The sequence below is a fragment of the Eurosta solidaginis genome, chromosome 2 (genome assembly GCF_040869045.1).
Source record: "Eurosta solidaginis isolate ZX-2024a chromosome 2, ASM4086904v1, whole genome shotgun sequence".
In the NCBI taxonomy this organism is placed as follows: Eukaryota; Metazoa; Arthropoda; class Insecta; order Diptera; family Tephritidae; genus Eurosta; species Eurosta solidaginis.
Window position 1 is genome coordinate 203,855,509 of NC_090320.1, and position 288,358 is coordinate 204,143,866.

Here is a 288,358-nt window from a genome sequence, read left to right on the forward strand (position 1 = left end):
CGGGAAGTTGTGAGTCAAATCATTCAAGAAATGAGCGACAGCGGCGTCATCGAACCATCAGCTAGTCCATGGAGCTCACCGGTAGTACTTGTAAAAAAGAAGGATGGAAAAATGAGGTTTTGCGTGGACTACCGGAAGTTGAATGACGTAACGAAAAAGGATAGCTACCCATTGCCAAGAATTGACGACACTCTGGACTCGCTATCTGGTACGAAATGGTTTTCCACGCTGGACTTGAAAAGCGGCTACTGGCAAGTGGAGGTGAAGGAGGAAGATAAAGAGAAAACAGCCTTCAGTGTCGGTGATGGTCTTTGGCAATTTACAGTGATGCCTTTTGGACTTTGTAATGCACCAGCTACTTTTGAGAGACTCATGGACCAGGTACTGAAAGGACTACATTGGAAAACATGCTTGGTGTACCTGGACGACATCATCGTATTGGGCAAGAACTTTGATGAACATCTTAAGAATTTGGAGGAAGTTTTCCAGAGAATAGCTGGCGCTGGTCTGAAGTTAAGTCCCAAAAAGTGTGCGCTGTTTAAAAAGGAAGTCAATTATTTGGGTCACAAGGTAACGACAGAGGGCATCTGCACTGCGAACGAAAAAATAGAGGCTGTAAAGGATTGGCCAAGACCACAGAACCTACATGAATTGAGAAGTTTTCTTGGGCTGTGCACATATTACCGCCGATTTGTACCACATTTTTCCAGCGTAGCCCATAGCCTCCATGAGCTTACAAGAAAAAATAAAGCTTTTGAATGGAAGAAGGAGCAAGAAGTGGCTTTCCAAACATTGAAGGAGCGTTTGTGCACTGCCCCAATGTTAGCATATCCGATTCCAGGAGCAACATTTATTCTAGATACAGATGCGAGTGGATATGCTATAGGAGGCGTTTTATCACAACTGGTCGATGGACAGGAGAAGGTAGTTGCATATTACAGCCGTTCGATTGGAAAACCAGAGAGGAACTACTGCGTTACGCGGAGAGAGCTGTTGGCATTGGTAGAGTGCGTTAAACATTTTCACAAATACCTCTACGGCCAGCGATTCCGTGTCAGGACAGATCACGCAGCTTTAAAATGGCTACTGCAGTTCCGTAATCCGGAAGGACAATTGGCACGGTGGATCGAGCGACTTCAAAGCTATGACTTTTCCATTGAGCATCGAAAAGGTAGTACCCATGGAAATGCCGATGCAATGTCACGAAGGCCATGTAGTTTGGAATGCAAGCACTGTTCAAAGGCCGAGGCTAAAGAAGACATTATAGATGTCCGGCTAATGACTATAACGTGTACGGATGAATGGGACAAGGAACAACTAAGAAAGTGTCAGCTAGAAGATACAGATCTGTCACATGTTATGCAAGGGCTCGAACGAAACGAAAGACCAAGCAGAGAGGATATGTCAGCAGAGAGTCCCATTGCGAAGTCATATTGGGCACAGTGGAACAGTTTGGAATTGATATCCGGTTGCTTGCATCGAGTATGGGAGAGTGAGGATGGTCAGTGTAAGAAGAAACTTATAGTTGTTCCCAGGAAGAGGATTCCTGACGTGCTCAGCGAGTTGCACAATGGTCCAAGTGGAGGCCATCTTGGAATCACGAAGACACTCGAGAAAATTAAGCAGAGATTCTATTGGGTTGGTTGCCGTCAGTCGGTCACCGAGTGGATTGCCAATTGCGAGGTATGCAACAGAGCGAAAGGGCCCAAAACCCGAAGTCGTGGCCAGATGAAGCAGTATATTTCAGGTGCACCATTTGAAAGGATCGCCATGGATGTCGCAGGTCCATTTCCTACTAGCAACCGCGGAAACAAATACGTACTGGTGGTTATGGATTATTTCAGTAAATGGCCAGAGGTATACCCAATCCCAAACCAAGAAGCAGAAACAGTAGCAGAAGTGGTTAAAAACGAATGGGTTGCAAGGTATGGTGTACCAATGGAGTTACATTCTGACCAAGGCAGGAATTTTGAATCAGCTGTGTTCCAAGAACTGTGCAAGAAGTTGGGCATTCGAAAAACACGGACAACTGCATTGCATCCTCAGTCCGATGGTATGGTGGAACGTTTCAATAGAACATTGGAGGAGCATTTAAGGAAAGTAGTCGACAAGTACCATAAGGACTGGGATACACACATATCATTATTCTTGATGGCCTACCGATCGGCAGTACATGACACAACGGGCCAAACTCCCGCAAAGGTAATTTTTGGCAATGACCTTCGACTGCCAGCTGATTTGAAGTATGGGATAGATGCCGATGCGGAGAGGAATGTCAAGAAATCCACTGATGTCTTAGAAGAAGAGCTGAGAGAGATACACGATCTGGTAAGGCAACGAGCAAAGATTATGAGTGACAAGATGAAAGCGAGGTACGATAAAGCAATTAATTCGGAAGGGTTTCAGGAAGGAGATTTGGTGCTGCTATACAACCCACAACGAAAAAAAGGTTTGTCCCCGAAATTGCAGTGTAACTGGGAAGGCCCATACAAAGTTGTAAAACGGATCAACGATGTAGTGTACCGCATACAAACCACTACCAAACCACGAACCAAAATGAAAGTGGTTCATTTGGAGAGATTAGCAGCGTTTAGATCGAGAGATTTGTCTGATCGGGACGATCAGACTTAGGTGGAGGGCAGTGTTACGAATATTAGCAAAACTAAGGAGTGCTGCCAGCTCTAAGCCGATCTAAGCAGTGACGTGAATGCACATCAATAATTCAATCATTATGTATCTACATAAACGAATCAATAATTGCGTCTACACATATGTACACATTCCGACGAGCAACATTTACATACAAGGCAGCGAGAGATGAGATGTCACACACCGATGAATTTACTTATACGCTTATGTGTTTGTGGGAGACTGTAAACTACAAACACATGCATATACCTTATCTGAGTTGTCACAAGAGAGAGCAATAATTTGTGCACGTAGTTGTGGCTGGCGATTTTGTAGCCGAAACAACTAGTAACTTCTGGAAATCGAAGAGCCTAGAAGTATGCAGCGTAAACTATAAAAGCGATGCAGGCGAGTAAGAAGTAATTCAGTTTGATTTGAATTGTCAAGCAGTTACGAGTAAGACGATATCTAGCGAGCAATAGCACTATTATTTTGAAAGTCAGTTTCCTTTAAGCTATCAGTTTGGTTATTAAGCTATTCGTTGTACAGTTGGAGTGTTATTGTGAAGTACTTTAATAAAGGCCATTTTGCATTACTACAAATTGGAGTTATTTATTCAACAGTTTAGTGATTCGAACTTAGCAGAGAAAAAGCAAATAAGAGGATTTGCAAATAAATTCGTTACAATATTTATCATCTTTGGTATAAGTTTTGAAAGTGTTAGGCTCACGGCAGAGTGCTCGCTGTAAGCTATGCTAGGCGAGAAGCAATTTTTATTTTCATATATTTTACATAGTGTTGTATAACCGATCGAAATATATAGCCGTTATTAATATTATAAAACAAGAGTTTTTTTTCGATTAGTCGGTTATTTCATCAACAATTAACGACAATGTGTTTGCCAACATTTTTCTTTTTATAGCCTGGCATAAATTATATCCAAGGTGAAATGTTATTGTTCTGGTACATTTTATTGACTGAGCAATTTTTTATATGGCGGCTAACGAAAGTGAGGCGAATTTTTGGGCAATATTGTGAATGTTTACCTGAGTCAAAAAGAAAGAAAAGTACCAATCGTGTCTACTGCCTAAAAAGGACAAAAATTGAAGAAGAGTGATCAGCGGACCAAATGGGGTTGGAAATGACCATTTTTGGTCCAAATGGACCAAAGGGGCAACCGTGAAAGCGAAGAAAACTACCTTTCCAATTTCTCCACAGACACTGGTGAGTTTTTCGGTGATGACAGCGTTACCACTTGGGCCAGAATCGCGGATAAAAGAACTGGCAACGATATTCGGTTACATAATGTTCTGGGTACTATTTTACCGGTAACGCTCAGAATCGGGGCGTTAAGCGCAACTCCTAGGGATATCGTTAAGCAAAACTTTCATTTCAGAGATATAATTTGTGCGCAGGAGGGTTTTCTTCACAAAAGTTTTAATTTAACGTAATATATTTCCTATTCACAATTCACAAAAGACATAAATTGGTAAACCCGAATATAGATTCATTTATAGTATAGTTTAACGAATTCGTTATTCGAATTAATAAAAAAACTTGATTTATATAGCAAAAGCTATGTGAATTAACTCCAAAAACAAACATATACTTTCGCCAATTTCGGAATATATATCATTTTTTGTGACCTTATTTGTAGTAATTAAAGAAAATTTTAGTTTATATTCAAATATTTAGCTTAATTTTTTCCATTTATCTATAATATTGATACAAAGATTGAACGTGTATTGATGTTATGAAACTAGGTTCTTCCTGCTGTTCTTCTTTCCACTCTATCCGACTGCCTTCATTTACTGTCTTCCACTCAATTCGCTATTAACCTCAATTTAAGCTGTTAAACTATATAGTAAACAATGAGCAAAACGCAGTACCTCTTGCAGATTGGGCCCGTGTTATTCCTCTATTGCACGTGTATGCTTCTATTTTTTCTCAGGTTATTTGACAAAGACGAAGGAAGGGGGTACCTGCGATATTTTAAATGTTCTGTTATACCTTTGTGTTTTCCTGAATTTAATTTGAAAGTTTCGGAAATAATGGTGATAGTTAAAATTTTCTGAAATAAATACATTCGAATTTTTCTGAATTTCATTTGTGTTTTTATACTCAGTTGAGCAGAGCTCACAGAGTATATTAACTTTGATTGCGATGAAACTTGGTAGGTGAGTTAATTTTATGATGCAGAATAGAAAATTAGTAAAATTTTGGACAATGGGCGTGGCACCGCTCACTTTTAAAAGAAGGTAATTTAGAAGTTTTGCAAGCTGTAATTTGGCAGTCGTTGAAGATATCATGATGAAATTTGGCAGAAACGTTACTCCTATTACTATATGTAAGCTTAATAAAAATTAGCAAAATCGGAGACCGATCACACCCACTTAAAAAAAAATTTTTGCTCCGCCCTTTTTCATTTAATTTGTCTAGGATACTTTTAATGCCATAAGTCGAACAAAAATTTACCAATCCTTGTGAAATTTGGTAGGAGCTTAGATTCTAGGACGATAACTGCTTTCTGTGAAAAAGGGCGAAATCGGTTGAAGTCACGCCCAGTTTTTATACACAGACAATCGTCTGTCCTTCCACTCGGCCCTTAACACGATAACTTGAACAAAAGTCGATATATCTTTACTAAACTCAGTTCAAGTACTTATCTGAACTCACTTCGTATTGGTATAAAAAATGGCCGAAATCCGACTATCACCACGCGCACTTTTTCGATATCGAAAATTACGAAAAATTAAAAAAATGCCATAATCTATACCAAATACGAAAAAAGCGATGAAACATGGTAATTGGATTGGTTTATTGACGCAAAATATAACTTTAGAAAAAACTTTGTAAAATGGGTGTGACACCTACCATATTAAGTAGAAGAAAATGAAAAAGTTCTGCAGGGCGGAATCAAAAGCCCTTGGAATCTTGGCAGGAATATTGTTCGTGATATTACATATATAAATAAATTAGCGGTACCCGACAGATGATGGTCTGGGTCACCCTGGTACGCATTTTGGTCGATATCTCGAAAACGCCTTCACACATACAACTACCTTGAGGGCACAATAGACCAATGGTCGCAGTGCGATCCTCAATTAATTATCTATACCACTACCACCACTCCCTTTTAAACCCCTCACTAATACCTTTAATTTGATACCCATATTGTACAAACGCATTCTGGAGTCAACCCTGGTCCACCTTTATAACGATATCCCGAAAACGCGTCCACCAATAGAACTAAGGCCTACTCCCTTTTAAAATACTCATAACACCCTTTCATTTGATACCCATATCGTACAAACAAATTCTAGAGTCAGCCCTGGTCCACTTTTATGGCGATAAACCTAAATGGCGTTCACCTATACAACTATGGCCCACTCCCTCTTAAAATACTCTTTAATACCTTCCATTTGATACACATGTCATACAAACACTTTCCAGGGTTACCCTATGTTCATTTTCCTACATGGTGATTTTCCCTTATTTTGTCTCCATAGCTCTCAACTGAGTATGTAATGTTCGGTTACACCCGAACTTAGCCTTCCCTACTTGTTCTCAGATACATTTGCCTCTTCTGAAATACATTTCTGTTTTTCTGAAATGCTGTTGGGAAAGGTCAAGTTCTAAGTTGCTAATTAACCGACAGATGTCCCTATATACCTTTCAGTGCAAACAATTTAAACAGCAAAGTTTGGTAAAAATATACTTTTAGGCTAAACTATTTATACTAGAAGCTTTTGAACCGCCTGTACTTGTCACTTAAGGGCGCTAGGAGAGCTCCATGTAAAGTCTGTCACCTCTTTATTGCAGCTAATTGTGTCAGCTTTAGTTTGTTCCAATTTGATATATACTATTTCATAATATCTACAGCAGTATTACAGAACATAAACGCTTCAACTCTTAATTATAAAAGGATAATTCACAAAACTTTCCAGAATTGCACCCAAACTAAAAACCTACGACGAAAGGGTCAAAAGTTAACCAACGCTGATGAGCACAAAACTCTCCAAAAATTAAGCGACTTATATATTTGTGAAGTAAACTTTGATCAAAATTGTGCTTAAAAGGTAGACAAATTTTCAAGTTCAAATGGAAAAACGACAATAAATATGCATGTTTGTTTCCATCAAAAGAAAACTGAACAAAAAAGTGGAAACTCGTCGAATTATAAGCAAAATAATGTGTGCACTTTCTTTTCGGAAGAGTCCAAACAAAATCTTGCGACTAGTCCCTGAAGAGACTGGGCGCGATTGAGCCTTTTCGTGTACAATTTGGCTATAATTGGTCCCCACCAGCCCTTTATGGATATACATAGTTACTCAATCAAAATTATGTCGTAGGAATAGAAAGGGGATCTGCCTAACATTACCCGTTGGGGCACAAAGAGGGTGTGTTCAATATGATCTATAATACAAAAACGAGTAGAAGAAGCACCTGTTTTTTCGAGTTAACAAAACTGTAAATATATTCGGATTATTGAAAAGTGTAGTTTTACAACAGGTTAAATTATCTTTATAACAAAATTGTTTAAGACACTGAAGAGAGCGGCCAACTAAATATTTTGAGAAATTGGCAGATGCTTCAAAGAAAAGGAGTGAGTTTTAATTATTATTTGAACAGAAAACTTGTCATTGGCATAAACCTTAAATGATAGTTCTTACTTCTTTCGAAGTCCGCTTCGGTTTGTGTTTCAAATTTTGTACAAATTGAGGGATCTTGCTCGTGTTATTATTGCAATTTGAGAGCCCGTTGTACCTCTGACGTTTAAGTTATTGTAGACTTCTTAAATCGTTAATCATCGAACTGATGATCGTTTACTGTTATAGGGAAGTTTCAAATCAGCTAACAAGGTGACGAACGAATATATTCATGTCCGTCAAAAAGCTGTTACTTCAAAATATTCCTAGAGGACGTTTGACTTAACAATTCTACCATTTTTGTTGGGAATATTTACCTTCTAAATTTAAACTTAACTAATTGTGCGAGAAAATTAAAGTCCTAAAGGTTGGTTTGTTGTGGTTGATAAGGACACTCCCCGAAGACCTTGGGGAGTGTTATCGATATTGATGTTCCGGTAACAAGCACCATTGAGGTACTAGCCCGACCATCTCGGAAACTATTTGGTATGATCACATGAAACCTTCCTGGAGTCGCCAGAGCATCGGCTGTTAAAGAAACAGGATTCGCCACGATTAGGTGAGGTTGACAATTGGGTTGGAGAAGCTATATATTGCGCTGGCAACTCTTTGAAAGGGTTGCGTTACACAACCCCTTAAATCAATTTGGTATTTTAGTCGCCTCTTACAACAGGCATACCTTCCCCGGGGGTATATTCTAAGTCCCCTAACCTGCTGAGGTTTATAGGTTGGTTTTCGTTGGAAATGTTTGAGAATAATGTCGCCTACTGAGTGGAATTTCACCCTATGTCGGATGCCGTTTCAAAAACGGCCTATCTCAGAAAACGTTTGAGTAATAATGCCCTTTTTTTATTGCTCTAAAAACGCCCTATCTAAAATTTTATCTTAGAAACGCCCTATCTTAGTTCAAATTCAATACATTTTGATATTAGCTGGGTGCTACTCCACTCAGTTGTCGATATTTGCTTCAAACGTTCGAAAAAGGTTATTGGCCCCTAACTCCAGATTATGAGAACGTATTAAAAATTCTGGACAAGCAGATTTTTTAAAATTGATCAGACCAACCTACAGCCGAGAACAGAAAAATAATAGTGGAATTTTTTATCGATTAAATTATTTTTTTAATCTTGCTATTATAAGAAAAAGAAAAATGGCGGCCACCGTGCTGTGATGGTAGCGTGCTCCGCCTGCCACACCAAATGCCCTGGGATTCACACCCCGGGCAAAGCAACATCAAAATTTTAGAAATAAGGTTTTTCAATTAGAAGAAAATTTTCCTAAGCAGGGTCGCCCCTCGGCAGTGTTTAGCAAGCACTTCGAGTATATTTCTGCCATGAAAAGCTCCCAGTGGAAACTCATCTGCCTCGCAGATGCCGTTCGGAGGCATAAAACAAGTAGGTCCCGTCCCGCCAATTTGTAGGAAAAATTAAAAACGAGCACGACGCAATTGGAAGCGAAGCTCGGCCTAAAATCTCTTCGGAGGTTATCGCGCCTTACAATTTTAAACTATGCAAACGAATATTTTATGAAAATTTCGAACTTTGGAGCCCCCGGAATTTTTTTGAGTATTTTTTGAGATTTTTAATAATTTTTTTCCCGAAGGGCATATTAGATTTTCCTCCATAAAAAGGTTACTTTGTTCTTTTATATGAACAAAATCTAAAAACCCTTCGGAAAAAAATTGTCAAAAAACAATGCGACTTTGAGAGACATATAGGATAGGATAGGTTAAGTGGTAGCTGCCCTGATAAGGATAGCTCACTTGGACAACACGAAGGTCCATTGTGATACCACATACACCAAAAATAACGGTGACCTAGATCCAGCTACTTAGAGAATCGTTGGGTAGCAACGATAAAGCTCCGAATGATACCGATCTCAACTTTGGATATATCCTCGGGAGATCCAAGTGAGTCGCGACCGAAGTACTTTCGCCTAATTCTGGCAAAAGCTGGACAATCAAGCATAAAGTGATTTGGTGATTCCACCTCATCATCCTCCATACAGCTGCAGCAGGATGGAGTTTCCAGTATATTGAGACGTACCGCATGGATACCCATGGGACAGTGCCCTGTCAAAACCCCAATGACCATTGATAGGTGAGCCTTAGTGAACCCAATTATTTCAGCAGACCTCCTGCCATCCACTTTCGGCCAGAAAGATCTTGCTACCCTGCAAGACGTGGTATCCGCCCAACGTTTGCTGAGCTGATTCGAGGCCCAGCTATGGAGGAGCAATCCACAGGTGGCCAGCGGGATCCCGAAGTCCCTACAGCCATCTTCATCCGGTTCAGTTGTACCGATGCGGGCTAAGAGATCCGCTTGACAGTTACCCGGGATATCACTATGGCCCGGGACCCAGATAATCTTAATTGTAAAATAATTCGATGCAATCGCAAGCGAGGTCAGGCACTCCCAGACCACCCTCGATCGCACTGTAGTTGAGCTCAAGGCCTTGATAGCCGATTGGCTATCAGAGTAGATGTTAAATTCCCTAACCGTGGTAGCACTGGATAGCATTCCATCCACCGCATCCTTAATCGCAGCAATTTCCGCTTGGAATACACTGCAGTGATCAGCCAACTTAAACTTGCGGCTTAAATTTAGCTCTTGACAAAAGACCCCCCCCCCCCCCCCCCACCAACCTTTCCATCCAGCTTTGACCCATCCGTGAACAAGTTAACCGGTCCCATGCCCCAGATAATTCCTCTTCCCCAATCCTCTCTCTCTGGAATAACTGGGGTGAAGGTTGTATAGGGAGCTGTTATCGGCATACAGTAGTCCGTTCTGTCCGGGATGAAGTCGAAACTGGTAAGAAGGCTAGAGTGTCCGCGGTCAGAAAGTCTATATCCCATATCACGAAGCCTGACCAACGACCTTGCCGCGGCCGCCTTTCCCGCAATATCTACTGGGTATATGTTCAGCATGACGTTCAGTGCCAAGGTAGGCGTTGTTCTGAGAGCGCCACTGATACCGATCAGCGCCGTCCGTTGCACTGACACTAACATTTTGGAGGTGCTCGCCGTGTCCAGTGCTTTCCACCAGACCAGCACCCCATATAGCAGAATCGGTTTGACCACCATCTCATAAAGCCAGTGTACTATTCTTGGCGAGAGTCCCCATCTCTTTCCGATAGCTCCTCTGCAGCAGTACAAGGCAATGGCGGCCTTCCTGGCCCGATCTTCCACATTGGGTCTCCAGGACAGTTTCTTGTCCAAAACAATCCCCAAATATTTAACCCTATCAGAAAGTACCAACGGTACCCCTCCAATCGAGGGAGTTCTGAAATCGGGCACCTTATATCTTCTTGTGAAAAGGACCAATTCCGTTTTTCCCGGGTTGACCGCCAATCCACATGATTCAGCCCACCTAGCCACAGTATCCAGGTAGCCCTGAAGAACATCGCGCAGGGCGCCCAGAAATTTGCCTCTGACTAGGATAGCGAGGTCATCTGCATAGGCAACCACCCGACAACCATTGGCTTCCAGCTCCACAAGAAGCTCGTTGACTACCACAACCCAGAGGAGAGGAGATAGGACACCCCCCTGTGGCGTGCCCCTGCACACCTTCCTCTTAATTATGGCCCCTCCCCACTCCGCTGCGACAATTCTGCCGCATAGAAGTTTGCTAATAAATTCAACCAGAGCCGCCTCGACTCCTAAACCCACCAGAGCTCTTTCGATTGACCCCGGTAAGACATTGTTAAAAGCTCCCTCGATGTCTAGAAAGGCACCCAGAGCATACTCTTTGTGTTCTAGGGACCCCTCTATTTGCTTTACAATCGAATGGAGAGCCGTTTCCGTCGATCTGCCCTTGCAGTACGCATGTTGTGAAGCCGACAGTAACCCCCGAGGTATCCTTTCCCGTAGGTACAGGTCAATCAACCGCTCAAACGTCTTAAGAAGAAACGACGAGAGACTGATTGGCCTGAAATCCTTAGGTGATACATGAGAGCTTCTGCCGGCCTTCGGAATGAAAATAACCCTAACCGTGTGCCAAGACTTCGGGATATAGTTAAGCCTGAGGCAGTTAGTATATATGATGGCCAACCAGCGGCAGGAAATCCCCAAAGACCTTTGAAGCTGCGCAGGAATGATTCCATCCGGGCCCGGAGACTTATAGGGCTTGAACGACCCTATAGCCCAGGTTATCTGACTTTCCCGTATTGGAATGGCAGGCACTTCTGCATGGCCAACGACCGCCGACCATGCAGGCGAAGATCCCTGCGCAACTGGGACATCGGGAAAATGATTGTCCAGTAAAAGCCTTAGGGACTCCTCGCTACTCATCGACCAGTCCCCACCATCATCTCTCAGATACCCCAGAGGAGCGGGGTTCCTAGAGAGTATTTTTCTAAATCTCGCGGATTCATTGCAGCCTTCTACGTTTTCGCAGAAGCTTCGCCATGCATCTCGCTTGGCTATCCTTATTTCATATTTATAAATCCCCAGACTCACCTTATAGAGCTCCCAGTCCGAGGGTAATTTACTCCTCCTGGCTCTGTTGAAGAGCCGCCGACTGGACGCTCTTAGGTCGTCAAGAGAATCCGACCACCAGGGCGGCTTGCCCTTCCCCCTGTAAGTTTTCAATGGGCAGGACAGCTGAAAGGCGCTATTGCTTGCCGAGGTGAAGTTTTCCACCAGAACGTCTATCTCAGATTCGGACAGGCCCGAACTAATGATAGGCACCGCAGGCAGTAGCTCTCCCAGCTTCCTACAATACAAGTCCCAGTTAGTACTTTTAGGGTTCCTAAAAGATATTTTACCGGGACGTTCTTCGTTCACTGAGAACTGAATATATCGGTGATCAGAGAAGGAGTGTTCGTTGAGAACCCTCCATCCAGATATCCGACTTTCCAGTTCTCCACTAACCAGGGTGAGGTCCAGGACCTCCTCCCTTAACGCAGTAATAAAAGTCGGGTCATTCCCCCTATTACATATACAAAGTCCCTCATCTACAATAAAAGTAAATAAAGACTCACCTCTAGTGTTGGTATCCGAGCTTCCCCAAATGCTATGATGGGCATTTGCATCGGCACCGATGATCACGCCAACACCTCTCCGCCTTGCTTCAGCGGTGATTTCACCCAGTATCGCAGGTGGTGGTCCCACTACGTCCCCGTGGGGCATGTACGCTGAGACCACCCACATTTCATTACTTCCTCGCTCGAGGCAGACCGTGGTTACGTCAGCATTGCTGAAATTAGAGAGAATAAAAGCTTTAATCTCTTTTTTAACAAGCACACAGGATCTAGGCCTACTTGCCTCCCCATGCACCAAGGTGTTGAATTTTCCAGTCCTTAATCCAGAAATCTTACTGCCGTTACTACACAGCCACGGCTCCTGGACAAGGACTATATCCACTCCGCCTTTTTCAAGGCAGAGCAACAAATTTGCGGAAGCCGCCTTAGAGTGCTGAAGATTGATTTGACGGATTTCCATCAAAAGCGCTCTTCTTCCGCACCCCATCCTTGGCGGATTCGTATTAGTATTGTCCATTCTAAAAAAGTCCCCCCTCAAGGCCGCTATCCGGAGCCGATTGTGTAGTCGCCCTTTAACGATCTCGTGGTTATCTATGCTACGCAGGGAGGCCACGCGAGGGTTGACGCATTACCTTATGAGTAATGCGTTCAGAGCCAGACCGGACGCGAAGCGGGAAAATCTTCAACCGCACCTACACCACCAACTTAACGGCGACGGAGCCGGAACGTACCTTGAGGCCCGCCACGGTTTTAACGGGACGTGGGCAGGTGCAGCATTAGCCTACCAGCCATTTTGGTAGGGTTTCACCCCGACCTACTAAAGTGGCAGAATACCGCACCTACCAGCCCAATGTCATCAAGTCAAAATGTGATGTGAAATCAAAGTCCTAAAACAGTCCAGTTCGTCACCGTTGTGTACCGATCTTGACTCTCCCTCCCCTGAGCTCGGCACAATGACTCAAGGGGTGCGGGTTTTATCGAGTTGTCCTCTCTAGATCCGCCATTATCAGTAGAAGCAGGGGCACCTCGTGCAGGACGTGATAACTAATCACGCGTGACATTCGTCACTATGGCCGGTCTAAGACTGATATCAGTCCCTGATCCAGAGCCTGAAACCACTTATGATATCCAAGCCAAGTATCTTAGCCCCCTGAGAGACATATAACCTACATATACTTTTTTTAAGGTTTTAAGACCGGGGCAAACTCTTGTAAGAACGAAAACGGCGACCTTGGTGCTGATGTCCAGAGAGTACTTAGGTTATAGAGGGAACACTTCTATGCTCTCCTAAATGGAGACAGCGATTTACCGCACAGAGACGACGCACCCGATCCCGCAATCGATGATGATGGAATAAATGTCCCCCCACACGATTATGACGAAGTCAGAATAGCAAAAACCAGATTGAAAAACAACAAGGCCGCGGGCGCTGACGGGTTGGCTGCGGAGCTATTCAAATACGGCGGCGAGAAGTTGGTAAGGCGAATGCATCAGCATCTTCGCAAAATATGGCCGGACGAGTGCATGCCCGACGATTGGAATCTAAGTGTTCTTTGCCCAGTCTACAAAAAAAGGGGATCCTGCAAACTGCGCCAGCTGCCGCGGAATCAGCCTTATTAATATCGCATATAAGGTCCTGTCAAGTGTATTGTGCGAAAGATTGAAGCCCACCGTGAATCGGCTGATTGGACCTTAACAGTGCGGCTTCAGACCTGGTAAATCTACCTTCGACCAGATTTTCACAATGCGCCAAATCTTGGGAAAAAAACGCGAAAAAATAATCGACACACATCATCTCTTCGTCGATTTTAAAGCCGCCTTCGACAGCAAGAAAAAGAGCTGCCTATATGCCGCTATGTCTGAATTTGGTTTCCCCGCAAAACTTATACGGCTGTGCAAAATAACGTTGAGCAACACCATCATCTCATCCCTATCGTGCGATTTCTTTAATTTGATGCTGGAGAAAATCATACTAGCTACAGAACTTAACCGCTCTGGAACAATATTCTATAAGAGCGTGCAATAATAACGGGCATATGCTGATGACATTGATATCATCGGCCTAAACACCCGCGCCGTTAGTTGTGCTTACTCCAAACTGGGTTTGATGGTGAATGAGGACAAAACGAAGTAGTCGTCGAACAAAGAGTCAGCGTTTATTTGCGAACCAGCATCAACACTAGCAATAACATCAGCTCTGAAATCCAGCGAAGAATCACTGTTGCCAATAAATGCTACTTTGGACTAGGTAGGCAATTGAAAAGTAAAGTCCTCTTTCGGCAAACGAAAATCATACTCCACAAGTCACTTATCGTACCCGTCCTGCTATATGAAGAAGCATGGACCATGACAACATCAGATGAAACGGCTCTGGGAGTGTTCGAGAGAAAAGTTCTTCGACAGATTTATGGACCTCTACGCATTGGCTATGTCGAGTACCGAAAAACATTTAACGATAAGCTGTACGAGCTCTCCGCAGACATCAACATAGTTCAGCGAATTAAAACGCAGAGGCTGCGCTGGTTAGGACATGTTATGCGAATGAAAGATGATGCTCCGGCCAAGAAAGTGTTTCTATCGGAACCCGCCTATGGAAGCAGAGGTAGAGGGCGGCCCCGACTCCGTTGGAAGGACCAGGTGGAAAACGATTTAAACTCCATTGGTGTGACCAATTGGCGCCGGTTGGCAGAGAGAAGAAGCGACTGGCGCGCCTTGTTGGAAGGCCATAACCGTTTAAACGGTGAAGCGCCAATTAAGTAAGTAAGTAGTATAACTTAAACTATGTTATACTTAAATTGGTTGGGCTTTAAAAATGTATGGACAGTTTTCTCGAGTTTTCTAATTTTTTCGTAAACTTGATAGAAGTTCTATAAAAATATCGTAAAAAAAATTATACTGACGAAATTTGATAAAAAAAGAATTGCCACTGCTATTCCTTTGCTGGCTGCTGTATATACTTGCGTGTTATAATGAAAAAAAAATGAAATAATTTGCAATGTTTTAAAGTCGCCGAAATGTAAACACAATATTTTATCTTAATTTTAAAAAATATATTGGCAATTCACACACACAAATAGCAACGCAAACAAAAATTAAACAAACAAAATTTATAAGAACTTTGCAAATAAACAGCAAAATTTCGTAAACAAATAAACACATCAACGCAAACAACAAAAGAAATCAAAGTGATATCATCACATTAAATAAGAAGGCCTGCCTTCTCGTGTCACTGCTCACGAGTAGGTACTTAATGAACGATAAATATTTGTGTAATTATTATAATAGCTACTCCACGTCAGAATCTCTGCTCATATGGCAACAAGTTGGCGATATCAGTAGTCGAAATCAAACAAAAACATGTAAGGGCGGAACTGTGTTCGGCTGTGCCGAAGACTTCATACCTTTCATGAATTATAAGATATGCAATATATGTATGAATATTGAAGAGACTTACATACTTAAGCGATATCTTCGATAAATATAAAATAAATAAAATAATTAAAAAAAATTTTAGTTAAACGGTTTTTTTGAAGACAATACTGCATAAAGTAATAATAATACTAAAAGCTAGAAAATAATTAGGCAAGTCCTAAGTACTAGTCATCACATTCCTCATCAATCTGGGGCGTTGATCAGACAATTAAATAAAAGCGTTGGGCTAGTTGGCGTCTTGTAATCTGTCAACAATATACAATACCAAACATTTCAAGCTTCATACAACATCGTGTTTTTTTCGCTCTTGAAGCATTAATTTTCTGCTTCCATTTGAGTAAATCGGCGATAGAATCTCATCGAATGCTTGTCGAAGCTTACGGAGAGCACGCTCTTGGTCGTACGCAGTATAATGAGTGGTTCAACAAGTTTAAAAGTGGTAATTTTGATGTGAGAAACGCTGACCGCGGTAAACCACCGAAATTGTTCGAGGAAGTCGAATTGCAGGCTTTGCTGGATGAAGACGATAGTCAGGCGCAAAGACAGCTCGCAGACCAACTAAATGTGTCCTAGACAACCATTTCCACACGTTTGAAATCCATGGGAAAGATAATGAAAGCGGAAGATGGGTGCCACATAAGCTGAACGACAGACAGCAGGAAAATCGGAAAACAACATTTGAAATGCTGCTCGCCAGACAAAAAATAAAGTCGTTTTTGCATCGGATCGTTACTGGCGATGAAAAGTCGATTTATTTCGACAATACCAAACGCAAGAGATCGTATATGGACCCTGGCCAACCAGCACAATCGTCCCCAAGACCAAATCGCTTCGGAAAAAAGGCAATGCTCTGTGTTTTCTGGGATCAGCGTGCTGTAATTTGGTATGAGCTTCTAAAACCAGGCGAAACTGTTAATGGTCAACGCTACCAACAACAATTGGCCAATTTGAAAAGTGCTCTGCGCCAAAAACGCCCAGAATATGAAATTAGGCATGACAAAGTGTTTTTTCTCGATGACAGTGCACCATCACACCGAAAAAAGCAGACTCGGGAATTGGTTGAGTCGTACAGCTGGAAACCGCTACCCCACCCCGCTTACTGACCAGACTTGTCTCCATCCGACTTTCACTTATTTGCATCGATGGGGCACGCACTTAGAGAACAGCGCTTCACTTCTTACGAAAATTTTGGAAAATGGCTCGATGACTGGTTTGCTTCAAAAAACGAAGACTTTTTTCGGCGAGGTATCCATAAATTGCCTGAGAGGTGGTCAAAAAATGTAGCTAGCAAGGGAGCTTACTTTGAATAAAATATTACCATTCTCTTGAAATAAATGTGTTTTTTCTTAATAAAAAAATACCGGTTTCATATGCATACACCTGATATGTATACGATCGATCTCTTAATTTTTTCATAGAACATGAAAGCATATGGTAAATTTTGAAGATTTAATCTGATAAATTAAGGAAAATATGACGAAATTCTCTTTTTGAAATATCGGTTGTTAGGGGGATATATGCTATAGCAGTCCGATCCGGCTGGTTCCGACATATATATATCCAATCGGACACGTAAATATACCAGCTCAACAAGATATATCAAAAATTTACGAACTAGTTTGCGTTCAAACTTAGTTCGTCATGCTGATCATTTCAATTTACTAATTGGTGGATCTATCTCTTATCCTTTAAGGACTTACAACTTTAAGATTTGTGCCATTTCATTTTCTGAAAGCTGTAACGCAGCAAGTTAACACAGCGCAAAAATTAAAACGAAACTCAAGTTAGTGTATTATTTATTATTTACCTCTTACTTCCCCTTCCCCTCTCACCCGCTTTTCCTTATCATTTTATTCACTCTCCCCTCTGCCGTTCTCTTTTTCTGCGTCTCTTCCTCCCTCGCCGTCTTTTCCTTCACCTCTTTTCTGCTTCATCTATCCATATCTCTCTATCTTCATCTAGGTCTATCTCTCTCTCCTTGTATATTTTCTCTTCTCTCTAGTTCTACTTGTTTTCTCCATACATATTTCCCAGTCCCAGTCCCAGTCCCAGTCTAAGTCCAAGTGTCAGTGCCGCTCCCAATCGCAGTCGTCGTGCCAGTCCCAGTCGGTCCCTGCTCCATTTTCCGAAAAAAACTGTCATAAATACTAATCTAGGCAAAGGGCTATCTATATGCCCAACTTCGGGTAAATCGGACTAAGATCAGAATTTGTCAGAAAAATCGGTCCCTGGTCCTCTTCCCGCAAAAAAGTATCGTAAATACTGATCTAGGCAAGGGCTATATATATACCAAATTTTCAGGCAAATCGGACCGTGATTCGAAAAGATCGGTCCCTGGTCCACTTCCCGGGAAGAAACTTTACAGGAACGCTATCCTATCTTTCAAGTTGGACCAAACAGCAAACGGTGTGCAAATTTAATTAAAACCGGTTAAATAGTTTAGGAGACCATCGCGGACAAACAATGTGACACGAAATTTATACATTTTATGATATGCACGTTGGTGCTACAAAACATATATTTACGCAGGAAAAATAGGTGTCAAATTGGAATACTAACAAAAACAAAAAAAGTATATAGTAAATTATATTTGTTTAGTGAACAATAAAGTAAACAACTTGAAATACATATCCTGCAGCAAAAATGATAAACAGTCAAGAAAAGCACCAGTTTCGCGCTACAGGTTCAATAAACTACCTCCAAACTAGTGCAAATTCTTCCCAGTAAACATCTAGACTTAAGCCACTTTTGAGCTCAAGTTGATAACGAGCATACTACCGTTGTTTTTTTCAACAGAGGCTATACTTGAGAGTCATAGTGTTTCCAACAAAAGGGGAATTTTTTTTATGTGGAAAAAATATGTTTCTTAAGTTGGGAAAACGATAGTTCTCAACTTGTACTCAAACCATATATATAATATATATATATAATATATATATATATATATAGTATTACATATATGATCATATTGTAACGAATTTGCTTGCAAATCCTCTTATTTGCCCTTTTGCTAAGTTCGTATCACTAAACTGTTGAATAAATAACTCAAATATTGAATAATGGAAAAATGGCCTTTATTAAAGTACTTCACAGTAACACTTATACTTTGCAACTAGCTGGCTTAATAACCAAACTGATAGCTTAAATGAAACTGACTTTCAAAATAATACTGCTATGGACCGCTAGATAGCGTCTTAATCGAAACTGCTTGATAGCTCAAATCAAACTGAATTCCAGCGCCTCTACATTTGCTGCCTTTTATACTCTCTGATTTCAACTTTCGCATCTTCTAGGCGCTTCCAGAATCTACTAGTTGCCATCAGCTCTCAAACTTCTCAGCTGTAACTACAATTGCCCGATTTTATAGCTTCTCTCATTGCATACTTTCAGGAGTATCTCAGATATATGCATGTGTTTGTCCATTGATTCTCCGCTGCTCGTATACGTACATGGTACATATGTGTAGACGCAATTATTGTTTCGTTTATGTAGATACATAATGATTGATCTATGGATGTGCATCATATCACTGTTTAGCATCGGCTTAGAGATAGCAGCACCCCTTAGTTTTGCTAATATTCGTAACAATATATATAATACTTCTATTTAAATACCTTCCTATCTTCCTAATGTGCAAATTTTCTGTCAATCATTATTTGCTGAAACTATGCAAACGTATGTTCTGTGCATGCGCGGGCTTTGTTAGTGTTAGTGAATTGTAGTAGCGTATGTAAAAAAAGTATTAAAGGGGTAACAACGGGTCACTATCCCCTTTACCCAACTTCTGCATACTAATTGACATAAAATCTCAGTTAAGTCGATTAAACAATGAAAAGGCCAACAAATACAACACAAGGCTTGATGTATTTATTATTTAAACATGGGCTACAGCCATACAAAGTACATTATTTACATAAATAGTAAAAAAAAAACAAGGCCAAGAATTCATATTTTTGGAATGAAAAAAATTTAAATATACATGTATAAAAATATCCTTACACATAAATCCCAACAAGCCTTTATTTAAACGTTTTTGAAAATATTTTAAAATGAATTAGCTTGAACAAACGATATATAAACGTTTTCAAAATTTTACTTATTTAGAGTTTTTTAATGAAGTAAATTTTTGATGAAGTAAACAAAATATGAGTACTGGGCTGGCTGCTTTGGTGTTGAAATAATATCAATTTTGGAAATTTTTTTCTAACATACTCTTTTTCGTCCGTGCCCCTTTTCGTTTCAAAAAACAAACGAATATCCAAATAAAAACTTATTACTTCCACACAGCTGTGTCCGGTGATTATTAAAGATGTCATTGCTAAATAAAATTTCGATGGCTATGTGATCGTCCATGATACTATTGGAGAACGCATCAATTGCGTTTTGAAAAATTTTATTTATTAAATTTAATTTTGCATTTCCAATTGGGCATGCCTTGAAAACTTGTCTTAAAGCTTTCTCTGACACTATACAAATATTACATACGTTCACAGATGGTGCGACAAACGGACCTAATTTTTGTGCGCTGAAAGTAAAGGCATTTCTTCACCTATCAATTGCCCTTCACATGTGGAACATTTCATTTTCTTTTGTACTTTCCAAGTAACATAGCCAGCATTCTTTGAAATATAATTCGCGTTCACTTTCATTTGTTGGTTTTCTTACAAACCTGCATAGGTAGGTTTACTTATTCCAGAATGGCTAAGTTGTGCATCTTCTTTTACTTTCTCCAACATCAAAATGAAAAATCTCATGATAGGGGCCGCCATGCCAGAAGCCTCGTTAAATTTTATAAATAAGGTCTAATCGGTCTGTCCTTTGCACCATTCGCTTGACAGAACTCTAAATGCGATGCTAAATAAGAGTATTCCTTTTTTGTTGATTGCACAAAGGTGCCGTCGTATTTGAATATTACCGTAGTCCGACCATTAACTTCCGCAACTTTGTAATATTTTAATCTGGATATTCCTGTTTCTTTCTCGAGTCGAGGAAATATTAATTTTGTTATCATAGATTTTGAGCTCGAATTAACGACATTGATTGTCGCTGCATCCGTTTAAGAGGACATAGAAGTTTTCCCTCCATGGCCCACACTCTTTGAACATCAATTACCAGGCCGCTGCTTCATTCTTGCAGGAATTCTCCCTGGAGCCTTCGCTTTTTTCTTCCCCAAAAGACGTCTCGCTTTGCGGCACTCTTCATCTTACAAGTGGTTTTCATGTGGTCGCCGATAACCAATTTTTTCCCCAGGGGCTATACAAAGTGCTTTAAAAATATGCTCGCGCCACTCCTTCATTCCGTCTGGTTCACTTGCGATGTCAGATAGCAGCCAAATAGAGCTGTTTGCTACCTATCTACAACAACTTGTAATGCAACTTGTGAACAGAGCTGAGCGTGAGATAGACAAATGAAACCACAAGTACAAAAACAACAACATCACAACGCTACATAAGCTCCAACAGCAAAAACAAGATAAAAGACAAAGTTCTGTGTAACAATGACAGAGTGGCGCTCCACTACAAATAGAATTTCGTTTGGAGTTTTTTATTCTGCATATGCTCCGCTCTAAAACATAACGTAGCTCGTAGCAGAGCATATGAAGTGGTGTCACTTTTTTATTCTACGGCTCTGCTCTATGCTCTGTTCTTGTTTAGAGCCGGAGCAATAGCAGAGCATATTTTTTGTTCCTACTGGTGCTCTGAAGAAGTAAATGCAAACACTTTTCTTTTGTTTTTTACTATTACTACGATGCCGGCGCATATTTTGACTGCGACGGCTATCTATCACAACGCGGTCGATCTGGTTTTATTTTTTTGATCTGAGCACAGCCATGTAGCTTGATGTATATTCCTGTGATTAAACCTGGTGCTGGTTATGATCGCGTTTCAAGCACCGGGGAAGTCGATTAGTCTCAGTCAGCCGTTAATTCAAGACAGACAGACGCTTCCAGCCGCACCTTACAGTGATAACACGTTGCTGATTAATCCTCACCGCTAGCCCCTTAAACCGATTATGATGGTGTGGCCTACCTAGGTTGTCGCTTTCTCACTAGAGGATACTTGGCCACAAGCAACAAGAAAGAGTAAGCTGCTTAAACCGCACACAAAGGAATCGCCCTGGTATTCCCTGGTGAATGCCGGTCAAAAGCTTTCCCCACTTATGTGGACTTCTATACACGACTCCAACCTCCACAACATCTTGGTAATATTAAACATCCATCAAATTACGGTATGGCATTTAAATTTTACTAATCTGCTTTCACGGCCGCCGTGGTGTGATGGTAGCGTGCTTCGCCTACCACACCGAGGATCCTAGGTTCACGCCCCGGGCAAAGCAACATCAAAAATTTTAGAAAGAAGACTTTTCAATTAGAAGACACTTTTTCTAAGCGGGGTCGCCCCTCGGCAGTGTTTGGCATGCACTCCGAGTGTATTTCTGCCATGAAAAGCTCTCAGTGAAAACTCATCTGCCTTGCAGATGTCGTTCGGAGTCGGCATAAAACAAGTAGGTCCCGTCCCTCCAATTTGTAGGATAAATTAAAAGGAGCACAACGCAAATTGGAAGAGAAGCTCGGCCTAAAATCTCTTCGGGGGTTATCGCGCCCTACATATAGTTATTTACTTCTGAACTGATTTCCTTAGAAAAACTCAACTAAATACCAAACCATTAAAGGGTGCACTGATTTTACTTCAAGTGCCTAATAGAAAACTTAATGACAGCTTTAATAATTTTTAATCACAGCTTTCATAGATTAATTACTCTCCTAAAGTGCTTTACGTTTTTATCGGCTGTAAAACAATATTTTGTGCATAATTTCATACACATATCAAAGTTAACAGTAATTTTGTAATGCAATCATTTTCGCATTATTTAAGCAGTTTATTTCACTCAAGAAAACGCATTTGGAAAATGAAACAAACACGCAAGATATTTACTTTTCAAAAACCGAAAGTGCCCATATTAGGCAAAACTGAAGCAGTTTTCATTGGGGCGGAAAAATATGCACGCCAGCTTATAATTGTAATTCTGCACGCAATGGTTAAAATGTTAAATATGTATGGTGTAAGATTTCAGTAATATATTCCTCCACATCTTAATTGACAGCCTAAGCGATTATGAACGTGCCGTGAAGTAAAAATAAAAAGGGAAAGATAACGAATTTTCGTCCACAGCATAGGAGAGGTCATACTTATGTAAGACCGCTGGCCCATTATTGTACCTCGGCCTGAGGTAGAGCCCTTCCAGGGAATTTGAGGAAACTACTTTTATTAACCCCAACGTGATTCACAGCTGTTCGAACCGTTTTAAAACAAATTGACTTTAGAACTCTTTCGGGCTGCTAATTAAAACACTGGTTTCAATTCCCTTTCAAAAGAGATTTACTGTCAATTCACTTTAAATCCATTGTCCTTATTTCACCTGACCTTAATTTTAAAACATTTCGTTGGATTTCATTCTAACAAACAAAGTTCGGCATAGTGTATTTAATGTAATGGCAAGAAAAAAGTATTACAATCACTAAATAGGCGTGAGTACTGAGTACTCATGCGGTTCGATACAGGTGTTCGTCTAGAGGCAACATTAAAAAAGTAATTAATTTCGGCTCTTGCTACTTCATCGGCTTCTTATTTGTAACAACCGGCACCGACAAGTTATTATTTTATTATCGACAGAGAATCATTATCGTTGAGTTATAAGTTTGTTATCGGATTGTTATAACCGAGTTATCGGCTTTTTATTGGTTTCTTGTAGCTGGGTTCATATGTTTCATCGAATTTATAGTGAAGTTTATCGATATCTATCCGTTTCATAGAAAAAGCAGTCGCCGTCGTCGATAACAAATCGATTACACACTGACAATCGATAACTTTTTGATAACAACCCGATAGTTTTTCGATAAAAAATTGATAACTTTTCGATGACAAGGCTAACAAATCGATAATTTTCGGCGACAACCCTATAATTTTTCGATAATGTTTTAGTAATATATCGATAACTTTTCCAAAAATATTCGATAGCGATTCCGTAGTACTCCATAAGTTGTACCAATACCTGCCCGCGTCTATATTATACATATATCCCGCATACATCATTTCGCTTACAAAGACAACGCACAAATTTTTCAAAATTCCATTTTTCGAAAAATCGATATATTTCTTTTTAAGCGGGCGTGGTCGCAAACAAATTTTGTTAACATTTATAAACTGAATCTATAATGGTAAAGGAAACCTTACTACCAAATATCATCATAATATTGTGGCGAATATTAGCAACACTAAGGGATACTATCATCTCTAAGCCGATACTAAGCACTCACTTGTATCCACATAAACAAATCAATCATTATGTCTACACATATGTACATACAACCAGCGGGAAGATACGCACAAACACATGCATATATCTGAGATACTCACAAAAGTATGCAATCATCGGTGGAAGTATTACTCACATATACACGCGCATATGGCTATGCGAGAGGCTATAAACGTGCATCTGTAGTTTATAGCTGGTAATTAAGTAGTAATTTCTAGAAGAAGAAACGCCTAGAAGTATGCGAACGAGACAGCAAAGAGTATAAAAGGAGCGAAAGCTGAGTAAGCAGCAATCAGTTTGATTTAAGCACGCTATTGGTTGCGAAGTAGTCTAATACAGACCATTTTTCACTATTGAATATTGGAGTTATTTATTCAACCATTTAGCGATACGAACGTTAGTAGAAGGTTGCAAATAGGCGGAATTTCACTAAATTCGTTACAATTGGTGTCAGAAGAGGAATTGTTGAATAAATTCCGAAGATTGGGAATACAACTTGGACATGGCAAAGTTGAGTGAATTGAGGATCCAGCAACTGAAGAAGGAGTTGGAGAGCCGTGGATTGAATACAACCGGCAATAAACTCAAACTTCAGGCACGACTACGAGAGGCTATGGAGTCGGAAGGAATTAATGTGGACGATGAATCCTGGAATCGCAGGAGAACCGTATAACATCCTAGATGGAAGCACAGGAGGCACGCATTTCAGAAATGTCGTCGCATATGTCATCCCAACTGGAAAAACAGAAGCCATATATGACATCTCAGTTGGCTGAGCAGCTGAAAGCATAAGAGGATCGCATATCCTCGCAGCTGGAGGCGCAGGAAACAAAATTCTCATCGTAGGTGGAGGTTTTTAGGGAAAGACAAGATAAAAAGGAGGCCAATATAAATGCTTTGAAAGATCGTATTCAGGAGTTACAATTGAACCGTCCAATCACTTCAACGTGTACTCTGAAGGTAAAATCCCCAACGTTTGATGTTTCTGTTCCTCTCCAGGTATTTAAGCTCCAATGTGAGAAGACATCAGCAGCGAACAACTGGAATGCCGAAGATAAAGTTGCTGCATTGTTCGTGGCTTTAAAAGGACCAGCTGCTGAGATATTACAGACCATCTCAGAGTACGAACGTAACAGTTGTGAAGCACTGATGGCCGCTGTAGAACGAAGGTACGGAAGCGAACACAGGAAACAGATCTACCAAATAGAATTGCAAAACCGGTACCAAAAATCTTACGAGACTTTGCAAGAGTTTGCCTCGGATGGTCAAAGATTGGCTCATCTAGCAAATACGGACACACCCGTGGAACACACTGAGAGGGTAAAAATCCAGAGCTTTATAAATGGCATACGGGAAAACGAAGAAACGTGGAAACGAAGCGAGCTACATATGCAAACCCAAAGTTAACATTCGCTCAAACAGTATCCCATGGACTGACTCAGGAAAGTGCTTCACTATTGAGTAAACCAGCGTACAAAGCCCATCGCGTGGAAGTGGAAAGTTCAGACTAGGTAGACACAATTTTGGAAGCTTTGAAAGGAACGCAGCAGAAAAACGATGTTACCGTCAAATGTTTTAAGTGTGGTAAGCCAGGGCACATTGACCGTTATTGCAGTACCAACCCTAATAGTTCCAACAATGTGGGTGGCCGTAAACGCAGAACTGAAGGAGATGAGCAAATCTCCAAGTGCACCCACCCTCGTTAAACTAAAGCGAGTCAGCCGCAAGGGGCGACAGCTGGCTCCCGCAATTGAATGCCCCATAATCTCTATCTCGAAAAAAGAAGAAGGTCAAGCAATCTTACTGTCGAAGCACATGTGGATGGAAGGGAGCGTTTACTGACTGTAGATACGGGTGCATATCATTCCATCATTCGATCAGGTTTAGTCAACAAGAATATAAGACCATTGCTTGGAGCAAGATTGCGTATAGCCACACGAGAAGACACCACGGTTCTAGGAGAAGTAGCATGTGAAGTCGCAATTGAGAACGTCACGGTAGTACACAATTATATAGTGGCAGAGATTGTTGATAATTGGAGTGGGCTTCTTAATCGACCAGGGCATCAAGATCGACATGCAAAGCAAGACGATGCGATATAAGAACATGGATGTACCACTTAATTTTGGCTACGAGAGAGGCTTCAGCAGTAAACGACTGCTGATGGAAGAGAGTCAGCAAATACCACCAAAATCAGAAGTAGTCATCTGGGCAAAGGTTGATGGAGATTGTGGGACAGACAAATTGTGGGTTGTCGAAGCAGCAAACAAATCAGCACCGAACATACTTGTAGGAAAAACCCTGGCTATGACAAAAGAAGATGGACGTATTCGGGTAAGAGTACTCAATGAGTTCAAGTCACCACTCAAACTGACCAAAGGAGCTATTTTGGGAAGATGTCAAAGTTCTGAAGTAGTTATTAACTGTGAACAGCTCCAGGAACACATTTCATCTAGTAATACTGATCTTTCAAATGACATCACGGCATGGACGGAGGGGCTAGAGGAAGCCTATCAGAGTAAGGCAAAACAATTGCTCCTAAAGTACGCGAACATATTTGACCAAAATGGCTCCAAACCAGGCCGCACCAACGTTGTGAAACATCAAATTGACACTGGAGATGCGAGGCCGATCCGTCAAGCTCCTCGTAGTGTTCCACTGCAATTTACAGTGATGCCTTTTGGACTTTGTAATGCACCAGCTACTTTTGAGAGACTCATGGACCAGGTACTGAAAGGACTACATTGGAAAACATGCTTGGTGTACCTGGACGACATCATGGTATTGGGCAATAACTTTGATGAACATCTTAAGAACTTGGAGGAAGTTTTCCAGCTGGCGCTGGTCTGAAACTAAGTCCTAAAAGATATTCGCTGTTTAAAAAGAAAGTAAATTATTTGGATCACAAGGTAACAACAGAGGGCATCTGCACTGCGAATGGAAAGATAGAGGCTGTAAAGGATTGGCCAAGACCACAGAACCCACATGAATTGAGAAGTTTCCTTGGGCTGTGCATATATTACCGCCGATTTGGACCAAATTTTGCCAGCGTAGCCCATAGCCTCCGCGAGCCTACAAGAAAAAATAAAGCTTTTGAATGGAAGAAGGAGCAAGAAGTGACTTTCCCAACATTGAAAGAGCGTTTGTGCACTGCCCCAATGTTGGCATATCCAATTCCAGGAGCAACATTTGTTCTAGATACAGATGCTAGTGGATATGCTATAGGAGGCGTTTTATCACAACAGGTCGATGGACAGGAGAAGATAGTTGCATATTACAGCCGATCAATTGTAAAATCAGAGAGGAACTATTGCGTTACACGGAGGGATCTGTTAGCATTGGTAGAGTGCATTAAACATTTTTACAAGTACCTCTACGGTCAGCGATACCGCGTCAGGACAGATCTCGCAGCGTTGAAATGGCTCTTGCAGTTCCGTAATCCAGAAGGACAATTGGCACGGTGGATCGAGTGACTACAAAGCTATGAGTTTTCCATTGAGCATCGAAAAGGTAGTAACCATGGAAATGCTGATGCAATGTAACGAAGACCATGTAGTTTGAAATGCAAGCTCTGTTCAAAGGCCGAGGCTAAAGAAGACATTATAGATGTCAGGCTAATGACTATAACATGTACGGATGAATGAGACAAGGAATAGCTAAGGAAATGTCAGCTAGAAGATACTGATCTGTCACATGTTATGCAAGGGATCGAATGAAACGGGAGACCAAATAGAGAGATGTCAGCAGAGAGTCCCATTGTGAAATCATATTGGGCACAGTGGAACAGTTTAGAATTGATATCCGGTTGCTTGCATCGAGTATGGGAGAGTGAGGATGGTCAATGCAAGAAGAAACTGATAGTTGTTCCCAGAAAGAGGATTCCTGACGTGCTCAGCGAGCTGCTCAATGGTCCGAGCGGAGGTAATCTTGGAATCACGAAAACGCTCGAGAAGATTAAACAGAGATTCTATTGGGTTGGTTGCCGTCAGTCGGTCACTGAGTGGATTGCGAACTTCGAGGTTTGCAGCAGAGCGAAAGGGGCCGAATTCATGGCCAGATGAATCAATATAACTCAGGTGCGCCATTTGAAAGCATCGCTATGGATGTCGCGGGTCTATTTCCTACTAGCAACTGCGGGAACAAATATGTACTGGTGGTTATGGATTATTTCAGCAAATGGCCAGAGGTATACCCAATCCCAAATCAAGAAGCGGAAACAGTAGCAGAAGTGTTTATAAACAATTGGGTTGCAAGGTATGGTGTACCAATGGAGTTACATTCTGACCAAGGCAGGAATTTCGAATCAGCTGTGTTCCGGGAAATGTGTAAATCATTGGGCATTCGAAAAACACGGACAACTGCATTGCATCCTCAGTTCGATGGTATGGTGGAACGTTTCAATAGAACCTTGGAGGAGCATTTACGGAAAGTAGAAGACAAGTACCATAAGGAATGGGATACACACATATCATTATTCTTGATGGCTTACCGATCCGCAGTGCATGAGACAACGATCCAAACTCCCGCAAAGGTAATTTTTGGCAATGACCTACGACTGCCAGCTGATTTGAAGTTTGGGATAGATGCCGATGCGGAGAGAAATGTCAAGAAATCCACTGGTGTCTTGGAAGAAGAGCTGAGAGAAGTACACGATCTTGTAAGGCAATGAACAAAGATTATGAGTGACAAGATGAAAGCCAGATACGATAAAGCAATTAATTCGGAAGTTTTTCAGGAAGGAGATTTGGTGCTGTTATACAACCCACAACGGAAAAAAGGTGTGTCCCCGAAATTGCAGTGTAATTGGGAGAGCCCAGACTAAGTTGTAAAACGGATCAACGATGTAGCTTACCGCATACAAACCATTGGCAAACCACGAACCAAAATGAAAGTGTTTTATTTGGAAAGACTGGCAGCGTTTAGATCGAGAGATTTATCTGATCGGGACGATAAGGCTTAGGTGGAGGGCAGTGTGACGAATATTAGCAACACTAAGAGATACTATCATCTGTAAGCCGATACTAAGCAGTCACTTGTATCTTCATAAACAAATCAATCATTATGTCTACACATATGTACATACAACCAGCGGAGAGATACGCATAAACACATGCATATATCTGAGATACTCACAAAAGTATGCTATCATCGGTGGAAGTACTACTCATATATACACGCGCATATGGCTATTCGAGAGGCTATAAACGTGCATCTGTAGTTTATAGCTGGTAAGTTTATAGCTGGTAACTAAGTAGTAAATTCTAGAAGAAGAAACGCCTAGAAGTATGCGAACGAGACAGCTGAGAGTATAAAAGGAGCGAAAGCTGAGTAAGCAGCAATCATCTTGATCTAAGCACGCTATTGGGAAGTATTTTCAAAGTAGTCTAATAAAGACCATTTTGCACTATTGAATTTTGGAGTTATTTATTCAACAATTTAGAGATACGATCGTTAGTAGAAGGTTGCAAATAGGCGGAATTTCACTAAATTCGTTACAATATCTTCAATTGATTAAGAATTGTGGCTTAGAAGACTTTTCAGTTTTCTTCTTCCAAATGAAGGCGGTGTCACACCGATGTTCCCAAATATTTGCAATTTCTATGTTTTATCATAAGGGCGAGTTTCATCAGTTTATCGGTCTTTGGGAATGAATTATTGTTTTTTTCTATTTTTCGAAATCTTGGATAACACCCATTTTTAATAGGAGTCTGTTCTAGGTAAGCCCGTATACAGGGCCGGATTAACCCTCAACGGGGCCCTAGGCAACCATCAATTTAAATTAAATAAAAACAAATGTAAGGCGCGATAACCTCCGAAGAGATCTAAGGCCGAGCTTCTCTTCCAATTTGCGTCGTGCTCCTCTTGATTTTCCCTACAAATTGGCCGGACGGGACCTACATGTTTTATGCCGACTCCGAACGGCATCTGCAAGGCAGATGAGTTTTCACTGAGAGCTTTTCATGGCAGAAATACCCCCGCAGCGCTTGCCAAACACAAATTTTCTTCTAATTGAAAAACCTTATTTCTAAAATTTTGATATTGCTTTGCCCGGGGTGTGAACCCAGGGCATACGGTGTGGTAGGCGGAGCACGCTACCATCACACCACAGTTACAACCATCAATTTGGGGGCCCTTTTTTCACGTCCGTTCCCTTCTTCTTCGATTAAAAAATACAAACTTATATCTTTCATAAAAATTTTATTGTCACAATGTAAAAATCAATAAAATTACTATCCTAATTTTAAACATGTCGTTTTCTACATTTGTTTTCGGCAAATTCATCAATTATATCATCAATTTCGATTTTGTTCAGTAAATCTGACTCAATGCAAAGTATACCTAACATCTCGAGTCGCTCTTGTCGCGTTGTAGCTCTTTCAGCAGCTTTCTTTATTTTTAATTGCGAGAAGGATCGTTCGGCAGAACAATTTGTGATCATTAATTTAAAAAAAAATCAGAACAGCTATTTCTGTGCTAGGAAATACATCGGGTAATTGATCTTCCATTAGAATCTTATACAAATGACTATGAGTTTTTTATGCATCAGTGTATCTGGAGTTGACATAACTTTGGAATTATTTCATTTCAATAAAAAAATTCTTCAAAATCTCTAGAATAAAAATGAACTAAGGTATTTATACCTTCGTGGAGGTCTCCATCACTTAGAGAAAAGTTGATGAGAAATGCAAATCTCTCTGGAACTTCCATATACACTTCCGCACGTCGTTTGATTTCACTGTGAAGATTGTCGATGATTTCGAGGAAACCTATTGTCCTAAAATAATCGCGAGGCGAAAATTCTACTTCCGGACTTCTGAAGCATTTTCGTCATTAGGTTGGTTTTTTCTACGACGAGTACGTTTTACGATTTCTGTATAACCTACACCAGGTAATAATTGTTTTGTTTTTTCCTCGAAATCATTGAACTTTTCAGGGAATGAAACTAAACTCTCTTCTAACAATAATCCGTACAAAAAACCACACGTTTGCAAATCTGCTTTTTCACTTTGAAATTACTTAAAATAGTGTTCCATAAAATCAACATGAAACCAAATTCGATTTTTTGCATTTTATTCGCCATATACGTCGCCTCATAACAATATTTTGTGATTTATCATCAGCAATGATTTCTAGAGCCTCTAATATGATATCAAATGAATCGTAAACTGCATTCGTCGCATTCGAATGTGCTTCCCAGCGTTTAATTGACAATGTCTTCAAAGTTTTCTCATTGTTTATTTTCCTCGTGTTCCAATGAAACGTGAACCAGATACGGATAGAGATTTAAAATGCAAATGCAATAACAATGTGAACCATATTGTTTTTTAATACGCCCCAACGATAAGTGGAAGCGGAAAATTATATAATGTCTTCATAATGGCGAAAAAATTTACTGCATACTGCACTTCACAGCATGCTCTCCAACCAAATTAAGAGAATGCGCGGGACAGGGAACATAGATGGAATTCTCATTCAAACTCAATATTCTTGCTTGCATACCTTTATACTTCCCGGACATGTTTAATACGTTGTCATATTATTGTCCTCTACAATTTTGAATATCTAAGCCACAGTCTTCAGTAAGGAACTTTAAAGTTTGATTCGCTAGACTTTCACCAGTATGACCTTCCAACTGGAGAAAAGTTATAAACCTTTTTTATTATTCAATATACTCTCCTTTCACTTCGATACACTTCTTTGCACGGTCATACAATTTGTCAAATGAGTCGCAAATGTCCTTTTTAGGAACCTTGTCTAGTTTCTCGGTCGTCGCCTTTCGAATGCGTTCAATTGAGTTTTATTTATTTGAGTAAAACTTATTTTCAGTTCTGATTTTATGTTTCTTTCACTCTCTAGAATTTTATGTTTGTAAGAAAATTTTAGAAGTATTTTTCATTTTTCGTGGGCCCCAGGCAACTGCCTATTCTGCCTACCTGTTAATCCGGCCCTGCCCGTATATAAAATTTGGTAGAGATATCCCAATTTTTACTCAAGTTACCGTGTTAACGGACGGATGACGGTGTGTTTTAGTTTTTCTAAAATATTTATTATTGATTCGCTGAAATTTCAGCTGATTCATTGTAGCCACAAAATCCTGTAAATTTTTACTGTCCCGTAATAACGCATCCTATTTTGGATTTCTCACACACATAAACTGGTATTTTAAAAGCAGGTTTCAACAAATACTTTGAAAAAGTTATAGTTTGTCTTTATTTACAGTCGAAAATTATAAAAATGAGAACTATTTGTCCCGTAAAAACCGTGGAATGCCCCACATACATATTTGTCTTACATTCGCCATCGTTTCAAGCTCATTTGAAGGCATGGGTATTTTAGTTTTGTTTGATTTCGATTAATTACTTAGATCAGAATTAGGAAACTATTTTTAGCACACGTCGATAAGTGAAACCGAAAATAAATACCAATCATATGTGCATGCACATATTCATATACATACATATATATATATATGTATATATACATAGGTATTAGAGCGAGTCAAATTGTATGGGTGGTTTTTTTCTATAAGGAGTATAGCAAAAACGTAATCTACAGATGATTCTAAGAAAAATTGCTGGAGACACCATAGCTCTAAGTCCGATTTCGAGGTCCCGATTTTTGCAAAATAGATATTTTGCCATATGAATGTAGGGTTTGGCGAAAAAATCTTTATAGCTTCTGATAGAATTATAGGAAAAATATCATATTGGACTCACTTTAAAGGTATTATACGTACATTTCAGAATCTGTATTAATATCTATAATGTTTTTGTATTTTAGTAGAGATATCAGGCTTAAGTTATGAGAAATTAGCCTAAAATGAACTTTTAACTATTATATTATCATTTTTAACAAATTTCTTACGGACATTTTTTTTCTTTACAGCTAAAATACGTTCAGGACATGTGATAATGTTATGTTATTATTTTTTAAATCATTTTTGCTCTGCATTCGTGGTTGTTTTTCACGACTTTCTGCTGTAACAGTCATAAGACCTTCACGTTTTTTTATACTCAGTTGAGCAGAGCTCACAGAGTATGTTAACTTTGATTGGATAACGGTTGGTTGTACAGGTATAAAGGAATCGAGATAGATATAGACTTCCATATATCAAAATCATCAGTATCGAAAAAAAATTCGATTGAGCCATGTCCGTCCGTCCGTCTGTCCGTTAACACGATAACTTGAGTAAATTTTGAGGTATCTTGATGAAATTTGGTACGTAGGTTCCTGGACCCTCATCTCAGATCGCTATTTAAAATGAACGATATCGGACGTGGTTATGAATTTCGAAAAATCGAAAAAGTGCGATAATTCATTACCAAATATGCATTAAGCGATGAAACTTGGTAGGTCAGTTGAGATTATGACGCAAAATAGAAAACTAGTAAAATTTTGGACAATGGGCGTGGCACCGCCCACTTTTAAATGAAGGTAATTTAGAAGTTTTGCAAGCTGTAATTTGGCAGTCGTTGAAGATATCATGATGAAATTTGGCAGGAGCGTTACTCTTATTACTTTATGTCTGCTTAATAAAAATTAGCAAAATCGGAGAACGACTACGCCCACTTTTTAAAAAAAATTTTTTTTAATTCAAATTTTAAAAGAAAAGTTAATATCTTTACAGCATATAAGTAAATTATGCCAACATTCAACTCCAGTAATGATATGGTGCAACAAAATACAAAAATAAAAGAAAATTTCAAAATGGGCGTGGCTCCGCCCTTTTTCATTTAATTTGTCTAGGATGCTTTTAATGCCATAAGTCGAACAATAATTAACCAATCCTTGTGAAATTTGGTAGAGGCTTAGCTCCTAGGACGATAACTGGTTTCTGTGAAAAAGGGCGAAATCGGTTGAAGCCGCGCCCAGTTTTTATACACAGTCGACCGTCTGTCCTTCCGCTCGGCCGTTAACACGATAACTTGAGGAAAAATCGATATATCTTTACTAAACTCAGTTCACGTACTTATCTGAACTCGCTTTGTATTGGTGTAAAAAATGGCCGAAATCCGACTATGACCACGCTCACTTTTTCGATATCGAAAATTAAGAAAAATGAAAAAAATGCCATAATTATATACCAAATACGAAAAAAGGAATGAAACATGGTAATTGTATTGGTCTATTGACGCAAAATATAACTTTAGAAAAAAACTTGGTAAAATGGGTGTGACAACTACCATATTAAGTAGAAGAAAATGAAAAAGTTTTGCAGGGCGAAATCAAAAGCCCTTGGAATCTTGGATGGAATACTGTACGTGGTATTACATATATAAATAAATTAGCGGTACCCGACAGATGATGTTCTGGATCACCCTGGTCCACATTTTGGTAGATATCTCGAAAACGCCTTCACATATACAACTAAGGGCCACTCCCTTTTAAAACCCCCATTAATACCTTTAATTTGATACCCATATCGTACAAACACATTCTAGAGTCACCCCTGGTCCACGTTTATGGCGATATCTCGAAAAGGCGTCCACATATATAACTAAGGCCCACTCCTTTTTAAAATACTCATTAACACCTTTCATTTGATACCCATATCGTACAAAAAAATTCTAGAGTCACCCCTGGCCCACCTTTATGGCGATATCTCGGAAAGGCGTCCACCTATAGAACTAAGGCCCACTCCCTTTTAAAATACTCATTAACACCTTTCATTTGATACCCATATCGTACAAACAAATTCTAGAGTCACCCCTGGTCTACCTTTATGGAGATATCTCGAAAAGGCGTCCACCTATAGAACTAATACCCACGCCCTTTTAAAATACTCATTAACACCTTTCATTTGATACCCATATCGTACAAACAAATTCTAGAGTCACCCCTGGTCTACCTTTATGGAGATATCTCGAAAAGGCGTCCACCTATAGAACTAATACCCACGCCCTTTTAAAATACTCATTAACACCTTTCATTTGATACCCATATCGTACAAACAAATTCTAGTGTCACCCCTGGTCCACCTTTATGGCGATATCTCGAAAAGGCATCCACCTATAGAACTAAGGCCCACACCCTTTTAAAATACTCATTAGCAACTTTCATTTGATACCCATATTGTACAAACGCATTCTAGAGTCACCCCTGGTCCACGTTTATGGCGATATCCCGAAAAGGCGTCCACCCATAGAACAAAGGCGCACTCCCTTTTAAAACACTTATTACACTTTTCGTTTGACACCCATATTGTACAAACGCATTCTGGAGTCAACCCAGGTCCACTTTTATAACGATATTCCGAAATGCGTCCACCTATAGAACTTAGGCCCACTCCCTTTTAAAATACTCATTAACACCTTTCATTTGATACCCATATAGTACAAACAAATTCTAGGGTCACCCCTGGTCCACGTTTATGGCGATATCTCGAAAAGGCGTCCACATATAGAACTAAGGCCCACGCCCTCTTCAAATACTCATTAACACCTTTCTTTTGATACTCATATCGTACAAACAAATTCTAGAGTCACCCCTGGTCCATCTTTATGGCGATATCTCGAAAAGGCGTACATCTATAGAACTTAGGCCCACGCTCTTTTATAATACTCATTAATACCTTTTATTTGATACCCATATCGTACAAAATAAATTCTAGAGTCACCCCTGGTCCACCTTTATGGCGATATCTCAAAAAGACGTCCACCTATAGAACTTAGGCCCACTCCCTTTTAAAATTATCATTAACACATTCCATTTGATACCCATATCGTCCAACAAATTCTCGAGTGAGGCCTGGTCCACCTTTATGGCGGTATCCCTAAATGGCGTCCATCTATAGATCTATGGCCCACTTCCTCTTAAAATACTCTTTAATATCTTCCATTTGATACATATGACATACAAACACATTCCAGGGTTACCCTAGGTTCCTTTTACAACATGGTGATTTCCCTTACTTTGTCTCCACAGCTCTCAACTGAGTATGTAATGTTCGGTTACACCCGAACTTAGCCTTCCTTACTTGTTTTTCTATAACACGTTTGGAAACAGACGTTAACAACTGTACATTCTCGATGGCTAACCAAAGCAAGCAGGATATTACGTCTATATACAACAACTAATACACCATGAAAAAAAAAATTTGATCCGCTCTAATATGTATATAGGAATGAGTAAATTATGAAAAAGAGAATGGAATATTTGTAAATATAAATGAAGTGACTACTCATCTATTACGTTTTTCGTGCGTAATGAAGAACAAAGGACGGAAGTAAATATAAAACAGAAAAAATTAAATCCAGAAATTCAGGCGTTCCCAAACAAGTTCGGCCGAACATTTTAAACGCTTTTTACTCTAAATTGAACGATTCTGTTAAAAACCAAAATTGTATTATAATTTTCTTTTAAGGTAATTAACTATGACTTATTTCCGACCCTTACTACTGTAACATAATATCTTTCCCCCTTATTCATAAAAAATGAAAATGGATTATAAAGCTCTTATAATTGGAAATTCATAAGGAAATGCAATTTTAATACGCGGTTTTATATTTGTTTATTACGTTATCTAAACTCTATAAAGTCCGGAGTGCGAGGAGCTTGTGCTGTTAACCACCAGACGTAGCGTCCGCAAATTTTACCAAAACATTCGGTCACATGCAAAAGATTTTAAGCGGAGGCAAACTCCTTTAAAAACAAAAACGGTGACCTGGTTGCCAATATTCCGAGGCTGCTTAGAGTATGGAGGGAGCACTTCCTCTGTGATCCTAAACGGAGAGAGTAATGAAACGCCAAGGAAAGATTATGAAACCTAGCCCGCAAGCGATCATGATGAAATAAATGTTCCGTTACCAAATATGAACGGACCGCTACATGCCCGATCGTTGGAATCGAAGTGTTTTTGCGCAGTCTACAAGAAGGTAAATCCTGCAAACTGCACCAACTATCGCTGAATCGGCCTTCTTAGTATCGCATATAAGGTCCAGTCAAGAGTATTGTGCGAAAGATTAAAGCCCACTGTGAATCGGCTGATTGGGCTTTATCAGTATTGCTTCAGACCTGGTAAATTACCATCGTGCAGATCTCGGTGGTGAATGAGGACAAAACGAAATACACCATCAAGCAAAGAGTCATATCTTCTGCGTCTTGGCCACCACTTCACTATTGGCAGCCATAAATTCGAAATAGTAAAGTACTTCGTTTATATGGAAACCAGCATTAACAACAACGTTAGTCTTGAAATCCTGCCAAGAATCATGCTTGCAAAAATTAATTAGTTCATTAAAGTACAACGGCAACGCTGGCTAGGCCACGTTATGCGAACAACAGATGAGACTCCGGAAAACAAGGTATTCTTATCGGAAACCGCCTACAAAATCAGAGGAATACGGTGGCCCCCACTCCGCTGGAAAGACGAGATGGAAAACGATTTAAATTTCCTTGGTCGTTGCCAATTGGAGCCAGTTAGCTCAACGAAGAAGCGACTGGTGCGACTTGTTGAACGGTATGCACATAATTGATTTGGCTACATATATAAAAATTATTATATATATATATATATATATGATATGCAAATCGAATTACTAGATGCAAATAATTGATATTGATTATATAATACTCCAATGGCAACAAATGCTGTGTTAATAGCAACAAAAACGTTTTATTTTTTTCATGTGTAGGTACTTATGTATATTTTTATACTCAACGTGCTTTGCACAAAGAATATATTAACTTTGATTGGGTAACGGTTGGTTGTATAGGTGTAAATGAATCGAGATAGATATAGACTTCCATATATCAAAATCATCAGTGTCGAAAAAAAATTTGATTGACCCATGTCCATCCGTTCATCCGTCTGTCCGTTAACACGATGACTTGAGTAAATATTGAGATATCTTCACCAAATTTGGTACACGAGCTTGGTATTGACAATGAGCGAAATCGGATGATAACCACGCCCACTTTTTATATATATATAACATTTTGAAAAACACAAAATAAATGATTATGTAGTAAAGAATACACCTAGAATGTTGAAATTTGACGTGTGGACTGATAATGAGACTTTTCATAAAAATTTGAAAACCTTTTTTAAAATGGGCGTGGCACCGCCTACTTGTGATAAAATCAATTTTACAAATATTATTAATCATAAATCAAAAATCGTTAAACCCATCGTAACAAAATTCGGCAGAGAGGTTGCCCTTACTATAAGGAATGCTTTGAAGAAAAATTAACGAAATCGGTTAAGGACCACGCCCAACTTTATATAAAAGATTTTTAAAAAGGTTGTGGAGGAATGAAATTGCAAAAAATAGCTTTATACAATGGTATTTCATTTCCCAAGTGGATTTATAACAATAAATAGGAAAAACTTCAAAATAAAAAAATGGGCGTGGCACCGCCCCTTTTATGACTAAGCAATTTTCTATGTTTAGCGAGCCATAACCCGAAGAAAAATTAACGGATCGTAATTTACTAAACTTAAAAATGGCTTAAGCGTTGTTCATATTAATGGTCAAAGTTTAAAGATTAAAATAGATGAGTTTCGTTATATATTCGAGTGTTCCAATGCGGAGATAGTATGTGTTTCTGAAACATGGTTCAATGACAAAGTAAATGATGAATTCTACAAACTGCGAGGGGATACAAGCTCTTCAGTGCTGATAGAAAGCAAAAAAATGGTAAAAAGGACAAAAAAGCCGGCGGTGTTGCCATTTATGTTAAAAATAATGTTAGATGCAAACTTAAAGCTAAATCAAAAGATGACGATCAAATTGAATTAATTTTCTTGGAATTATATAACGGAAATGAAAAAATAATGCTTGCAATATATATAGGCCAAACAAAAATATTAATTCAGAAGCACTTTTTTTTTCGAATTGTCCAATATCACAGTGGGGTACAATAATATTATAATATCATGCGATTTTAATAGCAACGTTCTTGTAGATTCTTCGTTCTCAGATGAAATGAAATATATTGGCCTAGATATTGTTAACAAAACTTTAACTACACACTACACCCCTAACTCAAATTCGCTTCTCGATATATTCTTTACTAATTCATTGTCAAAAATTCTTGTGTTTTCTAAACATGATCTTCTATTCATCACTTACGATTTTAAATTAAAAAAGGTTAATGAAGACTATAGATATAGTGATTTTAAGAATATAGATTTTTCTGCCTTATACGATAAAATTTCACAGGTTGATTGGCGTTGCACATATTATATGCCGTCTGTAGATGATCAACTCCAGTTTGTCCAAGAAAATATTGAACAACTCTTCGAAGATTTTGTTCCCTTGAAAACGAAAAGGAAAACACCAAATTACAATCCTTAGTTTACACCTGAAATTAAAAGTTTAATTGAAAAACGTAATATAGCTTACGCAAGATGGAAGAGGTTTAAAACCTTTGAACTGCATTCTTCTTTCCGTACAATAAGAAATAAAGTCAATACAAGGATTAGAATTGCCAAAACATTATAATATAAAACAAAATTTAAAAATTGCTTAGATAATAAGGCAAGATGGAGTGAAATACGTAATGTTGGAATTATTGGAAAAGCAGTAGATAGTACAGATGATTTAGATGTTAATGATTTGAACAGCAAATTTACGAATTTACCAATGTCTACGGCTTATATATTGCTTATTACAAGAACCATGCCAGTATAAATGATAAAAAATTCATTTTATTTTAGATGTTTCACTGAAACTGAAATATTTCAAAGTTTTCTAAGCATCAAGTCCAATGCTATTGACTGTGATGGAGTCCATCCAAAATTTATAAAAATTTATTTCCTACTGTTTTACCATATATCACCCACCTGTTTAATTCTATAATAACAAAATTAATATATCCCACTCAACGGAAGCATGCTAAAATCGTACCTATACCCAAAACAGAAAATGAGTTTCGGCCTATTGCTATATTTCCCTTTCTGTCTAAGATACTTGAACGCTTAATGCATAATCAATAAATATATTCAGGATAACAAATTACTTACTCCCAGACAATCTGGGTAGTTGTGTAACTGCTTTGATTGATGTTACGGAATATTTAAGATCACAACTTGATAATAATAAAATAGCTTTCCTTATTCTCTTGGACCACTCAAAAGCTTCTGATACCGTTAATTATGAAATTCTGATATTAAAATTAATCAAATTATCTAATTTTTCGCCTACAGCTGCGAGACTGATGACTTCTTATTTAAGAGGCAGATCACTATCGGTTTTCCATGGTAATAAAATGTCTAGTAGTGTCGACTTAACAAGAGGTGTACCTCACGGATCTATTTTAGATCCATTATTGTATACTGCTTATGCAAATGATCTTCCGAGTCAATTACAACACTGCAATGTTCAAATGTACGCTGACGATGTACCACTCTATATAAGCTGTAAAGCATCAGATATTGATGATTGTGTACGCAAAATTAATGTTGACTTGGACAGTGTAAGAACCTAGGCTGCAATTAATGGTTTATGTCTCAATCCAAGCAAATCCAAATATATATTGGTCACCAAAAAAACACAAATTGTAACATCTTTTCCCGATTTAGTTCTGGGTGAGTCTAAAATTGAATACGTGGATAAAGTAAAAAATCTTGGTGTCACATTTAACAAACACCTTCACTGGAATGATCACATTATCATCACAACCGGCAAAATATACGGGATGTTAAGAAGTTTATGGTGTAGCCAATGGTTCATACCACTGGAAGTCAGAATGCTTCTGGCTAAATTATATTTAATACCGACGTTACTATATGGTTGTGAATTGTTTTCAAGTTGTGACGCAACCAGTAGGCGTAAATTAAATGTAGCCTTTAATAGTATTGCAAGATATATATTTGGCATACGACGATTTGACAGAATATCTCATTATTCCAAACTCATTTTTGGTGTTACCTTCGAGAATCTTTTAAACTTCAAAACTTTAATATACCTTCATAGGATAATATACACACGACAACCGGATTATCTTTACCGAAAACTAAACTTCATATGGCTTAGCAGCTAAATGCTTGCACTGATATGAATGTTGGAGATTCGAGTTCAACGCCCAGCTCCCGAAAAAGCTAGCTGATGAAGAAGTGAAATTCAGAAACATGTCCTAGTAACCATCGCCGTTTGTAAACTTACAATTTTTCTCTAATATCAATTACATAAACTTCTTCAGGTCAGAAAGAGGAAACCGTATTATTCAAATAGAACATGACTCTGCTTTTTCAGATCAACATTTCTATATTAACCCCATACGAATATGAAATCGATTACCCCCTTATTTACAATTGGTCAGTAACGCAATGCAATTTAAAAAGTTAATATATGAGTATCTTAAAAAACACTATTATATTTTTAGCTTTTAAAATCTTAATCTTTTGATTCGATATTGTTTTATTTTATATTGTAAACTAATATTAATTTAAGTTTTTATGTTAGTCTCAGTTTTTGATATATGTAATCACTTTTAATATGACTATAATATTATTCAGTGCTTTTATATAAGATGAAATCTTTGTACTGAGTTATAAACAAATAAATGAAATGAAATGAAACGAAATGAAAAATGAAATTGGATACACAGATTTTCCCTATAACAGGAAGTATTTCTAGAAAAAATGGACGAGATCGGTTAAAGACCACGCCCACTTTTATATAAAAGATTTTTAAAAGTGTCGTAGACGAAAATAATAAGCTATATCTTAGCGAAAAATAGCTTTCTATCAATAGAATTTTACTTTTTAAATTGAATTATAACATTAAATTGGAAAACACTAAAAATTTTTGAAAATGGGTGTGGCACCGCCCCTTTTATGACTAAGCAATTTTCTATGTTTAGGGAGCCATAACTCGAAGAAACATTAACGGGTCGTAATAAAATTGGGTACACAAATTTTCCCTATAGTAGAAAATATTTCTAGTAAAAATGTACGGGATCGTTTAAAGACCACGGCAACTTAGATATAAAACAAGTTTAAAAGGGTTGCAGACTAGAATAATAAGCCATATCTTAGCGAAAAATAGTTTTGAATAAATGATATTTCACTTATCAAGTTTTATTGTAAGAGTAAATGGGGAGACATTTTTTTTTAGACGGTCGGTGCCAAGTGTTACTTAGAAAAGTAATTTATCTGAAATTAAATGTGCAATTGAAGCTCACGCTGGGTATATAATATTCGGTTACATACGAACTTAGACACCTTTACTTGTTTTCTTTTATTTTTTAAACTCTCGTCTTGTTTTGCTGGATTTACTAAGGCACGACACACGTAGTTAATGATTTATTTTGCACTCTTATTACGTCTTCGAGTAATTGGAAACGTTTACACAGAAATAGGTAAACAAAAGTGTAATAATACTCCGGCTATACAAAACGAAAGTGAATTTTTATTTAATAAGTTGGGAAAAATTTAAACAACGTGACAAAATGATGGACAATTAAATAAATTATAAATTAAAGACTGCTGCAAATAAATGATTTCATACAGTTAAAAGCAGTAAGGGTAATCCCCGTTTAAACTCTTTCTGTATAAGGGATTTCTTTTTTTTTTTTTTTAAACAGCTTAAAAATCGAGCTTTGCACCTGAGCCGTGAGTTGGAGCAATAAGAAGCATTAGGGGATATTCTAATATGTCACCGTCTTATGGGCGCCCATGGGACTCATATGGGCCTGCAAACAAATGACTTCTATCGCAGCTGCAGAGACGAGGAAGAGATAGAAAGCGTAGAACATTGTCTATGCAATTGTCCCGCCCAATCGAAGACCAGGTACCGATGTATCCGAATACACATCTTTGGGTGCATTGCGGAGCTAGAAGCCACAAATATGTATGTATAAACGAAATTTTGCGCTACATTAGGCAAACGCGCTGGATTAGCTTTATGGATGTATGAACCACATTCCACATAAAGGAAACATGGACTCCTCCATGGTATCACAACGGGCCACAATGGCCTACGTTAGTCTTCGCTAGAATTATTATTATTAGGCCTTCCCGCGATAATATAAATATAGTTTAAAAAAAATAAAAAACACGCAAATATTGTGCCGTTTTAGTATCTACAATCCACTTAGATATTTGATGTTGATAGCACCTAGCACCGTATCACAGAGGTTCTTGTCTCCGTTATTAAGTACAACTCGTTTTGTAGCGAGTTATTTAACCACTTCAATAATTTCCGCTAGATGGGTCTAACTCTCCTTTGCGCGTCTAGCATAGAGAGTAACAAACAACCCTGCAAAAATCGCGAGGACTCCATGCATGCATGTATGGAGTACTCGCTATGGACCAACTGAGTGCTCCAAAATTAACCACAATTCATACAAAAAATATGGTCCAATTAACATTGCGATGTCCTAGGACTGGACCATATACTCCAGCTCCGCATTACATCAGAGTAATGCATGGAGTACCCACAGTCCAATAAACATCGTGTAATGAATACAATCGTTAAAAACTAGCAATGATCGGCTTACAATATGTTCGTGTAGAAACATGAATTGGTTCATTGCTGCATTACAGTGGAGTATAATGGTAAGTAATCCAGTGGACCACATAATCCAACGATTTTTGCAGGGAAGCATACATAAAAGTTTAGCTAATATTGCTCCATGAATGCACGTATGGAGTACTCGCTATGTACCAAGCAAGTGCTCCAAAATTAACCACAATTAATACAAAAAATATGGTCCAGTTAACATTGTGATGCCCTAGGACAGCCCTGCAAAAATCGTTGGATCATGTGATCCACTGGAGTACTTACCATTATACTCCACTGTAATGCAGCAATGGACCAACTCATGTTTCTACACCCCTGCAAAAATCGCGAGTACTCCATGCATGCATGTATGGAGTACTCGCTATGGACCAAGCGAGTGCTCCAAAATTAACCACAATTCATACAAAACATATGGTCCAATTAACATTGCGATGTCCTAGGACCGGACCATATAATCCAGCTCCGCATTACATCAGAGTACTCCATGGAGTACCCACAGTCCAATAAACATCGTGTAGTGATTACAATCGTTAGAAACGAGCAATAATCGGCTTACAACATGTTCGTGTAGAAACATGAGTTGGTCCATCGCTGTATTACAGTGGAGTAGAATGGTAGGTACTCCAGTGGACCACATGGTCCAACGATTTTTGCAGGGACGTCTACCAGTCCTAGGACATCGCAATGTTAATTGGACCATATTTTTTGTATGAATTGTGGTTAATTTTGGAGCGCTCGGTTGGTCCATAGCGAGTACTCCATACATGCATGCATAGAGTACTCGCGAATTTTGCAGGGTGGACTATATACTCCAGCTCAGCATTACATCAGAGTAATCCATGGAGTACTCCAGTATGACACAAGTGGATCACATGATCCAACGATTTTTGTAAGATTGGGGTAGGATTGTGGATTTATTGTAGAATAGTGTGTGTGTAGACGTTGTCATAGTCATATAGGCCTTAAAGTTAGTTACAACTTTATTTTATTTTGACTATGACTATGCGCTTCATCTAGTTTTGGGCTGAGCAAATTTTTTCACATTTGTACCCACGTTCACTGTATTTTTTTTTAATCTGGAAGAAACAAAATATAACAATTTTCGAATGATATGTCCCCTCCCCATTGTTTTGCCCGAGTCCGGTCTTTTCAGAGATTTACTATTTAAAAAAAAAAAAAAACAATTAAGTGACATTTTGCGTTTTTTGTTTCTTAAATAATCGACTATAGCTGTTCGGTATTTAATAGAAAATTATACGCTTATCTAATGACCGCAATACTTCACATTGGTCAATATAAAACATACATTTCTAATGTTGGGATTTATCGAAGGTTATATATTCAGCTGTGAGCGTTTATTGTACAATTCATTATTCTCAGTTCTTTGACATTAATGCCCGGTTTTTCAATGCGAGTTTAAACTACAGTTAAAGTTGACTAGAGTTTAACCCTGCCAGCGATCAAAGTGGCAAGGTTAAATTCTAGTCAACTTTAACTGTAGTTTAAACTCGCACTGAAAAACTTTATTAGATTTATTAGACTTTATTAGATATGTTCCTCTTTCTAAAGGAAATAAGCAATGTTGCCATTTTAGCTTTTTCAAGCTAGATTTAGCAGTTTTTCTCCGTTAAGCTTGAAAGGTGCGATTTAGGTTTCGGCTTTTTTCAGCCTTTTTTTTAGAATTTGTTTAGCTCTTTTTAGCTTTTTTTCAAAATTTTAGAAAACCTAGATAAACAGTTTTGGGCTAGATTTAAAAAAATTGAGGGGCTAAGGAACAGATAATGTGGGCATTATGGTAGGCAGAAATCGAGGCGTAGTAGCTTTGTTAAGGCAACATCACTCTAATATCATTTTCGTTCCATGTGTTTGCGACTCTATTCTATGACTGTTTCATCCGCATCGAAACCGCTTCCGAGCGAAATTGAATTTTTGATTTCAAAAACATTTAACTGGTTTTCTAGTCTACATGTAGATAAAAGAGCTATGCAATGATACATATATGCTGCGTAAAACGACGGACTCGACCCGTTGCAATTCGCATCCACACGAATGGGACAACTCCTCGTTTTTCTGTACTTACATATGTGAACAGGCATAATATTTTTTTAAAAGGATACCGTTGTGTCTAAGGCTTATAGCTCATATAAAGTAAAACTTACGTGAAGAATTATTATAAGCCATAGGGTAGAATATAACAACTTTATTATAAGGCTTATGAACCAACAAAAGTGAGGCTTACTTATATAAGGCCTTATTAATTGAAACTACTTGTAGTATTAGGACCTTTTATATAAGGCTTATATATAGCCCACCCAAACTCAGGCTTACATAAGCTGTTCTAATAACGATGTTGAATAAGGATTGGTATACCATAGTGTAACCTTATTATAAGTTTTATTGCACATATAAAATTGCTTGGACTTATAATAAGACGCCATCCGACTTCAAATTCCTTTATTCATATTCATAATAACCTATTTCAAAACTTTAATCAACCGGGGCTCACTCATCGGCAGTGGTTCGGCCAGCCCAGAAAGTGTCATGAAAATATTTCCTCTAAAAATTCATTTGCCAGATATCGTTTGGAGTCGGTGTAAAACACATACCAAAAACTTGAAAAAGAGGTTCTCAGACAGTATGGAATGTAGAGTTTACATCTTTCATGGGTTCTTTATAACGAGATTTCCTTAGTGAAAATAGTTTTATCGGCGTTCTTATTTTGCAAATTAAAAACCCATTTTCTCAAACATATTACGAAAACTTATAGACTATGGTGGAGTCTTATTTATCATGTGTCACTTTTAAGATGAAACACAAGTAGCATCTGCTAACTAATTTTTATGAAGTTGGAGTGAAAATTAATTAAATTTTTTATTCTGTTATGACTTTTATGAAAAATATTAATAAAACGCACAGAAAGTTGCCTTAAACATTTAGCTTTTTTGCTTAGCCTTAAAAAATTATATTTAGCCTTTTTTAGCTCTTTATTTTTGTGAGTCTAGCCTTTTTTCTGAAAAAGTTCTGGCAACACTGAAATAAGACATAAAAAAGTGATGGTTTTTCGATAAAAATCCACAACTTTTTTATAACATACCGACAACTTTTTGATAGCAATTTGATCATATTTTGGAAATAAATCGATAACCTTTCAATAATAAAAAAGGCACATCGATAACTCGCCGATAATAAACCGTTATCTATCCGGTAATAATTGTTATCGATAACAGGTCGATGATACGTCGATAACGAACTAATAATAACCCGATAATAATAATTTTCGCATTCAAAAATGAACAAAACTAACATATCTCACTCTATTTTTTTTGTTTTTGAAAAACGGTTGCTATCCATGATAAGCCGAGTTCATTCTTCTGGTTAATCGTTAAACTCTCTGATCTTAACACAACACCGTTCGCGTATTCGTAACGATATTAGAAGTCACTAGCCTGATTGGCGACACTTTCAGGATAAAGCAACTATGACTCAAGCTTCATAGTGTACCAACAATCCTACTTCAGGTGGAAGTATGCGCTGACAAAATTTCACATTTTATAAAATGACGAAGAACTGGCAGTCACGGACTCTTGCTCTATAGAGTGCAGGCACAGAACGTGTTTATTACTTTGTTCAAGGTAGAGTTTAGTCATGGTTCAATTATGTACAGGTTGGCTCATCTCATCAGCTGATTTTATTTATGCCATTGCAAGGTCGAAGGGATTGTCAAAAGGAGATGGCAAACTCAAAATGAAACCAACACATTGGTAACATTTTACTTACACATACAAAAACTGCTAAGTTTTACGTTTCCATTCCATACCATTCGCACGAACATCGATACACAGATTTTGACAACTTGAACATACATATTTTGTTGCTTTACAAATGAGCCAACCTGTATATAGTTGAACCATGAGTTTAGTTGAGCATTCCACATGATGGCTCGGTCAGGTAGGTATTTTGCTCCTATTGTAGAGTTGTGCTTTTTCGTTCATTTCAAAGATTCGGTTCTTTCGTTCTTTTTCTGATGAACGAACAAGTCGTTCTTTTTGTTCATCTGTTCCTTTTTTTCAAGCAAATTTGTTCACTGCTGCTGACACCCACCAAAAAAGTCAACAAGTACAGAGGGGGTGTCTATGCAGCAGTGCTCTGTGTAGGTATATTTGGTAATTCTTTACGACAGCATGACACTGCTAATACGCGTCAAAAAATATCGAGAGAGGTGTCAAAAGACGCGTATTAATCAATAATCCGAAGGCGGAAAAGCAAAATGTTATCTCTGTCCGGAGATATTTGCAGTTGAAGGTGGCGATTTGCATGTGGTTGTAGTACCCACCAAAAAATTGTGAACTTAAGTGTTTTGCGCTGATATAGTTTTGGCCTCCAAACCGGTATTGGACCCACCCATGGTAATTTTTTATAAGCGCGGCCGAAGGCCGCCAACGCAGAAAGGTGTTCTATGCAAAAAAACTATGCATACCACCCCCGGTTTCGGAGGTACCCGCGGGTCTTTTTTCGGTTTTTCGTTAATATCTTTTGAACGAGTTAAAATTTTTATTTTCCGCCTTCGGATTGGTAATATTGATGTCAAGACGCGTCTTTTGATACCTCTCGATATTTTTGGACGCGTATTAGCAGTGTCATGCTGTCGTAAAGAATTACCGCATATTTAAATGTGTTATGAGTAAAAGTTAATATATATATGTATAATTAACTTCAAATTTTTACAGAATTCTTTGTTGCCACACATATCTTTTTGTAGCAGTGCCACACATATCTTTAGTGTAAGTGGCATCATCGACATTCGTGTTCACTGTGAAATTCTACGTACAAATGCATGTATGAATTTACAATGTTCGCGAACGAGAAGAGAGAAAGAACTAAAAGAACAAATAGAACCGAAATCGAAGATCTAGTTCACTTGTTCTGTTGAGAGACCCGGTCAATTTAACAAGTTCAGAACGAAACGACCCAACTCTATCCCATTGTAAATCGTATTTCGGTGGCGCTAAGGGATGGTTTTGGAATAGATAGTAGCAGCCCTTTATTTTTTTCAAAAATTTTCATCAATATCCTCTAACGGTAGTCTGAAGAAGCTTCCAGTATCAAAAGGATTGGATTGGATAGAGATAAGGGTGTTAGAAGTGTTGGTTCCACATTGCGGGTCATGTGGGGATACGTTCAGGCACGATACATATTGTGTATGTCGGGGTTGATTCTGTATAAGTTAGAGTTGAACGTATTGCAGTATCCAGATGGAAGTTCAGCTAGAGTGACGCGTGTCTCATTGGGGTGGTTGCTTTCCTCAACTGCGAGTTCCAGGTATTTGTCTTTAAGAACGAAGGCTCACCGAGTAATCCGTGGCCTTGTAGTTCGACGCCTTTTTGTGGATAGCCTTTTCATGCTCATTTTCTTCATGCGGCTGAATACTTGAGTGGCGGATTTCTTCATAGTGGCAAGCATATTCCTTCTAAAGTTACGAGGAGGCGATACCACGTCAGTCAGATGTCATTTGAGATGCCCAGGTTTCTGTGTATTGAGAGAAAATATGTGTTAAGCAGTTCTGATTGCAGTGTTTTGATAGGCCTGCAGGTAAAATGCACTAGGACGGTTTTGTTAGGGTTGATAAATTAAATACCTCTTTTCTTAAAAGTTTCGCTTTTACAGCGCAGACAATTTTATCGCTGAGCTTTTTAAAAACAACTACGTCGTTTACCGGCGTGATCGTATATCTAAAGCATGCGGTGTGCTCATTGCTGTGGACTCAAGCCTTTCATCCGAGTTGTTGTTGTCGGACAACGCATTTGATATTGAGTTTATAGCAGTAAAGATTTCATTGCGATGTTTTAGCTTATATATTTCTTGCTCACATATTCCGCCCGGTCGGATATGTATGTTTACAATTGCCATAATTTAGCTATTCGCAACTTGTACTCTCAGTTGCAAGACAAAGATCGCTTAGTAGCTCTTGGTGATTTTAACTTGCCCTCGGTAAATTGGATTAACTCGAGCGACTCAAACACTTTGACTCCCATCTGTCAGCATGAAAAAGGTAGTAGGTCTAGTATCGAGAACTATAAAGGTATAGCTAAGCTTTCAGCTATTCCCAAAACGTTTGAGCAAATAATTACATGTCAACTTCAACACATGTGCAGCTCCATATTATCGCCTTGCCAGCATGATTTTGTGCCGCGTAGAGCAACCACTACCAACTTGCTACAGTTTACTTATTTTGTAATGGATGGATTTTTAAAAAATAGGCAAACGAATGTGATCTATACCGACTTCAGTAAAGCGTTTAACTCTGTCAATCATGAGCATTTAGTTTACAAACTTGATTTACTTGGGTTGCCGAAGCAATTACTTATATGCTCGAAAGCTATCTCGCGAATCGGACTCAACAAGTTTTGTTTAAAAACAGTCTCTCAAGGTTGTTTTATGTAACGTCTGGTGTACGTCAGGGTAGTCATTTGGGTCCATTACTTTTTACCTTGTTTATAAATGACTTACCACAAACTCTCATACATTCTCGAACTCTTATGTATGCGAATGATGTTAAACTTTGCTACTCATACTTGTTTATTCAGGCAGGCTTGGACTTATTTCAATGCTGGTGTATTGCAAATTTACTAGTTTTGAACTGCTCGAAGTGCAAACTAATGACATTTCACCGAGTGAAGCCAAGTTTGACATCGTATAAATTAAACAGCACGCCTTTGGAGCGTGTATCTGTTGTAAGTGATCTAGGCGTTCTTTTTGATCCAAAACTGACTTTTAATACACATATTTCATCAACGGTAAGCAAAGCAACGGGTATACTCGGTTTCGTGAATGTTCGTTTTCCGCGTTACATAATTCAATACTCTCACGTCTGGCCTGATATTTTGTACTTTCTTTCATATATATGGTTGAATTTAATATATACATTTGAATTTAATTTTTTTTAATTTTAACATTAATTTATGTTAATATATATCTTAGTAGTCGGCCGCATTGTGTCTGTGTCGACTTAATCCAAATAAATAAAATAAAGTAAATAGGCAGTCCTTTGTTATCACACCACCTTTCTATAATGCGCAGGACTTGTTGCATTCGATTGCGTATTGTTTCCTCGTGCATCCCTGTGATGGAAATTACTAACTTACTAGCATTAAAACTGGCGAGTTTCAAGCCTAATTACTCCATAGGTAAACTTTCCGCCATTTCAAATTGTAACGAGTTTTGGGAAATTCCGCTTATTTGCAACCTTCTGCTAACGTTCGAATCGCTAAACTGTCGAATAAATAACTCCAATATTCTGTATTGCAAAATGGTCTTTATTAGACTACTTTGGGAGTAGTACAATTATACTTCACATAAATCAAACTGATTAGTCATTCCTCAGCTTGCGCTGCTTTTATACTCTCTGTTGCCCCGTCAGCATATTTCTCCAAAGGTCTAGACGTTTCACCTTCTAGAATCTCCTGCTTGGTTACCAGCGATATACATGTATATTTGTAGTTTATGGGTTTCTCATAGTCATATGCGTGTGTATGTGTGAGTAACTACTTCGGCTGATGACTATATGTGTTTGTGTATGAGATATCTCGTCGTCGCCTTCTATGTATGTGTATAAATGATAATATTTGTGTTCATGTGTGGCTCGCTTTAATGTTTTTGTTGTTGCGTGATTATTTACTAACAGCCTAGTGATGTCAACATTCGACACAATATTTTACTGTTCGCCCTTTTTCGTTCTATTGGTTCTTGTCTATGTTTTGACTTTCTCTTTTAGAAAAGTCCTATTTTAGGTTGTAAAGCGTTCTTTCCCATTTATTTCATAAGATGTGAGTTAACAAGATAAGTTTTGATTATTTCAACTTTTATTTGGATTTGTTGTGCAAAAACGTAAAATACGAAACAGCGACTTTTATAATCTGCAAAAGAAACGATTGAAAAAATATAGATTAAGATACGTATATATTTAGATATAAATATTTAAATATATGTAGATATGCATGTACATGTGTCATTTATTTAAAATTCTTTACCTGTAATATGGCGGTCAATGAAACACTAAAATAGTTAAACCCAGTTAGAACAAATGGTTTCTGACTCGTACCGATGGCTAAAAGTAGTGTTTTCATGAGACGTACGTTTGCATTCGTATCTTTCGACTTCTCTAAAACAAGCTCCCAATTGGACTCATAAAAAGCACAACTTATTTGGTTCGTCTGTTGAAAAAGGAATTGGATTAGATTTCAATATGAACAGTCGGTAGTAAAAACACGGGATTTATTTTAAAAGTGAATAAAAACCAAACTAATTAAAATATATAAAAAACAACGGGTAGTAAGTCTTTTTATACTCAGCTGAGCAGAGCACAGAGAGTATATTAATTTTGTTCGCATAACGGTACTCCGTTAGGTTAGGTTAGGTGGTAGCTTCCCTGATAAGGATAGCTCACTTGGACAACACGAAGGTCCGTTGGGATACCACATACACCAAAAACAACGGTGACTTAGATCTAGCTACTAAGAGAATCGTTGAGTAGCAACGATAAAGCTCCGAATCATACCGATGTCAACTTTGGATAAATCCTCGGAAGATCTAGTTCTGGCAAAATCTGGGCAATCAAGCATAAAGTGATTTGGTGATTCCACCTCATCATCCTCCATACAGCTGCAGCAGGATGGAGTTTCCAGTATATTGAGACGTACCGCATGGATACCCATCGGACAGTGCCCTGTCAAAACCCCTATGACCATTGATAGGTGAGCCTTAGTGAAGCCAATTATTTCAGCATACCTCCTGCCATCCACTTTCGGGCAGAAAGATCTTGCTACTTCGCAAGACGTGGTGTCCACCCAACGTTTGCTGAGCTGACTCGAGGCCCAGCTATGGAGGAGCAATCCACAGGTGGCCAGCGGAATCCCGAAATCCCTACAGCCGTCTTCATCCGGTTCAGTTGTGCCGATGCGGGCTAAGAGATCTGCTTGACAGTTACCCGGGATATCACAATGGCAAGGGACCCATATAATCTTAATTGTAAAATAATTCGATGCAATCGCAAGCGAGGTCAGGCACTCCCAGACCACCCTCGATCGCACTGTAGTTGAGCTCAAGGCCTTGATAGCCGCTTGGCTATCAGAGTAGATGTTAAATTCCTTAACCGTTGTAGCACTGGATAGCATTCCATCCACCGCATCCTTAATCGCAGCAACTTCCGCTTGGAATACACTGCAGTGATCAACCAACTTAAACTTGCGGCTTACATTTAGCTCTTGACAAAAGACCCCCCCGCCAACCTTTCCGCCCAACTTCGACCCATCCGTGAACAAGTTAATCGGTCCCATGCCCCAAATAATTCCTCTTCCCCACTCCACCCTCGGGGAAAAGACTGGGGCGAAGGTTGCATAGGGAGCGGTCATCGGCATACAATAGTCCGTCCTGTCCGGGATAAAGGCGAAACTAGTAAGAAGGCTAGAGTGTTCGAAGTCAGAAAGCCCATAACCCATATCACGAAGCCTGACCAACGACCGGGCCGCGGCTGCTTTTCCCGCAATATCTACTGGATGTATGTTCAGCATGATATTCAGTGCCAAGGTAGGTGTTGTTCTCAAAGCGCCACTGATACCAATCAGCACCGTCCATTACACTGACACTAACACTTTGGAGGTGCTCGCCGTGGGATTCAAGGGGTTGTGTAGCGCAATATATAGCTTCTCCAACCCAATTGTCAACCTCACCTTCGAGCGGCGAATCCCGTTTCACTAACAGACGAGGCTCTGTCGACCCCAAGCTCCTAATGAAACTTGGGGGTGGGGAGGGAGGGATGGCCTGAAGGTTTAATGTGGCCATATAAATCGTTCCGGAGATGGTCGGGCCGGTGTTACCGGAGCGTATCGGATCTGTATCCGACAAAGGACCATCACATCGATAACACTCCCCAAAGCCTTCGGGGAGTAACCTAATCGCTACAACAACAACAACAGGTGCTCGCCGTGTCCAGCGCTTTCCACCAGACCAGCACCCCATATAGCAGAATCGGTTACCGTAACGGCATAAACTAATCGAGATAGATATAGACTTCTATATATCAAAATGATCTGGGCGAAAAAAGAACTTCATTTAGATTTGTCCGTCCATCCGTCCGTCCGTAAACACGACAACTTGAGTAAATTTTGAGGTATCTTAATGAAATTTGTCATGTGACTTCCTGGGCACTCATCTCAGATCGCTATTTAAAATGAAAGAAATCGGACAATAACCACGCCCACTTTTTCGATATCATAAATTTCGAAAAACCTAAAAAGTGCGATAATTCATTACCAAAGACGGATAAAGCGATGCAACTTGGTAGCTGGGTTGACCTTATGACACAGAGTATAAAATTAGTAAATTTGGACAACGGGCGTGGCACCGCCCACTTTTAAAAGAAGGTAATTTAAAAGTTTTGCAAGCTGTAATTTGGCAGTCGTTGAAGATATCATGATGCAATTTGGCAGGAATGTTACTCCCATTACTGTATGTGTGCTAAATAAAAACAAGTAAGGAAGGCTAAGTTCGGGTGTAACCGAACATTACATACTCAGCTGAGATCTTTGGAGACAAAATAAGGGAAAATCACCATGTAGGAAAATGAACCTAGAGGGGCGACTCTAGAATGTGCTTGTACGATATGGGAATCAAATGAAAGGCGTTAATGAGTATTTTAAAAGGGAGAGGGCCTTAGTTCTATAGGTCGACGCCTTTTCGAGATGTCGCCATAAAGGTGAACCAGGGGTGATTCTAGAATGTGTTTGTACGATATGGGAGTCAAATGAAAGGTGTTAATGAGTATTTTAAAAGGGAGTGGGCCTTAGTTCTATAGGTGGACGCCCTTTCGAGATATCGCCATAAAGGTGGACCATGGGTAACTCTAGAATTTGTTTGTACGATATTGGTATCAAATGAAAGGTGTTAATGAGTATTTTTAAAGGGAGTGGGCTTTAGTTTTATAGGTGGACGCCTTTTCGAGATATCGCCATAAAGGTGGATCAGGGGTGATTCTTGAATGTGTTTGTACGATATTGGTATCAAATTAAAGGTATTAATGAGGGTTTTAAAAGGAAGTGGCCCTTAGTTGTATATGTGAAAGCGTTTTCGAGATATCGACCAAAATGTCGACCAGGGTGACCCAGAACATCATCTGTCGGGTACCGCTAATTTATTTATATATGTAACACCACGAACAGTATTCCTGACAAGATTCCAAGGGCTTTTGATTTCGCCCTGCAGAACTTTTTCATTTTATTATACTTAATATGGAAGATGTCACGCCCATTTTACAAAATTTTTTCTAAAGTTATGTTTTGTGTCAATAAACCAATCCAATTACAATGTTTCATCCCATTTTTCATATTTGGTATAGATATCGAAAAAGTGGGCGTGGTCATAGTCGGATTTCCGCCATTTTTCATACCAAGATAAGGTGAGTTCAAATAAGTACGTGAACAAAGTTTAGTAAAGATATATCGATTTTTGGTCAATTTATCGCGTTAAAGGCCGAGCGGACTGTGTATAAAAACTTGGCGTGGCTTCAACCGATTTCGTCCATTTTCACAGAAAACAGTTACAGTCATAGAATATATGCCCGTACCAAATTTCACAAGGATTGTTTAATTTTTGTTCGACTTATGGCATTAAAAGTATTCTAGACAAATTAAATGAAAAAGGAGCCACGCCCATTTTGAAATTTTCTTTTATTTTTGAATTTTGTGGCACTATATCATTACTGGAGTTGAATGTTGACATAATTTATTTATTTATTTAATTTAATTTCAAAAATAGTCTAATGTTCTTACAGACTACTTGAGTTTGTACTTAAAAATACAGAACTTAGCAATACAATCAAAAAATTATTACACTCAACAAACTTATATGCTGTAAAGATATTCAATTTTTTGTTATAATTTGACTTACATAAAATTTTTTTTTAAGTGGCGTTGCGTGTTCGTCATCCGATTTTGCTAATTTTCATTTAGCACACATATAGGAATAGGAGTAACGCTCTTGCCAAATTTCATCATGATATCTGCAACAACTGCCAAATTGCGGCTTGCAAAACTTTCAAATTACCTTTTTTCAGAAGTGGGCAGTGCCACGCCTATTGTCCAAAATTTTACTAATTTTCTATTCTACGTCATAAGCTCAACCCACTTACAAAGTTTCATCGCTTTATCCGTCTTTGGTAATGAATTATCACACTTTTATGGTTTTTGAAATTTTCGATATCGAAAAATTGGGCGTGGCTATAGTCCGATTTCGTTCATTTTAAACAGCGATCTGAGATGAGTGCCCAGGAATCCACGTACCAAATTTCATCCAGATACCTCAAAATTTACTCAAGTTATCGTGTTTACGGGGGAAGGACGGACGGACATGGCTAAATAAATTTCTTTTTTCGCCCAGATCATTTTGATATATAGAAGTCTATATCTATCTCGATTAGTTTATGCCGTGACGGATTACCGTTATGGGAACAAAGTTAATATACTCTGTGAGCTCTGCTCAGCTGAGTGTAATTAGCAAAATCGGATTACGAACACGCTCACTTTTAAAAAAAAAATTTTTTTGAAGTCAAATTTTAACAAAAAATTGAATATCTTTACAGTATATAAGTAAATTATGTCAACATTCAACTCCAGTAATGACATGGTGCAACAAAATACAAAAATAAAAGTAAATTTCAAAATGGGCGTGGCTCCGCCCTTTTTCATTTAATTTGTCTAGAATACTTTTAATGCCATAAGTCGAACAAAATTTACCAATCCTTGTGAAATTTGGTAGGGGCATAGATTCTATGACGATAACTGCTTTCTGTGAAAATGGGCGATATTGGTTGAAGCCACGCCCAGTTTTTATACACAGTAGACCGTCTGTCCTTTCGCTCGGCCGTTGACACGATAACTTGCGCAAAAAACGATATATCTTAACTAAACTTATTTCACGTACTTATCTGAAAGGAAGGAATACTGTTCGTGGTATTACATATATAAATAAATTAGCGGTACCCGACAGATGATGTTCTGGGTCACCCTGGACCATATTTTGGTCGATATCTCGAAAACGCCTTCACATGTACAACTATGGGTCACTCCCTTTTAAAACCCTCATTAATACCTTTAATTTGATACCCATATCGTACAATCACATTCATGAGTAACCCCTGGTCCACCTTTATGGCGATTACTCGAAAAGGCGTCCACCTATAGAACTAAGGCCAAGGGAGTACTCCCTTTCATTTGATACCCATGCCATACCAACACATAACAGTGTTACCATAGGTCCATTTTCGTACATAGTGATTTTCCCTTATTTTGACTGCAAAGCTCTCAGCTGAGTACGTAATGTTCGGTTACACCCGAACTTAGCCTTCTTTACTTGTTTTCCATTAAAATGTGGACACATCTAGGAAGAAGACATAACAGATCAATAATTAAAAGGTGGACACATGATGTTATACAGTAAAGGGGGATCCGAAAACTTATTGGACCTAAGTGCAACCTTTGTCCGTCCATAATGGATTGAAGGACTTCGCTCAAATTGTAAAGGGGATGTAAATGTATCGTATATCCTTGGACCATTTTAGGCTACTTCGGGACTCTTTCGAGATGGCTTCTATAACACTTTGCGACTCTTTTAAAATCATTTCGTTTCGATGCACTTTTGGGATGAGTTGAGGATCACTTCTGGATTGTTTTCCGAATCATTTCGGGACCGATTTGGAACAATTTCAGTATCACTTCGGGATTATTTAAGTATCTTTTCGGCACTAGTTCGAGATGATTTTGGGGCAGTAATTATTTTATTATTATTTATTTATTATTTATTAAAACAAACATATACATAAATATATATTCTGAATTGGCTTCCGCAGTAGAAGTCCTAGTTTTTATATGACGCCAGTAAAATTTGTTGTGACATCTGTTTTCTTCTAAAGTGACACTGTTTCGGTCATGGTTTGAAATGGAGTATGGTTGTATTTGTGTGCATGACAGGTACTCCTTCCCCACATATAAGCATTCCAAAAGTATTTACGACTTAGACCATCACATGCTTCACGCCATTTGTGGAATATGCACACAGGGTCGCGAGAAAAGTTAACGGTCGATAAGCTGTTTTCGCAATATACTTTGGAAGAGCGATCTATGATCCGTTGCGACCCACCATAAAAGGTTTCTTGTACATATGGTCCCAAGACCCCTCACTCTCATACTGTCCACAATAACAATGATTTCAAGAAGCTGAGGCGAAACTTTACGCAACAACAAGATTTGGTAGTTCAAATTGCGAATGAGGTGAGGAGTATAAATAATTATGTTGACAGCCTTGGTGGCTGTATAGCGGAGATAGAAGAATAAAATATATTGCATGAAATTATTCATCAAATTCAATGAAGCGTTTAAAGGACATGAGCGCCGAAATCGTCATTCTTCTGGGTAAAGAGAATGAGGGAATTACACAGCGAATTTTACTTGCAGCTTTATCCGGACTTTCATTGCGTGGTTTCGGGTAGTGCCTTGAAGTGATAAGGGCAGGTGCTCGAAGATCTTCCGGATGAGTGGCCGAACTGCGAGGTCACTTCAAATCTGGCGAGGCTAACTATGAAAGTGTTGGTGAAATAACGAAGAAGTATGAGTAGCTCGTAGAAACTTTCGCTACTTTTATAGTGAATTTCATAACCTGAGGTTTCGAAAGTGTAATCATGCGAGGGACTGGTTGGCATTGACCTTTCCCAAGCCGTACCGTACCAATCTGGCCATAGTCCTTAAAATGGATGGGAGTAGCAGTGATTCGTCCTTTTGTGCTTTCAAACCTATAGAAGTAAACCATAGGCTGGCTGAGGAAAAGAGATATTTTGGAAGACAAAGAGATAAAACAGTGTCTCAAAGGAGTTAAAATGTTTTTTGCCAAAAGTAATATAGGCTTCCTCAGAGTCAGGGCGAGCTCCAGCTAATTAAATAAGAACTCAACTCACACTCCTTCGGGGTAAGGAGGCGTGGAATATGCCAATATAAGGGTTGATAAAGTTACCGGTTTAGTCGGATAATACCAGAAAATAACCTAGTTTTGATTCGACCCCACCTACAACATACGATTTATTTTGGTGTTTACTTTTGGCCTTTGCAATGAAGGTGAGCAGTAGGAATATGGACTGAATGGCGGACGACAGACTAATGTCACTTGAACGGAACGCTGTAAGTAACAAGGAGTCAGTACAGCGCCCATGGCCACGAGCAAGTTGGGCTAAAGGAGGCGGTAGGACTTCATCTGATAGGACGAACATTTTATGTTTCTCCCCTTTTTGCTGATTTCTATCCCTCACATATATTTTCTTTTCCAATCTCTTTTGCAGTTATGAACAATTGTTTCTTCATGTGTAAGCTGTTGTGGATGGTGACTGTATTAAAGGCGACGAGCTATCCTGAGCATCTCACCACCCAAATCATGTTACAGATTGGATCTAGCGTTTAAGTTTACTTAATAACTTTAGATAGATCTTTGTGCAGCGAATAGAAACTCAGCGGTTCCGCTAATTACGTCGTGATGTACTTAAATTTTCCAACTCAGTGTTTTACAGCCGCCGGTGACAGTAGACAGTAGACGAAATGGAAAAATATAACCCAGCGGAAACAGCAGTAGGGGAAAGGGAATAATAAACCCTAGCAGGGGCAACATATTCCCACTGGAAATAAATACCAGGAATGTCCGAAAAATAACTGTTACAATCGGGGTAGTTACATTACGACTCATTGGTCACATGGCTCATTCGAGAGGCAGACACTCGAAAACTAAAACTTACAGTGGCTATCAGCCTAGAGCCCAATTCACCAAGCACCAACATTTCCATGAGCTTTGCGCACATCCAAAAAACGAAACCAAAACTGCCAGTCGGATTCTGTATTAAAACCAAAAATAGTTTGTAATAATATTGTATATTGACTGAAATTCACATTTTCATATCACTTACCGTATACACCTTAAAGCCCAGTACACATAGCAGTCCAGCGCTGAACGATAAATTGACGAAAATTCGATATGAAAAGTCACGCTCAAATTTCTTTGCGAATTCATATAAACGTACATTCTCTTCAATTGACTCAATAATGATGTTGCTAAAGTCATCTGCAATATTTTTATAATCCGCTTGTTGTATTCGATGCTTTGCATTATGACATAAACTTCTTTGTAGCAATAGGAATCGTCCATTCAAATGTAATAATGTTTCAGAGATTATATTATCCTCACCCACAACCATTGAGATTACAGTGAAACCAACCCAAAGATTAGAAAGAATAATAGGCACATAAATTTGAGTGGGTGAAATATCAAAGGGATAGTACATTTGGAAGACTGGTACTCGAACACTATTTCTGTAATTACTTATCAACGTTATTACGTAAGAGAACAAAGTAGTATAATACAGGATAGATAAAAACCAAATTGGACGTAAACTTCTTCGAATTTCGGCATATAATTCAGGATGAGATGACCTGCAAATGAAAGATGGCATTATTTCTGAAATTCATTTCATTGATGATGAGTAAAATTCATGAGCTAAAGACGCTTTATACTAACGATAGTATTATGTGGATCGCGCCTATTGGATGATTTGCTTTTAGGGATTATAGTCGGCTGTATTTGTAGGGAGCCTTTTCGATACTGAGCCATCTCGGAGAGTGAGGGGGGCAAGGGCGCTGCTGTGGTGGACAGTTATTTGCCCCCGGTGAATTCGCCTGGTAAGACAGGTGGTCGTATTACCAAACTGACTTACTCAAAAACTTTCAAACACAATTAGGGCGAGGACACAGAGAGTTGATTTGCAGGCTGGGAAGCATTAAGAATAGTTCAGCGCTTTGGGGGCCGTAGCCAAAACACAGTCGATCGAAAGAGCGAGCGCTTGGGATGGGCCCGTCGAAGGCATGAGCAGGTCAAACGATTATTTGATGAGTTGTACGAGCTTTTTGCAGACGCCAACATAGACCTGCGAATAAAAACCCCAGCGGCTACGTGACTAGATCATGTTACATGACTGAAAGATGATGTTTCGCTCAAAAAGGTATTCTTATCGAAATCCACCAGTTAGCACAGCGAAGAAGCGTCTGGGACACCTAGTTGGACGGCCTTAACCGTTTACGTGGTTTAATTATGTAACTAAGTAACACTGTGGCAATATGTGCGATGGAGGCTGCTACACCAATACCGTTATTCAATTTAGAACCATGATATATTGAGGACTAGTTTGTAGGGCGCAACTATAACGTGACCTTGGAAAAGCTCCAAGTTGTGTGAAGCTTCCAAAATTAAGGGATAAGCGCGCGGATTATGGATGCAGGGCTAAGTCTGATATTAACTAGGGCAAGGTATGGTTGCCACGGAAGATGGACTCCGTGACCACGGTAGTTAGCGCGGTAGTACGAAGTGCTTCAGAGATATGCTCCCAATGCTCTAGTATTCCGTCATGCTGACTTGTGCTCTCAGGGGTGGCAGATTCGAGTTGCGAAATCATTGGCAGTGTCGCGATTTTAGTTTTTCGACGTCTAGCTTCCCAACTTTTGATAACACTATGGACATATGTATTCAGTATATTAGAGGTTTGAGTTCAATACAAGCTAAATACGCCAGCACCTTTACCTCAAAATTGAACGATAAACCGCTTCTAGACTTTATTAATATATATTGTTACGAATAGTAGCAACACTAAGGGGTATTGCCATCTCTAAGCCGATGCTAAACAGTGATTTGTATGCACATCAATAATTCAGTCATTATGTCTACACACATGTCCATACGAGCAGCGGAGAAGCAACGCACAAACACATGCATATATCTTATCTAAGGTGTTCACAAGAGAGGGCAGTAATTTGTGCAAGTATTATGAGAAGCAATAAACATAGTTGTGGCTGGTGATTTTGTAGCTGATAACTAACTAGTAAGTTCTGGAATGGAAAACCCTAGAAGAATGCAACGAGGAAATCAGACAGTATAAAAAGGCGACAGTAGAGGCGCGAGAGTTTAGTTTCATTTAAGCTATCAATCGGTTTCGATTAAGACGCTATCTAGCGAGCAATAGCAGTATTATTTTGAAAATAGTTGGAGTGTTATTGTTAAGTACTTTAATAAAGACCATTTTGCAATATTATATATTGGAGTTATTTATTCAACAGCTTAGTGATTCGAACGTTAGCAGAAGATTGCAAATAAGGGGAATTGCAGTAAATTCGTTACAATATATATGTTGTCCCTTTTCCAATAATAAAAATTGATCGCCAATAAAATTGTTTTCCTCCTGCTTGCCTCATTTTCGCGGTCATATCTCGAAATATTTTTTAACGGTACTCACTTGTCAAGGTATATTTCAGCATAAAATTTCTTCAAGAAACGTTTGAAACTTTCTTTATTGAGACCAATTTGAAATGCACGAAACTGTATTTCAACCAATATCAGATAAGTCGGTCCACAAATCAGCATCTTATCTAAGTTATCCTTATGGACAATTATATAACGTAACTCAGCGTCATTGTGTTGCATAAATATGATAAAACCCAGCATCCAAAACAAACGATCCAGAAGTTGGAACGTCCTACTTGCATTATCCTGGAGTGGCCAACAAATATGATTTAACAGTCGATAACAGGCAATGGGCCAAGACATTGGAACTTTATTTCCGTTTAAAAGGCGCGGTCGATACATTTTAATTCTTTAAACACTTCTTTATTAGGTTGTCGTTAAAGTTTGCGTCCTTTATATACGACCTTTGAGTTTTGGTTAATTGTGCGCATGTTTATGAACTTATATTTACGCATTACAGACGTAATTATGTCATTACAACATTAAGTTGGTGATTAAACTTTGTTTTGAATTTTTGAAGAGTTTTTTTATATAATAGATCAATTATAATTTTTTATACCCATCTGTACTTGTACACTGGGTATTATAACTTTGATTGGATAACGGTTGGTTGTACAGGTATAAAGGAATCGAGATAAATATCGAGATAGATATATCAAAATCATCAGTATCGAAAAAAAATTTAATTGAGCCATGTCCGTCCGTCCGTCTGTTCGTTAACACGATAACTTGAGTAAATATTGAGATATCTTCACCAAATTTGGTACATGAGCTTATCTGGACCCAGAATAAATTGGTATTGAAAATGAGCGAAATCGGATGATAACCACGCCCACTTTTTATATATATCATTTTGGAAAACACAAAAATCCTGATTATTTAGTAAATAATAAACCTAGAATGTTGAAATTTGACGTGTGGACTGATATTAAGACAGAAATTTTTTTTTTAATGGGCGTGGCACCGTCCACTTGTGATAAAATCAATTTTACAAATATTATTAATCATAAATCAAAAATCGTTAAACCTATCGTAACAAAATTCGGCAGAGAGGTTGCCTTTACTATAAGGAATACTTTGAAGAAAAATTTACGAAATCGGTTAAGGACCACGCCCACTTTTATATAAAAGATTTTTAAAAGGATCGTGGACGAATAAAATAAGCTATATCTTTGCAAAAAAAGAGCTTTATATCAATGGTATTTCATTTCCCAAGTGGATTTATAACAATAAATAGGAAAAACTTAAAATTTTAAAAAATGGGCGTGGCACCGCCCTTTTATGACTAAGCAATTTTCTATTTTTCGGGAGCCATAACTCGAAGAAAAATTAGTTCAGAATAAAACCATATATATATGTATTATTGCGCAGCCTTGTAACACTATTAAGCACACAAAACAAACAACAACAGCATTTCAAGTGTACAGCTGGGTATGTAATATTCGGCTACACCCGAACTTAGACCTCCTTACTTGTTACTCTTGATACCCAATTGGAAATCCGAGAATATAAAGGACAATTCAACTTATAGCTATCCATGCAATGGGGCAGATATATCATTAAGGCGCTGCTTTTTGGAAACTTGGGTCTAAACAGAAGAAAGTGATGCTTGTGCTTGAAGTCAAAGGCTGGTTTATCGAAGTACACGACAGAGAAGCATTGACATGTTTTCTTGTCTGCCTGAAAACAAGAACAGGTGGCTATATAACGGAAAATTCATTCCAAAGATCATAGGCCGATGTCAATGGAATCGATAGATGGAAAAATTCGTATCAAGGCCAGTGGAAGTTTGGAATCTGAATTTAAGTAGATTGGCGTTAATCTAGAGACTAAGAGCACTTTTAACACAAGAAAAAGTGGTAGTATCTGTCGTCAATGTGTCCACAATATAGACAGTTTGGATTCTCGACCTCTCCTCACTCTGTGGATGTATTCACGGAAGTGGCCGTGTTCTGTTGGAAATTGGAACAGGCAGAAGTCAATCTCTCCATATCAGCCCAAAACGAGAAGCGGATGCAGATTTCTTATAGCACGAATAGGCTCAGTTTCCCCATTGTAGGCGCTGTCTTCTCGCCGGCCTTTCGAAAATATTCAAAGAAGGTGACTTTGGTATCTAGCCTCACCCTTGATGGAGCCCGTACTCATTACGTGGAGAAAACTTACCACCATCATAAAAATGGTTATTATAGACCAATAAATACAACCACCAACCACCCAGCTCCACGACTCCGCCTTTACGCTTCCCAAGGCAGTCGGTTTATGTACCAGAGCGACTCGGGATTTTTCCCGACCAAGGACTGTCATTTCGGTGTAACCCCATTTAATTTGTTGCGTCCCTCCCACAAATTGTCTTCCTCCCAGCAGCTCCTTGCAGCGGGACTGCTCCATATTCTCTTGCTCCGAGAAGGTATCGAATCCATTTCGGATCCGTCTCCTGACCTCGGTCCTGAAAAATGGTCTTGCTGCGTCTCCCGGAAAAGAATCTTTTTAGGACGGTCATACTCTTGTCAGTGTGTCTCGTGCAAGGGATGGTTGCATTGGACAGATTGTTCTGGGCTGGATCCCAAAACCCGACGTCCACGCCCAAGGGCGTCCCGTAGTCTACGCCTTAGCGTCCCCCACTACCTTCCAGCAGCCCCGCTGCTCAGCAAGCCACAAGAAGTATCCACTGCTGCTCGCGCCCCACGGCACCACCAACTCATACGGCCGCTCCCACTCATATCTACAACCTCCGTAGTAGAGTCGGGAGAGATGGCGAGCATCAGCCCCTGCCCCCGTCTTCTTCTCTTTTCCGGCAGCAATCGTGTAGGTCAGGGAAAAAGACTGTTAGTCCCTACCTCCTTTTGCACCGTTTACCAGCACAGAATATATATGTTTGCGACATCCGCCCAATGCAGCTCCTGTCTTGGACGGTGCCACTTTCCTAGATGTTCCGGTCTCCGCGACGGCAACCCCTCGACGGGTTTCATAGCGCCATGTTGCCAGGCCGCAAACCCAAATACACCGGGTACCCCAATGCTTACCCAAGGACGTCCAGTCCCAGGGCCACAACAGCAGTTGCGTCCTAGCCTTTCACAACCCAGGCGTAGTCACCCGTCACTTACTCCCAGAGTGACGACGTCTCCCCCGTTGCACTTCAGGATTCTGCAGTTAAACTGTAATGGATTAACTGGGAAGATCACGGAGATAGTCGATTTCATGAAGCGGCACAACATCCGCATTGCTGCGATTCAGGAGACCAAACTCACAGCAAGATGTGCTCTGCAGACTTATTCTGGGTATAATGTCCACAGAAAAGATCGCGAGAGCGGAAATGGAGGTAGCCTTGCGTTTATCATACACCACTCTGTGCAATATCACATATTTGATCCCGACATTGGCCGCAGGGACAGTGTTTTAGAACGTCAAGGCTTATCTGTCCGGTCAGGCGATGCAAACCTAGAAATCATCAACATCCCTCCTGCCACCTGTTGCCCCAGTGGATGCCGCCCTAATATCAGCGCCTTACTCACTGGCAACAATCGCATTATATTAGGCGATTTCAATGCCCATCACGATCTATGGCATTCAAACTTGCGGGCGGACAGTAGGGGTGAGATGTTGGCGGATCAAATAGAAGAAACGACGTTCTGCACAATAAACGGAGACGCCCCCACACGTATGGTAGGAAGCTGTCACAGCTCGCCGGATATTTCAATAGTGAGCGCAGAACTCTTAAACTGCGTCAACTGGCAGCCGATGGTAACATTGGCATCCGACTACCTGCCTATACTTATTTCGCTCGAGCGTACCGCCGACTTCATCGTCACAGAAAAACGCACTTTCATATGCTTTAAAAAAGGAAAGAGGGACGAATACAAATCCTTTATAGACAACCGCTTCGCTGTCGTCCCTATTCCGACTGATGCTCGCCAAGGGGAGCGTGCTTTCCGCAAGGTCATTGAATCCGCGAGAGAACGTGACCTTATAAGACAGCTCAATCCCGGCGACCCCCAAATAAGGGATATAAACCAACGCATCAGATTGCTTGTGGATGAACACAAGCGGGCGAAATGGGAGGAGCACGTAAGCGGTTGTAACCTCTCTGCCGGTGTAGGTAAGCTTTGGTCCACCGTAAAGTCCCTATCAAATCCGTCTAAGCACAATGACAAAATCTCCATCGCCTTTGGCGATGAAGTGCTGTCGGATGCGAGAAAATCCTCGAGCGCTTTCTGCCGACAATATATAATGCATTCTACGGTCGGCAAAGATCGACGGAGGGCAAACAGACACGCACATAAATATAAATTCAGCGCGTCTCCAATTGCCATCAACGCCAAAGAGGTCGGGGATGCCATCGATCATGCTAAACCATCCAAAGCAGTGGGCCCAGACGGCATAGCCATGCCGATGCTTAAAAGCCTTGGGAAAGAGGGTTTCATATATTTAGCGCATGTCTTCAACCTGTCTCTTTCCACATTTGTCATTCCCGAAAAGTGGAAAATGGCCAAGGTGGTCTCGCTACTAAAGCCTGGGAAACCAGCTAACATAGGAGAGTCATATCGCCCGATATCTCTCCTATCGCCAGTAGCCAAGACGCTTGAAGCCATTTTGCTCCCCTACTTCAAAGGAAATTTGCAGCTAGCCAGTCATCAGCATGGCTTTAGAAAACTCCATAGCACCACCACCGCGCTAAATGCCATCAGTACCCAAATAAATTGCGGTTTAAATCAAAACCCCCACCATAGAACTGTACTCGTTGCGCTAGACCTATCAAAAGCTTTTGATATGGTCAGCCATGGCACGTTATTGCAAGACCTGGAAGCGTCTACCCTTCCCCCATGTCTTAAAAGGTGGACCGCATATTATCTGGGTGGTCGGCAGGCATCAGTGCAATTTAGAAACGAAACATAAAAACCAAGAAGAATTAAACAAGGGGTATCACAGGGTGGTGTCCTATCCCCACTTTTGTCCAACTTCTACATATCAAAGCTACCTTCGCCACCAGAAAGATTTACTATGGTTTCCTACGCTGATGACTGCACAATAATGGCCACAGGCTCAGGCCCACAGATCGATGAGCTTTGTAACAGAATAAACGGCTACCTCCCTGACCTCTCCAGTTTTTTCGCCTTGCGAAACCTGGCATTATCACCGACTAAATCTTCCGCGACCTTATTCACAACATGGACGTCCCAAATGCCGACCATTTTGAACATCTACGTCGATGGTACTACGCTGCCGACTGTCCCACACCCCAAAATCTTGGGTGGGACGTTTTATCGGGATCTACATTTTGGTGAGCATGCAGCCGCAATTGTACCGAAAATCTAGAGCCGTAATAAAATCTTCAAATCTCTTGCTGGCAGTATTTGGGAAAAGACAAAGAAACGCTCTTTACCACTTACAAAGCAATTGGCCAGCCGATTGCATGCTACGCGTCACCGATATGTTCGCCAAGCCTAAAAACTACTCACTGGAAGAAGCTACAGGCCTGCCAAAATACTGCTCTCATATCTGCCACGAGCTGTCTTCTTATGTCCCCAGAACACCATCTACATAATGAGGTGAGAATACTCCCAATCAGGGAGAGAAATGAGACGCTAACCAAACAGTTCCTGTTGAATACCCAGAAGCCTGGGCATCCCAAAAGACATCTGATTGATGAGCCAGCACCGCCCAGGGGCTTAAGGAGTCATCTCCGTAAGCATTATGAGGAAATACGGCACCTGAGAACTCAGCCGTATGAAGCAAAAAAACGAAAGCAGGTCCTCAGTGAATTCCACAAACAGGCGTCGGACCTTTATGCAAAGAATTGCCCGGTGAATCCAGTACTCAAAGAACAATACCCAAAACTTGCGGAAGAGGAACGCATACTGCCCAGGGAAACGCGAGTCACTCTAGTTCAACTTCGATCTGGATACTGTACCAGGTTAAATTCTTACCTATCCAGAATCAACCCCGACATACAAAATGTATGCCCTGCTTGCAATGTGTCCCCACATGACACCAACCATCTCTTTAATTGTAATGTGGAACTAACGCCTCTAACACCCCTCACATTATGGTCCACCCCTGTTGAAAAAACAAGTTTCCTTGGACTCCCGTTAGAGGATATTGATGACAATTTGTGATCGGTCGCACCTATTGGATGGGGCGAAGCACTGCTACAACAACAATAACTCGGCCTTTACCTATAAATTTGCAACTAACTCTACCTCTTTCTCTTTATTAGCCACTTCCTAGTTATTTACTTTCACCTTTACCTGTAAAATAATAATAACAATGTGGAGGTATATATCTCCGAGAATTTTTGGGCCAAGCCTCAATTGCAACTTGCGGAGTGCTACTAACCTACATGAGTCAATGGCCCCCCGCCCCTCGCCCCCTCCCCGCCTCCACATACAAAGACGTTATTTTTGTGATTCGTTCGTTTGGTAATAGTCTAGTTGAGGGGTCGACTGCTAATACTCTACCAAAAATATCGAGAGAGGTGTAAAACGACGCGTCTTGATATCAGTATTAATAATCCGAAGGCGGAGAATAAAAATTTTAACTCGTTCAAAAGATATTAACGAAAAACCGGAAAAGGACCCGCGGGTACCTCCGAAACCGGAGGTGGGATCCATATTATTTTTGCGCAGAACACCTTTCTGCGTTGGCGGCCTTCGGCCACGCTTATAAAAAATAACCCTGGGCTACGCCATGCCAAGTCCGGGTGTGTGGTATAACCGTGGCTACCGCCACGGTGATGCACAATTTTTTTTGTGGGTACAAACACAACAACACCCACATGTAAATCGCCAACTTCAACTGCAAATATCTCCGGACAGAGATAATATTTTTCTTTTCCGCCATCGGATTAGTGTTCTCGAGATTAATACGCGTCTTTTGACACCTCTCTCGATATTTTTGGTAGCGTATTAGCAGTTGACCCCTCAACTAGACTATTACCGTTCGTTTGATTAGCGTCCGTGGTTGACTGTGGCAAAAGCTTTTGACAGGTCGCGTGCCACGAGCACCGTACTGTGACGGGGTTTTTCCTGATTTAGTCCGTAATTTATCTGAGTGTTTGTGGCGGTTAACGCGGTGGTAGTGATTCGCTGTGAAAAACTCCATCATATTTAAGGTAAAATTCGTACAACCACTAGCGTCAATTTATAGCTGTCTTCGCTATCAACCTCTAGATGCCGCCGCGTGCAATAGGTGGCTGTCAAGCCGGCTACCGCAGTGATGAGATTTAATTATTGGAAATTTTGCATCTTTTGTACGGGATTTTGCATAATTTTGCAGCTGTGCAAGTGAAACGCTTATGAAATTATATTAAACGAGGCATTTACTTTGCATTTTCTCAAGCAGTGAAGTTGGATTTTACCCCAAGGTGTTTAGTAAAGACGTAAACGAGCAAAATGCAAGCAACCCTCAACGACTATAAGCTAAGTTGTGAATTGTTCGGTCATTCGCTGGATGTACGATCTGTCGCAGTTGGCTGGGAGACAACTGAAGGCCAAATCATAATTTCTGGTTCACGCGATAAAACGGTTAAATTGTGGAAACGTTTAGGGTGAGTAGGGTTTAGAGGTTCTAACTAGCTTTTGTCGCATTTGTATAATCTTTGCACTTTAGTGATGAGTACGCAGAGGCGGTGACATTTCAAGATCATAAAAACTTTGTTGCATGCGTTTATTATCTTGAAGCTGAACAATGGATTTGTACTGGTAGTAACGATGCCACTGTAGCTATTTACAAAGAAGGTGGTTTTGTGCCTATATTAACGCTGAAAGGACACGAGTCCACAGTATGCTCAATTGCAGCTGGCGTCGAACCACAAACTCTAATAACAGGCAGTTGGGATAAAACGGCACGAATTTGGGCTATTGATCAATCGGGAGGTGTAACATCGGTAGTCTTACGTGGCCATGAAGCAGCCGTATGGGCAGTCGCTTCGATGCCAAGTGTTAAGAAATACATAACTGGCGCGGCCGATAAATGCATTTACTATTGGAATTCCAAAGGAGAAAAATTGCGTATGCTAAAGGGACATACAGATTGTGTGCGTGGCATTATAGCGCTACAAAATAATTCACTTGTTTCTTGCGCAAATGATGCTTTAATTAAATATTGGAATGATGATGGAGAATGTGAAAAGGAACTGAGTGGTCATACAAATTACATCTACGCAGTAGCACCAAATCGTGCTTTGGGTGATAATGTGATTGTTTCCTGTGGGGAAGATAGTACTTTGCGTATGTGGGACTTGACGAAAGGACAAGAGTTGGGTACTGCTATTATTCATCCTGCACAATCTGTTTGGTCTGTTGCTTGTCTTAAAAATGGTGACATTGTTACCGGTTCCAGTGATGGTGTAGTGCGTGTATTTACCAAAGATCCTGCACGCTATGCGAACGAATTGACTATGAAAGGATTTGTGAATGCAGTTGAAACAAGAAAGGCTCAAATGAGCGAAGATATTGGTGGAATAAAAAAGACTGAGTAATTATATATATATATATATATACACAAATTAACTAAGCTAAATAATACCAATAAAACGAATTTGTATTACTTATTTATTTGTTCAGTTTACCTGGACCTGAAGCTTTACTTACAAACGGAACACGTGAAGGACAAACGAAAATGGTGCGTCATCAAGATGGCTCTGTAAAATGTTATGCCTGGCAGTCGGGCCAATGGAATTTGGTTGGTGATGTTACTGGCGCTTCGGGTGGCTCACAAAAGACATCGGGCAAAACTTTATACGAAGGAAAGGTGAGTAATGCCACAAATATTTTCTTTTTTTTATATTTCGGCTGCCGAGCGAAATATTGAACTGAGAGTACAGAATTATATGTAATCTGAACTGTATTATTATGGCCTGCGCTTACATCCGTAACGAGGTTATGCAGTGCCAAAGAAATCAGTCGCGCAAGTACAGTAGTGTATTTAGTTCATGTATGGCAAATAACTGTCCGTTAAGAGTAATAAAAATTTGAAAATTATATATTTTTATATAATAAAATTATATTATTTTCAAACTCTATCTTATGAATATATAAAATAATAAATACCTTCATAAAAAAAACAAAAACATGGCTAGGGTACAGGTCAGCAACAAAATTTTAAAATCAGTTGAGCTAAATATTTTAACTGAAAAAAGACGGTCCTTTTTCAGATGTGAATCTCGATTCTTTCAGGAACTACACCTTTTTCAGTTTAAGTTCAGAAAATTACAATTCAAGTTCAGAAAATTACAACTCAAGTTCAGAATTTCCAATTTAAATTCAGAAATTTACAATTCAAGTTCAGAAATTTTCAACTCAAGTTCAGAGTTTCCAATTCAAGTTCAGAAAATTCCAATTAAAGTTCAGAAATTCCAATATAAATTCAGAAAAATACAACTCAAGTTCAGAGTTTTCATTTCAATTTCAGAAAATTACAATTTAAATTCGGAAAATAACAATTTCCTTAACTCACTTAAATCAATTTTGCTCACATGAAGGAGATAGCTAAGAAAAAACCCCTTCCTCTCTTCGCTCTCCTCCTCTCATAAGAGGTCAGGTACAGGGACATCCAGCTATATTCTAAAGGTCACAAGCATTGATCTGCATTGAGTATGACAGCAGTGATGACGAAATCAACGGAGCGTCCACAATCCCGCAATTAACCTATAAGTACTGTGTGCACAGATCAAGTCTTCCTCCACCTGCCTCTCGCAACTCTTTGGAGGTCTCTCCCTACCCTTACTTTCCAAGTTCTTTCATGGCCGGAGCATATTCATGCACTTGTTGCAAAGAGTTATCCTCCGTTTGATTTCTTAGCTCTGGATGTACACGCCTTGGAGAAAGCTTGGAGTACAGTATAACCAAGCCACGATTGTCAACGAAGCATCAACACTTCCGCAAATAACATTGTGACGAATATGAGTGACACTAAGTGATACTCACATCCCTAGTCTGATGCTAAGTAAATGAAGTTACAACAACAATAAAGCAGACAGTCACTTGTATCTACATAAACGAATCAATCATTATGTCTACACATATGTACGTACACGCAGCTGAGAAGCAACGCACAACCACATGCATATATCTGAGATACTCCCGAAAGTATGCAATGAGAGAAGCTATCGTGCATCTGTAGTTACAGCTGAGAAATGTGATAGCTGATGTCCAACTAGTAGATTCTGGAAATGGAAGCGCCTAGACGATGCGAACGAGGAAATCAGAGAGTATAAAAGGCAACAATGGTAGAGGTGCAATAATTCAGTTTTGATTAAGACGTTATCTGGCGATCAATAGCAGTATTATTTATTGTGAAGTACTTTAATACAGGCTATTTTTCCATTATTCAATATTGGAGTTATTTATTCAACAGTTTAGTGATTCGAACTTAGTAGAAGATTGCAAATAAGGAGAATTGCAAGTAAAATCGTTACAATTGGTGTCAGAAGAGGAATTGTTGAATAAATTCCGGAGATTGGGAATACAACTTGGACATGGTAAAGTTAAGTAAATTGAAGATCCCGCAACTGAAGAAGGAGTTGGAGAGCCGTGGATTGAATACAACCGGCATTAAACTCGAACTTCAGGCACGACTACGAGAGGCAATGGAATTAGAAGGAATTGACGTGGAAGAGTATGTCTTTCATCTTGATGGCGATGAGACAACAAAATTGGAGGAGAAAAACGAATCATCGCAGGCAGTTACCAGCACATACTTGAACGTGATATTAGGCAATATCTGCACAAACGTCGACAGTAACATCCAAGATGGAAACTCAACTGGAAGAACAGAAAACATATATGGCATCCCAACTGGAAGAGTAAGACATATATGACATCTCAGTTGGCTGACCAGTTGAAAGCACAGGAGGCCGGCATATCCTCGCAGCTGGAGGCACAGGAGATTAGGGTAACATCGAAGCTGGAAGCACAGGATACAAAAATTGTGCAGCTCGAGGACAAAATTGTTGCCGAGATAGAAGATGTGAGAGGTCGTATACAGGAGTAGCAAATGAATCGCCCAGCAGTTTCAGCAAGCAATCGAAAGGTAAAAACGCCATCATTTGACGGTTCTGTTCCTTTCCAGGTCTTTAAGCTACAGTTTGAGAAGACCGCAACAGTGAACAACTGGAATGCTGAAGATAAAGTTGCTGCACTGTTCATGGCATTGAAAGGGCCTGCACCTGAGATTTTACAAACGATTCCAGAAGGCGAACGGAACTGTTATGAAGCATTGATGGGTGCTCTGGAGAGACGATACGGAACTGAGCATAGGAGACAGATATACCAAATGGAGTTACTGAACCGCTTCCAGAAGCCTGGTGAGACATTGCAAGAGTTTGCGTCGGATGTTGAAAGGCTGGCACATTTAGCGAATGCGGACGCACCCGTGGAATACACTGACAGGGTAAAGATTCAGAGCTTTATAAATGGCATACGGGACGTTGAAACAAAGCGAGCTACATACGCAAACACAAAGCCAAAATTCGCAGAAACGGTGTCACAACCTCTGATTCAGGAAACAGCGTCGCTTCTGTGTAAGCCAGTTTTCAAAGCTCGCCGTGTGGAAGTAGAAAGGCCAGAGTGGGTAGACGCAATGTTGGAGGCGCTGGAAGGATCACGAAAGCGGAGTGAGAGAGTTATCAAATGCTTCAAATGCGGGAAGCCCGGTCACATTGCTCGTCATTGCGATCTTGATCCTAGTGGTTGCAACAGCATGAGTGGTTTTAATAACAAAGCTGGAGGGGATGAGCGAGTAAGATGTAGAGATCGAGAGCTATCTCCAGCTATTGAATGTCCTGTGATATCCGTGTCGCAAATTGGAAGGAAATCAAGCAGTCTTACCGTCAGAGGGAATGTCGATGGCAAGGAGCGTGTACTGACTAGATACGGGCGCATCTCATTCCTTGATTCGATCTGATTTGGTCAACATGATATTAAAGCCATTACCTGGAGCAAGGTTGCGTACAGTCACTGGCAAGTATAACCAAGTCAAAGGAGAAGTGGTATGAGATGTATTAATTGGAAAGGTCATGGTTCTACACAAATTCATTGTGGCGGAGATTGTTGATGAAGTCATATTGGGAGTGGATTTCTTAGTTGACCATGACATCAGGATCGATATGCGGAGAAAGATTATGCGCCATAAGAACTAGAATGTGCCACTTAGCTTCAGTTGGAACAGGGGCTCAGCAGTAATCGAGTACTGGTGGAGAAGAGTCGACAAAGACCACGGAAATCAAAAGTAAAAGTTGATGGAACGAATGGGCCAAACAAAACAAAATCAAAGATACCTGCGAGAGAAACACTGGCATTGATAAACCCGAACGGACGCACTAAAACGAAGAAAAGAATTTTCCAGAAAGAATGCGAGGGTAGTTTCAAGCCGTGGCGCACTACTGTTGTGAAACGTGGGAACGATACTGATTATGCGAAGCCAATCCGTCAAGCGCAAGCTCTACGAAGTAGTTCATTGGCCAAACAACAGAGTGTGAAGGAACGGCCCAGGGTAAGGAGTAGTAAATGAAGCGCAGGTACGACAAGGAAAATAATTCGGAAGGTTTCCGGAAGGGAGATTTGGTACTGCTATACAACCCTCACCGGCGGAAAGGTGTTCCATCCAAATATGGGTGCAGTTGAGAAGGCCCGTACAAAGTTGTGAAGAAGATCAGTGACACCATCTACCGCATACGAACCATTGGGAAACCCCGAAGTAGAAGAGTGGTACATTTGGAGATGCTAGCGGCGTTTAGATCAGGAAATTTGTCAGATCGGGACGATCAGACTTAGGTGGAGGGCAGTGTGACGAATATGAGTCACACTAAGTGATACTCACATCCCTAGTCTGATGCTAAGTAAATGAAGTCACAACAACAATAAAGCAGCAGTCACTTGTATCTACATAAACGAATCAATCATTATGTCTACACATATGTACGTACACGCAGCTGAGAAGCAACGCACAACCACATGCATATATCTGAGATACTCTCTCCTCTGAGTACAAAGTATGCAATGAGAGAAGTTATAAAATCGTGCATCTGTAGTTACAGCTTAGAAATTTGATAGCTGATGGCCAACTAGTAGATTCTGGAAATGAAAGCGCCTAGAAGATGCGAACGAGGAAATCAGAGAGTATAAAAGGCAACAATGATAAAGGCGCAATAATTCAGTTTTGATTAAAACGCTATCTGGCGAGCAATAGCAGTATTATTTATTGTGAAGTACTTTAATAAAGGCCATTTTTCCATTATTCAATATTGGAGTTATTTATTCAACAGTTTAGTGATTCGAACTTAGTAGAAGATTGCAAATAAGGGGAATTGCAAGTAAAATCGTTACAACATATAAGTATTACATTATATAGTATGAATTGCAATAACTTTAAAAAAATAACACCCTACTTATAATTATCTGAATTTTAATTGTAATTTTCTGAACTTGCATTGTAATTTTCTGAACTTGAATTGTAATTTTCTGAACTTGAATAGTAATTAATTCAATTTAAATTGGAATTTCTGAACTTGAATTGGAAAATCTGAACTTGAATTGTAATTTCTGAACTTGAACTGTAAATTTCTGAATTTAAATTTGAAATTCTGAACTTGAACCAAAAGTCTTCGCGATAAATGAAGAAACGGACATGGTGCGTAATATTGCACTTTTTTCATTCAATGCCTTCCGCTAGTACACACTAAGTTCTCTACAAAAAAATAATATATATATATTTGTCTTCCTTGCAGGAATATGACTACGTCTTCTCTGTTGATATCTCTGATACTGAACCACCCATAAAACTGCCTTATAATCGCGGAGAAGATCCTTGGCAGGCTGCGCAATTATTTATACATCGAAATAATTTACCACAAGCGTACTTGGATCAAGTTGCTAATTTTATCATAAAAAATTCAAGCTGCGGTGGAAATGTGGCGCCACAGCCCACCACGAGGTTGGTGTACAATCGAATTTTTAATGCATTTCAATAGATGTCAACATATCGCTAATTTACTTCAATAGTGTCATAACTCAAAAAACATGACTTCTGAGTTAATAACATATAAACGTACCCAACATCATGATCTATGTTGTATAAAAAAATCTCTGTGATCAGTTAAAAATTTACCACGTGCTATAAAAATGAAAATATGCCTTTATATGTGCAACATATGGCAGTTAAAATCTTTGAATGGCTCTCCTGGAAAATTGTGTTTTTTGAGTTATGACACTATTGAAGTAAATGAGCGATATGTCTTGAAACTTTTTTAAAAATTACCAAAATATTTGTGTGTTTCAATTCCTATTCGCACATCATTTGGAATTCCAAAACAGCCAAACAGTTATATATATATTTTGTATTTGCTTACAGCGGTTATCAAGATCCTTTTACTGGTGGTTCAAGATATGTTCCCGGAGGTAGCAATCATAATATAAACTCAGCAGGCAATGTAGATCCTTTTACCGGCGCTTCAAGTTATTCTACAAGCGCAGCAGCTTTACAACGAAAAACGGATGTTAACTTTATAAAAGGTAATTTAACTTGTATATATATAGCTATATAATATACTTATATACATGTATAAGTAAACCAACAAACCGGCAGAAACTGCCTGAGTCGTGGAAATAATCCTGATGATATAATTGGCAATTACTAATGAATGTCCTGCCGGACGAGCTAAAATTCCTTCATTGCGATTTAAAGGTATATTTTAGCACAATACTAAGCTTAATACTGCCGTTCATAGCAAAAAGTCACAAAAGCAATAATAGTTAAATTGGAGAAAAATTAGGGTTTATTTGGGAAATGTAAGATTTTCAAAGTAAACATCAAATTTAAAAAATTGTCTTATCTTTTAACGTCAATTTTAATGAGTATTTGTTTAGTTAATGCGTAAATTGTAATCGCAGAAATTTATAGAAATTAAAATCCCTAAAAGCCAGTTAGTGAATTGTATTGTCTTTTTGGCGCAGTATAGCTACTCAGCTTCTGTCTGGTTGACAATTGGCAACCACACCCACACGAATCAAATTCTGTGCGTGTGTTTGTGTGTTCACTATGGAAAAGTATTTCCCACACTTCAATCATCACCAAATATTGGCTAAGGGTTCCTTCGATTAAGACAAAGGTTTTTCATATTTTAGAACTAAGAATTTTAAATAAAAAAAATTTTTTTTTGAATTTCACGTGCGCCACTGGGTGGTGCGAAGAATTTTGTATGTCAGCAAAAGTTACTCATACGCCATGTACGCACTTAAGTGGAGAGCTTTGGTTGGGTTCAAACCTCCCCCACCATGGGCTTGCAACGACTGAATTTTTTTCATAAAAAGTGGTAGATGGAAGAGTGCATTTGTTGACTGATAGCCAATAAATATGGCAAATGTTTCTCTTTACTCCCGTTTCTATTAAATTTTATCGCAAAACTAGTCTTGACAATAACGGAAGCTTACTATAAGGTTCCATATGTTCAAAAAACCCCCCTACCCCCATAGACAATTCCTGCGCACGCTCCTGCATACGACAATAATTTATCAGGGTGACGCTATCAGAAAAGGTCTAAAAGGTGCGACGTAGTAAAACCTGGAAATGTATTTGCCCCTAGTACAGCAATGACAACAGATGCCCTTTATTCTATCATGGAACCTGGTGATCGTACAACGAAATGCTGGATAGGAAGCAGTTTCTAAATTATCACAAAATCCGAGCAGACAACTGCTTAAAGCAACTTCGAAGGCACCCGTTTCAGCATCCATACCAAGATAGTAGACTCATTATTGGAGGGCGGTTTCTCTAGCCCAACATTGGTCTACATACTGTAACAGGTTAAAGTGTTACATACTCGGACTCAGCCTCGACAAATCCATGAAAAGTGCTTTGACATGACAACCAGCTATATTATCTTTTGTAATATGAAACCAAACCCTCTTAACAGTAAATTCTCTGAACTGTATTGAGTTGTAAAAGGTGCTTATATTTAAAATTAAATCGCTCCCGATGTGCTCGTGCTAATACGGGGAGGTGACCTATCTTACTATATCCATATCTGGCAAAGGACTTTCCACATCGGTAAATTTTTCCGATTGTTTTTGTCGAAAAATAGTGATATTGCCAAGGATGCTTTACAAGCTTTAGGGGTGGTGAAACCAATTCTTTTCTTCGTTAATAAACTTCGATAACCAATTATAGTCTTGCTCTTTAGTCCTTTTCGTCTTTTCTAGTTTTAAATATATATTACTTGGCCAATGGCTGAGTTTACTTTTTTTTGTATTTTTAGGCAGTGAAAAGCATTTTCCCGTTAGTAATTATGTAACATTCGACAATTGTGACCCGGCGAAGGTTCTGGAAAAACTAAAGTGGGTAAAAAATATCAGGGAAAAAAATAAGCCTACAAACATATTTTTATCCGCTCACTATTTCCATTTGATCAATATAGAGAATTCAATAGTAAGCTAACCACTGAAAGTGAAAAAGTTTCGGACACATTATTAAATGCGGTTATAGCCTTAACATCAGCACAACCGGAAGTGGACACAAGCTCAATTGAAGCACTTCAACATTTGCTGCGCTGGCCTAATGGTATTTGAATGCAATATAAGTATTTACTAACAAAAACATTCTGAAATCTCGTGTACTTTTCTTTAATACAGACATCCTTTTCCCAGTTCTTGATGTATCTCGTTTAGCTATACGCCATGAGCAGATATTCTCAATATTAAATTCATTTAATTTTCTTGATACCGTTCTGCCGAAATTGAATAGTTCAGCTCCTAATACATTAATGGTCGTACGTTGTTTGGCGAATATGATGCGTCACGAAACTGGTAGAAGACAAATCGAACCACAATTGACAAAGTTAGCTGCACAAATTAATGAAATAAAAACTGGAAGCGCAAATTTACAAATTGCCATTGCAACATTTTATTTAAATGTAACAATATCACAAACGCTTAGTGTAGCGAAAAATGAATCATGTCGTATCGTAACCGAAGGTATTGTGGAACTACTAAAATGGGCTGTTGATTTGGAGGCATGTTATCGTGCCATGCAAGCAATAGGCAATTTAACCACCACACCATTTGGTCAAGAAACAGTGGCGATCGTTGTTTCAGTGGACTATGTTATGGATAAAATACGCGAATTAACAAATACACCCCAAACCGGTATATATATTAAATTGAATTCGGCAGGCAGTGCTCTGCTGGCAGCTTTTTGAGAAAATTCAACACATTGTGCGTAAATAACAAATTAAAATCTTTTATAAATACATATGTATTTATTATAATATTGTGAGAATTTTCAATGGAATATACCATAACTAATTATTATACGGAAAATTGGTAAAACCACTAATAAAGCAATGGATAAATTTAGTATAACTTAGAATAAAAAATCGTTTGTTTTGCTCGTGTCTGTTGGAAATAATGCCTCGCTCTAATGATAAGTACCAAAAGCGATCAAAATTCTTTCGGGATATTTTATTTGCTAAAACGGCAATCATTTTCATCCTAGCGACAACAAAGGTCAAATTCGTACAACACCACACAAAGGTCTTAAAGGGTTGTGTAGCGCATTAGTGGTCACCAGCACAACTTATAGCTTCTTCAACCCAATTGTCAACCTCACCTACAATTACGAATCCTGTTTTTTTTAGCAGCCGAGGCTCAGGTGACCCCAATCTCCTGTTGTGGTTGTTGTTGTAGCGATAAGGATACCCGAAGGCCTTGGGGAGCGTTATCGATGTTGATGGTCCTTCGCCGGATGCAGATCCGGTACGTTTCGGTACCAAGCTCGACCTCGGGATTTTCAAGAGTCAATTAGTCAAATTCCTAAATTAAACATATAAATACGGTAAATCAGAAGTGGAATGTAGTAGGAATTGGCCGCACACACTGATGGGCTTACATCATCATTATGTGGCACTTAACCGTCTAGGCAATTTGGTCGTTAAACGACGCCCGCAATATATAGCTTCTCCAAACCCAATTTTCAACCTCACCTATCCGTGGCCAATTCTGTTTCATTAACAGCCGAGGCTCTGGTGACCTCGAACTCCTCATGGATCTAGGGGTTGGGTCGGCGGGATGGCCAAGAAGGTCGAATGTGGCCATATCAAATCGTTACCAATATGGCCGGGATTGGTACCGGAAAGAACCGGATATGCGTCCGGCAAAGGACTATCAACATCGATAACATTCCCAAGGCCTTCGGGGAGTGTCCTTACCGCTTCAAAAAAAACCAACGAAGATCAATTTTTTTCCACCTGTCTTCCAACTTAGCCCCAGACATTGCCAATCATAATCAAAATCAATGGGAAACTAGGACTGCTTTTGTACGTTCCTTCGTTTGAAATTGGGCCTTTATTCAGTATTGGGGCCAATTCTTAACATACGTGGTCGTATGACTCCTCATGCAAAAATATGATTTTCGGATTATAACATCCGTTATCGTACTATTTGATTTGTATTCCGCATGATGATATAAGTGAACGTATGATTGAGCGTTGTCGCTGAATTGATTCTTGTTTGTTTCATTCACAACCAATTCGGGTTTGTTACATCTATTATGATTTTAAAGTATGTTCCCACGTACTTTTGTTCAACAAAAAAACTAATTATTTCAAAATAAATCGAGATGTTTGCTAACTTAGCTTATTCGACTACGTATTGAATCCGTAATCGTATGTTACGACTCGGCCCGGCTTACAATTTGTATTTCACAGAGGCAGTGATTCCTGAGAGAATAAATACAAATCTAGATTTTCGGCAGAGGCCACTCCGATGTATGTAACGCACGTCAATATAAGTTAACTCGATATTAACAATATTTTACTGTAAATTTAACAGCGCAAAATGCAATATTTATTTATTTCATGCAAATACGAGCTGTAAGAAATGAAGCAGATCAACACTCCTTAGTTTCGTTAACTATTTCGATTGCGCATGGATCGCCCTGAGGACTACAAATACGCTCCGATTCTGTCTCGATTTCACTCTCACTTAAACCTTCGCATGGTATGCACTCCACACATTCTCCTTCGCCTTCTTCCTCGGCCTCTCCAACATACAGAATACTACGTTGGAAAGTCAACTCAGTCGGTACTGTGCTTAATGAACATACAGACACCTCAGAATCGGACAATGGTAATGGTACCGGTTCTTGTGGTAATTGGGCATAATCATAACAGGAAATGTCTTGTGCAATCCACAGTGATGGCAAAGTATCAATGATCACCTCATTCTCATTACGGTCAGCTTCGCTTTCAGCCGCGAACTCTTCAGCATCGCCTTCACCGTCCTTTTTAATATTATACACCACTCCAGGTATTTGAAAGAATCCCATTAACATAAAACGTCGATCAAAACTAAAAACAGCTGGTCCCTGTGGATATTCATTATCCCAGGTGCCATGTAGTATGGTCGAATGATCTTCGTTGCCAAAGAATGCTTGAAATGGACCAAAACGTACACCCTTGCGCCAGGTACCTTTGAAACGGAGTTCACCACATTCCTTGTCTTTGTAACAATAGATACCAACGCCGTGCCGCTTACCATGATACCAATTGCCCATATAACAATCACCATTCGCATACTTGTAACGCCCCTTTCCGTGTTTTATATTCTTGCGCCAGCAACCCTCATACATACTACCATCGGGATAGATGAACATACCGCGACCGGAACGATGACCTGTAATTGAAAGTTATACGATTAAAACTTCCTAATGTTTCACTTTCGTCACTCTTTTCTTACCACAGCGATAACACCCATAATAACGTGAACCATCCTTAAATACATACAGACCTATGCCATGACGTCTACCCTGACGATATTGCCCATCATATTGATCGCCATTCGGTAATATAGCCCAACCGCGTCCATGACGCTGCCCAGCTGCATTACGGCCCCCAATATAGAGCTATGAAAGTAAACAGGGAGAAAAATTAAAGTCTTCAATTTTTGGAAACTTACGCCAATGTTAATGCGTTCCTCCTCTTCCTCGGCTACAGTTAGCTCCGAATCTGTGGATGCATCAGATATACTCATTGTCTAGCTTGTTTCCTTGCCGTGTAAAAAAAATTCTAAAAATTTTAATGTATTCAAAATGCAAGCTAAGCATTGAGTGCTCACAAAATTCAAATCTGGAAAACCTGTTAACGTCAAAGTAGAAAAAATAAAATCAACCTTAGTAACAATACAGAGTTCACTATAAGCCATTATTCATGATTGATTCATGACTATAAGGAATGTTGAAAGAATATTTTTAAATTCTACTCAGTCTTAGTCAGACCGCTTGCAGAAGGTCGCGCAAGTTATGAATGTTTTTGAGCTCCGTTCACCGGGCGGCTCTAGAAGATAACAACTGCCTGATGTCTTGATTGGCGATGGCCGAACAGCGGATTGATGAATGCAATGCAATAATGCGGCGGACGGAGTTCATTAGGCCATAAGAGGTTTATAAGAATGTTCAGGAAAGCAAACATGTGTCCCATATTTATCGGGATGGACTACGGTGGTAAGTAGTATCGCTTATAACACATCTATAAGTCACCTCGCTGCATAAATATTGTAACGAATTTTGGGAAAATTTCGCTTATTTGAAACCTTATGCTACGTTCGTATTGTTAAACTGATGAGTAAATCACTCCAATATTCTGTATTGCAAAATGGTCTTTATTAGACTGCTTTGGGAGTAGTACAATTATACTTCACTTCGCAACTGATAGTGTGTTTAAATCAAACTTATTGCTGACTACTCAGCTTGAGCTGCTTTTATACTTTCCGTTGCTTCACTCGCATACCTCTACCAAAGTCTAGACGTTTCGCCTTCTAGAACTACTGTATCTCCTGCTTAGTAATTGAGCTACATATATGCGTGTATATGTGTGAGTAACTACTCCGACTGATGACGACAAGTGTGTGCATGAAATATCTCTTCGTTGCCTTCTATATATGTGTGTAAATGATGATTGAAGTGTTCATGTATATACGAGTGGCTGCTTCATGTGTTTATTGTTGCGTGCCTTTATTTACTAACAGCTTAGTGATGCTAAAATTTGCCACAATAGAATGGTTTAAATCGCCTTCAATGATGTAGCATCCCCCAACCGGCCTGCAGCGGGTATAAATATAATCATCTATCGTTATCGGCTATATGTACGTCGTGGTTTTTCTGGGCCAAGCGCTGACAGTTCAACGCAATCCGCTTAATTTATCTCTTGTCGCTCCCAAACTACCATCGTCAGAGGAGCTTCCTGCAGTTGGAATAATCCATACTCCGAGAAGGTTCCGAACCTCCAGTCCAAAAGTGTGGCCGGAAAAATATATGGTTCAATAACAAATAATTAAACCGTGGGAAAAAGGTATACGTTTATGACTGTCCACCCCTGCCAGCGTGCGTGTGATGTTTGCCTCGAAACTTCAACAAAACTGGGAGATTGAAACATCGCGCAAGGACAGTGGTTTAGAATTTCAACTTATTGTTGGTCTGTCGGACGATGCAAATCTTGAAATCACAAATATCTACTTACCTAATGCCCAATCGTTCCGATGACAGTGCGTTGCTCAAGCAGGTGCTACAATTGTGTAACTCCCGCCGATCTCAACGCACGCCATGACCAGCCGATGGTACTTGGAGGAACTTCGAAGCAAATAGATATGGCCACATTGAGTAAGATGAAAAGAGACGTCCCTATACGAGTGGGAGCAAATTGTCTCACTAGAACTATCAGGCAATAACATAACTTTTGAAATTCACACTTCTCTTAACTTCTAAAAGGCCAACCTTGCGTTAGCTGCGACTTTTGTGATTAGTTTGGGGTTTTGGTATACTGTATGGAGTCCTACAGAATGTGTAAGCGTAGGCGTAGCGTTTGGTAGTGGTATACTGTATAGTAGGGCGTCCTTATTTTTCGAATATTGAACATACACACTTACATACTTAAGCGATATCTTCGATAAATATAAAATAAATAAATAAATAAAAAAATTAAGTTAAACGGTTTTATTGAAAACAACACTTACATGAAGTAATAATAATACTAAAAGCTAGAAAATAATTAGGTAGGTCCTAGGTACTAGTCATCACACTCCTCATCAATCTAGGGCGTTGATCAGACAATTATTATTACTTCATGTTGGTATTGTTTTCAATAAAACCGTTTAACTTAAAATTTTTTTTTAATTATATTAAATTTTAATATTTATTAATATTCGTCATTTAATTATTTAATAATTTTTTATTTTTTTTTAAGCGGCTATTTAACATTTGCTATTGTGTTCTACATATTTCAATTGTTTGATTTGTTTTAATCCGATATCCCCAAGCCCTTTTTTTGTATGTTAAGTGGTTATAAGTTAATGCCACTTTATTATATGTTAATGCCACTAATTTATACTTGGATTCCATTAACTACTTATATCATCGTTTACCTACAATTATTTGGAATCGAATACAACATTTTTGGAAAACATTTGGTTTATGGAGACTTAGTTCTCTGCCATTGTTTTAAAGTTAAAAAAAAAATTCTTGAAAGTTACTAGAAAAGGTACCGTAAAAGGTCCGTGCGCCATACAGAATTCAAAACTCGTTAGCGGCCTCTAAATATTTTTCAGAAAAGTTGAGAAAAATACTGAAATAGTTTCTCAGGAGATAGAACCAATTGATTGCATCAAAATCAAAAAAAAAAAAATTCATCCGTATAAGGAACACCCTATTGTATAGGGTCCTACGGAATGTGTAAGCTAGGCGTAGTGGGTGATATTGGCATGAAGAATGGAGTAATACACAATGTAAGCATAAGTGTAATCACTAAGCTGTAGCATAATGTAGGAACAATGTAGCTGGTAGAATTTATATGACCGAAATCCGACAGTAAATGAAAGCAAGGGAAGGGAATGAAGGAAAACGTAAACCTGCTTCCGTATTACGTTTATCGAAACTCATTTTTTAAATCACAATAGCTCTGAAATGGTGGTTCCGACTACTGATATATGTGAACCAGAGACAAATAGTACTCGTTAGATCCATAACTTATACCTTTTAGAAATAGTTTCGACAGTTGTATAGCTATCGTTTGAGCTAAAATTGTTTCCAGTCATTAATCTAAAACATTACCTTAATTTTTTTCAATATTTTTTTATTTATCTTAAAATAAATTAATTAGAATATTACATATACTAATGTTTTTTGGTCTCAGAATTACAAGGTATTTTATGAATTATGTATTAGACCGGGACGATCCTTTTTAGGTTTTTAGCATGCCGTTCAAATCACCCCGCTCTAATGTATGTATATTAGTGTAGCTCATTATACTTACTTTATAAAATATGAAAAAGCAAAAAAAAAACATTTTTGGAACCCAGTAAAAACAACAAAATTAGATTTTTCTCTTTAAAAAAACTTAAATTGGCCGGATAGATCAATGACCTCAACAGCCAAATATGCTTAGGCGAATACCAACAACATATCTCTTATTGAAATGAAATAGGAGAGAATATAATTTTTTTCTATACAGGTTGTTGGAGACAGCTAAATTTATTTTTCACAAGGCAAAATTTTTAAGATACCCTCTAACACAAATACACAAACCAAAAACAGACACAACTCAAGAAATTCCAAATGTTCCGAAGAGGCAAAAAGCCGTTTGGAGTCCGTATAAAACATGTCGGGAAAAAAGTGTCAAGAGACCGTCCATAATTAAATGTCTTTTACGTTGAGAATTATTTATAAAGCTCCGTAAAAACTTTTGTATCACCCTTATTCTAAGCTGGTAACAACGTTTTCCTCACCGATTACGAATATGATACACAACTTTTCGTATCTTGACTGTGGATAATAACGCTACCAGTAAAATAGGTGGTAATGTCTTGCTACCACGCAAAATTGCACCTGTTTTCTAAATATTTCTTCGAATGTATCCAATTTAAGGTTCAAGAACTTCTAAACAATATTAATGCTATTCTCAATTGTGCATCTTTCTTTTTTGACAGTATAACCGTATAGGCCAGAATTGCGGCTCATGAACTGGTAAAGATTTTCGGTTACATAATTTTCGATAGCAAACGGTACCGGTAATGTTCGGAATAACGCCGATAGACGTCAAAATAACAAATAGACTCGATCACCCGATTGTTAAAGTTACAATCGGGATCTCATCCTGCGTCTCTTTCTATTATCCGCTCAAGACAGCCGCCTGTATGCGCCGCTATATAGAGTATCCTGTCAGTCAGTTAGATGGTTAAGATATCACATTTGTTTTGTACGCGATGGTCCACTTGTTCAGTGAGAGTTTAAACACCTGCCCCCAAATTCCAACCTTCGCTAACGCTAAAACCCCATCGCCAAAAATGTCTAAAACATTATCAAGCGTGCAGAAAAATATTCAATATTTAGTACTATATTGTGACGAATATTAGTGACGCTAAGTGATACTCACATCACTAGTCTGATGCTAAGTAAATGGAGTCACAACAACAATAAAGCAGACAAAAAAAAAGCAGACAGTCACTTGTATCTACATAAACGAATCAATCATTATGTCTACACATATGTACATACACGCAGCGGAAAAGCAACGCACAACCACATGCACATATCTGAGATACTCCCGAAAGTATGCAATGAGAGAAGCTATAAAATCGTGCATCTGTAGTTACAGCTGATAACTAACTAGTAAGTTCTGGCAATAGAAGCGCCTAGAAATATGTCAACGAGGAAACCGCACAGTATAAAAGCAGCGACAGTGGAGGCGCGACAATCAGTTTGATTTAAGACGCTATCTGGCGAGCAATAGTAGTGTTATTGTGAAGAAATTTAATAAAGCTCATTTTGCATTGTTGAAAAGTGGAGTTATTTATTCAACAGTTTAGTGATTCGAACGTTAGCAGAAAGTTGCAAATAAGAGGAATTGCACTAAATTAGTTACAATATGGTCACAAGGAATAACAGCCTAACTATTATACCTTTACATAGGACTTACGCGATTATTCCTTATGCCAACAGCTGTGTTTTAGTTTTACATCTATAGACGTTTACGCTTAAACTTTATATGGACTGCAAAGCGTCAAACTTTAAATATACCTCTGAAATTGCTGCGCTTAAAATTTGTACTACTAAATTTCAATACGCATTATACTCAGATGTAACTGAAATATGTGTCTATGTTTCACCTCAACACTAATTCTATGTCTCACCTCTAAAAATTGTGTGTATCCACTATTCATCGCAACCGATTCAGCTATATGTTATACATTTTGGCCACCAGAGGTTTGTGTCTCTCATTTTAGGTACACCCTGTTCTGTAGTTAGTTATTTAACCACTGCCGCTAGATGGGTCTCCTAAGCATTATCTAAGCGAGGATAAGCGTTTTTTTACGCGCAAACGTAAACGTATACGCTTTAAGAAAAAAAACGCGGCTAATACTGTTCAATAGATATTTTTGGCAATGGAGTTTTAGCGTTAGCGAACGATGGAAATTGGGACAGTTAAAGTTCAATAGAGTTTAACCTTTATACTTTGTTCGATAACATTCAATTTTGTTGCTCATCTCAACTTAAGCGGCCGAAGTGGCAAGGTTAAACTCTAGTCGACTTTGACTGGAGTTTAAACTTGCAGTGAAAACCCGGACCTATGAGACAGAGCATTAGTACAAATTTTTTCGCTAAACGTCGTTGAAAATTAAAAAATTGTCTTTATGAGAATTGAAATGCAAACAAACGCAGCGTTACATAGAACAAAAATTTAATATATTCAAAAGATGTCTATCAACTTTGTTGCATGCAATTATTGCACGCCCGTTTACACAATTAAATTTCCAGTGATATTTGATCAATGTAAATGGCTTTTTAGCTATGCCAACCGATTTCCTTTAAAAATTGTCATTATTTTGGTCTTTTTTCAACAAACTATGAAAAAAATAAGACGGACGTTTTTAAACACTTCCTTTATATAAATGGATCAAATATTTTCAAATTTTAACAATATCTATTGTAGAAAAGCATTTCAGAAGCAAAACTATAAAAGTAGATCTTATTTATCATTGGCAGCCGCCGTGGTGAGGTGAAAGCGTCTACCTACCACACTGAAAATCATCCCGGGCAAAGTCAAAAAACCAGGTAACAATGTAAAAAAACATATTTCAAAACCCTATGACCTTCACCACTTAGGCTCAACGTTAAACTCATTGGCAGGACATATGGTTATGGCATGGCGGAACCATACAAGGTGGCAGTATGGCGACATACCTGCAAACATAAATAAAAGTTACATGTACTTTGTTTTTGTAAATTCGATGGACTAATGTCAAAATCGTACTGCGCCGGAAGTTGATGTATCAAATAAAAAAAAGTTTATAATCAGCTGTCCCATGCTGCCACCTTGTATAGTTCCGCCATGGGTTATGGCACCAATAACAGGACTGTAAAAATAGAGGTTGACAAAGAAGAACTTTTTTCGGTCGCTGAAGATGTATTGTGGGATTTACTTTATGTTAAGACACGGTTTTAAAAAATTCAGAGTTGTGACTATTTTTAGTTGAGGGTGTGACTATATATAACACGGTGATGTTTTACAAGACGGTGCACCACCTAATTTTTATCAAAAATTATCAAAGGTGGTATCAAAAGATGCATCTCGACCACCGTTTTAAGAATCCGAAAGCGGAAATTAAAAATTTTGTTTCTGTCGAAAGTTATTGACAAAAAACCGTAAAATGACCCCGAAAGGGTCCGAAATATGGGGCCCGATCAATATTTTTTTGCACAGAACGCCATGAAAATTTGATCCAATTTTTTCTTATGTATCTTCTGACAGAAATAAAAACTTAAATTTTCGCTTTCGGATTCTAAAAACGGAGTTCGAGATGCGTCTTTTGATACCAATTAGGTGGTGCACTGTCTTGCAAAATGTTACCATATAACACATTTGATAAACACATTAAACTTTCCTAATATTTTAGGTATCATAAAAACAACTTGCTAAAGGATAACGTATAATCATCGCGAATATAGTACATATCAATTGAAATCCCAGCAAAAATTGCGTAACCACCTTCTCGTGCACAGGTCCAAAGACAACCAAAACAAAATTGATCAAAGTAAAGTTATTGGTAATCACACGGCCATCACTTTGTTCCTTCCAAGAGATGAGTTTTAATTTTTTTAGTATATACACCATTACCGAGCCCAATATGTTCAGCTCTCTCGGATGGAATTCCGTTGTACTTATATGAAGTAAATCGGTTTTAGGATCGTACTTTGGTAAACGATGTCGTGGACATGGCACGAAGTGGAAAAGTTGTGGCACTGAATATAAAAAGTTGAGAATTTGCGGTATGAAGAGCAACAAAAGGGTTTTACTAAAATGTCCCAGTATTCCAACAACAGCAAAAGTCATGCCTGCAAAGTAACAATATGTATCGCCGACAAATACTTGAGACGGATATCTGAAATGGAAAAGGTTATGATCATAAATAATAATGGCTTTACTTTATGTATCGTCGGCGATTTTTTTGCGAAATCTATCTGATAAAAAATTAATTTCGATTATGGAATGGCCCTGACTAATCTGTTTAGTACGAATAGCACACTATCGATTAAATTAAAAAAAAAAAAACACTACACATGGCAACTTATGTATCTTATTTTATATGTTTCGGGTGTTCGAGCTAAAAGGACTCCAGACTCGGATTCAGCTCGTTGTTGTTGTTGTGATAAGGACACCCCCCGAAGGCCTTGGGGAGTGTTATCGATGTTGATGGTCCTTTGCCGGATGCAAATCCATTACGTTCCGGTAACAAGCACCATTAAAGCACCGGCCCGACCATCTCGCGAGCGATTTAGTATGACCACATGAAACCTTCAAGGCCATAAGGCCCGCCAGACCCCCAGCTCGTCGAATTACATGTTGATAGATGGGTCACATATGTACATATCGTAACGTTCTTAAAATACCCAGGCATAACATTGTAGTCCGCTCCAAATTATATTTTTGGTACATCTTTGATTGTGTGGAGATTTCTTCATGGATGCTTCAAAACGGCAGTAATAAATCTTTTGAGACATAACTTCTTAGTAGCTTTCATTATTACCCCCTGCGCTCTATAGGTTTATGTTTTGATGTCTAAACTAATTTAGCTTCAGGCTTATCACTTACGGAATACGAGATATATATGCCGTAATGTAGCAGTGCCTGTTTTGTTTTGTACTTTAGTCCCCTTTTTAACACTACGGACTCAATCAGTCTATGTGAGGTCCTCATGGACCGGCCAGTTCAACCTCTTCCCTTTTTTATTACAGTTTTTATAATGTATTCAAATTTGTTCCATAGTTTGTATTTTACAGACCTGGGTAAATTCAATTCCATTACATTCCTCAGTAATTGGAAAAATTAATCAATTCCTGTTCTGCACTGCAAAGGAATTGATTACATTTCTATTCCCCAAAAAATAGCAAAAGTAATTTGGTTTTTTGAGGCTCAATTATCAAATCTTTTTGTTATAATCAGCTGAGCAGAGCTCACAGAGTATATTAATTTTGTTCGCATAACGGTACCCCGTAACGGCATAAACTAATCGAGATAGATATACACTTCTATATATCAAAATGATCTGGGCGATGTTCGTCCGTCCGTCTATCTGTCCGTGAACACGATAACTTGAGTAAACTTTGAGGTATCTTAACGAAATTTGGTACGTAAGTTCCTGGGCATTCATTTCAGATCGCTATTTAAAATGAATGAAATCGGACTATAACCACGCTCACTTTTTCGATATCGAAAATTTCGAAAAACCTAAAATGTGCGATAATTCATTACCAAAGACGGATAAAGCGATGAAACTTGGTAGGTGGGTTGACCCTATGACGCAGAATAGAAAATTAGTAAAATTTTGGACAATAGGCGTGGCACCGCCCACTTTTAAAAGAAGGTAATTTAAAAGTTTTGCAAGCTGTAATTAGGCAGCTGAGTATGTAATGTTCGGTTACACCCGAACTTAGCCTTCCTTACTTTTTTGTAATTGAAAAAAAAATACTTTGCGCAATTGTAATTTCTTTCCCAGTACTTTCGTATACATTTATTCCATTGTTCGGACTACCAGATCGTCAGTCACAAATAAGTTTTAATCAGTCTTCAACAGTTTTTACACTTTTGTGCGCTCCGTCTAAGGAAAGTTTATATGTTCGCACGCTTTGCAAATAAATATTTTACAATCTTGTGCCGCGTTTAAGGAGGGTAAGAATTAATCTTGTAGTTTGAGCACCTCGCCAAGGTACAGCTTGATATAAATTTGGGTGCTCCGTCTATCGGAAAATTGCAAGCCGTTAATAACTACAGATTAATCACGCGAGTGCATGTCAGAAAACAGTAGTTATTCGCTACGAAATCGAGTGGTAGAAGGCAGAAATAGCGGAACTGCGAACAGCAACGAACAGCCGACCATGGAGGGTACAGGCGGCGATGATAATGTAAATGCAATTGTTGCCACGTTAAACGCTTTACGAACGTCGGTTGAGGAGCTTAGACAGAGCACCGTAGAAAGCCAAAGGGACATAATCAGGTTACGAGAAAGTATGCAGTCACAAGCCGCCAACATAGAGAATGGGCAGCCAGCTCAAAACGATAGTCAAGTGGTAGTTGTGGCTGATACTGACTCTCGCATAAAATTATACCACCTACCAATGTTTAGCGGAAATATTGACGAGTGGCCATTATTCTTCGCCAATTTCAAAGACACCACAGAGACATTCCATTATAGTCATCGCCAAAATTTAATGCGACTGCAAAAGTGCCTAACCGGACCGGCAAAAGAGGCAGTGGCGTCCATGTTGATTTACCCGAATGATGTGCCGAACGTTTTATGTGAACTTGAGTTTAGGTTCGGTCGGCCCGACATTTTGGTACAGCATCAGGTAAATCAACTACAAAATTTTCCGCCAATATTAGACAACAAAATCGAGAAAATTATACCGTTTTCATCTAAGGTGCGAAACGTTGTTGCATTTTTGAAGTCAGCAAAGTGCCAACAACATTTAGCGAACATAACTTTACTTGAGCAAATGGTTTCTAAATTGCCACTAGCCAGACAATTCGACTGGGCGAAACACGCAGCGACGATACAGCCCTTTCCGACAATTGAACATTTTTCGGAGTGGCTCAGCGAACTGGCTAGAGTAATTAACTTAATGCCGACAATAAACACACATAGTAGACAGCAAACGCAACCGAATAATCCACGCTGCTTAATGCATATTGACCAAGCTAAAGAAAATGGTTCGTGCTATAAATGCAATGGTAAACATACAATGTCACAGTGCGGATCTTTTAAAGCAATGGACGTTAACAGTCGATGGGAGTTAGTAAAATCTCAACAACTCTGCTTCTCATGCTTGCGCCAGGGTCATGGCACATCCAAATGCCGTTCAAAACAAAAGTGTGAAGTCAACGGATGCCGACGGTACCATCACTCATTACTCCACAATAAAGATATAGCTACCAGCACAGCACATCAAGGCACGTCAGGAAATGCCAATGTACAGCCACTGTTAAACTGCCGTGTGAAGCAACACACCAACAATTATTATTTAAGATGTTGCCAATTAATGTTTATGGTCCACATGGAAAACGGGAAATAGTTGCAATGTTTGACGAAGGTTCGTCGATATCAATCATGGAAGCGGAAATTGCAGACATGATCGGCGCAAAAGGTGACCGACCTGCAACCGCTTACGCTGCAATGGTACGATAATAAGGTAGTAACCGAACAGGCTTGCAAAATAAATATCGAGATTGAGAATTGTAGAAACAAACACAAATTTGTGCTGAAAGACGTATACACGGTGAAGAATTTGAATTTGCCTGAGCAATCATTCAATAAAGAGAATTTTGTGCATATGAAAGATTTACCAATCTCAAGTTATAATTTCGCAAAGCCAGCAATGCTAATTGGCCTTAAGCATGCTTACCTCGGTGCCACTACAACAATCGTCCAAGCCGGCAATGATAGTCCGTTGGCTGCAAAAACTCCGCTAGGTTGGGTAGCATATGGTCCGACAAACGTGCAGTCGGCTTCTAATCCTCGTGTTCTGCATCTGAAGGAATATCGACAACTCCATGACCTGGTAAGTGAGTAACTAACAGCAGGCACATTCGGTACAAATCCGTCAGTAACACAGTCAGAGTCAGACGACGAGAAGCAAGCACGCCATATATTGGAGAAAACAGCTAAGCGACTCAATGAACAGTATGAAGTTGGCCTCCTGTGGAAATTGTGTCCACCAAAATTACCTAACCGAAAAGCGTTTGATGGCAGTAGAGCGAAAGATAAGAGACGACGTCGAGTTTGGCATGCGGTATAAACAAGAAATAAATAAGTACTTAAATAAAGGATACGCCAGGAAACTAAGCGAATCGGAAATCAGCGCACCATATCTACATATCTGGTATTTGCCCCACTTTGCGGTAATCAATCCGTATAAACCTGAAAAAATGCGAATCGTTTTTGATGCCGCCGCAAGCGTAGGCAACGTTTCGCTGAACTCAGCACTTTTAGGAGGCCCAGAACAAGCACAGCCACTGATACGAATATTATTACAATTTCGCCAGGGGCAAATTGGAGTATCAGCTGATATTTGCGAAATGTTTTCGCAAATTAAAGTGCGCCTAGTTGACCAACATGTCCAGCGCTTCTTATAGCGTGATGGTGATCCGAGCCATCCAATACAAGAATATGCCATGACATCTTTAATCTTCGGCGCTGTTTGTTCACCGTGCATAGCCGAATATATAAAGAACAAAATCGCAGATGATTTCCGAGCACAATATCCGAATGAAGTCGCAATAATACGCAACAAACAATATGTCGACGACTTAGTAGCCAGTTTCGAAGATGCAGACCAAGCAGCAAGGCTCTGTCAACAAATAGTTAATATCAACCGACGAGCAGGGTTTGAGCTGCGAAACTTTATATCAAACAGTAGCGAAGTACAAAACAAACTAAATCAGTATTCATCACTCGACCAGAAAACAGTCAATATGGAACACAATGCAACAACAGACAAGGTACTTGGCCTGTACTGGAATACAGGTGAAGACAGCTTCGAATTCCATACTAAGTTCCATCGGGTCCCTCAAGAAGTCCTGGAGGGGAGGCGTGCGCCAACAAAACGCGAGCTAGTACGAATTGTGATGGCGGTGTTTGACCCTTATGGTATGTTAGCTAATTTCCTACTATTCACTAAAATTCTAATGCAGGAAACGTGGAAGCGACAAATCGAATGGGACGAGGTTCTACCAGGAGAATTGGGGAAGAAGTGGTCTTCATAGTGGCAGGAGTTCCCTAACATAAAACAATTCAAGATTGCTCGATGTTACTCACCGCACGTGGCAAGTGTGGGTAAGGTCGAGGTGCACATGTTCGTTGATGCCAGTCAGGCAGCCTTTGCGGCGGTTGGTTACATGCGAGTAATACACGAATTTGATACTGACGTTAGCTTCATAATGGGCAAAACACGTACAGGCCCAACAAAACTTATGTCAATTCCAAGGTTAGAACTGCAGGCCGCGGTTCTGGGTACACGGTTGTTCAAAACGATAAGCGAATATTTAGAGGTCAAAATTGTCCGTACGATTTTCTGGACCGATTCACAAACGGTTCTGCAATGGCTTCACTCATCGCATAGGAGGTATAAAGCTTTCGTGGGTCACCGAATATCCGAAATCCTTACCTCCACTTTGCAAAATCAGTGGCGTTGGGTACCGACGGCTCTAAATCCTGCAGATGCTGGCACACACCCATCATGCCCGCCGAAATTTGAAGTAAACAATCATTGGAAAAAAGGTCCAGACTTCCTGAAACACGGCGAGACACATTGGCCTATCATGACATTAGAGACAGAAACTAGCCTACCAGAAGAATTAAGAATGACATTATTTTATTTGTTCAGTCCAATAGTACTCTCATAGATTTCTCACGTTTCAGTTCATTCTCAAAGTTGCGTCGTGCGATGGCCTGGGTGTTGCGTGCAGTAGCAATTCTACGTAAGCAATTCAACAAAAGCGAAAATCCGTCAATGAGCTTGAACATGGCAGAAATTAGCGAGGCTGAAATGATGATTTGCAGACTAGTCCAAAGAGAGTGCTATTCTACTGAGAAAGCTGAATTATTATCATCGGGCAAAGTGAACAGAGTTCATTATATAAAATGTCACCTTATATGGACGAAACTGGAGTACTACGACTGAGTGGTCGCATTGATGAGGCCACGTATTTGCCAATGCAAGCTAGACGACCGATACTGTTACCACCGAAGCACGCCGTTTCGTTCTTGATTGTCAAACATATTCACAAACGAAATCACCGTCAGAATTTCGCCATAACCATCAACACAGTGAGACAGAAGTATTGGATCCCAAATTCGAAGGCACTGCTCAAGGCGGTACAAAGAAAGTGCACTACATGTATGCTTGACAATGCCAAACTACAACCACCATTAATGGGTCAGCTACCGGCCGACCGTGTGACACCGTTCGTGCGACCGTTCTCCTATACGAGTGTCGATTTATTTGGTCCATTCAATGTGGCAATTGGAAGGCGGATAGAGAAGCGATGGGGTGTTATTTTCACGTGCCTCACAGTCCGGGCCGCCCATATTGAATTAGCGGAGAACTTGTCCAGTGATGCATTCATCCTATGTCTACACAATTTTATAAACCGCCGTGGTGTGCCAGTGAGGATCAGAAGTGATAATAGAACCAATTTTATAGGTGCACAGAAGGAGTTAAAGGCAGCAGAGCAGCTGCTCGACACCGATAGCATACGATCCGAAGCAAGTAAATACAATATCGAGTGGGTGTTTAGTTGCCCATCGAATCCAAGTTCGGGTGGCTGCTGGGAGCGGCTAATAAGAGTAGTCAAATCGCTCTTGAGTAAAACGCTAAAGGAGGTTGCACCGAGGGTGGATACGTTGCAAAGTGTATTAATAGAGGCTGAAAATATAATAAATTCGCGCCCAATAACCGATTTGCCCGTAGCACACGACAACGACGAGCCACTTCTTGCTCGGCTGTGTGAATTCGACCCAAACACCGCACCCGGTGGACGAAAAGATATGCCTCTGAAAGCAGTGGAGAATAGCACAGAACCTTAAGGTTCGTATGGAAACGGTGGGTGGTAGAGTATCTTTCGCAGTTGATATGCCGTCCTAAGTGGCAAGAGAAGGCGAATCCGCTACAAGCTGATGATCTGGTAATCATATGTGATCCATCGTTACCCCGTAGGCAATGGCAACGAGGCCGCATTACGAAGGTCTTCCCAGCCAAAGATGGCCAAGTGCGAGTCGCAGAAGTACGAACTAGCAATGGAGTTTTACGACGACAGCTTCGCGTCTTGCCAGACTAATGGTCAATGGTGAATCCCAGGGGGATTCACGGGGGGCGGGGTGTTGATCACCCTGTGCCGTTCCGCCTTGAGTAACAGCACTCATATACATACATCATAAACTATCGTATTGTCAAAAATACGACTGGTCATCAGCGCGCACTTTTGACTAACGATTTAAGAGCAGACGCGAGTGCACGTAAAACACAAGTGTAAAACGACAAGTTATACGACAATTCAACCAACAACCAATTTATAATACAATATTTAATAACCAATCATATCTGACCGACAATCAATTCAACCAACATTTTCCAATTTATAATTCAACAATCAATTTATGTAACAATTTAATCGACGATTCAATCTATATTTTGTGATATAAAACGACCATATTGTGCGATCACATTTTGCGATATAAAAACGATAATATTTCGCAACAATACAAACCGACGATATTTGGAGACGATATGTGAATAACATTTTAAAACATTCAACAATTAAACATTGCACCAAATTGAAGTCAATACAATATTCGAAACCAAGAGGACAATCAAGTTACAACAACGTCATCACCGATCAAAGGTTCCATCATACAATTACCATTTGCGCAATAAATCACATTGTCTAAACGAAAGGCAATCAAATTATAATTGTAACAAGTAATTCATTTTCATTAAATATTTTATTAAAATACATCGTATACATTTATTCCATTGTTCGGACTACCAAATCGTAAGTCACAAATAAGTTTGAATTAGTCTGCAACAACTATGTTACACAGTTAATCATCTCCCATTGCTTTTGGCAATAAGGCGTTATGCAAAATTTGTAAGTTTGTAGGTAATGGTATCTCCATTGTTCCCATATGCACGTGTGTAACTGAACTGAGCTCGTCCTAAAAAACGGACTGATTTGAATGACTATTTTTGTGTATATTCAAAGGAAATTGTGGATGCTTTAGATTCACAGCTTGGTCCGTTTTCTTTCTTATTTTTCCGGGAAATGAACCCGTTATCATCACCCCCACAGAGGTTGAAGAAGCTATGAAAATTGCCAAACCATCTAAATCAATAGGCTCAAATGCCAATACACCTTAGCGCTGAGGGAGTAAGCTACCTGACGCACGTTTTCAAGCCTGGGAAACCGGCTAACGAAGGTGAGCCACAACGACCGGTATCACTCCTTTCGCGAGTAGCGAAGGCATTGGAAACCTTCCTGCTCCCTCTCTTTACTCCGAATCTTCGCCTAACCAGTAAGCATGGCTTCCGCAAAATGCATAGCACTACCAGCGCTGTCAAAAGTTTTTGACACAGTCAACCACGACACTCTACTCCAAGCTTTAGAAGGTTCACCCTTTCCTCTTTGTATAAAAAGATGGACGGCAAATTATCTGACCCTAGCCGACCATGACGTGGAATATTGGACGTTCACGTCGATGGTGTTACGCTACTGACTGTCGTCATCCAACGATCTTAGGGGTAACATTCGGTAACACGTTCACCTTCAAGGCGTATGCCGTCGAAGTTGTATCTAAAGTACAAAGCCGTAACAAAATCCTTCAGTTGCTTGGCGGCAGCACTTGGGGAAAAGATAAAGAAACGTTGCTAGCCACGTAAAAAGCAATTGTCCAACCGCTCAACAGCAAATCTAAACTACGATGATACAATGTACCATACCCGTCCTCATATATGGCGAGGAGAAATTAATTGCCAGTCATAGAAGGCAGTGCTTCTGTTTTACAAAAATTTTCTTATAGTCCAAGTTACTATGGCCTCATAAAATCACAACTTGAATAGCAAAAATATTTTTACATTAAGAATTTTTCAATTACGTTCGCAATTCCTTTGAGGAATGGGAAATTATTAATTACTTTTGGCATTCCTTGTACTGTAATTGGAAAATTTTCAATTGATTACTTTCCTCAAGTACATGTATTACTACCCAGCCCTGGTATTTTACAATATTTTCTGTGGCTTTGCAAACTGCTGAATACAGGGCCGGATTAACAAGTAGGCGGAATAGGCAGTTGCCTGGCGCCCCGATTTTAGGGGGCCCCGAAAAATGAAAAAACTTCTAAAATTTTTTTACAAACATAAAATTTTAGAGAGTGAAAAAAAATATAATCAGAACTGAAGAAAATTATACTCAAGTAAATAAACCTCAATTGACCGCATTTAAAAGGCGACGACCGACGAACTAGACAAGGTTCCTAAAAACGACATTTCAGACTCATTTGACAAATTGTATGAGCGTGCAACGAAGTGTATCGAAGTGAAAGGAAAGTATATTGAATAATAAAAAAGAATTATCTCAAAATGTACACTGGTTGTTTTTATTTTGAAAAATTTCGGTTATTTTTGGAACAGAGGGTGTAGAAAAGCCTTCAAGCGGAAATTTCAACTAGATTGATGACTGAGTGAATGATTAATGATGGATGAAAAATAAACGAATGTATTGTAATTATTTTGGGGATTTCCTGATATTTTGGTATGGATCGTTAGAAGAGAGTTTAGTTTCATTCGAGGAAAAAACAAAACAGTTATCACCTGGTGTAGGTTATACAGAAATCGTAAAACGACGTGCGAAAGTGTATATGGAAGTTTCGGAGAGATTTGCATTTCTCATCAACTTTTCTCTAAGTGATGGAGACCTCCACGAAGCTATAAATAACTTAGTTCGTTTTTGTTCTAGAGATTTGGAAGAATTTTTCATTGAAATGAAACAATTCCAAAGTTACGTGAACTCCAGATACACTGATGTACAAAAAACTCATAGTCATTTGTATAAGGTTCTAATGGAAGATCTATTAGCCGAAGTATTTCCTAAAACTGAAATAGCTCTTCGGATTTTTTAACATTAATGATCACAAATTGTTCTGCCGAACGATCCTTCTCGCAATTAAAAGGAATCAAAGCTGCTGAAAGAGCTACAACGCGACAAGAGCGACTCGAGATGTTAGGTATACTTTGCATTGAGTCAGATTTATTGAACAAAATCGATATTGATGAATTTGCCGAAAACAAATGTAGAAACCGACCTGTTTAAAACGTAGATAGTAATTTTATTGATATTATTACATTGTGACAATAAAATTTTTATTAAAAATATAAGTTTGTATTTTTTAATCGAAAACAGAAGGGAACGGACGTGAAAAAGGGTCCCCAAATTGATGGTTGCCTAGGGCCCCGTTGAAAAAAATTTTTGCTTTCTTGGCAACATCTTTTGTTACGTCAATTTGCCTTTGAAAATGCTTATCTTTTATTGGCCAGCGCTCTTAAAGGTTTGGAGGATTTGCTTCTTCAAGCTTCAACAGCGCATATTTCTTTGAGGAACAGTTTAAGGCAAGAACAGAAGGTCAGCCTGAAAAAAAGCAGAACCCTTGGACAACTTTAGAAAAACCTTCATACCTTTCTTGTCCTTCGCTACCTTAGAAGGTTTATAGTTCCCGTGGCTTCAATAAATCTTCTTTCGATATATTTGTTGGTCGCATTTTCATAAACTCATCGCCTTTATATCCGAGAGAGTTTTCAAAGCTAAACTCTCGACCTAAGATATAAGCAAAAAATCGGGTAAAATTTTCATGTGGTTATTGTTTTTTTGCCAGATTTGTTGTACACACACACACTAATGCAGTAAGGTGTTCCTCGCGCATTTAGTTTTGATCGCCTACCCGGTGCCGGACCCACCCAGGGTTATTTTTTTAAATCGCGGCCGAAGGCCGCCAACGCAGGAAAGTGTTCTGTACAAAAAAACTATGGATCGTGCCCCGTATTTCGGACCCTCTCGGGGTCATTTTACGGTTTTTTGTAAATACTTTCGACAGAAATAAAGTTTTTGATTTCCGCTTTCGTATTCTTAAAACATAATTTTGCAGCTGTGCAAGTGAAACGCTTTTGAAATTGTAATTTTCTTTGCATTTTCTCTAACAGTGTATTTGGATTTTACCCCAAGGTACATATTTAGTAAAGACGTAAACGAGCAAAATGCAAGCAACACTTAACGGCTATAGGCTAAGACCCCAGCGGGTTAGGGGGTCAGAATATACCCGCGGTAGGTATGCCTGTCGTAAGAAGCGACTAAAATACCAGATTCAAGGGGCTGTGTAGCGCAACCCTTCAGGTTGCCAGCGCAATATACAGCTTCTCCAAACCCAACTGACAAGGCTGTGGCGACCCCAAGCTCCTCATGGAACTTGGAGGTGGGAAGGGAGGGATGGCCTGAAGGTTTAATGTGGCCATATAATCGTTCTCGAGATGGGCGGGCTAGCACCTTAATGGTGCTGTGTTACCGGAGCGTACCGGATCTGTATCCGGCAAAGGACGATCACATCGGTAACACTCCCCAAAGCCTTCGGGGAGTAACCTTATCGCTACAACAACAACAACTATAGGCTAAGTTGTGAATCGTTAGGTCATTCGCTGGATGTACGATCTGTCGGAGTTGGCTGGGAAACAACTGAAGGCCAATTCATAATTTCTGGTTCACGCGATAAAACTGTTAAATTGTGGAAACGTTTAGGGTGAGTGGAGTTAGGAGGTTCTAACTAGCTTTAATTACATTTGTACAATCTTTGCATTTTAGTGATGAGTACGCAGAGGCGTTAACATTTCAAGATCATGAAAACTTTGTTGCATGCGTTTGTTATCTTGAAGCTGAACAATGGATTAGTACTGGCAGTAATGATGCCACTGTATCTATTTACAAAGAAGGTGGTTTTGTCCCTACATTAACACTCAAAGGACACGAGTCCACAGTATGCTCAATTACGGAGCTCGAAACGCGTATTTTGATGTCTGTTTCATTAACAGACGAGGCTCTGGCGACCTCAAGCTCCTCATGGAACTAGGGGTGGGGAGGGAGGGATGGCCTTGAAGGTTTAATGTGGCCATACAAAACGTTCCCGAGATGGTCGGGCTAGTACCTTAATGGTGCTTTGTTATCGGAACGTACCGGATCTATATCCGGCAAAGGACCATCAACATCGATAACACTCCTCAAAGCCTTCGGGGAGTGTCTTGGAAATGGTCTAGTTGAAGGGTCGACTGCTAATACGCTACCAAAAATATCGAGAGAGGTGTCAAACGACGCGTCTTGACATCAGTATTAATAATCCGAAGGCGGAAAATAAAAATTATAACTCGTTCAAAAGATATTAACGAAAACCCGAAAAAAGACCCGCGGGTACCTCCGAAACCGAGGGTGTGATCCATAGTATTTTTGCTCAGAACACCTTTCTTCGTTGGCGGCCTTCGGCCGCGCTTATAAAAAATAACCCTGGGCTACGCCATGCCAAGTCCGGGTGTGTGGTATAACCGTGGCTACCGCCACGGTGATGCACATTTTTTGTTTGTGGGTACAAACACAACAACAACCACATGAAATCGCCAACTTCAACTGCAAATATCTCCGGACAGAGATACAATTTTTCCTTTCCACCTTTCCGCGGATTATTGTTCTCGAGATTAATACGCGTCTTCTGACACCTCTCTCAATATTTTTGGTAGCGTATTAGCAGTCGACTCCTCAACTAGACTTTTAACAGTGTCTTTACCGTTAATACAACAACAACCTTTGCTAATTTTTGATAAAAATTAGGTGGTGCACCGTCTTGTAAAACGTTACCAAAATATTGGTTTAAATATATGTAAGTGACAATTTTTTTCAAACGCAGCCATCATTAAATCTGGATCATAATTGCGAATCACTGTGCGAGTGGCACTCGCAAATAAAAACAAAACTAGAGTTGGGTCGTTTCGTTCTGAACTTGTTCAATTGACCGGGTCTCTCAACTGAACAAGTGAACTAGATCTTCGATTTCGGTTCTTTTTGTTCCTTTAGTTCGTTTTATCTAATGTTATTCTTTCTCTCTTCTCGTTCGCGAACATTGTAAATTCATACATACAAACGCAGAAATTCACAGTGAGCACGAATGTCGATGATGCCACTTACACTAAAGATATGTGTGGTCATCTTTGTGTGTGGCACTGCTACAACAATATATGTATGGACTTTTTATGAAAAACATGCTTTGTAAGAAACTAATTATTACATTTATTAAACTTGAAAAGTTCATATTTACAAGTTGTGTCTGTACTCATTCAATTTCCTGGATCTTCCGAAATTTGTAACTTTTTTTGAAGTTAATTATACATATATATATTAACTTATTTATTCATTACTCACTGAAATATACCTACACAAAGCATTGCTGCATACACACCCCCATCTATACTTGTTGGCTTTTTTCGCGGGTGCGAGCAGCAGTGATCAAATTTGCTTGAAAAAAAAAAAGAACAGATGAACAAAAAGACCAACTTGTTCGTTCATCAGAAAAGGAACGAAAGATTCGAATCTCTGAAATGAACGAAAAAGCACAACTCTAAACAAAACCATACGAAAATGGCTCCCCTGCAACCAGCTGCTTAAACAAGAACAGGCCAACAGCAAGCACAGCTGATTCGATTTTATTCGTTTGTGGAAATTTAAGCCATAGTGTACAAGTTCAAGTGTGTTGACTTATCTGTCAAGCATTCTGACAGGCACTCGCTGGCTTCGGAATGACAGCGAATTCAAAATGGATACCATTACCGAATGCTCCGAATGATTGAAAAATTGAAAAAGTCGAGACGATTGGTAGGCAAAAATGTTGTCGTTGAGACCAAAAATGCGACTCTAGACCTGAGATTTCCATCAGGTGTTCGAGGCTGTTTGTAGTTTTGACGTTTATCGCTTAGTTGACACACTTGGTATAGGTACACTATGATTTAAGCAGACGAAAGGTGCAATCTTTTCCATGGGTGTGTTTGATCTGAAGCTGTTGTGTGAAAAAATTAATGGAAGTAGAATTCACATATAATAGCATGTTAAATAATGGAAAATATGTTAATTTAAAGAAGAAATGTAGTAAAGTGACAATGAACTGAGACGCAGCATAAACAAATGGTAAATTCACCAACGCAACGGAGCAAGTGCGTCAATTCGCAGTGCAGGCCACCGGGAATAATCTTCCATTATTACAACACCACCAAAAATAATAAAAATAAGCAATGATATGCCGGAATACATTACTATAACTACAGCGAGTGGAGGAGGAGGAAAGACAACAACGATAACCAAAAAGCTGGTGTTAACATTATTAGTGCTGGTGCAAATATGTTTCATTTCATGCCTATGGTTACTACAATTAGGCGGTGGTCTTAATTCTAACGTGAATGAGGTAACAGTTCTAAGTGAGAACTCGCGGAGCAAGGCAGCAAATTCAAAAGATTTTACAAAGGAGCCATATTCAATGACATTGCATAGCGTCAGAGGTGTGAATTTCATTACGAAAGCAACAACGGCGGTGTTAACTGAGCAGATGAATGGACAAGAGGTGTTAAATCATGTTGTGATGAATAGTACTAGAAATAGTAGAAGCAATCAATCAAGGATAGTTAGCGGCAATTTTAAAAAAGACTTTTATCTCAAAACATACAGACTGAATAAAACCACTATAGAGCTAGGAAATGGTAATATATCGAACAGCGATATTCTTTGGTGCTTCCGTGAGGGTAGTATTGATGAAGCGTCTCAGCTGACAAATGATGAGACAGCACAAAATAATGCCATTTCATGGGAGGAGGACGACAAGGTTGATGATCAATGTAAATGTCGTGCTGGATGGCATGGGCGTGATTGTGGGCAACCAGAAGTTATGTGGCGTGCTTTACTAACGGCGAAGTCTCGTTTCCAACTACAGCAACCAAACAAATCAACTAATATAAAAATTTTAATTTGGTTAATTGAAGGAATTTTTCTCAATTTAGATTTATTAGATTTACAAATAAGTATGTTAAAAGATATAGTCGATTATTTTGTGATATTTATTAGATCAACAGCAGATAAGGATACAGCACATTGGTTGAAGCAGACGCTGAGTAGTAAGCGTTATCTAATATACCACTGCGAAAGGAAGCGTATGAGTACTGAAAACACGAATTGCAGCACCGCACAAGCATATGCCCACTTTCGTCGCCACTTGCAAGAAAACCCCTACATATTTAGGCATACACTACAACCAAGCGATTTATTGCTTTACACCAATGATTGCGTCTTGCCATCACCACAAGCACTACGTTTTATGAAATACTATGCTACCGATGTGCGAAATGTACCTTTTCGTTTGAAATATGTTGTGTATGGATTTTACTGGCAACATCCAAATCAAACTCAACTCAACGGTCTTATAAGTTCCTTTGCCCATGTGGACAACGCGCTAAGTCACATAGCTGCTGCTACACTCACCGCCGAAGCTAGTCAGACACCACCTTTTGTTATTGGCGATTTAAATCATTTTGGTGGTTGGTATTGTAAATATTGCCAACAACCGGAGGATATTATAGCCGAATTACATGCTGAGTCCAGTTCTAAGCGCGAAGTAAAATTTCCTGATGCAGTACGTGGACGTAATATTGATGTGACATATTTGCAAAAGCTAATTGCGAACGGCATTTATGTTGATGGTAAGACGCAATTGCAACGTAATCGACGTTATTCAGATCAATATTATGCACCGGCAATAGCGGAAGCAGGAAGAGCTAAATATGGAAATCTTCTAGTAAATTTATATGAGTCATTTGATGATGATATTGAATATGAAGATGGACATTATTAATTAAGTTAGTTATATGTGGTCGTATGCAATACCCGTTTACGTAGAAGATTTGAGAAATAGACATGTGTGTCAAAACGGTGTCCTTCAAGACATTTGTATATAAGTCGCTTTAATAGCATTTTTACATATTTTCTGATATGGCATCAAAACTTTAATTTGATTTGTGTCTAAGTGTTAGAGAAGACCTAAGCGATAAAAGCAAAAGACCTAAAAATAGGAGAACGTAAAATCGAAATACATATATGTCAAGAAAAATATTCAAGCATTCAACTTACTTTAAACTATGCCAGTTTCCAAAAGAAATGACGGTCTCGGAGAACTTTTTTAATATTTTTTTGATCTTTGTAAATCCCGGCGAAATTTTTTAATAGTTGTAACTTTCTGTCTTGGCATCCGCTTTATAAAATTGATATGTAGTTATTTTAATCGCGATAAGCACTATCATTTATTCCATAAGGACATAGAAAGCTTCTTATTAATGACATAAGTTTTAAGATTCAAATTTTAAATAACCAAGTTGCAATAAAACAAGTAAGGGTTTCTAAGTTCTCATTCCGCCGAACATTATATGCTCAGCTGAGAGCATCTATAGATAGATAGATAATTAATTGAGGATCGCACTGCGACCATTGGCCTATTGTGCCCTCAGCTGCTTAACATCACCTCATCCAAGCCGACATCTCTTATGAACCCCATCGGTTCACCTGGCTTGAGAGATTTGATGTGAGAATGCTCTGGCCATGGTGAGCCCATTAACTTAGCCCTACGTCTTGAGATTGCGTCACACTCCAGGAGTACATTGTCCGCCGTCTCCGCTGATCGATCACAAAACCGACATGTGTTGTTCGATAATATACCCAGCTTTGGCATGTGACTGAGTGCTTCTATGGTACAGTTCATTTATTTTCAGTTTTGCTTAAAGCTTAGACCGATTTGTCGTTAGGTCTTATTTAAATAAAAGTATTTTTTCGACCAAACTCCAAAACATATGTTCTTAGACTATATATAGTATAGGCTAGACATCGTAAAAAAAGAAGCTAAAATAAAACTAAAGATTTTTTTTATCATATCATCTAATGCAAATATTTAGCAAAACCACTAGCTCGATCAAAAATTACATGGGGTTACACTGATCCCAAAGCGTTTGGTCGGAAAAGAAAGACCGATGAGGTATGTAGAACCGGCTGCTGTGGGAAGTGCACGGCCAGAAGTAATTTGGCAGCTTCAAAAATAATAATTTTAGCTTGAGGAGACCTTCAGCCTTATCCACAGAGTTGGTAAACTCCTTTGCCGGATCAAGGCAATCGAACACACTGTTCACTGCTACAACAACAACAACGCAGGTATCAGAATTCAATACCCAATTTTCGTAGAAGGGCACTGCATACTTCCCTAGGCGTTGTTGTTGTAGCAATAAAGACCCTCCCCGAAGGTTTTGGTGAGTGATATCGATGTTGATGGTCCCTTTCCGGATATAGATCCGGTACGTTCCGGCAACAAGCAATATTAAGGTACAAGCCCGACCATATCGGAAACGATTTAATATGATCACATTGAATCTTCTAGGCCATCCAGCCCCCACCTCCTAGTTCCATGAGGATTCGCCACGGGTAGGTGAGGTTGACAATTTGGTTTGAGAAGCTATAAATTGTGCTGGCAATCCCTTGAAAGGGTTGCGCTACACAACCCCTTGAATCGTTTGGGTATTTTAGTCGCGACAGGCATACCTGCCGCGGGTATATTCTAAGACCGCTGGCCGTCGCTTGTTGCTTCGCCTCGTCTTTGATCTAAATTCTGCAACAGGTTAACTCTTACTTATCCAGAATCACGCGGGAAGCAAGAGATAACCCAGCAGGCGACTGCTTGATTTAGCTCCGGCTCAGACGCAAATAAGCGGGCGTCTCGAAAGCATATTGAGAGGTCTGAAGGAACATATAGCCCAGATTTCTGGAGCGGAGAAATGTAAGCAGGCAACCGCAGTTGCATCCATACTTCGTTGATCTGAATAACTCGAGTCACTCGCGACGAACTGCGACAGTAGAGCCAAATTTCCAACTATTGCAGAAAAAGAAGCCTAAAAACTCATTGTATAACTTTGAACCGAAACAATGAATTTAATTGTATAAAATGTTGATTTGTAAGATTTTGATTAGAATGCATATGTATGTATGTATTAAAATTTTGGTTTAAGATATTTCAAGAATTTTGATAAGGTGCAACAGGAATTATGACATATCATCATAAATGTTATTACTTAATATGAATAAATTATATATTAAATATGTGCATCCAATATTATATTTTTCTTTATGTAATATGGGTGTTTCAAGCGTTATGGAAAACCAAAATTTTCAATTACATCTGTTAACAATAAAACGTGCGATTACATTTTTTCTATATACCCAGCGAAATCGGAAATAGAAATTTATTATAGATAACAATATTTATGTATATTTATGTGTGTACATTTGTAGTATAGATCTTTCATATTTTTTGCAAAATTTCATTTGTAACGTTTAAATTACAATTTTATAACAAATGCTGTGATAAAAATTTATTTGATTGAAATGCAAAACATTGTAAAAAAATGTGGTTTATTTGGAATCGTTTTTGCATCAAACCTTTGAGGTAAAATCCCGAATTTTAATAATTTGAATTTTTGCAAAACAATATTTATCTAATTTTATAGCAAATTATAAATATATGTAGAAGCATTTGTTAGTTAAGTCGTGTTGGATTTAAATTTATAATCTTAAGTAAAAGCTAAAAAAACGCCACGCACCTAAATGTGTCTAATAAATCAATTTCAATCTTGGTAAATAATCCTAATATACTATGAAAGAAATATATATGTATTTCGGCTTCACTATTCATACTTTCTTTAGTTTATTTGATCATTTGAATCATTAAGTGTCCAAAATCCCAGGAGCCTTAAGATGTAACTTAGTTTTTGAAAAACAAAATGTGCGGATAGCTTGAGCCGTGGGCCAGTTTTTGCGCAATCAAGGAGAAAGGTCACAAAAACCAATATTGCAGCTGTTGTTGTTGTTGTTGTAGCGATTAGGTTACTCCCCGAAGGCTTTGGGGAGTGTTATCGATGTGATGGTCCTTTGTCGGATACAGATCCGATACGCTCCGGTAACACAGCACCATTAAGGTGCTGGCCCGACCATCTCGGGAACGATTTATATGGCCTCATTGAACCTTCAGGCCATCCCTCCCTCCCCACCCCCAAGTTCCATGAGGAGCTTGGGGTCGCCAGAGCCTCGTCTGTTAGTGAAACGGGATTCGCCGCTCGAAGGTGAGGTTGACAATTGGGTTGGAGAAGCTATATATTGCGCTACACAACCCCTTGAATCCCCAATATTGCAGCTCGCTTTCTAGGGCTTAAAAGCATTTTTCGTCTATTACTAAAACCATATCCTGGTATAGCGTTGAAACCGTTTTGCTAAGTTCAAAAATTTGTACTGAAAAATAAATTATGAAATAAATATTTCAGAAGTTCTCGCAAATGTTCTCAGCTTTTGTGCCTGTGTCTTTCATACATTTTGCTGATCGCTTTTAAATCGTTCGTTTTTGCAGCGGAAACTTTATAGTCGTCGGTTCGGAATGATTTGGTGGCTAAGGCCGGCTTTAGTTATCAAATTTTCAACACATGTTTCGGGCAGTGTTATAATTTAAGTCCTTAACTCGATAGATAGATGTTGTGAGGTTAAGCCCTCGTTCTCTTTACAACACCTCATCCAAGCCGAGTTATCTGAGAAAATGCAGAATGCTTCTCGGTTTCAGAGAGTGTATGTGACTATTTCCTACTTTCGATGATCCTAGGATCCTAAGCCTTCGTCTCGCGACTGCATCGCGTTCCTTCAGGATGTGTTCTGCAGTCTCATCTTCGCAATCACGGAACCGACAGAGGCTACTAGACGATATGCCCAATTTATGCATATGGCTATTTATCCTGCAGTGACCTGTGAGTATACCTGTTAAAATCCTAAGCCTAGTTTTTGGGAGGTTAATCATAGCTTTATATCGCTTTGAGTTGTACCCCCCTATTAGTGCCTTTGCATGCCGAAGTCCTGGACTTTCGCGCCAGTATTGTTCTCTGAAGCACGCCTCTTTTTGTCTAAAATCTTCCCTATTTGTATGTGACCCTATTGGCACGATGGGCTCGGGTCCTATTTGCTTTCCGGCCGCTGCCAACCTGGCAAGCTCGTCCGCTTGCTCGTTACCATCTACTCCTCTGTGTCCAGGTACCCATGCTAGTCGGATGGTGTTATTGACTCCTACACTGTTTAACCTCTCTACGCACTCAAGGACTGTTGATGATTTATTCTCAACAGAAGATAATGCCTTGAGCGCAGCCTGACTCTCGCTGAGTATAACGAGTTTCTCGTTGGTATATACCCGATGTAAATTTATCTCTGCACACCGGCTTATGGCAACAACTTCGGCTTGGAAGATGTTCGGATATTTTCCGAGTAGTAGGGATATTTTGGTTGGCGGCCGAAGATCCACGCTCCTATGCCCTGCGGAGTCTTCGAGCCATCGGTGTACCATATTATAGTGTGTTCCTGGTGGAGCGCTTCAATCCTGGAGGTATCCCACGTAGACTTGTTCCCCAGCTCTATTTTGAAGCGCTTATCACCTTAATTAGCTTCTTCATGTCATCACTGGGAAGTTGGATGAGTGGAATCTGCTCCTTCAGCTTCTCCATGTTTCATGATTGTATCACTTTGCCTCTTCCACATCCCTCTTTAGTTATGTTTACTGAAGTACTCCTGGCTGCCTGCTCAATTATTATATGTAGAGGCGTTAACTCAAGCAACACATCCATTACCGCCGTCGGGCATGTTCGCATGGCTCCCGTAATGCAGACACATGCCAAGCATTGAAGCATCGTGAATGATTTTTGAATGGTCACCATGGTCGTCCTTGATGCGCACGCAACTGCTCCATACACTATGATAGGTCTCACTATCATAGTGCACAACCATCTTAGGATCTTTGGGCTCCATCCCCAGGATCTTCCTGCAATACGTCTGCACGCCATTATTGCTCTTGTGGCTTTTGATATGATGTTGTCGACGTGCTTCCTCCATAAGAGCTTAGAGTAGAACGTGACTCCCAAGTATTTCACCTCAGTCGTTGACTCCACCTGTACTCCCTCTATTGTGATTTGCCTAATCCCTTCCAGTATTCTTCTCCTGGTGAAGGGCACAATCGCTGTCTTGTTGGGGTTGATGCTTAGCCTTAGACGGAGGGCCGACAGACACGCCCACCTCAGTACACCATTCTTTCGTTATCCTCAATGTCCTTTGCATTATGTCGCAAAGTGTGCTCTCAAATTTGCCCCTTACAATGATAAAAATATCATCCGCATACCCCTGACATCGAATTCCGTTGTCTGAGAGCCTCTGTAGAAGTTCATCTACAACCAGGCCCCACAGCAGGGGTGACAGGACGCCCCCTTGTGGACATCCCATCGTTGTTTTGATCTCTACTGTACCGTCCCCACTTGAGGTATCGGCAATCCTCGTACGCAATAAGGCGTTTATCCACATACGGATTGGACGTTGTATCTCTCTTCTCTCGAGTGCCCGATTCACACTTTCATGTGTCGTGTTGTCGAAAGCCCGCTCTATCTCAAAAATGCGCATAGCGTTACCTCCCCGCACTCGAGCGTACTTTGGATTTCTGTGGACAGCTGACACAATGCAGTTTCTGTCGATATTCAGGTGTGTCATGGAATCCAATCCAAAAATGTCACAACCAATTCCAAAAATGTTTATTGGTTTTCCAATTACGGCAGCAATTGGATTCCATGAAAACCCTGATGCGACTTAAGTGGATAGCCCAACTATCTCGTGCTCGTTTAATATGACAAATTCGAACCTTTTGGGTCATCCCTTTTTTTGCATAAGGAACTTGACGCGATGACTTAACGTATTTGGGGTCACTAGAGCTAAAAAAAAACACGATTCGCCGCGGGTAGGTGATGAATTGCGCTCGCATCCCTTTAAATCAATTGAGTTATTTTGTTTGCTTTTACGACCGGAATACCTGCAGCTTGTATATTCTACGCCGCTGGGGGTGATTTTTATTCCGTCAAGGACTTTTAAACCGCTAACTCTTTAAAAGTTCCGGTGTAAGCAACATTGTTGACCGCAGGTAGAAGGATATTCGCTTCAAGTCACAGGTAATCTACAACTGATATTTTAGCAAGATAATTGCTTCCTTTACTCAGGTTTGCACCAACATAGTAAAATATCGTAAATTTCATCTGAATACTTTGAATAGTAAGGAAATGGGTATTTGAGCTATCGTTGGGAATTTGACACAATTCAGAGCGAGACTTTTTCTTAGATAGATAGATAGATAATTAATTGAGGATCGCCCTGCAACCATTGGTCTATTGTGCCCTCAGCTGCTTCACAGCACCTCATCCAAGCCGACATCTTTGATGAACCCTAGCAGTTCACCTGGCTTGAGGGATTTGGTGTGATAATGCTCTGGCCATGGTGAGCCCATAAACTTAGCCCTACGTCTTGAGATTGCGTCACACTCCAGGAGTACATGGTCCGCCGTCTCCGCTGATCGATCACAAAATCGGCATGTGTTGCTCGATATTATACCCAGCTTTTGCATGTGACTGTTCAGTCTACAGTGTCCTGTAAGAATAGCTGTTAGGATTCTTAGGTTATCTTTCGATAGGCCTATTAATGCCCTATATCGAGTTGTAACCCCCTAACAGTAACTTAGATTGTCTCAGGCTTGACATATTACGACAGTGTTCTTCCCTGTTGTTGTTGTTGTAGCGATAAGGTAGCTCCCCGAAGTCTTTGGGGAGTGTTATCGATGTGAAGGTCCTTTGCCGGATACAGATCCGGTACGCTCCAGTAACACAGCACCGTTAAGGTGCTAGCCCGACCATCTCGGGAACGATTTATATGGCCACATTAAACCTTCAGGCCATCCCTCCCTCCCCACCCCCAAGCTCCTCGCCAGAGCCTCGTCTGTTAGTGAAACAGGATTCGCTGCGGATAGGTGAGGTTGACAATTGGGTTTGGAGAAGCTGTATATTGCGCTGGCAACCTGAAGGGTTGCGCTATACAGCCCCTTGAATCTGGTATTTTAGTCGCCTCTTACGACAGGCATACCCACCGCGGGTATATTCTGACCCTCTAGCCCGCTGGGGGAAGTATTCTTCCCTCTCTTCCCTTTCTTCTACTAATAGATGCCCACTAATTTCCTGCGAACCTACTGGCAGGAACGGTTCAGGACCAATAGGTCTTGTCGTTGCTGCCTCTCTGCCAGGCTGTCCGCCTGCTCATTACCCTCAACTCCCCTGTGGCCAGGAACCCAGGCCAACAGTAGTTCGTTGTGTGCTCCTAGTTGTTTGAGCTTATCAACGCACTCAAGGACCAGTTTTATTTGAGATGCCGATATCGCCTTGAGGGCGGCCTGACTTTCACTGAGTATGGTAATTGTTTCATTGGAGTATTCGCGCTGAAGGTTCAGGTCAGCATACTGGCTTATGGCGAATACCTCCGCTTGAAAACTGCTGGGGTATACTCCCAGGGTGTTGATATCTTGGCTCTGGGTCGAACGACTCCAGATCCAAACCCCTCTGGCGTCTTCGAGCCATCGGTATACCGTACTATTCTATTTAGCTAATGAATGTTCTCAATTCTGCTTTCCTCCCACGTACCCTTGTCTCCCAGTCCTACTTTACACCTTTTCTCATAAACTATCTGACTGAGTATATCATCCCTCGGGAGTTGGGAGATTGGAATCCTCTCTCTAAATTCCTCCATGTTCCGGGACGATATGACTTTACCCTTGCCCGTACCCTCCTTGACGATATTCAGTAGGGTTTGCTTGGCTGACTGCTCTATTAATATATGCAGCGGGGTTAGATCGAGGATAGCCTCCAGCGCTGTTGTAGGGCATGTGCGCATAACTCCGGTGATGCATACACATGCCAGTCGATGAAGTTTTGACAGTGCTTGCCCCGTCGTCGCCCGAGCTGGTCTGGATGCCCAGGCTATCGAGCCGTATGTTATCATAGGTTTTACTATCATGGTATACATCCATCTTAGCACATGTGGGCTAAAGCCCCAAGATTTTTTCTTAGTTTATAACAACTTTTTGTCTAATTCGATATAGCGAAATATTGTCCACCCGCATTAAGAATATTTATTTGAAAAGCAACATCAAGATATTTAGTAAATAGTTTTTTCCAAATGGGACGGATAAAGCAAGATAATGATGAAATAACAGCCCGCAATTGGCTTAAACCTGAGACATTTCGGTACATAGACCAGGCTCGCACAACTTACGGCAGAGGTGTTTATAGTAATTGCTATGTCAAACATAAATACTCACTTATTATACTTCCACAGTGCCAGAGAAACGGCTAAAAATGGTAACATTAAATAAATGGAAAATTTGTGACAGTCCATTTGATGTCTTTGCGCCAATTCTATAAAATTATAACATAAAACCGATGCACTAATAACAACAGATTGTCCAACTTCCAAGCCATTTATGCCAGCCAAAATATTTATTGCATTGGTACAAAAAACCGCAAGCATGCCCATATATATGTAATAAAATATGCCTAGTAAAAATTAGATTATTTGTAAAATAATTCTCTTATATATTCTTATTTTACCATACCAATATCCAAGGAATATCCAAACAATGGCCTTGCAAATTTTGGCAATATAACCGTTGTTATGTTACAGTTCACGTAGTAAACCATAAGTAGAGGCAGTGTAGCGATTGTAGGAAGCAGTAATTTGTGCCGCCAACGCAAATCTAATACGTCATCAGCGAAACCAAGAAGAATCATGCAGCAGATAGATAACAAAGCTGCGATCATTTCGGCAAACTGTAATTAAAGTAAATACATTTATCAGTGTTTGTTGGTTCATTAGCAAATCAGCGACTTAAGATTATACAAACTATTTATAATTCTTAAAAAAAGTAACTGTGAGCGAAAATGGAGGGAGGGATAATAGCCCCTACAATGGAAACACGATAGTCATACCTTTACGAACATACCAACCCAAGGCTTAAGATGCCACTTCCACCCGTGGGGAGCCTCTACAACCCTTAGAAAGAAAGAATTGTCAAAATTAAACAGATAGATAGGTTTGTGTTGAGATTATGCACTGGAGCTGGTAGGACTATTGTGGTCGCATTCTCTTCAGAGAACCTCTACCACGCCGAACCTCAGTGAGTCTTCTTCTTGTGATAACAACGGGCTAATATTTAACGATCTTAGTTACCGGAACGTATGGGTCTAGATCCGGCAAAGAACCATCAACAACAACAAAACTCTTCAAAACCGTCGGGTATTTATTACAACTACGGCAACGATCAGACGATATGTCAGTTTTCTGCGAGTATCGAGTAGTAAGCAATACGGTAAAAACTATCGGACGGCTTTTTGGGAAGATAAGAATTGTTTTATAACGATTTGTGTTGTATCTTTCTCCAGCGATGCCTTCTACTACCGCAATTCTGTGCTTGCAAGACAGACTTGTTACCTGAGATGTACCCCTTCATGCCACAGCATTTCTCTTATTGGGTGTGACCTTATTCTTCTAGGTTCAGTGTTGCCATTTTATATCGTTCCCGAGATAGTCGGGAAAATATGCTACCGACACTTACAGGATCTGTACCTGGAAAAGCGCCATAAACGTTCATCAACAGCAACCAGTGTAACCTCATTTAATTTGTTGCGTCCCTCCCACAAATTGTCATCCTCCCAGCAGCTCCTTGCAGCGGGACTGCTCCATATTCTCTTGCTCCGGGAAGGTATCGAACCCAATCCGGGTCCGTCTCCGGACCCCGGTCCTGAGAAATGGTTTTGCTGCATCTGCCGGGGAGTGACTATCGCTACAAGAGGGAGATATATATGTTCTCTAATTACTGGACTGGATTACTAGATGGATTACTTTGCCTCTGCACCCCAGCGGGTTAGGGGGTCAGAATATACCCGCGGTAGGTATGCCTTTCGTAAGAGGGGACTAAAATACCAGATTCAAGGGGCTGTGTAGCGCAACCCAGTCAGGTTGCCAGAGCAATATATCCTGTTTCATTAACAGACGAGGCTCTGGCGACCCCAATCTCCTCATGGAACTTGGGGATGGGGAGGGATGGCCTGAAGGTTTAACGTGGCCATATAAATCGTTTCCGAGATGGTCGGGCTAGCACCTTAATGGTGCTGTTACCGGAGCATACCGGATCTGTGTCCGTCAAGGGGCCATCACATCGATAACACTCCCCAAAGCAACGGGGAGAAACCTTATCGCTACAACAACAACTGTGCCTCTGACAAAGCCCTCCTTAGCTATATTTACCAACGTATCCATGATGCTCGTTAAGCGCCAAATAATGACGGTTTATTTTACGGCGCAGCGTGTTACGTCTTCCATTGACATTTGAAAAAAGCTTATTTCCATTAGGAGCGACGATATAGTACATACACTTCTTTTTAAAAGGCAAATTTACCTCTTCATGTGGAAAAGTAGCAGGTTTTGCTCCTGTCTGGACGTCTGGCATTGCTGCTTTTTCGAATGTAACCGGTATTGGTATAAAGAAGAACATTGCTACTAGAAAAGCACATCCGATTAATACGCCAAAGGATTCTGGGCTAGAAGATGAAACAAATTACAAAAAACCAATCTAGAACATTATTACCAAAAATCGAAATACTTACACCTGTGGCTGATCCCGTTTACAAAGATCTTTGCCATATAAATTGGCGTTGATAAACATATCCTTGAAGCGCGGAATCATCCTCGATGTTACTAGATATGTACACATGGCAATAAAGCCACTTATAGCTATCGTTAGGCCACTCATTTCATAGTAACACTATCTTCTTATTATAATTTCGAAAGCACGGATTTGTTAAGTAAACTATATTTAATTAAATTAACAGCATCGATTATACGTGGAAAACCCAAAATACATTTTTGGACAATCGGCAAATGATAACGAGTTGTCAAAATCAGCTGTGATTAGTGTTGTTTGGATACATGAAAATATATATCCGAATGACGAGGTAACCATGGCGGAACTCTACAAGGTGGCAACATGATTTGTACTTTTATAAGATGATTTGATACATCAACTTCCGGCGCAGTACGGCTTGGACATTAGTCCATTGTGTGTCAACTAAGCGATAAACGTCAAAATTACAAACAGGCTCGCTCACCTGATGCAAATCACAGGTCTAGAATTGCATTTTGGTACGACCGAGTACTTTCAGCTGAGTTGCATTGGTTAGTTTAATAAAACTTTGTAGTATTTACAGTTGAAATAGTTGCATATATTGTACCATGCATAAAACTTAGCAGTTTTTGTATTGGTAAGAAAATGCTGCCAATGTGTTGGTTTCATTTTGAGTTTGCCATCTCCTTTTGACAATCCCTTCGGCCATGCAATGAAATAAATAAAATCAGGGTAATAGTCTAGTTGAGGGGTCGACTGCTAATACGATACCAAAAATATCGAGAGAGGTATCAAACGACGCATGTTGTGATCAGTATTAATAATCCGAAGGCGGAAAATAAAAATTTTAACTCGTTCAAAAGATATTAACGAAAACCCGAAAAAAGACCCTCGGGTACCGCCGGGGGTGGGATCGATAGTATTTTTGCGCAGAACACCTTTCTGCGTTGGCAGCCTTCGGCTGCGCTTATAAAAAATAACCCTGGGCTACGCCATGCCAAGGCCGGATGTGTGGTATAACCGTGGCTACCGCCACGGTGATGCACAATTTTTTTTGTGGGTAAAACACAACAACAACCACATGAAAATTGCCAACTTCAACTGCAAATATCTCCCGACAGAGGTAAAATTTTTATTTTCCGCCTTCGGATTATTGTTTTCGTGATTAATACGCTTCTTTTGACACCTCAGTCGATATTTTTTGACGCGTTTTAGCAGTCGACCCCTCAACTAGACTTTTACCAAAATCAGCTGATGAGATGAGCCAACCATATAACTGAACCATGGGTTTGGACATTAGTCCATTGTGTGTCATGGCTCAACTATACACAAGTTGGCTCATCTGTAAAGCAAAAAAATATGTCTGTTCAAATTGTCAAAATCTGTGTATTGGTGTTGGTGCGAATGGTATGGAATGGAAACATAACACTTAGCAGTTTTTGTATGTGTAAGTAAAATGTTGCCAATGTGTTGGTTTCATTTTGAGTTTGCCATTTCCTTTTGACAATCCCTTCGACCATGCAATGACATAAATAAAATCAGCTGATAAGATGAGGCAACCTGTACATAATTGAAACATGATTGTGTGTCAACTAATTGATAAACGTCAAAATCATTGTAAATTTTACCAAGTAGCGCAACTAACAGCTGATCGGTGAAAATTCGCACATTCACACGCACAGTTCTCGACTCAGTTTCAAAACAAAACTTTAGATTATTTAATTAAAATTTTAAAGTGAGATAATCCTTACAAATTTATGTATACAGAATATATATGCGGGGTTTTTGTTGTTATTAAAACAATAGTTTTATTTATATTAAAGCCTTTATCATTTTTTTTTTTTTTTAACTTTGAAAAATCTCCGAACACCATTCCCTCATTATATAACATTCGACTGCCTAGTCCACTGCCTTCCACTCTATTTGCAACATAACCTCTACTTAGCTGCCAACTATATAGTAAACAATGGTCAAAATTACAAACAGCCTCGCTTAACTGCCCTACAAAGCCTAATCACGCCCATGCAAATGTGACTATGAATATAACCTATGACCGTAAAATGACTAGTCAAATGACGTGAATGACGAGAGCGTTTTTGCAGGGTGATGCAAATCTCAGGTCTAGTTGCATTTTGGTACGTACGAGTACTTTAAGCTGAGTTGCATTTGTTAGTTTAATACAACTTTGAAGTATTTATAGTTGAAATAGTTGCATATATTTCCACGGAAATATAAATAATAGAAGACTTTTAGGCTCCAACAATGCGAAAACATACGGACATAGCAAAATTTATTTAAATTAGAGTCAAAAATTCCTAGAAAAACTTAACAAAATATAAAGCGCCACACGTGTAACATTGCTTTTTCATTTAAAAATGCTGTTACCAGATTATTGTATTACAGAAATATAATGAACTTGGGTACAGAAATTCAGAAATCACAGATAATATTTTACCGATACACGTTATTGTTGTATTTAAAAAGTTTTTCACAATAATTTGAAAAACTCTACGTTTTCCATGCTTTTTACACTTAGAGGAGTAACCTCATGTAATAAATTTAAATTTCAATAAAAATCAATAACTCTGAACTGAACAATTTTCGCCATGAAAAAAATTAAAATGCTGTGTAACAGGAGCAACACTTTTGTGACAACATAATACTAGGTACAAACACACGCCATATTGGCAATTTATACCATTTGGGCAATTTATTACGCAATTTATCATATAATAAATTGTAATAACAAATTGCCAATTTGAAAAAAATTGCGTAATAAATTGTTTCAAACTGTAAATACAACCTTGTAAAGTGTGTTTATTGAGTAGATTTAAACGTCAGCTGCGCATGGCTCAACTATATGGTTGGCTCATCTCATCAGCTGATATTATTTTTTTCATTTCACTGGAGTAGGAATTGTCAAAAGAGGATGGCAAACTCAAAATGAAACCAAAACATTGAACACATTATCTTACAACACACAAAAATTTTAAAGTTTTATGTTTTCATTCCATTCCATTCACCTAATTCCAACACGCACATTTTGACATTCTGAACACAGGTATGTTGTTGCTGTAGAGATGAGCCAACCGGCCATCAAATTGCTATTGTGTAAGCTAAATTGAGTTGTATGAACACCACTCAATTTGAATTGATATTGCCTCAATTTATTTTACTGTTTGAACATAGCATAAACCCTGTTTAAATCTTTTACGTCTCTGCACAGAACCCTAATTAACCGTTTTCACCCGAAAGAACAATGGAAACCCAAATTTTCCCGTTATGCTAACTTAAGCGAGTGCCTGTCAAAAAGAAGTTAACACACTTGTACTTATCCACAATGCTTCCAGCGCAATACGTCTTTGACATTAGCGCATCGATTTACAAAGTACAGTCTGTTCGTCGGAGTGGTCGTTCAGTGTCCATTGTGAATCAAACTAAGTGTGATATTTTATCCGTTGTGAATGAAAGTAAGTGTGACATCTTATCTTTCAACTGCCTGACAGGATGTTCAGTATGGCTACTTTTTAGCGTCTTCAAAGGGTGTTTAATATGGCGGCGCCTATCTTCAGCGGGAGATAGAAAGAGATACAGAATGAGACAGCGATAGTTAATTACAAATCAGGTGATCTAATCACTTTGGTATTTTGACGTCTATGCAGAAGATATCAAACTTAGTTTCATTCACAATGATCTTATCTCTCAACTGCCTGACAGGATGTTCAATATGGCTACTTTTTAGCGTTTTGACAGGGTGTTCAATATGGCGACGTATAGGGGTGGCTATCTTCAGCGGGTGCTAGAAAGAGATACAGAATGAGACAGCGATGGTCAATTACAAATCAGATGATCCAATCAGTTTGGAATTTTGACGTCTATGCAGAAGATATCACACTTAGTTTGATTCACAATGGCAGTGTCATCCTCGGCTCAACTTAAATTTTTCGGGCTCTTTTGGTTGAGCTGAAAATTTAAATAGGCCTCAAGGTTTGCTTTGTGCTTCCTTCTGGCGTTTTGGCGGAGTTGGTAGATGCAATGCTTCCCTGATCTGGAGTTAGGGTGGTGGTTTTGCACTCCTAATAGGAATCAGTGAAAGTTTAAATACTGGCGTGGTGCCATATAAAAGCCAAATTACTATCGATTTTGTGCTGACGTGGTGCCATTTAAAAGCCAAATTACTATTGATTTTGGGCCTGGCATGGTGCCATTGAAAAACCAAAAAATTAATAAATCGAGAAATAACGGAATTTAAATATTATTGAATAACGGAGCTCACGAATCACCTACCCAGATTGCGCATTCACGAGTTCAAAATTGCTTCTTTCTGCGCATATACGTCATAGTTGACGCTTGAGCGAATAAAAAAAAAATAGCGAGAAAAAAGAGCTAAAGGAAAAGAGTCAATTCATACTTCATACAAAACAGCTGATCTAATGTTTACATGCGCAATGCGCAATCTTCTTGTGTAATTTGTGAACGGAGCTACTGTGAATAACGGAGGTACATGTGGAATGAAACGACAATCAAGAAATACCATTTTGTACCCGGCGCTATGGTTATGTTGTTGTTGTAGCGATAAGGTTTCTCCCCGAAGGCTTTGGGGAGTGTTATCGATGTGATGGTCCTTTGCCGGAAACAGATCCGGTACGCTCCGGTAACACAGCACCATTAAGGGGCTAGCCCGACCATCTCGGGAACGTTTTATATGGCCACATTGTTATGGATTCGCATCTAAAATGGAGCAGTAAGGAAGGCAGTCGGCATGATCTAGTGGTGCTCTGTGGCTAGTCATGTCGGCTGGGCGGGGTTCTTGCCAACCTTACTGTCCTGCGGCATAAACAGAAGAAAATTCCTATCATGCCTTTAAAAAAAACTGACGAAAAAGCGCAGAGACGACTCAAAACGCTCAAAATTCAAAATAAAACAACATCCCGTCGAACCGGATGCCACGGACAGACCGTTAAACATTCAAAATTTAAAATTCAAAACGGAATTCAAAAAAAATTTAACGCAAAAAAAAAATTTACCGAACCGGACATGCCGTTTACCGAACGCTGAAAATCAAATTTAAAATATACATGGGGCGCCGCGGGTGTTGTTTCGACCCCCGGTGCTTGTCCCACCCTCAAATCCATGGCCACCGACGCACCTATTTTTCGGTGGCCCCTTACCTGAGTTACCTATGCCTTCTAAATCCAAAGAATGCCAGCATTCCCATTTTAATTACAAAAGTTTATTCAAGATTAATTTCAAAATAATTCATAGACTATGGATTCAACAGTTTGCGATTGTCGTTAACGTATACCGCATTCTTGAAGATGTCCAATACTATTATATATATATCTGCATATGTATGAGTATTAGCTTATATGTATATCTATATTTCTTTTCGTACGTTTAATTATTTCACTTAATCCCTCACACGCTTAGTACGGATATACTATATAATTATGTAATACAAACTATGTAATGAAAAAAAAACTATATGTAATGAAAATTATATTAAGATTGTATTTATGTGTGCAAATGAATAGCCCTCGTATAAGGTAGTAGTTTATCTAAATGTTGTTTTAAAACCAACATTGTTTACATTGTACAGGTCTACAAGTAGGATATGTAGCAGCACGCACATACACAGCCACGCTCACCTGATAAAATGTTTGTTCTTGTTCGTTTTTTTTGTGGATGCTATTTGGCACTGTTGTACTTCTTAGGACCAAAAAAAGTTTAGTAGCTGCTATCGAAAACTGCTTAAAATTTTTTTTTCTTATATTACAAAGAAATATACTTATTTACTTTCAAACGAGCACTTAATTACATCTCTCTTTAATAACCATATATTTTGGACAATTTTAATTAACAAATTGTGATACTTTATTACCGGGGACGATTGCTAAAACACGACCAAAACCGTCGGGGGAGGTATTAATAGACGCGTTTTGGCCTCGCTTCAAATAATTCGAATACTTTTTCTCTTCGGACTATTGACAACAGGACAAAACGCGTCTATTCATTTATCTTTCCGTTTTTTTGGACGGGTTGTTGCAGTCGACCTCGGTTTCAAACTGTTTTTCGCGGAGAACTTTTGAACGGGTAGAAAAACTTAACTCACGTGTTTGTATTCTTAATACTGAAATAACTACGCGTCCTCAGATACCCCAATTGAAGACTTTTTTATAATTTTCTGAAGGACCAATATGGCGGCCACCGTGGTGTGATGGTAGCGTGCTCCGCCTATCACACCGTATGCCCTGGGTTCAACTCACGGGCAAAGCAACATCAAAATATTGGAAATAAGATTTTTCAATTAGAAGAAAATTTTTCTAAGCGGGGTCGCCCCTCGGCAGTGTCTGGCAAGCGCTCCGATTGTATTTCTGCCATGAAAAGCTCTCAGTGAAAACTCATCTGCCTTGCAGATGCCGTTCGGAGTCGGCATAAAACATGTAGGTCCCGTTCGGCCAATTTGTAGGGAAAAAACAAGAGGAGCACGACGCAAATTGGGAGAGAAGCTCGGCCTTAGATCTCTTCGGAGGTTATCGCGCCTTACATTTATTTATTTTCAATATGGGTGCACTTAAAATTTCCTACTAAATTCGTTCAAAAAAATTTACCATCACAGCAACCCATATCTGATATTCCGATCCCTTTCTTGCTTCCCTGTGTCGCTTTCGACGAAGCAACCCCGGTAATTTTGACACTTCGTTCAGTGTCAAAACTCATGTTCCACGCAGGTTCCACTGGGTTCCACGCTAGTTTGACACTGACCGAAGTGTCAAACTGCCGTGTGTTAGAAAAGGAAAGAAATTGTTTCCCTCTCATACATATCATACTTGTAAACCTGTGCAATGATTGTTTACTTGCAATCAATAAATAAAATAAAGTGTACCTATAGGTTCCTGCAAAAGATTCGCAAACGAGCTCGCATACGACTTTCGCCAGGAAAACTGGGAAAGTAAAATTTGTTAATGTATTTGGTGGTTATAAAATATAACTTCGTGTTCTAATTCCCCTTTTTTTGGGTTTCTGTGGCTTTATTGGTTCGTTTTAGGTAATCCACATACGATATTTATGTGACAAAAAAAAAATGCATTCAAAATTTTCTCCTTTTTTTAGGTGGGCATATTGAAAATATCTTTACTAATGTTACGGACATTGTACAGGTCTACAAGTAGGATATGTAGCAGCACGCACATACACAGCCACGCTCACCTGATAAAATGCTTGTTCTTGTTCGTTTTTTTTGTGGATGCTATTTGGCACTGTTGTACTTCTTAGGACAAAAAAAAAGTTTAGTAGCTGCTATCGAAAACTGCTTAAAATTTTTTTTCTTATATTACAAAGAAATATACTTATTTACTTTCAAACGAGCACTTAGCTACATCTCTCTTTAATAACCATATATTTTGGACAATTTTAATTAACAAATTGTGATACTTTATTACCGGGGACGATTGCTAAAACACGACCAAAACCGTCGGGGGAGGTATTAATAGACGCGTTTTGGCCTCGCTTCCAATAATTCGAATACCTTTTCTCTTCGGACTATTGACAACAGGACAAAACGCGTCTATTCATTTTTCTTTCCGCTTTTTTGGACGGGCTATTGCAGTCGACCTCGGTTTCAAACTGTTTTTCGCGGAGAACTTTTGAACGGGTAGAAAAACTTAACTCACGTGTTTGTATTCTTAATTCTGAAATAACTACGCGTCCTCAGATAGCCCAATTGAAGACTTTTTTATAATTTTCTGAAGGACCCATATGGGTGCACTTAAAATTTCCTACTAAATTCGTTCAAAAAAATTTACCATCACAGCAACCCATATCTGATATTCCGATCCCTTTTTTGCTTCCCTGTGTCGCTTTCGACGAAGCAACCCCGGTAATTTTGACACTTCGTTCAGTGTCAAAACTCATGTTCCACGCAGGTTCCACTGGGTTCCACGCTAGTTTGACACTGACCGAAGTGTCAAACTGCCGTGTGTTAGAAAGGGAAAGAAATTGTTTCCCTCTCATACATATCATACTTGTAAACCTGTACAATGGTTACGGACATTCGGTTTAAAAAAATTTTTCTTTTTGAAGAAGTGTGCATTAATAGATCCTGAATTTTACGTAAATCTGTTTTCTTCAAAATAAGTCGTACGCATTAAGTTATAAAGACAAGGTGACAAAGCGCTTGTTCCAAAGGTAATAAGAAATAAATTCGAGATAAGTAATTGTAAATATATACGTATATAATTAAAGCGTTACATCTATAACACGAAAGAGAACTAGCCAATGGTATTATTTCCTTAGAACATATACAAATCCATTACAAGAATATTACTTCAACCTCTGCTAATAAGCTAATGCAAAAACTCGGTTGAATGTACGTTCCAAAAAATACGCTAATAGAACATTCAATGCGCGCGAAAGGTCTTACACTTTAAATTATGCCATTTGCAATTTCGAAATGGGTTTCAAAAGTTGAACTTTAAAGACTAGGCCCGTACATTCGAGTTTTAAGCAATGGTTCAAGTAATTTTAAACTTCTTAAAATTATGGTTGGAAATTTGAAGTCAATTTCGAGAGAAAAAAAAAGGTTCATTTCCCTTTTGAAGGCTTACGGCCGTATTAAGTAAACTATAAAAATGGAACTAATAATAAAAGTATACTATTCCTAACTTTGTCCGTATCACGGAACGAACTCACCATGTTTCACGGTCGTTGTTGTTGTAGGTAGTGTTGCAGCAGGCCTATGTTCGGGGTCCTGCTGTTGTTGTTCTTACAGTAGGTGATGTTGCAGCAGGCCTATGTTTGGCGGCTCTGCTGGTGTTGTTGTAAAAGCTGGCGTTGCAGCAGGCTTATGTTTGGCGGCCCTGCTGGTGTTGTTGTAAAAACTGGCGTTGCAGTAGGCCTATGTTTGGCGGCCATGCTGGTGTTGTGGTAAAAGCTGGCGTTGCAGCAGGCCTATGTTAGGCGGCCCTGCTGGTGTTGTTGTAAAAGCTGGCGTTGCAGCAGGCCTAGGTTTGGCGGCCCTGCTGGTGTTGTTGTAGCTAGTGGTAGTGGTAAGCCTGGTGGTTGTCGTGCGTTTGGTAGGCGCTGCCGATGGGGTTGCGGTTGTGGTTGCGCGGTCGCAGCGGTTGTTGCATGCAGTGATGGTGGCAGCGCGCGGTTTCGTTGGCGCTATTGCTGGAGGTTGCACGCCGCAGCGGTTGTTATGGGCACTGGCGATGGTGGTTGCGCTAAGCAAACTTAAAGAGCGTTCTTGATGATACGCTGGCCCCAAAAAGTCCCTTCACATTTACGAAGCATACACGGATGATGGTGGTTGCGCTAAGCAAACTTAAAGAGCGTTCTTGATGATACGCTGGCCCTAAAAAGTCCCTTCACATTTACGAAGCATACACGGATGATTTAGTTAATTTATGTATACGGAATTAATTATCGTATAGCAACATTGATTAGATGGAAATTAATTGAAAATTATTAACGGAATGTCCGGTGCTTGCTTTGTCGAATGGCGACGTGCGGCTGTAATACGGTGATGTATGCGCGAAAGCTTTTTGTTCGCTAGCTGGCGGTATAATACACGCGTAATTAAAGAACAAATTATCAACAAGCTGCGCTAAATAAATTTTTATTAATTATACGGGTTTAGCACGCGCTACAAAACTTTTGCCGATTTTTCCACGTTCGGCCACCACCTTTGCCCAACTTTTTTTTTTTTTTTTATTATCCCCTTTCCGGAGTAAATATTTATTGCGGCCGACACTCAACGCACTTTTTTTCCTTTTTTTTCTTCTCCAATTGGCGCACAATGCCGTCCTGGCGTTAAAAGAAAAAATTTTCATTCCATTCAGGGATGGAAAAACGCAGTTATGTAACTGTGGCGGCGATTATCGATTGGTTCATGGTTATGGTTAGCTCATCCCTACAGCATTAACATGTCGCGTTCCGGTTGTCAAACCTTTGTGTTGATGTTAGGTGAATGGAACGTAGAGAAAGCGTAAAACTTTGCAACTTTGGTGTGTTGTGGGAACGTTGTGCACTAAATTAGGTGAAATTTAATCACCACGACAGCGCATAGTTGCTAATGCATCGGTCGCATTTTGCGTTTGTCATCTCGTTTTGACAATCTCTAGGCCAGTACAATGAAACGAATAAAATCAGCTGATGAGATGAGCCACCTACACAATTGAGCCAGGTGTTATTGAAAATTCGTCAATGTCGTGGGAATTTTTGATGATGCCACCCGCAAGAAACTAACAAAATTTTGTTTTAACCACCCCAGGCAGACATGAGGGTGAATCCTACCTTTTTCACTATCACTAGCTAACTGGTACGTTCCAAGGTTGACTCTCCCAAGTGGACCATAACAACATTAAACCTTCAGGCCATCCGTCCCTCCCCACCCCCTAGTTCCATGAGGAGCTTGGGGTCGCCAGAGCCTCGTCTGTTAGTGAAACAGGATTCGCCACGGATAGGTGAGGTTGACAAGTGGGTTTGGAGAAGCTATATACTGCGCTGGCAACCTGAAAGGGTTGCGCTACACAGCCCCTTGAATCTGGTATTTTAGTCGAATCTTACGACAGGCATACCTACCGCGGGTATATTCTGACCCCCTAGCCCGCTGGGGGAGCGCTATGGTCATAGAACCCTGCCATTAATCCCAAACAAAAAAAGACAATGTACATGGAACTTTTATTTATGTTTATAGGTATGTCACCGTTCTGCTACCTTGTAAGGTTCCGCCATGCGGGTAACTTTTGTATTTGTCTTCTTCGAAAAAGCACCTTCACAGGTATCGAATGAAAATGAGACATCATGATGATTGAACGTCAAGAAAGCGACTCGTGTTCAATGAGCTTTACAGATAAACCAACATAGCGGTAATTCCATACGACAGCATGACCCTTTTAATACGTGTCCAAATATATCAAGAGGGGTGTCAAAAGACGCGTTTTGGATCCGGGATCGCGAATCCGAAAACGGGTGTCAAACATGATCCATCAAGAGATATTTACAAAAGAAATTGAAAATTGTGGTTGTTGCAATTTTGATGTTTTTGTGAACACAAGTGTTCTGCGGAGATATAGTTTTGGTCTCCAAACCGGTGTTGGACCCACACAGGGTAGTTTCTATGCAGAAGGGTGTTCTGCGTAAAAATACTATGGATCCCACCTCCCGTTTTCTGATTCGCGATCCTGGATCCAAAACGCGTCCTCTGATGAGCGTGATGCATTCGTATAGAATTACCGTTTATATTACGCGAAGACGAAAGCTTGAGAGCAACTGTCATGGTAAAGAAATGCCTTTACTTATTTCATCATTATCCTTAATCGGCGCTTAACCGCCGTATGCTTAACAAGTTACGCCAATCATCCCCGCTTAGTAATAAAGTCTGTAAATGAGCCCATCGGGAGCACCAGTGGAGCTCAAATTTTTCACCACCTATCATTCTCCACGGGTGCATTCGTCACAGCGTAGTCTTGTGCTTTTATTCGCTATACATATTCAAATTTCCTTCGACAGACGCCGTTGGTATTACGGGAAGGAACATAGATATTCCAGATAATTATTTTTCGAATACTCCAAAGTCTATTCTGTCTTCTCTCGACATCGGTAATGATGTTGCCAGGGACATATATTCCATCGTCGGAAACTGGAGTGTCGGGTTCTTCATTTCTCTAGCTTTCTGGGGAAAGCAGAAGTGTTTCCTCTATGTAGGTACGGTCTGTATGTTAGTTACCAGGTAGCCGGTCAGCTTTTCTGATAAAATTTTCGGGCATTAATCCAATTTGCCAGCATAGGCGTAAAGGTGTTAACCCTTTCGCTACAACTTTTGGACGGTTTGATTAAAAAAATCCAATTTTTTCAATTCCTACTCATATTGACCCGGGAATACCAATTACTACTACTCCGTTTAAAAAAATTTTGACGCTAAATGTGTTTTTTGGAGTGTATCCATATAGATACAAATTTTGTGTACGGTAAAGAAAAATGCCGAAATTGAGCTATGCTTTATATTCAATTTTTATTTGTTTCAAGTGTTAAAATACATAAAAATTCATCTTTTACAATAAATAAGGCATACATATAAATATATGATATAAAAATTATACATTTCAAATTCATATACATAAATTAAAATACATAAAGATAAAAATTATACTTACAATAAAAAAAGAGAGAACTAAGATAAATAATTTATCAAATTAAATTGTATTTGCATTTGGAATATAACGAAAGTTCCTGAAACAATCTCGTAATCCATTTGGAATGCAAAAAAAAACATCGCATTTTAAGCATTTGTATCTAGTTTGTCCCGTACATCCTTCCATTTTGCATTTACCGTGGTTACCTTGGTTTCCGTCGTATCGAACTCAAGTCGATGGTGTGGATTTGCGTCTTTTCCCGGAGGTCGTTGGGCTGATAGGGATATCCTCAATTAGACATAATGTTGGGCGTCTCCGTTTACGAGAATAAGAGTGTTGATTTGACCTAGCTGTAAATCCATTCGCAATATCATTACGAAAGCTGAGTAAGTCCATATATTTATGTTTGAACCCATTGCTTTCGTGATCCATTCTGTAATCTAACCACGAATTGCATACTGCCAAATCAATAAAGTGGTCAAATATCTTCAGAGTCCACTTTTTAGATCTTATGGAAATTCTGTACAAGGAGAGCAGGAAATCCAATTTATCTACCCCTCCCATATTTTTATTTTACTCTGCTACAATGTTTAGTTGTGTTATTTGACTGGCTAACTTTTTTTCAGCAGAATACCGGGATACTGCATTTAGGGGCTCATGACCGTGGATTGATGACAACAAGTTGCACAATTCCTCCATCAAGCCATCTGAGAAGAAAAATGTTATCTGCTCTCTCTATACGATGGTCAAAACTTCCACGGCATTCTTTTTGCAACTGCTTTTCATTTTTTAAATCAAGTTTGCCAAATATATTTCCTCTGATAGTGCCAGTAGCCCATATGCCATGGTTCAACTATATATGGTTGGGTCATCTGTACAGAAACAAAACATGTCTGTTCAAATTGTCAAAATCTGTGTATTGGTATTAGGCGAATGGAATGAAAGGAAAACATAAAACATAGCAGTTTCTGTGTGTGGTAAGAAAATGTTGTCAATGTGTTGGTTTCATTTTGAGTTTGCCATCTCCTTTTGACAATCCCATCGACCATGCAATGACATAAATAAAATCAGTTGATGAAATGAGCCAACCATATAATTGAACCATGCCATATGCGTTTTTGGAGCAAATATAATATTAAATTTAGAGCCGAGAAATAGTTATCGAAGTACATTTTATGATTGTTTTCTTCTGGAATAGTTTTTGAAAGGTGAATGACAATATCAGAGCAAAATCCAAACTTTGATTCAGTTCATGATTCAATTACTAGAGGCTTGTTCGCCAATGATGACAGAGCTTTGACACTCCCAAATTGAAAAATCTGGACGGGTTGCTTTTACGAAGTAAGGAAAACGGGGAATAATTTAATCCCCTTCAGCGAAAAATATAGTAGACAAGTACTTTTAGAAGTATTTTAGTAGTGATATTAAATTTGCAAATGCCAACAGGTTTTGGGAAAATAATTCATTTGCTACTAAATATTTCATGAATTGATAAAGAGTTTTGTGGGTTTGGCCATTCTTTCAGAATTTGTTTGAAGAATGCCGTACGTTAGAATTTTATTCAAAAATACACTATCTCAAAATTTGTTTCGAAAACTTCCTATCTGAGCATAAGTTCAATGCATTTTGACATACGAGAGAGTTAATGAAAAGCATTCTGAGTTAAAGCGTTTTGCAATCTTATTCTAATACTAGCTTATGCCCGTGGGTTTCACCCCACGTTTCTATAAAAATATGCAAAATAAATAACACAAATTTGAAACTCACTTTAAGGTTGTGTATTTGCAAATTTAGGTACTGCTGAAAACCATTGCATATACAATCTTTTTTGTAATATTATTTGAAGCATAAATAAAAAGATTTTTCGATAGGACAACTCTGGAGCAGGCTACGTATAATTGGCCATGAGCTGTATTGATACACATTGCAAAAGCCAACCTAATAGGAAATTGGAGGCGTTTAAAATTGAAAGGCATATCTGTCGGTATTAATGGGATCCTTGGGATTGACCTCGTATAACTCCTTACAGAATTTCAATATTCTAGCATGAATACCTTCAGAGTTATGCAGTACCAAAGGTTCCAGTTGTATGGCAAGTGCCACGCCTCTTTCATATATCGAAATTATTTTTAGCCTATCAACATCCTTGGAAGGTTTCTAGTGGGTTGTGCAAATTTGGTTGTGATCGGTCGATGCGTTTAGGATGCAACCCGATCTACACCTACATACATATATAATTTGAAGTTTATATATATTGTAACGAATTTACTGCAAATCCTCTTATTTGCAACCTTCTGCTAAGTTCGAATCACTAAACTGTTGAATAAATAACTCCACTTTACAATAATGCAAAATGGCCTTTATTAAAGTACAATAACACTACTATTGCCCGACAGATAGCGTACTTAATTCAAAACTGAAGCTCCCATTACTGATACTTAGCATAGACTTGGCTTGACTTAGCGTAAACTTGGAAACTTAGCCACGATTATACTCCACTTGGCGCATACAATCTGGCATCATAATCAGCTTTGAAATTTATTTTTAAATAAATGTCAATTTGTATGACAAAATGAAATGGAAACAAACAAATGGCATCTCAAAATGTAAACGTCACTTAGAAAATCAAAATTCAACAGACTTCTAAGTGAAGTTAAGTGTTGCTAAGTTTTGAATAATCAGTAACATGCAATGTTCATTTAACAGAACTCTGAGTGACAGTTCTCAAGCCAAGTCAAGTCTATGCTAAGTATCAGTATTGGGCCCTTGATTGTAGCGCCTCTACTATTGCTGCCTTTTATACTCTTTGATTTCCTCGTTGCATCTTTTAGGCGCTTCTGTTCTAGAATCTACTAGTTGGTTATCTGTTATATTATAACTACAGATGTACGTGTATAGCTCTCATATTCGCGTGTGTTTGTGAGCGACACTTCCACAATTATAATTGAATATCTCAGATAAGATATCTGCATGTGTTTGTGCGTTGCTTCTCCGCTGCGTGTACGTACATATGTGTAGATCTAATGATTGAATTATTGATGTGCAAGCAAGTCACTGCTTAGCATCCGCTTAGAGATGGCAGTACCCCTTAGTGTTGCTAATATTCGTAACAATACTTATGCAATATGTTGAATTGACCGATTTTCTACGTATTTGATGCGTTCAGAACAAGATATATGTCACATTTATATGTAATATGTAAAAATAAAAAAACAAAAAAAAAAAAAGATGGCCTTTTTTAAAACGCTACATTATTACCAGTTAAAAGTAAACCTTAAAATATAATAAACAGTTGAAAACTAAGTTACTTTTTTGGGGTGGAGACTGTCAGCACCCCACAAAGTTGAATGTATCCATATGGATACTATATAGTGAAAGGGTTAATGTTGTATTGGAAAACCTTGTCTTGATGCATTTTCCCACCACAATACTAACATTGTGGCGTCGCCACGACTTGCGGAAGGCATCAACCATCGGGCACCGGTACACTCTGCTGCAAGAACGCGGTCATTCCAAGTAGCTGCTTAATCTGGCATTTTCCTACATTACCATAAAAATTGTTCATTCCGTAACTCAACACTTTTTTCTTATTTTGTGTAAAACTTCTTCATAGTTTTCAAAAACGTTTTTAAACCCGAGAAAATCCCGCAGGCAGTCGAATAAATTTAGATAAAATAGTGTGAATTTCGCTAATAAAACGGAATATGTCCTCAAAGAATGAGACGGTAACTCTTACCATATTAATATTTGGTCAATTGTATAACCCATTTTGATGTCTTGCGCAGAAGGAACATGTGGAAATTCGACAACACGCGCAGCGAATATTTCTATATATACGATTGAAAGCGCTGGAAAAGCTTCCATCTAGCAACGGAAAATTAGAAATACATTTATGTCACGCAAATGAGACACTAACCAAACTAGAAGATCATTATCCAACTGATAATATTATACACTTATCCATATTTGATATATATAAGCCAACATTTAGCTTAATGATCGAGCAAGATAGTATAGATGACATGAATATATTATGTGACAATCCTTTACTATTAACCCTTTATGAGCGAGTGAGGGTGCGCATTTCCCACAACAAAGGAGAGGAAGCAACGTTACGAGAAGAAGAAGAAGGAGAAACCGACTTGTATGAAGAAGAATTAAGACCACTTTCACAAGGTCATATTGACCTTTTAAAACTTTATACTAAAAAACGAGAGACTGCAGCCTTTAGCTGCATTTTATATCCACTTCCAATGGCTAAAATGTCAATCGGTTCATGCATCACCACCTGGGAAATTTATGCCTTATTACCGCTACTTAAAGAGCTAACAATCCACAATATTGTTTATATATCATTTGAATCCATTTTTAATGCACGATCGAATATAGCAGATTTTGCAGGAACTTTGGTAGCCGATTTTTATTTTGAATCAAAAGCAAATCAACATGAAAAAGTAAAATTTTGTACATATAACAAATTTACACAACAACAACAGGTAGTACCAAAAAATTCCTTGCAATTAAAGTGGGAAACTTTGATTAGAAAAGAACTTAATAATCATGACTGCCTGGGCATACATTGTGGTAATTCTGTTAGTCTATTCAATATGTTTCGTCGTCTCGTCTATGCCGAGGGATCACAAATTGACACAGAGAGAGTTAATATTGATGATGAAGTAATAGCAAGTAATTCAACGCATCGTTATGTTTTATCTGAGCAATTTGTGCGAGTTTTGGAAGATGTTTTAGCATTTGATGAACAGCAGTTGCTAATTGAATTGTATCAAGCTGATGAACCCAATGAAATATTAGCTTATGGACGCATAGACACAGCTATATTGTTGTATCCGGAGGGTAAGTGTTAGCAAATTAAAAACATGTGTGGGGTAAGGTAATAACTGCCCTGCACTTAATGCTTGCCGTGCACTCTTGGGCGTTGAAGGAAACCCGCTCCCTTATAAATGTGCAGAAGCGGATAAGTATCGTCAAACGATTCTTTAAAAGGGCCATAAAACCCACCCTGCAACTTTCAGCTCGGCAGTGGTCATAGAAACGGGAGTTTAAGTTTTACATATTCACACACCCTTTTCACCAAAAGGAGTCTGCATAGCCTTCTATGGATACGGCTGCAAAATAAAGGGAACAGTTGCCCCCTTGTCTGTCGTGTATCAACAAAGAAAGGGTAGTCCCGTCCGAAAAATTCGGAAGCCTCAACCGAATAAAATGTAAATTACCATTGCTCATCCATACGTCCATCAGCCTATCTGCACTAACTTTCGTTTAAACAATTGAACAATATTGAAATTAAATTTTAATAGAACTTCCTAGCACGAGTAAGGCTTCCAGTTAAATTGCACGGAGTCGGCACATAGCCACTCCCGCTTTTTATACTCAGTTGAGCAGAGCTCACAGAGTATATTAACTTTGATTGGATAAAGGTTGGTTGTACAGGTATAAAGGAATCGAGATAGATATAGACTTCCATATATCGAAATCATCAGTATCGAAAAAAAATTCGATTGAGCCATGTCCGTCCGTCCGTCCGTCCGTCCGTCCGTCTGTCCGTTAACACGATAACTTGAGTAAATTTTGAGGTATCTTGATGAAATTTGGTATGTAGGTTCCTGGGCACTCATCTCAGATCGCTATTTAAAATGAACGATATCGGACAATAACCACGCCCACTTTTTCGATATCGAAAATTTCGAAAAATCGAAAAAGTGCGATAATTCCTTACCAAATACGGATAAAGCGATGAAACTTGGTAGGTGAGTTGAACTTATGACGCAGAATAGAAAACTAGTAAAATTTTGGACAATGGGCGTGGCACCGCCCACTTTTAAAAGAAGGTAATTTAGAAGTTTTGCAAGCTGTAATTTGGCAGTCGTTGAAAATATCATGATGAAATTTGGCAGGAACGTTACATCTATTACTATATGCCTGTTTAATAAAAATTAGCAAAATCGGAGAACGACCACGCCCACTTTAAAAAATTTTTTTTTTAAATTCAAATTTTAAAAGAAAAGTTAATATCTTTACAGTATATAAGTAAATTATGTCAACATTCAACTCCAGTAATGATATGGTGCAACAAAATACAAAAATAAAAGAAAATTTCAAAATGGGCGTGGCTCCGCCCTTTTTCATTTAATTTGTCTAGGATACTTTTAATGCCATAAGTCGAACAAAAATTTACCAATCCTTGTGAAATTTGGTAGAGGCTTAGATTCTAGGACGATAACTGTTTTCTGTGAAAAAGGGCGAAATCGGTTGAAGCCACGCCCAGTTTTTATACACAGTCGACCGTCTGTCCTTCCACTCGGCCGTTAACACGATAACTTGAGCAAAAATCGATATTTCTTTACTAAACTCAGTTGACGTACTTACCTGAACTCACTTTGTATTGGTGTAAAAAATGAGCGAAATCCGACTACGACCACGCCCACTTTTTCGATATCGAAAATTACGAAAAATGAAAAAAATGCCATAATTATATACCAAATACGAAACAAGGGATGAAATATGGTAATTGTATTGGTCTATTGACGCAAAATATAACTTTAGAAAAATCTTGGTAAAATGGGTGTGACACCTACCATATTAAGTAGAAGAAAATGAAAAAGTTTTGCAGGGCGAAATCAAAAGCCCTTGGAATCTTGGAAGGAATACTGTTCGTAGTATTACATATATAAATAAATTAGCGGTACCCGAAAGATGATGTTCTGGATCACCCTGGTCCACATTTTGGTCGATATCTCGAAAACGCCTTCACATATATAACTAAGGGCCACTCCCGTTTAAAACCCTCATTAATACCTTTAATTTGATACCCATATCGTACAAACACATTCTAGAGTCACCCCTGGTCCACATTTATGGCGATATCTCGAAAAGGCGTTCACATATAGAACTAAGGCCCACTCCTTTTTAAAGTACTCATTAACACCTTTCATTTGATACCCATATAGTACAAACAAATTCTAGAGTCACCCCTGGTCCACGTTTATGGCGATATCTCGAAAAGGCGTCCACATATAGAACTAAGGCCTACTCCTTTTTAAAATACTCATTAACACCTTTCATTTGATACCCATATCGTACAAACAAATTCTAGAGTCAGGGTCCACCTTTATGGCGATATTTCAAAAAGGCGTCCACCTATAGAACTAAGGCGCACACCCTTTTAAAATACTCATTAACACCTTTCATTTGATACCCATATCGTACGAACCAATTCTAGAGTCACCCCTGGTCCACCTTTATGGCGATATCTCGAAAAGGTGTCCACCTATAGAACTAAGGCCCACGCCCTTTTAAAATACTCATTAACACCTTTCATTTGATACCCATATTATACAAACGCATTTTAGAGTCACCCCTGGTCCACTTTTATAACGATATTCCGAAAAGGCGTCCACCTATAGAACTAAGGCCCACTCCCTTTTAAAACACTTATTAACACCTTTCGTTTGATACCCATATTGTACAAACGCATTCTAGAGTCAACCCTGGTCCACTTTTATAACGATATTCCGAAAAGGCGTCCATCTATAGAACTAAGGCCCACTCCCTTTCAAAATACTCATCAACACCTTTCATTTGATACCCATATAGTACAAACAAATTCTAGAGTCACCCCTGGTCCACCTTTATGGAACTAAGGACCACGCCCTTTTAAAATACTCATTAACACCTTTCATTTGATATCCATATCGTACAAACAAATTCTAGAGTCACCCCTGGTCCACCTTTATGGCGATATCTCGAAAAGGCGTCCACCTATAGAACTAAGGCCCACGCCCTTTTAAAATACACATTAACACCTTTCATTTGATACCCATATTGTACAAACGCATTCTAGAGTCACCCCTGGTCCACTTTTATAACGATATTCCGAAAAGGCGTCCACCTATAGAACTAAGGCCCACTCCCTTTCAAAATACTCATTAACACCTTTCATTTGATACCCGTATAGTACAAACAAATTCTAGAGTCACCCCTGGTCCACCTTTATGGCGATATCTCGAAAAGGCGTCCACCTATAGAACTAAGGCCCACGCCCTCTTAAAATACTCATTAACACCTTTCATTTGATACTCATATCGTACAAACAAATTCTAGAGTCACGCTGATCCATCTTTATGGCGATATCTCGAAACGGCGTCCATCTATAGAACTTAGGCCCACGCCCTTTTAAAATACTCATTAATACCTTTCATTTGATACCCATATCGTACAAAATAAATTCTAGAGTCACCCCTGGTCCACCTTTATGGCGATATCTCGAAACGGCGTCCATCTATAGAACTTAGGCCCACGCCCTTTTAAAATACTCATTAATACCTTTCATTTGATACCCATATCGTACAAAATAAATTCTAGAGTCACCCCTGGTCCACCTTTATGGCGATATCTCGAAAAGGCGTCCACCTATAGAACTTAGGCCCACTCCCTTTTAAAATTATCATTAACACATTTCATTTGATACCCATATCGTACAAACAAATTCTAGAGTCAGGCCTGGTCCACCTTTATGGCGATATCCCTAAATGGCGTCCATCTATAGAACTATGGTCCACTTCCTCTTAAAATACTCTTTAATACCTTCCATTTGATACACATGTCATACAAACACATTCCAGGGTTACCCAAGGTTCTTTTTACAACATGGTGATTTTCCCTTACTTTGTCTCCACAGCTCTCAACTGAGTATGTAATGTTCGGTTACACCCGAACTTAGACTTCCTTACTTGTTATATATCAAATATTTCCTAGAAATAAAATTCTTCCTTATTTCCTAGTTGAGTAATTTTTTAAATTTTGGCAGGGAGATTTTCTACGTAGAGCCAAGGGCTTCATTCTGTATTGCGAACGATAGCTCAGACGAATTATTCACGTCCAAACGATTTCTTCTAGCAATCGTATTCTTTATCATTTTCGTTTGGCCTTTACGTTTCTTACTTTATGTCAAGGCGAATCCATACCAGGTGGTGGCAAAGCGAATTCAACCAATTCAACCAATTCGCCGTACAAAAGAATGTCAAATCAAAAGAAATGTTCGTTGATTTAGATTAACTGACATGTTGTAGTAGAAGGCGTTGTTTCAAGGCGAATCCATACCAGGTGGTTGCAAAGCGAATTCAACCAATTCGCCGTACAGAAGAATGTCAAGTCAAAAGAAAATGTTAGTTGATTTAGATTAACTGACATGTTGTAGTACAAGGCGAATCCATACCAGGTGGGGCAAAGCGAATTCAACCAGTTCGCCATACAGAAGAGTGTCAAGTCAAAAGAAAATGTTCGTTGATTTAGATTAACTGACATGTTGTAGTACAAGGCGTTGTATGGAAAATTATCAAGAAGCAATCAGCTGTTGGGATAATACCACCTGGTACTAAATTCGCCTTGCTTTATGTCAAACGGGAAGGCGAAATCAATTGTCATATGATATGCTGCCATCGTTTAACATAGTGCAAATACATTAGCGATTCGTCTCTGAGGCGAAAAATCTGCATAAAAAATGAGCGTGATAACACTCACTAATAAAAGAGCTTTAAAGCGGTTTAAGGCAAAAACACGAAAATTTGATGTGCGTTTTCCCTTATAAAAGAGGACTTGCACCAGGAAAACCCCAAAAATCTATAGATAATCACGCCTTATTTTGTACGAAAATAGTTCCGAAGTTATCAGGGTCCTTATTATGTCTAACATTAAAAAAAATTTGCAATAACTCTATGGTATTTTGACGAATATTAGCAACACTAAGGGATACTATCATCTCTAAGCCGATGCTGAGCAGTGACTTGTATGCACATCAATAGATCAATTATTATGTATACACATATGTACGTACACGCAGCGGAGAAGAGACGCACAAACACATGCAGATATCTTATCTGCGATGCTCCCAAAAGTATGAAATTATAATTGTAGAAGTGTCGCTCACAAATACACGCGCGTATGAGAAGCTATAAACGTGGTAATTTTATAGCTGATTGCGCACTAGTAGATTCTGGAAATGGAAGCGCCTAGAAGACGCGAACGAGGAAATCACAGTGTATAAAAGGCAGAAACAGTAGAGTCGCGACAATCAGTTTGGTTTAAGCAAGCTATTGGTTGCGAAGTATATGTTTTATTATTTTGAAGTACTTTAATAAAGGCCATTTTTGCATTATTCAATATTGGAGTTATTTATTCAACAGTATAGCGATTCGAACGTTAGCAGAAGATTTGGAATAAGCGGAATTGCAGTAAATCGTTACAATTGGTGTCAGAAGAGGAATTGTTGAATAAATTCCGAAGATTTCGAATACAACAAGGCCATAGCAAAGTGGAGTGAATTGAAGATCCAGCAACTGAAGAAGGAGTTGGAGAGCCGTGGATTGAATACAACCGGCAATAAACTCGAACTTCAGGCACGACTACGAGAGGCTATGGAATTGGAAGGAATTAATGTGGACGAGTATGTCTTTTATCCTGATGTGGAAGAATCAACAACAAAAATTGAAAAAAAAAAACGAAACATCGCAGACAGTTACCAGCACAGACTTGGACATGATATTGGCTGCAATATCTGCACAAACATCGACAGTAACATCAATGTCGTCGCAAATTGCATCTCAACTGGAATCGCAGGAGACACGCATAACGTCCAATATTGAAGCACAAGAAACGCATATAACAGAAATGTCATCACAAATATCCACAAATATGTCATCACAACTGGAAGAGCAGAAGACATATATGGTATCCCAACTGGACGAGCAAAAGACATATTTGACATCTCAGTTGGCTGAGCAGTTGAAAGCACAGGAGGCCCGCATATCCTCGCAGCTGGAGGTACAGGAGATAAGGGTAACATCGAAGCTGGAGGCCCAGGATACAAAACTTTTACAGTTTGAGGAAAAAATCGAGGACAAGATGGATGCTTTGAGAGGACGTATCGAGCAGTTGCAACTAAATCAACGAGTAATCCAAAGGTAAAAACACCATCCTTTGACGGTTCTGTTCCTTTCCAGGCCTTTAAGCTACAGTTTGAGAAGACTGCAGCAGTAAACAACTGGAATGCTGAAGATTAAGTTGCAGCTCTATTCGTAGCATTGAAGGGGCCAGCAACTGAAATCCTACAGTCTATTCCCGAAGGAGAGCGGAACAACTATGAAGCATTGATGGCCGCTGTCGAGAGACGTTATGGAAGCGAGCATAGAAAACAGATATACCAAATGGAGTTACTGAACCGCTTCCAGAGGCCTGGCGAAACATTGCAAGAGTTTGCGTCGGATGTTGAAGGCTGGCACATCTAGCAAATGCGGACGCACCCGTGGAATGCACCGAAAGGGTAAAAATCCAGAGCTTTATAAATGGCATACGGGGCGTGGAAACGAAGCGAGCGATATACGCAAACCCAAAACCTACATTCACAGAAACTGTATCACATGCTCTGATTCAGCAAAAAGCTTCGCTTCTGTGTAAGCCAGTTTTCAAAGCACGCCGTGTGGAAGTAGAAAGGCCAGACTGGTTAAACACAATATTGGAGGCGCTGAAAGGATCGGAAAAGCGGAGTGAAAGAGTTATCAAATGCCTCAAATGCGGGAAGCCCGGTCACATTGCACGTCATTGCGATCTTGGTCCTGGGAGTTCCAACTTGGGTGGCCGTAAACGCAAAGCTGGAGGAGATGAGCAAGAGCGTACCAGATGTAAAGATCGAGCTATTGAATGACCTGTGATATCTGTGTCGCAAATTGGAAAGAAATCAAGCAGTCTTACCGTCAGAGGGAATGTGGATAGCAAGGAGCGTGTACTGACTGTAGATACGGGCGCATCTCATTCCTTGATTCGATCTGATTTAGTCGCTTCCCAAGGCCGTCGGTTCTATGTACCCGAGCGACTCGGGATTTTTCCCCACCAAGGACTGCCATTTCAGTGTAACCCCATTTAATTTGTTGCGTCCCTCCCACAAATTGTCATCCTCCCAGCAGCTCCTTGCAGCGGGACTGCTCCATATTCTCTTGCTCCGGGAAGGTATCGAACCCAATCCGGGTCCGTCTCCTGACCCCGGTCCTGAGAAATGGTTTTGCTGCATCTGCCGGAAAATAATCTTTTTAGGACGGTCATACTCTTGTCAGTGTGTCTCGTGTAAGGGATGGTTGCATCGGACAGGTTGTTCTGGGCTAGACTCCAAAACCAAACGTCCACGTAACTTTTATAAATCTTTTGTGGCTCCTTGCTGTTCACGCCCAAGGGCGTCCCGTAGTCTACGCCTTAGCGTCCCCCACTACCTTTCAGCAGCCCCGCTGCTCAGAAGTACCCACTGCTGCTCGCTTCCCACGGCACCACCAACTCATACGGCCGCTCCCACTCATATCTACATTCTCCGTAGTAGAGTAGGGAGCAATGCCGAGCATCAGCCCCTGCCCCCGTCTTCTTCCCCCTCTTTTCCGGCAGCAATCGCGTAGGTCAGGGAAACACACTCTTAGTCCCTAACTCCTTTTGCACCGTTTACCAGCACAGAATATATATGTTTGCGACATCCGCCCAATGCAGCTCCTGCCTTGGACGGTGCCACTTTCCTAGATGTTCTGGTCTCCGCGACGGCAACCCCCCGACGGGTTTCATAGCGCCATTTTGCCAGGCCACAAACCCAAATACACCGGGTACCCCAATGCTTATCCAGGGAGTCCAGTCCCAGGGCAACAACAGCAGTTGCGTCCTAGCCTTTCACAACCCAGGCGTAGTCACCCGTCACTTACTCCCAGAGTGACGACGTCTCCCTCGTTGCACTTCAGGATTCTGCAGTTAAACTGTAATGGATTAACTGGGAAGATCACGGAGATAGTCGATTTCATGAAGCGGCACAACATCCGCATTGCTGCGATTCAGGAGCCCAAACTCACAGCAAGATGGGCTCTGCAGACTTATTCTGGGTATAATGTCCACAGAAAAGATCGCGAGAGCGGAAATGGAGATAGCCTCGCGTTTATAATACACCACCTGTGCAATATCACATATTTGATCCCGACATTGGCCGCAGGGACAGTGTTTTAGAACGTCAAGGCTTATATGTCCGGTCAGGCGATGCAAACCTAGAAATCATCAACATCCCTCCTGCCACCTGTTGCCCCAGTGAATACCGCCCTAATATCAGTGCCTTACTCACTGGCAACAATCACATTATCTTAGGCGATTTCAATGCTCATTACGATCTATGGCATTCAAACTTCCGGGCGGACAGTAGGGGTCAGATGTTGGTGGATCAAATAGAAGAAACGACGTTCTGCACAACGGAGACGCCCCCACACGTATGGTAGGAAGCTGTCACAGCTCGCCGGATATTTCAATAGTGAGCGCAGAACTCGTAAACTGCGTCAACTGGCAGCCGATGGTAACATTGGCATCCGACTACCTGCCTATACTTATTTCGCTCGAGCGTACCGCCGACTTCATCGTCACAGAAAAACGCACTTTCATATGCTTTAAAAAAGGAAAGTGGGACGAATACAAATCCTTTACAGACAACCGCTTCGCTGTCGTCCCTATCTTGACTGATGCTCGCCAAGGGGAGCGTGCTTTCCGCAAGGTCATTGAATCCGCGAGAGAACGTGACCTTATAAGACAGCTCAATCCCGGCGACCCCCAAATAAGGGATATAAACCAACGCATCAGATTGCTTGTGGAGGAACATAAGCGGGCGAAATGGGAGGAGCACGTAAGCGGTTGTAACCTCTCTGCCGGTGTAGGTAAGTTTTGGTCCACCGTAAAGTCCCTATCGAATCCGTCTAAGCACAATGACAAAATCTCCATCGCCTTTGGTGATGAAGTGCCAACAGACACGCACATAAACATAAATTCAGCGCGTCTCCAATTGCCATCAACGCCAAAGAGTTCGAGGATGCCATCGATCATGCTAAACCATCCAAAACAGTGGGAAGAGACGGCATAGACATGCCGATGCTTAAAAGCCTTGGGAAAGAGGGTTTCATATATTTAGCGCATGTCTTCAACCTGTCTCTTTCCACATTTCTCATTCCTGAAAAGTGGAAAATGGCCAAGGTGGTCTCGCTACTAAAGCCTGGGAAACCAGCTAACATAGGAGAGTCATATCGCCCGATATCTCTCCTATCGCCAGTAGCTAAAACGCTTGAATCCATTTTGCTCCTTCAAAGGAAATTTGCAGCTAGCCTGTCATCAGCATGGCTTTAGAAAACTCCATAACACCACCATCGCGCTAAATGCCATTAGTACCAAAATAAATTGCGGTTTAAAACAAAACCCCCACCATAGAACAGTACTCGATGCGCTAGACTTATCAAAAGATTTGATACGGTCAACCATGGCACGTTACTCCAAGACCTGGAAGGGTCTACTCTTCCCCCATGTCTTAAAAGGTGAACCGCAAATTATCTGCGTGGTCGGCAAGCATCGGTACAATTTAGAAACGAAACATCAAAACCAAGAAGAATTAAACTAGGGGTACCACAGGGTGGTGTCCTATCCCCACATTTGTTCAACTTCTACATATCAAAGCTACCTTCGCCACCAGAAGGAGTTACTATCGTTTCCTACGCCGATTATTGCACAATACTGGCCACAGGCTCAGGCCCACAGGTCGATGAGCTTTGTAACAGAATAAACGGCTACCTCCCTGACCTCTCCAGTTTTTTCGCCTTGCGAAACCTGGCATTATCACCGACTAAATCCTCCGCGACCTTATTCACAATATGGACGTCCCAAATGCTGACCATTTTGAACATCCACGTCGATGGTACTACGCTGCCGACTGTCCCACACCCCAAAATATTGGGTGTGACGTTTGATCAGGATCTACATTTTGGTGAGCATGCAGCCGCAATTGTACCGAAAATCCAGAGCCGTAATAAAATCCTCAAATCTCTTTCTGGCAGTACTTGGGGAAAAGACAAAGAAACGCTCATTACCACTTACAAAGCAATTGGCCAGCCGATTGCATGCTACGCGTCACCGATATGTTCGACAAACCTAAAAACTACTCACTGGAAGAAGCTACTGGCCTGCCAAAATACTGCTCTCAGATCCGCCACGGGCTGTCTTCTTATGTCCCCAGAAAACCATCTACATAATGAGGCGAGAATACTCCCCATCAGGGGGAGAAATGAGATGCTAACCAAACAGTTCCTGTTGAATACCCAGAAGCCTGGGCGATTCAGGAGACTAAACACACAGCAAGATCTGCATTGCAGACCTGTTCTGGGTATAATGTCCACAGAAAAGATCGCGAGAGCGGAAATGGAGGCGGCCTCGCGTTTATCATACACCACACTGTGCAATATCATATATTTGATCCCGACAACGACCGCAGGAACAGTGTCTTAGAACGTCAAGGATTATCTGTCCGGTCGGGCGATGCAAATCTAGAAATCATCAACATCTACATCTCTCCTGTCACCGCATTATCTTAGGCGATTTCAATGCCAATCACGATCTATGGCATTCAAACTTGCGGGCGGACAGTAGGGGTGAGACGTTAGCGGATCAAATAGAAGAAACGACGTTCTGCACTATAAACGGAGAGGCCCCCACAAGTATGGGAGGAAGCTGTCACAGTTCGCCGGATATTTCAATCGTGAGCGCAGAACTCGTAAACTGCGTCAACTGGCAGCCGATGGTAACATTGGCATCCGACCACCTGCCTACAATTATTTCGCTCGAGCGTCCCGCCGACTTCATCGTCGAAGAAAAACGGACTTTAAAAAAGGAAAGTGGGACGAATACAAATCCTTTACAGACAACCGCTTTGCTGCCCTCCCTATCCCAACTGATGCCCGCCAAGGGGAGCGTGCTTTCCGCAAGGTCATTGAATCCGTCTCGGCTCGCTTGTGGATGAACACAAGCGGGTGAAATGGGAGGAGCACCTAAGCGGTTGTAACCTCTCTGCCGGTGTAGGTAAACTTTGGTCCACTGTAAAGTCCCTATCGAATCCGTCTAGGCACAATGACAAAGTTTCCATCGCCTTTGGCTTTTGCGAAAAAATGCGCGAGCGCTTTCTGCCGATAATACATAATGCATTCTACGGTCGACAAAAATAGACGGAGGGCCAACAGACACGCACGTAAACATAAGGTCAGCACGTCACCAATCACCAAAGAGGTTGAGGATGCCATCGGTCATGCTAAACCATCCAAAGCAGTGGGCCCAGACGGCATAGCCATGCCGATGCTTAAAAGGGAAAGAGGGTTTCAAATATTTAGCACATGCCTTCAACCTGTCTCTTTCCACCCTTGTCATACCCGAAAAATGGAAAATGACCAAGGTGGTCCCGCTACTAAAGTCTGGGAAACCAGCTAACATAGGAGAGTCATATCGCCCGATATCTCTCCTATCGCCAGTAGCCAAGACGCTTGAAGCCATTTTGCTCCCCCACTTCAAAGCAAATTTGCAGCTAGCCTGTCATCAGCATGGCTTTAGAAAACTCCATAGCACCACCACCGCGCTAAATGCCTTTAGCACCCAGATAAATTGTGGTTTAAATCAGAAGCCCCACCATAGAACAGTACTCGTAGCGCTAGACCTATCAAAAGCTTTTGATACGGTCAACCATGGCACGTTACTGCAAGACTTGGAAGGGTCTACCCTTCCCCCATGTCTTAAAAGGTAGACCGCAAATTATTTGGGTGGTCGGCAGGCATCGGTGCAATTCAGAAACGAAATATCAAATCCAAGAAGAATTAAACAAGGGGTGCCTCAGGGTGGTGTCCTATCCCCACTTTTGTTTAATTTTTACATATCAAAACTACCTTCGCCACCAGAAGGGGTTACTATCGTTTCTTACGCCGATGACTGCACTATAATGGCCACAGGCCCGGGCCCAAAGATCGATGAGCTTTGCAACAGAATAAACGGCTACCTCCCTGATATCTCCAGTTTTTTCGCCTCGCGAAACCTGGCATTATCACCGACTAAATCATCCGCGACCCTATTTACAACTCGGACGTCCCACGACGCAGCCGCAATTGTTCCGAAAATCCAGAGCCGTAATAAAATCCTCAAATCCCTTGCTTGGCAGTACTTGGGGAAAAGACAAAGAAACGCTCATTGCCACATACAAAGCAATTGGCCAGCCGTTTGCGTGCTACGCGTCCCCTATATGGTCGCCAAGCCTAAAAATTACCCACTGGAAGAAGCTACAGGCCTGCCAAAATACTGCGCTCAGAACCGCCACGGGCTGTCTTCTTATGTCCCCAGAACACCATCTAAATAATGAGGCTAGAATACTCCCCATGAGGGAGAGAAATGAGATGCTAACCAAACAGTTCCTGTTGAATACCCAGAAACCTGGGCATCCCAACAGACATCTGATTGATGATCCAGCACCGCCTAGGGACTTAAGCAGTCATCTCCGTAAGCATTTTGAGGAAATACGGCACCTGAGAACGCAGCCGTATGAAGCAAAAAAACACAAGTAGGTCCTTGGTGAACTCTACAAACAGGCGTCGGACCTTTATGCCAGGAATTGCCCGGTGAATCCAGTACTCAAAGAACAGTACCCAAAACTTGCGGAAGAGGAACGCATACTCCCCAGGGAAACGAGGGTCACTATGGCTCAACTTCGTTCTGGATACTGTAACAGGTTAAACTCTTACATATCCAGAATCACCCCCAACATACAAAATGTATGCCCCGCTTGCAATGTGTCCCCACATGACACCAACCATCTCTTTAATTGTAATGGTCCACCCCTGTCGAAACAGCAAGTTTCCTTGGACTCCCGTTAGAGGATATTGATGACAATTTGTGATCGGTCGCAGCTATTAGGTGGGCCGAAACATTGCTACAACAACAACAACAACAACAACATCTGATTTAGTCAACAGGAGAGTAAAACTGTTACCTGGAGCAAGGTTGCCTACGGTCACAGGCGAGTATAACCAAGTCCAAGGAGATGTGATATGTGAAGTCTTAATTGGGAAGGTCATGGTACTACACAAATTCATTGTGGCGGAGATTTTATGAAGTCATATTGGGAGTGGACTTCTTGGTTGACCATGACATCAAGATCGATATGCCGAGAAAGATTATGCGCTATGAGAACCAGGATGTGCCACTTAATTTCAGTTTGGAAAAAGGGTTCAGCAGTAATCGAGTGCTGGTGAAAGAGAAAAACCACAAAAGTCGAAGGCAGCAGATCGGGCAAGGGTTGATGGAACGAATGGGCCAAACAACTCAAAATCAAAGGTACCTGCGAGAAAAACACTGGCATTGACAAAACCTAATGGTCGCACTAAACCACTGAAGGAATTTTCCAGAAAGAATGCAAGGGTGGTTTCAAGCCAGCGCGCACTACTGTTGTGAAACGTCAAGACGATGCTGATGATGCAAAGTCATCCCGTCAAGCCCAAGCTTTGCGATTACTCGGAAGGTTTCTTGGAGGGAGATTTGGTACTGTTATAGAACCCTCACCGGCGGAAAGGTGTTTCTTACAAATTTTGGTGCAGTTGGGAAGGCCCGTGCAGAGTTGTGAAGAGGATCAGTGATGTCATCTACCGCATACAAGCAATTGGGAAACCACGAAATAGAAGGTTGGTTCAATTGGAGAGGCTAGCAGCGGTTAGATCGAGAGATTTGTCTCATCGGGGCGATCAGACTTAGGTGAAGGGCAGTGTGACGAATGTTAGCAACACTAAGGGATACTATCATCTCTAAGCCGATGCTAAGCAGTGACTTGTATGCACATCAATAGATCAATCATTATGTCTACACATATGTACGTACACGCAGCGGAGAAGAGACGCACAAACACATGTAGATATCTTATCTGAGATGCTCCCAAAAGTATGCAATTATAATTGTAGAAGTGTCGCTCGCAAATACACGCGCGTATGAGAAGCTATACACGTAGAAATTTTATAGTTGATGGCCACCTAGTAGATTCTGGACATGTAAGCGCCTAGAAGATGCGAACGAGGAAATCACACAGTATAAATGCAGCAACAGTAGAGACGCGACAATCAGTTTGGTTTAAGCAAGCTTTTAGTTGCGAAGTATAAGTTTTATTATTTTGAAGTAATTTAATAAAGGCCATTTTGCATTATTGAATATTGGAGTTATTTATTCAACAGTTTAGCGATTCGAACGTTAGCAGAAGATTTGGAATAAGCGGAATTGCAGTAAATCGTTACAGTATTTAACTACATTTAACTGATATTGTACCTCAGTAGTGGTATGGGTAAGCTAAGAACAAAACCTAAACACATTTTGAAAATGCGCGTGACCCACCACTTTTTTGTTACTCTTTTTAAAATTATTTTAATGCCATAAGTCGAACAAAAATCTCTCAACCCGAATTAATTTTGGCATAAACATTTTTTCATATTGTTACGAATGTTAGCAACACTAAGGGGTACTGCCATCTCTATGCCGATGCTAAGCCGTGACGTGAATGCACATCAAAAATTCAATCATTATGTCTACACCTATGTAGGTGCACGCAGCTGAGAGCAACGCACAAGCACATGCAGATATCTTATCTGAAATGCTCCTAAAGGTACGCAATTGAGATTGTGGAAGTGTCGCTCACACATACAAGCGCATGGGGTATGAGAGAAGCTATAAAAATTATACATCTGTAGTTGTAGCTGAGAAATTTATAACTAGTAAGTTCCGGAATTAGAAAAGCCTAGAAATATGCAACGAGGAGGTCGGACAGTATAAAAGGGCGACAACAGTGGAGGCGAGAGATCAGTTTCATTTAAGCTATCAGTCAGTTTGGCTATTAAGCAAGCTAGTTGCAAAGTATAAGTGTTATTGTGAAGTACTTTAATAAAGGCCATTTTTCCATTATTCAAAATTGGAATTATTTATTCAACAGTTTAGTGATTCGAACTTAGCAGAAGATTGCAAATAAGAGGATTTGCAGTAAATTCGTTACATTATTATGTTCGTTTTACTGGTCTGTGAAAAATTAATTATATTATTGTCGGAAAATCAACAAAACAAAATAAGTCAGTTAATTTGTTGCCTTCAAGAGTTTGTTATTTTTGTAAAATATATGTTACAAAAGGTAAAGGTATATGTTACAAGTTATTTTTTGAATGTGTGGATCGCTGATGGTAAACCGTCATGGGTTTTGAAATAGTCGGCTATACGGTCTATAAACTTTGTCTTTTCCATTGCTTATCATTGTGAATGAAACTAAGTGTGATATCTTCTGCATAGACGTCAAAATTCGAAAGTGATTGGATCACCTGATTTGTAATTGAATATCGCTGTCTCATTCTGTATCTCTTTCTATCACCCGCTGAAGATAGGCGGCCCTATGCGCCGCCATATTGAACACCCTGTCAAAACGCTAAAAAGTAGCCATATTGAACATCCTGTCAGGCAGTTGCAGATAAGATATCACACTTATGCCATCATCCGGGGCCAAAATCCTGAGCCAGATAAATAATTTTGCATGTAAATACAACAACAACGATTTGAGCCAGATAAATCCAGATAGAAGTCTGGTTCAATTTGCAAGGCAGATAATTTGTTAATTACTTCTTTTTAGTTTGGCAACGCTGCCTTTAATAAACCTACTTTTTCAAAAATAGATGTCGCTGGTTAGCCTTTCGCCTTATGAGTTAAATGAAAAACAGCGGCGGCATCTGCCTATCACATTTCACGAGTGCGAAAATTTCACATCTGCTTCTCAAGTCTCTCAATGATCCAGAGCATTCCCGTGAGAATTGAGCGTGAGCCGGAGCTGTAAAACTCACTGGAAGACGGCATTAGTTTCATTCACAATGTTGCTTATCATTGTGGACAAAACAAGTGTGATATCTTATCCGTTAACTGACTGACAGGATGTTCAAGATGGCTACTTTTTAAGCTGTAGTCATTGGTGCCGTTTGTCGTATCGTTGTAGTCGTATCCCTAACGTAATCAGCTGTTTATCGTTACGACGGTAAACCAAAACCCAATTGGTTGGCTACGATATGGTTACGACCTTAGCGGCACCAATAATCGATTGCATTGATTCCCATAAGGTTGGTCGAATCAGCTGTTATAAGGTTACCGATACGGTTACCGATAAAGCACCAATGTCTGCAGCTTTAGCGTTTCTACAGGATGTTCAATATGGCGGACCATATAACCGGCTATCTTCAGCGGGTGATAGAAAGAGACACAGGATGAGACCACGATAGTCACTTTAAAAATCAGGTGATCAATTCTATTTGTAATTTTGACGTCTATGCCGAAGATATCACACTTGTCTTATCCGCAATGCTTATAACACTATTAACCACACAAAGCAAACAACAACAGGATTTCAAGTGCACAGCTGGGTATGTAATGTTCGGTTTCACCCGAACTTAGACTTTCTTATTGGTTTTACTTTATTTTAATTATAATGTTTAATCTCAGTAAATGCAAACAGATTTGCAGTTCAGCTATTTCCTATTCATGACAAATCCAGCAAAATAAACGTTAAATCTGATATGGGTCCTATGTTTGCTATTATATCCATCTGTTTTCTTATTCCTTTAACGGAATCATTTATGCTGAATAGTATGGATCAAACTATTGCTAAACATACTCGTGGTAAATCAACATTTCACAAGCTATTGTGTCAACGCCTTGAAGCTTATTACAATTTCGAAAGACAAATAAAAAATTTAATATTTTTTATTATAAAGAATGATATCAAAAAAATTGAGGATGCCAAGAATATCCTTTGTTGCCAAAAGGAAAATTTAAGTAATAAGCTTTTTAAGCTTATCTCTTTGGATTTCAACATAAGGACGCCAACCAAGGATTCCATTGAGTTTCATGTGAGTTTTACTTTTTGAAAACCATTATTTTGGACAGTTGTTTCCGATATTTAAGAGAGTTTCATCATCAGTTTAATTAAATATATGCTTTTGTAAAAATTTATCGTATGTTCGGTTTTTCAGTTCGATTTAAATTACAGTTAAAGTTGACTAGACTTAACCACAATTCACACACATTCCATCATGAGAGTTAACCTTGTCACTTTGGCCGATAACATTAATGCCTCTATTATGGTTTACAACTCAACTCTCTTTCAGTTGAAATTTTGCAATTTGGTATTACAGATTACAACTCCAAATCTGAAAACTGATTACTAGCAGTTGTCTCAGAACATTGTAAAGTTGTTTGGAAAAATATTATAAAAAAATTATTTTTGTTGTTTACGGCCTTTGAATTGTAACTTTTTAAATATAAACGAGCACTAGGCCAATTATTTGTATATTCTTAATAAAACACAATACGTGAATTTTTGATATACAATTATATTATTTAATTTGTCGATATTTCGACTTCAGTCTGAAGTCATCATCAGGACTAGGTACGAAAAGAACAAACATACATATTAAAATCATAAAAATACACATTTGCACAAGTACAGAACTTACATTGTTGAAGTAATATGTCGATTAGTGTAACAAAAATTTAAGTTTACGAACAGTGCAAAGCAAATAACAATAAAATGTAAATAATACAAAGCCGTTATCATAAACAAAAAATGAACATAAGCAGAAAGTTAGCTAATGAGTAGTGAGCGCCGTTCAAGTGATATCAGCTGCAGCCTGCAGGTAAACTCTTTGGTAAACAGTGGGAGATGCTCTTATACCTATATCATTGTTGTTGTTGTTGATCAGCTGCCTAAAGGTAGAGGCAATACCAATTGTATCAGATTTGAAGTTTATGCGTTTGTCGCTGGGTGTAGTTATGATGTGTGCCATCTCTAATATGTAGCGTTTGTTGTAATTCCTCTCTTGCTGTAGAATTTCTACATTTTCTAAATCAGGAGAGTGTCCAGTTTCTCTGCAGTGCTGTGTTAGCGCCGTTTTGCCATCATTAGGGTTGTTGCGATTTTTAATATTCGTTCTATTCCCGGAAATCCTTGTTTTTAGTTTCGATTTCGTAGTCCCCACATATACTTTGTCGCATACGTGGGACCCGTCACAATTATATAGAATTTTATATATCAAGTCCGATTTCTCATATTTATCTATTCTACTCTTGGTATTACTAAAAACACAGACACATTTTTTGACAATTGCAGCCATTTTGCTCCCAAATCGAATTGATATCCGTTAACTGTGTTGTTTCTTTGCGATTTTTCGAAAAATATTAGCAGTAGAAATAGGAAGCAATCCGTTTGAACCGCATAATTCCTTAGAACATTTATTTTAATTTTATGATGAATTTATTAACTATGCCATGATCTATTAGTGTGGCTGAACATAGGTTTTATGAAAAGTACGGACGGAATCGTGTACTTTCGTAAACCTATGAAGATACGAAATCTAAACCACTTCAAAATTCATCGTTCAACGTCAAAAACCCGACTAGTAAATCGATTCACGTAAAAATGACATTAGTAAATAATGAAGATGCCATAACGAAATGTACTCATTGAGCATGTTAACTTATTCACTCCGTATGTTCGGAACATTCGTCTCCGTTTAAGAATTTGGGGAATCGGTTTATATTTTGAATATTATGTATATTCGGACCTCGTGAGGTAGTATCAAACGAACGTGTTCCGAATATTCCAAAATAACGGTTTATCCGGAACACTTCCATGAATAATTAACGTAAAGGAGCTTTCCGAAATTTCAGAATAAAAAGGTGAATACTCCCTGTGTAGCAGGACCCCATAAAAGCTGAACTCTTCTGTCAAAGTCAAGACCGGAATATAAAGTTCTAAGACAATAAGCCATTTTCTTTTATTTTTTTTTTGTCCAGATCCTATCTCAAAATACTTTTCAAAAACTTCCTATTTCGTGATTTGTCACAAAAACGCCCTATATTAGAATTAGATTGAAGAACGCCTCAGAATGCTTTTCATTAACTCCCTCTTATGTCAAAATCCATTGAACTTATGCTCATATGGGGAATTTTTGAAACAAATTTTTATATAGTGTATTTTTGAATAAAATTCCAAATATTCCGAAATATTTAGTGGAAAATGAAGTATTTCCTCCAAAACCTGTTGGCACTGAAAAATTTATTATCACTGGAAATATACTACTAAAGGTACTTTTCTACTACAATTTCTGCTAAAGGGGATTGAATTATTACCTTACTTCGTAAAAGCAACCCGTCCAGATTTTCAATTTGGGAGTGTCCAAGCTCTGCCGTCATTGAAGAACAAACCTCTAGTAATTGAATCATGGTCGCTACGTATTATTGTAGGTAAAGGCTAAATTACATTTCTCTTTGTCATAAATATTTGAATATTTTATTCTGTTAGATAGGCGTGACATATATGTAGTCGATTTATATATTTTATTGTTTTCGGCATTTTGCGTCGTAGTGGGTTTCTTATAATAATCTCTTATAAAGTTTTTCATTTTCCGTGTGGGAAATTCATTATTTTCTAGAATATTTATTATTATTTTAATGTTTTCCTTATGATAAACTTCATCGCTGATCCGGGCATAAAACGAATATTAAAAATCGCAACAACCCTAATGATGGCAAAACGGCGCTAACACAGCATTGCAGAGAAACTGGACACTCTCCCGATTTAGAAAATGTAGAAATTCTACAGCAAGAGAGCAATTACAACAAACGCTACATATTAGAGATGCTACACATCATAAATACACCCAGCGACAAATGCATAAACTTCAAATCGAATACAATGGGTATTGCCTCTGCCTTTAGGCAGCTGATCAACAACAACAACAATAATAGATAAGAGTATCTCCCACTGTTTACCAAAGAGTTCACATCAAGGCGAATTCAGTATAGGTGGTGGTATCCCATCAGCTGATTGCTTCTTCTTGATAATTTTCCATACAAAGCCTTGTGCACCAAAATGTCAGTTAATCGAAATCTATGAAAATTTTCTTTTGACTTGATATTCATCTGCACGGCGAATTGATTGAATTCGCTTTGTCACCACCTGGTATAGATTCGCCTTAGTTCACCTGCAGGCTGCAGCTGATATCACTTGAGCGGCGCTCACTACCACTGATGACATGATATGAAACTTCTCGCTCTCTGAGAGCGCGTGAAAATGTGCATTTTTTATAATATTGGCCATAGATACCATCATGCTCAAAATCAAATTTGGGCATTTCAGAATAACTTTGGGGTATTTTACATGGTAAAGGTTTAATTTATAATTTTCACCGAAAACTTACTCAAGATTGTAAAATGGGATATCAAAAAACTCAAATTTTTGTCAGGATTACAAATCCGAAGAAAAAATAACTATTTTTCACCCTTGGAAAATTTATCAGTGACAACACCTTTCATCGAAGGGCTGCACACGAAACGGGTTTTGATAGCAGCTTTCGATTGGAGAAAAAGTCAGCTTCTTAGTCAGGTCAGGTTTTTGTGGGGCGTTGCAACATTCCACTTTTGACAGCTGAGATAAATTGTAGGTATACGTATAGGTTAACGCAACATGTATAATTAACAGCCTTTTGCGGACGATAACGCAGATACTTCACCAAGTGATCTAATTTCGTAATTTCTTATAAATTTTTTGCGTTTTTTATTGTATGTGGATATACATATGTATGTACATAACCATTTTGGTCGCATCAAAGTGAAAAAGGGGCTAACCGTTCATTGTTATCTTATGGCGGTGCCAGCGCAACAAAGCAAAGCAACGCAATCGAAATATATTATTTCATATTTTTACACTTATCTACCACAAAATATTTCTACAAAACTTTGCCTTTTTTATAAATTTTAATAAGTTTTTATCACCTTACTTGCTGATTTTTTTGAAAATAACGAAACCGAACGGATTTCTTGGAGTTTTTTTTTTTGGGTAGTTTAGGCAACTCTATAGCCATCTGATGTTCTTGGAAACGAATGAACTTTTGTTTACAATCGAATGAGCTTCAAGACCCATTCTTGGAAACGAATGAACTTTTGTTTACAATCAAACAAGGCGAATCCATACTAGGTGGTGGCAAAGCGAATTCAACCAATTCGCCGAACAGAAGAATGTCAAGTCAAAAGAAAATTTTCATTGATTTCGATTAACTGACATGTTGCAGTACAAGGCGTTGTATGGAAAATTATCAAGAAGAAGCAATCAGCTGATGGGATAACACCACCTGTAATGAATTCGCCTTGCAATCAAATAAACTTCAAGACCCATTCCTGGAAACGAATTGAGAGAGAATAAAAGTTTCATATCATGTCATCAGTGCTCACTACTCATCAAGGCGAATTCATTATAGGTGGTGTTATGCCATCAGCTGATTGCAGGTGGTGTTATGCCATCAGCTGATTGCTTCTTCTTGATAATTTTCCATACAAAGCCTTGTACAACAAAATGTCAGTTAATCGAAATCTATGAAAATTTTCTTTTGACTTGACATTCATCTGCACGGCGAATTGATTGAATTCGCTTTGCCACCACCTGGTATAGATTCGCCTTGCTACTCATTAGCTAACTTTCTGCTTATGTTCATTTTTTGTTTATGATAACGGCTTTGTATTATTTACATTTTATTGTTATATGCTTTGCACTGTTCGTAAACTTAAATTTTTGTTACACTAATCGACATATTACTTCAACAATGTAAGTTCTGTACTTGTGCAAATGTGTATTTTTATGATTTTAATATGTATGTTTGTTCTTTTCGTACCTAGTCCTGATGATGACTTCAGACTGAAGTCGAAATATCGACAAATTAAATAATATAATTGTATGTCAAAAATTCACGTATTGTGTTTTATTAAGAATATACAAATAATTGGCCTAGAGCTCGTTTATATTTAAAAAATTATAAAAAAAATTGAAAGCGGATAATTAAACCTTTTAAAATCACCACGGTGGCCATCGTGGTGTGATGGTAGCGTGCTCCGCCTACCATACCGAATACCCAGGGTTCACACCCCGGGCAAAGCAACATCAAAATTTTAGAAATAAGGTTTTTCAATTAGAAGAACATTTTTCTAAGCGGGGTCGCCCCTCGGCAGTGTTTGGCAAGCACTCCGAGTGTATTTCTGTCATGAAAAGCTCTCAGTTAAAACTCATCTGCCTCGCAGATGCCGTTCCTAGTCGGCATAAAACAAGTAGGTCCCGTCCCGCCAATTTGTTGGAAATATTAAAAAGGAGCACGATGCAATTTGGAAGAGAAGCTCGGCCTAAAACCTCTTCGGAGGTTATCGCGCCTTACATTTATTTTATTTTTATTTATTTATTTAAAATCAATTTAAACAAATTTATAATCAGCAATTGTATACACATTTATAACTAGAAAAAACAAAGATTGACCTTATGGAGCGACATCCCCAAGTTGGACGAGGCAAGCCGGTCGGATATAGCTTAAATAGGTGAAATTATGGCGAACGTGAGTCTCATCAATATTACCCACTACTCCTGGAAATCCTGTTTTAGAGTAAAATGCGATTTTTGAAGCGCTTTGCTCCTCTGCAGCCATTTGGGTTTAAATCAACTTCGCAAGAATATGAATAATATCTAAAACCTCTTTAAAAACTGTAGATGTCAGTCCAGCACTTATATCATTTCCACAGAATTTTCGATAGCTGCCGTCAGCAAGGAATCGGAGTGCAGCGCTTAATTTTAAAATAGGGGTACATCAGTCCCTCGAACGAAGTAAGGAGCAAAATGCTTCCTTACTCAACCAAAAATAACTTACTTATCTCCGATATAACTTCATTAGAAGTTCATCATTTGCCACTTAAAGGTTTTCTTACTTGGTGCTTGGTAGCTCCAAGGGATTAGAGTGATCACGCGAATTTTTTCCGTATTCGTGACATGTTGTTGTAGCGATGAGGTTGCTCCCCGAAGGGTTTGGGGAGTGTTATCGATGTGATGGTCCTTTTCCGGATACAGATCCGGTACGCTCCGGTAACCAAGCTCCATTAAGGTGCTAGCCCGACCATCTCGGGAACGATTTATATTGCCACATTAAACCTTCAGGCCATCCCTCCCTACCCACCCCCAAGTTCCATGAGGAGCCTTTTACGACAGGCATAAGGAGACTCCCCGTAGGCCTTGGGGAGTTTTATCGATATTGATGGTCCTTTGCCGTATCCAGATCCGATACGTTGCGGTAACAAGCACCATAAAGATACTAGCCCGACCATCTCGGCAACGATTTGGTATGACCACATGAAATCTTCTAGGCCATCCCGCTCTCCCACCCTCTATATCCATCAGGAGTTCGGGCTCGCCAGAGCCTCGGCTGTTAATGAAACAGGATTCGGCACGGGTAGGTGAGGTTGACAATTGGGTTGGAGAAGCTATATATTGCGCTGGCAACCCCTTGAGAGGGTTGCGCTACACAACCCTTTGAATCAGTTTGGAATTTTAGTCGCCTTACGACAGGCATACCTTCCGCGGGTATATTCTAATCCCCCCAACCCGCTGGGGGAATTCGCGACATGTCAATTTTGTCACCATCATTTTCGTCGTTATAAATAAATTTAAGCTAATATCCATTTTTCTGTTAATACAAAAAAACACATTTGTAAATCCTTAAATTTCCGCCAAAAAATTAATCAGTTGTTCATTTATCTGTCAAATCTCCACCTTTTTAGGTTGGCAACATCAATTCAACTTCAACTGAAATAAGTTGTAATTCGTAATACCAAACAAGAGTTGAGTTGTAAAACGTAGTAGGGGCATAAGCTTTACTGCTCATCTCAGTTAAATCGGCCAAGGTGGCAGGGTTAAAAGGCCAATTAATGGTGACTAATCCATAACCAGATAAAACAGCTGATCGAACCAACTTTATGGAAATCAATGTAATCGATTAATGGTGCCATACCATAACGCTAACGCCATAACCATATCATAGCCAACCAATTGGTTTTTGGTTTTTCGCCATATCCATACCTAAAAATATTTGAGTTGGTGAATTTATTAACTTTTTGTATATTTTATTTATTCTTGTGGATACGTTTTGATTAAGAGACCTATTATTGTATTTTTTAGACCAAGGGAATTGTTGAGCTTATTTATTTGTAAGAGCTTTTTGGTCGTTCAGAAGAAAACTAATTATGTTTTCTTGTCGAAATAAATACATAGTCTCCCTGAAGAAGACACAATATCGTGTCGAAACGCGTCGGAGAAAAAAAGAAAAACTAATGTTTTTGCTTTAAATTGAACGACCAAAAAGCTCTTACAAATAAATAAGAGACTTATTGTTTGTGGAATATGTTTGTAATTTTTTGCGTTTTCCTCATTTTTATGAAAATGTTAGATGTTTAAGGTTATGGTACCGTTAATCGATCACAATGGAGATGGTTATGGATATGGGTATGGTTACGACTATGGCGTTAGGGTTAAGGAAGTTTAACTGACCCGTAAATTCTAGTCCACTTGAACTGCAGTTTAAACTCGCGCTGAAAACCCGGGCCTTAATTCATTCATGTATCTAATTTTTTCAAATTTTGTCGTTTAATGAGCTCAGCAGATACAATCCGTCACCGTCGCCACATACGCCGCATGACATAAAGTACGTGGTAAATACTTTTATTTAAGAATAAAATGGCAGAACCATTATCAGACCAATTAAAAAGTGTCAAGCACTGTTTGATTGTAAACACCAATTTTTAACAGACGCGTACTAAAAATGGCACAAAAATAAAGTGCAACATATCCGACGTGGCTGACGTATCTCAAAATTAGAAAATTGGCAAAGTATTGCGGATTTGACGACTGATTCTTCGCCTATCTGGTGTTTACCATTTAGATAAACACAGCCAACTCCACTGTCGGTTTCTTCCTTGTCCGACAAGTACGTGACGTATTGTATCTGTTTATGCCATAAACGGTGTGTGTTATACCACATAAGATACTGTTACAAATATTAGCAACACTAAGGGGTACTGTCATCTCTAAGCCGATGCTAAGAGTGACTCATATGCACATCCATAAATCAATCATTATGTATCTACATAAACGAATCAATCATTAAGTCTACACATATGTACGTACACGCAGCGGAGAAGAGATGCAGATATCTTATCTGGGATGCTCCCGAAAGTATGCTATTTATAATGGTGGAAGTGTCGCTCACAAATACACGCGCATATGAGAAGCTATACGCGTGCATCTGTAGTTATAATTATATGGCAGTAACTAAGTAAATTCTGGAAGCGCCTAGAAGATGCAACGAGGAAATCACAGAGTGTAAAAGCACCAACAGTAGAGGCGTGAGAATCAGTTTGAATTCGTTACAATTGGGGTCAGAAGTGGGATACACATATATCATTATTCTTGATGGCTTACCGATCGGCAGTGCATGAGACAACGGGCCAAACTCCCGCAAAGGTAATTTTTGGCAATGACCTTCGACTGCCAGCTGATTTGAAGTTTGGGATAGATGCCGATGCAGAGAGAAATGTCAAGAAATTAACTGGTGTCTTGGAAGAAGAGCTGAGAGATACACGATCTTGGAAGGCAACGATCAAAGATTATGAGTGACAAGATGAAAGCGAGGTACGATAAAGCAATTAATTCAGAAGGGTTTCAGAATTGTAACGAATTTACTGCAATTCCGCTTATTTCAAATCTTCTACTAAGGTTCGAAACACTAAACTGTTGAATAAATAACTCCAATATTGAATAAAAGAAAAATGGCCTTTATTAAAGTACTCTACTATTGCCCGACAGATAGCTTACTTAATTCAAACTGATTCTCGCGCCTCTACCGTTGGTGCTTTTATACTCCGTGATTTCCTCGTTGCATCTTCTAGGCGCTTCCAGAATTTACTTAGTTACTGCCATATAATTATAATTACAGTTGCACGCGTATAGCTTCTCATATGCGCGTGTGTTTGTGAGCCACACTTCCACAATTATAAATTGCATACTTTTGGGAGCATCTCAGAAAAGATATCTGCATGTGTTTGTGCATCTCTTCTCCGCCGTATGTACGTACATATGTGTAGACATAATGATTGATTCGATTATTTAGATACATAATGATTGATTTATGGATGTGCATATGAGTCACTCTTAGCATCGGCTTAGATATGACAGTACCCCTTAGTGTTGCTAATATTCGTAACAATACAAATTTATTTTCAGAATCTGATGACCAAAATTTATAAATATGCTGTACAATGTACTTATGATATACTGAAAACCTTTGGAAATAATGTGCCAAATTATTTATTCACACAAAATCATCACCGAATCGTTGATTACTGTTCAACCGCTCAATATTTAATGGCGCTTAGGGAAGAGCTTTTGGCGAAATATTTTTGGGAAAAGGTAAATAAGTACAAAAGCAAACGACTGGAACAAATCATTGTAATGCGAAAATGTTGGCATGCAGTAATGACTTGTTTCTCATGCAGTAGAGATAGAGACCGAGAATTCAAAACTGTTTTTATTTGATTTCTCTTAAATAGGCAGAAAAGTTGGCTGCGGGCGATACCTTTTTCCGATTTCTCAAGCTTATAAGCGATGTAGAAAACCTTGACTTTAAAAAAGCGAAAACTTATTATTCACTTCCAAAAAATGAGCAGTTAGAAATTGCACAGAATTTAACGTAAGTTAAAAAGTATATCCTTAGTTTAAATCACAATTTTTTTAGTTATTTCAACAGAAGAAAAACTGTTGGTCTCAAGTTAACAATTTTCTGTAAAAATAACAGATTATTATTCCATCTTTCATTGGTGAGCGAATAAATGTCAATATTACGTAAATTCGTCAGCTAATTTTAAAGAAAAACTTACGCCCTCGGCGAAATCGGATGGTAACCACTAGACTGGGTTGGTCCCCATACAAAAAAAAAGTTGCTAATGTCCGCCCCTAAATTTAAAGATTATGTTGAGAGGGTTTCGGAAATATTTTTTAAATTTTTTTTGATCCTTCGAAATACAGCCGAAAAGGTTTTTTCGTTGTAATTGTCGTTGTTATTTGACGTCCGATTTTTAAAACTATGTGTCATTATTTTGGCCTTGAGAAGCTTCACATTTCCGTTTAATGTCCTTTTAAGCTATGAAGTCGTTTTCACATGATTAGGTCAGCTAACTGGGCGTGGTCTGCTCTGTTCCCTTATTTGAAGGGTTGAATTCTGTTTTTGAGAAATTTAGTATAACAGCTGTTATAGAGGTGAAAAGTCAGACTATGACTTCTGAATACAGTCAGACTCTGACTTATCTGAATGTAGAATTTCGAACTTCGAACTTCGTAAGCCGATATCTATTTTTTGGAGGCTAAGTTCGAAAAACGGAGATAGTACTTTGTTCCTAACAATTATCCAGCTCAAACATTTCCATTTAGTAAAGTTACGAAGGCAATAGAACAAGAGAGAGAAATGGCATACTTAACGAGTATTAATGGCCATTTGGAATATAGTCGTGGTACATTAGATTTGGCAATGGAAAATTATGGTAAAGTTGTTCATATGGATCTGGCTACGTCTAGCTTATGCTCTTTGGCTTTATTACGATATGGGTTTTATATGCTAAACGATGGACGATATGAGAAAGCTCGAGAAGCATTTAATAAAATTGACCAAAATCCTGTTCAAATAATTGCCGCATTTTGATTGGGAAAAGCGTTGTTTAAAGTTAGTTTATATGGGATGTTAATTTTTGTTAAAACACTGTAAGACTACGTTTACACAGCTCTAAACCGTAATAAATCCACAGTAGTCAATCGTTCACATATGTCCCATCTCTAAGAACTAGATTATAAGTAGTGTTGGGAACTATCGAATGAATTCAACTATCGATAGTTAGTTACTGAATGATTTTAACTATCGAACGAATATTTTCATTCATTCATTTAATTTGTTCTTTAGCTTGCCAGAAGCCAAAAGAACAATTTCTGGATTGTTTTAGTTACCCCTCGGGGTAGCTAAAGAACAAACCTATATAAGACAAAAAACGTCGTGTTCCAATGAAACGGGATCCAGATACGGCTAGAGATTTAACATGCAAATGCGACAACAATGTGAACCATATGGATCAATTTGTTGTTGCATTTGTATGTTAAATTTCTATCCGTATCTGGATCACGCTACATTGGAACGTAACAAAAACGTTAAATATGACTAAAATGGTGTAAATTGTGCTTCAAGTTATATCAACATTCAAGTTGATATTTAAAAACTCTTTTATTTTGATTTTAAATATAAAAATTTATTTTTGTTTATTTTTGAGTTTAGATATTTTCCAACTAATTAGAATTTTCTTTTTTTGAAGTTATTCAAAATTTTAAGTTAACACGAAAACTCAATTAAAATTATTTTAAAAATTAAAGTAAAGAGTACAAAGTAGTTAACACTATATTTACTCCCCCTCCAAGAAAATTTGAAACAAACAAATTATTAATTAATATTAAAAGTAACCTTTTTTTGTTTTTTGTTGTTTAATGTATTTGTATTTAAATTAGTGTTAATAAGTATGTTTGCTGGTTTAAGTAAATCAATTGAAATATTTTTAATAGTATTATTGTATTGAATTGTAAATGTTTTATGTTTCTTAGATATAACTTTAAAAGGTCCTTCATAAGGTGATTCTAAATTAGATTTACGAAGAACTTTAACAAAAACATACTCACAATTTTCTAATTGTTTAGGAACGAAAACATTTTCTTTGTTATGATGAAAAACTTTAGAACGAACAAGCGAAAAATATTCTCTTATTTTATGAAGAGCGTCATTAGAAAAATCATGTTCTTTATTACTATTTGAAATAATTAATTCACCAGGTATTCTAAGTGTTTGGCCATAAACAAGTTCAGCAGATGAACATTTTAAATCTTCTTTAATAGAAGTTCGTAAACCAAGTAGAATGAATGGTAAAATGTCAGACCAATGAACCGAGTCGTTTGATGCTATAATTGCTGCTTTTAAAGTTCGATGAAATCTCTCTATCATGCCATTTGCTTGGGGATGGTAAGGAGATGTATGAATTTTATGAGAACCTAAAAGTTTAGTTAATTCTGTAAAAAATTTTGAGGTGAATTGTGAACCTTGATCTACTGTAATATTCAATGGTATACCAAATCGTGGTATATAATTTTGAATAAAAGTTTTTACTATAGTATTTGTTGAAATATCTTTAAGTGGATAAGCTTCAGGCCAAGAAAATCTATCAATAATTGTTAAAATATAACAATTTTCATTTGAAACTGGAAGAGGTCCAACAATATCCATATGAATATGTTCAAAACGACCTGATGGTATTTGAATTTTTTGAATAGGAGATTTAGTATGTCTTGAAATTTTGGATTTTTGACAATTGATGCAAGATGAAGTCCAATCGTTAATTTCTTTACGCATGTTAGGCCAATAATATTTATTTTGAATTAATTTTCTAGTTGTTCTTATACTTGGATGAGATAATGAGTGAATTTTGTCAAATATAATTCTTCTCATAGAATGTGGAACATAAGGTCGAAAAGGTTGTAGAGAAACATCACACCATATATTTAAATTAATAACTGGAATATGAATTTCCTTTAAATTATTTTTAGAATTTTGATCAGAAATGGTTTTTTGTAAAAATGTATCAGTTTGCTGTTCTTTATATAAAGTTTCTAAATTTATATCTTGAGTTGAAATTGCATTTATTTCTGGAATACGGGAAAGTGTGTCGGCAACTATGTTGTCTTTTCCACGTATATATTGAATATCATTTGTAAATTGAGCAATATATTCAAGATGACGTAGTTGACGAGGAGATCTATCTACTTTAGAATTTAGAACATGAATTAAAGGTTTATGATCAGTATAAATTGTAAAAGTTCTACCTTCAAGAAAATGTTTAAAATGTTTAATTGAATTATAAATTGCCAAAAGTTCACGATCAAATGTTGAATATTTAGTTTCTGTTGTAGTTAGTTTTCTTGAAAAATAAGCTAAGGGTTCTAGTATATTATTGCTAGTTTGTTGAAGAACTGCTCCAATAGCAACATTTGATGCATCTACTGCTAATGATAAAGTACCATTTTTGTCGAAATGTGTAAGTAAAGTATTTTTAGCAAAAAGTTTTTTAACATTTTCGAAAGCTGTTGTGGTTTCATTTGTCCAATTTAATTGTTTGAGTTTGTTTTTAATTGCATGTGTTAACATTTCATGCAGAGGACTAAGTTCTGTTGCTAACATTTTAATATATCTGTGATAGTAATTTATCATACCTAAAAATTTTTGTAATTTATTTATAGAAATTGGTTTTTCAAAATTTGTTATGATTTCAATTCTATCTAAAGATGGTTTAATACCTTCGCCTGAAATTTCGTAACTTAAGAAATTTAATTTATTTACACCGAGAGTACATTTTGAAGGTTTGATATTTAAATTATATTCTTCAAGTCTTTTGAAAACTGATTTTAAATGATTTATATGTTGATCTTCATTATCACTGGCAATAAGAATGTCATCAATGTATGTAAATACAAAATCGAAATCAGAAAATACTTCATTAATAAAGCGTTGGAAAGTTTGAGCACTGTTTCGTAAACCGAAAGGCATTCTTACGAATTCAAACATTCCAAAAGGGGTAGTTATTGCAGTTTTATGAATGTCTTCTTCTGCCATTGGAATTTGGTGGTAAGCACGCACAAGATCAATTTTGGAAAAAAATTGTTTGTTTTTTAAATCAATTGTTAAATCGTGAATATGTGGTAAAGGATACCGATCTGGTGTAGTAATAAAATTAAGTCTTCGATAGTCTCCGCAAGGTCTCCAATCATTTGGTTCTTTTTTAGGAACGAGATGAAGTGGAGATGCAATAGGAGAATTTGAGGGTCTGCATATACCCGTTTTAACTAAAAATTCAAATTCAGCTTTAGCAATTTTAAGTTTGATTGGATCAAGACGTCTGGGTTTCGAAAATGGTAAAATACCTTTTGTTTCTATCCTGTGAACCGTATGGTGTTTAACTTTTTTAGTATAATCTGGTTCACAGGTAATAGACGGAAATTCATTAAGTAATTTTGAAAACTTATTTTCGACAATAGGAATTTTGAGTGAGAAAATATCAGAAAATCCAGAAGATCCAGTAACTTTAATTTTTGTAGTAGAATCCATTATTTCTTTATTTTTAATATTGACAATAATTCCGAATTTTTCTAAAAAGTTTGCTCCTAAAATTGGTGTATCAATATTCGCAATAATGAATGGAAATTCAAAATCTCTTCTTAAACCTAAATCAATTTTAAGTAGTTTTGTACCGAAAGTTTCAATTGAAGAACCGTTTGCTGCAGTCAAAGCAAGATCCGAATTTCTTTTATAAATTTTAAATTTAGAAAAAGGAATAACTGATACAACTGCGCCGGTATCGATAAGAAAATTAAGTTTATTGAATTTATCAAATATGAATAGGCGACGAGTAGGTTTAATAATAGTTCCATTATCCGTCACCGTCATAATGGATCGTTTCAGTTTAAATTTTGTTCGGAATTTGAATTGTGATTTTGATTAAAATTGCATGGGGGTATACATTTAAGAGCGTTATTCTTAAATTTTTTGTGATATCAACAAATATTTGTTTGTGAAGTAAAATTACGATTGTTTGAAAAATTTCTTGATTTTGAAAAATTTCGAGATTTAAATCTATTTCTATCTTTAGATCTTGAACGGATTTGTAATTGATTAATATCATTAGAAATTTTATTTAAATTTTGAAAAATAGCCGTAGTTAATTCAGTTAAATTTTTAACGCATTGTTCTAAAATATTATTATTTATCGCGGGTTCGAATCGAGCTCAAGGCCTAACAATAATTTTTTATCTTTATTATTGTTATGATAAATTTTTTCTTAATTGAAAAAATTTTTTTTTTTAAATTAGAATAGAAGAAAGAAAAAATTTAGACAACTGCCAAAGCTCGTTGTATAGATCCATTTCGGGAACTGCTAAATTCCTTCATCGGCAACGTTTAGGCGCCGCTGCTATAACCATTCAGCCATCACAGCGGGTTTTTTGTTTGTCTTCATTAATCCTACTTCTATTCTGGTTCGTGCCAATTGATATTCACAACACTGCGACATCTGTTGCAGAATGGCTGTGAAAATTGGACTTGTTTGTTGGCAATGCTGCCATAGTGTCATATTTTATTGACACTTTTTTCCCCGTGCTCTGGGATGTATTAACAATTTTTGTTGTTATATCGGCCTACTGATTTTAAGATCGCGGGTTCGAATCGAGCTCAAGGCCTAACAATAATTTTTTATCTTTATTATTGTTATGATAAATTTTTTCTTAATTGAAAAAATTTTTAAATTAGAATAGAAGAAAGAAAAAATTTAGACAACTGCCAAAGCTCGTTGTATAGATCCATTTCGGGAACTGCTAAATTCCTTCATCGGCAACGTTTAGGCGCCGCTGCTATAACCATTCAGCCATCACAGCGGGTTTTTTGTTTGTCTTCATTAATCCTACTTCTATTCTGGTTCGTGCCAATTGATATTCACAACACTGCGACATCTGTTGCAGAATGGCTGTGAAAATTGGACTTGTTTGTTGGCAATGCTGCCATAGTGTCATATTTTATTGACACTTTTTTCCCCGTGCTCTGGGATGTATTAACAATTTTTGTTGTTATATCGGCCTACTGATTTTAAGATCGCGGGTTCGAATCGAGCTCAAGGCCTAACAATAATTTTTTATCTTTATTATTGTTATGATAAATTTTTTCTTAATTGAAAAAATTTTTAAATTAGAATAGAAGAAAGAAAAAATTTAGACAACTGCCAAAGCTCGTTGTATAGATCCATTTCGGGAACTGCTAAATTCCTTCATCGGCAACGTTTAGGCGCCGCTGCTATAACCATTCAGCCATCACAGCGGGTTTTTTGTTTGTCTTCATTAATCCTACTTCTATTCTGGTTCGTGCCAATTGATATTCACAACACTGCGACATCTGTTGCAGAATGGCTGTGAAAATTGGACTTGTTTGTTGGCAATGCTGCCATAGTGTCATATTTTATTGACACTTTTTTCCCCGTGCTCTGGGATGTATTAACAATTTTTGTTGTTATATCGGCCTACTGATTTTAAGATCGCGGGTTCGAATCGAGCTCAAGGCCTAACAATAATTTTTTATCTTTATTATTGTTATGATAAATTTTTTCTTAATTGAAAAAATTTTTAAATTAGAATAGAAGAAAGAAAAAATTTTTTTTTTAGACAACTGCCAAAGCTCGTTGTATAGATCCATTTCGGGAACTGCTAAATTCCTTCATCGGCAACGTTTAGGCGCCGCTGCTATAACCATTCAGCCATCACAGCGGGTTTTTTGTTTGTCTTCATTAATCCTACTTCTATTCTGGTTCGTGCCAATTGATATTCACAACACTGCGACATCTGTTGCAGAATGGCTGTGAAAATTGGACTTGTTTGTTGGCAATGCTGCCATAGTGTCATATTTTATTGACACTTTTTTCCCCGTGCTCTGGGATGTATTAACAATTTTTGTTGTTATATCGGCCTACTGATTTTAAGATCGCGGGTTCGAATCGAGCTCAAGGCCTAACAATAATTTTTTATCTTTATTATTGTTATGATAAATTTTTTCTTAATTGAAAAAATTTTTAAATTAGAATAGAAGAAAGAAAAAATTTAGACAACTGCCAAAGCTCGTTGTATAGATCCATTTCGGGAACTGCTAAATTCCTTCATCGGCAACGTTTAGGCGCCGCTGCTATAACCATTCAGCCATCACAGCGGGTTTTTTGTTTGTCTTCATTAATCCTACTTCTATTCTGGTTCGTGCCAATTGATATTCACAACACTGCGACATCTGTTGCAGAATGGCTGTGAAAATTGGACTTGTTTGTTGGCAATGCTGCCATAGTGTCATATTTTATTGACACTTTTTTCCCCGTGCTCTGGGATGTATTAACAATTTTTGTTGTTATATCGGCCTACTGATTTTAAGATCGCGGGTTCGAATCGAGCTCAAGGCCTAACAATAATTTTTTATCTTTATTATTGTTATGATAAATTTTTTCTTAATTGAAAAAATTTTTTTAAATTAGAATAGAAGAAAGAAAAAATTTAGACAACTGCCAAAGCTTTTTTCTTTCTTCTATTCTAATTTAAAAATTTTTTCAATTAAGAAAAAATTTATCATAACAATAATAAAGATAAAAAATTATTGTTAGGCCTTGAGCTCGATTCGAACCCGCGATCTTAAAATCAGTAGGCCGATATAACAACAAAAATTGTTATTATTATTTATACTTGAGCCTACAGGAGATTTGGAATAATGAGGTTTATTGATTAAATCAAAAAGTTTGTCAGCTAAAATAATAATTTCATCTCTGTTTTGATTATTATTGGAAGTCAAATGAATTTGTATTTCTTGTGGTAATTTACGAATCCACAATTTAAAGAGTAATTCTTGGCTAACTATGGAGTCAGAACCTATAAGTGATTTCATAAATCTGAATAATTCAGATGGTGAACGATCACCAAGTTCAGTTTTTGAAAATAATTGTTCTAATCGTTTTTCTTCGCTAAGAGAAAATCTTTCACATAGAACTTTTTTGATTGTATCATATTTATTAAAAAGAGGAGGAGGGTTAATAACATCTAAAATTTTAGATATAGTATCTCGTTGAAGAGTAATTAGAATATTTTGAAATTTTAAATTATCATCATTGATATTGTTAATTTCAAATTGTCCTTCAACAAGCAAAAACCAGGCATCAGGACAATCTTGCCAAAATTGTGGTAATTTAATAGATTTAGTAGAAGGAAAATTTGTAAAGTTATCTTGTGTTGAAGTATTTTGTGTTGTATTAGAGATGTTGTTTTGTGTTGTATTAATGTTAGAATTTTGAGTTGTATTGTGAGTCATGATGTTATTTGTATGGTTGATATTTTGATTTTCTGAATTTGTAAAATTACGAGTTCGTATTGGTGAACGTAGAACCATATGAAAAGAAATTTAAATGAAAAATTTGAAAATAAGAAAATATTTAAGAATTTTTTGGAAAGGGAGTTAACAATTTAAATACAATATTTAATTTTATATAAAAAATAAGTAAATTAAAATAACTTATATTAAAAATTTTTAAGATATAAAAATAATCTTAAAATAAATTTGAAATTTTAATTTAATATTAAAATAAAAATTGTATTTAGAAAAAGTTAAAATTATTTAAAATTTATATTTACGATTTATTGCTATGGAAGAGTTGATTGATAAATTTAAATATGCAATGGCTTTAAAATATAATGATGCTCTTATTTGTGTAGAGGACGTAAAAGATCATGAATGGTTCCAATAAACGGTACACTATATGACGATGTTGCTTGTTGAATGTTAAAATACTTGGATATACGAATGAAATGTAGGGAGAGGTTATTAGTGACACTATTTTGTAGATGAAACTTCCTGAGTAATGCTGGATCAATTTTCTACAGCTGTGGTTGTATTTAAAACAGTGACAGTATTGTTTTGATCTGGCATTTATTTTTAAAAATGAGTTTTAGCGTATTTACACTTCTCGTTTTAAGCGTTTTATATTGCGTAACTTAAAAATATGTTGCAATGTGTTGCGAAAAATCACTCAAAAATTAAATTTTTTTAATTATTTCACAATTTTTTGTTGCATTTTTAACTATTTTATTATTTCTATCAAAGTTATTTTTGTTTAGTTCCAGCGGTTTTTTTTATTCTTTCTTCTATATCACATAACGGTACTCATCCTGTTCGATATTTGTTTTAATTGTTGATTTCTTCTCACTAGTGTTAACAGATGTACCGCACAAATGTTGAGGGTAGATGGATGCGTATTTCATCCTGTTAATTTCGGTTATTGATTTTTTATTTAAATTTTAATGGTTGTTCTTGTTGTATGAAAATGCACTGAATATACTTTTAAAATTTATATTAAACAGCATTCAAGGATGTGATGATTCGGAGCAGGACCGTGTGTACATTTGCTGAAACCGGTAGATAGCTTGTAATTGGTCCAGGTAACTTTAAACAAATTTTCTTTGGTAGCACGTCACTTAGTTGCACTTTTATTTGGGGTATTTTATTGGTCAATAGCTTTGTGATACGTAAAGCGTGACATTCAGTGATTGTATCACATATAGACTTATATAAACTTTTAGGTCCGTTGGTAGAATCGCCAATATATCAACATTCAAGTTGATATTTAAAAACTCTTTTATTTTGATTTTAAATATAAAAATTTATTTTTGTTTATTTTTGAGTTTAGATATTTTCCAACTAATTAGAATTTTCTTTTTTTGAAGTTATTCAAAATTTTAAGTTAACACGAAAACTCAATTAAAATTATTTTAAAAATTAAAGTAAAGAGTACAAAGTAGTTAACACTATACAAGTAAATAATGAAAATATCAATTTAAATGCCTTTGTTACATGTTATGCAAAGCGCATGAATGATATGCAAATGACCTTGGTTCGCAACCCACAGAGTTTTTTGGTCTCCCCAAACCTGTGGGGAGATTTTATGCCTCTACAACAACAACAACAACAACAGGAAATAAGGTTACTTAAAATGGATTTTTATCTGTATTATTCAAATCTGTTTCAGAGGCATTATTGATTGCCTTAACTTATACATAAGCTACTGTTTTTTTTTTTTTTTCAAAATTCAGGTCACGTTTAATTAATATAAAAATTGCACATTAAATTTCACTTATAAAAGAAACATAAATCAAATATTTCAAGCACTTAAATACTAAAAGTCGCTATGGTTGTTCTAGCCAAAATCGGATAGTGCATGAGGGTCTATATTAAATTTTCGCCGCAGAGATGGCAACTGATTGTGTTATTAAACCCCTAAAAAAATTGATTGTAAAGTAAATAATACAAGTATGTACATTGAGTTGACATGAAAAATACCTTCAATGTTTAAATTGCTGTTCAAAAATATTATCATATCTAGTTTATCTCGAGAAAACTCGTTCTGACGGAACCGATGTTGCGGGTATACATAAATATTTTTTCGAAAGCATATATAGTTCCGGAAATGTTGGCTGGCTACGATTCCAATAGTCTAGGGGATTATTTGAGCGATCAACAAAATTTTGCCTTAGATATTGCTCCAACTGAATATTTGCATTGACATTGGGCGCGTTTTGACAAATTGTTTTTGCTTCAGCAACTTTTTCATCGAGAAGGTCCCAGAGAGATACTTCGCTTTTATCGACCGATACTTCTCTTGGGGTGTTGGTAGAAACACTTGTGTTTTGTTGCCGTATTAGGGAAGTTACTTCTTCCACTAGCCATTTTGTTGTATTATTTGCATTAATTTCGTTACCGAACGCAATTTTTTTAAACCAAGGATCTAGGAATGTTGATTTGGCGAACATTTTGTCAGACTCCAACTGCCCTATCGTCTCCAAACTACCTCTAACAATCTGCTCTTCAAACTTTCTCCCTCTACAGTTTTCATTTTGCGATTTCGTACTGCGTATTGAAGACCTCTGATTAGGGGCACTACCAGTGACATCGTGGGATAATTTTCTCCTGACAATTCGGTTGTCATGGCCTCTACGGGCTTGAAAAGATTAGTGTAGTCCAACAATGTTTCCCATTCTGATGAATTGAGGAAATCAGGAGCATTTGGTAAAGAAGTTATTATGGCAGAGAGTGGTTCTTTTACCAAGCATATGCGCTCCATCATTATAAGGGTGGAATTCCACCGGGTAGGGACATCTTGTTTTAACCTCAATTCAGTAACGCCCATTTGCTTTTGCATATTTTTTAGTTTTTCCGTCGCTTGAGAACTATGGTTAAAGTAAGTGACTATGGCACGACACTTGTTTATGAGCACAGTAATTTGTGGAACAGCTTTGATGGCATCAATTACACATAAATTTAATGTATGCGCTACACATGGGTAGTGGTGCTTCTGTAGCATTTCAATTATATCCTTTTTAATATTAGCCCCGTTATCACATACTACTGTAACTATTTTGTCAAAAACGGACCACTCATCAAATATTAACTTCAATTCTGTAGCTATATTTTGGGAGGTATGATTTCCTAAGATTTCCTTTGTTGATAAAACTGCAGAAATCATTTTGTTATCCCGAACGAAATGACTAGTAACTGACAAAAAAGATTTTTGACTATCAGAAGTCCACATATCAGTTGTAACTGAAATATGTGTTACAATGTTGAGCAAGTCATGCAGTTTCTTTCTTACTTCATTGTATTTAAAAGGTAGCATTGTATTTGATAAAACTTTTCTGTTTGGCAAGGAATATAATGGCTGAAGCTTTTTTGTATATTCTACAAATCCTACATTGTCAACGATGGAAAGCGGCTGCAAGTCTTTTGTAATCATCTTTAAAAGAGATTCATCAATATTATTTTTTTCTTGCTCTGAGAGCTCAGAACGTGTGCTGGTAACAAATAATTTTGTTTGAACAGTCCTTCTCAAACATCCACTATTGGAAATGTCTTCGGTAGGTACTGTTAACGAACTGCGCGCTGTACTCCCTGCAGTAGTTGACGAAAGAGAAGTGGAACTACGTTCCTCTTCTGAAATTACTGGCGCTATTTCTCCTGAAGTTAGATTCCTATGTTCTGAGGAAGACGGATGCTTACGGCGTAGATGGTCATTTAAATTTGATGTGTTGCCAGAAAATTTAAAAATTTTTTGCATATATGGCATTTAACTTCATTGCCATTTTTGGTAAAAAACTCCCAAACAGAAGATCTCTTCAATCCAGGCCGCATTATAAATATCTACACAAATTAAATCGTTAAAATCACTTCCTCAGTTAAAAATATTTAACAATTACCACGCTTAAAACGTTTGTCGATTAGGTTGACGTATGCTAAATTTATTTTAATATCTTTTTAACACTGATATATGCACAGCAAAAATTTAAATAGAACGAATGATTCGAAGAAATAGTAATGAGCGAATCATTCATACCAAAAACTAGTAGTTCGATAAAATAGTAATGGACGAATCATTCATACATAAAACTAGTAACTCGAAAAAATAGTAGTGAACGAATCATTCATGCCTAAAACTAGTAATTCGAAAAAATAGTAATGAACGAATCATTCATACCTATAACTAGTAACTCGAAAAAATAGTAGTGAACGAATCATTCATACCTAAAACTAGTAATTCGAAAAAATAGTAATGAACGAATCATTCATACCTAAAACTAGTAACTCGAAAAAATAGTAGTGAACGAATCATTCATACCTAAAACTAGTAATTCGAAAAAATAGTAATGAACGAATCATTCATACCTATAACTAGTAACTCGAAAAAATAGTAGTGAACGAATCATTCATACCTAAAACTAGTAATTCGAAAAAATAGTAGTGAACGAATCATTCATGCCTAAAACTAGTAATTCGAAAAAATAGTAATGAACGAATCATTCATAGCTATAACTAGTAACTCGAAAAAATAGTAGTGAACGAATCATTCATACCTAAAACTAGTAATTCGAAAAAATAGTAATGAACGAATCATTCATACCTATAACTAGTAACTCGAAAAAATAGTAATGAACGAATCATTCATACCTATAACTAGTAACTCGAAAAAATAGTAGTGAACGAATCATTCATACCTAAAACTAGTAATTCGATAAAATAGTAATGGACGAATCATTCATACCTAAAACTAGTAACTCGAAAAAATAGTAGTGAACGAATCATTCATACCTAAAACTAGTAATTCGAAAAAATAGTAATGAACGAATCATTCATACCTATAACTAGTAACTCGAAAAAATAGTAGTGAACGAATCATTCATACCTAAAACTAGTAACTCGAAAAAATAGTAGTGAACGAATCATTCATGCCTAAAACTAGTAATTCGAAAAAATAGTAATGAACGAATCATTCATACCTATAACTAGTAACTCGAAAAAATAGTAATGAACGAATCATTCATACCTATAACTAGTAACTCGAAAAAATAGTAGTGAACGAATCATTCATACCTAAAACTAGTAATTCGAAAAAATAGTAATGAACGAATCATTCATACCTATAACTAGTAACTCGAAAAAATAGTAGTGAACGAATCATTCATACCTAAAACTAGTAATTCGAAAAAATAGTAATGAACGAATCATTCATACCTAAAACTAGTAACTCGAAAAAATAGTAGTGAACGAATCATTCATACCTAAAACTAGTAATTCGAAAAAATAGTAATGAACGAATCATTCATACCTATAACTAGTAACTCGAAAAAATAGTAGTGAACGAATCATTCATACCTAAAACTAGTAATTCGAAAAAATAGTAATGAACGAATTTCAAATGACTATCGAATGAATGAAAATTATTGAACTATCGAATAACTCGATAGTTTTCATTCGATAGTTCCCAACACTAATTATAAGCTGTGAAGTTTTGTGTTTTATTTCGAAATCCAATTTAGAGGACATCCGAGAAATGGTTCTTGGACTAGGAAAAAAATCGCTACATCTAAAATTTGTTCATAACTACCGACTAGAAGCGAAAAAGTTTTATGGGAAATCTAGTTATTTTATTACTGATTGAGAAATTAATACGAAAATGAATATAATATTGCTATATCTAAACTAGGTATAACGAGTTAATCATGAGCAAATATTAGTTGCGGCGAAAGATGGCATCGATTAATTATTTAATTAAGTTTATCGACTATTTTGCATCAAATTTCGATTTTAATGCATCGTTATTTGGTATTTCATTAATAGGTTAATGTAAAATAATCGTAAATATATTTTTAAAAATTACTAAAGCTGTATTAGACCAGGTATACACATTAGACTGGGTCGATTTATTAACCGTTATCGCGCCATCGATTTTTCGATAGGATTTGGGCTCAGGAAAAAAAGTTCCACTACGCATACCCAAAAAAATAATTTTCGAGCCTGCGAAATTTCATTTTTTTTTTACTTTTTTTCGACTTTGATTTTTAAGGTTTTTTGCATGACCTACTAAAAAAATTTTCATTTGACTGTACAATTTTCATGTATACCCTGTCCGACATTTTTGGGTCGGACAGGGTATACATATTAAATTTTTTTTAGTAGGTCATGAAAAAAACTTAAAAATCAAAGTCGAAAAGAAGTCAAAAAAATTAAATTTCGCAGGCTCGAAAATTATTTTTTTGGGTACGCGTAGTGGAACTTTTTTCTCCTGAGCCCAAATCCTATCGAAAAATCGATGGCGCGATATCGGTTAACTTTCGTCCATACAAATCGACCCACCCTAATACACATGTTATTATCTAAAATATATCGTCAATAGATAATTCGCGCGTTTACATATCTTTCATCCCTATTAACTAAATTATTTTCTGTCAAACTTTCACGTTTCTATTTTGTTTTGTGCCTCCAAATAGAGATAACACTCTAGAGGTGGAAAAACCGATTATCGAAGGGAACAATTTGTATGGGCAATCTAGTTATATACATAAATAACGATTAGAAGCTAAGTACGAAAGTGAAGATAACCTCGTTATATGTAAACTAGGTCTTAGTCTGAAACAGCAAACTCCCGCATACCATTTCAAAGATTCATTAGCTGAGCCGTCAGTACTGAAATTTCTACGTGATGAAATTATATGCACCGATGATTTTATAGATTTAGGATCATCCACAGCATGAGATGTCCATTTATTTGAATTTTCAAGTCCTAGCACTTGAGCAATATATTCCCGATACTTGGGAGGGTATGAAAACTGTTGGTCCAAAAAATATTATTTTTTTACTTTACTAGTTGGAACCTTAGCAGCCCTCCTCGAAATTGAGGGTGCCTTCAACAACTTTTAAAACTATGTGTCATTATTTTGGCCTTGAGAAGCTTCACATTTCCGTTTAATGCCCTTTTAAGCTATGAAGTCGTTTTCACATGATGAGGTCAGCTAACAAAGTTGTACCCCCCTAATGTATCCTTTTTTCCTTACCAAAGTACTTAAAAATTCAAGAATATGTTGCTTTGAAACCATATTACTAAAATAATAAACAAAGAAGTTATGGCACTTTTAATATTTATTGCAACCGTTATTTTACCTGATTCTTATTATACTTAGACCTGAACTCATGATATTTTTGGAGGAAAAATTATTATTAGGGTTTGCATTGAAAAGTTAATAAAGATATGCCAAATATGATGAATAGGAAAAGTTAAAGTAAATAAGTGAGTCAAACCAGTTGTTTCGTATTTATAATAATAACACTATGCGACAAAATCAACTTTTTTCTGGGTATTGGACAAACCCCACTTTTTTATAGAGATGGAGGCTTAAGTAAACAAAGTACTATCTCCGCTTTTCGAACTTAGCTCCCAAAAAATAGATATTGGCTTTCGAAGTACGAAATTCTACATTTCGAAATTTTTTATTTTTTTTTTGTTGTTAAGTCGTTCAGCAAATTGAAAAAGTAAAAATCTGGGCGTGATCTGCTCTGTTCCCTTATTTGAAGGGTTGAATTCTGTTTTTGAGAAATTTAGTATAACAGCTGTTATAGAGGTGAAAAGTCAGACTATGACTTCTGAATACAGTCAGACTCTGACTTCTCTGAATGTAGAATTTCGAACTTCGTAAGCCGATATCTATTTTTTGGAGGCTAAGTTCGAAAAACGGAGATAGTACTTTGTTTACTTAAGCCTCAGTCTCTACAAAAAAGTGGATTTTGTCCAAAACCCAGAAAAAAAGTTGATTTTGTCAATAGTGGTATTATAAATACGAAACAACACTCACTTATTTACTTCGACTTCCCCTATTCATCATATTTGGCATATCTTTATTAACTTTTCAATGCAAAAATATCATGAGTTTCAGGTCTAAGTATAATAAGAATCAGGTAAAATAACAGTTGCAATAAATATTGAAAGTGCTATAACTTCTTTGTTTATTATTTTAGTAATATGATTTCAAAGCAACATTTTCTTGAATTTTTAAGTACTTTCGTTTGGTAAGGAAAAAAGGATACATTAGGGGGAGTACAACTTTGTTAGCTGACCTAATCATGTGAAAACGACTTCATAGCTTAAAAGGACATTAAACGGAAATGTGAAGCTTCTCAAGGTCAAAATAATGACATATCAAGTTTAAAAATCGCACGTCAAATAATCAAGTTACAATGAAATAACCTTTTCGGCTGTATGTCGAAGGATCAAAAAAAAAAAAAAAATAAAAAAAATGTTTCCGAAACCCTCTCAACATAATCTTTAAATTTGGGGGCGGACATTAGCAACTTTTTTTTCGACCCAGTCTAATTTATATGTATAACAATTTGGAAAACACAAATAAAACTGATTATCTAATGCCCCTTGAATGTTAAATTTTGATGGTTGGACTGATAAATAGACTATTGATAAAAATTTAGAAAAATTTTTGAAAATGGGCTTGGCACCGTCCACTTGTGATAAAATCAATTTTACAAATATTATTAATCATAAATCAAAAACCGGTAAACCTATCATAACAAAATTCGACAGAGAAGTTGCCTTTACTATAAAGAATGCTTCGAAGAAAAATTAACGGAATCGGTTGAAAACCACACCCACTTTTATATAAAAGATTTTTAAAAGGGTCGTCGAAGAATATGTATATCTTTGCAAAAAATATCTTTATTCAATGGTATTTCATTTCCCAAGTGTAATTATAACAAGAAAATACAAAAACAATTTTTGTTGTTATATCGGCCTACTGATTTGTAAGATCGCGGGTTTGAATCGATCTCAAGGCCTAACAATAATTATTTTATCATTATTATTGTTATGAAAAATTTTTTTCATTGAAAAAATTATTAAATTAGAATAGAAAAAAGAAAAAAACAATTTTTTTTTACACAACTGCCAAAGCTTGTTGTATAGATTCATTTCGGGAACTGCTAAATTCCTTCATCGGCAACGTTTAGGCGCCGCTGCTATAACCATTCAGCCATCACAGCGGTTTTTTGTTTGTATTCATTATTCCTACCTCTATTCTGGTTCTTGCCAATTGATATTCACAGCACTGCGACATCTGTTGCAGAATGGATGTGAAATTTGGACTTGTTTGATGGCACGGATGGCTCTGGGATGTATTAACAATTTTTGTTGTTATTTCGGCCTACTGATTTGTAAGATCGCGGGTTTGAATCGAGCTCAAGGCCTAACAATAATTATTTTATCATTATGATTGTTATGATAAATTTTTTCTTCATTGAAAAAATTATTAAATTAGAATAGAAGAAAAAAAAAAAAATTTTTTTTTCACAACTGCCAAAGCTCGTTGTATAGATCCAACGCCTAAACGTCGCCGATGAAGGAATTTAGCAGTTTCCGAAATGGATCTATACAACGAGCTTTGGCAGCTTTTTTTCTTCTATTCTAATTTAATAATTTTCTCAATTAAGAAAAAATTTATCATAACAATAATAATGATAAAATAATTATTGTTAGGCCTTGAGCTCGATTCAAACCCGCGATCTTGAAAATGCAAAAAGTTAAAATTTTTAACCAAGCAACTTTCTATGTTTCGGCAGGCATAACTCGAAGAAAAAGTAACGGATCGTAATAAAATTGGGTGCACATATTTTTTTTATAGCAGGAATTATTTCTAGTAAAAATGGACGGGATCTATTAAGGACCCACACCCATTTTTATACATAAAGTATGTTTAAAAGGGTCGTAGACTGGAATAATAAGCTATATCTTAGCGAAAAATAGTTGTGTATCAATGATATTTCACTTACCAAGTTTTATTGTAAGAGGAAGTTGGGAGACATTTTTTTTAATAGGCGGTGTCACGCCCCTATTCCGATAAACCATTACACAACATTTCTAGAGCCTTAAAAAAAAATTCCTTGTAACAATACTCGAGAAATAAGGTATCTTAAATGAACTGTACAATTGAAACTCACGCTGAGTATATAATGTTCGGTTACACCCGAACTCAGACACCCTTACTTGTTTTTATTATTTATTATATACATGTACAAACATACAAATAAATCTAAGCGTGTATAAAACTGAAACTAAATGACGATAGAAACTCTCAGCGGAGCATATATGTACATTATTAGGATGGGTCGATTTGTATGGACGAAATTTAACCGATATCGCGCCATCGATTTTTCGATAGGATTTGGGCTCAGGAAAAAAAGTATCACTACGCATACCCAAAAAAAATAATTTCCGAGCCTGCGAAATTTCATTTTTTTTTACTTTTTTCGACTTTGATTTTTACGGTTTTTTATGACCTACTAAAAAAATTTTCATATGTATACCCTCTCCGATCCAAAAATGTCCGCTAAAATCGTTGACGATAACAGTTTTTTGAAAAAAAAAAAAAATATTTTTTGTCGGACAGGGTATACATGAAAATTTTACAATCAAATGAAAATTTTTTTAGTAGGTCGTGTAAAAAACCTTAAAAATCAAAGTCGAAAAAAGTCAAGAAATGAAATTTCGCAGGCTCGAAAATTATTTTTTTGGGTATGCGTAGTGGAACTTTTTTTCTGAGCCCAAATCCTATCGCAAAATCGATGGCGGGATATCGGTTAATAAATCGACCCAGTCTAATATACATATAATCTTCGGTTACACCTGAACTTAGAAAAATTGAAAAATTATTTTCAGTTTTTGATCACCAAAAGTAATCAAATTTGTTTATTCTATTTGTTCACATTTGATAAATCAGTACCTATTACGTCGCAAAAAGTTATCAAATTGCAATGTTATAATACCTTTATATACAAGGAGAAAAAAAAACAAATCGACTGCAGAGTGGAATATCACCCCTGTTTCTAAAACACCCAGCTTCAGAATTTCTTTCAAGGACACCCTATTTCAGAATTTTATTCAAAAAACGCCCTACCTCATAATTTGTTTCAAAAACTCCCTGTATGAGCATTTCGACGTGAGTGGGGCGTGATGCAATCACCAGGTGAAGTAAATAGAAAAACACAGAAGATGTACGCTATCTATCTGAAACGGTACGGCTGTATTTTCGACGGTCAAAAGAGGGTAAAACTTTTTCCCGTTTTCAAAAATAGGAGTAGAATAATAAATAGCTTTCTACATCTACAGAAGCCAGTACAGTAACTGATTTTTTCAGCACAACAGTGCTTAACGGCAATGTAAAAGGGTATATTAAGGACCAGTGTGAGTTTACATAACTGTTAGCATTGAATATACATATTGTAACGAATTTGCTGCAAATCCTCTTATTTTCAATCCTCTGCTAAGTTCGAATCACTAAACTGTTGAATAAATAACTCCAATATTGAATGATGGAAAAATGGCCTTTATTAAAGTACTTCACAATAACACTTATACTTTGCTACTCGCTGACTTAATAACCAAACTGATTAATAACTCAAATGAAACTCTACTATTGGCCGCCAGATCGCGTGCTTAAGCAAACTGATTGATAGCTCAACTCAAACTGAATTACTTCTTACTCGCCTGCCCCGCTTTTATAGTTTACGCTGCATACTTCTAGGCTCTTCGATTTCCAGAACTTACTAGTTTGTTTCGGCTACAAAATCGCCAGCCACAACTACGTGCACAAATTATTGCTCTCTCTTGTGACAACTCAGATAAGATATATGCATGTGTTTGTGCATTGCCGCTCCGCTGTTCGTTTACGTATATATGTGTAGACGCAATTATTTATTCGTTTATGTAGATACATAATGATTGAATTATTGATGTGAATGTTTGTAGTTTACAGTCTCTCGCGCATACATAGGCGTATAAGTAAATGCATCTGTGTGTGACTTATTTCGGCTGCCTTATATATGTGTATACATGATTTGATTATTGACGTAAATACTGCTTATCGTGGCCTTAGCATCGCCTTAGTGATGGGATAACTTAGTGATGCTAATATCCGTGACACTGCCCTCCACATAAGTCTGATCGTCCCGGTCAGACAAATCTCTCGATCTAAACGTTGCCAGCCTTTCCAAATGGACCACTTTCATTTTGGTTCGTGGTTTATCGATGGTTTGTATGCGGTACACTACATCGTTGATCCGTTTTACAACTTTGTATGGGCCTTCCCAATTACACTGCAATTTTAAGGACAAACCTTTTTTACGTTGTGGGTTGTATAACAGCACCAAATCTCCTTCCTGAAAACCTTCTGAATTAATTGCTTTATCATATCTGGCTTTCATCTTGTCACTCATAATCTTTGTTCGTTGCCTTATCAGATCATGTATTTCTCTTAGCTCTTCTTCCAAATTACTAGTGGATTTCCTGACATTTCTCTCCGCATCGGCATCTATCCCAAACTTCAAATCAGCTGGCAGTCTAAGGTCATTGCCAAAAATTACTTTTGCAGGGGTTTGGCCCGTTTCCTCATGCACTGCTGATCGGTAAGCCATCAAGAATAATGGTATGCGGGTATCCCATTCTTTATGGTACTTGTCTACTACTTTCCTTAAGTGCTCCTCCAATGTTCTATTGAATCGTTCTACCATACCATCGGATTGAGGATGCAATGCAGTTGTCCGTGTTTTTCGAATGCCCAATGACTTACACATTTCCTGGAACACAGCTGATTCGAAATTCCTGCCTTGGCCAGAATGTAACTCCATTGGTACACCATACCTTGCAACCCATTCGTTTTTAACCACTTCTGCTACTGTTTCTGCTTCTTGGTTTGGGATTGGGTATACCTCTGGCCATTTACTGAAATAATCCATAACCACCAGTACGTATTTGTTTCAGCGGTTGCTAGTAGGAAATGGACCTGCGATATCCATGGCGATCCTTTCAAATGGCGCACCTGAGTTATATTGCTTCATCTGGCCATGACTTCGTGCTCTGGCCCCTTTCGCTCTGCTGCAAACATCGCAGTTCGCAATCCACTCAGTGACCGACTGACGGCAACCAACCCAATAGAATCTCTGTTTAATCTTCTCGGGCGTCTTCATGATTCCAAGATGACCTCCGCTTGGGCCATTATGCAGCTCGCTGAGCACGTCAGGAATCCTCTTTCTGGGAACAACTATCAGTTTATTCTTGTATTTACCATCCTCACTCTCCCATACTCGATGAAGGCAACCGGATATCAATTCTAAACTGTTCCACTGTGCCCAATATGACTTCGCAATGGGACTCTCTGCTGACATCTCTTCCCTGTTTGGTCTTTCATTTCGTTCGAGCCCTTGCATAACACGTGACAGATCTGCATCTTCTAGCTGGCACTTTCTTAGCTGTTCCTTGTCCCATTCATCTGTACATGTTATATTCATTAGCCGGACATCTATAATGTCTTCTTTAGCCTCGGCTTTTGAACAGTGCTTGCATTCCAAACTACATGGTCTTCGTGACATTGCATCAGCATTTCCATGGGTACTACCTTTTCGATGCTCAATGGAAAAGTCGTAGCTTTGTAGTCGCTCGATCCACCGTGCCAATTGTCCTTCCGGATTACGGAACTGCAGAAGCCATTTCAACGCTGCGTGATCTGTCCTGACACGGAATCGCTGGCCGTAGAGGTATTTGTGAAAATGTTTAATGCACTCTACCAATGCCAACAGCTCTCTCCGCGTAACACAGTAGTTCCCCTCTGGTTTTCCAATCGAACGGCTGTAATATGCAACTATCTTCTCCTGTCCATCGACCAGTTGTGATAAAACGCCTCCTATAGCATATCCACTCGCATCTGTATCTAGAATAAATGTTGCTCCTGGAATCGGATATGCTAACATTGGGGCAGTGCATAAACGCTCCTTCAATGTTCGGAAAGCCACTTCTTGCTCCTTCTTCCATTCAAAAGCTTTGTTTTTTCTTGTAAGCTCATGGAGGCTATGGGCTACGCTGGAAAAATTTGGTACAAATCGGCGGTAATATGTGCACAGCCCAAGAAAACTTCTCAATTCATGTAGGTTCTGTGGTCTTGGCCAATCCTTTACTGCCTCTATCTTTTCATTCGCTGTACAGACACCTTCTGTAGTTACTTTGTGGCCCAAATAATTTACTTCCTTTTTAAACAGCGTACACTTTTTGGGACTTAACTTCAGACCAGTGCCAGCTATTCTCTGGAAAACTTCCTCCAAGTTCTTAAGATGTTCATCAAAACTCTTGCCCAATACGATGATGTCGTCCAGGTACACCAAGCATGTTTTCCAATGTAGTCCTTTCAGTACCTGATCCATGAGTCTCTCAAAAGTAGCTGGTGCATTACAAAGTCCAAAAGGCGTCACTGTAAATTGCCAAAGACCATCACCGACACTGAAAGCTGTTTTCTCTTTATCTTCCTCCTTCACCTCAACTTGCCAATAGCCGCTTTTCAAGTCCAGTGTGGAAAACCATTTCGTACCAGATAGCGAGTCCAGAGTGTCGTCAATTCTTGGCAATGGGTAGCTATCCTTTTTCGTTACGGCATTCAACTTCCGGTAGTCCACGCAAAACCTCATTTTTCCATCCTTCTTCTTTACAAGTACTACCGGTGAGCTCCATGGACTAGCTGATGGTTCGATGACGCCGCTGTCGCTCATTTCTTGTATAATTTGACTCACCACTTCCCGCTTCGCCAGTGGAACACTACGTGGAGCTTGACGTATCGGCCTCGCGTCTCCAGTGTCAATTTGATGTTTCACAACATTGGTGCGGCCTGGTTTGGAACCATCCTGGTCAAATATGTTCGCGTACTTTAGGAGCAGTTGTTTTGCCTTGCTCTGATAGGCGTCCTCTAGCCCCTGCGTCCATGCCGTGATGTCATTTGAAAGATCAGTATTACTAGTTGAGACGTGTTCCTGGAGCTGTTCACAGTTAATAACTACTTCAGCCTCTTGGCATCTTCCCAAAATAGCTCCTTTAGTCAGTTTGAGTGGTGACTTGAACTCATTGAGTACTCTTACCGGAATACGTCCATCTTGTTTTGTCATCGCCAGGGTTTTTCCTACAAGTATGTTCAGTGCTGATTTGTTTGCTGCTTCGACAACCCACAATTTGTTTGTCCCACAATCTCTATCAACCTTTGCCCAGATTACTGCTTCGGATTTTGGTGGTATTCGCTGACTCTCTTCCACCAGCACTCGTTTACTGCTGTAGCCTCTCTCGTAGCCGAAATTAAGTGGTACATCCATGTTCTTATATCGCATCGTCTTGCTTTGCATGTCAATCTTGATGCCCTGGTCGATTAAGAAGTCCACTCCAATTATGATTTCATCAACAATCTCTGCCACTATAAAATTGTGTACTACCGTGACGTTCCCAATTGCGACTTCACATGATGCTTCTCCTAGAACCGTGCTGTCTTCTCCAGTGGCTGTACGCAATCTTGCTCCATGCAATGGTCTTATCTTCTTGTTGACTAAATCCGCTCGAATGATGGAATGAGATGCACCCGTATCTACAGTCAGTAAACGTTCCTTTCCATCCACATGTCCTCCGACAGTAAGATTGTTTGACCTTCTTCCAATTTGTGAGATAGAGATTATGGGGCATTCAATTGAGGGAGCCAGCTGTCGCCCCTTGCGGCTGACTCGCTTTAGTTTAACGATTGAGTGGACTTGGAGATTTGCTCATCTCCTTCAGCTCTGCGTTTACGCCCACCCACATTGTTGGAGCTATTGGAACCGGTGCTGCAATGTCGTGCAATATGACCTGGGTTGCCGCACCTGAAACATTTAATCACTCCGGCATTTTTCTGTTGTGATCCCTTCAATGCTTCCAAAATTGCGTCTACCCAGTCTGGCTTTTCCACTTCCACTCGATGAGCTTTGTACGCTGGCTTACTCAAAAGTGAGGCTGTTTCCTGAGTCAGTGCATGCTATACCGTTTCAGCAAACTTTAGTTTTGGATTCGCATATGTAGCCCGCTTCGTTTCCACATCTCGTATGCCATTTATGAAGCTCTGGATTTTTACCCTTTCAGTGTATTCCACGGGTGCGTCCGCATTTGCAAGATGAGCCAATCTTTCAATATCTGAAGCAAACTCCTGCAATGTCTCATTTGCTTTTTGGTAGCGGTTTTGCAACTCAATTTGGAATATCTGTTTCCTATGCTCGCTTCCATAACGTCGTTATACAGCCATCAATGTTTCATAACTGTTCCGTTCGTACTCTGGAATCGTCTGTAAGATTTCCGCCGCAGGCCCTTTAAATGCCACGAACAGTGCAGCAACTTTATCTTCCGCATTCCAGTTGGTCACTGCTGCGGTATTCTCAAACTGTAGCTTAAAGACCTGGAAAGGAACAGAACCGTCAAAGGATGGTGTTTTTACCTTTGGATTACTCGCTGAAACTGCTGGACGATTTAATTGTAACTGCTCCATACGACCCTTCAAATCATCGACTTCTGCCTGAAATTGAGCGATTTTTGCATCCTGCGCTTCCAGCTTTGATGTTACCCTTGCTTCCTGTGCTTCTAACTAGGAAGACATTTGTGCCACCTGCAATGATAAGCGCTCCTCTTGTTCTTCCATCTTTGATGTTATACGGGTTTCCTGCGATTCCAGTTGTGAAGAAATTTGTGTCGACATTTCTGAAATACGTGTTTCTTGTGCTCCAATCTTCGATGTTATTCGTGTCTCTTCGGATTCCATCTGTGATGACATATACGTTTTCTGTTCTTCTAGTTGAGATGCCAGTTGAGATGTTATATCTGTCTTTTGCGATTCCAGTTGAGAAGACACTGTCGATGTTTGAGCAGATATTGCAGCCAAAATCATGTTCAAGTCTGTGCTGGTAACCGTCTGCGATGTTTCGTTTTTCTCTTCAATTTTTGTTGTCTCCTCGCCATCAAGGTGAAAGACATACTCTTCCACATCAATTCCTTCTGCTTCCATTGCCTCTCGTAGCCGTGCCTGAAGTTCGAGTTTAACGCCGCTTGTATTCAATCCACGGCTCTCCAACTCCTTCTTCAGTTGCGGGATCTTTAATTCACTGAACTTTGCCATATCCTTGTTGTCTTCTGGAATTTATTCAACAATTCCTCTTCTGACACCAATTGTAACGAATTTGCTGCAAATCCTCTTATTTTCAATCCTCTGCTAAGTTCGAATCACTAAACTGTTGAATAAATAACTCCAATATTGAAGATGGAAAAATGGCCTTTATTAAAGTACTTCACAATAACACTTATACTTTGCTACTCGCTGGCTTAATAACCAAACTGATTAATAACTCAAATGAAAATCTACTATTGGCCGCCAGATCGCGTGCTTAAGCAAACTGATTGATAGCTCAACTCAAACTGAATTACTTCCTACTCGCCTGCCCCGCTTTTATAGTTTACGCTGCATACTTCTAGGCTCTTCGATTTCCAGAACTTACTAGTTTGTTTCGGCTACAAAATCGCCAGCCACAACTACGTGCACAAATTATTGCTCTCTCTTGTGACCACTCAGATAAGATATATGCATGAGTTTGTGCATTGCCGCTCCGCTGTTCGTTTACGTACATATGTGTAGACGCAATTATTTATTCGTTTATGTAGATACATAATGATTGAATTATTGATGTGAATGTTTGTAGTTTACAGTCTCTCGCGCATACATAGGCGTATAAGTAAATGCATCTGTGTGTGACTTATTTCGGCTGCCTTATATATGTGTATACATGATTTGATTATTGACGTAAATACTGCTTATCGTGGCCTTAGCATCGCCTTAGTGATGGGATAACTTAGTGATGGTAATATCCGTGACAATATATACAAAAATTCAATTTGGCCACTTAAACTGTAATGTGCAGTAAAATTCGATATATGGGGTCAAATTAAACTGATCTCAACAAAAACAAACCGCGCATAACAGGGATAGGTGTTATCCATAGATATAGAACATATGTACGTCAGCTGTCTAGTTGTAATTTGCTGCTGGAGAACCTGGTATTGATAGGCTGTTACTTGTAGTTTGACACCGCGGGGGATTGAATTCGCAGGCCGGACGGTTGCCATTATTGCTAAGCCCAGAACATATATATATATGAAGCTGGCATCGGCCATGGCATGCACTGCATTGAACCGATGTGGCAATCATAAATATTCTTAGCTGGCATGTTGATGACTTCTTCTTACGCGAGTGCATGTGCCGAAAAAGGAGGGCGAGCATCCTTGATCATAACACCTTATATGTATAACAAAATGTTCCGAAAAAGAATCTGTGACTTGCATTACTTTTCACATACGAAATTTTCCATTTCACATTTTCAGCAATAAATTTAAACTATTGAGCATGATGCAATAAAAAAGACAGATGAAGTCAATATTACAAAAGGGAGTCGTATTTAACAATACTCGTCCTCATAAATTAAAGTGTTGTTATTTATTGACTTATCTGTAGCATTAATTTTTCAACTATCATAAAAAATACTATATGTATTAATGCCTTTCTGAAATATGAAGTAACGTGCAGGAAAATAACGCTGCGGTCTGTATTTTCTTTTGTGGGAGGGCTTCTTTCCTTTTCCCGAGAGGAATTGCAAAAGTTTAAGTCAACGAAACTGAATGGCTGGATCTTCAAAGTAACACATTGGCCCTAACTATGGAAAATGGAAACATACTGCTTCCATCAATGAGATGATTGACGATCTGAAACAATAAAATGAAGTTGCGGATGGGTATCTTTGAGGCGTGTATTATGAAAACTCGGTATGGACGCTATACGGTCCCAAGCCCCAGCCTTTATCTATGTATACCAAGCGTTGAGGTAGCTGCAGTAATTTTATATCAACGATTCTTTAACAAATCAGAGCTTATATATTTACCTGATGTCAAAAGCAAACTTTGACTTATCAGAAGTTTATTTGGCTAACCCTGGAAACGTTAAGCCAAACACGAAATACTCCCAGCCGTATGATCAAACACGAAAGACATTTTCCTAACTTTTTTTATCTATCCACCCGTCTTTCTTCAGTCTATCCCCTTTCCTCTCTTAATCGGTTCATCCAATTTCCCTATCCCGTTCATTCTTCCTTAAATCTTCCCGCTTTTCCTCTTACTCTTCCCATTCTTGCTCTTATCCAAGTCCAACTATCATTATTACTCTTATCATAGATGAATGGATTTCCAACTCTTTGTTTCGAGAGAGCGCTGTCAAAATGCACATTTTTTATAACATTTATCAATGATGCCACTCCAAACAAAAATGAATAGATCTGAAAATGGGGATTTTTGACATAAATTTCGGCGATTATAGTTTCAATCATCTAATAAAATGATAGTTGTAAAATATTTATTTCTTTAAACTTATTTTACAATAATACGACTAGTTAGAGTTAAATATAAACAAATCTAAGTAAAATTTACATTTCAATTAAATTACTTAGTCAAATATTGTAACGCATTTAACTCGCAGTGAAAACCATATATTCTTTTGAAATTTCAGTAAATGGTACCTATGATATAACAGTTAACATTATTTAATGGATAGGGCTTATCCTACATGTCTGGCGTTCCAGGTTCTGTGATCAAAATGGACTGGTTGCATCGGGAGTTCATATTTACAAAACCTGTTTTTAGTGATAACTTTTGAATGGGAAATAATATTTACCCTCCGCCTTCGAACTAATAATATATAGACTAAATTAAGTATTTTTATCCTTTTTCCCATAATTTTTGAACGCTATTCTACAGTTGTAGGTCAAACTAAAGTTTACCGAAATTTTTGGGCCGTTTTTCGTTTTGACTGGCACATTTTTTGTTCTGGCACCCGCTTCAGCTGGCGCGAGGGATTTATCTGTGATTGTTGCCAGCAACAACTAGAAGATAAATCCCTCGTGAGAGCGAAAATATGAGAGCGTAACCAAAAGATTCGTATCAATCTAATCTATGACTCTTATGCTTGAAACACAATGCGGAGCGACGACGATATACGCCGCGTCGGGCGATGACATTTTTCGAATTACGCCCAGACATTTCGTCTACTTAAAACACAATGCCGGGCGAAATTGACGCTGTTTATTCAGAGTGTCCATTATTTAGAAATAAAGATGAAAACAATTAAACCTTTTTTAATTCTCTGCTTTAGCACTTGATTGCTAAAACACGCCCAAAATGTTAAGAAATTTACAAAACAAAACAAAAATGTTCAGAAATTAAATTAAAAATTATATGTAAAGAAAAAAAAATTGTTTTTGGATATTATGTTTTCTTTTTTATACTTAAAAAATTGAACAGCAGCAACCCTTGGGATGTTTGTCGTCATCGCCCGGCGGCGACGATAGAAATAAATCTATCGTCGCAAAATGACGTCGCGTAAATTTCGCTCTTGGCGTTCATTGTGTTCACCTTCATGTAATTATGGGGATTCTATTTTGGACAAGGCGATGTTCGTCGCGTTTATTTCGCGGCATCAGGGCATTGTGTTTCAAGCTTTAATCTTATCCTTCTCAACATTTGTAGCTACTTTGTCTCAAACCGTTACCCTTATTCCTTCTTTTACTCTCTCCAGTTTCCTCTTGTTGTCTTACTCTACTTTTTCTTCCCATTTCCTCTGTTTTTTTCTTTTATGTCCCCGTTTCCTATGTGAAGATATGTCGAGTTTGGCTTTTTTCGCAAATTACACTATTAATTTGGTTTTATTGCGTCATGCTATTTTGTTGGTAGAAATTAAAGGCGCATTCAGTACCAAGTGGTGTTATCCCAACAGCGGATTGCTTCTTCTTGATTATTTTCCATACAACGCCTTGTACTACAATATATCAGTTAAGCGAAATCTATGAACATTTTCTTTTGACTTGAATTTTTTCTGCACGGCGAATTGGTTGAATTCGCTTTGCCACCACCTGGTATGGATTCGCCTTGGTAGAAATTTATACAAGTTTCCATTTTTAGATTTTATAACAGGGAGACTCATTAAAGCATATAAATTTAGGTATAAGGTGTAAAATTATATCCGTTTACACACTGTTATATGAACGCACCTAGTAATTTTCTTGATAAACTGAATTGACGATCACATGTATTATTGTCAAACAAAATTGTGATTATGTTTTCTTGTTGGGCCAAATATATTCGTTATGCTTTTACGGAGCTTTATGGCCGAGAATTTAGAAGCAAAATTAAGTTTTCCTTTTCCCTCCTACGCGTTTCGACGCTCCCAGGTCTTCCTCAGGGAGTCTAATGATTTTATTTTAAAAACAATTCATTAACAACAAACATAAATACAATTAAATAACATTCATTTAGGCACTTACATTATTAAAATAAACTTATTTAATTTTTAAGTACATTTTTTATTTATTTACATTTTATTTATTTAGTTAATATATATGTTGGTACTGTGTGTAAATAAATAAAAAATGAACTTAAAAATTAAATAAGTTTAATTTAATAATGTAAGTGTCCAAATTAATGTTATTTAATTGTATTTATGTTTGTTGTTAATGAATTGTTTTTTAAATAAAATCTTTGGACTCCCTGAGAAAGACGTGAGAGCGTCGAAATGCGTAGGAGGGAAAAGGAAAATTTAATTTTACATTCTAAATTCTCGGCTTAAAGTTCAGTAAAAGCATAAAAATTGTGATTATTATACAAATTAAATAATGTCAAGATCAAATGAGAAATCAAAACTAAAGCGGCTTTAAGAAGATATTCTTGTAAATGACTTGCTGATGTTGCAGATTTCTGATGAAAATTACTGCGGTAGTGTCTGCAAGGCTGCATTCCTTTGAGTTTACCGCGTTAACATGAAATGTGCGCGTAAATTTGTACAAATTGTGTAAATGTTGTTCATACAAAATTTGACAGTTCATTGACGCACTAGATAAATTTATACGTTTACACACTTTATAAGGCTTAATGAGTCCCCTTATCTTTTTAATTTTCGATATTATTGACCTTTAATACTGTGGCGAATAGTAGCATTTCTAACATCACTATGCTGTTAGTAAATTAACACAACGAAAAATATTTCACTCACATAACCAGCAGCTTGAAGTTCGGACTTATTGCCGGTTGTATTCAATCCACAGTTCTTCTCCAATTCCCTTTTTAGTTGCCATGTCCAAGATGTAGTCGATATATTCGGAATTTATTCAACAATCCCACTTCTGACACCAAATTTTTAAAAATTGTTTGGGGATTCCTGATTATTATGCACCTTTTGCTAATGTTCGAATCTCTGAACTGTCGAATAAAAACTCAAATATTCAGTATAACAAAACGTTCTTTATTTAGATTACTTTGGGAGTAAAACTTCACAATACTCGGGAACTTCGCTAAAGCGTGTTAAAATCAAACTGATTGATTATCGCTTGCATCGCGCTGCTTTTATACTCTTACTTAAGGTCTAGACTTTTCACGAACATACCTTCTGGAACAGTTGTATCTCATACTTGATCATTTATCACACGTCAGTGGTTGGCGCGCCATAGCTCAATTGAGCCAGACTTGCTTCACACATATTCTAACTCTCCATTGTTCAGTCGTTAGCGAAACAGCAACGAATATACACTGCGCACGACTGTCGCAGAAATGTTAAGATTCCTTGTGAGAAATAATATATGTAGTAAAGATGGCCTTAAACGGTAATTAACTCATGGCCTAAACATTTTTAATGTGGGTTTCTACCTTTTTATTTTAAAACAAGTTCTAGCTCAAGGCCAGAACAATTAATTTTTCTTCTAATGATAATTATTGTTGTTTTTTAATTTTTCTATAATTGAAAAATTGTATTTAGTTTTGGGAATAGTAATTAGAAATTTTTTCAGACAACCTGCCATAGCTGCGCAGATAGATCCATTTCGAAGCCATCATCAGTACGCTTTAGGCACGCTGCGCTGTTTAGCTATACAGAGGTGTTTTTTTTTCTAAACGGGGTCGCCCCTCGGCAGTGTTTGGCAAGCGCTCCGAGTGTATTTCTGCCATGAAGAGCTCTCAGTGAGAACTTATCTGCCTTGCAGATGCCGTTCGGAGTAGGCATAAAACATGTAGGTCCCGTCCGGCCAATTTGTAGGGAAATCAAGAGGAGCATGACGCAAATTGGAAGAGAAGCTCGGCCTTATATCTCTTCAGAGGTTATCGCGCCTGACATTTATTTATTTATATGGCAAGGTACTTTCGTACAAAGCTGTCGCAACAACTTTTATTGTTCATTTGACTACTAAAAGGGTCAATTACGAATCAACGATTTGTGCGCAGTTGATTCAACATCTTGTTGCGATCGATACAAATTAACAGAAATTTCGGTTGAAATTACCCGTATTTCGGTTGATTTTACCAGTCTTTTTCTTTCAGTGTACATATATATCTGTAGCTTGTTGTTGTAGCGATAAGGACACTTCCTGAAGGTCTTGGGGAGTGTTATCGATGTTGATGGTCCTTCGCCGGATGCAGATCCGGTACCAAGGCCGACCATATCGGGATCGATTTGTTATGACCACATGCGACCTTTAAGGCCATACCGCCCTCCCATCCCCTAGATCCATGAGGAGTTCGGGGTCGCCAGAGCCTCAGTTGGTAATGTAACAGGATTCGCCACGGATAGGTGAGGTTGACAATTGGCTTTGGAGAAGCTATATATTGCGCTGGCAGCCTGAAAGGGTTGCGCTACCCAACCCCTTGCATCTATTTGGTATTTTAGTCGCCTCTTACGACAGGCATACCTACCTCCGGTATATTCTAACCCCCTAACCCGCTGGTGGTATATCTGTAGCTTATGTTTTTTCTTCTACCTATATGCGTGTAGATGTGTGAGTAACAGTTTCTGCTCTTAGCTGATGATGACGTGATGTGTGATAGTTTTTCTTTCTTCTTCGCTCGTATCAGCTGACTACATACGTGTATGTGAAATAATCTCTTCGGTTCAAGCTGCTGGTTGTGTGTGTGAAATATTCTTCGTTGTCTTCTATGGATGTGTGTAAATGGCTCACTGCCAGTTATTTTTATTTACTAACAGCATAGTGATGTTAGAAATGATAATATTCGCCACAATATTGTGACGAATATCAGTGACACTAAGTGATACTCACATCATCTGATGCTAAGTAAATGAAGCCACAACAAGAATAAAGCAGGCAGTCACTTGTATCTACATAAACGAATCAATCATTATGTCTACACATATGTACGCACACGCAGCGGAGAGAGACGCACAAACACATGAATATATCTTATCTGAGATGCTCCCAAAAGTAGACAATTATTTGTGCAAGTATCACTCACATATACACGCGCATATGAGAAGCTATACACGTGCATCTGTAGTTATAATTTTATAGCTAGTAACTAAGTAAAGTCTAGAAACGCCTAGAAGTATGGAACGAGGAAATCGAAGAGTATAAAGAGCGCGATCTGAGCAATCATGGAATGAGCTTGATTTAAGCACGCTATCTGTCGATAAGTAGTAGTATTGTGAAGTACTTGAATAAAGGCCATTTTGCATTATTGAATAGTGGAGTTATTTATTCAACAGTTTAGTGATTCGAACGTTAGTAGAAGGTTGCAAATAAGAGGAATTTCAGTAAATTCGTTACAATATATAAATTTCGATTTTCGTTTGAAACCAAGTTCTATTTTTTAATCTGTTTGGGTTTGGTTTTAAAATAATTTTGAGAGTTTCGACATTGTTCAATTAAGTTTAAAATTCAACCCAATAACATGAGAAAACCGAGCTGTAAATTCAGAGGTTTTGAATTCAAGTAAAAAAGTTAAAAAAAAACTTGCTTAAACCGACCAATGGTTTAAAATTTGTAACCGTTTTTGGCAATTTCAAAAAAATTCTCTATATGTACATTTAAAAAGTCGATTTCGGGCATTAAATAGCAATTGGCGAAAGGTACCAAAAACTTGTGACCAAGGAAATTACAAATATTAAGCTTATCATTTAAAGTTGCATTTAAATTTCAATTTTCAGTGATTTTATTAGAATATACATAAAATATGTGGAAACTTTGTGTAATGAAGTAACGTTTAATGAAGCCATGGAAAATTTAATCATTGATTTGAAGGAGTTAATATCGAGTTTTCCGAAAGACATAATTTATTGGGTTTTACTGCATTGTATATTCAAATATTGTGGATATTTACCAGGCATTGCCTATACCCGTTGGAGATATGAACATTTACAGACAGATTTTAAAGATAGTATGCCAAAAATGCCCATCAGTCGTTACAGACTAACAAACCCATGCGAATTAATGTTTTCGAATTCGACCAAACAAACACTATTTTTAGATGTATTTGATGTATTGACTACGTTGGGCTTATATAAATTTGGAGAATTCATATTCAAAGAATTTCAAAGAGATTGTACCCTACAAGAACGTTACCTTACACAAACGACTCTCAAGATTTTGGCTAATGAAGTTCCTAACAATTATCCAGCTCAAACATTTCCATTTAGTAAAGTTACGAAGGCAATAGAACAAGAGAGAGAAATGGCATACTTAATGAGTATTAATGGCCATTTGGAATATAGTCGTGGTACATTAGATTTGGCAATGGAAAATTATGGTAAAGTTGTTCATATGGATCTGGCTACGTCTAGCTTATGCTCTTTGGCTTTATTACGATATGGGTTTTATATGCTAAACGATGGACGATATGAGAAAGCTCGAGAAGCATTTAATAAAATTGACCAAAATCCTGTTCAAATAATTGCCGCATTTGGATTGGGAAAAGCGTTGTTTAAAGTAAGTTTATATGGGATGTTACTTTTTGTTAAAACACTGTAAGACTACGTTTACACAGCTCTAAACCGTAATAAATCCACAGTAGTCAATCGTTCACATATGTCCCATCTCTAAGAACTAGATTATAAGCTGTGAAGTTTTGTGTTTTATTTCGAAATCCAATTTAGAGGACATCCGAGAAATGGTTCTTGGACTAGGAAAAAAATCGCTACATCTATAATTTGTTCATAACTACCGACTACAAGCGAAAAAGTTTTATGGGAAATCTAGTTATTTTATTACTGATTGAGAAATTAATACGAAAATGAATATAATATTGCTATATGTAAACTAGGTATAACGAGTTAATCATGAGCAAATATTAGTTGCGGCTAAAGATGGCATCGATTAATTATTTAATTAAGTTTATCGACTATTTTGCATCAAATTTCGATTTTAATGCATCGTTATTTGGTATTTCATTAATAGGTTAATGTAAAATAATCGTAAATATATTTTTAAAAATTACTAAAGCTGTATTAGACCAGGTATACACATTAGACTGGGTCGATTTATTAACCGTTATCGCGCCGTCGATTTTTCGATAGGATTTGGGCTCAGGAAAAAAAGTTCCACTACGCATACCCAAAAAAATAATTTTCGAGCCTGCGAAATTTCATTTTTTTTTTTTTACTTTTTTTCGACTTTGATTTTTAAGGTTTTTTGCATGCCCTACTAAAAAAATTTTCATTTGACTGTACAATTTTCATGTATTCATTAATAGGTTAATGTAAAATAATCGTAAATATATTTTTAAAAATTACTAAAGCTGTATTAGACCAGGTATACACAGGTAATTAGACTGGGTCGATTTATTAACCGTTATCGCGCCGTCGATTTTTCGATAGGATTTGGGCTCAGGAAAAAAAGTTCCACTACGCATACCCAAAAAAATAATTTTCGAGCCTGCGAAATTTCATTTTTTTTTTTTTACTTTTTTTCGACTTTGATTTTTAAGGTTTTTTGCATGCCCTACTAAAAAAATTTTCATTTGACTGTAGAATTTTCATGTATACCCTGTCCGACATTTTTGGGTCGGACAGGGTATACATATTAAATTTTTTTTAGTAGGTCATGAAAAAACCTTAAAAATCAAAGTCAAAAAAAAGTAAAAAAAAAAAAAAATGAAATTTCGCAGGCTCGAAAATTATTTTTTTGGGTATGCGTAGTGGAACTTTTTTTCCTGAGCCCAAATCCTATCGAAAAATCGATGGCGCGATATCAGTTAACTTTCGTCCATACAAATCGACCCACCCTAATACACATGTTATCTAAAATATATCGTCAATAGATAATTCGCGCGTTTACATATCTTTCATCCCTATTAACTAAATTATTTTCTGTCAAACTTTCACGTTTCTATTTTGTTTTGTGCCTCCAAATAGAGATAACACTCTAGAGGTGGAAAAAACCGATTATCGAAGGGAACAATTTGTATGGGCAATCTAGTTATATACATAAATAACGATTAGAAGCTAAGTACGAAAGTGAAGATAACCTCGTTATATGTAAACTAGGTCTCAGTCTGAAACAGCAAACTCCCGCATACCATTTCAAAGATTCATTAGCTGAGCCGTCAGTACTGAAATTTCTACGTGATGAAATTATATGCACCGATGATTTTATAGATTTAAGATCATCCACAGCATGAGATGAATTATTTGAATTTTCAAGTCCTAGCACTTGAGCAATATATTCCCGATACTTGGGAGGGTATGAAAACTGTTGGTCCAAAAAATATTACTTTTTTACTTTACTAGTTGGAACCTTAGCAGCCCTACTCGAAATTGAGGGTGCCTTCAACAACGTTCTGCAGGACACTGAAATGACGTGAAATACAACACTATAGTTGCATGGAACGATTATATGCTCAGGAGTAGGGACGCCAATTCAACTTTAGGAGCTGGCTCAATTTGTAAAATGGCTACCAGAGGCACACTTCGGGGTGGCGTGCTATCTCTTCTTAGGATAATAGTCTATACTATAATAAAACTCTAGAAAATCGTGTCTGTACATCCAAGATTTCTAAAAAAAAAAATGAGTGTACTTGACGTTTGGAATGTCGTAGAATCCATCGGCACCACTTTTTTCTGTTTGTCTGTTAGTCTGTATGATATCGATAATCTCGGAAACTAACGAATGGATTTTTATGAGACTTTCACAGATGGATAGCCTGTAATCCAGAAGGGAATCTAGAACTTATTTCATTAAAATCGCGTGAGAAACAAAAAAGATATAGTTGTTTAAGCTATAATTAAGCTACGTTTAAGGATTTTTTTTTTTGAAAAACGAAGGAAAATGCATTTAGTTGTCAAACAAATATCAAAGAATGCCTTTGCAAAGTTTTTTTTCAATTTCATATAAATTAAAAATCAAATTCATGAATAGATACAGTGGCGTACCAAAAAAAATTATTTCACGCTGCCATATTACGATAATCGGTTAAAATGAGGTTACCTAAAACCTCTAAATATGCGTACAATATGGGCATCAAACAATAGAGGAAGGTCACAGGTTTCATTTGAATTTTGTGATATTTCGATAAATTAATCGATAACTGAGTTATCTGTCAAAATATATTTTCTCCAAAATCTATAAATTTACTTACAATATGAAATACTTTTAACTAAGATTTTAAACCTTTTATACGCGTTAATCAGGGACTCAAACCTTTTGGTGCAATTCGATTTATCTATTCGCTGACAGGTGGCGCAAAGTTTTCGTGTGTACTGCGATGCTTTGGTAGGTGTGCGATTGGTTGTCGTACACATACACTAAATAAAATAAAATAAAAAAATAAGGGCCACTTTAATATAAATACGCATCCCGAACAACGTCGGGTACCCTGCTAGTAGTAAATAAAAGTCTAGAAATCTTAAGCACAGAAGGAAGGAGGGTAGCCGCGTACGCCGTCGGCTTAGTGGTTCTGATCACATATACTTTGCGACATTTCGCTATGCGTGGAGCAAAACGAGGTGGAAACGGAACTTTCCCTGTTCACAAACAATCAAAAATCGCCTCCTTTAACGATTTGATAAATCTCTCCTCTGACGTCAAATAACTTGGCATGATAGATGACTCCAAATAAAGCTAGAAAAGGAACCAGGAAGGATATCAAACAAAGCATACTGCATCTGCTAAATGGCTTACGGGAGGAACTGGGGACTGTCACCGCATATTGTCATGACATATACAACAGTCATTTGTAATATAATAATAAGTAATTACCTACTGTGGGCGCTTAAATAGTTTTTTTTTTCTATATACATAAATGTATGTATAAAAAAAAAGAATATCTACATGTGAGCATGTAGGTTTGTATGTAGCTCATGCCCTCCGAAATCACTCTCCCGATTTTAACTTATTTTGAGGATAGGTTCGTAACAGTGGAGTTTTTTTGTGACTTTTGTACAGGGGTCCACTTAGGGATCTACCAAAACGAAAACCATTGTTTGTACCTTTCACTACATACAATTATAAACACTATTTTGGAAAATGGACTAATGAATAATGGAAATGTTATCATCACCACTGTTCATCAATCAATGCTTAGGCGAGTCGACCCAGCCAATAGTGTTCCGGACATCCAAAGTGGCATATGACCGCGAATAATTAGCTTTGCGATTGATTTGGCGCTTCGTGATGTATATGGACGAGAATCTGATGCTGCGTTAACCGGCAACGAGGAAAAGACGGATTTAGCTCATTGAAATTTTGCAGGTTTTATTATCCAATTCAAAATTTTTATGTAAAGAATAAGGATCCACTAATCGGTTATTCCTAAATAATGCAATTATTATTTTTGCTTGCGATTGATCTAGTAATTAATTAATCGATTGTTTTATTTTTTTTAACCATCCGTTTTCAGAAAAACAAAAACCTATTCGAATCAGAAGCAACTTATATATCTAACTTGGTTGTTTGGTATGCGCTATTTAAAATCGATGTGCCGCTATTTTGATATTTAAAAGCCATATATTTCCTATTAATTGCCTCTTGAGTTGTAAGGGTTTATTATATAGTTTTGTCTGCTAAACTAGTTGTACACTCATAAAGTATGCTTCTCGTTTCACCAAACTATGAAGAAACAATGATAAAAACACTTATGGCCGGTTTTTCGGTGCTAGTTTAAACTCCAGAAGATTAATGAGAAAATAGCGAAGTACCTGCTGTCATCAAGCAAGGAGTCAACACATTTCCGCTTTGGCAACCACGCCACCGTTACAGCCATAATTTGGAAATAGTAAAAGACTTCGTTTATTTGTGACCCACCATTAACACAAACAAAAACATTAGCTCTGAAATCCAACGAAGAATCACTCTTGCTAATAAATGCTGCTGGACTAGGTAGACAATTGAAAAGTAAAGTTCATTCTACCGAAGAAGATTTAATGATGATCTGTGCGAGTTTTACGCAGACACCAACATTGTCCAGCCAATTGAAACGTAGCCGCTACGTTGAATAGGCCATGTTATGCGAATCAAAGATGATGTTTCGGCTAAGAACAGAGGAATAGGGCGTACCCCACTTCGTTGGAAGGATCAGGTGGAAAATGTTAAAAATTCCATTGGTGTGACCAAGGGGCGTCAGCTAACCCAGCAAAGAAGCGACTGACGCGCCTTCTTGGACGGCCATAACCGTTTAAATGGGTAAGCGCCAATAAGCAAGTATTTGTGCAATTGAGAAATTCGTTGCGGAAAACGTCAATAATGTCGGTTATACCGTGTAAGTGGATCTTTCATGGAAGAAACGATTTTGTGAAAATGACTGCATAGCTTAGAATGACATTAGAAGGAATTATAGAGCTTCTCATGGTGAAATACATATTCATGACGTCGTTCATTATTTTGACAAGTTCGACATGCATGTTTTAGAGGATTGTCTATAACTCATAACTTCCTTTGAATTTTACGACGATCGGAGTAGATTTTACTATACCTACGTTTAGAAATGTAATAACTATATATAACCCTCTTGCAGAAGGACAAGGGTAAAACTCATACATTTTTGAAAAATTGTTTAAATTAACTCCGCTACCAGAAGAGAGAACATATATTGCTCATTTGCTGCAACGTCGTCATAACTCAAAAAAACATGACTTTTGAGTTAATAACATATAAATGTACCCAATATCATGTTCTATATTGTATACAAAATCTTCGTGATCGTGACCATGTTCTATATTGTATAAAAAAATCTTCGTGATCAGTTAAAAATTTAGCACGTGGTATAAAAATGAAAATATGCCTTTATATGCGCAACATATGGCAGTTAAAATCTTTGAATGGCTCTCCTGGAAAATTGTGTTTTTGAGTTATGACGACGTTGCAGCAAATGGGCGATATGTACTGGCAAATTGAGCTGCCGAAAGGTGTGGTTATGTTGTTGACATCACCTTTATTATTGCATTATGGAGCTTCTCAAGACTAAAATAAATGGCAGTTTAATCCTAAAAATGTCAACTAACTACATAAAAGAAAAGTGTTATAAGAAATGCATATTTTGAGAATCGTGCACAGAGATACAATAATAATTTGCCAGTAGTTGTAGTGCGTAGTTTTTGCTTGGAAAGAAAGTGTTTTTGATTAATACATATTTTTCGATATTTTTACTCGATAGATGAAAAAATTAGACGAAGCAGAATTGGAATTTGAAAAGTGCACATCTTACAAAATTCACATTCCAGACGTTTGGGCTTATTTAGCATTGATCAATCTACTGCAGAAGAAAACCTATAAGGCACTTGAATTTTGGAAATATGCAAAAATAGTAAGATTTAGTTTAAATTATGTAGTATACTCAAAATATTTGCGTCTGATATATTTATATTTAGAATCCAGATATTCAATTCAGTGTAGACCTTCAACAGGAATTGGAAAATGTGAATACATACGATGTTGAACTGACTGTGGATAAGCCGCCAATGAAGTAACAAAGCAACAATATATATACATATATTTATAAATCCTTAACTAGATTCACATTAACTATATTAGCTTTATAATATCTTAAAATTAATTAATCAATTAAAACTAATGGTATGTCTTTTGTATTCTTACGTACATCTGTAAGAGGAAAAGGAAAATATCTTGCAATCCGAAAGCCTTCTATGATTTTGTGAACTCTAAACGTAGGGGGTTGAAGAGTTTACCTCTGCTTTAAAATACAAGGATGATTGCGAACATCTTTGCACAATTTTTAAAATCTAACTATTCCGCTGAATTCAATTCTTTGTCTAGTGAATATCCGCTGCAACTTAACTTCTTTAACGCAATTATGATTCCAGCAATATCTCCAAATGAAGTTTTTTCATATTGAACTTATTTGAAAGAATCTTACAAATATGCTCCTGACCTAATCCCCACATGTTTTCTTAAAAAATGCGCTGAACACATTTATCAGCCTCTAAATGATTTATTCAATCTGTCCCTAAGACATGGAGTTTTTTCTGCTGCTTGGAAAGAATCTACCCTCATACCCCTTCAAAAAAGTGGTAGTAGGTCGTGTGTAGAAAACTATCGAGGAATTGCAAAGTTGTAGGCCATCCCTAAGTTTTTTGAAGCTATCGTTACCAATTTGGAAAACTTCCATGACTACTTAACGGAAAAGAGCTTTCCGAAATTTCAGAATAAAAAGGTGAATACTATGTGTGTAGCAGGACCACATAAAAGCTTAACTCTTCTGTCAAAGTCAAGGCCGGAATATAAAGTTCTAAGACAATAAGCCATTTTCTTTTATTTTTTGTTAGTTTATTGTGGCTGCTGAGTAAAGTATCATCCCATGTCGGCTGCCTGTTCCAAATCTTACTATCTCAAAATATTTTTGAAAAATTTCGCATTTCAGGATTTGCCACAAAAACGCACTATATTAGAATTAGATTGAAGAACGCCTTATCTCAGAATGCTTTTCATTAACTCCCTCTTATGTCAAAATGCATTGAACTTATGCTCAGATAGGGAGTTTTTGAAACAAAGTTTGAGGAAGTGTATTTTTGAATGGGTGTATAACTTAATCCCGACTTACAAAATCTCGAAACTTCTAAATCCCGAAACACATAATCCCGACACGACCAAATCCCGGCAACTCATAATCCCGAAACGACCAAATCCCGACAACATGTAAATTGGGGACTTAAACATTTTTTATATATTTTGTCAGTATTTTTGAACAAGCTGGATTCAGTTTTCACTCAGTGATAAAACGATGCCATAAAAAATACACATCTTCGGTATTATTCTATTATTTTAGGCACCCCTTTTGCGTAGGCTACCTTCGGCCGCGACTCATAAAAATAATCCTTAGCCGATCCAATCCGGCTGCGCCATGCACAGTAATTCTGCATAGAACACCTTTCTGCATAGGCGGCCTTCGGACGGGTGTGTGGTATAACCGTGGCCACCGCCACGGTGATGTCCTTCTGTGTAGTACACCCTTCTGCGTTGGCGGCCTTCGGCCGTACTTTAAAAAAAAAAACCCTTAGCCGATCCAACACGGGCTACGCGATCCACAGTATATCTGCGTAGAACACTTTACTGCTGTCGGGATTTTGAAATGTCGGGATATTGTGTTGTCGGGATTTCGTTATGTCGGGATTTTGTTATGTCTGGATTGTGTCTTGTCGGGATTTCTGAAAATTGTCGGGAATGTGAGTTGTCGGGATTTTGAACGTCGGGATTATGGGGTGCACCCTTTTGAATAAAATTCTAACGTGCGGCATTCTTGAAATTCTGAAAGAATGACCAAACCAACATAACTCTTTATCAATTTACGAAATATTTAGTAGAAACTAAATTATTTCCCTCAAAACCTGTTGGCATTTACAAATTTTTTATCACTACTAATATATACTAAAGGTACTTTTCTACTACAATTTTCGCTAAAGGCGATTGAATTATTCCCCGTTCTCCTTACTTCGTAAAAGCAACCCGTCCAGATTTTTCAAGTTGGTGCTCTATCATCGTTGGAGAGCAAACCTCTAGTAATTGAATCATGGTCCTATCCTATCTTAACTCGTAACAAAATAAAAAAACTTAAAAATACAAATTCTTTACATACTAAAATTGTCCACTTATTTAAAAATGTGGTATATGTACAATTTCCAACTTTTCTGTATAATACTAAGCTGATGATTTTTATTTTGTAGCTGAGCAGTTTTAGATCTCAATGCTTAACAAACCTCTGCCTATCAACAACTCAGCAAGAACAAAATCCGTACGTCAAGCGGATGCGCCCCTCGTGTAGATTGGGCGGGCTTTGAAGGGTAGTAATCCGATGGGTTTATTATTATTATCATATTATCAAATAGTTTCCGGTCGGAGAGTCCTGGCTTTTCGGCCTGGGAACTTTGAATTCGGTCTCGGTATACCGTATGCGAATAGAAAATTTTCTAAAATTTAGCATCTGAAAAAAGCGGAAGAAAAACGACAATAGACAAAACATACTCTTTCCTTCATTCCTTTTATCTTTCCTGTCGGCCGCTTTAGTGTTACGCGCTGCCGATTTTGTCGGCTGACTTAAAAAGCACACACTGGAAAAGGCTGCCAGGCTGCCAAAACAGTACATTCAAACTGCCGCGAGATTTCTTCGTATGATTATAGGCGATGCTCAGCACCTATGTGTATGGCGAAGCAAAAGAGCTCAATAAAAAGGAGGACAGTGAAATGCGGAACAGGCAATTTTCGCTGAATTGTCACAAACTGGGACATCCCGGCAAACACCTGTTTGATCTAGCCCCCCATATAAGTACAAGGACGATTTAAGCCTATTCTTTCTACGAGAGCGCTGTTAACATGCACATGTTTCTCTACCCTTGGCATTTATATCGGTCCCTGGAAAACTAATTTAGGAAGAATTGTCAGGCTCACCTACATGTGACTAGTCCTGTTACAAATATCAATGCTTCATACACATAGTAAACAGGTGACCCCAAGCTCCTCACGGAAGGACATAACCATATCGATTGGCACCGGTTATTGTTGCCTTAACCTAACATATGGTTATGGCTAGGCCTTAATGATATAGCACCATTGAACAGTTACACTGATTTCCATAAGGTTGATCCAATGGTTGTTTTATATGGATATAGATATGGCAAGTATTAAATTTTGCGGAACGTGTGCCGTAGGTGTCCGATGTTTACAAAAAAGCGGTGCCATTGAAAGTGCCATTTTAGAATGGTTCATTGACTATAGCTTTGTGGTGTTTTCATACTAGTTAGTATTTGCATAATTTATTCGACAAGAATTTCGTCTGTCGGACTCGAGGAAATGCCCGAGTGCTTTCTGTAGCAAATTTGCAATGCATACTTCAGTAGACAATGCGTTATCGTCCCAATCAATGGGCACATAAACACAAGCATGACGAGTCGCACCTCACCGTTACCTCAACAGAGGTTAAAGAAGCCATTGAAAAGGCCAAGCCTTCCATATCCATAGTCTCAGACGGAAAACCTATGCCGATGCCCATAACATGACCAAGAGGGCATCAGCAGCCTAGCACATTTTTTCTATTTGTCATTAAAATCCTTTGCCATTCCAGAATAACGGAGAATGGCAAGGATAAACCCACTACCAACGACCGGAGACCCAACCCGTATCTACGTTTAAACGTTATGATTCCCTCAATTAAATGAAATTCTTCGGTTATCCAGCCATCACTTCCGTAAAGTGCATACCACTACCACCGTTCTGAACTCCATTAACACTCATCATAGGACGGTGTTAGTGCAGCTTGGCCTGTTTTAACACAGTCAACCACGCCCCAGAGGGTTAGGGGACTTAGAATATACCCGCGGTAGGTATGCCTGCCGTAAGAGGCAACTAAAATACCAAATTGATTAAAGGGGTTGCCAGCGCAATATATATGCAGCTTCTCCAACCCAATTGTCAACCTTACCTACCCGTATAGAATCCTGTTTCATTAACAGCCGAAGCTCTGGCGTCCCCGTACTCCTGATGGACTAGGGGTGGGAGGGCGGTATGGCCTAGAAGGTTTCATGTGATCATACCAAATCGTTCCCGTGATGGCCGAGCTAGTGCCTTTATGGTGCTTGTTACCGGAACGTACCGGATCTGCATCCGGCAAAGGACCATCAACATCGATAACACTCCCCAAGGCATTCAGGGAGTGTCCTTATCGCTACAACAACAACAACTGGTTCGTTCCTTCTCCGTTAGATAGATAATTTATTGGGGCGTCAACTGGTGTTACAATGATGCATAGACTGAGTAGTATCCCAACTGGTATGTTGATGTTGAATACACTAACTAGTATGCCAATTGGTAAGATATTGATGTATATAATAACTAGTATGCCAACTGGTATAATGCTGGCGCAAAGGCTGACTAGTATGTTAATTGGTATGACCCTGATGGGTATGCTGACTATTATGGCATCTGGTACGATGTTGGTGTATATAATGACTAGTTTGTCAATTGGTATGATGCTGATGCAGAGAGTGGCACTTAAGATTTCGTAGGACATCGCGGTGTTAAAAATACCAGTTATTAATCTGGAAAAATGACAAAACTCATAGTAGTTGGGATTTTTGGCAAACTAGTATTCGGTAATAGTCTAGTTGAGGGGTCGACTGCTAATACGCTACCAAAAATATCGAGAGAGGTGTCAAAAGACGCGTATTAATCTCGAGAACAATAATCCGATGGCGGAAAAGAAAAATTTTATCTATGTCCGGAGATATTTGCAGTTGAAGTTGGCGATTTTCATGTGGTTGTTGTTGTGTTTGTACCCACCGAAAAATTGTGCATCACCGTGGCGGTAGCCACGGTTATACCACACACCCGGACTTGGCATGGCGTAGCCCAGGGTTATTTTTTATAAGCGCTGCCGAATGCCGCCAACTCAGAAAGGTGTTCTGCGCAAAAATACTATGGATCCCACCCCCGGTTTCGGAGGTACCCGCGGGTTTTTTTCCGGTTTTTCGTTAATATCTTTTGAACGAGTTAATATTTTCCGCCTTCGGATTATTAATACTGATGTCAAGACGCGTCGTTTGACAACTCTCTCGATATTTTTGGTAGCGTACATGGTGGAATAACCAGGTAAGTAAGCCGTCAATTGTATCGCTCTAAATTCTTCTTTGTTATGTCATTCGGCTATCTGAGAATTTTTCACCAATGTTGTCCCCGAAAAAGTGTTGCGTTTTGCATTTTTCAGGAGTAAAATATGCCACTTTTAGTACTTTTTTCACATAAACTATTAGGTGAACATCGATGTACCTTTACTGGATTTAATTACAGAGATGCTTCATTTGGTGCTGGCTTCCATTAGTAAGGCCGTGCTAAACTAATATGTCCATATTTTTGATGTTTTCATTATATATGTTTAATTTGTTCCAAAAAAAATTGAAACAGGTCTTTGTTCAACAAACTATTTGCATTCACGTCGTATTCAACCAATGAGCTTCCTCTAAACAGTGCCAGTGAAGACTTTCAAAGAATGTTTTCTCGTTCCTACAAGAACACCACCACTACAAGAACCACGTATTATACCTTCCCTGCAAAAATTGTTGGATTACGTGTTCCATTTTTTTCATGTTGGAGTACTCTAACAATACTCCTTTGCAATGCGTTTGCAGACCACCATCAGCCGATCATTGCTCGTGTTTCAACGACCGTGATCACCACACGATGACGATCGAACAGAGTTTCCAAAAGTAAAATATTGCATACAAATAACTGATAATAAAATTTACTATGGTAACTCTGATAAAATGCAATCGCGCAACTGGTTTTATGTATAAATACTATAGTATAGAGAAATATTAGTTTATTCACGCAAATGCTAAATAACATAAGAATATTCGTAGCATAAAATATAAAAGTTGTATTGCCCCTCTTCGTTTACTTTCATTTTAAATTAAATTCACTCCGATAATTATTTCCGACAGCACAATTCCTCTTTAGTACTTTGGCATATGATCCTCTGTGGGTGTTCCATGGAGTACTACAGTGAAAGTACTTTGGAATGTACTCTCACGTATGTACTCTATGGAATACTCACAAACAAAGAGTGGGATCACCTACTCCTCTCCTAGGACATCGCAATGTTAATTGGAGCACATTTTTTGTATGAATACGGATTAGATTTGGAGCAGTCCTATACTCCTAAAGGAGTATTCCTTACATTATTTATAGAGTACTCGCGTTTTTTGAAAGGTTATTTTGAAAATGCTTCGCTAAAACAGTATTATTCTAAATATACAAACAATTTTATCTCAAATGTTGCTGGTTTGCCCTAAAACTCAGACCACTAAGATGAGAGGAATGTTACACTTAAGGATTGTAATTTAGAATATATGAATCCAGCTCGCTTCGGATCAGCATCTTCTGATCCTGGGATTCAAGGGGTTGATAAGCGCAATACAAAGCTTCCGCAACCCATTTGTCAACCTCACCTACGCGAAACAATATGAATGTATCATACACATATTTAGCATGCGAGGCCATGGCGACTCCAAGTTCCTTATGGTCGGTGGGGAGGCGGGATGGCCTAGAAGGTTGGTCATATTAATCGTTCCCGAGATGGTCGGGCTAGTTAGTACCTTAATCGTGCTTTGTTACCGGAACGTGCCGGATCTATATCCGACAAAGGACCATCAACATCGATAACACTCCCCAAAACCTTCGGGGAGTGTCTTTACCGTTAATGCAACAACAAAAACAACATATTCTGGTTCTAGGCGGACTGCCGCTGGGCTGCTATATGCCCTGGCAAATTTTGGTAAATAATAACTTGGTAACTTAAGTAATACATCATGATATCAACTGTCAAGAAATTTTGGGGCATCTTCTGATTAAGTCTGCTTTTTTTTTATTTGGAAGAGCTTATGTTTTACCCCCGACTCTCAACGAAAAATCAACAAAGCAGTTGAACATGTCAATGAATTTTAAGAGATGGAAACACATTTAACACATTATACCTGCAATATATGACAGTTTATTTGCCGCATCCATCGAATTTTACTGCTCATAACAGCTAAGGAGGCCAATTTAAATTCTTTATTTTTATTCGATCCTAAAAGTAATGTAAACTCGCACTGGTCCTTTGTATTCAATTTTACATTTGTGGTAGGTGGCACTGATACGCCGAAAAAAGCAGTTTCTGTAATGGCTTTCGTAGCAAGGTATTTATTATTCTACACCTATTTTTTCAAAGGGGGTAAAAATGTTACCCTCTTCAACCGTCGAAAATACATCCCTACCGTTTCAGATAGCGTACATCTTCTATCTCTTTTTATTTAGTCGACCCCTCAACTAGACTATTACCTAGTACTCTTCTAGTATACAAATATGAGACGTATTGTATATGTTTAGCGCCTAAACTTTAGGCCAATACGACGGAAACTCTCGCTTAAAAAAACAAAGCGCACAGTATATTAAACTTAAAATAATGAAAACAACTGAGAAGAAAAATTTATAAAAACAAATAAATTTGCTCACAAACTTGGTTCGAAGTGAAAAATTTGTAAATAATAAAAAATGGCCTCTTCTCATTCTCATTTTACGATTCAAATGCCTTCAGGACCAGCAACAGAGAATGAACTTATAAAATATCGGAGTGTTTTGATAAACCGTATATCAAAGATAGGAGGAAAAGAGAACATAAGCGAGTCTGCATCCGGTAGAAGAACTACGCGTTCAACAGCAATAATAAAATCACCACGAATAACTTTTATACAACAAAGAAGCCACGATGATGTATCCGTAGTTCTTGAAGCCCAAGTTGATGGCAAAGTGAAAACTGTATATTTATATTTTCAATTGCAAAATATTGCAAATCTACCACAAGATGCAGATAAAAGATATTTCCTCAATCTACAACATAAAACTACAAATTTTTCAGAAACTAAAGAAATAACGGGTAATAGAAGAATTAGTTCATTTTCTATACCCATCCAACAAGATGTGGATATAGCAAACTTGTTTAGTGATGAACCGCTTTTAGTTACCGTAACGGCATTACTGACGCAGGATGATAATGATAATGAGGAGACTGAAGCACCATCCCTAGAATCAGCAAATATATTGACAATCGCACAAGGACAAATTGATATTGTACCATTTTTAACAACTAGACGTTCAATAACTAATAGGGACGTTTTCTTATATCCAACATCGGTAGAATTTCTTAATATTGTTGAGGGTACATGTAAAACAGCTTGGCATATTTATTCATTAATGCCAATATTAAAGAATGTTGATTTCAATAATATGATTTTCCTAACATTAGAATCAATTTATAATGCCAGTTCGGATATTATAGAGCTATGGAATGATTTGGGTGTCAGCATTTCATTTCGTTCGAAAATTGCTGACGATAATGGCGAATTTGTTAAAAATCAAATATGCATATTTAAATTACTTAATAAATGTACAATTGCCGAACAAGATACAAAATATAAATGGGCGAGTATTGCTAAAAGAGGTGAACATAACTTGGGACAAGCGACTGAATGTAGTCTCACGCTTCATAAAATATTTAATGACTTATTATGTACCGAGAATGTCGATTTCGGTTTCGATAAAATATCGATTCATAGCGATGTGGCATTGGTTTGTAATTTGATGCGTCGTTATATATTAAATGAGGAATGGTCGAACATTTTGGAAGGAGTTATTGCCTTTGATGAACAAGAGATCGTGGTTGAAGTCTATCAGCGTAGTGAACCCAGCATCATTTTATTGCGGGGCTCTATTGACTTATCGATATTTCTATATCCAAGAGGTAAGTTTGATTCTTAAAACATGTTTTAAAAATATCCCATCCCTCGGAACTAGATTATTAAATCTCAAATTTGTAATATAGTCATTTTGTTTACTCTTCTTAACGTGTACTTAAATTTTTTTGATGTTTTAATTACCGATTCGGAGTGGTGCTCCGCCTACCACACCTAGGGTCCTGTGTTCAAGTCCCGGACAAAGCACCATCAAAAGCTAAGAACAAAAACTATTCAATTGGAAACAAGTTTTTCTTAGTGCGGTCGCCTCTCAGCAGTGCTTGCACATTAAGGTCCACTTGCAGGCGGCAATTTATTTTTTTAGCTCAGAGCTATGTAACTTCAAAAATTTGTCAAAGATGTATGAGTTTAACCCCTCATGTCAGATTAACTCTGAGTTTTGGGCCTAAAATCGTGTTTGTTATATCTTTTGTTAATTTTTTTCATTGCTAGTTTTAAGAATGAAATATTAATCCATAGAGGGTTTTGGCAAATGAGTTCATATTTTGCTGTAATTTTTCATTTGTGATCTGACCCGGCCCAGCTCACAAAGAAGTGGCCGATTTTGTGAGACTGAAGACTCAAGACAACTTACATTAAATCTTCTTAAAACTAGTTTTCACCCCAAAATGTCTCCAAGGCCTAGTTTACACATAACGAGATGATCTTTATTTTCGTACTTAACACCTAATCGGTAATTAAATATCTAGATAATCGATAATTATGAAGAAATTTTAAAAATGCCGATTGTTTTTCCTATATGTGCTTAGAAACATCCGTGCTTCCACGCAACTTAGTAGATAACTACCGACCCATTGCAAAAATGGAAGAAAAACTTTAACTGATGATTGGCAGCAACCTAACCAAGCCTTTAAGGGTTGCATCAGGAGTCCCACACGGTAGTCATCTGGGCCCGATACTTTTTTGTTTATTTATAAATGACATTAGCCAATCTTTGAAATTCTGCAGTTGTTTCATGTAAATAATTTAAAACTGTTCAACCGAGTCGGAAAAACTAGCGTCCGCATTTGCTAGATGGGTCAGCCTTTCAACATCCGACGCAAACTCCTGCAAAGTCTCATTCGCTTTTTGGTAGCGGATTTGCAACTCAATTTGATATATCCGTTTCCTGTGCTCGCTTCCGTAACGTCTCTCGACAGCGGCCATCAATGCTTCATAACTGTTCCGTCCGTACTCTGGGATAGTCTGTAAGATTTCAGCTGCAGACCCTATCAATGCCACGAACAGTGCAGCAACTTTGTCTTCAGCATTCCAGTTGTTCACTACTGCCGTCTTCTCAAATTGAAGCTTGAATACCTGGAAAGGAACAGAGCCGTCAAAAGATGGAGTTTTTACCTTCGGATTGCCCGCTGAAGTAGCCGGGCGATTAAGTTGCAACTCCTTGATACGTCCTCTCAAAGCATCCACCTCGGCCTGGATTTTTTCCTCAAACTGCATTACTTTCCCGTCCATTCGCGCTTCGAGTTTTGATGATATACGCGCCTCTTATTCCTCGAGTTGTATTGTTATGCGTGTCTCTTGTTCTTTGTGTTTCCATCTTGGTTGTTATACGAGTCTCCTGTGATTCCAGTCGAAATGCCATATATATCTTCTGTTCTTCCAGTTGAGATGACATTTCTGAAATGCGTGCTTCCTGTGCTCCAACTTGGCTGTTATGCGTGTCTCTTGTGATTCCAGTTGGGATGACATGTTTGTGGATATTTGTGAAAACATTTCTGTTATGCGTGTTTCCTGGGTTTCCATTTTTGTCGATATCTGTGATAACAAAGCCAATAGCGCATTAGTCTCGCCGCTTGCGATTGGATTCGGACTTCCGTTCTTCTCTTCCAATTTTGTTAATGTCTCGTCCCCATTAGGATGGAAGACATACTCGCCCACATTAATTCCATCCGACTCCATAACCTCTCGTAGCCGTGCTTGAATTTCGGTCTTTTGCCGGTTGAATTCAATCCACGGTTCCCCAATTCCTTTTTTAGTTGCTGGATCTTCAATTCACTTAACTTTGCCATGTCCTTGTTGTGCTCTGCAACTCTGAAATTTATTCAACAATACCTCTTCTGACACCAATTGTAACGAACTCTGGGAAATTCCGCTTATTTGAAACCTTCTGCTTACGTTCGAATCGCTGAACTGTCGAATAAATAACTCCAATATTCAGTATCGCAAAATGGTGTTTATTAGACTACTTTGGGAGTAGTACAATTATACTTCACAATTATACTTCACCTCACAATGGCGGGTTTAAGTCAAACTGATTACTGATTCCTTAGCTTGCGCTGCTTTTATACTCTCGGTTTTCTCGTTGACCCATTTCCCCTAATGTTTAGTCATTTCGCGAAAACTGTTCGGGAACAGTTGTATCTCATGCTTGCTTACCAGCTATATACATGTATATTTGTAGTTTATGCTTTTCTACTAGCCACATGCGTGTGTATGTGTGAGTAAAAACTTCTGCTCTTAGCTTATGACTACATGTGTGTATGTCAGATATCTCTTCACTTCGAGCTGCTGGTTATGTGTGTGCATGTACATAAGTTTGGCTGCTTACTGTATTTGTTGTGATTATTTACTAACATCATAGTGATGCCAATATTCGCCATAATATGTTATTAACAACTTGAATAAATTGTTCTTTTATTATAAATAGTGAATTCTTGCCGCTTTGCTGTGCAATTGCGGCCTGTCGAAGAAGCTAGAACTTCGAAAACAAAATTGCCTGCCAGATGGATTAATTCCTATAATAAGGATGGTGAAGTGACATTTGGAATAGTCAGCATCTGCACATTGCAACCTATAACCGAGAATATAACGATACAAAATACTTTAGGAGGTAAAAGTATGGAAATAGCAAAAATCTGTGTTCCTGAAAAGTATCTAAAAAACTCATCACGCAATAAGAGTAACCAAAATCTTTGTGCAGAGTCCTATAAAAGTTTTGATGCCGACATTACAAAATTAACCGATTACCTAATAAGAAAAGAAGTTCAAAATTTTGACGATGCCAAAGGATTTTTATGCTGCCAAAAAAACAATTTAACTCAAAAAATTATGAAATTGATTGCCTGCGATTTCAATGTTAAAGTGCCAACTAAGGATACAATAGAATTTTCGGTAAGTCATTTGTTAATATTGTTTCCATAAAAGTCATTACAACTATTCCTGAGTTGTAAGACAAAATACTTTTCAAATTATTTTTCGTGGGGTGTAATGGAGAGTGGTTACACCGCTAGTGAAGCAATCTCAACCACGCACGGCAATGGAGAAAGCGAACGTCAATCAAATAACAAATCCGTGCGTTATGTGGATGCGTCCCTCGTGTCAGTTGGGCGGGCTTTGGTGGGTAATACGTTGGGTTTATTAATATTATTATAATATTAAAATGATTTTACGTATCCCAAATTCATCGGAATACGATAAGTGGCCCTTGTGGGCAATTCTGCGTCAAAGAATCCCTAAAGGATCTCTATATATTCATCTTGCTTAGTTGATTTTCCGACAGGATATATAATTTATGTATATTGGAACGATTTTCCGTTATCCCGTGTCAAATTTGGGTTGGACATAAACCGGTTTCGTCGCTGTGCCATCTTCAGTGTAATTTTTTATTATGATCTGTTATCGTCTTTTATTTATATTTCGTAGACGCATGAGCAGATATTATCATATTGGATGTTTGTGTATGTACAATATTGTGACGAATATTAGCAACACTAAGGGATACTATCATCTCTAAACCGATGCTAAGAGTGACTTGTATGCACATCCATAAATCAATCATTGGCCCTGATGAATAAAAAAAAGCAATTGCTTTTTTTGACCTTTTCCTTAAATTTCAATGAATAAAAATCCAAGCAATTGCTTTTTTATAAGCATTTGCTATTTCTAAAAGCAACTGCTATTTTCATTCAGGATTTGCTTATTTCTATAAGCAATTCCTGAATTCCGAATGAATATATGAAGCATTTGCTATTTTTAGGTAGCATTTGCTATTTTTAGGTAGCATTTGCTTACGATTTTTCAAGGCTGCTCTACCCCATGCTAAATTTTTTGTAATTTAGTTTTTATTCGATTTTCCTTCACGCAACATTTAACTATGGCGCAGTTTTTGACTATTCGTAAAAGAAAACACTATAATGTGCGAAGGGAATGTAATAATGAAGACTTTCGGAAGCTATATCGATTCAATCGTGAGAACGTAAAGTGGTTGAGCACCTATTTTTTTGACGAAACTTGCGAAAAACGAGGAGGTGCGTTATCAGCATTTGAAAAGATGAAGATCTTCCTGCGCACAATTTCCGATCCGAGCTATCAAAATAGCGTAGCAGAAGAGGTTGGAGCTCATCAAACTACAGTATCCAAAACTTTTAATTTAGTAATGAGTGAAGTTTTAAAGAAGACACATGTGTGAATTAAATTTCCAAAGTCTGGCGGGGAAATGATTGCTGCTAAAAATGGATGGAGGGAAGTGTACTCTTTTCCAAATTGTATCGGAGTGATAGGCCGCACACATGTTCGAGTTCCGAAATCACAAGCTTTCGGTAACGAGTACGTCAACAGAAAGGGCTTTACTAGCATAAACGTGCAGGCAACTTGTATTGAAAAAGAAATATTTACAAGTGTAGATTGCCAGTGGCCAGCCTCCGTACATGACAGCAGGATTTTTAAAAATTCGGACATTTATGATGTACTTCAAAACTCATGAGAAAACGTGCTACTTCTTGGAGATGATGGTTATGGTATATCTCCCTTTTTGATGACACCATGGAGGAATCCAATAACTCTTCAACAGCGGTACTACAATAAACTATTTTGCAGAGAATGAGTTGTAATTGAACAATGTTTTGGACAATTGAAAGCAAGGTTTCCGATTTTACAATACAAAGTTCGCAGTAAGATTGAAAAAACCCCTTCAATTATAATTTGTTGCATTGTTTTGCACAATATTGCAAGTTTTTAAAAGATGAACCCTTTGAACTGCCGCAAGAGCCCCACTACTTCGAACAGGTTCCAGCCGAACCTATGAATAACAACGTGATGAGGCAATTGGGCCTGCAAAAGCGAGAACTTTTAACGCAGCAACTTTGTGATGGAATTTGAAATATTTACTAATATTTAATAATTGTTTGGGCTACAAAACAGTATACCAAAAATGTTAAATAAAAATTAATATAAATATATTAAATAAATAATTTAACAAATATAACTAAATAAACTTTTATTCATTTTTTTCAACATATATATATGTGTTGCTTCAAGTAAAAGCTTAAACTTTGTAGAAAAAGCAGCGGTGCCTAAAATTCTTATTCATATAATAATTAGCAATTGCTTGTTAGTTCAAGCAATAGCCTTTTCAGCAATTGCTTTTGCTAATAAGCAATTGCTTACTAGCAATTGCTTATTTTTTATTCATCAGGCCCATTATGTATCTACATCAGGGCTCTTCATTTCAAAGCACAATTGTGCCCTCTCAATTCACACGCATATGATTCGCTCTGTCGTCGTTAATTGAGTTAGTCGCCGCTTGGCACTTGGCGTAGCAACATCGATGATGGATATCGGCTGATCGGTATCAAAATATGTATGAATAATTATGCACGATACATATGCTTGTTGTTAGCTCGTTGCTTGCTAGTAAGCGAATAAACCAAAAATCAATTCACCCACACGATCATCGCGACGATTGCGCTGTCACTAATACAGGCGCACTTTCAATTTTGAAGAGCCCCGATCTACATAAACGAATCAATAATTATGTCTACACATATGTACGTACACGCAGCTGAGAAGCAACGCACAAGCACATGCAGATATCTTATCTGAGATGCTCCCAAAAGTATGCAATTGTAATTGTGGAAGTGTCGCTCAAAAATACACGCGCATATGAAAGCTACACACGTGCATCTGTAGTTAGAATTATATACCATTAACTAAGTAAATTCTGGAAGCGCCTAGAAGATGCAACGAGGAAATCACAGTATAAAAGCAGCAACAGTGGAGGCGCGAGAATCAGTTTCATTTAAGCAAGCTATTGGTTGTTAAGTATCAGTGTTATTGTGAAGTACTTTAATAAAGGCCATTTTGCATTATTAAATATTGGAGTTATTTATTCAACAGTTTAGCGATACGAACGTTAGTAGAAGGTTGCGAATAAGAGGATTTGCAGTAAATTCGTTACAATATGAATGTGTGTGTTATGTATTCATTCAGAAGAGGGGGTGATTTTCAATAATCAACTTGTGGGTTAGCTGAGACAGATAGAAGTAATTTTCGTTGTTTGAACTTTTTTGTGTGTTATTTGATTTGGTTCGTTTATTTTTTTGTGATTATTTGTTTGATTTCCATATACATACGTTAAAATATACCAGATTACGTGGCTCACAAAATATATATATATTTTTTTTGTTACAGAACTTAATGACATATGTTTACAAGAGCTTGGAAAACCGATGCTATGAATTTTTGAAGAACCTAGAAAAGAATAATAACCGAATTGCAGATACTGATCAAGTTAAAAAGATTTTATTGTGTATTAGCACTATAAAAATGCTTAAAGAATGCGGAGCGGACGATTTAGCGCAAGCTTTCGAAAAGAAGGTAAAATTTTAAACATATTTTTTGTGTCTAAAAATTAATAACTGAAAAAGTTATTTGTTTGCAGTTAAAGAAATTGGAGACCACGGAATTTCTCACCGAAGGTTATATATTTTTATATAACATGGAGAAACAAAATTTCTCGGAAGCAAGCAAACACATTCAAAAATCTTTAGAAGAAAAGTTTAAGTTCGGAGACTATTATGAGTATAAATCATACATATAATCTATTTTCGTTAAACAATTCTGAAGATTTACTTTAGGGAGGCTCGAAGGACCATGGAACAAAAGGCAAAATCGCTCTTGTATTATGCAACACAGAGATAACACTGTGAGAGAATTAATGATCTTGCAACAGCGGTGCGACTTCAAAAAGTTTTCCCTAGAGATCATGGAAATGTAATTGTCACTCTTAAAAAGGTACACTGAGCAGCCGGAAAAGACATGTAAGCTCTTACTGAAAACTCACTTTCCGGCGGGCAATCAAAAATTACATACAAAGCAAGCCTAGCAACATAGCTCACCACTGACATGCAAGCGCCCATTTCAGCCCATCCAAGTCACCAGGACCGGATGGGGTCTTTCCCTTTCTGTTACAGCTGGGAATAAACCACATAGCCACAGCCTTATCCAAACCTATATAAGGCGTCTCCACTGTTCGGCTAAATTCGAAGCAGGTGGACGAGATTGAGGTAGTATTCAGACCAAATCCCTTCCCAAACTCCTTCTGTGTAGGACTCAATTTTGCAATATTTTGCACTGACATGTCGCGAAATTTCATCAGTAACGCGTTGTATTTCAGTGTGAAACGTCTATCTGGTACCGTTTTTATTCGTAATATACCGCTTGCTGAAAAGTTTAGGTGTGAATAAATATTATTCCTTCGAAATTGGAAAGAAATTTTAACGAAAAAAGTAAGTTTTTTATATTTATATCTGCATTGGCACATATGATCCCAATAATGCATTTGTATGGGATAATAACATCCCAATATTTGTTTATACCTTTAGATGTGTACAAATTTTTGGCCCTTTTGGTATTATTGGGCATTATTCGTCCCACCTATAAATGTTAATAAATGTTATTGGGATTATATATCCCAGGATAACGGTAAGGATTCAGGTATGCCAAACATCTTATATTTTAGTCATATTACAGGATTAGCTGTCGTAATAATGAAAACACCGCCTTATTTCGAAAAAAACTCAGGGGTGAAAGAGTTAAAGGGCTTTGGAGCCTAAAAATACAGCCTCTTTGCTTTTATTGGCATCTCAGGGGCTTTCTATAACACGACACATCAAAGCTATCCAGCAAGCTATGTTTTACAAAGATATAAGCCCAATGATAATTCGTTTCCAATTGTAGCCACTAGGCGATGCCCTCAAGTGTGAACACTTGGCAAAGATGACCTTCTGTTACTGTAACTTAATGGATTTAACGCACAAGGGTGTGCAGATGACTTGGTAATCTGCCCTATGCACCATAGAAAGGTGGTGTGAAACCAAAGGATTGTCTACTAATCCTAACAAAACTAGCCTAAAGCCTTTACCCGGAGAAGAATACTGTCCATGGCAGAGCCAACCCTGGTAGGCGTTAAAATCCGATTTTCAATGGAAGTTACTCTGGAAAGAACGCTCGCGTGGAATGTTCATCTATATGCTTCTTTATACAAAGCAACAAGTGCTGTTTTCGCCTGCAATCGGTCCTATTGCACATTTAGTACTCTTGTGAAACCAATACTCTCGTGTGATTCCTTAGTTTGGTCGCAAAAGGCCACGCAAACAACAGCACTACACTGAAAAAAATGGTGCTAGTAAAATCAACAAATCGGTTCTGTTGTTCTTGACTTAACGGAGATTCGGTGAAATTGATCGAATTATAGTTAATTCGACCGAGTTCTTTGTCAAACGAACAAATTAGTTTAGTCATTTCAACAGAAGAGAAATTGTCGCTCTTAAGTTAACAAAATTATTTAAAATTGACATATTCCTGGTCAATCTAACTGATTTTTCGGTTAACACAACTGAACTTACAGGTCATTTCAACGGCGATCAACTGTCAATACATGAGCAAATTTCAAAGAGAATTTTACGCTCACTGCGCTCTCTACTTTTTACTTATGACGATGGCCACTTGTTAAAAAAAAAAACACCAAAATAAGAAAACCATCAAATCGAAAAAACATACAAAATGGGAAAACAACAAAAAACTAGTTTTTCAGTTATCAATACAAAACAAAAAAAACCTTTTTTTGAATTTACTGTGTAAAAATTATGAGATACCGGGACACCTATCTATCGGGTACAATTTTGCAACTTCCCGTCCAAGCGAAATCCAAAATTGCGCCCTTTTGTTGCAAAAGTTTTGTTTGAACGAACAGGAATTTTTCCAAAGTTAGTAACATTTTGTTCAAGTTTTTACAAATTTTCACTCACGCGAACGAATTTAATAAGATAATATAAATAAACATCCTTTTTTAATGTTGATGTTTCCGACAACATAAAAGTTAGAGTTGTTTTGAAATCGTTTCAACTTAAAGTGTTACGAAATTAAACTTGCCGAATTACATGTAAAGTTACTCCAGTGGTGAATTACCTTTCTGCGATTTGATTCTTTACTTTTCTATAACTCACAAGTTCTCTTTTTAAAATGTTACGTCAAACATTTATACCACAAGTTTTGTTCGAAACAATCAGGTGTGGCAACTCTGTGCGAGAGAAGAAATTGAGAATGAGCTGAGATGCAACTGAAATAATTGAGAATCAGTTTTGGGACTACTATTTTCATTTCTGTTTGCAAAGCGAAGTTCAAAACTATAAATAAATTATAAAATTTGGTGAAAGTGCGTTTAATAAAACAAAATAATAAAGTGCATAATGTTTAATGTGTGCCAGCATATTTGATGTAGCCCAATTGACGTTTGGTTAGTAAGTGCCACCGTTGTGTGATGGTAGCGTGCTCCGCCTGCCACACCGTATGCCCTTGGTTCGCACCCCGGGCAAAGCAACATCAAATTTTAGAAATAAGGGTTTTCCATTAGAAAAAAATTTTTCTAAGCGGGGTCGCCCCTCGGCAGTTTTCGGCAAGCGCTCCGAGTGTATTTCTACCATGAAAAGATCTCAGTGAAAACTCATCTGCCTTGCAGATGCCATTCGGAGTCGACATAAAACATGTAGGTCCCGTCCGGCCAATTTGTAGGGAAAATCAAGAGGAGCACGACGCAAATTGGAAGAGAAAGCTCGGCCTAAAATCTCTTCGGAGGTTATTGCGCCTTACATTTATTTACAACTTTTTTTGTTCATTTGACTACTAAAACGGTAAATTACGAATCAACGATTTGTGCGCAGTTGATTCAACATCTTGTTGCGATGGATAAATATTTACAGAAATTTCGGTTGAATTGACCCGTATTTCGGTTGATTTTACCAGTCCTTTTCTTTCAGTGTAACAAAGTTAAGCAAACTGCATCGACTAGGTTGTATTGGCATAACAGGTGCGATGAGAACGTCTCCTGCTTATGCACTCAGTGCCTTAGTGGGAATACTTCCCCTTTTCTAATAGAAAACACGCCTTCCACTAAGCCTTCAAAATATCTCTGATGGAAAAAACGGAAACATGAAATCGCATACGAATGTCATAAGAAAATTCATAGGAAAGCCCGTATACAACTACGGAATGCAATGGATCCTACGCTCAGACTCACGGATTTTTGAGATGCCAATGTGGACAGAACTCTTTGGGGAAGCCATTAACTGACCCTGACTCAGAGGTCTGGTTCACTCCTGGATCAACATTTGATGACGGGGAAACGAGAGGAGGCATCTATGGGCCGAACTTCAAGAAATCGACCACATGCCATTTTTTTTAGGCTGAAATCTATGCATTGAAGTTTTGTTTGTCTACACAATTACCTCTAAACTAATATATTAATGAATTGGAGTCCTAAATGGGAGCCAAAAACAAGGTTTTGTTACGATGGCTTCCCGCGTAACAGGAACATGAAGATCAAGCATGGTGCTTTATCAGCTTTTTTTGGTTCAGAGCCCTTCTGTGAACTCACAAAAGAACACACTAGTGGAACTATAAATCACTGGGAAACAAAGCAGTGAAGATAAAACTGGATTGAAGGCCTAGGCCAAAGGCAGGTCAAATTGTTTATACTACGAGCAACGAGAGTATCAGCCAAACTCATTAATCTGAGCACTGGGTGCTATTTACGGGACATTGTAGTCTGCGACATCACCTACGTAATTAAAATCTATCCGCTGCCGCTTTTGTGAGCTGGAGGATGAAACGCAAGTTAACTTCTCTGCGAATGCGTCGTTCTGGCAAGGCAGAAACTCTCCTATCTAGAAGCCGTGACTCTTAATCCCTTCGTTAAAAGCATCAAGCATTTAAATACATTAAAAGCCTCCACATACGGTAATATGCTGAGAAGTCAAGCACTACATAAAGGTCGCAAGTGTATCGAATCCTAATAATAATAGGTCAGCCAGAATTTTTTGAAAATTTTGATCAAAAGATATTTAAATATCATACCCCGAGATTATTAAAAACGTTCAAATTTAAAAGCATTTTCTGTTCGAAAATTAACGTATCGTCGCACGGTGGGGTATTTGATCAATCTAGCTGGACAAAACTAAAACAGCAGTTATTTCTGTTAAAAAAGTGATTGTCTCACTTCATTGTTATGAATGGAAATTTTTGACAGTAAATTCACGGTGTACCGCGCAGAATTACTTGGATCGAGCCCCCGGTTTCGGAGGGACCCGTTGTCATTTTTCGGCATTACATGAGATATGTATGTCAATATGGGTATCAAACGAAAGGTATTTTACTCCGCATTTCTATTGACACTTTTGAGTAGGGTTGCCACTTAGGGTTGCCACCTCACCTTTTTTATATTTCTTTGTATATCCACTACCATCTCGGAAACGGCTTGACCGATTTGAATCAAATTTGGTACATCGATTTAGTATTACATTTTAAGACTTTTCACCTAGGTGTTGCCACTGAGGATGTTTTCACAAGGTTGCCACCTTTTGCCACTAGGGGTATCAGTCTCTTAAAAAATTCATCACCACTCAAAAAATCGCGGTATGTGCAGCCGTTTTTGTTATTAAGCTTTGAAACAAACATAAGCTAATGTAGTGCCAAAAAATTACTGGCATGATATGCCATGAAAAAAGATATATCTGTTTGTTTGCAAGGGTTTTAAAAAATTAAATATTGAAAAATGTTAGCATTACAAGTAGAATAACTCAGTTAAAACATGCGGTATAAAAAATCTAACATTTGAATTAAAAACACATTTACCTGTCCTAAAAGAAAATGTAACTAGATTTGATTAAGGCTAAACAAGTGAACAAGTATTTAGGTTAGAAGGTTATATTGGATTTTAATACAAAAATACATCGAACTGCATACAGTTTTTATAGAACTTTAGATATGCGTGGTTAGCTCCGTTGACGTTGCAGATGGGTTTTGGGGTATGTATACTATTCAGTGGACATCAAGGAACGCCAGGGAGAGTATTTAAAAAAGATTGGAATATTTTGAAAAATTGACTTTTGGCCAGCTGGCCGTGCGTCGGGAAAAAAATGTACCTTAAATGTGATTATTGAATAATCATTTATGATTCCTATTTCGAAGCGCTTTTTATTCATATTTGATATCATTATAAAATTGAGCTTTATTTGTTTTAGAGTAACATTTGACTGCTTTTCACAATCATTTTATGATCATATTCGTGAATATATTTCAATCGTTTTGGTTGAGATTTTTGAATCATTTTTGAATGCGATTATGATGCACTTATTCATATCTCATTCAAAATAAGATACTACATAGTAATTTTATTTCACCAGGGGAAGAAAGCATGCAGAAGTGAGCTTTTTGAACCACAGGTCACTCGCAAACAAACTTGACCGATATACACCTCGACTACAATATCCCATATCAGCTATGATCGTCAATACATATATTAAAATACGATACTGTACGGGATGTTGACGACATATCCAGGTACATATGCCAAGAGAGTTTCACTTACCTGGGGTTCAAATAGCTCACAACCTTTGTATTTTCCAACTATTATGTATTTTCTGGGAAGACGAAGGTGGAGAAATGGTTGGGGAAATCTTCGTTCGAGCAGCATTTGCATTATATTGTCTTGAAGAATATCTTAATAATACAATTTTTATATATGTACATACATATTTTTTCTGAACTTCATGATTGAAAAAATTTAAAAGTATAAAATTCATTATTCAGTCAACAAATATAGTCAGATAAGATTCAAAAAGCTGAATTAAAAATGATTATACATTTTTGATCACCTAAAGTAAACACATTTGATTCAAATATGATTCCAAAATGTGATTGAAAAACTATATTCAGTTTTTGATCATCAAAAGTATTCATATTTTATTATTTCTTTTGTTCAATTGTATGATAACTCATTATTTAATCAGAAAGAGGAATCAAATTGTATTTATATGTAGGGAAATTAAAAATTTAATCATCTAAATGTTGAGTGGGTAGTTACTGACATTAGAATCATTATAACAAAATATCAGCAAATTTACCTTTCATATAAATACTAAAAAATTTTGAGACTTTCGCCTTTGACTGCTTAAGCTGAAATTGCTCAACCATGGTCCCGTTTCACAAAACTACAAGCTTTGTAACAAATGTAAATTTGGCCTGTATAAAGTTTACTTTTCAGAAGAAATTTACTTGTAATTGTTGTAAAACGTGCAACAGATACACATTGTTTATTTATTTATCTTATCACATTACAGTGGCCTTTTAGAAATCTACATTAACTATATGGAAATTTCGAAGTCTGAGACAACGTACAATCAGGCGCTTCAATATCTTCTTTCAAAATTGGAAGATTTTTCAGGCCGCTTTCTGAAGGAGCCTTCAATATGGATACTTTTATATTGCCTATACAAAGACTGTGGATATAAGCCGGGTATGAGTTTTACACGTTGGAGATATGAAAATATTTCAAATCCCCGAATTCACACAATGTTACCAGAACTACCGATGTCTCTTTGGGATATGTATTGCAAGCGTGATTTAGAATTAACAACTAAAAAATCGAGATTATTTTATGAAACTTTTCAACTATTTTCCCAACTGGGTCTATACAAATTTACGGAAATCATATTCAAGGAAATACAAAATGAATGTACAGAAGCAGAAAAATATTTTATCAATACAACATTAAGAATTTTGTTGAAGGTAGTTAACGACAAATATCATGTAAGAAGTTTTCAAGGAACTGAAAATGTAAGTTTTGTTTAAAAAATCTCTTTCTAATGAATTTACCTACTCACTAGAGCTTCCGTATTTGAATAGTCCGTAGCAAATGTTTTTTATACTCAGCGTGCTTTGCACACAGAATATATTAACTTTGATTGGATAACGGTTGGTTATACAGGTGTAATGGAATTGAGATAGATATATTCCATATATCAAAATCATCAGTATCGAAAAAAAAATTTGATTGAGCCATGTCCGTCCGCCCGTCTGTCCGTTAACACGATAACTTGAGTAAGTATTGAGATATCTTCACCAAATTTGGCACACGAGCTTATCTGATTATTTAGTAAATAATACACCTAGAATGTTGAAATTTGACCTGTGAACTGATATTGAGACTCTTGATAAAATTTAAAATGGGCGTGGCACCGCCCGCTTGTGATAAAATCAATTTTACAAATATTATTAATCATAAATCAAAAATCGTTAAACCTATCGTAACAAAATTCGGCAGAGAGGTTGCTTTGAATGCTTTGAAGAAAAATTAACGAAATCGGTTAAGGACCACGCCCACTTTTATATAAAAGATTTTTAAAAGGGTCGTGGAAGAATAAAATAAGCTATATCTTTGCTAAAAAGAGCTTTGTATCAATAAAATTTTACTTTCTTAATTGAATTATAACATTAAATGGGAAAACACTAAAATTTTTGAAAATGGGTGTGGCGCCGTCCCCTTTTATGACTAAGCAATTTTCTATGTTTCGGGAGTCATAACTCGAAGAAAAATCAACGAATCGTAATAAAATTGGGAACACAAATTTTCCCTATAGCAGAAAATATTTCTAGTAAACATGGACGGGATCGGTTAAAGACCACGGCAACTTAGATATAAAAGAAGTTTAAACGGGGCGTAGACTAGAATAATAAGCTATAACTTAGCAAAAAATTGTTTTGAATCAATGATATTTCACTTATCAAGTTTTATTGTAAGAGGAAATGGGGAGACATTTTTTTTAAATGGGCGGTGCCACGTGTTATGTAGAAAAGTAATTTATCTGAAATGAAATGTACAATTGAAGCTCACTCTGAGTAAATAATGTTCGGTTACACCCGAACATGTTTACTTGTTAGTAAAATAATCGATTATTACCAATGGACTCGTTGTTTGCAGCCGATTAGTGTCAAATTCAATTATTAGAATAATTGTCCGATTTGTAATTTTTAAAAAGTACTGCGATTCATAAAGACAGGGTATGTATCATCGTATTTTCTTATTCTCTAGTTTTTACTCGCTATTTCATAAACAAAATTTAAGGTGTAGCTAGTACTTAGGCTGGGTTCACATTAGCGACTTAGTGTACCCTACGCTGTAACGTAATGCCACGAGTATGTATTCCTACAATGTTACAATGTTATATTGTATTTCTACATTCGCTTGTTCTGCATTCTCGAAACTATAAACAAAATTCCATACCCAGTTATATTTCCCGAAACTCATTTTGAAGTAAACAATTTTTGTGGTAAAAAACGGGTTTTTTCGCTATGGGCCATCGAATTGTTTTTCCTCAAGTGACACCGTTCCGTTGAGATTCTAGTTTTAATGTCTATGTTATCCTTCAATTTCGCGGTAGTTTCGCGAAACAGTTTTATGAGAAGACCTTCGAGGTCGTCTGCTTGCAGAACGAGAGATATAGTCACGGCTGCCGTATATTTGACCCAAAACCTCCTTAGGGATGATCAACTGCAATGTACTTCCCATACGCTACGCATAACTTGCGTGATTTGACAATTATAATTTTTAAGGATACCACTATTACTCTTATTAAATATCGTTGCATTTATGAAAACTGAAAGGGACTAACTTACGTTTTTACCGAAGTGTATATAACTTTATATAGATACTTTTTTAGATTATTTTCCAATCGCATATCAATGGCCATTTATATTATCAACTTGGAAATATCGCTGCTGCCAACGATTGCTATGCTTTGTTAACGAATAATGTAGAAAATCTGGAGAATATCGAAATATATCAGATGAGTCTTATGCGGCATGGTACATACTTCTTTCAGTTAGATAAGTACAAGGATGCAATTAATCAATACAAACAATGTACGCACATAAAAAGTTGCGCAATGCAGGCACATTTTAATATTGGAAAAGCCTATTATCGTGTAAGTTTGCCATATTTACATATTATGAGTGGGTCGAAGGACGTTCTAAGCACCAAAATATTTGAATTTTTACCTACGTTTCGAATTCAGTATTTATATTAAGGCTCAGTTGCACAACGACAAATTATATTTTTAACAAATTTAACACATTTTTGACAAATTTTTTATATCAACTTCGCTTTAAAATATTACTTGGCGTTCTGCAAGTGGGCCTAAGTGGTACAACGTTAGACCACGTTTCAATAAATAAAATAAATACAAGGTCCGATATACATCCGAAGAGAATTTAGACCACGTCCATACATGCACTAATCTACAGTAAATTAAAATCCCATCCCTAGGAGCAGACTACGAGCCGTAAAATTTTCACAATAGCCGTCATCCAGTGAGTTTTACAGCTCAGGATCACGCTCAACTCTCACGGGAAGGCTCTGGATTATTGAGAGACTTGAGACGCAGAGATCGTGATATTTTCGACCACGTGAAATGTGTTAGGCAGATGTCGCCGCTGTTTTTCATTTAACTCATACGGCGAAAGGCTAAGCAGCGACATCTATTTTTGAAAAAGTAGCTTTATTAAAGGCAGCGTTGCCAAAGTAAAGGCAAGTAATTAACAAATTATCTGGCTCACAAATTGAACCAGACTTTTATCTGGATTTATCTGGCTCAAATCGTTGTTGTTGCATTTACATGCAAAATTATTTATCTGGCTCAGGATCTTTGCCACCGGATGATGGCTATTTTTGTTTTATTTAGAGATGACACCCTAGAGATGGTTCTAGATATAGGAAAAATATATCAGCATTTCTAAAACTCGTATGATTACCGATTAACGAAGATAAAAATGCTTATGGGAAATCTAGTTACATGGGCTGTGGGCTTTGAATGACGTCCTTTCCTACCTCCTATACACCGTAGCCCTCTATTGGGTATTAGATACGTCCACTCCGCCAGCACTAATAATCAATTACCGTTTGCTTGGGTGTGAGACTTACTTACTTAATTGGCGCTTATTCGTTTAAACGGTTATGGGCGTCCAACAAGGCGCGCCAGTCGCTCCTTCTCTCTACCAGCCTGCGCCAATTGGTCACACCAAGGGAGTTTAAATTGTGATCCACCTGGCCCTTCCAGCGGAGTGGGGGCCACCCTCTACCTCTGCTTCCATATGCGGGTTCCGATAGAAACACTTTCTTGGCCGGAGCGTCATCTTTCATTCGCATAACATGTCCTAACCAGCGCAGCCGCTGCGTTTTAATTCGCTGGACTATGTTGATGTCTGCGTAGAGCTCGTACAGCTAATGTTAAATCTTCTTCGGTACTCGACATAGCCAACGCGTAGAGGTCCATAAATCTTTCGAAGAACTTTTCTCTCAAACATTCCCAGAGCAAATTAAAGAAATCGCACGATAGGGGATCACCCTCTCTGAAACCTCGTTTAGTTTCGAACGGCTCGGAGAGGTCCTTCCCAATTCTGACTGAGCTGATGGTGTTGCTCAACGTCATTTTGCACAGCCGTATAAGTTTTACGGGGAATCCAAATTCGGACATAGCGATATATAGGCATCTCCTTTTCGTGCTGTCGAAGTCGGCTTTAAAATCGACGAAGGGGTGATGTGTGTCGATTCGATGCGATATTAAGAAGGCTGATTACGCGATAGTTGGTGCAGTTTGCAGTATCCCCTTTCTTGTGGACTGAGCAAAGAACACTTAGATGTGAGACTTGGATTCACGTCTTTTCCAACCTCCCAGACAAAGCAGTCCTAACTAGTGGGTGATAAATATACATCAGCTGCTCGAAATAATGTCTTCCGACAGCGCTAATAATAAGTTCCCGTTGCTCGGCAATACAATCCATTCTGACAAATGATTTAATAATATACATACAAATTCTATAATATTGTGACGAATATTACCATCTCTAAGGTCACTAAATAAAGGCACAACAACAGAAACGTTAAGCAAGCTATATAAACACATTAATCATCATTTACCCACATACATACAAGGCAACGAAGAGATAACTCACATATAGATGTAGTTATCGTTGGAAGTAGTACTCACATATACACGCGCATGTGGCTATGCGAGAGGCTATAAACGTGTATCTGCATAGCTGGTAGCGTGTAGCTAGTAACCAAGTAGAAAATTCTATCAGAAGAAACGTCTAGACATTTGGGCACGGAGTATAAAAGCAACGAAAGCTAAGTAATCTGGAATCAGTTTGATTTAAGCACGCTATCAGTTGCGAAGTGAAGTTTAATTGCGAAGTACTCTCAAAGTAGTCTAATAAAGACCATTTTGTAATACAGAATATTGGAGTGTTTTATTCAATAGTTTAGCGATACGAACGTAAGCAGAAAGTTGCAAATAAGTGGAATTTCCTTAAATTCGTTACAATATAATTTGTATTCACTTTGTATTCTTCTGTACAATAAATCTGTTATTAAATAGTCTGATTAATTGTTAAATTTTTAGAATAATAAATAAATAATTATCGATTAAGAGTTAAGTAAATTTTTTTTTAAGTATATTTTAAATGAAAGAAATTTTTGTTGCATAGCGAAATATCGAAGGATCTAAACAAATTTCTTTATGTGCGACGCTAAAAAGATTTTTTTCTTTCAATTTTGTTGCTTACAACGTTTTACGAGCCACCCATTCATATGTTCAAAGGAAAAATCTCTGAGGAATAATTAATATGTTTCCTGGTACATTTTATTTCAACCACAAATAAACTTTTCTTGACAATTTCGTCTTCAAATCGGTAGTTTATTTCTTCTAAGTAGATTGAAGACAAGAAGATTGAAACAACACTACGACTGATGTGTGGAAAACCATCCTATTTCGGTTGCGGTTTCGAAAACGCCCGATCTCAGAATTTCTTTGAAGCACGCCCCACAGCCGAATCTTTTTCAAAAATGTCCCAACTTAGTATAATTTATACCAATTTCACACAATGGATTAATGATATAATTAGTTAATTTTTCCATATTAAAGCTGTTATTGAACTTAATCTTCCAAACAAAATACAAATTCCTAATTATCTCATTATTGCCTCCTAATGAAGACAAAAATCTAGAACGCTTTGCTTGATGGGTCGGATTTTTTTAGTTGAGTTCCAATGAAGATATTCCAGATACGGATAGAAATTTAACATGCAAATGCAACAACAACACTGTGTTAATGACTCAGATTTTATGGCAGCACTTGACACCTAGACAGAAAAAAATACACGAAAACTCCTGTTGGCCATATTATCATGCCTCTACAGTGGATATTTCTCAAGGAATATTGAGAAAAAGTGTACCTCCAAAGTCCGCAGTTGTTGTTGTTGTTGTTTAATTTGTGGCGTTTGTGGGACGTATGGGGGGACTTGCCCCAGGTGACCCCTGGTACAACGGGAAAAAGAACTCTCATGACTAGTGGCTAACCTGCAGAGCTACAGGGCAATGTTCTCCCTAAAAAATGGTTTAACAATTACCTCCTCAAGCGCTACGCTTGAATTATACAATAAATAAAAAATGTGTACTTGTAGGCAATTTATCACCATTAAATTTCATAAAAATTGCGTTTAAGTATGCTAAACTCTTTGGAAATTGTCGGTTTATAATGACATCCCTTGGGCAATCAATGGACAAACGTGTATGTTTTCTCAACATGTTTGGAGCAAACTTACGGACACTTAAGAATGCTATATTCCCTTGCTTTGTATACTTCGGATCCGTGTTTCTTCTACCAAAGCATTTTTCGGGAACTCGAAAAACTTATTAAAAACCTTCTTTTAAAAACCTTTCGTATTAAAATATTTCCAACGAATGCGGCTCATTTTTTTTAAGGGTTTATTTAGCTTGACTTGACAGGCTGGATGGCACGAATTTTGTAATTGAAATTTAAGTAACTTCCCGATAAGCTACAAGCTTGAAACTTGGAATATAGTTCAGAACCCGACGACGATGCAATAATAAGAAAAAAATCGCCGCTAGGTGGCGCAAGGATCGAGATATTCGAAAAAATCGTATCTGTGGTCTGATTTGGCTCATATTTGGAACACATAATGCATACAATAATAATTACAATAATTTAATGATGAGCTGTACGAGCTATACGCAGACATCAACATAGTCCAGCGAATTAAACCGCAGCGGCTGCGCTGGCTAGGCCATGTTATGCGAATGAGTGATGATGATTCGGCTAAGAAAGTGTTTCTATCGGAACCCGCCTATGGAAGCAGAGGTAGAGGGTGGCCCCCACTCCGTTGGAAGGACCAGGTGGAAAACGATTTAAACTCCCTTGGTGTGACCAATTGGCGCCGGTTGGCGAAGCGACGGTTAAGCGGCAACGCTTTTATTTAATTGTCTGATCAACGCCCTAGATTGATGAGGAGTGTGATGACTAGTACCTAGGACCTACCTAGGATCTCTTAAATTGAAGTTTTTAACACTGCAAAATTTTAGAAATGTACCAACAAGTGGGAAAAATAATTTCACTTGAAGAATGTGAAAGCACCCTTAGCCAAATCAAATGTCAAATTCTTCTTATGCTTTGCTTGCAACAAAAGTTGGAGGATGGCTACTTTTTCATGTCAGGTGGCGCCAGAGTCGCCCGATCGGCCGCTCTCCATAAAAATACGTGCAACCTACTCATAATGCATAAGATTGAGTTAAACGCAGCTATTTTTTCTAAAAGAATATTTTTTGGGGCTGCTGACAGATGTTCGCTTAATGAAGCCAGTGGTACTGTGAGAAAAGGAAAACTTAATTATGTCAGTAAACAAAATTGTGATTCGATTAAATTTCTGTGTGAAATCGGTGTTAAATACATTTTGAATTGAAATTGGCCATTTATGAAAAAAATTGAGGAGGGGCCTTCTTCAAGCGAATTAGGAAATAAGGCGTTTTTGAAACAAAATCAAAAATACTCATCATTTATAGTGTTATACAAGAAAACACAAATTAATGTCAGCTTTTTATGATAAATTTTCAAAATGCTAACAGCTGGGTAAGTTTGATAAGGCAGAACATGAATTTGCGCTCTGTACTCATTTTGGTGTACATGTACCTGATGTGTGGGCCTATCTAGCTTTGGTCAATCTTAAAACCAAAAATATAACTAACGCACTCGAATCATGGAAATATGCACAAGTAGTAAGTAATGTCTTTTTTACGGTAATGAAAAATATTTTAAATAGTTTTTCATCTTTTCAGAACCCCGATAATGATATAAGCAAAGAAATTTATGAAGAGTTGAACAAAATTAATTTAAATGACCTCACATTAATCAGTGATTATAATAAATGTGGAAATTAGAGTTGTTAATCATTTACAACTTATATATTATTATTTATAGCAAGATATTTTCCGGAAAACATTTGTAGTCCATTCAGGTTTTATTGCGGGTGCAGATCGTAAAGTTGTTTGACCATGCAGGGTAATCCGGTATATTCCATCTGCCAACCAACCCCCTCCCTGAGCAAATGCAATGACATTTTGGAAAAGTGGGTAATGCGCAACCTATAAACAAATATTTAAGCTTTGAATTCACGAGATCTTTTATCTTTGTTTACTTTTATAATTTACTGTCGCCGCCGTAAAAGGGGTTCGCCACTATATAAAAATCATAAAAATTGTAGGTCCCCCAGTTTATAGGAAAAATTTAAAGGAGCACCCCACTAATTCTGGAAACTCAGCTCAATGGTGGAATGAAATACGTTTTATTTTATCACTATGCAAACATGAGCTTATTAAAATACGAAGCCTGACACCGAAGAAGGTGCATTATCCGCTGCATTGCTTGTTCCACCAAATTTTTGCACCGGTACTATTGATACTTTCAAATCACGATTGGATGGTTTACGCAATTCTATAGCGGCATGTTTAAGTTGTAAACTACATTCAGGATTTGCATTTATCGTAAGCTGCGCACTCTCTTTTTCAAAAAGTGTAGCCATCGCCTCGAGTAACTCAACAAAACCAATAGATAAAGCAGCACGTCGTATACGATTTAATTCTTTAAAGAAATGTTGTGTCTTTTCAGGCATTTTTTTAGCATGACGCAATACTTTTTGTACATCAGACTGAAGACTTACTTTTTTAATCCATACTACACAACTTTGTGAATATGAACGTTTATCAGCTTTAACTGGAAAGGTGTGTGTTTCACCAGGCAATAGATCTTCAACAAAGCCCAATAATTGTAAATCACCCAACCATGGTATGACATTATTACCAGGTGGTAATATGTTCAACATTAAATTTGATTTCTTCTTACTATCCGCATAAGAATAGAGAAAACCATACCAATTATCGTTCAGCAATACTAATGCAGCTAAATTTTCTACTTTCATGGCACCATGCAATAGTACACACATTGATTCCTTTTCAGCAGGAATTATTACTGAACTACTATTACCGCCAGATTTATTTAAATTTGTTTCGCTATCCTCGGTGCTTTCCTCGCCGCTCTCCTTTACATCTTTTGTATAAAAATCTCGTATATCTTGCTCCAGTTTTTCATATTCATAGTTTGGTTGATTCACATCCAGTTGGCTTTTTGTATTCGTATTTGCATTAGAGGATGATTTTGAGGAACCTGACTTTTCAGAAGAACGTCGTGCAGGTTTTTCACGATCTACTTTAGGTATAACTAAATGACGACTTAGCGAAGCAGGTGAACCAATATCAGAGAGCGACAAATAACCACATACTTCGATTTTTTGTGATAGTTTCAAGTCAGTTTTTACGCCATTTTCAGTTTTAAATGGCGCCGGTGGCGGCCATATTATTACCGGACATTCCAAACGGAAATAGCCACCAACTTTAAGTAAGACTTCGTATGGTTTGAAATTAGCTTCACACACACGCTCAATTAGCTCAAACATAGCGGTGCGTCCAAGTTCACTTTTATGACTGTGTGATGAGGCAGGGGCTGATGTACTAAGATTAGAATTACCTAGTGCTTTGGTCGTATCATTGGCTGCGTTGTCGGATGTTTCAGATGCATCTTTCGGTGTTTTAGTCATATAGAGTTGTCCTGTATGAAAAATATAGGCAGCCTATAAACATATGTGGATATTTTAACGAATGCAAGCATCAATTACCCTTTAACCCTATGAAATCAATTAACTGCTGATATAGTGGAAATGCACGCGTAAAGTAATAGTCACTATGGACACCCATACAAATGAAATTGAGTTTTACTGCTTTGAGCTGCGAAATCCAATCGTACTCTGGCTCATTTTCTTTGTCCACATAGCTTTGTAGGAAACCTTTTAGGGCTGTACTGCCGAATCTGAAAGATAGCATTTTATGGTTAGTTTTAAATTATATATATATATATATATATATATATATACACAAGCTGTTGTTGTTGTGTTACCACTGGTTGTTGTGGTGCGACAAGTCACATATTGTACTAAAAGTCCTTTCATTGGGGTCCTAGGAAACTAGCAGTTTTAACAAGGATGTTGCTGTTAGAGGCTTAGGCTCCACATTACAATTGAAAAAAATGTTTGGTGTCGTGTGGGGACACATCGCATGGAGGAAATACATTACGTATGTCGGAGTTAATTCTGGACAAGTAAGAGTGTAACCTGTTTCGGTATCCAGAACGAAGTTCAGCCAGAGCGACTTGTGTCTCTCTTGGTAGTCTTCTTTCTTCTTTTGCAAGGGTTGGTGTAAAATGTATATTGATAACTGGTTTCTCTAAAAGAGGTGTTTACCGATTCTGTTTGTATTGGGCCAGGCGGTCAGACCGGCGACGTTTAGCGCATGAGCGGCCGTCCAACTGGTTTGCATGTTGGTAGCAGCATCTGTCTATCTTTTCCTCAAGTGCTGCCTTAGATTACTTTGAGAGTAGTACTTCACAATAAATAGCGTGGTTAAATCAAAACTGATTACTGACTACTCAGCTTGCGCTGCTTTTATACTCCCCTTGCTTCATTCGCATCTTTCTACTAAAGTCTAGATGTTTCGCCCTCTAGAACTGCTGTATCTCTTGCTTGGTAATTGAGCTACATATATGCGTATGTATATGTGAGTAACAACTTCGGCTGATGACTACATCTGTGTTGCCTTTTATATATGTGTGTAAATGATGATTGATGTGTTCATGTATATACATACGAGTGGCTGCTTCATGTTTTTTATTGTTGCGTGATTATTTATTTAGTATCAGCTTAGTGATGCTAATATTCGTCACAATATTTTTAACTTGTTCTTTTCTTCATTGAACTTGATAAATTTGTATCTTCTATACCTTTTTCAGGTTTAGTTGAGAAAGTTACAATTGAAGTTCAGAATTACGACCTTGTGATGATGTAGTTGTCAAAGACATCAAAATCTGACAATCTGATTACTAGCAGTTGTCTCAGAAAATTTTGCAGTTGTTTGGAAAAAAGGTAACGTTTTACAAGACGACGCCCCACTTATTATCAAAAGATATATGTAAGTAAAAAATCGGTTTAAACTTTCATCTGGTTGTTGTATATTGCCAGATTTGTTGTACACACACACACTGAGCCCACCCAGAGCTATTGTCATAAATCGCGGCCGAAGGCCGCCAACGCAGAAAGGTATTCTGTGCAAAACAACTATGGATCGGGCCCATGGTTCGGACCCTCTCGGAACCATTTTATGGATTTTATAAATATCTTTCGACAGAAATAAAATTTTTATTTTCCGCTTTCGGATTCTAAAAACTGATGTCGAAACACCTTTGATATTTTTTGAAAAAAAATTAGATGATGTGCCGTTTTGTAAAACGTTACCGGAAAAAATTAAAACAAGTAAGAAAGGCTTAGTTCGGGTGTAACCGAACATTACATACTCAGCTGAGAGCTTTGGAGACAAAATAAGGGAAAATGACCATTTAGCAAAATGAATCTAGGGTAACCCTGGAATATGTTTGTATGACATGGGTTTCAAATGGAAGGTATTAAAGAGTATTTTAAAAGGGAGTGGACCATAGTTCTATAGGTGGACGCCATTTCGGGATATCGGCATTAAGGTGGACCAGGGGTGACTCTAGAATGTGTGTTGTACGATATGGGTATTGTAACGAATTTAGTGCAATTCCTCTTATTTGCAATCTTCTGCTAACGTTCGAATCACTGAACTGTTGAATAAATAACTCCAATATTGAATAATGGAAAAATGGCCTTTATTAAAGTACCTTACAATAACACTATACTTTGCAACTATCTTGCTTAATAACCAAACTGAAATTGATCTATTGCCCGACAGATAGCGTGCTTAACTGAAACTGCCCATAGCGCCTCTACCGCTGATGCTTTTATACTCTGTGATTTCCTCGTGGCATCTTCTAGGAGTTTCCAAAATTTACTTAGTTATAAATTTCTCAGCTGCAACTACAGATGTATAAGTTTTATAGCTTCTCTCATACCCCATGCGCTTGTATGTGTGAACGACACTTCCACAATCACAATTGCATACCTTTAGGAGCATTTCAGATATCTACATGTATTTGTGCATCTCTTCCCTGCTGCGTGTACGTACATATGTTTAGACATAATGATTTATTCGTTTATGTAGATACAAGTTACTGTCTGCTTTATTGTTGTTGTGACTTCATTTACTTAGCATCAGACTAGGGATGTGAGTATCACTTAGTGTCACTCATATACGTCACACTGCCCTCCACCTAAGTCTGAGCGTCCCGGTCAGACAAATCTTCCGATCTAAACGGCGCTAGCATCTACCACTCTTCTACTCTGTGGTTTCCCGGTGGTTTGTATACGGTAGATGGTATCACTGATCTTCTTCACAACTTTGTACGGACCTTCCCAACTGCACCGAATCTTGGGAGGAACACCTTTCCGCCGGTGAGGGTTGTATAACAGTACCAAATCTCCCTCCAAGAAACCTTCCGAATTGTTGTACTCATCGTATCTGCGTTTAATCTTACTACTCATTATCCTTGATCGTTCCCTCACACTCTGTTGTTTGGCCAATGAACTACTTTGAAGAGCTTGCTCTTGACGGATTGGCTTCACATATTCAGTATCGTTCCGACGTTTCCCAACAGTGGTGCGCCCTGGCTTGGAACCATCCTTGCATTCTTTCTGGAAAATTCCTTCAGTCGTTTTCGTGCGTCCCTTTGGTTCTGTCAATGCCAGTGGTTCTCTCGCAGGTACTTTTGATTTCGCTTTATTTGGCCCATTCGTTCCATCAACTTTTACCTTTGACTTTCGTGGTCTTTGTCGACTCTTCTCCACCAGTACTCGATTACTGCTGAACCCCTTTTCCAAACTGAAGCTAAGTGGCACATCCTGGTTCTTATAGCGCATAATCATTCTCCTCATATCGATCCTGATGTCATGGTCAACTAAGAAGTCCACTCCCAATATGACTTCATCAACAATCTCCGCCACAATGAATTTGTGTAAAACCATGACCTTTCCAATTCATACCTCACATACCACTTCTCCTTGGACTTGGTTATACTCGCCAGTGACCGTAAGCAACCTTGCTCCAGGTAACGGCTTTACTCTCCTGTTGACCAAGTCAGATCGGATTAAGGAATGAGATGCGCCCGTATCTACAGTCAGTACACGCTCCTTGCCATCCAGCTTTCCTTCGACGGCAAGACTGCTCGATTTTCTTCCAATTTGCGACACAGATATCACAGGACAGTCAATAGCTGGGGCAAGTTTTCGTTCTTTACATCTGACACGCTCTTGCTCATCTCCTCCAACTTTGCGTTTACGGCCACCCACATTGCTGTAACTATTAGGACCAAGATCGCAATGACGTGCAATGTTATCGGGCTTCCTGCATTTGAAGCATTTGATAACTTTTCACTCCGCTTTTGCGATCCTTTCAGCGCCTCCAATATTGCGTCTACCCGCTCTGCCCTTTCTACTTCCACACGGCGTGCTTTGAAAACTGGCTTACACAGAAGCGACGTTGTTTCCTGAATCAGAGCTTGTGACACCGTTTCTGCGAATGTTGGCTTTGGGCTTGCGTATGTAGCTCGCTTTGTTTCAACGTCCCGTATGCCATTTATAAAGCTCTGAATCTTTACCCTTTCAGTGTATTCCACGGGTGCGTCCACATTCGCTAAATGTGACAGCCTTTCAACATCTGACTCAAACTCTTGCAATGTCTCACCAGGCTTCTGGAAGCGGTTCAGTAACTCCATTTGGTATGCCTGTCTCCTATGCTCAGTTCTGTAACGTCGTTCTACAGCAGCCATCAATGCTTCATAGTTGTTCCGCTCTCCTTCGGGAATCGTCTGTAGGATTTCGGCTGCTGGCCCCTTCAATGCTACGAATAGAGCTGCAACTTTATCTTCAGCATTCCAGTTGTTCACTGCTGCGGTCTTCTCAAACTGTAGCTTAAAGACTTGGAAAGGAACAGAACCGTCAAAGGATGGTGTTTTTACCTTTGGATTGCTTGCTGAAACAGCTGGGCGATTTAGTTGCAACTCCTGTATACGATCTTTCGAAGCATTCATCTCGGCCTCCATTTTATCTTGTCGTTCACTAAAAGCCTCCAGCTGCGACGAGACTTTTGTTTCCTGTGCCTCCAGCTTCGTTGAGATACGCTCTTCCTGTGCTTCGAGTTGTAATGTTAAGCGTGCCTCTTGCTCTTTTAATTGTTCTGCAAATTGTGACGCCATGTGTGTTTTCTGTTCATCCAATTGTGCTTCAATCTTCGATGTGATGCGTGTCTCCTGCGATTCCAGTTGGGATGACATTTGTGATGACATTTCTGAAATGCGTGCCTCCTGTGCTTCCATCTTGGATGTTATCTGTGTCGACATTTGTGACAGACGCGTTTCTTGTGCTTCCAGCTGGGATGCCATATATGTCTTCTGCTCTTCAAGTTGAGATGACAGTATCGATGTTTGAGCAGATATTGCAGCCAAAATCGCGTTCAAGTCTGTGCTGGTAACTGTCTGTGATGTTTCGTTTTTCTCTTCAATTTTTGTTGTTGTCTCGTCGACATCGAGATGAAAGACATACTCTTCCACGTTAATTCCTTCTGCTTCCATTGCCTCTCGTAGCCGTGCCTGCAGTTCGAGTTTAACGCCGCTTGTATTCCATCCACTGCTCTCAAACTCCTTCTTCAGTTGCTGGATCTTCAATTCACTGAACTTTGCCATGTCCTTGTTGTCCTCTGGAATTTATTCAACAATTCCTCTTCTGACACCAATTGTAACGAATTTACCGCAATTCCCCTTATTTGCAATCTTCTGCTAACGTTCGAATCACTGAACTGTTGAATAAATAACTCCAATATTGAATAATGGAAAAATGGCCTTTATTAAAGTACTTCACAATAACACTTATACTTTGCAACTAGCTTTCTTAATAACCAAACTGAAACTGATCTATTGCCCGACAGATAGCGTGCTTAACTGAAACTGCCCATATCGCCTTTACCGCTGATCCTTTTATACTCTGTGATTTCCTCGTGGCATCTTCTAGGCGCTTCCAGAATTTACTTAGTTAGTTATAAATTTCTCAGCTACAACTACAGACGTATAATTTTTATAGCTTCTCTCATACCCCATGCGCTTGTATGTGTGAGCGACACTTCCACAATCACAATTGCATACCTTTAGGAGCATTTCAGATATCTGCACGTGTTTGTGCATCTCTTCTCTGCTGCGTGTACGTACATATATAATGATTTATTCGTTTATGTAGATACAAGTGACTGTCTGCTTTATTGTTGTTGTGACTTCATTTACTTAGCATCAGACTAGGGATGTGAGTATCACTCATATTCGTCACAGTATCAAATGAAAGGTGTTAATGAGTATTTTGAAAGGGAGCGGGCCTGAGTTCTATAGGTGGACGCCTTTTCGAGATATCACCATAAAGGTGGACCTGGGGTGACTTAAGAATGTGTTTGTACGATATGGGTATTAATTGAAAGGTGCTAATGAGTATTTTAAAAGGGAGTGGGCATTAGTTCTATAGGTGGACACCTTTTCGAGATATCGCCATAAAGGTGGACCAAGGGTGACTAGAATGCGTTTGTACGATATGGGTATCAAATGAAAGGTGTTCATGGTTATTTAAAACGTAATGGGCCTTAGTTCTATAAGTGGACGCCTTTTCCAGATATCGCCATAAGGGTGGACCAGGGGTGACTCTGGAATATGTTTGTACGATATGGGTATCAAATTAAAGATTTTAATGAGGGTTTTAAAAGGGAGTGGCCCTTAGTTGTATATATGAAGGCGTTTTCGAGATATCGACCAAAATGTGGACCAGGGTGACCCAGAACATCATCTGTCGGGTACCGCTAATTTATTTATATATGTAATACCACGAACAGTATTCTTGCCAAGATCCCAAGGGCTTTTGATTTCGCCCTGCAGAACTTTTTCATTTTCTTCTACTTAATATGGTAGGTGTCACACCCATTTTACAAAGTTTTTTCTAAAGTTATATTTTGCGTCAACAAACCAATCCAATTACCATGTTTCATCTCTTTTTTCATTTTTGGTATAGAACTATGGCATTTTTTCATTTTTCGTAATTTTCGATATCGAAAAAGTGGTCGGATTTCGGCCATTTTTTATACCAAGATAAAGTGAGTTTAGATAAGTACGTGAACTAAGTTTAGTAAAGATATATCGATTTTTACTCAAGTTATCGTGTAAACGGCTGAGGGGAAGGATAGACTGTCGACTGTGTAGAAAAACTGGGCGTGGCTTGAACCGATTTCGCCCATTTTCACGGAAAACAGTTATCGTCATAGACTCTATGCCCCTACCAAATATCACAGGGATTGGTAAATTTTTGTTCGACTTATGGCATTAAAAGTATTCTAGACGAATTAAATGAAAAAGGGCGGAGCCACGCCCATTTTGAAATTGTCTCTTATTTTTGTATTTTGTTGCACCATATCATTGCTGGAGTTGAATGTTGACATATCTTACTTATGTACTGTAAAGATATAAAAATTTTTTTTAAAAGTTTACTTAAAAAATTTTTTTTTTAAGTGGACGTGTTCGTCATCCGATTTTGCTAATTTTTATTTAGCACATATATAGTAATAGGAGTAACGTGCCTGCCAAATTTCATCATGATATCTTCAACGACTGCCAAATTACAGCTTGCAAAACTTTTAAATTACCTTCTTTTAAAAGTGGCCGGTACCACGCCCATTGTCCAAAATTTTACTAACTTTCTATTTTGTGTCACAAGGTCAACGCACCTACCAAGTTTCATCGCTTTAGCCGTCTTTGGTAATGAATTATCGCACTTTTACGGTTTTTCGAAATTTTCGATATCGAAAAAGTGGGCGTGGTTGTAGTCCGATTTCGTTCATTTTAAATAGCGATCTGAGATGAGCGCCCAGGAATCTACGCACCAAATTTCACCAAGATACCTCAAAATTTACTAAAGTTATCGTGTTTACGGACGGACGGACGGACGGACAGACGGACATGGCTTAATGAATTTCTTTTTTCGCCCAGATCATTTTGACATACATAAGTCTATATCTATCTCGATTAGTTTATGCCGTTACGGATTACCGTTATGCGAACAAAGTTAATATACTCTGTGAGCTCTGCTCAGCTGAGTATAAAAAAATTTAAAGCGGGTTATTAAACCTTTTCTAAATTAATTTAAACACACTTTATAATCAGCAATTTTGTACACATTTATAGAAAAAACCATGTTTCAACGAAAGATTACATTGAAAAACTGTTTGACCTTATCGAACGGCATCCCCAAGTTGGACAAGGCAAGCCACAGTTCGGATGTAGCCAAAATAGGTGAAGTTTTGCGAACGTGAGTCCCATCAATACTACCCACTACTGCTGGAAATTCTGTTTTAGATTAAAATACGATTTTTGAAGGGCTTTGTTCCTCTGCAGTCATTTGGGTTTTAATCCACTTCGCAAGAATATGAATAATATCTAAAACCTCTTTAATAATTGTAGATGATGTCCAGTCCAGCACTAAAATCAATTCCACAGCATTTTTGATAGCTGCCGTCATCAAGGATTCGGAGTGTAGCGCATAACTGTAGAATAGGGGTAAAGTTGTCCCTCGATCGCGTTTCTGGAAATGTTCATTCATTTGGTTTAATAAGGAGCAAAATGATTCCTTACGTAACCGAAAATAACTTACAAATCTCACAGTCATCGACTAGCTTTCATAGAGAACGGTTGTATTTTCAATAGATCTCTCTGTTAATTCATTTTCGCAGTGCAGTTATACACCAACAACTACAGTTGGATATATATACACTTTCCTTTATAGTTTTTTGTTTTTTGCAAACAAACCACGTGCTTTGCTAATAGTAAAAAAATTTAATATTATCTTACCATGCCTACTAGAGGCTACAATGCAGGGGATAATAGGTTCGCAGCTCTATCCTATGGCCCAAAACGCAAAAAAAAACCACCAATAATCCGTGACGAGTTCCCTGAGCTACGTACACCCAGAATCACAGTATCGAATCCGAAATTCGTTGTTGTTGCTTCAGCAAATGAACAAAAACCACTATCGAAGTACTCATGTTTCGCTGTTCAGAGATCTCTGAACGTAATCAGCAAGGATATTGAGCAAATTTCCGAGCTTAGAGACGGTAACCTCCTCCTTCTGGTCAAAGACAAGGCTACAGCAGAAAAGTTTATCGCCGCCAAACAACTTCCGGGTATATGCGAAATTAATTGCAAATATCATGACAACCTCAACTTCGTAAAAGGAACGATATTCGCGCCATTCCTAAAGTCACTACCAGATGACGAAATAGTTAAAGAGCTAGCATCTGAGGGGGTAGTGAACGTTTTCAAGTTCACTAGAGTGATAGAAAATAAAACCACTCCAAGCGGTGTTATCCTACTTACTTTCGATGCATTCAAACTACCAGAAACCATTAATTCTCTTGGTACAAGGTCAAGGTAAGAGAGTATTTTCCAAACCCCATGCGTTGCAAATCGTGCCAGCTTTTAAGCCACACAATGAAGCACTGCACGAACGCACCATTATGTCAAATATGCAGCCTACCCCCTCACTCAAATGCGCCATCAAATGCACACGCATCAGGTGTGCCAATTGCAGTGAAGAACATCCATCTAACTTCAACAAATGCCCAAATTTTTGCAGCAGAAAGAGATCCTTAAAATAAAAACACAACGTAAATATACGTTTAAACAGGCAAGGGAGTTTTACTCTGCTCAATGTCCCGCTACTTCATCTCCATTCTCCTTAGCTGGTATCTTATCCGGCAATAAAACTACCAACACCGCTTCAGTAACCAATTTAAATACAACCATCAACTCAACTACCAATCAAAAAGAACATGTTCCTACAAGCAATAATACCCCGCACCTGAGTGATCAGGCGCTATCACTAAGTTCACCCAACTTTCTGGAAACCTTAAAATCTACCAATAAAACACCAAAAACTTTAAGTAACACTATTGTTACTAAACCAAGCAATCAAATTCCAACAACCTCAAATATTTCTAAACCAGTTGACTCTACGTCAAACTCGGCGATGCTATCGCCAATTACGCGCTTAACCCATGAGCTGCTAAGCAGCAATCGGTACTTCACCTCGCCAACTCGGATTCGGATCCCGCAGTTGATCGATCTGAAGATGTAACGATGAGCAATCAGTTACCTCATGATGACTTTTAATATACTCCAGTGGAACATCCACGGACTATATAATAACATCAACGAATTAAAATTACTATTAAAAGATTTATCTCCCTCCATTGTATCCTTACAGGAAACACACATTCCATTCAACAAATCTGCACCTATTTTAAATTCTTTCCATAGCTACTTCCACAACCTTCCACATAATACGTCAAAACAAGGTATATGTGTCATGGTCAAAAAAGGAATATCGCACAAGTTGCTGAATATACAATCTCCGATTTCCGTCATTGCCATTGAAGTTAATATCGGTTTTAAATTTACAACTGTATCCATTTACATTCCACCACAACAACCTTTCGACCTCAAGAATCTGATGGACATAACTGCCAGTATTTCGACAGATATACTGCTAGTAGGAGACATTAATTCGTGGAGCCCATTTTGGGGATCCGATTCAGTTAACCCAAGAGGAAGAATTTTCGAGGATTTGATCCTCTTAAACAACTATATCGTCCTAAACGACCTGTCCCCAACTCACTTTACAACTCATCAAACTTTTACTCAAGTAGATGTGTGTATGTGCTCGGCGGGTTTAGCTCCTAAGCTTTCATGCTCGACATCCTCACAACTCCAATGGAGGCGACCACTTTTATTTATACACAAAATTGACCACTGCTTCATCTAACCCAGGTACGCCTAAACCGAAGTTTATAGTAGAGAAAGCGGACTGGCCTCTATTTCAACAGTTGACAAATTAGTTCTAAACAAAATTTCCACAATCCCCTAACATTAGTAAAGAAACTACCAATTTAACAAAACTTATTCGTGCCATACCCAAAACACAACACAAACGCCACAAAAGCATCGTACCATACTGGTCTAAACAACTTGCAACACTTAGGGACCAAAAACAATTGTTGTGGCATAATTTCAAAAAACACCGGTCTACCCCCAATCTGTTGGAATATAAAAAAGCAAATGCCTCTTTCAAAAATAAGCTAAAGGAAGCAAAACGTGAGAGTCTGGAAACCCTAACTAGTTCTATACCCCAGTTTGCCACCCCAGTAAAATCTGGTCCAACATTAAGAGGCTTTCGGGCACACACACCCCATCATCGGTAAAAGTAATTGACTCAACTTATGGCCCCATATACTCTTCGGCAGACATTGCAAATCACTTTGGTCTTACTTGGTCCAATTATGCTAAAGATTGCAACTTTCATCAAGACTTTGTTCTCAAAAAAAATCTAACTCTATCCGAAGAATACTCTATTAAGTCGGTTTCCCCGAGAGCCCAAAAAATAGAGTCCCCCATTACCCTCTTCGAGCTGGAAGTAACCCTTAGCTCAATGATAGGAACAACTCCAGGGCGGGACCGTGTTTCATACCCTTTACCTCAAAACTTACCAACCAAAGTCAAGACCAGGGTCATCGAGTTATACAACCATATATTCAATCAAGGCAATCTACCGCATGCGTGGAAGAACGCATCAGTTCTCCCCATTGCAAAAGCGAATCAACCCCCGACATCCATAGCTGGTTACAGACCAATATCTCTTTTGCCATGCTTAAGTAAGATATTGGAAAAGATCGTTGCTAAACGCATCATGTGTTCGCAGTGTCTAATAACCTATTCGACTCACACCAAGTAGCATTTAAAGAAAACCAGGGAACATTGGACGCCCTACTTATATTTGAAAATTTCGCCACTTCGGCCGTGTCAACAAAAAACCACACATCCGTCCTTAGCATTGATTTCGAGAAAGCATACGATAGAATCGGCCCTCATGTAATTCTTCAACAGCTTTCGAGATGGAAAATCGGAAAAAGAATATATAACTTTGTTAAAGATTTTTTAACCAACCGTTTATTCACAGTAAAAGTCAATAATAAGTTCTCAAATACATATAAACTAGTGAATGGCATCCCTCAGGGATCGCCATTATCAGTAGACCTCTTCATAATCGCGTTTAACGAAATGAACAAAATAATATTAAGCCACAAAAGAAACAATCATGTTATCTATGCCGACGATTTACTGCTTTTCACCAAATGTAAAGATTTATCGGTGGTCCAAGACGACTTCATGAAAATTTTAGTAGACTTAACAAAGTGGGGCCAAGACTCGGGAGCCAAAATATCATTCAGTAAATGCAAACATTTCCATATATGTAATAAAAAGCTTTGCCCACCTATAAATCTATCTTTTAATAATGTAAACATAGCAAATTGTACTATGAAAATATTAGGCATTGTATTTGATTCTAAACTTACGTACAAAGATCATTGTTTGTATCTGAAAAAAGCCGTTGTAAGAAGATTGGACATAATCAAATATTTATCATCAAAATATAGCCTTGTTCATCCAACAACCCTCGTCAATGCTACCAAAGCTCTTATACTGTCGAAAATTGACTATGGACTCCCGATCTACGGACAGTGCGAAGAACAACATGAAAGTAATTCTGCCCGCATATCACACAGCAGCCAGAAGATGCATACGAGCGTCCCCGACCTCGCCTTCGGCAGCCACTTTAACCGAAACTGGCCTTCCTTCCATTAAAGAAAGAACAACGCTTACTCTATATAAGCTGACAATAAAACTTATACAATGCGCCCATAAGCTATCGCTAGATGTATAAATGCAGCCAAAGAACTAGGAATTCCCATCAAGCTGGAGAAGTTCGACTACAAGCGACCCGATCCGTGGTTTGAACCACACAAACTCTTAATTGTCGACATGCAATCATACAAAAAAAGCACAACTACTCCAGTAAACTACCAGCAGGGACTCAAGGGGTTGTGTAGCGCAATATATAGCTTCTCCAACCCAATTGTCAACCTCACCTTCGAGCGGCGAATCCCGTTTCACTAACAGACGAGGCTCTGGCGACCCCAAGCTCCTCATGGAACTTGGGGGTGGGGAGGGAGGGATGGCCTGAAGGTTCAATGTGGCCATATAAATCGTTCCCGAGATGGTCGGGCCAGCACCTCAATGGTGCTGTGTTACCGGAGCGTATCGGATCTGTATCCGACAAAGGACCATCACATCGACAACACTCCCCAAAGCCTTCGGGGAGTAACCTAATCGCTACAACAACAACAACAACAACCAGCAATCCTTCCAAGAAATTTTTACAACCCTAAAAGATCAAGGTTGGACATTTGTATATACGAACGGCACAAAAACTACGAACTCCACAGCTTTTGCTGTTATAAACTCGAATGATGAAACCATTTCAGTAGGACACATGCTAACTTTCTGTTCCATCTACACGGCTGAAGCCTATGCTGTTCTTGAAGCAGCACAATATGCTCTGCATTCTGGGGTGAAACACGTTATATGCACAGACAGCTTATCCACCATTCGATCAATACTCAACACACCTAACAAAAATTATCTAATCTCCTCAATTCGCAGCATTCTGGCACTAGGAAACAACTCAATAAATTTCATGTGGGTTCCAAGCCACGTTGGAATACCAGGTAACGAAGCTGCTGACGAAAGAGCCAAGCTAGCAGTGAACCAACCACTCATAACAATACCTTTCATGTTGAAAGAAGATGTGTATAGACTTGCCAAAGCACATATTTCTAAAGCCAAGCTCGAAGAATGGAAAAACATCCATAACCACTATTCAGCCATTAATGTAAGAGGTGTGAAACCAATCCTCCCAAGGGGTGCAAAATGTAAGGACATTACATATTTTTGCAGACTAAGAATTGGCCATACGATATCTACGCATAGCCATATGCTCACGGGTTCAGGAACTCCACAGTGTAACTTCTGTAACGCTGCCGCAGTCTCCGTCACCCACCTACTTGACAACTGCCAACATTTTTCGACTATACGGGCCAACATCTTTGGTAGAAACACCCCGTCGGAGACATTGAAAAGCTACGACATAGAATCCATCAAGAATATCAACGAATTTCTCTCATTATCTGAACTTAAAAAGCTAATCTAGAGTTAGCTAGAGTTAAGTTTATAAGTTATTGTATTTTACAGTAATAACAAACACAGTACAAAACAATATATACATATGTACATATCAATCTATCTAAACTAGTATTCCGAATATAATAACCAGAGAGACGAAGGTAGTGTTGCTCCTATCCAGTGTAAAGCAGTGAATCGTCACTCATTTTCCAATATATAATAATAATAATAATAACTTACAAATCTGAAAAATTACAGGGATAATAAATCTAAGCCAATATCCATTTTGCTACTAATAAAAAAACACTTTTGCAAATACTTAAATTTCCGCCACAACTTAATCAGCTCTGTCAAATCATGACTTTTTTAGGTTGGTAACATCAATTCGTAATACGAAACAGTAGCCCCCCAACGGGTTAGGGGGTCAGAATATACCCGCGGTAGGTATGCTTGTCGTAAGAGGCGACTAAAATACCAGATTCAAGGGGCTGTGTAGCGCATCCCTTCAGGTTGCCAGCGCAATATATAGCTTCTCCAAACCCAATTGTCAGCCTCACCTATCCGCGGCGAATCCTGTTTCAGTAACAGACGAGGCTCTGGCGACCCCAAGCTCCTCGTGGAACTTGGGGGTGGGGAAGGAGGGAATGGCCTGAAGGTTTAATGTGGCCACATAAATCGTTCCCAAGATGGTTGGGCTAGCACCTTAATGGTGCTGTGGTACCGGAGCGTACCGGATCTGTATCCGGTAAAGGACCATCACATCGATAACACTCCCCAAAGCCTTCGGTGAGCAACCTTATCGCTACAACAACAACAACAACCAAACAGTAGCCGTGTTTTTTACACGTATGTACGTCTACGTTTGCGGGTAAAAAAAAAACACTTATCCTCACTTAGATGATGTTTAGGAGACCCATGTAGCGGCAGTGGTTAAATAACTAGCTACAGAACATGTTGTACCGAAAGGCGGAGTTACACACCTGTTGTAGTGTATAACCTATAGCTGAATCGGTTGCGGTGAATAGTGGACACACTTCATTTGTAGAAGTAATACATAGAGGTAGTGTAGATGTGAAACATAGATACAAATTTCAGTTGCATCGGTTCAAAAACGCTCACGCACTGCGGTCAACCGACAAATCCTTGACTAATGCAACAAAACAAAATAGTAGTATGTATCATTATACAAAAAATGGAGGTAGTTCCATTTAGTGTGACGTTAGCCAATAGACTTTTGCGGGGACAATGACAATTTCACCAAAACAAGCTACCAGATTGAAAAATGTTACGAATTTTTCTAATTTTGATTGATTTCATATTAAATGGAAATATTTTAATACGAAATATCAGCCTAGAAAAAAAGGTTTTTAATAAGTTTTTCGAGCTCCCGAAAATTGTTTTGGTAGAAGAAACATGGATCGAAGTATGCAAAGCAAGTGAATATAGCCTTCTTAAGTGGCCGTTTGCTCAGAACATTTTGACAAAACATACACGTTGGTCAATTGCTTGCTCAAAGGAGGTCCTTATAAGGTTAGGTTAGGTTAAAAGGACCGGGCCAAGGATACTGCTTCCCAGCCCAACACTTAGGCCACCAATGGGCCCATTGTAATGCCCTCGAAACGGTTAAATCAACCCTTGCTCTAACAGCTACTGCGGTTCAAACCACTTTGTGGAAACAATAAATTTAACTAACGCCCTAATGTCGAGCCTAGAGCACTCCGCGAGATCAATTAAAAATTGTTGACTGAAAGCGGCCAACCTTCTTTTGCTCAGTGCCGGACAGTGGCACCCTAGGTGCTGCACGCTTTCCTCCTCCTCAATACATCTGCAGCTGCGGCAATAATCGTACAATACGACGCCCATCCTAGCAGCGTGAGTACCTATCAAGCAGTGGCCGGTAAGAACCCTTATCAGAGTCGAAAGCCCTGATTTATTCAGGGCCAGGAGAGTGTTAGTGCGACCTTTATCATAGGATGGCCACACCAACTTTGGTGTCTCGCATGTAGGAAGCGCTGACCAGAGCATATTCGCCCTACCTATAGTGTTCGTGCTCACACGGAACTTAAAAGAGGCCATTGGTATACCTACCGAGTCATTTTCAGGAAGGATGTGGGCGGTCGTACCTTTCCTGGCCAGCTCGTCAGCTACACAGTTGCCGTCAATACCCCCGTGACCAGGTACCCATACAAGGCTAATTCTGAATCGCTGGGCCATCTCATTAAGAGATCTGCAACATTCAGTGATCGAATTTGTGTTGTCGACACATGAGTTCCAAGCCCTTTAGTGCGGCCTGGCTCTCCGAGAAAATGATCACCCTTCTCCCGTCTTTAGGCACAAGTGCCAGCTAATTTACAGCACTGCGTATTGCTAAGACTTCCGCTTGATAGACGCTACAATGGTCAGGAAGCCGGAAGGAGATATCCAGTCCCAGGTCCGGTGAAAAGATACCACCCCCCACCTTCCCGTCGAGCTTGGAGCCATCAGTATGTTGATGGCACCACGAACAGCATGCTGCATTCTTTCCGTGTGGAAATGCACACTGTGTAATACTTAGTGGAAATTTTGCAGGGAGTGCAAATGTCAGTGAGTAATGGTATTGAAACTGGGACTTCAGTGCTCAAGATATTAGAGTGGCCACCACCTCCATTCCTCCAGCCACCAGCTTCTCTAATCCGTAGGGCCGCGATAACGACTAATTCTTTAGCCACCGAATCCAGTGGTGGCAGGTGCAGAATAGTGTTGAGTGCATCCTTGGAAGTGGAAACAAGAGCGCCGCTAATACAGAGCTCCGAACTCCTCTGAACCTTTTGTAAGCGTTTGAGGTTCGTGGCCTTTGTGAGCGCCGGCCATCAGACCAGAACTCCATACAATAGAATTGGGCGCACAATAGCTGTATAGAAACAATGTGCTACTTTTGGAGAGAAACCCAACGAGACTCCAATTGCCCTTTTGCAAGAAAACAACGCAGTTTTTGCTTTCTTTACACTGTCCGCAATATTGTCTCTCCAGAGTAGTTTCCTATCCAGAATGACCAGGTACTTCACCTTATCGCTGAAAACTAGGTTTACGCCGTTAACCTTGGGAGGTATGAGGTTCGGCGTTTTGTACCTTCTTGTGAAGAGGACAAGCTCAGTTTTGTCCGGATGTTCCCCCGAGCCCCGAGCTTTTTGCCCAGTTACAAATGGTTGATAAACCAGTCTCCATTAGATTGCAGAGTGTCTGAGGAAATTTGCCCCGCATAACAACGCAGATATCATCTGCGTACGCAATCACCTTATGACCACTCAGATCCATGAGTTGTAGTAGTTGGTTGACCGTCACCACCCAGGGCAATGGAGAGAGAACGCCTCCTTGCGGGGTGCTCTATTTACCATCCTCTGGGTCGTGTGTCCTCCAAGCTCTGTGCAAATCTTCCTTCGAGTAAGAAGTTTGTATATAAACTCAGCTAGACATGCGTCTATGCTCAGATTCGGTAAAGCCGAGGTAATTGCCTTCGGAGTAACATTATTAAAGGCCCCTGTTATATCCAAGAAAGCCACCAGTGTATATTCTTTGAGGTAGATGGACCTTTCAATGACAGATACCAGGGAGTGCAGAGCAGTTTCGATTGATCTGCCTTTATAATAAGCATGTTGATGTTGTGAAAGAAGTGATGGGTCTATCGATCTTCTGATAAAATTCTCAATAAACCTTTCCAAGGTCTTAAGGAGAAAAGAGGATAGGCTTAGGGGTCCGAAATCATTGGGTTTTGAGTGAGAAGCTTTCCCCGCCTTTGGTGTAAATACTACCTTAAACTCCCTCCATAAAGCGGGTACGTAATTAAGACTTAGGCAGCCTTTAAAGATAACTCTTAACCATGGCATGATTAGTTCGGCAGTGTGTTGCAGTTGGGCCGGGAAGATGCCATCCGACCCCGCTGATTTGAAGGGCCCAAAAGTAGATAGGGCCCAGTCTAGCTTTCCATCATCCGTAATATCATTAATTAACTGATGTGAGGGTGCCGCTCCGATGATTACGGTTACAGACACATCCTCGCATGCTGGAAAGTGTGTATCTAGGAGTATGTTCAAGGTGTCCGTGCTAGAATCGGCCCAGGTACCATCTCCTTTTTGGACGCAACCTAATGGCGTTTGCGTTTTGGCGAGCACCCTCCTCAACGGGAGGCAGCAGATGTGGATTCAATCCCGCTATAGAAGTTTGTCCAGGAAAAGCGCTGGACTGCTCGGATAGCTAATTTGTAAGAATTTAAGTTGGTCTTATAAAGTACCCACGATGATTCGTGGCCGTCATGCTTAGATTTGTTAAAAGCACCTCTTCAAGTTTTCCCGAGTTTATGCAGATCAGAAGACCACCAAGGTGGCTTATGCGATTTCTTCATCCTCTTGATGGGACAAGCCCCATCAAGAGCAGCCTTACACCGCTGACTAAAAGTATTGACGAGCTCATCAAGCTCTTCCTCATTTCTGGGTTGGTGCACCACCTCACATAAACTTTTATCAATAAGCTTCCTATAGTAACCCCAGTTAGCATTCCTAATATTTTGTATATACTTAGGTTCAGGAGGCAACTCGGAAATAGAGAAGCTTATATACATGTGATCAGAGGAGTGTTCATTTAAATATAGAAATAATACGGTCGCTGAAGGTTCTGTCACCAAATTGATGTCAAGCACGTCCCTTCGGTTGCTTGTAATAAAAGTGGGGTCATTCCCTTTATTGCATATACTAAGATTTGTGCTCAATAAGTAGTTATACAGTAACTCACCTCGCTCATTTGTGTCAGAACTGCGCCACTGATTGTGGTTGGCATTTGCGTCGCCCCCTTGCACTAGAACTTCGTTCCGTGGGTTTGCACACCCCACGAACTCTTTGAATGTAGCTGATGGGGGTGGTCCCTGGTGGTCGTGGGCCAGATAGAACGATGCTACCTTGTAATTCCTCTCCGGGCATTCGACGCTAATCGCTGTCATATCACTGTCACTAAATTGAGGTTAAAAGGAAGCATTTAGATTAGCCTTGGCTAAGATACATATGCGAAGCTTACCCTTATTATGAGCGCTGTACAGCCTGTAATTTGGAGTCCTTAACTCACAGATCCTATTACCAGTGATCCATAGCTCCTGAACCAGAACGATATCCACCTCACCCGAAGACAAGTGAAGCAGAAGCGCAGCTGATGCTGCTTTGCAATGGTGAAGGTTTATTTGGAGGACCCTCACCACTTTACTGCTTTCCTCCCTCCTCCGTGTGTAGCGTCCGCGTCGTCTTCGCGCAGAAGCCGGCCCTCAGAGTAGAGATTTCTAAAAACCGAGCCACCGTCTGAGCTAGCAGAAGCATACCAGCTTCTTTCCTCCGCCTTGCTGACGTCAACCTCCATCTCATGCTCACTGAGAGCTTCCTTCTCCTCCTCAAGAGATGCGAGGTTAACCAAGGCTTCCGCACTAGCCTTATATACTTTAAGGTTTACCGTTTTGAAACCATAGTTGACCGTGTAATTACACTTACCCACGGCCTCGAGGCTTTCTTCATCTAAGAGCAGGACTACCTGCATCGACGCCCTTTCTGTTTTCTCGACGTTGACTACCCGCCAGTTCTTCGTCGGGAGATTGGGGTTGAAATCCTGAAAGGTGTCCAGAATTTCAGAAGGTTCCGAAGGATTCACTGGAACCCATACTTTCGCTCTTGGGTGCGATGGAATATCCTTCGGTTCCACCACTTTTAGGCGTGCACCCGCGTACACCTCCCCAATACGAGCCACCGCTGATTGATACAGGTCCACAGACCTGTTGTCCCCACAGACAATCAGTTTTGCGTTACCCTGGAACCATCCCACATCGGTGCACTCGGGCGGAGCTCCAGGGTTTTCTCGTAGCACCTGCCGTGCTACACTAGAGATCGCGGCCTCGATCCACTTCCACTGTTGCTTAGGGATCGTACGTTCGGTGTTGCTCTCATCAATCACGCCAATGATCTTCCAATCTTTGGCTATCTCAGCGAAAGACGGTGCCCACCCTCCCTGCGTTTTGGCCCTCTTCGGTGCCTTTGGGGTAACTTTATCCGCTGAACGCTGGCGCTTCGAAGCTTCCCCTTTGTCGTACATCTTTTCGTCGAAATCCGGCATAACCATCCTCGGCCATGCAAGATCTTGCTGCACCTTCACCCACTCCTCAGCAGGTACCTTGTCCTACCTTATCGGTGAGGTAGCATGCCTACGAAGGATTCACGCTGCAGTACGCTTCTCCTGATGGTTTGGCTTTGCCGGAATTCTCCTTGGAACGACCTTGGCCCAATAGCTGACCCCCACCACGCCCTTAGAGCCCCCAGCAGCTTCACCGTCATACGCTAAACGCTGAGTGACAGGTCCACTAGTGGAGGCCTTGGGGTGCGAGCTGGTCAGGTTGCTGGCCTCCCGCCCAGTACCTCTGTGTAAGGTACTGGCCTTTGGACTACGAAAAAAAGTCGCCGCTCGAATTAGCCGCCTGAAAGGCGTTACCAGGTGCCACCACGAGGAGGCTCCCCTCGTTATAGGCGGGAGGGTGCAAGGACCTACGAGTCGACGCTTTGGGATGACGCTGTAGTGTGCAAGGCGAAGCATCCCCATCAAAGGCACCCAATCTTATAAACCGACACCGCAATTTCTTGATAAATTGGCTGCAAGTCCACATTTTTTATTTTTTCATTTATTGTATAATTCAAGCGTTGCGCTTAAGGAGGGACTTGTTTAACCAATTTTTAGGGAGAACATTACCCTGTTAGCCACTAGTTATGAGAGTGTTTTTGCCCGTTGTACCAGGGATTACCTTGGGGCAGCCCAGCCTATACACATTCTGTGTCCTTTTAGCATTGGCATAGATGTGCAGACTTTGGAGGTACATTTTTTTATACTTAGTCGAGCAGAGCTCACAGAGTATATTAAGTTTGATTGGATAACGGTTGGTTGTACATATATAAAGGAATCGAGATAGATATAGACTTTCATATATCAAAATAATCAGGATCGAAAAAAAATTTGATTGAGTTATGTCCGTCCGTCCGTCCGTCCCTTAACACGATAACTTGAGTAAATTTTGAGGTATCTTGATGAAATTTGGTATGTAGGTTCCTGAGCACTCATCTCAGATCGCTATTTAAAATGAACGATATCGGACTATAACCACGCCCACTTTTTCGATATCGAAAATTTCAAAAACCGAAAAAGTGCGATAATTGATTACAAAAGACCGATAAAGCGACGAAACTTGGTAGATGAGTTGAACTTATGACGCAGAATACAAAATTAGTAAAATTTTTGACAATGGGCGTGGCACCGCCCACTTTTAAAACAAGGTAATTTAAAACTTTTGCAAGCTGTAATTTGGCAGTCGTTGAAGATATCATGATGAAATTTGGCAGGAACGTTACTCCTATTACTATATGTACGCTTAATAAAAATTTGCAAAATCGGAGAAGGACCACGCCCACTTTAAAAAAAAAAATTTTTTTAAAGTAAAATTTTTACAAAAAATTTTATATCTTTACAGTATATAAGTAAATTATGTCAACATTCAACTCCAGTAATGATATGGTGCAACAAAATACAAAAATAAAAGAAAATTTCAAAATGGGTGTGGCTCCGCCCTTTTTCATTTAATTTGTCTAGGATAGTTTTAACGTCAAAAGTCGAACAAAAATTAACCAATCCTTTTGAAATTTGGTAGGGGCATAGATTTTACGACGTTAACTGTTTTCTGTGAAAATGGGCGAAATCGGTTGATGCCACGCCCAGTTTTTATACACAGTCGTCCGTCTGTCCTTCCGCATGGCCGTTAACACGATAACTTGAGCAAAAATCGACATATCTTTAATGAACTTAGTTCACGTGCTTACTTGAACTCACTTTATCTTGGTATGAAAAATGAACGAAATCCGACTATGACCACGCCCACTTTTTCGATATCGAAAATTACGAAAAATGAAAAAAATGCCATAAGTCTATACCAAATACGAAAAAAGGGATGAAACATGGTAATTGGATTATTTTATTGACGCTAAATATAACTTTAGAAAAAACTTTATAAAATGGTTGTGACACCTACCATATTAAGTAGAAGAAAATGAAAAGTTCTGCAGGGCGAAATAAAAAATCCTTAAAATCTTGGCAGGTATTACATATGATGAATTAATTTCATATCGAAGGCTGAAAAAAACGTACATTTTGAACCCGACCCCCTCAGAATTTGATGAAATTTTGCATGGGGTTACATCTAACTCACCCAAACACAACCTCACTTTTAGAAATTGCATTTTCGAAAAATTGTGGGCGTGGCAAGGTATCGAAATATCCGAAAATATTAGAAAAATGACGATAATAGGTACTTTTAAAGTGTGATTACTACGGAATGGCTTTACCGATTACAAAGATCTTCATACCATTAGAAAGGTATTGAAATAAGCTTTCAAAAAAATATACTGTAAAAATTTTTAGTACACTGAAAAAAAAATTTTTTAAATAAAATTTAAAACTGAAAAAACACTTCACAGATCAAGCGATTTTGAAAAATAAAATTTTATTTTAGAAAGGTCTATTTAATATATATAACATATCTGAAAACTAAAATGGGGTTTTTTTTTTAATTTTTTTAAATAAATGCATCTCTTGGTTACTTTCTGATATTTTGATATCACGCGTAAACTAATCAACCGATTTCAAAAATTTTTATACCGTTAGAAAGGTATTAAAATCACCTTTGAAAACATATACTGTAAAGATTCTATATTACACTGAAAAAAAATTTTTTTTTATTTTTTTTTTCAAACTGGGAAAACACTTCAAAGACCAAGCGATTTAAAAAAAAATTTTTAGAAAGGTCGATTTAATATATATAACATATCTGAAAACTAGAAGGGTGTTTGTTTAGGCCTAGAGCTAAAACTTTTAAACTTCGCCGGTCGCCCTCGTAATTTGTTTAGTTAACATTAGCGGTCGAACTTTATGCTAGCTATGTTAAATCATCGCTGGAAGAAATAAACAGTTCGACCGGTAAAATTGGCAAGATCAAATCCTGCATTCGGGCACTTGTTTTAAAACTTCAACGCAGCGAGACGTGTTCCAACCAGATCCAGCAATTAGAGGTAATCTGTTAAATACATACATATATATATATATTAATTATTGAATTTGACCGAATACTTGAAAATAAAGTAACTATTAATATTAAATATTAATACTGCACTTTTCTTTTCATGTCATTTTGGTTGAACTAAATACTTGTCCGAGCGCTGCGTCCGGTCAAGACATTGGTCCATCATCGCCTCTCTTACAACCAGCAAATTAATTAAACTTATGTATGAGATAAGGTTATCGAAACCAAATCGATTTCGATAACCTCCCACCTCAAGCATATGGTGGTCAAGCATATTAAGGTGCGTGGAGACCATCAAACAAGATTGTCAGTCAAAATGCAATTTTGTGAAAAATAGCTAACAATGACTTTTAACAGTACTTTCGCGCTATTATCTTGTGTTTTTTTTGTTTGTTTGTTTTGCGGGCCCGAGGATATCATTTGCAAGTCAAATGAATATGTTTGGCGAGTCAATAAATATGTTCCATGATAGCTTAAGAGTTTTACTGTAAAATCTGTGAACCCTATTGCCAACAACCACCATTTAGAATTCAATTATTGCTCGCCACTCCAGAAGTGTATACCTTTTTTTTGAAAACAAAAAATGTATTATTTATTGCAGAAATGACACGCTTCACTGCCATACGCAAAAAATACGAAGCAAATTTATACTCCTTGTTCTGTCGGGTGTGCGAAAACAGGCACCCATTACGAGTTTGCCCAAGATTTCGTGCAAGTAAGCCAGAAGAGCGATGGATTATTGCCATCAAAAAATACTACTGTACCAACTGCCTGTCGTCGTTGCATACGGCAGCGAAGTGCACTCATGAAGGCAGATGTAAAAAATGCGGTGACGATCACCACACCATGTTGCACATGAAAGATGATGACAGACCAAAGAGAAAAGAACCGAGTGAAAGCGATGCAATTTCGTTGTATGCATCTGAGGTCGGAGCGGAATCCTGGCATCTCCACCACGACTCAGATTATGATTTACAAGATGCTGGAGCGGAAACATCTGCTTTCCGTCCAGCAGAGGTGTTTGGAGTGGAATCGCGTGCATTCCTCCCAGTCCCCACGCGCGGACCGGAACCACAGCGCTTCCGGCCGCTTCTACAACATGAAAGACAAGGCGGAATGGAAATGAAAACTTTCCAACCGCGGAAAAACCAGCGTCGTGCAGCCCGAGCCCACAAACGCGCACATAATGATTTCAAATACCAGCAGGGGAGAGTGGAATCCCGTGCATTCCACCTCCCGATACAGTTCCGATCGGGAGCCATAATGGACCAAAGAATGCCACCCCAGCCTATCCAGTGCCTCACATCGATCACACCGACAGCGATGGTGGAGATTGAGATGCGAGGTCGTTTACGGCCAGTGCGCGCACTGATCGATCCTTGCGCTACAACCACACTTATCTCCACGGCGTTAGCACGAGGGCTGTGCTTACATACGGACTGGATAGGCAATCAGATGGGGTGCTTTATTCGGTTGCGGGGGAAGCATGGCCAGTCAGTGACCATCACCACGCATGCGGTCTGCGTAAACAATTTTAAAAGAAGAACTCCTGTGAGGAATATTGATGTGGCGATAGCGAGCCACTACTGCAACTTGAAGCTCGCTGACCCGCAATTCCATGTGGCCGCACCAGTAGAACTGGTTTTAGGTGCGGAAATTTATCCAAAAATTTTGCTGGGCGCAATTCCTGCTGGCACATTGGGCCCACTTTTGGCTCAGAATACAGTATTCGGGTGGGTCTTATCGGGCGCATGCTGAATGATTTTATACTTTTTTTATCCATTTATTATATTGTAGAGTATCGTATAAACTTGTAATGAAATTCTGATAAGATACGATGAATTGAATTTAAATAATAAAACTTATTGCACTATTGAAAATTTGCCACGTTTATTATTTAATTTCCTCCTTTCCTCTAGACTTTAGGTGACTGCATTGGGACCGGAGCTAGAGATAGTTTTATCTTTAGTTTTAAGCAACTCCTGGAACTCGTGGTTGGAATACGTCCTTTGGTAATTACCTTGCGTCTCGCAAGGGGGCCGGCATGTTTAGGCCTAGAGCTAAAACTTTTAAACTTCGCCGGTCGCCCTCGTAATTTGTTTAGTTAACATTAGCGGTCGAACTTTATGCTAGCTATGTTAAATCATCGCTGGAAGAAATAAACAGTTCGACCGGTAAAATTGGCAAGATCAAATCCTGCATTCGGGCACTTGTTTTAAAACTTCAACGCAGCGAGACGTGTTCCAGCCAGATCCAGCAATTAGAGGTAATCTGTTAAATACATACATATATATATATATTAATTATTGAATTTGACCGAATACTTGAAAATAAAGTAACTATTAATATTAAATATTAATACTGCACTTTTCTTTTCATGTCATTTTGGTTGAACTAAATACTTGTCCGAGCGCTGCGTCCGGTCAAGACAGTGTTTTTTTTTTCTTTTTTTTTAATTTATTGTAATCCATCAGAAATGAAGGTACTGACACTCGTCGTTAGTAATAATTGTGTGCCAGCCCTAATAGTCACTGGATGGATTGCAGCCAATGCCATCTAACAGTCAGATCGGTTGCACGAGCAGAAGGTGTAATGTGAAAAATATAAGTATGGCAGCGCTGTCTTTTAGGCAAGAATCTGGCGATCAGCCAATCAGGTGCTCGCTTTGATTCTTGCTTAGCTGACGCAGCCCTCTGTAGGAAAACATCGGTAGCTTATTATAAGAAAGATGTTTAAAGAAAATGTGAAAATATGGCAGTGAGGTAGACACGAAAAAAAAAAAGAAGATTGATTGAGAATAGAGCACTGAATGCGAACGGAAAAAAAAAACCCAACCTTGGCATTATTATTACAAATAAACCGGAATTATAGCTCAGGTGTGAAAAAAGAACTTACGTACCACAAAAACAATTGAAAAATGAACATTCGTGAGGAAATGGCCAATATCTTGGCTGATGCTGGGGTGAATTTCCACAAACAGCTACAACAACGCAGTTGCGGAAATCGTTAAAAAACGTGGTTGGGACTGGCCAAATCCCTTCCACCAATATTGCAGTACGCGTTCCTTCAGCTATTAATACAAATGATTCATTTGCCGCGGATAACTAAAACATTACCAATGATATTATTATTTCTGGTGCTTCCGGCACTGCTGATGCTGCCGTAACCGATGCCGCTGTCACCGATGTCCCTGTCACTACAGACGCCATCACCACCGCCCCTGTCATCGCCATTCCCGACGCTGACTACCACCGCTGCCACTGCTACTACCACCGCTGCCACTGCCACTACCGACGCCATCACCACCGGCGCTGTCATTGCCAATACCGACGCCATCACCACCGCTGCCACTATGGCCAATACCACAACCGAGTTCACTGAAGAAGCTGCAGGCATATTATTCGGGGAAATGCCTAACAGTCCACAACATATAAAAGATGAACTGAACAAAAGGATAGAAATCCTAAGAAAGGAAAAAGAAATCCTGACGTTGGAAAAATCCGTTGCGGACTTAAAACGTGAATTCCAAAACGCAAGAAACGACACCCCCATTGGTAACGGTAGGCTACAAATCCCTAATCGTTTAACTTTTCGGGACATCGAACATACCATCACAAAATTTGACGGTGAAAATAAAGCATATAGCGTGCACGACTTTCTTCGCAATTTTGATAGAGTCATGCAGATGGTGAATGCAGACGACATTTTTAAGTACACTTGCTTGTGCAATTCTCTTTGCGGTGACGCTAAACTTTTACTGTATAGAGACGTTCTAAATTACGAAGATTTAAAATCGCTTTTGGTTAGAGAATTTGGTCGGGTGGTGAGCCGTCACGAAGTATACAAAGCGTTGGCCACTCATAAATGGGATAAAAAAAGCAGCATTCGCCGATATGTGTTGGAAATGGAAAACATCGCTGCTCGTTGTGACTATGTCGACGAATTTGAACTGATCAACTTTATAGTTGATGGCCTCCAAGACAGGTCCCCGGAAATATATATCCTAATAAACGCAAGGACGATGAAAGAATTCAAACAATCGCTTGACCTATACGAGCGTCGTCGCTCATCTCGCCCATCTATATACGACAACGTTCAAAAACCGAAACCATCAAAATCAAATACGCCAAAGAACGATGAAACTGATGCAGCAGAAATACGCTGCTTCAATTGCACCCATATGGGACACTTTCAGAGCAAATGTCCATACGAAAAAAGGCCGGTGGGAAGTTGTTTCCGTTGCTGGAAGATGGGCCATGACCACCGCAGTTGTACTAACTCAAAAAAGGTACTAAACTTGAAGAAAACAGTTGCTGCAGTCGGGACCGACACTGAAGATGGGGATGAAGAACGTTGCTACCGAATGTTAGGATCTATGAATATGGTAAGTGTCGCCTATGTAACAAAACAAGTTAAGTGCAAAAGATTTATGGATTGTTTATCTCTCTTTGATACTGGCAGTCCAACTAGCTTTGTTCGCAAGTCCGCCGTGCCATTTGATGTGAGCGGAGTCGCCAAGCAGTCAAAATATCGAGGATTGGGAAATAAAAAATTAATGATTTTTGGAAAAATTAAATGCGAAATAAAATTTAAAAATAAAATAGATGAATTTGTTTTAAATGTGGTGCCTGATGACACTATGGAGATTCCTCTAATTTTAGGCAGAGATTTTTTAAAAAGATTTCATATTTGCTTATGCTTATTAGGTGACGCGACAATTAAGCATACAAAACAAGAAAATAATGATATGCCAGATAACACTTCTTATTTCTGTGCGCTTAACTTGAATAATATACCTAGTCTTAAGGGTGAAAAGAGGCATTCAGAATTACAAATCTCTGTACCAAATAGCAGTATACGGGTAGAAGATGTTGAGCTCAAAGAAATAAACGTAGTGTCTCATGAGGCTTGCAGCGATGGGTTATGCCCACTTGATCAAAATTTTAGTGAGAATATTTTTAATAAACAGGCCGCCTGCATATCTGAAATTAATATAAATCAAGAATTAGAAGAAAATAGTACTGATGTATTGAGAAAGACCTTAGAAGATAACTATTTGAGGCCAAGAAATATCGAATCTAAACCGTATGATTACGAGATGAAAATAAGGTTAGTTGAGGATAAACCATTCCATGCGTTGCCAAGGCGACTTTCTCATTATGAAAAAGCTGAACTTAAAAAGATAACGGATGAGTTATTGGAAAAGAGTATCATTAGGCCTAGCGATTCACCATATGCCTCTGCGGTTGTATTAGTAAAAAAAAAGAATGGCGAAATTCGTAAATGTGTTGATTACCGACCGCTGAATAAATTAACAGTTCGGGACAATTTCCCGCTCCCCTTGATCGAAGACTGCCTCGACTATCTAGGCGGAAAAAAATTTTTCTCAACACTAGACCTAAAAAACGGGTTCTTCCATGTTAAAATGGCCCCAGATTCCATTAAATATACATCTTTTGTAACGCCTTACGGTCAATTTGAATATATGCATATGCCGTTTGGGTTAAAAAACGCCCCCGCTGTATTCCAGCGATATGTCCACAACATTTTCAAAGATTTGGTTGACGATGAATCGATAATGATATATATGGATGATTTAATTGTAGCCACGGTAGAATTCCAAACCCACGTTAAGATCCTCGGCAAAATACTTAGAAAAATGAAGGAAACGAATTTAGAACTTAGGCTAAATAAATGTATGTTCGGGTTTAATACTCTCGAATATTTAGGCTATTCAGTCAGTTCGGATGGCATTCGCCCCAGCGATGCGCACATAGAAGCAATCAAAAAATATAGGCTCCCGAAAAATTGTAAAGAACTTAAGACCTGCTTAGGCCTCTTCTCATACTTCAGAAGGTGTATTCCGAACTTTGCTAAAATAGCTGGACCATTACAAAAACTGACACGAGATGGTGTTAAATTCGAACTGTCAGAAGACTGTTTACGAGCCTTTAAGGAACTTAAAATAAAACTATCGTCCGCCCCTGTGCTTGCAATATACGATCCGAAGAAACAAACTGAGTTGCACTGCGATGCAAGTTCAGCAGGTTTCGGTTCGGTCATACTCCTAAAACAAACGGACTGTCGTTTGCACCCGATTATGTACTTTTCAAAAGCCACCTCACCCGCGGAAGCAAGATACCACAGCTTCGAACTGGAAACCCTGTCCATCATATACGCTCTACGCCGGTTTAGAGTTTATTTGGAAGGAATTCCGTTCAAGATAGTCACAGATTGCAACTCCCTTACGATGACTTTTAAGTAAAAAACAACTTAACCCGCGGATAGCCAGATGGGCTCTAGAGCTTGAAAATTACAACTATACAATTCAACACAGAGGTGGAGTTAACATGGGACACGTTGATGCGCTTAGCCGCTGCCCTGAAGCCGGAACTGCCGATGAATCCGAATCAATCGTCGCTACTATCGACAAGAAGCCTGCGGGAATGACAACACTCTGCGAAATGGTCTTCGCCGCGGATGCCGACGAAGCAGATTTTCACATCCAAGCGACACAATACCGCGACAATAACATAAAACAATTTCGAGAAAAGCTAGAGACAGGTCCCGTGCCGAACTTTGAATTAGTAGACGGTCTCGTCTTTAGGAAAGAGGGGGAGGGGAGGCTACAGTTGTACGTCCCGAATAAGATGGAGAATAACACTATTAGACTGGTTCATGAGAAAATTGGTCACTTAGGCGTCGATAAGACGTGCGATCAACTAAAGAAACACTATTGGCTACCCAAGATGAAAGATAAAGTAGAAAACTTTGTTCGAAATTGCATTAAATGCATAGCATTGCTAAAATACCGATACCATTCGACACCATACATGTCGATCACTTTGGCCCTCTGCCCTCCATTAACTCGAAGCGCAAATATATTTTAGTGGTTGTTGATGCATTCACGAAGTTCGTTCGTTTGTATCCAGTAAATTCAACGAGTACGAAAGAAGTCATAGCTTCCCTAGACAAATACTTCAGTTATTACAGCAGACCCAAGAGGCTGATATCTGACCGCGGCTCTTGTTTCACTTCTCTCGAATTCGACGCGTATTTGTTAAAAAACAACATATGTCACGTGAAAGTAGCCACGGCTTCCCCACAAGCAAACGGGCAGGTAGAAATGGTGAATAGAATAATCAAGGCCATGTTGAGTAAAATCTCCGAGCCGATTAACCATGCCAACTGGTCAGCCAAGTTAGGTCAAGTAGAATACGGTCTTAATAATACCATACACTCCACCACTGGTTACGCACCAAGTATGTTGCTGTTCGGTGTGGAACAGAGAGGAGCGATAATCGATGAATTGACAGAACACCTAGAGGATAAAAACCATTACAGTGCGCCTCGTGACCTTGAGGCTACCCGTGCGTCTGCCTTAGCTGCTATAGAAAAGTCACAAGAATATAACTCAAAATACTTTTCCAATCGCTCCAAGCCTCCTGAGACATTCAGTGTCGGTGACTTTGTTGTCATACGTAATGTAGATACATCGGCCGGTTCTAATAAAAAGTTTATACCAAAATATAGAGGCCCATACGTAATTCATAAGGTATTACCACATGACCGATACGTAATAAGAGACATAGAAAATTGCCAGTTAACCCAGTTACCCTATGATGGTATTATAGAAGCATCGCGCATTAGAATGTGGTCTGCCGATGCATCTGAATGCCACTCAACTCCCGTTTAGGCGACACTCCATGTATTTCAAGTATATTGTGTTTATTTTAAGTAAGAACAATTTAGCTTATAGTTACAAATAGAAATAAGTGATTTAATAATCGTGGTCGATTATAGTGTCAGATTGGCCGAAGCTGTAATCCATCAGAAATGAAGGTACTGACACTCGTCGTTAGTTATAATTGTGTGCCAGCCCTAATAGTCACTGGATGGATTGCAGCCAATGCCATCTAACAGTCAGATCGGTTGCACGAGCAGAAGGTGTAATGTGAAAAATATAAGTATGGCAACGCTGTCTTTTAGGCAAGAATCTGGCGATCAGCCAATCAGGTGCTCGCTTTGATTCTTGCTTAGCTGACGCAGCCCTCTGTAGGAAAACATCGGTAGCTTATTATAAGAAAGATGTTTAAAGAAAATGTGAAAATATGGCAATGAGGTAGACACGAAAAAAAAAAAGAAGATTGATTGAGAATAGAGCACTGAATGCGAACGGAAAAATAAAAAACCCAACCTTGGCATTATTATTACAAATAAACCGGAATTATATTATTTAAGTAAATGCATCTCTTGGTTACTTTCTGATATTTTGGTATTTAAAATCACCTTTTGAAAAAATACACTGTAAAAAATTTTTATTCCAGTGGGGTGCACCCCAGCTAACATCAAAACAACGGCTCGAATACTTCACGTACAAGGAAAAGGTCGGCGGCTCAATGTACTTGAGAACATGGAGATATACAAGTTAAAAACATTTGACGGCAGGATAATAAACGAACAAACCAACACTATCTCTGACGAAATATTTGAACCCTTAAAACTAGTTTACAAAAAACAGCACAAGCCAGAAGGTACATCAACCAAACACGTAACAATGAAAGAGCAAAAACGAAAAATTTACCAAACGGCAATAATCACCGATTTCTACCTACCTCAACCTACCGCTTAGCTAACAAGCGGTATGTCTAGATACCTAAAAAAACAACCCTTGGAAAAGGTAACAATACGGACGTATCAATACCGCGCACACACACACGCATATTAACGTTACCTACCACGGACACATAGATTGACATATTGACCTGCCACAGTACCCATGGACTATAAAAAACAACACAACGGATAGACACAGACCAGAACGAAACTAGGCATTGATATGGAATCAACTAATAAATACAGATGTGTGCAGCTATCAAGAAAATGTTCCTCTCAACTTCGAAACATTAGCTTAAACGAAGCAGCGCTGATATCTGAGCATTTTCCAGCAGTCTCCGACATTCATCGTTGCCGTATTTGCGAAAGTTGTCGCTTTAAACTTAAGGATGCTATCAAGATTGCTGATAATCAGCGTTCTACTGAAACGGAAAGTGAAGATGCACAAGAAATCTTGATTAGCGGTGAATTGTATCAAGAATATAAGGAAGTTCCAACATGCAGCAGCTATACTAAATCACTCGCAACGAACGTCGACAATATAAATAAGCATGTTATTCCTCATCTTGGAAGCCATCCATCGCCAATGAAGCGAAAATATTTAGAAAGGGATTCATACTGCAAAAAAAAACAGCAAATTGCGCAAAGTATTTCGGATTCACTTGGAGGTGGTTCACTGTCAACTTTATCAGAAGATCAAAGTTTACTACGAACAAATTTTGGAGAACATGAAATATCAAATCGAAAACTGCTCAAATAATTTGAATAAGCAAAAAATATTATCTATTACCAAACACCATGACATCTAAGGAAAATAAAGACATTTTTGGGCATGATTTATCTTACGAATTGATAAAAATTAGCAAAGATATACAAAAAAATAAAACAAAGTTTTCGGACGTCAAACGCTCTAGCATGGACAGGCGTAGTTTACCTGAACAAACTAGTAAGTAAGCAAATATTCTGAAAGTCAGCAGTATGAGCTGCGCAAAGTTGTATATTAAATCTAAATAAATAAAAATAAAAAATTAACTTTATCAAGTGTATGTCAATTTATTGTGCGTGTCTGAAAAATTTGATAATACGATTTTTGTTCGAATCTATTAGAATACTTAGTCATAGTATTTGTATCTGTATAACTTCCAAAGTATAGCTAGGTACCATTTTTGTCACACAATAATAGCAAAATAAAAAAAAAGTTAACAAGAGATGGTTTTACACCATTCTAGTTTTTATATTAAATCGACCTTTCTAAAAAAATTTTTTTTTAAATCGCTTGGTCTTTGAAGTGTTTCCCAGTTTGAAAAAAAATGTAGAAAAAAAAAAAATGTTTTCAGTGTAATATAGAATCTTTACAGTATCAGCCCAATTCTAAACGAAAATTCCGTGCGAGTTTTCTCCCTTCTCCCATTCCTCGTATTCTAAATAAAAATTCCTTGTGAGTTTTTTCACTTCTCCCTTTCCTCCTATTCTGAACAATGTTCGAAAAAGCGGAAACCGGTTATGGGAGAAAAGTAGGTATTATGAATGTGAGGGAGAGGGAGATTTCTCTCCCATTTCATAGGAGTTTTTTCACTTGTTAAATTAAAGGGAATACATCAAAATAGTTAAGGAAATTGGTTCTTTTAAGAAAGAACACTTATTTGTACAAATTTGTGCTAAAAGATGTATTTATATTCTACCACAATATTCTCACTTCTAATACAACAACAACTACAACCACAATATTCTTTATTTTAAGTTGAAAAGTATATCATAAGCAACGGTAGAGCTCTTGGTATACAAATTTGATGCATCCATCCAGAAATTGCGCAAGGATTTTTTAATAAGGCTTAAATAGATTTTGGCATATGATGAAGGACGAATTCAACTCAACTTGGCCGCCAGAAAATTGCTTTGCTGAATGAAAGCAGGCAACTCCGGCAGATTTGTGTTATGCGGCCGTCTTCTGCTTATGTTCCGCTGTTGATGTTGCTGTGGCACCAATTCATTACTCATTTCAGTGAATACCCCATGAAATGTAATAAATACTGTGCAATGTTTATATTTTATTTCTTAATTTTCAACAAATTTGCAACAATAATTAAACTTTTCAATTTTTTAAACAAAATAAGAAATGTGCAACGAACTTTCAATTGACAAAACAGCTGACTTCGAAAATTCGAAATTCCTATTCCCCAATTATTGTTCTCCCTAGGAGAACAGAATTGGAGGAATTTTTCCGCGGGAATAAAAAAATCCGCGAGAACAAAATTCCGCGAGAATATTTAGAATTGGTCTGTATATCTTTTCAAAGGTGATTTTAATACCTTTCTAACGGTATAAAAATTTTTGAAATCGGTTGATTAGTTTACGCGTGATATCAAAATATCAGAAAGTAACCAAGAGATGCATTTACTTAACCTCCTGCGTACAAAACCTAAAGTTTTTGGAATTTCTTTACAAAATTTTACTTCTTCACTTCTTGAAGATTACTTATTATGGAAATAATAATAAAAAAAATTAATATAACGGTTAAAGTGGGTTTTCGCTATGTCCTATATAAAAGACATGGGAATTGAATCAATACACCACTTTTTAATTCATTAACTTTATTATACTCAGTTGAGCAGAGCTCACAGAGTATATTAAGTTTGATTGGATAACGGTTGGTTGTACATATATAAAGGAATTGAGATAGATATAGACTTCCATATATCAAAATAATCAGGATCGAAAAAAAATTTGATTGAGCCATGTCCGTCCGTCCGTCCGTCCGTTAACACGATAACTTGAGTAAATTTTGAGGTATCTTGATGAAATTTGGTATGTGGGTTCCTGAGCACTCATCTCAGATCGCTATTTAAAATGAACGATATCGGACTATAACCACGCCCACTTTTTCGATATCGAAAATTTCGAAAAACCGAAAAAATGCGATAATTCATTGCCAAAGGCGGTTAAAGCAATGAAACTTGGTAGATGGGTTGACGTTATGACGCAGAATAGAAAATTAGTAAGATTTTGGACAATGGGCGTGGCACCGCCCACTTTTACAAGAAGGTAATTTAAAAGTTTTGCAAGCTGTAATTTGGCAGTCGTTGAAGATATCATGATGAAATTTGGCAGGAACGTTACTACTATTACTATATATGTGCTAAATAAAAATTAGCAAAATTGGATTAAGAACACGCCCACTTTTTAAAAAAAAAATTTTTTTAATTCAAATTTTAACAAAAAATTTTATATCTTTACTGTATATAAGTAAATTAAGTCAAAATTCAACTCCAGTAATGATATGATGCAACAAAATACAAAAATAAAAGAAAATTTCAAAATGGGCGTGGCTCCGCCAATTTTCATTTAGTGTGTCTAGAATACTTTTAATGCCATAAGTCGAACAAAAATTTACCAATCCTTTTGAAATTTGGTAGGAGCATAGATTCTATGACGTTAACTGTTCTCTGTGAAAATGGGCGCAATCGGTGGAAGCCACGCCCAGTTTTTATACACAGTCCACCGACTGTCCTTCCGCTCGGCCCTTAACACAATAACTTGAGCAAAAACCGATATATCTTTACTAAACTTAGCCCACGTACTTATCTGAACTCACTTTATCTTGGTATAAAAAATGGCCGAAATCCGACCATAACCACGCCCACTTTATCGATATCGAAAATTACGAAAAATTAAAAAAATGCCATAATTCTATACCAAATACGAAAAAAGGGATGAAACATGGTAACTGGATTGGTTTATTGACGCAAAATATAACTTTGGAAAAAACTTTGTAAAATGGGTGTGACACCTACCATATTAAGTAGAAGAAAATGAAAAAGTTCTACAAGGCGAAATCAACAGCCCTTGGAATCTTGGCAGGAATACTGTTAGTGTTATTGAATATATAAATAAATTAGCAGTACCCGACAGATGATTTTCTGGATCACCTGATCCACATTTGGTCGATATCGCGAGAACGCCTTCACATATACATCTAAGGGCCACTCGCTTTTAAAACCCTCATTAATACCTTTAATTTGATATCCATATCGTACAAACACATTCTAGAGTCAACCCTGGCCCACCCTAATGGCGATATCTCGAAAAGGCGTGCACCTATAGACCTAATGCCCACTCCCTCTTAAAATGCTCAGTAACACCTTTCGTTTGATACCCATATCGTAAAAACATTCTAGAGTCACCCCTGGCCCACCCTAATGGCGATATCTCGAAAAGGCGTCCACCTATAGACCTAATGCCCACTCCCTCTTAAAATGCTCAGTAACACCTTTCCTTTGATACCCATATCGTACAAACATTCTAGAGTCACCCCTGGCCCACCCTAATGGCGATATCTCGAAAAGGCGTCCACCTATAGACCTAATGCCCACTCCCTCTTAAAATGCTCAGTAACACCTTTCGTTTGATACCCATATCGTACAAACATTCTAGAGTCACCCCTGGCCCACCCTAATAGCGATATCTCGAAAAGGCGTCCACCTATAAACCTAATGCCCACTCCCTCTTAAAATGCTCAGTAACACCTTTCGTTTGATACTCATATCGTACAAACATTCTAGAGTCACCCTTGGTCAACCTTTATGGCGATATCTCGAAAAGGCGTCCACCTATAGAACTGAGGATTACTCCCTTTTAAAATACTCATTACCACTTTTCATTCGATACCCATATCGTACAAACACATTCTAGAGTCACCCTGGCCCACCCTAATGGCGATATCTCGAAAAGGCGCCCACCTATAGACCTAATGCCCACTTTCTCTTAAAATGCTCAGTAACACCTTTCGTTTGATACCCATATCGTACAAACATTCTAGAGTCACCCCTGGCCCCCCCTAATGGCGATATCTCGAAAAGGCGTCCACCTATAGACCTAGTGCCCACTCCCTCTTAAAATGCTCAGTAACACCTTTCGTTTGATACCCATATCGTACAAACATTCTAGAGTCACCCTTGGTCCACCTTTATGGCGATATCTCGAAAAGGCGTCCACCTATAGAACTAAGGATTGCTCCCTTTTAAAATACTCATTACCACCTTTCATTTGATACCCATATCCTACAAACACATTCCAGAGTCACCCCTGGCCCACCCTAATGGCGATATCTCGAAAAGGCGTCCACCTATGGACCTAATGCCCACTCCCTCTTAAAATGCTCAGTAACACCTTTCGTTTGATACCCATATCGTACAAACACATTCTAGAGTCACCCCTGGCCTACCCTAATGGCGACATTTCGAAGAGGCGTCCACCTATAGACCTAATGCCCACTCCCTCTTAAAACACTCAGTAACACCTTTCATTTGATTCCCATATCGTACAACTAGAGACACCCCTGGTCCACCTTTATGGCGATATCTCGAAACGGCGTCCACCTAGGGAACTAAGGATCACTCCTTTTCAAAATACTCATTAACAGCTTTCATTTGATACCCATATCGTACAAACATATTCTAGAGTCACCCCTGGTCCACCTTTATGGCGATATCTCGAAAAGGCGTCCACCTATAGAACTACGGATTGCTCCCTTTTAAAATACTCATTACCACCTTTCATTTGATACCCATATCCTACAAACACATTCCAGAGTCACCCCTGGCCCACCCTAATGGCGATATCTCGAAAAGGCGTCCACCTATGGACCTAATGCCCACTCCCTCTTAAAATGCTCAGTAACACCTTTCGTTTGATACCCATATCGTACAAACACATTCTAGAGTCACCCCTGGCCTACCCTAATGGCGACATTTCGAAAAGGCGTCCACCTATAGACCTAATGCCCACTCCCTCTTAAAACGCTCAGTAACACCTTTCATTTGATTCCCATATCGTACAACTAGAGACACCCCTGGTCCACCTTTATGGCGATATCTCGAAACGGCGTCCACCTAGGGAACTAAGGATCACTCCTTTTCAAAATACTCATTATCACCTTTCATTTGACACCCATATCGTACAAACACATTCTAGAGTCAGCCCTGGTCCACCTTTATGGCGATATCCCTAAATGGCGTCCATCCATAGAACTATGGCCTACTCTCTCTTAAAATACTCTTTAATACCTTCCATTTGATACACATGTCATACAACCACATTCCAGGGTTACCCTAGGTTCATTTTCCTACATGGTGATTTTCCTTTTTTTGTCTCCATAGCTCTCAACTGAGTATGTAATGTTCGGTTAGACCCGAACTTAGCCTTCCTTACTTGTTTTTATTGTAGTTTTTTAAATAAACAAAAAAATAATGAGTTTTCTTTACTAAAACATAACAAAAACTTTACATTAATTCAATAGTTGTAATATAATAATGAGAAAAGTATAAAAATATATCATTTTTCACTTAACAATTTTCATGAAACTTTGAAAAGCAATTTCGATCCGGAGTGAAGCAGAGATAAATTTCACATTTTTTGCAAAATACTGTTGTTTTTTTTCACATCCAGTTTTTCTGCAGCGGCTTTGTTTTGGGCCATATTCTGGCAGATGCGCAGCCCCTTTAGTACGAGTTGCTTTAGTAGGCACTGGCTTTATTAAGACTTTGCGCTTCTTATGCTGCGGTTCAAGTTCATCGTAACTCATTTCAGCTTCAGTGTCGTCTTCTTCCTCATTTTCAGAGATGAGTTTTGCGCCCAAATTCATTTTGTATTCTCACATCTGTATAATGTTACTTTTTGGTACTCCCTTCTCCACTTAATTTTGCCTGTACTGCAGTCAAGCGTTTACCACGCATAAATCAAACAAATGAGAGATTACACGGATGGTCCACTTCCTTGTACGGTTACGCGATTGGCAAACCGAAAGCATTCTGTCAGCGAGATCCACACCTCCCATATTTTCGTTATACTTTTTGATAACATCAGGCCTTTTTACTGTTACATATTGCTTATCCTTCTTAGACCATCTCTTACATTCGTCATGGTACTGGCCGTAATAACATGTTGACATCATCAAGACTGGTTTATTATCAAGCCACATCGTTATGGCGAGTTTTTGATCTTGCCTTATCTTTACCTCACTACTTCCTCTTTCTTTCTTCTAGAACAACTTTTCTTCAGTCAGTACACAATCTTTCGGAACTCTATTTTTCATAATAGTGCCTGTGCAATGGAATCCAAGCTTCAGTAATTCGTCAGACAGCTTTGCAGTGGTAAAAAAACGGTCGAAAAACAATGAATGTCCTGGCACCAGTGTTTTTGTAAGATCAATAATAGCTGCTTATTCCAAATTAAATCCGTTGCTTACCAAATGTGGAAATGTAGTATCCCCCTGATAAATAGTCATGTCGCAAACAATGCCTCTTGGTGATGCTAAGACGAAAACTTTAAGCCCCACAGGGTTTGGTTTGTTGGGACAGTATGGTCGAATGGGACATTTCCCTGTGAAAGGTACAATCATTTCATCAATACTCATTTCTTGTGGACGATTCTGTTCATGACATCCAGCCAAAATGCGATCAAATGATGGCTGAACTTTCCAGATTTTCTGCAATTTTTGCTCCGGTGTTATGAAAAAAAATCTGTTGCGTGACATTGCCGTTGCTATTATAGGAACTTTCCACTTGTTGGACCAATACATTGAAATTTGAGGATATTGTAAAGCGGACATGACCATGGTAATACCAATATAGACCTTCAGTTCACTTACAGTAAGCCCTATAGATTTTCCAGTTTCTAAAATATGTGTTCTATTAGTGCAGTTTACCATATCAGCAAGAATGTTGTCATCTATATATTGGTCATAGAACTGGTACCATTCCCATTCTTCAGTATTTTTCTCAAGGTAAGCAGGTTGCATTAGGCTATTAGTTCCTGATTCCAGTGTGTTTTCAACCCAAGTGCGCTGAATGCCAGCATCATTTTGTTCGATACTTATCCGCCGGATATCTGATATCTGAGCATTTTCCAGCAGTCTCCGACATTCATCGTTGCCGTATTTGCGAAAGTTGTCGCTTTAAACTTAAGGATGCTATCAAGATTGCTGATAATCAGCGTTCTACTGAAACGGAAAGTGAAGATGCACAAGAAATCTTGATTAGCGGTGAATTGTATCAAGAATATAAGGAAGTTCCAACATGCAGCAGCTATACTAAATCACTCGCAACGAACGTCGACAATATAAATAAGCATGTTATTCCTCATCTTGGAAGCCATCCATCGCCAATGAAGCGAAAATATTTAGAAAGGGATTCATACTGCAAAAAAAAACACAGCAAATTGCGCAAAGTATTTCGGATTCACTTGGAGGTGGTTCACTGTCAACTTTATCAGAAGATCAAAGCTTACTACGAACAAATTTTGGAGAACATGAAATATCAAATCGAAAACTGCTCAAATAATTTGAATAAGCAAAAAATATTATCTATTACCAAACACCATGACATCTAAGGAAAATAAAGACATTTTTGGGCATGATTTATCTTACGAATTGATAAAAATTAGCAAAGATATACAAAAAAATAAAACAAAGTTTTCGGACGTCAAACGCTCTAGCATGGACAGGCGTAGTTTACCTGAACAAACTAGTAAGTAAGCAAATATTCTGAAAGTCAGCAGTATGAGCTGCGCAAAGTTGTATATTAAATCTAAATAAATAAAAATAAAAAAATAACTTTATCAAGTGTATGTCAATTTATTGTGCGTGTCTGAAAAATTTGATAATACGATTTTTGTTCGAATCTATTAGAATACTTAGTCATAGTATTTGTATCTGTATAACTTCCATAGTATAGCTAGGTACCATTTTTGTCACACAATAATAGCAAAATAAAAAAAAAGTTAACAAGAGATGGTTTTACACCATTCTAGTTTTTATATTAAATCGACCTTTCTAAAAAATTTTTTTTTTAAATCGCTTGGTCTTTGAAGTGTTTCCCAGTTTGAAAAAAAATGTAGAAAAAAAAAAATGTTTTCAGTGTAATATAGAATCTTTACAGTATCAGCCCAATTCTAAACGAAAATTCCGTGCGAGTTTTCTCCCTTCTCCCATTCCTCGTATTCTAAATAAAAATTCCTTGTGAGTTTTTTCACTTCTCCCTTTCCTCCTATTCTGAACAATGTTCGAAAAAGCGGAAACCGGTTATGGGAGAAAAGTAGGTATTATGAATGTGAGGGAGAGGGAGATTTCTCTCCCATTTCATAGGAGTTTTTTCACTTGTTAAATTAAAGGGAATGCATCAAAATAGTTAAAGGAAATTGGTTATTTTAAGAAAGAACACTTATTTGTACAAATTTGTGCTAAAAGATGTATTTATATTCTACCACAATATTCTCACTTCTAATACAACAACAACTACAACCACAATATTCTTTATTTTAAGTTGAAAAGTATATCATAAGCAACGGTAGAGCTCTTGGTATACAAATTTGATGCAGCCATCCAGAAATTGCGCAAGGATTTTTTAATAAGGCTTAAATAGATTTTGGCATATGATGAAGGACGAATTCAACTCAACTTGGCCGCCAGAAAATTGCTTTGCTGAATGAAAGCAGGCAACTCCGGCAGATTTGTGTTATGCGGCCGTCTTCTGCTTATGTTCCGCTGTTGATGTTGCTGTGGCACCAATTCATTACTCATTTCAGTGAATACCACATGAAATGCAATAAATACTGTGCAATGTTTATATTTTATTTCTTAATTTTCAACAAATTTGCAACAATAATTAAACTTTTCAATTTTTTAAACAAAATAAGAAATGTGCAACGAAATTTCAATTGACAAAACAGCTGACTTCGAAAATTCGAAATTCCTATACCCCAATTATTGTTCTCCCTAGGAGAACAGAATTGGAGGAATTTTTCCGCGGGAATAAAAAAATCCGCGAGAACAAAATTCCGCGAGAATATTTAGAATTGGTCTGTATATCTTTTCAAAGGTGATTTTAATAACTTTCTAACGGTATAAAAATTTTTGAAATCGGTTGATTAGTTTACGCGTGATATCAAAATATCAGAAAGTAACCAAGAGATGCATTTACTTAACCTCCTGCGTACAAAACCTAAAGTTTTTGGAATTTCTTTACAAAATTTTACTTCTTCACTTCTTGAAGATTACTTATTATGGAAATAATAATAAAAAAAATTAATATAACGGTTAAAGTGGGTTTTCGCTATGTCCTATATAAAAGACATGGGAATTGAATCAATACACCACTTTTTAATTGATTAACTTTATTTTTATTGTAGTTTTTTAAATAAACAAAAAAATAATGAGTTTTCTTTACTAAAACATAACAAAAACTTTACATTAATTCAATAGTTGTAATATAATAATGAGAAAAGTATAAAAATATATCATTTTTCACTTAACAATTTTCATGAAACTTTGAAAAGCAATTTCTATCCGGAGTGAAGCAGAGATAAATTTCACATTTTTTGCAAAATACTGTTGTTTTTTTTTTTCACATCGAGTTTTTCTGCAGCGGCTTTGTTTTGGGCCATATTCTGGCAGATGCGCAGCCCCTTTAGTACGAGTTGCTTTAGTAGGCACTGGCTTTATTAAGACTTTGCGCTTCTTATGCTGCGGTTCAAGTTCATCGTAACTCATTTCAGCTTCAGTGTCGTCTTCTTCCTCATTTTCAGAGATGAGTTTTGCGCCCAAATTCATTTTGTATTCTCACATCTGTATAATGTTACTTTTTGGTACTCCCTTCTCCACTTAATTTTGCCTGTACTGCAGCCAATCGTTTACCACGCATAAATCAAACAAATGAGAGATTACACGGATGGTCCACTTCCTTGTACGGTTACGCGATTGGCAAACCGAAAGCATTCTGTCAGCGAGATCCACACCTCCCATATTTTCGTTATACTTTTTGATAACATCAGGCCTTTTTACTGTTACATATTGCTTATCCTTCTTAGACCATCTCTTACATTCGTCATGGTACTGGCCGTAATAACATGTTGACATCATCAAGACTGGTTTATTATCAAGCCACATCGTTATGGCGAGTTTTTGATCTTGCCTTATCTTTACCTCACTACTTCCTCGTTCTTTCTTCTAGAACAACTTTTCTTCAGTCAGTACACAATCTTTCGGAACTCTATTTTTCATAATAGTGCCTGTGCAATGGAAGATAAGCTTCAGTAATTCGTCAGACAGCTTTGCAGTGGTAAAGAAACGGTCGAAAAACAATGAATGTCCTGGCACCAGTGTTTTTGTAAGATCAATAATAGCTGCTTATTCCAAATTAAATCCGTTGCTTACCAAATGTGGAAATGTAGTATCCCCCTGATAAATAGTCATGTCGCAAACAATGCCTCTTGGTGATGTTAAGACGAAAACTTTAAGCCCCACAGGGTTTGGTTTGTTGGGACAGTATGGTCGAATGGGACATTTCCCTGTGAAAGGTACAATCATTTCATCAATACTCATTTCTTGTGGACGATTCTGTTCATGACATCCAGCCAAAATGCGATCAAATGATGGCTGAACTTTCCAGATTTTCTGCAATTTTTGCTCCGGTGTTATGAAAAAAAATCTGTTGCGTGACATTGCCGTTGCTATTATAGGAACTTTCCACTTGTTGGACCAATACATTGAAATTTGAGGATATTGTAAAGCGGACATGACCATGGTAATACCAATATAGACCTTCAGTTCACTTACAGTAAGCCCTATAGATTTTCCAGTTTCTAAAATATGTGTTCTATTAGTGCAGTTTACCATATCAGCAAGAATGTTGTCATCTATATATTGGTCATAGAACTGGTACCATTCCCATTCTTCAGTATTTTTCTCAAGGTAAGCAGGTTGCATTAGGCTATTAGTTCCTGATTCCAGTGTGTTTTCAACCCAAGTGCGCTGAATGCCAGCATCATTTTGTTCGATACTTATCCGCCGGAGTTCATTACCGTCTTCGGCCATATGGTCTTTGCAATGTACGTTTTCTTTTACGTATTAAAACAGACGATGACGGTAAATCATGCAATTCTCTCGGAGAAGCCAGTGGAGTGTGGTTTCTGGTTTCTTGTCCCAATTCTCCAGGCACAAATTCAGGGTCATTATCTTCGTCGTCACTAGAAAAATCAAAATCCGAGTTTTCCAACGCTGCAATTATCTCATCCTCAGTTATAGCTGCAAAGGAATAGAAAAAAGTTTGATGTACTTCATAGAGTACATGAGCACTCACATTCATTAACTTAAATTAAATACTGTTGTACTTTGCAAAGGACATCGAAATGCATTTCAGTATTATAAGTACACTATTTGATATTTCAATGAAATAATAGTTTAAACAAGTAATTCACAATTCTGTTAAATAAATTATCACTGATTTGCACTGATTTTCGAAATAATCCACTAGATAAATACAAATTAACTTACCTCTGATGCTTATTATCACGTTCTTTTATGCACTCCATATTTATAATAACTGTAAATAATATTTGACGTTTGAATTTTTTTCCATAAACTAAGATGCCAATGCGTGTCATAATAATAATATTTCAGTGATGCCAGTTTTAAAAAACGCTCTACATTTTTTAAATTCAATGTACTATGTGTAGGACAAAAGTACGCAGGAGGTTAAAAAAATTAAAAAAAAAAAAACCCATTTTAGTTTTCAGATATGTTATATATATTAAATAGACCTTTCTAAAATAAAATTTTATTTTTCAAAATCGCTTGATCTTTGAAGTGTTTTTTCAGTTTTAAATTTTATTAAAAAAAATTTTTTTTTTCAGTGTACACAAAATTTTTACGGTGTATTTTTTTGAAAGCTTATTTCAATACCTTTCTAATGGTATGAAGATCTTTGAAATCGGTAAAGCCATTCCGTAGTAATCACACTTTAAAGTACCTATTATCGTCATTTTTCTAATATTTTCGGATATTTCGATACCTTGCAACGCCCACAATTTTTCGAAAATGCAATTTCTAAAAATGAGGTTGTGTTTGGGTGGGTAAGATGTAACCCCATGCAAAATTTCATCAAATTCTGAGGGGGTCGGGTTCAACGCATATTGGATTTGATATGAAATTCATCATACATCACATAAACGTCTACCTAACGCTCTGTCGGCATATACATCATCGCTAAAGTGCTACATATGTGGGGCTTCTCCAAAAGATATGAACAATATGCGAGCACTGTCAGAGCGAAATGTTGACAAAAGCATGCTGGCTTTCGGAATTTCCCCTTTACGTTCTTGGATACGATGCATGGAATGTATGCTAGACATCGCTTATCGAATGGAAATGAAGACCTGGTATGTGCGGGACGAAGAAAATAAGGAAAAGATTAAAAAGAAGAAAGAACATATCCAAAATAGATTCAGGAAAGAAGTTGGTCTTTTGATTGATATGCCAAAGCAAAAAACCGGCAACAAAAATGATGACAACACTGCGAGAAGATTCTTTGGAGATCCTGAAATAACGTCAGACATAACCGACATAAACATCAATTTTTTGAAAAGGTTTCAAATAAATTCTGAAGCTTTTGACCACTATGTGACAGAGACAAGGGTACTATATTTATCGGAATATGCTTGGTACAATATGCCAGTGAGCATACATAAAATTCTGTTTCATGGAAAGAGTATAATCGTGTCTGCTATTCTTTCTATTGGTCAACTTTCGGAAGAAGCTTAAGAGTCCTGAAACAAAGATGCACCACAAGAAAGTCCAGAATTTGTAGTAACTTGGATTTGCTGCACAGATTGCTGATATCGTCAGACCCGTTCATAAACAGTTTGCGGAAAACCCCTAGGTCCAAGCGGCGAGCATTAACGAGTGAAGTTATTGGCTTATTATCTGAAGCATGAGCATGTCGACGATGTTGACGCCGACTAACTTTAGACCAGTTAAAATATCACTTTTTATTTATAAGTATGTAGTATTTCGGTTCAGTTTTTACAAATATATGTACCTATGTTGTGTTTGACTTTGAAAATAAAATTTTTTAAATATTAATCAAAAGCCTCTAAGCGTAAGTTAAGAAATATAAACAATTTTTATTTATATTGGCACTGCAAAATGCTTTTAAAGTAGAAAATATGATTATGTGAAATTTCACTTTATATGAGGGGAAGGATAAAAAGTGGGCGGATTACGCCCATCTTTATTCTCAAATCAGATTTAGGTATCTGCAGTCAAAATTTCAAATGAATTGCTCTATTCGTTTGGCTGTTATTAATTGTAGCATCCTAAAAGTGAAAAAAGTTACACTGTGCGCCGCACGTATGCCTGTCGTAAGACGACTAAAATACAAAATTGATTCTAGGGGTTGTGTAGCGCAACCCCTTCAACGGGTTCCTAGCGCAATATATAGCTTCTCCAACCCAATTGTCAACCACATACCCGCGGCGAATGCTGTTTCTTTAACAGCCGAGGCTCTGGCGACCCCAAGTTCCTTATGTATCTAGGGGGTGGGAGGCCGAGATGGCCTAGAAGGTTTCATGTGGTCATACCAAATCGTTCCCGAGATGGTCGGGCTAGTACCTTAATGGTGCTTGTTACCCGAACGTACCGGATCTGCATCGCGGCAAAGGACCATCAACATCGATAACACTCTCCAAGGCCTTCGGGGAGTGTTCTTATCGCCACAACAACAACAACATAAAAATTTAACATTATAGATTATAGCCAATCTCATCTTCTTAGGCCCGGTTTTCAGTACAAGTTCAACTCAGTTTGTCAGTTAAGCTACGCTTAACCTAACTACGCTTAGCTCCTCATGAAACTTGGGGGTGGGTAGGGAGGAGATGGCCTGAAGGTTTAATGTGGCCACATAAATCGTTTCCGAGATGGTCGGGCTAGCACCTTAATGGTGCTGTGGTACCGGATCTGTATCCGGCAAAGGATCATTACATCGATAACACTCCCCAAAGCCTTGGGAGCAACCTTATCGCTACAACAACAACAACGGAAATATTCATGTTAAGGAGAAAAAAGGAAACATGGCAACACTGTGAGTGGCCGCGCCTATTGGAAACAAAAAGGATTTTTGGAAATGGTAGGATAATTAATGTGGAAAAGCATAAATCTTGGGAATTAAATACAAAAAAGTTGCTTTAACGGTTTTGTAGATGTGCTATATTTTTATCAAAATCCCTTTTCAGTATAATGGCGAATATACAACTGTAACTAGCCCGACCATTTTGGGAACGATTTTATATGGCTCCATTGATCCTTCTAGGCCGGCCCCTTTACTCTTTTAGGTATTTTAGTCGCCCCTTATGACAGGCATACCTGCCAAGGGTATATTCTAAGCCCCCTATAAATATTGTAAAAGTCGATTAATATACCCAAATTATTTTATGGTTTGTGTAGCGCAACCCTTTTAAGGGGTTGCCAGCGCAATTTATATGTTCTCCAACCCTATTGTCGACCTCACCTGCCCGTGGCGAATCCTGTTTCTTTAGCAGCCGAAGGTCTGCTGACCAGCGGGATGGCATAGAAGGTTCAATGGGGTCATATTAAATCGATCTCGAGATGGTCGGGCATGTTTCAGAACGTACCGGATCTAGATCCGGCAAAGGACCATCAACATCGATAACACTCCCCAAAACCTTCGGAGTGTGTTTATCGCTGCTACAACAACAACAACATCATCAACAACAACAATCTATTCCTCGCACTTACCCCAATCCACAATCTGTGAACACAACAACCTGGCAATAGTTTTGTGTGCCCCAATTCGTAGACAATATACTAGCCACATTCTTAAGCATACTTATTAAGCAAAGTTTATCGCCTGTCTCGACTTTTTTAACCGCTTGACGTATAACATCATAATCGCGGGTAAAATCAACTTTTACTTCTGATGTTGTGGAGTATGTTATTAGTGAAACATATTCTAATTTTGATGTGGCCGCTAAATGTTCTAGCAATTGAGAAATTCCTTTTAACGCCAATTGGTGATAGGTGAGTACATTTTCTTCACTGCGTCCCGGAATGGGTCGTTGCATCGATAACGATACTACAGAATGAAAATGATTGAAGTTCATACATATAATATTATTTGCGTTGAAATATATTTATGTGCATATGCTATATTTACTAACCATCCAAAGCAATAATAGTGGGCATGATGCGATATTTTTAATGCCACTAGCACCGTTTCCAAGCAATATGTACAACCTACTGCGTTTTCTACGTCTTTTGATGGGGTTTACGAGCTCCAATCTTACTCCACTTAAACTTTTCAGTGGGAAATAAAATCTTAATTGCTGTTAATTTTTTTCCTAAGGAACATTTTTTTTTTTTTCAATTAAACAAAAACAGCTGACTTTCAACCGCCCATACAGGGTGACCATTAAGGGCCGATTAATGGTGACCGTAATAAATTTCGCCAAGTAGCGCAACTAACAGTTGATGGGTGAAATTTGCACATTCACACGCACAGTTCTCGACTCAGTTTCAAAAAAAACTTTAGATTATTTAGCTTATATTTTAAAGTGAGATAATCCTTACCAATTGATTATATATATAGAATATATAAGGCGTTTTGTTGTTATTAAAGGAATCTTTTTATTTATATTAAAGTTTTTATCATTTATTTTTGAACTTTATTTTAACAATTTCATGCGATTTTAAAGCATTTTCGTGCATATAAATACAACCATGTGCATATACGTTTTGACATTACATTTCATACACGTTCGTATTTACCATTCTCATTGTTACCAAATTCGTAAACAATGACTGCGGATATTCTGTGTGATTTTTCGAAAAAATGTATTATTTTTGTGAAATTTTATACTTAATCTGTGGTATTGTGGTGGTCAAAAAGCTTTTATGCAAAAATACTTAGCTTCACAACGCTACAATGTATTTCGTAATGTGCATTGTTTACTATATAGTTTGGCAGCTTAATTCGAGGTTATGTTGCGAATAGAGTGGAAGGCACTCGCAGGCCGTGAAAACAGACACTCGAATGGAGTGGAATGAAGAACACTAGTAAGACCAGAGTTGCATTGGATCAATCATTGCATCAATATTAAAGATAAATTTAGAAAAAATAATTAAATACTTGAGTATAAGCAAACATTTTCTTTCAATTACTGCAATTAAGGTGTCCTAGATGCTATATATTTCAAAATTATAAGATTTTATGTCTGTTTAAAAATTTAACTTCAATTTCCCTAAGATTTCCGTAATATGGCCATTAGTGGTGTTTGTGTGTGTGTGCAAATTTTGAGCGATCAGCTGTTAGTTGCGCTACTTGGTAAAATTTACAATGGTAATGTGGAAGTGCTTACATATATGTATATGTATTTGATGTGGAAGCTTGCATTTGAGAACACGGTTGCCACTTCAGTTCATTCCCTTCCACCCGATATGGACCCCTGGACCCTTTTTCTCAAATTTGGGTCTTTTTCGGCACGGTTTTGTTACTTTTATTTCTTTTTCACTGAAACAAAAATTCAAAACACTGCTAAAGAAATTGCCGCAAATCTATTACCCACATATAATTTTCAATTTACTCCAATGGAATTTTTACAACGAAAATTGCTCTATCAATAAAATGTGGCAGAACAATGACATTTCACTTGGGGTCAATTTAGGCGAGGCATTAAAAATAAAGTGTTGAATTTTCGGACAAACACATTGTCATTAATTTTTGATGAAACAACGCACTTATCAGAAAAATACTTGTTTTAGTGTTTAGATATTTCGATCGGTATTCAATTATTGTACAGTTGAAACTTTTAAGTCGCGTCATTTTTAGTCTGAGTTCAAAACTCACACTTACTGAATCTAGGCTCTGGTATGAAGTTTAAAGTGTGAGTGAAAATGAAACCATCTATAAAAATATCATTAACACAATTGCTTAGTTTCATTTACGATTTATTGAGTATGCCACAACGCAAATTTTTTAACCGTTCCTTACTAAAACCTAACTGCTCTATACATTTTATTTCGTTGCAATCAAGCAAAACTAGGTTCACTACGTTAGATTGGTGAAAGACATAGTCTTATCCTAAAAACTTGAAAATGTGATACCTAAAGGTACACTTTATTTTTGTTTGTGCAGTTTGAACTAAAGCCAAGTGGCTCCTTTGTTAAAATTTTATATAGGACACCCCTGAAATATCCTACAATAAAATAAAACTAAAATTTGGTCCTTTTCTTTTGAGGTCTGGTCTTTTTTTCGATAAATTTTGGTCCCAAATGACGACATTGTGCAGCAACCGTGTTTGAGAAGCACGTGATAAGGTTGCATTTTTCCGAACTAAATTTTTTTTTAAATAATGAAATAGTAGTATGCAAGCGACTGCAATAGTAGTAGACATGTACATGAATATTATGAACAAAGTTTAAAGCTAAAAAAAATGTCTTTGAAATATAATCTAAGAGAAGATGGACACGAGGCGTAGCTTAATAGACGCGTATTAGGCACAGCATAAGCAATCTTGAGGTGTAGAGAGATATTAGCTTCATGCCATATTTTAAAGGCGTCTACGAAGCTACGCCTCTTGTGTATCTTGCCTAGAGTTGTGCTTTTTCGTTCATTTCAGAGATTCGAATCTTTAGTTCTTTTCCTGATGAACGAACAAGTTGTTCTTTTTGTTCATCTGTTCTTTTTTTTTCAAGCAAATTTGATCACTGCTGCTCGCACCCGCGAAAAAGTCAATAAGTATAGATGGGGGTGTGTATGCAGGCATATTTAAATGAGTAATGAATAAATAAGTTAATATATATGTATAATTAACTTCAAAAAAAGTTACAAATTTCGGAAGATCCAGGAAATTGAAAGACTACAGACACAAATTGTAAATATGAACTTTTCAAGTTTAATAAATGTAAAAATTAGTTTTTTACAAAGCATGTTTTTCATAAATAGTCCATACGTATATTGTTGTAGCAGTGCCACACACAAAGATGACCACACATATCATAGTGTACAAGTACAAGTGTGTTGACTTCTTTCTAACAGGCACCCGCTTAAGTGAGCATAACGGGAAAATCTGGGTTGCCAGTGTTGTTTCGGTTGAAAACGGTCAATTAGGGTTCTGTGCAGGGGCGTAACATATTGAAACAGGGTTTATGTAGTCACAAAAGTATTGCTCCTGTTCCACAGCATTTTAATTTTTTTCATGGCGAAAATTGTTCAGTTCAGAGTTATTGACTTTCATTAAAAATTTAATTTATTATACAAGGTTACTTTTCTAAGTGTGAAAAGCATAGAAAACGTAAAGTTTTTCAAATTATTGTGAAAAACTTTTTAAACTCAACAACAAAGTATATCGGTAAAATATATTCTAGGATTTCTGAATTTCTGTACCCAAGTTCATTATATTTGTGTAATAAAAGAGTCTGGTAACAGCATTTTTAAACGAAAAAACAACAATGTTATTGCATAAAAATGTATCTAATAGTTAAACTTTCATTCATTCATATTTTTGCCCGCTTCTTTGGTTTGCTTCCACTCACAGCACCGTTTTATTTGCGGGAGGCTTTCACAGCGACAGAAATTAAGGCGGTAGGAAACATAGACGCTTTGGTTGTGTTGCATCGATCTGAAGCCTAGGCAGGCCCATAATATAAAAATGAGACTCCTTGCCATTTTCTTCGCTTTGAAGCGATGAGAGTTGTAAATCCTCCTTTGAGAATTTCCCAACTTTTTGAGTCCTTTAACATTTAACAAACTTTGCTTGGCAAAATATAGGAGCTCCCATAAATTTAACTCATCTGTCGGCGAAGCATCAAAATATTTACATAAACGATTTGGTTGCGTGCCTACGTTTTGACGACGCCATACGAAAAACAATCAAACGCCTTGCGTTATCTTTGCTTTGATGCGACCAAAGCGTTTATATAATTTTGCTTTATGCATTTGTGTAAACAGTCATAGAAGTGAAAATTTTCCTGAGGGAAACATGTTACACGCTTCATATTTTGTTAAGTTTCTCTAGACCTTTTTGACTCTAATTTAAATAAAATTTGCTTTTGGTATCTTTCCGCATTGTTGGAGGCTACAAATCTTCGATTATTTATATTTCCCCGGAAATATATGCAACTATTTCATCTGGCCCCTATTATGAGCATTATTCGATCTTCGCTGGCTATCGAACATCGAAAATCGAATTTGAAATTGGTATTATGACAACTCATCTCTGTCGAAATTTTCGTTGTGTATCTAATTTTCAAGCGAATAGAAATTTGTTGTCGATGCTGTATCGAATAGAAAAAGAATTGTTTAAAATGTAAGTTTTTTGTATTTATGTTCTACTTTTTTACTACCTACTAGTAATTTTAAACAATTTGAATTAATTTTATATACGTCCAAGGTAGTGAGTACGCAACAACAGCTTGAAAGACTGGTTTCAATAATGGAACAAAATTCCCATATAGCAAAGGAACTTGCACATTATAGAAATGCAACTTTGCTTGATGCAGCTCAGCCTCCTTGTAATTCAATTTTATCCATCTTTCACAATTAAAATTTTCCAAGACATTCAACACCTCTGATAGTACCACAGACACATTCGGCTGGGCAAGTCCGAGTGCATTTTCGTTTCCAATGCTCAGTTGGTAGGATCCCTGAGCACAAAATCGGAGAACTGTTGCCAAAATTAAAAAATATTAGGAATAGACTTGGCTCTTGTGCATTGCTACAGCAGTTCATCTGTACTGGACAACAAGTCCATGAACGCTTCTTTTGACAGTCTGAAATTTTGAATACATCTATAAACAAAACTTATAATTTCAACAATTTAACAACTTATTTAAAAAGCTACACTTACGTGGTTGAATTCATTTCCAAAGGATTTGAAGCATCTCACCCGTCTTCTACTTCTGGCTAGCTCCAGTAAGCTTTCCTCTTCATCTGACGAATCATCAAACCACAATTTCGTTGTAGTCATACTTTTATTTTTAATATTTGCATTTAATAACTAGTTCTGCTTTTGCTTATTTATTCTATTTTATTTGACAGAGTATTGGAAATGTGCTATTGTGAACTTTTGAATTTATCGAAATTCACAATAATGCTTGCCTTCATCGAACGCGCGTCGTAATACCGAATGAAAATTCGTTCGATCAGCTCTTTCGACCACAGTCGAAGATCGAATTTGTCTCATAATAGGGGCCTCTGTTAAAACTACAAAATTTTATTAAACTATCAAATACAACTCAGATTAAAGTACTCTTAGGTATCAAAAATGCTACTCTAGACCTGATATTTGCATCAGGTGAGCGAGGCTGTTTGTAATTTTGACATTTATCACTTAGTTGACACACTGGTCCTGTACAGTGTACATAATGACACATATCTTTAGTGTAAGTGGCATCATCGATATTCATGCTCAGAATTTCTGCGTATGGATCTGTGAATTTACAATGTTCGCGAACGAGAAGAGAGAAAGAACAACATTAGATAAAACGAACTAAAGGAACAAATGAACTAAAAGAACAAAAAGAACCGAAATCGAAGATCTAGTTCACTTGTTCAGTTAAGAGACCCGGTCAATTGAACAAGTTCAGAACGAAACGACCCAACTCTAATCTTGCCTAAGTTCAACTTTTTACGAGATCTAACATTTTTAATTAATATCGATAAATAACACCTAAAGCAAATACGCTTAAGGTGACTTTAGCGTCGTTTTGGCACTTGCGTTGCGTCTACATCTGACTTTGATCACACGTGCTTTAATTGCTTCAATCCATAAGCAACCCAACGCCAACGTCAAAGCAACACACAAATAATTAAAAACTTACGTTCTTCTTGAAGTTTCTTGCATTTTAGAAAAAAAACCGATTTTCTATCGCCGTTCAACTAAATAAAAAACATAATTTTGTATTCATGTCGATTTCGTGATCGCTCAGGAGAGACGGTGGAACATATCCTCCGAGAACGCGACGCAATCTGATGAGGGCACAATAGATCAACGGTCGCAGTGCAATCCCCAATAAATTTTCTATCTATCTTCATGTTATAAAAATAGTTGTATTTCATTTTTCCTCATGTGACAGGGGAACTTTTAACGTCCGTTATTTTAAAGTAACCCTTATTTGACGAATCACTGAACGATTTCTTTCAAATAAAGTGTTTGTTAGCGTTCACCGAAGATGGTGAAAACGGCCCCTGGATTGTTATCTTATATAGCCAAAGAAAGTTATGCATAATCAAAATTTAGTCAGCACAAAACGAATAGTTAGAGAAAATTTAAAATATAATGCATATGTATAAAATGCATGCAATTTATGAAATCATTTTTATTAGCCGTGTTTTTTTATACACGAGTATACGTTTACGTTTGCGCGTAAAAAAAACCCCTATCCTCGCTTAGATAATGCTTAGTAGACCCATCTAGCGGCAGTGGTTAAATAACTAGCTACAGCCACAGGGTGTACCGAAAAGCGGAGACACAACCCTCTGATGGCCATAGGGTATAACATATAGCTAAATCAGTTGCGATGAATTGTGGACACACATAGAATTAGTGTAGAGGGTGAAACAAAGACACATATTTCAGTTACATCTGAGTATAATGCGTATTGAAATTTAGTAGGACAAATTTTATGCACAGCAATTTCAGAGGTGTATTTAAAGTTTGTCGCTTAGCAGTCCCTATAAAGTTTAAGCGCATAGACTTTTACGTGTAAAAAAAAACACGGCTATTATATAAACTTAGTTTAACATATCAGATTTGTCAATATTATTTTAGTCCTGCTACTTTTAACACATTTAAAATATTTAAGAAGTAAGAAACATGATTAATGCTTACATTAATACATGTTTCATTTATTTTCATTGAGGAATAAGTTCGTAAAAATAAAAAGCACTTTTTTATAAAGTGCATGTGAAGCTCCATAGATAAAATGAGTAATAGAAGGAACATTGGTTTGTACATTACATTTTTAAAATGAAAATCTCCTGTTAAAAAGGACCAAAACCTAAAAACATTTTTTCATTTTCGTACTTAACTACACTCCCTTTTGTAATTCAGGATTTCGGGCAAATTTTGAAAAAACTCCGAACATCAATTCCTTCATTATGTGCCATTCGACTGCCTAGTCCACTGCCTTCCACTCTATTCGCAACATAAGATCTATTTAAGCTGCCAAACTATATAGTAAACAATGATGGTGACTTATAACCATAAAACCATTGTGAATCAAAATAAAGCTGCAGACATTGCTGCTTTATCGGTAACCGTGTCGGTAACCTTACAACAGCTGATTCGACCAACCTTATGGGAATCAATGCAATCGATTATTGGTGCCGCTAAGGTCGTAACCGTATCGTAGCCAACCAATTGGTTTTTGGTTTCCGTCGTAACGATAAACAGCTGATTACGTTAGGGATACGACTACAGCGATACGACAAACGGCACCAATGACTCCCGCTTAAGTGTCGTATCTTATCTCTCAACTTTCTGACAGGATGTTCAATATGGCTACTTTTTAGCGCATTGTAAATCTTACCAAGTAGCGCAACTAACAGCTGATCAGTGAAAATTCGCACAATCACACGCACAGTTCTCGGCTCAGTTTCAAAAAAAAACTTTAGATTATTTAGCTCAAATTTTAAAGTGAGATAATCCTTACGAATTTATGTATATAGAATATATAAGGCATTTTTGTTGTTATTAAAACAATATCTTTATTTATATTAAAGCTTTTATCATTTCTTTTTAACTTTGTTATGGTTACGCATCTTTAATGGAGCAGTAAGGAAGGCAGTCGGCATGATCTAGTAGTGTTCTGTGGCTAGTCATGTCGGCTGGGCGGGGTTCTTGCCAACCTTACCGTCCTACGCCACAAACAGAAAACAATTCCTATCATGCCTTTGAAATGGTCAAACAGCGCAGAAATAATTCAAAACGCTGGAAATTCAAAATAAAACGACATCCGGTCGAACCGGATGCCACTGACAGACCGTTATAACATTCAAAATAAAACAAGTAAGGAAGGCTAAGTTCGGGTGTAACCGAACATTACATACTCAGTTGAGAGCTGTGGAGACAAAGTAAGGGAAATCACCATGTTGTAAACGGAACCTAGGGTAACCCTGGAATTTGTTTGTATGACATGTGTATCAAATGGAAGGTATTAAAGAGTATTTTAAGAGGAAGTGGGCCATAGATCTATAGATGGACGCCATTTAGGGATATCACCATAAAGGTGGACCAGGCCTGACTCGAGAATTTGTTTGTACGATATGGGTATCAAATGAAAGGTGTTAATGAGTATTTTAGAAGGGAGTGGATCTTAGTTCTATAGGTGGACGCCTTTTCGGAATATCGTTATAAAAGTGGACCTGGGTTGACTCTAGAATGCGTTTGTATAATATGGGTGTCAAACGAAAAGTGTAATAAGTGTTTTAAAAGGGAGTGGGCCTTTGTTCTATGGGTGGACGCCTTTTCGGGATATCACCATAAACGTGGACCAGGGGTGACTCTAGAATGCGTTTGTACAATATGGGTATCAAATGAAAGGTGCTAATGAGTATTTTAAAAGGGAGTGGGTCTTAGTTCCATAGGTGGACGCCTTTTCGAGATATCGCCATAAAGGTGGACCAGGGGTGACTCTAGAATTTGTTTGTACGATATGGGTATCAAATGAAAGGTGTTAATAAGTATTTTAAAAGGGCGTGGGTCTTAGTTCTATAGGTGGACGCCTTTTCGAGATATCGCCATAAAGTGGACCAGGGGTGACTCTAGAATTTGTTTGTACGATATGGGTATCAAATGAAAGGTGCTAATGAGTATTTTAGAAGGGAGTGGGCCTTAGTTCTATAGGTGGACGCCTTTTCGAGATATCGCCATAAAGTGGACCAGGGGTGACTCTAGAATTTGTTTGTACGATATGGGTATCAAATGAAAGGTGTTAATGAGTATTTTAAAAGGGCGTGGGTCTTAGTTCTATAGGTGGACGCCTTTTCGAGATATCGCCATAAACGTGGACCAGGGGTGACTCTAGAATTTGTTTGTACGATATGGGTATCAAATGAAAGGTGTTAATGAGTATTTTAAAAGGGCGTGGGTCTTAGTTCTATAGGTGGACGCCTTTTCGAGATATCGCCATAAACGTGGACCAGGGGTGACTCTAGAATTTGTTTGTACTATATGGGTATCAAATGAAAGGTGTTAATGAGTATTTTAGAAGGGAGTGGGCCTTAGATCTATAGGTGGACGCCTTTTCGGAATATCGTTATAAAAGTGGACCTGGGTTGACTCTAGAATGCGTTTGTACAATATGGGTGTCAAACGAAAAGTGTAATAAGTGTTTTAAAAGGGAGTGGGCCTTTGTTCTATGGGTGGATGCCTTTTCGGGGTATCGCCATAAACGTGGACCAGGGGTGACTCTAGAATGCGTTTGTACAATATGGGTATCAAATGAAAGGTGCTAATGAGTATTTTAAAAGGGAGTGGATCTTAATTCTATAGGTGGATGCCTTTTCGAGATATCGCCATAAAGGTGGACCAGGGGTGACTCTAGAATTTGTTTGTACGATTTGGGTATCAAATGAAAGGTGTTAATGAGTATTTTAAAAGTGGGTGGGCCTTGGTTCTATGGGTGGACGCCTTTTCGAGATATCGCCGTAAAGGTGGACCAGGGATGACTCTAGAATTTGTTTGTACGATATGGGTATCAAATGAAAGGTGTTAATAAGTATTTTAAAAGGGCGTGGGTCTTAGTTCTATAGGTGGACGCCTTTTCGATATATCGCCACAAAGGTGGACCAGGGGTGACTCTAGAATTTGTTTGTACGATATGGGTATCAAATGAAAGGTGTTAATAAGTATTTTAAAAGGGTGTGGGTCTTAGTTCTATAGGTGGACGCCTTTTCGAGATATCGCCATAAAGGTGGACCAGGGGTGACACTAGAATTTGTTTGTACGATATGGGTATCAAATGAAAGGTGTTAATGAGTATTTTAAAAGTGGGTGGGCCTTGGTTCTATGGGTGGACGCCTTTTCGAGATATCGCCGTAAAGGTGGACCAGGGATGACTCTAGAATTTGTTTGTACGATATGGGTATCAAATGAAAGGTGTTAATGAGTATTTTAAAAGGGCGTGGGCCTTAGTTCTATAGGTGGATGCCTTTTCGAAATATCGCCATAAAGGTGGGCCAGGGGTGACTCTAGAGTTTTTGTGTACGATATGGGTATCAAATGAAAGGTGTTA

The 288,358-nt window shown here is 38.3% G+C and overlaps 8 protein-coding genes across 9 annotated transcripts; 4 read left to right on the plus strand and 4 right to left on the minus strand.

Annotated features, from left to right (window-relative positions):
* Positions 1 to 50,465: 50,465 nt before the first annotated feature.
* LOC137242565 (odorant receptor 74a-like) lies at positions 50,466 to 62,188 on the minus strand. The gene is made up of 5 exons (XM_067769838.1): positions 61,839 to 62,188; positions 59,466 to 59,988; positions 59,298 to 59,393; positions 51,502 to 51,684; positions 50,466 to 51,387 (listed from the first exon to the last, which is right to left on the minus strand). The coding sequence occupies exons 1-5, from the start codon at positions 62,186 to 62,188 to the stop codon at positions 51,334 to 51,336; spliced, it is 1,206 nt and encodes a 401-aa protein (XP_067625939.1). The 3' UTR covers positions 50,466 to 51,333.
* Positions 62,189 to 69,030: 6,842 nt separating this feature from the next.
* On the plus strand, positions 69,031 to 79,207 carry Plap (phospholipase A2 activator protein). Its single transcript, XM_067766963.1, has 8 exons — positions 69,031 to 69,389; positions 69,452 to 70,318; positions 70,408 to 70,594; positions 75,570 to 75,775; positions 76,193 to 76,353; positions 78,096 to 78,174; positions 78,255 to 78,397; positions 78,469 to 79,207. Exons 1-8 carry the CDS (start codon positions 69,235 to 69,237, stop codon positions 79,032 to 79,034), a joined length of 2,364 nt encoding a protein of 787 aa, XP_067623064.1. The 5' UTR covers positions 69,031 to 69,234; the 3' UTR covers positions 79,035 to 79,207.
* Positions 79,208 to 80,164: 957 nt separating this feature from the next.
* Positions 80,165 to 113,361, minus strand: Rsph1 (Radial spoke head protein 1). The gene is made up of 4 exons (XM_067766966.1): positions 113,233 to 113,361; positions 81,790 to 81,968; positions 81,571 to 81,736; positions 80,165 to 81,507 (listed from the first exon to the last, which is right to left on the minus strand). The coding sequence occupies exons 2-4, from the start codon at positions 81,862 to 81,864 to the stop codon at positions 80,723 to 80,725; spliced, it is 1,026 nt and encodes a 341-aa protein (XP_067623067.1). The 5' UTR covers positions 81,865 to 81,968; positions 113,233 to 113,361; the 3' UTR covers positions 80,165 to 80,722.
* Positions 84,013 to 116,207, minus strand: Alg7 (Alg7 dolichyl-phosphate N-acetylglucosaminephosphotransferase). The gene is made up of 5 exons (XM_067766965.1): positions 115,577 to 116,207; positions 115,369 to 115,510; positions 113,527 to 113,740; positions 113,233 to 113,467; positions 84,013 to 89,262 (listed from the first exon to the last, which is right to left on the minus strand). The coding sequence occupies exons 1-5, from the start codon at positions 115,720 to 115,722 to the stop codon at positions 88,773 to 88,775; spliced, it is 1,227 nt and encodes a 408-aa protein (XP_067623066.1). The 5' UTR covers positions 115,723 to 116,207; the 3' UTR covers positions 84,013 to 88,772.
* Positions 102,963 to 107,115, plus strand: Mgat3 (beta-1,4-mannosyl-glycoprotein 4-beta-N-acetylglucosaminyltransferase). The gene has a single exon (XM_067766964.1). It carries the CDS (start codon positions 103,246 to 103,248, stop codon positions 104,845 to 104,847), a length of 1,602 nt encoding a protein of 533 aa, XP_067623065.1. The 5' UTR covers positions 102,963 to 103,245; the 3' UTR covers positions 104,848 to 107,115.
* A 15,227-nt stretch (positions 116,208 to 131,434) lies between the features above and the next one.
* Positions 131,435 to 199,178, plus strand: LOC137241796 (uncharacterized). The gene is made up of 8 exons (XM_067769196.1): positions 131,435 to 131,455; positions 131,516 to 132,584; positions 149,109 to 149,515; positions 158,752 to 158,937; positions 159,078 to 159,217; positions 192,391 to 193,168; positions 198,828 to 198,977; positions 199,042 to 199,178. The coding sequence occupies exons 1-8, from the start codon at positions 131,435 to 131,437 to the stop codon at positions 199,138 to 199,140; spliced, it is 2,850 nt and encodes a 949-aa protein (XP_067625297.1). The 3' UTR covers positions 199,141 to 199,178.
* Positions 199,179 to 206,707: 7,529 nt separating this feature from the next.
* Positions 206,708 to 229,309, plus strand: LOC137241797 (uncharacterized). Its single transcript, XM_067769197.1, has 8 exons — positions 206,708 to 207,953; positions 210,614 to 211,077; positions 214,375 to 214,560; positions 214,625 to 214,764; positions 221,361 to 221,856; positions 223,740 to 224,003; positions 228,998 to 229,147; positions 229,208 to 229,309. Exons 1-8 carry the CDS (start codon positions 206,708 to 206,710, stop codon positions 229,307 to 229,309), a joined length of 3,048 nt encoding a protein of 1,015 aa, XP_067625298.1.
* On the minus strand, positions 226,398 to 278,543 carry IntS14 (integrator complex subunit 14). Of its 2 annotated transcripts, none has more exons than XM_067766968.1 (5): positions 278,284 to 278,543; positions 277,862 to 278,198; positions 231,100 to 231,290; positions 229,567 to 231,032; positions 226,398 to 229,513 (listed from the first exon to the last, which is right to left on the minus strand). In XM_067766968.1, exons 1-4 carry the CDS (start codon positions 278,306 to 278,308, stop codon positions 229,744 to 229,746), a joined length of 1,842 nt encoding a protein of 613 aa, XP_067623069.1. In that variant the 5' UTR covers positions 278,309 to 278,543; the 3' UTR covers positions 226,398 to 229,513; positions 229,567 to 229,743. The 2 variants fall into 2 exon arrangements, with proteins under 2 accessions (XP_067623069.1, XP_067623068.1); XM_067766967.1 differs by having other exon boundaries at positions 226,399 to 229,513; positions 229,580 to 231,032.
* Positions 278,544 to 288,358: the final 9,815 nt, after the last annotated feature.

Bases quoted from the DNA above. Each gene is read 5' to 3' on its own strand.
- LOC137242565 (XM_067769838.1), bottom strand. From the start codon at position 62,188: ATGTATCGACCGCGCCTTTTAAACGGAAATAAAGTTCCAATGTCTTGG. The intron at 59,989-61,838 runs GTGAGTACCGTT...TTTCATTTGCAG, and splicing joins GCTGAAATATACCTTGACAA to GTCATCTCATCCTGAATTAT. The intron at 51,388-51,501 runs GTAAAGAATTTT...TTTCTTTTGCAG, and splicing joins CATTGACCGCCATATTACAG to ATTATAAAAGTCGCTGTTTC.
- Plap (XM_067766963.1), top strand. From the start codon at position 69,235: ATGCAAGCAACCCTCAACGACTATAAGCTAAGTTGTGAATTGTTCGGT. The intron at 69,390-69,451 runs GTGAGTAGGGTT...TTTGCACTTTAG, and splicing joins AAATTGTGGAAACGTTTAGG to TGATGAGTACGCAGAGGCGG. The intron at 70,595-75,569 runs GTGAGTAATGCC...TCTTCCTTGCAG, and splicing joins AAACTTTATACGAAGGAAAG to GAATATGACTACGTCTTCTC.
- Rsph1 (XM_067766966.1), bottom strand. From the start codon at position 81,864: ATGAGTATATCTGATGCATCCACAGATTCGGAGCTAACTGTAGCCGAG. The intron at 81,737-81,789 runs GTAAGTTTCCAA...TTACTTTCATAG, and splicing joins AGGAACGCATTAACATTGGC to CTCTATATTGGGGGCCGTAA. The intron at 81,508-81,570 runs GTAAGAAAAGAG...TTTCAATTACAG, and splicing joins TTATGGGTGTTATCGCTGTG to GTCATCGTTCCGGTCGCGGT.
- Mgat3 (XM_067766964.1), top strand. From the start codon at position 103,246: ATGCCGGAATACATTACTATAACTACAGCGAGTGGAGGAGGAGGAAAG.
- Alg7 (XM_067766965.1), bottom strand. From the start codon at position 115,722: ATGAGTGGCCTAACGATAGCTATAAGTGGCTTTATTGCCATGTGTACA. The intron at 113,468-113,526 runs GTATGGTAAAAT...AATTTTTACTAG, and splicing joins TGGATATTCCTTGGATATTG to GCATATTTTATTACATATAT. The intron at 89,263-113,232 runs GTGAGTATTTAT...TTTCCATTTCAG, and splicing joins GCACTGTGGAAGTATAATAA to ATATCCGTCTCAAGTATTTG.
- LOC137241796 (XM_067769196.1), top strand. From the start codon at position 131,435: ATGTCCTCAAAGAATGAGACG. The intron at 131,456-131,515 runs GTAACTCTTACC...TGTCTTGCGCAG, and splicing joins TGTCCTCAAAGAATGAGACG to AAGGAACATGTGGAAATTCG. The intron at 132,585-149,108 runs GTAAGTGTTAGC...GTTTAATCTCAG, and splicing joins TATATTGTTGTATCCGGAGG to TAAATGCAAACAGATTTGCA.
- LOC137241797 (XM_067769197.1), top strand. From the start codon at position 206,708: ATGGCCTCTTCTCATTCTCATTTTACGATTCAAATGCCTTCAGGACCA. The intron at 214,765-221,360 runs GTATAAATCATA...ATCACATTACAG, and splicing joins AAGTTCGGAGACTATTATGA to TGGCCTTTTAGAAATCTACA. The intron at 224,004-228,997 runs GTAAGTTTGCCA...AAATGCTAACAG, and splicing joins TTGGAAAAGCCTATTATCGT to CTGGGTAAGTTTGATAAGGC.
- IntS14 (XM_067766968.1), bottom strand. From the start codon at position 278,308: ATGCCCACTATTATTGCTTTGGATG. The intron at 278,199-278,283 runs GTTAGTAAATAT...TTCATTCTGTAG, and splicing joins CACTATTATTGCTTTGGATG to TATCGTTATCGATGCAACGA. The intron at 231,291-277,861 runs GTAAGTGCGAGG...GCTATCTTTCAG, and splicing joins TTCACAGATTGTGGATTGGG to ATTCGGCAGTACAGCCCTAA.